At 34.6% G+C, this 288358-nt stretch overlaps 15 protein-coding genes and 2 long non-coding RNA genes across 38 annotated transcripts; 10 read left to right on the forward strand and 7 right to left on the reverse strand.

The window, feature by feature from the left end:
- The first annotated feature begins 12710 nt into the window (after positions 1-12710).
- On the forward strand, positions 12711-103439 carry LOC141396900 (D-beta-hydroxybutyrate dehydrogenase, mitochondrial). Of its 4 annotated transcripts, none has more exons than XM_073972621.1 (4): positions 12711-12889; positions 13789-13895; positions 100127-100887; positions 102619-103439. In XM_073972621.1, the coding sequence occupies exons 3-4, from the start codon at positions 100137-100139 to the stop codon at positions 102864-102866; spliced, it is 999 nt and encodes a 332-aa protein (XP_073828722.1). In that variant the 5' UTR covers positions 12711-12889; positions 13789-13895; positions 100127-100136; the 3' UTR covers positions 102867-103439. The 4 variants fall into 4 exon arrangements, 2 of the variants coding, with proteins under 2 accessions (XP_073828722.1, XP_073828721.1); XM_073972620.1 differs by having other exon boundaries at positions 12765-13232; XR_012411262.1 differs by having other exon boundaries at positions 12778-12889; positions 100127-101334; positions 101677-102892.
- Positions 53945-60754, forward strand: LOC141397447 (uncharacterized). Its single transcript, XM_073973601.1, has one exon. The coding sequence runs from the start codon at positions 58273-58275 to the stop codon at positions 59179-59181; it is 909 nt and encodes a 302-aa protein (XP_073829702.1). The 5' UTR covers positions 53945-58272; the 3' UTR covers positions 59182-60754.
- cin (Molybdenum cofactor synthesis protein cinnamon) lies at positions 103134-115344 on the reverse strand. Its single transcript, XM_073972619.1, has 7 exons — positions 114786-115344; positions 113773-114727; positions 113452-113721; positions 113234-113392; positions 113011-113173; positions 103913-104014; positions 103134-103709 (listed from the first exon to the last, which is right to left on the reverse strand). Exons 1-7 carry the CDS (start codon positions 114817-114819, stop codon positions 103566-103568), a joined length of 1827 nt encoding a protein of 608 aa, XP_073828720.1. The 5' UTR covers positions 114820-115344; the 3' UTR covers positions 103134-103565.
- Positions 115345-115351: 7 nt separating this feature from the next.
- Positions 115352-115919, forward strand: Sbat (LSMD1 domain-containing protein Sbat). The gene is made up of 2 exons (XM_073972622.1): positions 115352-115509; positions 115569-115919. Exons 1-2 carry the CDS (start codon positions 115477-115479, stop codon positions 115887-115889), a joined length of 354 nt encoding a protein of 117 aa, XP_073828723.1. The 5' UTR covers positions 115352-115476; the 3' UTR covers positions 115890-115919.
- A 41-nt stretch (positions 115920-115960) lies between these two features.
- On the reverse strand, positions 115961-116378 carry LOC141396902 (cytochrome c oxidase assembly factor 6 homolog). Its single transcript, XM_073972623.1, has one exon. The coding sequence runs from the start codon at positions 116279-116281 to the stop codon at positions 116006-116008; it is 276 nt and encodes a 91-aa protein (XP_073828724.1). The 5' UTR covers positions 116282-116378; the 3' UTR covers positions 115961-116005.
- A 6138-nt stretch (positions 116379-122516) lies between these two features.
- LOC141396903 (transmembrane protein 198) lies at positions 122517-157538 on the forward strand. Of its 3 annotated transcripts, none has more exons than XM_073972626.1 (6): positions 122517-123594; positions 147973-148075; positions 148576-148838; positions 149094-149258; positions 156152-156421; positions 156585-157538. In XM_073972626.1, exons 1-6 carry the CDS (start codon positions 123511-123513, stop codon positions 156765-156767), a joined length of 1068 nt encoding a protein of 355 aa, XP_073828727.1. In that variant the 5' UTR covers positions 122517-123510; the 3' UTR covers positions 156768-157538. The 3 variants fall into 3 exon arrangements, with proteins under 3 accessions (XP_073828727.1, XP_073828728.1, XP_073828726.1); XM_073972627.1 differs by lacking the exon at positions 122517-123594 and adding an exon at positions 147452-147600; XM_073972625.1 differs by lacking the exon at positions 122517-123594 and adding an exon at positions 147665-147910.
- An 8575-nt stretch (positions 157539-166113) lies between these two features.
- On the reverse strand, positions 166114-168376 carry Dredd (Caspase-8 Dredd). The gene is made up of 5 exons (XM_073972729.1): positions 168168-168376; positions 167176-168108; positions 166648-166998; positions 166430-166587; positions 166114-166368 (listed from the first exon to the last, which is right to left on the reverse strand). The coding sequence occupies exons 1-5, from the start codon at positions 168258-168260 to the stop codon at positions 166239-166241; spliced, it is 1665 nt and encodes a 554-aa protein (XP_073828830.1). The 5' UTR covers positions 168261-168376; the 3' UTR covers positions 166114-166238.
- A 3184-nt stretch (positions 168377-171560) lies between these two features.
- Positions 171561-184946, forward strand: LOC141398085 (uncharacterized). The gene is made up of 5 exons (XM_073975283.1): positions 171561-171877; positions 172134-172975; positions 173034-173302; positions 173368-173597; positions 173813-184946. Exons 1-5 carry the CDS (start codon positions 171716-171718, stop codon positions 174029-174031), a joined length of 1722 nt encoding a protein of 573 aa, XP_073831384.1. The 5' UTR covers positions 171561-171715; the 3' UTR covers positions 174032-184946.
- Positions 184947-185673: 727 nt separating this feature from the next.
- Klp10A (kinesin-like protein 10A) lies at positions 185674-217138 on the reverse strand. 10 transcript variants are annotated; one of them, XM_073975278.1, is made up of 6 exons: positions 216990-217138; positions 209441-209602; positions 208036-209110; positions 188676-188922; positions 187852-188601; positions 185674-186026 (listed from the first exon to the last, which is right to left on the reverse strand). In XM_073975278.1, the coding sequence occupies exons 3-6, from the start codon at positions 209025-209027 to the stop codon at positions 185709-185711; spliced, it is 2307 nt and encodes a 768-aa protein (XP_073831379.1). In that variant the 5' UTR covers positions 209028-209110; positions 209441-209602; positions 216990-217138; the 3' UTR covers positions 185674-185708. The 10 variants fall into 10 exon arrangements, with proteins under 10 accessions (XP_073831379.1, XP_073831382.1, XP_073831378.1 ...); XM_073975281.1 differs by lacking the exon at positions 209441-209602 and adding an exon at positions 216427-216454 and having other exon boundaries at positions 216990-217125; XM_073975277.1 differs by having other exon boundaries at positions 216568-217022.
- On the forward strand, positions 215843-219707 carry LOC141398088 (uncharacterized). The gene is made up of 2 exons (XR_012411619.1): positions 215843-215952; positions 216033-219707. It is a non-coding gene; the product is annotated as an uncharacterized lncRNA (long non-coding RNA).
- LOC141398086 (uncharacterized) lies at positions 218970-227012 on the reverse strand. The gene is made up of 6 exons (XM_073975284.1): positions 226364-227012; positions 225025-225122; positions 224889-224966; positions 220059-220228; positions 219850-220003; positions 218970-219651 (listed from the first exon to the last, which is right to left on the reverse strand). The coding sequence occupies exons 1-6, from the start codon at positions 226942-226944 to the stop codon at positions 219443-219445; spliced, it is 1290 nt and encodes a 429-aa protein (XP_073831385.1). The 5' UTR covers positions 226945-227012; the 3' UTR covers positions 218970-219442.
- LOC141398087 (uncharacterized) lies at positions 222450-225031 on the forward strand. 6 transcript variants are annotated; one of them, XR_012411618.1, is made up of 6 exons: positions 222452-222695; positions 222794-222953; positions 223035-223226; positions 224596-224657; positions 224740-224845; positions 224908-225031. It is a non-coding gene; the product is annotated as an uncharacterized lncRNA (long non-coding RNA). The 6 variants fall into 6 exon arrangements; XR_012411613.1 differs by having other exon boundaries at positions 222453-222953; XR_012411617.1 differs by lacking the exon at positions 224596-224657 and having other exon boundaries at positions 222450-222953; positions 223035-223185; positions 224702-224845.
- A 2903-nt stretch (positions 227013-229915) lies between the features above and the next one.
- On the forward strand, positions 229916-233199 carry CDK2AP1 (CDK2-associated protein 1). Its single transcript, XM_073973332.1, has 2 exons — positions 229916-230538; positions 232092-233199. The coding sequence occupies exons 1-2, from the start codon at positions 230263-230265 to the stop codon at positions 232686-232688; spliced, it is 873 nt and encodes a 290-aa protein (XP_073829433.1). The 5' UTR covers positions 229916-230262; the 3' UTR covers positions 232689-233199.
- Positions 233200-236421: 3222 nt separating this feature from the next.
- On the reverse strand, positions 236422-241513 carry LOC141397235 (uncharacterized). Its single transcript, XM_073973333.1, has 3 exons — positions 241360-241513; positions 241167-241284; positions 236422-236642 (listed from the first exon to the last, which is right to left on the reverse strand). Exons 1-3 carry the CDS (start codon positions 241505-241507, stop codon positions 236549-236551), a joined length of 360 nt encoding a protein of 119 aa, XP_073829434.1. The 5' UTR covers positions 241508-241513; the 3' UTR covers positions 236422-236548.
- Positions 241514-248740: 7227 nt separating this feature from the next.
- On the reverse strand, positions 248741-249625 carry LOC141397844 (uncharacterized). Of its 2 annotated transcripts, XM_073974602.1 has the most exons (4): positions 249498-249625; positions 249199-249287; positions 248986-249106; positions 248741-248923 (listed from the first exon to the last, which is right to left on the reverse strand). In XM_073974602.1, exons 2-4 carry the CDS (start codon positions 249251-249253, stop codon positions 248755-248757), a joined length of 345 nt encoding a protein of 114 aa, XP_073830703.1. In that variant the 5' UTR covers positions 249254-249287; positions 249498-249625; the 3' UTR covers positions 248741-248754. The 2 variants fall into 2 exon arrangements, with proteins under 2 accessions (XP_073830703.1, XP_073830702.1); XM_073974601.1 differs by lacking the exon at positions 249498-249625 and having other exon boundaries at positions 249199-249314.
- A 6012-nt stretch (positions 249626-255637) lies between these two features.
- LOC141397845 (venom peptide Pc-like) lies at positions 255638-256853 on the forward strand. Its single transcript, XM_073974603.1, has 3 exons — positions 255638-255789; positions 255854-255968; positions 256644-256853. The coding sequence occupies exons 1-3, from the start codon at positions 255735-255737 to the stop codon at positions 256738-256740; spliced, it is 267 nt and encodes an 88-aa protein (XP_073830704.1). The 5' UTR covers positions 255638-255734; the 3' UTR covers positions 256741-256853.
- Positions 256854-262339: 5486 nt separating this feature from the next.
- Positions 262340-272588, forward strand: LOC141397846 (uncharacterized). Of its 2 annotated transcripts, none has more exons than XM_073974604.1 (4): positions 262340-262498; positions 271225-271410; positions 271671-271803; positions 271870-272588. In XM_073974604.1, exons 2-4 carry the CDS (start codon positions 271308-271310, stop codon positions 271967-271969), a joined length of 336 nt encoding a protein of 111 aa, XP_073830705.1. In that variant the 5' UTR covers positions 262340-262498; positions 271225-271307; the 3' UTR covers positions 271970-272588. The 2 variants fall into 2 exon arrangements, with proteins under 2 accessions (XP_073830705.1, XP_073830706.1); XM_073974605.1 differs by lacking the exon at positions 262340-262498 and adding an exon at positions 262562-262698.
- The last annotated feature ends 15770 nt before the right edge of the window (positions 272589-288358 follow it).

Below are 288358 nucleotides of genomic sequence, written 5' to 3' on the forward strand. Positions count from 1 at the left end.
ACCCTTTCTAAGAGAAAGGGTGCTTCTATAGACCCTTTCTAAGAGAAAGGGTGTTTCTATAGACCCTTTCTAAGAGAAAGGGTGCTTCAGTAGAAAGGGTGCTTCTATAGACCCTTTCTAAGAGAAAGGGTGCTTCTATAGACCCTTTCTAAGAGAAAGGGTGCTTCTATAGACCCTTTCTAAGAGAAAGGGTGCTTCTATAGACCCTTTCTAAGAGAAAGGGTGCTTCTATAGACCCTTTCTAAGAGAAAGGGTGCTTCTATAGACCCTTTCTAAGAGAAAGGGTGCTTCTATAGACCCTTTCTAAGAGAAAGGGTGCTTCTATAGACCCTTTCTAAGAGAAAGGGTGCTTCTATAGACCCTTTCTAAGAGAAAGGGTGCTTCTATAGACCCTTTCTAAGAGAAAGGGTGCTTCTATAGACCCTTTCTAAGAGAAAGGGTGCTTCTATAGACCCTTTCTAAGAGAAAGGGTGCTTCTATAGACCCTTTCTAAGAGAAAGGGTGCTTCTATAGACCCTTTCTAAGAGAAAGGGTGCTTCTATAGACCCTTTCTAAGAGAAAGGGTGCTTCTATAGACCCTTTCTAAGAGAAAGGGTGCTTCTATAGACCCTTTCTAAGAGAAAGGGTGCTTCTATAGACCCTTTCTAAGAGAAAGGGTGCTTCTATAGACCCTTTCTAAGAGAAAGGGTGCTTCTATAGACCCTTTCTAAGAGAAAGGGTGCTTCTATAGACCCTTTCTAAGAGAAAGGGTGCTTCTATAGACCCTTTCTAAGAGAAAGGGTGCTTCTATAGACCCTTTCTAAGAGAAAGGGTGCTTCTATAGACCCTTTCTAAGAGAAAGGGTGCTTCTATAGACCCTTTCTAAGAGAAAGGGTGCTTCTATAGACCCTTTCTAAGAGAAAGGGTGCTTCTATAGACCCTTTCTAAGAGAAAGGGTGCTTCTATAGACCCTTTCTAAGAGAAAGGGTGCTTCTATAGACCCTTTCTAAGAGAAAGGGTGCTTCTATAGACCTTTTCTGGGAGAATGGTGCTTCTATAGACCCTTTCTGGGAGAAAGGGTGCTTCTATAGACCTTTTCTGGAAGAATGGTGCTTCTATAGACCCTTTCTGGGAGAAAGGGTGCTTCTATAGACCCTTTCTAAGAGAAAGGGTGCTTCTATAGACCCTTTCTAAGAGAAAGGGTGCTTCTATAGACCCTTTCTGGGAGAAAGGGTGCTTCTATAGACCCTTTCTGGGAGAAAGGGTGCTTCTATAGACCTTTTCTGGGAGAATGGTGCTTCTATAGACCCTTTCTGGGAGAAAGGGTGCTTCTATAGACCCTTTCTGGGAGAAAGGGTGCTTCTATAGACCCTTTCTGGGAGAAAGGGTGCTTCTATAGACCCTTTCTGGGAGAAAGGGTGCTTCTATAGACCTTTTCTGGGAGAAAGGGTGCTTCTATAGACCCTTTCTGGGAGAAAGGGTGCTTCTATAGACCTTTTCTGGGAGAAAGGGTGCTTCTATAGACCCTTTCTGGGAGAAAGGGTGCTTCTATAGACCCTTTCCGGGAGAAAGGGTGCTTCTATAGACCCTTTCTGGGAGAAAGGGTGCTTCTATAGACCCTTTCTGGGAGTAAGGGTGCTTCTATAGACCCTTTCTGGGAGTAAGGGTGCTTCTATAGACCCTTTCTGGGAGTAAGGGTGCTTCTATAGACCCTTTCTGGGAGAGAGGGTGCTTCTATAGGCCCTTTCTGGGAGTAAGGGTGCTTCTATAGGCCCTTTCTGGGAGTAAGGGTGCTTCTATAGACCCTTTCTGGGAGTAAGGGTGCTTCTATAGACCCTTTCTGGGAGAAAGGGTGCTTCTATAGACCCTTTCTGGGAGAAAGGGTGCTTCTATAGACCCTTTCTGGGAGAAAGGGTGCTTCTATAGACCCTTTCTGGGAGAAAGGGTGCTTCTATAGACCCTTTCTGGGAGAAAGGGTGCTTCTATAGACCCTTTCTGGGAGAAAGGGTGCTTCTATAGACCCTTTCTGGGAGAAAGGGTGCTTCTATAGACCCTTTCTAAGAGAAAGGGTGCTTCTATAGACCCTTTCTGGGAGAAAGGGTGCTTCTATAGACTCTTTCTAAGAGAAAGGGTGCTTCTATAGACCCTTTCTAAGAGAAAGGGTGCTTCTATAGACCCTTTCTAAGAGAAAGGGTGCTTCTATAGACCCTTTCTAAGAGAAAGGGTGCTTCTATAGACCCTTTCTAAGAGAAAGGGTGCTTCTATAGACCCTTTCTAAGAGAAAGGGTGCTTCTATAGACCCTTTCTAAGAGAAAGGGTGCTTCTATAGACCCTTTCTAAGAGAAAGGGTGCTTCTATAGACCCTTTCTAAGAGAAAGGGTGCTTCTATAGACCCTTTCTAAGAGAAAGGGTGCTTCTATAGACCCTTTCTAAGAGAAAGGGTGCTTCTATAGACCCTTTCTAAGAGAAAGGGTGCTTCTATAGACCCTTTCTAAGAGAAAGGGTGCTTCTATAGACCCTTTCTGGGAGAAAGGGTGCTTCTATAGACCCTTTCTGGGAGAAAGGGTGCTTCTATAGACCTTTTCTGGGAGAATGGTGCTTCTATAGACCCTTTCTGGGAGAAAGGGTGCTTCTATAGACCCTTTCTGGGAGAAAGGGTGCTTCTATAGACCCTTTCTGGGAGAAAGGGTGCTTCTATAGACCCTTTCTGGGAGAAAGGGTGCTTCTATAGACCTTTTCTGGGAGAAAGGGTGCTTCTATAGACCCTTTCTGGGAGAAAGGGTGCTTCTATAGACCCTTTCTGGGAGAAAGAGTGCTTCTATAGACCCTTTCTGGGAGAAAGGGTGCTTCTATAGACCCTTTCTGGGAGTAAGGGTGCTTCTATAGACCCTTTCTGGGAGTAAGGGTGCTTCTATAGACCCTTTCTGGGAGTAAGGGTGCTTCTATAGACCCTTTCTGGGAGAAAGGGTGCTTCTATAGACCCTTTCTGGGAGAAAGAGTGCTTCTATAGACCCTTTCTGGGAGAAAGGGTGCTTCTATAGACCCTTTCTGGGAGTAAGGGTGCTTCTATAGACCCTTTCTGGGAGTAAGGGTGCTTCTATAGGCCCTTTCTGGGAGAAAGGGTGCTTTTATAGACCTTTTCTGGGAGAAAGGGTGCTTCTATAGACCCTTTCTGGGAGAAAGGGTGCTTCTATAGACCCTTTCTGGGAGTAAGGGTGCTTCTATAGACACTTTCTGGGAGATAGGGTGCTTCTATAGACCCTTTCTGGGAGAAAGGGTGCTTCTATAGACCCTTTCTGGGAGGAAGGATGCCTATATGGACCATTTTAGGGAGACAGGGTGCTTCTATGGACCCTTTCTGGGAGAAAGGGTATTTCTATCGACTCTTTCTGGTAGAAAGGGTGCTTCTATGGGCCCTTTCTGGAAGAAAGGGTAGTTCTAAGGACCCTTTCTTGGAGAAAGGGTGCTTCTATGGACCATTTCTGGGAGAAAGGTTGCTTCTATGGACCCTTTCTTAGTAAAAGGGTCCTTCTATAGACCATTTCTGTGAGATATGATCCTTTCAGAAAAAATTGGCGCTTCTACAGACTCTTTTTGAGAGAAAGGGTCCTTTTATATACCCTTTATGAGAGAAAAGCTGTTTCCATAGACCCTTTCTGGGATAAAGGGTGTTTCCATAGACCCTTTCTTGGAGAAAAGTTGTTTCTATGGACCCTTTGTGAGAGAATGGTTTCTTCAATAGACCCTTTCTGAGAGAATCGTTTTTCTTTAGACCCTTTGTGAGAAAATGTGGGTTTCTAGAGACCCTTTTTTAGAGAATGGATGTTCCAACATACCCCTTCTAAGAGAAAGGGTGCTTCTTTCTATAGACCCTGCCTAAGTCTCCAATGTGGTATTTCTTAATTCCCAATAGAGAACGTTTTGGATTCCTATAGAGAACGTAGTGTACTTTGTACCCTGTCTCCAAAGCCCTCACGCTACTACGTATTTTTGTGCGACCCAAAAAATATACTTCCCATAGATTTGTGATTAAAATCAATCAAAGTGGCATCAGATTACAACACAAACTTCGAACGAACAAATGGAATAATACCAAGCACTCCCAGTGCATCACACTTGATGAAAATTCCCATATCTGCTTTCCCATTGGAGGTTATTGATTGATTTAAAGAAACAAATTATGTGTTATGAGATTTTCCCCACAAATCCATCTTTTTTTCAATTTTGTGACCACAAAAAGAATGGCACCATCGCACCAGAAACCACAATATTGATATCTAACAAAAAAGTGCAAAAAAATAACAACAAAACACAACTAGCCCACCATAAGCAATCAAATTGTCTTAGCGGAGGCAAGTGACTTCGTCCGGCCCATAGTGGATATTGGCAACGTAGTAAATTACACACAACAACTTTGTATTTGTCCGCCGCAATACCGTTACAAAGTTTTTTTTTTGTTTTGTTGCATTTTAACTTCAATGATTTCCAAATCACACTCGATTTAAAGAAGAAGTTAAATAAACAACAATAAAAAGTAATAATAAACACAAAAAAATATTTGAAATTGCAATCAAACAAACAACAATTATCATTAAGGCTGGCTGGCAGGCAGGCCGATACAAATGCTTATTAAAATTTTCCGCATCAAATACGTTTGAATTTGAACAAAAAACTGATTTTGTTTTAGTTTATAATTTTATTTTAATTTTGAAATGTAGTATTAAAAATTGAAATACTTTGAAAATTTTGAGGTTAGTAATAATTTAATAAAACTGAAACAAATAATGACAAAAGATTAGCATCAGAATTCAGGAATTATTTTTGTGTACTACTGGCGGGAAGAATAATTCTATAGAAATTGTTATTGTTACGGAGAAAACTTTGAGGTTATGTAAACATAACCTTTCTTTTTTGAAAAAATTCAATATTTTTCAGAATATTTCTTTAATAAAGCTTATTAGATAAATAGACGTTCCACCATTTCCTTTTCAATTTGTACCATAATTGATCTGTAACACTAAACCCTCTAAAACTTATTACAACATTTGCCTATTATTTTCAAAGTATCGCTTTAACAAATTGCACCTTTGAATGTGTGTATGTGTGTAAGTTAATCAATGCATATTAATTTGAACGCCATAAAAAACTTCGATATGTTGTTACGGATATTGACCTACTTACATATTGTGATAGGGAAAATGGTATCACGTTTCAAGTGTCAATTTTTGATCGATATGTGTAAGTTATATGAGCTCTAAGCTTTGGCTTATGAAGTGCTCTATTTTTTGTCCAACATGGGATTATTTGTTAATAACAGTACGGCAACTGTCATTAGTTTCAGAAAGACACTATAGAAGCAACCTTTGTTTCAGAAAGACACTATAGAAGCACCCTTTGTTTCAGAAAGGGACTATAGAAGCAACCCTTGTTTCAAAAGGGGTCTATAGAAGGACCCTTTGTTTCAGAAAGGGACTAAAGAAGCTCCCTTTGTTCAGAAAGGGGCTATAAAAAACCCCTTTGTTTCATAAAGGGAAAATAAAAGCCCCCTTTGTTTCAGAAAGGGACTATAGAAGCACCCTTTGTTTCAGAAAGGGACTATGGAAGCACCCCAGAAAGGGACTATAGAAGCACCCTTTCTTTCAGAAAGGGACTATGGAAGCACCCCAGAAAGGGACTATAGAAGCACCCTTTGTTTCAGAAAGGGACTATGGAAGCACCCCAGAAAGGGACTATAGAAGCACCCTTTCTTTCAGAAAGGGACTATGGAAGCACCCCAGAAAGGGACTATAGAAGCACCCTTTCTTTCAGAAAGGGACTATAGAAGCACCCTTTCTTTCAGAAAGGGACTAAAGAAGCACCCTTTGCTTCAGAAAGGGACTGTAGATGCACCCTTTCTTTCAGAAAGAGGCTATAGATACACCCTTTCTTTCAGAAAGAGACTATAGAAGCACCCTTTCTTTCAGAAAGTGTCTAAACAAACACCCTTTGTTTCAGAAAAGGACTATAGAATCACCCTTTGCTTCAGAAAGGGACTATAGAATCACCCTTTGCTTCAGAAAGGGACTATAGAAGCACCCTTTCTTTCAGAGAGGGACTATAGAAGCACCCTTTGTTTCAGAACGGGACTATAGAATCACCCTCTGTTCAGAAGCACGCTTTGTTTCAGAAAGGGACTATAGAAGCACCCTTTGTTTCAGAAAGGGACTATGGAAGCACCCTTTGTTTCAGAAAGGGACTATGGAAGCACCCTTTGTTTCAGAAAGGGACTATAGAAGCACCCTTTGTTTCAGAAAGGGACTATGGAAGCACCCTTTGTTTCAGAAAGGGACTATAGAAGCACCCTTTGTTTCAGAAAGGGACTATAGAAGCACCCTTTGTTTCAGAAAGGGACTATAGAAGCACCCTTTGTTTCAGAAAGGGACTATAGAAGCACCCTTTGTTTCAGAAAGGGAATATAGAAGCACCCTTTCTTTCAGAAAGGGACTATAGAAGCACCCTTTGCTTCAGAAAGGGACTATAGAAGTACCCTTTCTTTCAGAAAGGGACTATAGAAGCACCCTTTGTTTCAGAAAGGGACTATAGAAGCACCCTTTGTTTCAGAAAGGGACTATAGAAGCACCCTTTTGCTTCAGAAAGGGACTATAGAAGTACCCTTTGTTTCAGGAAGTGACTATAGAAGCACCCTTTGTTTCAGGAAGTGACTATAGAAGTACCCTTTGTTTCAGGAAGTGACTATAGAAGTACCCTTTGTTTCAGGAAGTGACTATAGAAGCACCCTTTGTTCCAGAAAGGGACTATAGAAGTACCCTTTGTTTCAGAAAGGGGCTATAGAAGCACACTTTGTTTCAGAAAGGGACTATAGAAGCACCCTTTGTTTCAGAAAGGGAATATAGAAGCACCCTTTCTTTCAGAAAGGGACTATAGAAGCACCCTTTCTTTCAGAAAGGGACTATAGAAGCACCCTTTGTTTCAGAAAGGGTCTATGGAAGCGCCCTTTGTTTCAGAAAGGGACTATAGAAGCACCCTTTGTTCCAGAAAGAGACTATAGAAGCATCCTTCATTACAGAAAGGGACTATAGAAGCACCCTTTCTATCATAAAGGGTCTATAGAAGCACCCTTTCTATCTTTTTATACCCTCAGCCTTTAGGCTAAAGAGGGTATTTACACTTTGATACGACCAAAAATGTGCCTCATCGAAATAATGGTTTTAGACCCCAAGTATGTTTGTACGATATCCGTTTCAGACAATTTTGAGTAGATCTAGCAATGTCCGTCCGTCTGTCTGTCTGGCTGGTGCGCACGATAACTCTCGAACGGATCAATCGATTCGGTTCAAATTTTGGGTATCGAAATATTTTGTCCAGATTCGGTTTAAGTTCGAAGATGGGCCATATAGGTCCACTCCTTCAGGTACCTCCCCCACAAATGTTCAAAAATTGTCGCAAAACTTGTGCGCACGATAACTCTTGCAGGGAATAACCGATTTGGTCCATACTTTGCACATCGTGTAATTTCTACCAAACTTAAATGAGGTTCCAATATGGACTCAATCGGTCCACTCCTTCGGGTACCTCCCACACAAAATGTCAGAAAAGTTCAGTTTAGGACCTGGTCTCGAATCGCTTTGATTTTTGTTTACGCAAGTTGTATTCGCTGTCCTCTATACGACGCTATAAGTTTCATTAGGGGCAAGTCCATACTTCCTGGGAAAATAGCCTGAAAGTTACAAAAAACCCTATGACACCGTGTGTAGCGGTTGGAGCGCAAGATAACTCTCGAACGGATCTGCCGATTCGGTCCAAAATTTGGCTTTCGTAATATTTTGTCCAAGCTTAGTTTAAGTTCAAAGATGGATTATATCGGTCCACTCCTTCCGGTACCTCCCCCACATAAGTTCGAAAATGTTCGGAAAATTTGTGCGTACGATAACTCTTGAAGGGAGTAACCGATTTGGTCCATATTTTGCACATTATGAAATTTCTACCAGACTTAGATGAGGTTCCAATATGGACTCAATCCGTAAATTCCTTCGAGTACCTCCCACACAAAATTTCGGAAAAGTTCAGTTTAGGACCTGCTCTCGAATCGCCATGGTTTTTGTTGTAACATCTTGTATTCACTGTCTCCTATTCGAAGGTACAAGTTTCCTCAGGGGCAAGTCCATACTTCCTGAAAAAATAGCCTGAAAGTTGAAAAACAAACCCTATGACACCAAGTGTATGGGTGGAAGCGCAAGATAATTCTCGAACGGGAATGCCATTTCCGGCCAAAATTTGGCCTTCGTAATATTGTTTCCAAACTAGGTTTAAGTTCGTAGATAGGTCATATCGGTCCACTCCTTCAGGTACCTACCCCACAAAAGTTCAAAAATATTCGGAAAAATTGTGCGCACGATAACTTTTGATGGGAGTGACCGATTTGGTCCATACTTTACACGTTCTCATAATGTCTACCAGATATAGATCAGGTTCAAATATGGACTTTATTTGTCCACTTCATTCCGTACCTCCCATACAAGATTTTTGATAAGTTCACTTTAAGTCCTGCTATTGAATCACTTTGAGTTTTGTTGAAGCAACTTACATTCGCTGCCTCAATTACAATGGTAAAAGTTGTTTCAGGGGCAAGTCCATACTTCTTGAGAAAACAGCCCGTAGGGTGTAAAAACTCCCTATGGCACCCCCATGGTCTATGTCGGTCCATTCCTTTAAGTACCTTTTCCTCAAAATTTTTGAACTTTAATCCTAATCAACATTTTTGTCGGTTCATACGACCAACATTTTGAAACCCCCTAAATACATAAGTTTTTTTTGTGAAAAACGTGTTTCAATTTGCACAGGCTGAGGGTATATCTCTGTCGGCTCAGATGATTGATACTTTCTTACTTGTTTTTTTTTTTTTTTTGGTCGGGGAAAAAATCATCGAAAGACTTGGCTACCTGGTTTATGGTTTCGCCAGATGTGCGAGACTTTAACACGCTAAAATAACCCCTTTACTCTGATCCACCACCCGGACAGGCATTTCGTCGCAGGGGGGAATGTTCTATATAACACTGCTATTTGTTATTCTTCTTCGAATATCGTCTTGCCTCCGTAATTCCAATATTATTGTCTTTACGTACTCACATACATACTCCCAATTGCTTAAAGACGCCATCATAATTTCGATTATGTTTTCTACACATATTTCACTACCAACTTGCCGCTCTAAATTTGTCCTCTCTTCTCTGAATCGCGGGCACAAAAAGAAAACGTGGTGTGGGTCTTCTACATGTTCCACGCAGCAGGGACAATCAGGGGAGCAGTCAAGTCCAAAACGGTATAAATAGGACCTGAAACAGCCATGTCCGGAGAGAAATTGGGTGAGATAGAAGTTGAGATCTCCATGTCGCCTATTTGACCAAGTCTCCACATTTCGTATCAGCGAATACGTCCATCTTCCTTTTGTTGAAGCTGACCACTTGCTTTGCCATTCGATAGTGCTACGTCTTCTTGCGACGTCGGGATTTATATCGGTTTCCTGCGAATTCCGTAAATTGAATAATAATTCAGCTTCTCTTGCTAAGACATCAATAGGTATCATACCAGCGATAACATAGGCTGCATCGTCAGACACAGTCCTATATGCGCAGCATACCCGTAGTGCTGCTAGCCTATAAACTGAACCAATCTTTGCATAGTACGTTGCGTACTTCATGGATTGTGCCCATATTGGTGCTGCATAGAGAATAATATTTTTTATAACTCCTGCTAGTATTTTTCTTCTTAGGTATCCAGGTCCCCTTGTGTTTGGCATAATACGACACAGCGCTCTACATGTTTTTTCAGCTTTTTCCTTTACGTAATCTAAATGATTCTTAAAAGACAGGCGATTGTCTATCATAACGCCTAGATATTTAAGGCTTTCCGCTGTTGTGATTATACAGTCTCCAATTTTAATATTTATTCTTTCTACAACTCTACGACTTGTGATTAAGACAGCTTCCGTTTTTTGATCGGCTAATGCCAGGCCCTGTGAAAACAGCCATGATTTAACCAAATGTATGCTGACTTTTGAGACTGTTCTTGCCTCTTCGATTGTTTTTGCAACTACAACTAGCGCAATATCGTCCGCAAACCCAATGATATTAGCTTTCTCTGAAAGTTGTAGCCTTATAACACTATCGTACATTACATTCCAAAGCAGCGGTCCAAGAACAGAACCTTGTGGTACTCCTCCTGTTTTTTGTACTCCTTCATACCTTCTTCAGTCTCATACATCAGGATTCTGTTGCGGAAGTAGTCCTGGAGTATAGCAACAAGGTATGCCGGGACATTTAACCGTCGAAGAGCGTTTAAAATATTCTCCCAATTAGCTGTGTTGAAAGCATTTTTAACATCTAGTGTTATAACCACACAATATTCTTTCGTCCCTTTTTTCCAGCTTTGACCATGTACTGCTACCTTTGCGATGTCGGTTACCATTTTTATAGCATCAATCGTAGATCTCTTTTTTCTGAAGCCAAATTGACTTTCTGACAAACCTTCTGCGCGCTCGATGCACTCTTCGAGTCTATCGCGGATAATACTCTCAAGGAGTTTTCCGCATGTATCGATCATACATAGTGGGCGGTATGATGAGGGGTTTTCCAGAGGCTTGCCCTTTTTAGGCAGTAGCACTAACCTTTGCCTCTTCCATATCGATGGAAAAGATCCATATTCCAAACATGCGTTAAGCATTCTGAGCATCTGTTCACCACAGCATTCCACAATCTCCTTTAGGACATAGTTGGAAATTCCATCTAGGCCAGGCGCTTTAGAGTCATCGAATTTCGAGACTGCACGATTTATCTCCGCTGGTGTAACCCGGGGGTAAACAAAATGGCCAGCAGGGTCCCATGTTTCCCATGATGTTGCCGCTTGGTGAGGAAAGAGGTGGTTCACAATGTTATTTAGTGTGCTAGCATCCGTAGGACTGCTTGAGCCGAAGCATTTCAATTTCTTAGTTACCATTTTGTACGCTAGTCCAAACGGCTGGTTTTCTAAATCATCGCAAATAGCGAGAAAACATGCTCTTTTGCTTCTTTGTATGGCTTTTTTAAGGGCTTTCTTCTTCATCTTGAGATCTTGTCTATGAACTTCATTGTCTTCTCTATCACGAGTTCTTACAAAACGTCTTCTAGCACGAAGGCACTCTTTGCGTAGGTCGGCTATTTCAGCGTTCCACCAATGTACTGGGGCTTTGTTGACTCCTCGCTTCCTTTTTTGCATCGATGCATTGCATGCTTGTGTTGCCCGAAGAATGAGCTCTTCTGCCATATTTTCGGGAGTTCCTTGTAGATCTGTACCTTCCATACATATGGTGAATATATCTTTATCAAACGAGCCTCTTTTCCAACCAGATATTTCAGGCGTTCGAACCGATCTTCTTGATGTTGTGGTCTCATTTTGGGTAATGAGTATGGCATTATGATCACTATAGGTGAATATGTCACTGACTTGCCAGTTAAATTGGGTATAATTGTTTGTACTGACAAACGCGATGTCGATTATGGAACTAGCGCCATTTCTGCTGAATGTTGGATTACTACCAGTGTTTAAAAGCTCCACGTCTAGTTGAGCAAACTATTCCAATAGTATTCGACCCCTTTCGTTTGTTCTTGGGCAGCCCCATTCTGTAGCCCAAGCATTAAAGTCGCCTGCTATCAAGATTGGCCTTCTGGATGCAGCATCATTTGCTAGATTGGTAATAATACTTTTGTACACTTCAATATCATATCTCGGGGGTATGTAACTGCTGTAGATTGTTAATCCGGCGACAGTAGCGCGTACAAATCCGGGTTCAGAATTCAAAACATTTTGTGCTGGTCTGTGTATAGACCAGATCGAGGATGTGCCAGACGTATCACATAACCAATTTGGTGAGCTGATGTTCTTGTGTGGCTCGCTAATAATTGCTACATCCACCTCTTGTTCTCGAACTGTCTGTTTTAATAAATCTTGAGCAGCTTCTTGTCGTTCGGGTTTTTACATCTAGCTGCCGTGTGTCCAAAGTCTAGGCATTTATAACACCTTCTTGGTATCAACTTTTCACGTATTCGACAGTCCGCCCATCCAATCCGTACTATTACTTTCCTTGAGAAAGGGTCTATAGAAGCACCCTGCCCTTAAGAAAGGGTCTATAGAAGCACCCTGTCCTTAAGAAAGGGTCTATAGAAGCACCTTGTCCTTGAGAAAGGGTCTATAGAAGCACCCTGTCCTTGAGAAAGGGTCTATAGAAGCACCCTTTCCTACTGAAATGTCTATAGAAGCACCCTTTCTTTCCAAAAGGGTCTATTGAAGCACCCTTTCTTCCAGAAGCACCCTTTCTTTCATAAAGGGCCTATAGAAGCGCTCTTTCTTTCAGAAAGGGTATACAGAAGCACCCTGTCCTTCATAAAGGATTTCCTTACTTGCAGAAAAGGCCTATAGCTTGGTTATAAAGAATCGCTTTAGCTGGCTTATAAAGACTCGTTTTAGTTCGCATGTAGAGACTTGCTTTAGCTCGTATATAAAAGTTGCGTTTCGTTAGGTTTGTCTGGTTTTAGAAATTAATTCCTGTCTTAAACTGATATTTTTCTTCGAGTGCTTCACGATCTTCGTGCCTCTGCTTAACTTCGTTCATTAGCAACTTTAAGCTTTTGCTTGTAAAAAAAGCTTCCACAAATGAGAAGAGAGAAATTAGCATTCCAAGAGAATAGCAACTGCGACTTGCATTGGTTGGCTTGATATCTGGTTGTTGAGGGGTTTTATCTACTTGGTTTTTTAAGCTAGCCATAGCTATGACTTGGTGAATGTCTTAAAGCTAGTGGTAGTCTTCGTTTGTAGTAGCTACGCAGCGAACATCACACTTGAATTCTTTGGTGGCAAAAACACGCATGCGCTTATAAATGTTAGTTGTTGTTTTACACGTCTTATGTTGTTGTTGTTTTTAGAAGAGGTTTTGATTAAGCGTTTTCGGTTGCTTCGTTCGTTCGGTCTGTTGTCGTCGTCGTGGGTTGGATCGCTAAACTAGTCTAGTAAAAGAGCTGCTGCATTTACTGCATTCGATGGTGAACTGCATTGCACAGAACTAACTTGTCAATATAGCGTTGAAGAACGTTTACAAAAATAACGCGCTTGGTACATTTTTTGTTGCGATTGAATATCTCGGAACAAGCTAAAGAAGACAATTTTGTCAGAGGGAATCTACGTTTTATTGGTTTTGGTTTAGTTGCTGAATTTTTTTATTCATTGTGAGTCCGGTTTTTCGACTTTTCGTGTTGTTGTTGTTGCTACTGTGCGGTGGATCGATAAAATACCAATGCACTTTTCCCATTTTTGGTGGAAACTTTTTTTCTACAAAAAACACAACTTGTCCCTAAGTTACAGACAAGCCACCCGTCACATTGGTGCCTTTAAACATAAATTACAAAAAAAGTGAAAGATTTCCAAAATAACGAAGCTTCAAATGCTCCCATAAAACGAAAATAAAGAAGAAAAACAACAGCAATAAAAACAAATATTGATTAATGTATTTCTTGTTTTCGTTTCGTTTTGAAAAATAACATATGAAAAATTGAAACAATTTTAATTACTGTTTTTAAAACTGTGTTTACAAAATTTGGATGTTGTTGAAACCGAGTAGAAAAACATGGCAATGCTATAATTTATGAAAAATAAAATACATTAATTTTTGTGGTTTTGTTAACAATAAATAATTTCTTTAAGAATGACACAGTGTTATCTTTTTTCAAAATAAATTATATTTGTGCCTTAAAACAAGTGTTTAATTTTTGTATTGTATTGCAGTTTTAAACGAACTGAGTGTCAATCTGCGTCATTAAGCGTCACACACATTTGGGATTATACCTATACAAGAAGAGATTTTTACATTTTCAAGCGGATTGTTAAAAAAGGTAGGTTTACAAATTTTGTTTTTTTTTCAAAATATTTTTTAATAATAATAATAATAGTAATAATAATAACAATAATAATAAAAATAATAATAAAAACAATAATAATAAAATAATAAAAACATAAAAAAATGCATTTATGCAAATTTAATTTAATGTGGAGATTACAAGATTGAAAATGTCCTAAAATAATTAGTTGTTGTCCATTGAAAATTGGTCGAATGAATTTTAATCCCGGATCATAAAGATTTTCATGGTTAATCGGTGGTTAAATGACCAAAAATTCTGTGTTTTCCTTTCCCGGATAATGGATGTTTTCGGAAAATCGAGGTTCGACTGTAATATATTTTTTGCGGCTCAAATGGGAAAACGCTTTTGCGCATTCACGGTGAATCGTTACTAATAGTGGTACGCCGGGCTCGATCTTTATACCGACTAAAACCCACCTGCGCTTCGTCCACCTCGGCACCACTGTCGTATTACTTCGAGGTGTCTTCCAGGCCAGTGGCCTTCTTCTCCTTTTTGCTTGCATCCAACCAGAGCTGTATGCTTACTTTAAGCGTTATCTAAGGTCTACCTTTCTTCTTTCTCAGCAACTCTTTGCAGTGCCTTGCGATTGCATTCTAGTGTTCTTGATTTGCGCATTCACGGTGAATCGTCACTCATCGTGGTATGCCGGTCTCGATCTTTATACCGACTAAAACCCCACCTAATCACCTCTGGGAGCAGCGTCCACCTCGGCACCACTTTTGTATTACTTCGATGTGCCTCCCAGGCCAGTGGCCTTTTTCTCCTTTTTGCTTGCATCCAAGCACGGCTGTTTGCTTACCTTTTTCTTTTTCAGCAACTTTTCACAGTACCTTGCGATTGCATTCTAGTGTTCTTGATTTGATCACCTCTGGGAGTTGCGTCCACCTCGGCACAACTTTCGTATTACTTCGATTGCCTCAAAGGCCAGCGGTCTTCTCCTTTTTGCTTGCATCCAAGCACAGGTGTTTGCTTACTTTAAGCGTTATCTAGGTCTACCTTTCCTTTCTCAGCAACTCTTCGCATTACCTTTCGATTACATTCCAGTGTTCTTGATTTGTGCATTCACGGTGAGTCGTCACTCATCGTGGTATGCCGGGCTCGATCTTTATACCGACTAAAACCCCACCTAATCACCTCTGGGAGCTGCGTCCACCTATGCCTTCTTCTCCTTTCTGCTTGCATCCAAGCACAGGTGTTTGCTTACTTTAAGCGTTATCCAGCTCTACCTTTTTCTTTCTCAGCAACTCTTCGCAGTACCTTGCGATTACATTCTAGTGTTCTTGATTTGCGCATTCACGGTGAATCGTCACTCATCGTGGTATGCCGGGCTCGATCTTTATACCGACTAAAACCCCACCTAATCACCTCTGGGAGCAGCGTCCACCTCGGCACCACTTTCGTATTACTTCGATGTGCCTCCCAGGCCAGTGGCCTTCTTCTCCTTTTTGCTTGCATCCAAGCATCGCTGTTTGCTTACCTTTTTCTACCTTTTTCTTTTTCAGCAACTTTTCACAGTACCTTGCGATTGCATTCTAGTGTTCTTGATTTGATCACCTCTGGGAGCTGCGTCCACCTCGGCACCACTTTCGTATTGCTTCGATGTGCCTCCCAGGCAATAGCCTTCTTCTCCTTTTTGCTTGCATGCAAGCAGAGCTGTACGCTTATTTTAAGCGTTATCTAAGGTCTATCTTTCTCCTTTCACAGCAACTCTTCGCATTACCTTGCGATTACATTCTAGTGTTCTTGATTTGCGCATTCACGGTGAATCGTCACTCATCGTGGTATGCCGGGCTGGATCTTTTTAGCGACTAAAGCCCCAACTGATCACCTCTGGAAGCTGCGTCCACCTCGGCACCACATTCGTATTACTTCGAAGTGCAACCCAGGCCAGTGACCTACTTCTCCTTTATGCTTGCATCCAAGCACCACTGTTTGCTTACTTTAAGCGTTAGGTCTACCTTTTTTTCTCAGCAACTCTTCGCAGTACCTTGCGATTGCATTCTAGAGTTCTTGATCTGCTAACATTTTCTCCACAATATTTTCGGCCGAAATATCGCCAATTACTTGTGCTGCTAGTATTTCTTCTTCCTCTTATAGGCAAAATGAGGAAATGCACTTTCCACCGTTTAAACAAATACTTCCGGAAATATCCATGACCGGAGAGCATCTTTGTTTCAATATCCGTGTCTTCTATTCACCCATCTTCGCAGACCATCTGCCATAGGTTTTCCAATCCAAGCGCCTCTAACACTTTGCATATGTCTCTTCTCGCGTTTGTTCTGCGCTCGCATACGCGTTTTGGAAGAGTTTTGCCTCAAACGGTTTCCACCGTTCTTCAACTATTTATTCGATGGGTAATCATACCCGCTATAATTTGAACTGCTGGTCCTGATACCGTGCGATATGCAGAGGCAACTCGCAATGCCGCTGTTCTTTGTAGTGCTAGTAATTTGTTGGTTATTTTGTGCAATTGACCTACTCCGTTCCCAGATTTCGCATCCATAGAAGAGGATATTGTTACACGCCTCCATTAGTTGTTTCCTTTTATTGGGGAGAGGTCCTCCTACTTTTACCATCAATTTGTTGAGTTGGGCTGTGATATGCGTAGCTTTTTCCGTTGCATATTTCACTTGCGGCGAGAAAGACATTTTATTGTCTAGTCGTATTCCCATGTATGTGAGAACTTCCTGGGTGTGAATGACTATGTCATTTACATTCATGTCGACTACTGCCGGGATATGCCTCCTTGACAAAAGTACCAGCTTGGTTTTGTGCATGGCCAGCTCCAATCTGTGTGATTCTAGCCACGCTCGTTGTGCTTCCTCTGTACTTCTGGCCTGAATAACTGCGGCTATATCATCTAGGGAAAGCAGAATAGGAATATGTTCTTGGACATGTCTATTTTGAGAATCTCATCATAGCTGATGTTCCAAATATCAGGGCCTAGGATGATACCTTGTGTGGCGCCCGATGTTATTTGTACATTCAGTGTACCCTCGCTGGTTTAGAACATTAGTACTCTTTCGCTTAATTAGCTCCTGATTATCTTCATGAGGTATGTAGGGACATCAAAATGTGTATAACGTCTCTCCATCTTAGACTGTTGAATGCGTTTTTAACTTCAAGAGTGTCTAATAAAAGCACAGGCCTACTATAGTTGTTTCGCTGTTGGGTGGCGGAGAACACAGCAAACCACTTCCTTTATTTGGTATTCGACAAGAACGTTTATAGCGATCGTTTGATGTCCAGGAACATTCCCTACTCGAATATCAGAAGATTGGGTTGCCTAAACCGGTAATCATTGGATCTGTCAACATGTTGTCGCAAAACATGACCTAAGACCAATGATCACCGACCAACCATTTGACTTTCGTTATCAACAATTCTTCGTTTTTTAAATAACTGTTACAGAACCTGAATGAATCTACAAATTTTTAAATCGATAACATTTTTCCTTTGAGATATCGAAAAAATAGTAAAAATTAGTATATCCTTGCAGTTCTGGAACAGACAAATAATTTGTTAGTCCTCGATACATAAGTTTTTGAATTATAAAGGAAATTCTTACCTAACCTCTGCTAGAGGAGGCATAAACCACGAAGTTAGCACTGCTCAATCTACCAACCGGAAGTAGGATTCTCGAATTCCATTCGGCGCGGCTACCGTCTTCGCAAAAAAGCCGTGAGTACATTCCAGTCTAGATTTTATATGACGGAGGTCCGGGTTTCTCCGCTGCTTGTCAGTTACAGATTGCAGACCCTTTTCTATTTTTTACGGTAATGTCAGTGAATAATGACTCAGCAAGCAAGAAATATCCATTGAGTTTTGGCCTTTAAGTCTTTGGTACATAATAAGCCTCGCTGGCTAACTTTCTTGCTCCGTTTCATTTCTGATAAAAGATTTAAACATGAAATGGCTTTTTGAATTAGAATCTGGCTTGGCCTTCTTTATTCTTTTATCAGATATGAAGCGGAGCAAGAAAGCCAACCGGCGAGCCTTCTTATGTACAGTCTGTCGCAAAAGTTAGTATACACCGTTGAAACCAAAATGTATTAGGGATAAAAAGCACAATAACTTATTGAAAACAACAGACAATTGGTTTTATTTGATAGACAAGAAGGTTGTCTTCCGTAATAAAAATTAAAAGTGCTCAATATTTGCATACATTAGCAAATGTACGGTTCGAATCCCAAAAAGACCAAAATTTATGTCGCAAAAGTTAGTATACAACGTAGAATCCTCGTGGAACTGTGTAAACAGTTCTTGATATTTTTGAACAAAATGAAACTAAATCTGTACTTAAGATCATAAAGAGTATATTAATTGGTTTTAAAGGCAGTTATAGTACTTATAGTGACAAGTCCAACGTACACTGGATAGTAAAATCCACAAAAATCGGTCATCTACAAATATAACAACTGTAGCGACAAAATTCCGAGTGTTATGTCCTGTTTATGAATTCTAAAGCCATGAAATGCTCAGAAAAGGTCTAAAGTTTCAATATATGGTGATCTTAATCGAGTTTCCACTTGTCCTGTTTGAAAAAACAGGAATTTCTTGAAAGAAACCCATACTTTTGAGGCCATTGTCCTTTTGAAACATGTAATAATCCTTAATCCTTACACATAAGGACTTTTCTTTTGAGTTAATTTTCTCACAAATGTTGTTTCTTTTCATATTCCCACCAAAAATAAATAGTAGGAGAATCTCAAGTTCTGGTGTAAGCCCTACAGTGATACTCCACCACCACAGAAGGATATGAAAGCTAATTTAAAATGTTAATACAGAGCTTTCTCTGCTGTCATAACGCATGGATTGTGCAAAAACGTTCTGAAAAGCTGTGTTCGCTTCACTTAGTACCAAAATACAACTAACTGGATCAGTTAGAAGTAGTTCATTAGACATTAGTAGTACATTAGACGCTAAGGACACGAGAAGAATGTCCGGTACTGCTACAAGGCCGGTAGGACAGTATAACTGTAGGGCTTACAACGGACCTTGAGGTTCTCCTACTATTTACTTTTGGTGGAAATATGAAAAGGGGCAACATTTGTGAGAAAATTAACTTAAAAGAAAAGTCCTTATGTGTAAGGATTAAGGATTACTACATGTTTCAAAAGGACAATGGCCTCAAAATTATGGGTTTCCTTCAAGAAATTCCTGTTTTTTTTCAAACAGGACAAGTGGAAACTCGATTAAGATCACCATACATTTCTGAGCATTTCATGGCTTTAGAATTCATAAACAGGACATAACACTCGGAATTTTGTCGCTACAGTTGTTGTATTTGTAGATGACCAATTTTTGTGGATTTTACGATCCAGTGTACGTTGGACTTGTCACTATAAGTACTATTACTGCCTTTAAAACCAATTAATATACTCTTTATGATCTTAAGTACAGATTAAGTTTTATTTTGTTCAAAAATATCAAGAACTGTTTACACAGTTCCACGAGGATTCTACGTTGTATACTAACTTTTGCGACATAAATTTTGGTCTTTTTGGGATTCGAACCGTACATTTGCTAATGTATGCAAATATTGCGCACTTTTAATTGTTATTACGGAAGACAACCTTCTTGTCTATCAAATAAAACCAATTGTCTGTTGTTTTCAATAAGTTATTGTGCTTTTTATCCCTAATACATTTTGGTTTCAACGGTGTATACTAACTTTTGCGACAGACTGTACCTGGGCCTTAAGGCCTGCGTACATAAGCTGCCTTGCCTGCTTACCTTGCTTACTTCTTTTATTCTTTTATCAGAAGTAAGCAAGGTAAGCAGGCAAGGCAGCTTATGTACGCAGGCCTTTAGCCTTTAATTTTTTACCAGAAATAGTTTGAGGCCTCTGTACATAAATGGCTGGCTTTGTTGCTTACGTTATTTCTACTAGAAGACTAAATCACTCTCACTCTCGAATCACTCTCTCTCACCCTCTTAAAAATTGCTTCCAGTTTTGCCACTTTTCGGGGTTAAGGAACGCTTTGCAGGTTAAAAATGGAAACAAATGGTAAAAATGGTAACCTCAGGTACGTAAAGGAACACAGCTTTGATGTAACACATTCTTATACTATATTTACATTTACGAAATCCACTCGATTTCATCTGTCAATTCCTTTGTGTATACGTCAAATGAAAACTCATCTGAAATCGATTGGATTTGACGTTTGAGCAATGGAATTGACAGTTGAAATCGAGTGGATTTCGTAAATGTAAACATAGTATTATTCCAATTATTCCACCATGGTAGAAACACAAGCTTTGTTCCTTTACTTTTTTAATGGTAAGAGTGTTAAAAGAGAAAAGTGTCAAAATTGTTCAAAATTGCTCTCTCATGAAGATTTTTACCAGAAAAGTAAAGGACCGGATAAATGGTAGATCTGGCAGCAATGTCAAAAAGAAACATAAAAAAATCAATTTTCGTCTTTTATTTCACAGTTTTTAATTTAGTTTTGTCAGTGTTCGACTTTTTCTTCTGTTTTTCGTCCATTTTCTTTATCATTGTGAAATAATCGTCAAACAATAGTCGAAAAATCTGTTCTGCCATTTTTTACCTGCAGAAATTTTGCTGGTAGCCTGTGGTAGAAGAGAAAGCCATTTTCGTTCTCTCTCCACTCTCACTCTCTTAAAAATTGCTTCCAGTTTTGCCACTTTTCGGGGTTAAGGAACGCTTTGCAGGTTAAAAATGGAAACAAATGGTAAAAATGGTAACCTCAGGTACGTAAAGGAACACAGCTTTGATGTAACACATTCTTATACTATGTTTACATTTACGAAATCCACTCGATTTCATCTGTCAATTCCTTTGTGAATACGTCAAATGAAAACTCATCTGAAATCGATTGGATTTGACGTTTGAGCAATGGAATTGACAGTTGAAATCGAGTGGATTTCGTAAATGTAAACATAGTATTATTCCAATTATTCCACCATGGTAGAAACACAATCAGCCTTGTGCTCCAGTAAAAGAATAAATAAAAAAGGAACCTAATTCAAATTCGTATTGGCCGTTATTTATTTTTTACCCGATATTAAGCCGCGCAAGCAAGAAAAATCCATTGTGTTGCTACCCTTAAGCTGAAAACACATCCAACGTTTGAGTAAAGTTTTGAGACATTTCTGGTAAAAGAATAAAGAAAAACTGAAACTTGGCAGCACTTTGTCTTTTATTCATCTACCAGAAATGACACAAAACTTTACTAAAACGTTGGGTGTGTTTTCAGCTTTATTCCTTTGTCAGAAATGGCTTAAGCCCTAAACACATCCAACGTTTCAGCAATGTTGGACGTCGTTTCTGACAGAAGAATAAAAAAGCAGGGTCACAATAGATTGAATTTTTCTTTATTCTTCTATCAGAAATTATCTCCATCTTTACTCAAACGTTGGATATGTTTAGGGCTTCAAGCGAGAATGCCATCTCTCTTAAGCCGAGCACACAATCAACGTTTGTTTAAAGTGTTGCCTCATTTCTGGTATCCACCATATTGTGATTAGGATGACTCTCACGGCAACATCCGAGTTTTTGTAATGGAAGTTTGAGGTCGGAATTCTGCTACCATCTACCGTGACATTCTACTCTGAACTTACCTCTTCCGTCCGATTGATGAAAGTGCGTCGTTCAGAGGTGATGAAATCGGGCGGTATTCTGATGAAGACAATTGTGGGGAGATGGTCTGATCCAAGGGAAATAGCGGGTTGCCAGGTGACGTCATTTGTCAAACAAGGTGGCAGAGCTCTGCCTGATTGCCTTGCTTTGCTGCTTCATTTTTGACATAATAAAAATAAAAGAATAGAGAAGGCCGAGGAAATTTCGAACTGGGTTGCCCTTTTCTTTTTTATTCTTTTATCAGAAGCAAGCAAGGCAGCTTATGTACGCAGGCCTTTAATGTTGGATCTATGATCTTGAAGCCGTAAACACATCTAACGCTTCAGTAAAGTTGGGCGTCATTTCTGAAAAAAGATTTAACACAAATTCGATCTATGTTGCCCTTGCTCTTTTATTTTTTATCAGAAATGACGCCCAACTTTACTAAAACGTTGGATGTGTTTTCGGCTGGAGATTTACAAAATCTAGTGGATTTCAATTGTCAATTCCATTGAATAGAGGTCAAATAAAACACACGTCAATTAAATTTAAGGTAGTCATGACATAGCCCATAACCATAGAAAACCAAAATCCATTTGGTTCTTAAGCTGAAAACACATACAACCACAGTTTATACAGTTGGCCATTCAGCCCAAACTAGTTAGCCCTGACTATTAAGTTTGCTGTCAAATACATAAAATTCAAAGGAAATCAAATCACAATAATGAACAATCTATTATGTTTGTTGTCAAATGTTGTTAACAGAACTCTGAATGGCCAACTGTATAAACTGTGCATACAACGTTTGGGTAAAGTTTTGTGTCGTTTTGGCCGTGTTTACACTGTTGGGCATGATGCCGAAAAATTCAAATTCATTTGAAATATATACCGGCAAACACATCAACGCCGGAATTTGGTGTCGGCGTCGCCCTGTTGTTGTTGTTTTTTTGTCAACGCAAAACTTTACTCAAACGTTGTATGTGTTTTCAGCTTTATGGTTATGACTATGACATTACGTTATGTCACTACTAATCGAATACATTGATTTCCATAGGTTTCGTTCAATCAGCTGATTGATATGGCCTTATTGCGTTATGGTTATGTCATAACTAATTCTACCATTATGGGTACTTTACACGATATGTTTTTTACATATGAGTTGTCACTTTGCATATACATTTTGTATGGGAGAAGTGACAACTCATATGCAAACAACATATCGTGTGAAGTACCCATTAGGGATAATGCACTTATCGCCATTTAAGGGGACACTCTAAAGCTGCAAACACATACAACGTTTGGGTAAAGTTTTGTGTCGTTTTGGCCGTTTTTACACTGTTGGGCATGATGCCGAAAAATTCAAATTCATTTGAAATATATGCCGATAAACAGGTAACCGCTGGACTTTGGTATCGTCGTCGCCCTGTTGTTTTTTCTCGACGTCCAACGCAAAACTTTAATCAAACGTTGTATCTGTTTTCAGCTTAAGCTCGCCTTTAGAGGACCGAGCGTGACTTAAAGGTAGTTCACACTTGAAGATTTACTGTATTATATAGCCAGATTACTAAAGCGTTTTCGATCAAATATGTGCAAAATTTGACGATAAAGTCACGAAAGCATCAATGCTAATTAATGTGTTTTCTCTCCTTCGCCTCCTCCTTTTCTTTATGACATATTTTAACTTCATGGACCTCGATTTTCAAGCGTTTATATTAACGCTCACCTATTTCACTTTCCTTATTAGTCTCATTTCCATTTTTAGCATTATAAATAATTCATTTTTGTGATTTTAGTCACCACATCAGGGTTAGACATTTGCTTAATAAAGTTTTTTAATAAAAATATGTTAGTTTAAATAAATTATATGTATGCCTCTGATGGCAGCTAGCCATTAATCAATACAACCCACCCGTTGCTCAATCATAATTAGCATGGTTATTATTAATATTATAGAGACTTCTTTCTGATAAAAAAACTGTGCCACATTTTTGGATGTTAATCAACCAAAAAACGGTTCTCACAATTTTCAGAGCAATTCTAATAGAAACATCACGAGAAATTGAGCGAAAAAAATTCTCAATTAAAATAATTTTAGTTGTTTCCTGATATTTCCAATTACACTTGTTTTTCTCTTTCTCTAAAAAACAAAACAAATTATTAAAATATTTCTTAAGGCCTCTGGTGGTAAATCAAGATGTGAATGGCGTATGAACATGAAGAAAAAATTGTAATTTAATGGTGTTGTTCGCGATGTATTCAGCCAGCCAGCCATGTAGTTAAAGTAAATCCAGTTTCCACCTGTTGTTGGCAAATTTTTGCAATATTTTACTGTTAAAATAATCAAAAAACAAACTAAAAAAATAAAACGCAAAACCAGTTAAAAGTCGCAGCAACAACACGGCTGCAAAAATTATCGCTTGCCATAAAAACCTGTCGTCCAATACTTCTCTACTCGCTGGATTGCACACAAATCTTTAAGAAATCTCTTGAATCTTTTGAAGCTGCCATCATCCATGGAGACACTTTGCTATTTGCTGGAGGTTTGTTGTTTAATTCTATGCATAAAATTGTACATACCTGTGGCATACAGCATGCAAATCGACAGCTATTTGCATTCACACTTTAGTTGTAAAATAAACTTTGTGTTTATATTGCCGTCAAGTCACAACGTCAAGTCATACATTAATTAAAATTTCTTAAAGCCTCTGTTTAAACAAAAACAAAACACATCATGCTGGGATGGATATAATTATGCAGATATGAAGAATTTTTTTAATAAATAGCAGTTATTTATTGATTTTGTCATGCAGTATTAATTTTACTATAAACACATTAATACCTCGAATAAGGTTGCCGATAACAAGTTTTTTCCATGTAAATAGTTGTCGATAACTACTTTGTCCATGGAAATAGTCGTCGATAACAACAATTTCCATGGAAATAATTGTCGATAACAACCTTTTCCATGGAAATAATTGTCGATAGCACCTTTTTGCATATATATAGTTATCGATAAGAACATTTTGTACAGAAAAAATCATCGATAACAACTTTTTTCATGAAAATAGTTCTCGATAACAACTTTTTCTATGGAAACAATTGTCGATAATAACTTTTTCCATGGAAATAGTTGTCGATAAACATTTTTCGGCTGAAATAGTTGTCGATAACAACTTTTTCCATAAAAATTGTTGTCGATAAAAACTTTTTCCATGAAAATAGTTGTCGGTAAAAAAATTTTTTCATAAAAATAGTTGTCGATATTTTTTTTTTTCATGAAAATAGTTGTCGGTGACAACATTTTCCATGGAAACATTTTCGATAACAACTTTTTCCATGGAAATAGATATCGTTAACAACTTTTACCATGGAAATAATTGTCGATAATTTTTTCATGAAAATAGTTGTCGGTAACAAATTTTTTTTCATGAAAATAGTTGTCGATAAAATATTTTTTAATGGAAATAGTTGTCGATGACAATATTTTCTATGGAAACATTTTTCGATAACAACTTTTCCCATGGAAATAGATATCGATAACAACATTTACCATGGAAATAGTTGCGATAAAAATTGATTCCATGAAAATAGTTGTCGATAACAACTTATGCATTGATAATAGTTGCCGATAACAAATTTTTCCATGGAAATACCTGTCTACAACAACATTTCCCTGGAATTATATGTCGATAACAACATTTTAAATGAATTTTTTTTTCGATAAAAACGATTTCTACAGAAACAGTTGACAATAACAACTTGTTCTATAGAAATAGTGGTCGATAACACATTTTTTCTATTGAAATATTTGTCGATAACAACATTTACCATGGAAATAGTTGCGATAAAAATTGTTTCCATGAAAATAGTTGTCGATAACAACTTATGCATTGATAATAGTTGCCGATAACAACTTTTTCCATGGAAATACCTGTCTACAACAACATTTCCCTGGAATTATATGTCGATAACAACATTTTAAATGATTTTTTTTTCGATAAAAATGTTTTCTACAGAAACAGTTGACAATAACAACTTGTTCTATAGAAATAGTGGTCGATAACACATTTTTTCTATTGAAATATTTGTCGATAACAACATTTACCATGGAAATAGTTGAGATAAAAATTGTTTCCATGGAAATAGTTGTCGATAACAACTTTTTCCATGAAAATAGTTGTCGATAACAACTTTTTCTATGGAAATAGTTTGTCGATAACGCCTTTTTCATGGAAATTGTAGTCGATAACAACCTTTTCCAGTAGAAATAGTTGTCGACAACAACATTTACCATGGAAATAGTTGCGATAAAAATTGATTCCATGAAAATAGTTGTCGATAACAACTTATGCATTGATAATAGTTGCCGATAACAACTTTTTCCACGGAAATACCTGTCTACAACAACATTTCCCTGGAATTATATGTCGATAACAACATTTTAAATGAATTTTTTTTTCGATAAAAACGTTTTCTACAGAAACAGTTGACAATAACAACTTGTTCTATAGAAATAGTGGTCGATAACACATTTTTTCTATTGAAATATTTGTCGATAACAACATTTACCATGGAAATAGTTGCGATAAAAATTGTTTCCATGAAAATAGTTGTCGATAACAACTTATGCATTGATAATAGTTGCCGATAACAACTTTTTCCATGGAAATACCTGTCTACAACAACATTTCCCTGGAATTATATGTCGATAACAACATTTTAAATGATTTTTTTTTTTTCGATAAAAATGTTTTCTACAGGAACAGTTGACAATAACAACTTGTTCTATAGAAATAGTGGTCGATAACACATTTTTTCTATTGAAATATTTGTCGATAACAACATTTACCATGGAAATAGTTGAGATAAAAATTGTTTCCATGGAAATAGTTGTCGATAACAACTTTTTCCATGAAAATAGTTGTCGATAACAACTTTTTCTATGGAAATAGTTTGTCGATAACGCCTTTTTCATGGAAATTGTAGTCGATAACAACCTTTTCCAGTAGAAATAGTTGTCGACAACAACATTTACCATGGAAATAGTTGCGATAAAAATTGATTCCATGATAATAGTTGCCGATAACAACTTTTTCCACGGAAATACCTGTCTACAACAACATTTCCCTGGAATTATATGTCGATAACAACATTTTAAATGAATTTTTTTTTTCGATAAAAACGTTTTCTACAGAAACAGTTGACAATAACAACTTGTTCTATAGAAATAGTGGTCGATAACACATTTTTTCTATTGAAATATTTGTCGATAACAACATTTACCATGGAAATAGTTGCGATAACAACTTTTTCTATGGAAATAGTTTCTCGATAACGCCTTTTTCATGGAAATTGTAGTCGATAACAACCTTTTCCAGTAGAAATAGTTGTCGACAATAACTTTGTATTTCTATTGCATTGATAACAACTTTTGTAATATAAATAGCTGTCGATAACAGCTTATTATTTAGAAATAGTTGTCGATAACAAACTTTTCTACTCAAAATAGTTTGTCGATAACAACTTTTTCTATAGAAATAGTTGCCGATAACAAATTTTCCATATAAATAGTTGTCGATAACAACTTTTGTATTTCTGTTACATTGATAACAACTTTTGTAATATAAATAGTTGTCGATAACAGCCTTTTCTTTAGAAATGGTTGTCGATAACAAACTTTTGTATTTCTTTTACATTGATAACAATCTTTTTTATAGAAAAGTTGTCGATAACAACTTTTTCTATAGAAATAGTTGTCGATAACAACTTTTTCTATTGAAATAGTTGTCGATAACAACTTTTTCTATAGAAATAGTTGTCGATAACAATATTTTCTATAGAAATAGTTGTCGATAACAACTTTTTCTGTAGAAATAGTTGTCGATAACAACTTTTTCTGTAGAAATAGTTGTCGATAACAACTTTTTCTATCGAAATAGTTGTCGATAACATATTTTTCTTTAGAAATAGTTGTCGATAACAACTTTTTCTATAGAAATAGTTGTCGATAACAACTTTTTCTATAGAAATAGTTGTCGATAACAACTTTTTCTATAGAAATAGTTGTCGATAACAACTTTTTCTATAGAAATAGTTGTCGATAACAACTTTTTCTATAGAAATAGTTGTCGATAGCAACTTTTTCTATAGAAATAGTTGTCGATAACAACTTTTTCTATAGAAATAGTTGTCGATAACAACTTTTTCTATAGAAATAGTTGTCGATAACAACTTTTTCTACAGAAATAGTTGTCGATAACAACTTTTTCTATAGAAATAGTTGTCGATAACAATTTGTGGATAGAAACATTGGTCGATAACAACGCTTTGCATGGAAATAGTTGCCGATAACAACATTTTTCTTGGAATTAATTGTCGATAGCAGTAGTTTGCATGGAAATAGTTGTCGATAACAAGTTTTTCCATGAAAATAGTTGGTGATAACAGCTTTTTCGTTGGAATTAGTTGTCGATAACAACTTTTTTCATGGAAATTGTTACCGATAACAACTTTTTTCCATATTTTATAACATAACACAAACCCCATTTAAATCTAGGTTAAGTATTCTTCCTTTTCTCCCTCTCTAACTGCCAAAAACAGGAATATCTCCCAAAGTTCTTGATCCCAATTAAAACTTTTATAACCTAACATCGTACACTCAAGTATGCTGGTCCTACTCTTGTCGTCGCTGCCAATAAATTCAAAACGTAAATATTTGTTTTTGAGGTGTGTTCGTACCATCAAACGACCATCCGTTGTTATTTATGTTGACAACAATACACAAACACATACAAAACTTTAACAAATCTAGCTTTTGTTTTTGCAAAAAAAAAAAAATTATTTCGGTTACCTTTTTAAAGTCTTTGGCACATAATTTTAGACAAGAATGTTCATTATCTTCAAGAAGAAAAAAAATTTAACGTTAATATTTTTTTCTCATTCTCTACAGCAACACAAAAATTTATTACGAAAATATTTTAAACTTTGTGAATGAATGGAGGTTTAAATAGCTATTTATCATACAAAAACCATTTACCTTTAAGCTAAGCTAATGTATAGCTTAGCTGAACGGTTTAAAAGTAGAGATGATGATGTTCATGATGACAACACACCCTCAGGTTTTATATCTACGATATGAATTGACAGTCTAAATAAACATTCGTTTTTTTTTTTTTGTAATTTATAGTAATAAGTCGGTTAATTGTTATTAAGAACATTGGGCGACTTATAAAAACTAAAGATTTTAGAATAAACATTTGGTCTTGTTCAGAAATGCAAGAATCTACAAACTCTTAATATCTTTTCCGATAAAATAAAGGAAAACTTGTTATCGTAGTAAAAATGTGTAGATTCTTGCTGGTTCTGGTATAATATAGTACAGCAGGCAAACTATCGATATTACCAACATTAGATATTTTCCATATTTCATTTCAAAAAATCGACAGTTATCGATATTATCATTAATTTGTGATTAATTTGGAAATAAAAATGGCGGAAATGTCTATGCTTTTGTTGACATTTGGTCTGTTCCAGTACTGCAAGGATCTACTAATTTTTACTATTTGTTCGATAACATAAAGGAAAAAACGTTAACGTAGTAAAAAATAGTAGCTTTTTGCATGTTCTGGAACAGAGCAATTATGTGCAAGTACTTCACAGAAATATAAAGTGAAAAACAATTGCTTTTATTTAATAAAACTACACAAAAATGCCATTTACTTTTCCGAAAAGTTTATACGTGTGACTACGGACTTACTTTCTCATATTCACAAAACCGAAAAGCACCGTAAAATAATAATCGATACTATCGATAGTGCAATCGATTTTTTGCCAGCCTTACATAAAAGGTCCATAGCACCCTTTTCCGTTATCGATAGCAACTTTTTTCATGAAAACAGCTGTCGATAACAACTTTTTCAATGGAAACAGTGGTCGATAACAACTTTTGCTATGGAAATAGAGGCCGATAACAACTTCTTCCGTAGAAATAGTTGTCGATAACAACTTTTTCCAAGGATATAGTTATCGATAACAACTTTTTCCATGCAAATTGTTGTCGATATCAACTTTTTCTATGGAAATTGTTGTCGATAACAATTTTTCCATCGAAATTGTTGTCGATAACAACTTTTTCTATGGAAATTGTTGTCGATAACAACTTTTTCTGTGGAAATTGTTGTCGATAACAACTTTTTCCATGGAAATAGTTGTCGATAACAACTGTTACCATGGAAATAGTTGTCGATACAAATTTTTTTTCATGGAAGTAGTTGTCGATAATATTTGTTCCATGGAAATAGTTGTCGATAACAAATTATTCGATGGAAATAGTTGTCGATATCAAAATTTTCCATGGAAATAGTAGTCGATAACAACCTTTTCCATGGAAATAGTAATCCATAACAGCTTTTTCCATAGAAAAATTTGTCGATAACAACTTCTTCCATGGAAATAGTAGTCGACAACAAACTTTTCCATGGAAATAGTTGTCCATAACAGCTTTTTCCATAGAAAAAATTGTCGATAACAACTTCTTCCATGGAAATAGTTACCGATAACAACTTTTTAATGAAAAATTGTCGTCGATAACAACATTTTTACGGAAATAACTTTCGATAACAGCATTTCCTACGCAACCAGTTGGCGATAAAAACTTTTTCCATGGAAATATTTTTCGATAACAACTTACTCGACGAAACAACTTTCTCCATAAAAATAATATTTTTTTTTTTATGAAAATAGTTATCGATAACAACTTTTCCTGGAAATAGTTATCGATAACACCTATTTCCCTTGAAATTGTTTCCGTTAACAACTTTTTACATGGAAATAGTTGTCGTTAACAACTTTTCAATAGAAATAGCTGTCGATAACAATGTAAAATACTCTTGCCACCACTGCTGTGACTGAATTCAAATTATGCCCCGCCCACCACCTGCATTGTTATTGTCATATGTCATCTCAAGTTAGTTGTCTCAAATATTTTTATTGTTCTTCTTCTCTTGTGCCACTTATGAGTCAAAATTGGTAATTTGCAATGCTAAGCAAAAACAGCAACAACAACGACAACTACAAAGACTGCATTTAATAAATATTTCCACTTGTGAATTTAGAATTGTAATCTCAAAGTCAAATCAGACTTTTAAAATTAAGCAGCAATTGCAAAAATTTTGAAAAGTGATCTCAGGCACTCGCTGTTGCTGCTGTCGCTGCCGTTTGTTGTGTGTTATGTTATGGCGGCGGTGTCAGTTATGACTTCATTCAAGCTAAAGGAAATGAATTAAGCCAAACTAGAAAAAATTCTCTGTGCCGTGCCATGCGAATTTGACTGGCTGTGTCTTGCTTTTCGGAACTATAAAACAATAAGCAATTTTAATTTCACATAATTATTTTAAATGATTTCGAAAAGCAGCAAGTCGACTAACAAAATGTTTAATTGCTACATTTGGATTATGAATGGAAATGATTTATTTATAACAAAAACAAAACTAAATAAATTCCAAAGATAATATCAAAGAATTAATTAATGAATGAATGATTAAATTGTGGATTTCTATTTTTGCAAAAAGGAAGTCTTAACTGCGTAGATCATTTTTGGCAAAATTGTCTCTTTACTTAAATTTTAAATTTAATAATTGACTTAATATTCAATACAGGTATTGAAAGCTTTTTAATAAAAACAACTTGATTACCTCACTTTGCTTTTAAATCCAGACAAATCAGAATCAATTTCTCCAATTTCTAAATCTTCCATATTTCTAACACAAAAACCTACTGGCAAATAACCTGTCTGTCCCGCCTGCTTGCTGCCTGCAATTACCCACATATTCATTGAATTTCTTTTCTTAACAAAGTGTTTGTAAATAGAAAAAAAAACGAAACAAAAATAATAATGAAAAAATAACAAATTCAAAACAAAACATAAACAAATGAAAGCGTGAAAGTTACTCTTGAGCTTCAATGCAAGATGAAATTATTTTCCAAAAAACGTGATGATTGCACATCATTGTTATGGCCATTAACGCCAACCAGCCAGCGGTAAACAAGTGCATTCAAACAAACGCCATCGAGATACCACAACATCGCTCAACCATCCATCCATCTTCTATCCATTTATTTAACTATTGAGGCTATTTACTGTTGCTGCTGCTGTTGGAGAGGTAAGAATAAAACTCCCAAAGCATAATTGGAAATAATCTTCAACAAAGATGCACATTTTCAGTAGGGTCGAGTAGTTTGGAGAGATGGAAGTTATAAAGACATTTTCCTTAAAAAATATACTGAAAAATGCTCTGTTCCAGAACCTGCAAGAAGCTACTATTTTTTACTACGATAACATTTTTTCCTTTATGTTATCGAAAAAAGTAGTAAAAATTAGTAGATTCTTGCAGTACTGGAACAGACCAAAAATGTCGACAAAAATTTTTTTCATGGAAATATGTGTCGATAACAACTTTTCCCATGAAAATAGTTGTCGATAACAACTTTTTCTCATGAAAATTGTTTTCGATAACAACTTTTTCTATGGAAAAAGTTGCCCATAACAACTTTTTCAATGGAAAAAGTTGTCGATAACAACTTTTTCGATGCAAATAGTTGTCGATAACAATTTCATCCCTGAAAATATTTGTCGATAACAATATTTTCGATGGAAATAGCAGTCGATTACAACATTTTCCATGGACATATTTGTCGATTATAACTATTTCCATGGAAATAAATGTCGATAATAACTTTTTCCATGGAAATAGTTGTCGATAACAACATTTTGCATAAAAATAGTTGTCGATAACAACAGTTTGCGTGGAAATAGTTGTCGATAACAACTTTTTGCATGGAAATAGTTGTCGTTAACAACATTTTTCGTGGAAATAGTTGTCGATAACAACTTTTTCCATGGAAATAGTTGTTGATAATAATTTATTCCATGGAAATAGTTGTCGATAACAAATTTTTGCATGGAAATAGTTGTCGATAAAAACTTTGTCTCATGAAAATTGTTTTCGATAACAATATTTTCTATGGAAATAGTAGTCGATTACAACTTTTTCCATGGAAATATTTGTCGATAATAACTATTTCCATGGAAATAAATGTCGATAACAACTTTTTCCATGGTAATAGTTATCGATAACATCTTTTTGCATGGAAACAGTTGTCTATAACAACATTTTCCGTGGAAATAGTTGTTGATAACAACATTTTTCATGGAATTAGTTGTCGATAACAACTTTTTCCATGGAAATAGTTGTCGATAACAACGATGATAGTTGTCGATGATAACTTTTTTCATGGAAATAGTTGTTGATAATAACTTATTCCATGGAAATAGTTGTCGCTAACAAATTTTTGCATGGAAATTTTTGTCAATAACAACTTTTTCCATGGAAATAGTTGTCGATAAAAACTTTTTCCGGGGAAATAGTTGTCGATAACAAATTTTCCATGGAAATAGTTGTGCATGACAACTTTTGCAAAGGAAATAGTTGTCGATAACAAATTTTCCATGGAAATAGTTGTGCATGACAACTTTTGCAATGGAAATAGTTGTCGATAAAAACTTTTTCCATGCAAATAGTTGTCGATAAAAACTTTTTCCATGGAAATAGTTGTCGATAACAACTTCTTCCATGGAAATAGTTGTCGATAACAACTTTTTCCATGGAAATAGTTGTCGATAAAAACTTTTTCCATGAAAATAATTGTCGATAACAACTTTTTCCATGGAAATAGTTGTCGATAACAACTTTTTACATGGAAACATGTGTCGATAACTATTTTATCGATGAAATTAGTTGTAGATTACAACTTTTTCTATGGAAATAGTTGTCGATAACATTGAAATAGTTGTCGAAAACAACCTTTTCCATGGAAATAGTTGTCGATAACAACTTTTTACATGGAAACATGTGTCGATAACTATTTTATCGATGAAATTAGTTGTCGATAACAACTTTTTCCATGGAAATAGTTGTCGATAAAAACTTTTTCCATGAAAATAGTTGTCGATAACAATTTTTCCCTGAAAATAGCTGTCGATAGCAACTTTTTCCATAGAAATATGTGTTGATAACAACTTTTTTTTATAAATAGTTGTCGATAAAAATTCTTCCCATGGAAATAGTTGTCGATAATATTTTTCCATGGAAAGAATTGCCGATAACAACCTTTTTGATGGAAATAGTTGTCAATAACAATTTTTTCCATGGAAATAGATTTCGATAGCAACCTTTTCTGTGGTAATAGTTGTCGATAGCAACCTTTCCATAGAAATAGTTGTCGATAACAAATTTTCCATATAAGTAGTTGTCGATAACAACTTTTTCCTGGAAATAGTCGTATATAACAACTTTTTCTATGGAAACAGTTGTCGATAACAACCTTCTCCATGTAAACAGTTGTCGATAGTCAGGAAATAGTTGTAGACAGTAACTTTTTCCATGGAAATAGTGGTCGATATTAACTTTTCCATGGAAATTTGTATCGATAACAAAATTGTTCATGGAAATAGTTGTTGATAAAAACCTTTGTTATGGAAATAGTTGTCGATAAAAATTTTTTCCATGGAATTAGATTTCGATAGCTACTTTTTCCATGGAAATAGTTGTCGATAACAATTTTTTCCATGGAAATAGATTTCGATAGCTACCTTTTCCATGGAAATAGTTGTCGATAACAACTTTTTCCAAGGAAATAGTTGTCGATAATAACTTTTTCCAAATAATTGTCGATAACAACCTTTGCCATGGAAATAGTTATCGATAACAATTTTTTTTCATGCAAATGGTTGTCGATAACAAAATATTACATGGAAACGGTTTTCGATAACAACTTTTTGTTGTCGATAACAACATTTTTCATTGAAATAGTTGTCGATGATAATTTTTTAATGGAAATAGTTGTCGATAACAATATTTTCCATGGAAATAGTTTTCGATAACAACTTTTCAATGGAAATAGTTTTCGATAACAACTTTTTGTGTATTTTACATATTAATAATTGTCTGTCATACATTTTCCCTGGAAATAGTAGTCGATAAATTTTTTCTATTGAAAAGTGATTGCTCACAACTATTGCCATGGAAATAGTTATCGATATCAACTTTTTCCATGGAAACACTTGTCGATTACAATTTTTTCCATGGTGATAGTTTTCGATAACAACTTTTTCCATCGATATAGTTTTCAATAGCATGCTTTTCCATGGAAATAGTTGTCGATAACAACTTTTACGATGGAAATATTTGTCTATAACAACTTTTTCCATGAAAATAGTTGTTTATAACTTGTTCTTATGAAAATAGTTAACGATAACAACTTTTTCCATGAAAATAATTGTGGATGACAGCCTTTTCCATGGAAATAGTTGGCTATAACAACCTTTTCTCATGAAAATTGTTGTCGATAACAACTTTTTCTATGAAAATAGTCGTCGATAGCTAGTTTTTCACTAAAATAATTGTCGATAACAATATTTAATGGAATTAGATGCCTATAAAAATGTTTCCTATTAATATAGTTTTCGATACATTTTTTTCATTAAAATAGCGGCCAATGGCTATTTTTGTTTAATGGAAATATCTGTCAATAAAATTGGTATTTTTGTCTAGCATTCCAAAATTCCAACACCCTTTCGCCATGCACCATCAACTACATGTAGTTTAAAAAGGTTTAAAATCCAACAAATTGTTTTATAATTAATTACAAAATTGTGGAAAAAATAATTGGATTAAGACGATCTTTACAAAAAGAAAAATAAAAGGAACGGCAACAATGTATGGTCTTTTCCAAAACACACGGACGGTGGTTGCCATTAGCAAATGTAACGTTGAACAAAAAGTAAAAACAACCCATAAATAAAGTAAAAGTAAATTATTGACCCATATCGATTTCCTCCCTGCAAACAACCTATAAACACAAACGAAAACGTTTACACATTTCCCATTACAACTTCAAAGCCATACTCCAATCGTCGTCGTCATAAACCTTAACAGCTTGGCAAACATATCAATCAAGCATAACTTAAAGAAACCGCAACAACAATACTATGGCCGACCAATCCCCAAGTTAGTTAGTCAGTGTGACTTGACTTCCTCTTTCCGTTCGACCTTATTTACAATGACAATTTCATGACATAGAGTAATTCTTCTTATGCAATTCTTGGCGTTTAAAAAACTGGCCCAACGCTACATTGCACCCCAACTCTTTTTGTAAAAATGTATTTAATGAACGTTGTTGTGGGTTTGGAAGCATGCACTGCCTTTTAGAATAGGCTGCTGGCTCCCTCAATAAATAAATAGACCATTAAGTCATTATATTTTTGTAAATTGTTTTTGTAACATAAGAACTGTGTGTTTGTTGCAAAGAATTTCAAAATTTTCATTCTTTAATTTAGTGCAGTTTCTTAAATTTCTGCTTGATTGAACAATTATTTAATTAAGTAAAACCGAATGCGTTACAAAAGTCATGCTGTGCATTTCTGGCGTTACACCCAAAGAAAAAGTGGCATTTCAAATTGTGATGTGAAAAATCATTTTCAATGAGAAAAGGTTGTTATCGTCAACTATTTCGACAGAAAAAATTGCTATCTTTAACAAGTTCCTTGAAAACAATTGTTACCGATAACTATTTCCACGGAAAATGTTGTTATCGGCAACTATTTCATGGAAAGAGATGTTATGAACAAATTTTCTATTTCTATAAAAAAATGTCAACGACAAATATGTCGATAGAAACTGTTGTAATCGGCATCTAGTTTAGGGAATAGGTGTTTATCGACTGCTATTTCTATGGAAAAAGTTTTTATTGACAACCATTTATACAGAAAAAGTTGCTATCGACAACTATTTCTACAGAAAAACTGTTATCGACAACCATTTCTTCAGAAAAAGGTGTTATCGACAACTATATCCATAGAAACATTTGTTATCGACAATTATTTCCATGGAAAAAGTGTTAATCGACAACCATTTCGGTGACAAACACAGCAATTTCTATACAAAAAGCTGTTGTCGACTACTATTTCTATAGAAAAACTAGTTATCGACAACTATTTCTATAGAAAAACTTGTTATCGACAACTATTTCCATGGAAACAGTTGTTATCGACATCTATCTCTATAGAAAAAGATGTTATGGACAACTATTTCTATAGAAAAAGTTGTTATCGACAACTATTTCTATAGAAAAAGTTGTTATAGACAACTATTTCTATAGAAAAAGTTGTTTTAGACAACTATTTCTATAGAAAAAGTTGTTTTAGACAACTATTTCTATAGAAAAAGTTGTTTTAGACAACTATTTCTATAGAAAATGTTGTTATCGACAACTACTTCTATAGAAAATGTTGTTATCGACAACTATTTCTATAGAAAAGGTTATTATCGACAACTATTTCTATAGTAAAAGTTGTTATCGACAATTATTTTCATGGAAAAAGTTGTTATCGACAACTATTTCTATAGAAAAAGTCGTTATCGGCAACTGTTTCTATAGAAAAAGTTGTTATCGTCAACTATTTCTATAGAAAAAGTTGTTATCGACAACTATTTCTATAGAAAAAGTTGTTATCGACAACTATTTCTATAGAAAAAGTTGTTATCGACAACTATTTCTATAGAAAAAGTTGTTATCGACAACTATTTCTATAGAAAAAGTTGTTATCAACAACTATTTCTATAGAAAAAGTTGTTATCGACAACTATTTCTATAGAAAAAGTTGTTATCGACAACTATTTCTATAGAAAAAGTTGTTATCGACAACTATTTCTATAGAAAAAGTTGTTATCGACAACTATTTCTATAGAAAAAGTTGTTATCGACAACTATTTCTATAGAAAAAGTTGTTATCGACAACTATTTCTATAGAAAAAGTTGTTATCGACAACTATTTCTATAGAAAAAGTTGTTATCGACAACTATTTCTATAGAAAAAGTTGTTATCGACAACTATTTCTATAGAAAAAGTTGTTATCGACAACTATTTCTATAGAAAAAGTTGTTATCGACAACTATTTCTATAGAAAAAGTTGTTATCGACAACTATTTCTATAGAAAAAGTTGTTATCGACAACTATTTCTATAGAAAAAGTTGTTATCGACAACTATTTCTATAGAAAAAGTTGTTATCGACAACTATTTCAATAGAAAAAGTTGTTATCGACAACTATTTCTATAGAAAAAGTTGTTATCGACAACTATTTCTATAGAAAAGGTTGTTATCGACAACTATTTCTATAGAAAAAGTTGTTATCGACAACTATTTCTATAGAAAAAGTTGTTATCGACAACTATTTCTATAGAAAAAGTTGTTATCGACAACTATTTCTATAGAAAAAGTTGTTATCGACAACTGTTTCTATAGAAAAAGTTGTTATCGACAACTATTTCTATAGAAAAAGTTGTTATCGACAACTATTTCTATAGAAAAAGTTGTTATCGACAACTATTTCTATAGAAAAAGTTGTTATCGACAACTATTTCTATAGAAAAAGTTGTTATCGACAACTATTTCTATAGAAAAAGTTGTTATCGACAACTATTTCTATAGAAAAAGTTGTTATCGACAACTATTTCCAAGGAATAAGTTGTTATCGACAATTGTTTCCATGGAAAGGTTGTTATCGACAACTATTTCTATAGAAAAAGTTGTTATCGACAACTATTTCTGTAGAAAAAGTTGTTATCGACAACTATTTCTGTAGAAAGAGTTGTTATCGACAACTATTTCTATGGAAAAAGTTGTTATCGACAACCATTTCTATAGATAAAGATGTTATCGACAACCATTACTGTAGATAAAGATGTTATCGACAACTATTTCCATGGAAAAGTTGTTATCGACAACTGTTTCCATGAAAAAAATTGTTATCGATAATTGTTTCCATGGAAAATTTGTTATCGACAACTATTTCCATAAAAAAAGTTGTTATCGACAGTTATTTCCATGGGAAAAAATTATTATCGACAAATATTTCTACAGAAAAATTGTTTTTGGTGAGAAAACACTCCAAGCTCCATTTAATTTTGTCGGCTCAATTATTCAAGTAATTTATTGTTTTTAATTTTTATGATGTTTTTTTTTTGCTTCAAACAAGATGATGGCTGTGTAAGATTTGCCTTATTTCCTAATTTAATTATATATTTACCGCTGTTTGTTGTTGTTGTTTTTGTATTGCAAATACATATGTAATTAAGAGAAAACGTAAGTGTTTTTTTGTCTTAAGATAGACGCGATATTTAAATACATTATCATAAATTATAATTTTATTACAGATTAGCTACAAAAAAAGGTATGAAAACTGAAACTCCGATTAACATTCACTTTGTGTCAGTGGGTATGTTTTTGTTTTGGCCAAGATTGCAAGCGGTCAGCAATTTCCATGCAATTTATATTTGCATGTTAAAAATTGTTTAAGAGTTTTATTTGGCTTTCAATTTTTTAATAGCTTTTTTCGCTCTAATTATTATAGAATGTGAGGCTGGGTATTGCAGTTTACATCTTCTTAGTTAAATTGGATGCAGTTCTCATTGTAGAAATAGAGAGTTACTTATAGAATTATGTTGAATGGATGACACCTACCATGATCCAAAAAATAGGTCCTCGAACAAAAACAGTTCATTGAAAAAATACACAAAGCGAAATTAAAAGAAATTGATACGAAAGTTTGATATTTATTATGACTGGGAACAGTTGTTTGGAGCTCCAAATATGCCACGATATGTTACCATTGCACCACAGTACCACAGTGGTTCACTTCTTCCTCATTAAAAAATCTGTTAAATATGTGCGCTAGATCCCTTCGATAGAATTGATGTAAACGAAGTTAAAGAACATGATCCGCTTATCATCCAATGTACGTGATATTTAAACGAACGTTGGGGCACCCACATACTAACATTTACTCTCATTTAGAGGGTCTAGGGGGGGAAAAGAGCTATTACACTAAAGGTCATTATCATTATAAATATTTGTATCTTGATAAAATGCTTGAAAATATTCGTCAAATGAATTTGTTGGAGCAATAATCATGACAATGGGTGCTAATGTAAATGTAGCCTAAGAGAGGGTATATATGTTTTCCCAAAGAAAACGTTATCCGGTTAATGTTTGTCGAGATATAATAATATTATCCGAATACTATTTTCTCTAACAACCTACTACTATTGTTGTTGAAATATATTGATGTAAACAAACCTAACTTTATGGTTTGTTTCCACCTTTCTTTGCAAAAAATATGCTAACCATTGTTATTGTCATTGTAATGTGTTGTTATCGATAACAATGCCTGTTAAATAAATCAAATATTTAATAAAAGAAGTATCAATTTTATAATGTTATTAACTGCCAATGAACTTGTCAACCTGCTGTGCAATCTGTATTTATAATGGTCATCATCATCATCATCAACATCGCCAGCATTATCTTTAGCAATAGCCTCCGTTGTTATATTGCCTGTGTGATTATTATTTAATAGTTGCTATATAATAAAAGCCAAAACAAACACCTCGGCTACGCAATTTAATACAATGGGGTATCGGAAATTGCTCTTTATTAACATTGTTAGCCGTTTTTCTTTAAATGGAATTCAATCTAATAGCGAACGACCACTGCAACGAGGTAATGCAAGCCATTTACAGGAAACGGAAATAAATCATAGAAACGGGAAAACATAATTTTCAAGAAATTGTTAATTTGGTTGCATGCCACGCCACAACAACTCGCAAAACATTATCACGTCAATGTTGTTGACAATTTGGGGATTTGGTGGCTTCAGCATAAGCTATGATTTCAATTCGAAAACTTGTATTTTGACATTTTTTCTGATTTTAAATTTTGGCATTAAGCTATGTTGTTCATTATATCGTCACTGTCACAGATGTAAGTTTTGTGGTGTTATGGTGTCTAATTATGGCATTAAGATGACAACAATTTAACATAATTGCAAAACAAATGCGTGAGTAAATCCTATCAATTTGTAAATTGCTGTAATACCAAACACCAGCAAATAAATTACTTTATTTTGAGAGATAAGATAGAGATATACACTAGCGGTCATCTGAATAGGTTTGAATTTTTTTCTTTTTATATGTTAAGGTATCTTCTGATGTGTTCGTATTGCAGATCCATACTATTTAGTTTTTGAGAGTCCTATACTATGCCAACATTCCCAAGAAAAAACTTGACGGTGTTGCCATATTTTCGGAAAATATCCTAATTATAATAAAAAATGTACAAAAAGTGACCAATTTTTGCGATCATCAGAATAGGTTTGAATCAAATAAAATTGAAAAATTTTACTATCAAAGCAAATATTGCGCAGTTTTTTGGTTTAGTTTAGTAAAATGGAACATTCTGATAAATCCTACAACAAATTTGACCCGCTTTATTTGGAACGTGGGTTCAATTCTCAACATTGAAAAGTTACCAAGAACTTTCAGATAAAATCAAGAAATACTCAAACCAAAACGTTTTATAAATTTGCTTTAAATGACTTTTTGATTTCGTTAGATCTATTCTGAGTTTCGAAAATTGTCTGAAAGCAAATACCAAGTGTAGCCATATTATTAGGATCGATAAAATAGAAAGGTCATTGAAAATAGATGGTATTTTAGTTCAAGTTTCATTTTTTAACTATCCTTGCAGTACAAATTTATGTGTTATCATGCTCATAAATCCACCATAGTTGACCACATGTATCATAAATGTTCGAAAATTGGTCTGGAAGAATGTTTAATCGACGACAATAAAGTAGAAAATTGTAATTCAAATTTAAGACAAAAGGGCATGATATCACCGACTGTTATAGTGCTGTAATACCTATATAGTCAGTTCAAAAAGTTTTTTTCTGTTCACAAGTCATAAAACAAACACGAATAAGTACAAAAGAATGGACTACTGAGGTTATACAGCACTATAAAAGTCGGCGATATCATGCCCCTTTGACTTAAATCTGAATTACAATTTTCTACTTTATTGTCGTCGAAGAAACATTCTTCCATACCAATTTTCGAACATTAATGATACATGTGGTCAACTATGGTGGATTTATGAGCATGATAACACACAAATTTGTACTGCAAGGATAGTTAAAAAATGAAACTTGAACTAAAATACCATCTATTTTCAATGACCTTTCTATTTTATCGATCCTAATAATATGGCTACACTTGGTATTTGCTTTCAGACAATTTTCGAAGCTCAGAATAGATCTAACGAAATCAAAAAGTCATTTAAAGCAAATTTATAAAACGTTTTGGTTTGAGTATTTCTTGATTTTATCTGAAAGTTCTTGGTAACTTTTCAATGTTGAGAATTGAACCCACGTTCCAAATAAAGCGGGTCAAATTTGTTGTAGGATTTATCAGAATGTTCCATTTTACTAAACTAAACCAAAAAACTGCGCAATATTTGCTTCTATAGTACAATTTTTCAATTTTATTTGATTCAAACCTATTCTGATGATCGCAAAAATTGGTCACTTTTTGTACATTTTTTATTATAATTAGGATATTTTCCGAAAATATAGCAACACCGTCAAGTTTTTTCTTGGGAATGTTGGCATAGTATAGGACTCTCAAAAACTAAATAGTATGGATCTGCAATACAAACACATCAGAAGATACCTTAACATATAAAAAGAAAAAAATTCAAACCTATTCAGATGACCGCTAGTGTAAAACACTATGGTTTTCATTATAAATTACAGTCTTAAAATGCGTTTACAAATTTAGGAAAACATGTGTTTTATTTGAAGTATTTTCCGTGTAATTGACTATTTAAATTACGAGTTTTATTTTCTGGATCACGTTGATCCAAAAAATATATTTCGCGGACAATATTTTCTCTGTCAATAACAAATTTTCCACGTAGAGAAATGCCGATAACAAAATTTTGCATAAAAATAGTTTTTGATAACACAATTTTCTATTGAAATTGTTGCCGATAACAACTTTTTCTATAGAAATAGTTATCGATAACAACTTTTTCTATAGAAATAGATGTCGATAACAACTTTTTCTATAGAAATAGATGTCGATAACAACTTTTTCTATAGAAATAGTTGTTGATAACAACTTTTTCTATAGAAATAGTTGTCGATAACAACTTTTTCTATAGAAATAGTAGTCGATAACAACTTTTTCTATAGAAATAGTTGTCGATAACAACTTTTTCTATAGAAATAGTTGTCGATAACAACTTTTTCTATAGAAATAGTTGTCGATAACAATTTTTCTATAGAAATAGTTGTCGATAACAACTTTTTCTATAGAAATAGTTGTCGATAACAACTTTTTCTATAGAAATAGTTGTCGATAACAACTTTTTCTATAGAAATAGTTGTCGATAACAACTTTTTCTATAGAAATAGTTGTCGATAACAACTTTTTCTATAGAAACAGTTGTCGATAACAACTTTTTCTATAGAAACAGTTGTCGATAACAACTTTTTCTATAGAAACAGTTGTCGATAACAACTTTTTCTATAGAAACAGTTGTCGATAACAACTTTTTCTATAGAAACAGTTGTCGATAACAACTTTCTCTATAGAAACAGTTGTCGATAACAACTTTTTCTATAGAAACAGTTGTCGATAACAACTTTCTCTATAGAAACAGTTGTCGATAACAACTTTTTCTATAGAAACAGTTGTCGATAACAACTTTCTCTATAGAAACAGTTGTCGATAACAACTTTTTCTATAGAAACAGTTGTCGATAACAACTTTTTCTATAGAAACAGTTGTCGATAACAACTTTTTCTATAGAAACAGTTGTCGATAACAACTTTTTCTATAGAAACAGTTGTCGATAACAACTTTTTCTATAGAAACAGTTGTCGATAACAACTTTTTCTATAGAAACAGTTGTCGATAACAACTTTTTCTATAGAAACAGTTGTCGATAACAACTTTTTCTATAGAAATGGTTGTAGATAACAACTTTTTCTATAGAAATGGTTGTAGATAACAACTTTTTCTATAGAAATGGTTGTAGATAACAACTTTTTCTATAGAAATGGTTGTAGATAACAACTTTTTCTATAGAAATGGTTGTAGATAACAACTTTTTCGATAGAAATAGTTGTCGATAACAACTTTTTCTATCTCTATCTTTCAAAAGTGTCTATATAAGAATCCTTTCTTTCAGAAGGGTCTATGGCAGCACTCTTTCTTTCAGAAAAGGTCTATGGAAGCACTCTTTCTTTCAGAACAGGTCTATGGAAGCACCCTTTCCTTCAGAAATGTTCTATGGAAGCACACTTTCATTCAGAAATTGTCTATATAAATATCCTTTCTTTCAGCAAAGGGCTACAGAAGCACCCTTTCTTTCAGAACGGGTCTACAGAAGTACCACTGCTTTCAGAAAGGGTCCGCAGAAGCAGCCCTTCTTTCAGAAAGTGTCTACAGAAGCAACCTTTCTCCTAGAAAAAGTGTCTATAGAAGCAGTATTTCTTTCAAAAAGGGTCTACATTATCCGCATCTCTTTCAGCAAGGGTCTATAGAGGTGCCCCTTCCTATCAGAAAGGGTCTATAGAAGCGCCCCTTTCGATTAGAAAGGGTCTATAGAAGCGCCCCTTTCTATCAAAAAGGGTCTATAGAAGCGCCCCTTTCTATCAGAAAGGGTTTATAGAAAACCATTTCAAAAAGGGTCTATAGAAAACCATTTCAAAAAGGGTCTATGGAAGCACCCTTTCCTGAAGAAAGGTTATAAAGGCAGCCTATCTTTCAAAAAGGGTTTATAGAAACACCCTTTCTTTCAAAAAGGGTTTATAGAAACACCCTTTCTTTCAAAAAGGGTTTATAGAAGCACCCTTTCTTTAAAAAAGGGTTTATAGAAGCACCCTTTCTTTAAAAAAGGGTTTATAGAAGCACCCTTTCTTTCAAAAAGGGTTTATAGAAGCACCCTTTCTTTCAAAAAGGGTTTATAGAAGCACCCTTTCTTTCAAAAAGGGTTTATAGAAGCACCCTTTCTTTCAAAAAGGGTTTATAGAAGCACCCTTTCTTTCAAAAAGGGTTTATAGAAGCACCCTTTCTTTCAAAAAGGGTTTATAGAAGCACCCTTTCTTTCAAAAAGGGTTTATAGAAGCACCCTTTCTTTCAAAAAGGGTTTATAGAAGCACCCTTTCTTTCAAAAAGGGTTTATAGAAGCACCCTTTCTTTCAAAAAGGGTTTATAGAAGCACCCTTTCTTTCAAAAAGGGTTTATAGAAGCACCCTTTCTTTCAAAAAGGGTTTATAGAAGCACCCTTTCTTTCAAAAAGGGTTTATAGAAGCACCCTTTCTTTCAAAAAGGGTTTATAGAAGCACCCTTTCTTTCAAAAAGGGTTTATAGAAGCACCCTTTCTTTCAAAAAGGGTTTATAGAAGCACCCTTTCTTTCAAAAAGGGTTTATAGAAGCACCCTTTCTTTCAAAAAGGGTTTATAGAAGCACCCTTTCTTTCAAAAAGGGTTTATAGAAGCACCCTTTCTTTCAAAAAGGGTTTATAGAAGCACCCTTTCTTTCAAAACGGGTTTATAGAAGCACCCTTTCTTTCAAAAAGGGTTTATAGAAGCACCCTTTCTTTCAAAAAGGGTTTATAGAAGCACCCTTTCTTTCAAAAAAGGGTTTATAGAAGCACCCTTTCTTTCAAAAAGGGTTTATAGAAGCACCCTTTCTTTCAAAAAGGGTTTATAGAAGCACCCTTTCTTTCAAAAAGGGTTTATAGAAGCACCCTTTCTTTCAAAAAGGGTTTATAGAAGCACCCTTTCTTTCAAAAAGGGTTTATAGAAGCACCCTTTCTTTCAAAAAGGGTTTATAGAAGCACCCTTTCTTTCAAAAAGGGTTTATAGAAGCACCCTTTCTTTCAAAAAGGGTTTATAGAAGCACCCTTTCTTTCAAAAAGGGTTTATAGAAGCACCCTTTCTTTCAAAAAGGGTTTATAGAAGCACCCTTTCTTTCAAAAAGGGTTTATAGAAGCACCCTTTCTTTCAAAAAGGGTTTATAGAAGCACCCTTTCTTTCAAAAAGGGTTTATAGAAGCACCCTTTCTTTCAAAAAGGGTTTATAGAAGCACCCTTTCTTTCAAAAAGGGTTTATAGAAGCACCCTTTCTTTCAAAAAGGGTTTATAGAAGCACCCTTTCTTTCAAAAAGGGTTTATAGAAGCACCCTTTCTTTCAAAAAGGGTTTATAGAAGCACCCTTTCTTTCAAAAAGGGTTTATAGAAGCACCCTTTCTTTCAAAAAGGGTTTATAGAAGCACCCTTTCTTTCAAAAAGGGTTTATAGAAGCACCCTTTCTTTCAAAAAGGGTTTATAGAAGCACCCTTTCTTTCAAAAAGGGTTTATAGAAGCACCCTTTCTTTCAAAAAGGGTTTATAGAAGCACCCTTTCTTTCAAAAAGGGTTTATAGAAGCACCATTTCTTTCAAAAAGGGTTTATAGAAGCACCATTTCTTTCAAAAAGGGTTTATAGAAGCACCCTTTCTTTCAAAAAGGGTTTATAGAAGCACCCTTTCTTTCAAAAAGGGTTTATAGAAGCACCCTTTCTTTCAAAAAGGGTTTATAGAAGCACCCTTTCTTTCAAAAAGGGTTTATAGAAGCACCCTTTCTTTCAAAAAGGGTTTATAGAAGCACCCTTTCTTTCAAAAAGGGTTTATAGAAGCACCCTTTCTTTCAAAAAGGGTTTATAGAAGCACCCTTTCTTTCAAAAAGGGTTTATAGAAGCACCCTTTCTTTCAAAAAGGGTTTATAGAAGCACCCTTTCTTTCAAAAAGGGTTTATAGAAGCACCCTTTCTTTCAAAAAGGGTTTATAGAAGCACCCTTTCTTTCAAAAAGGGTTTATAGAAGCACCCTTTCTTTCAAAAAGGGTTTATAGAAGCACCCTTTCTTTCAAAAAGGGTTTATAGAAGCACCCTTTCTTTCAAAAAGGGTTTATAGAAGCACCCTTTCTTTCAAAAAGGGTTTATAGAAGCACCCTTTCTTTCAAAAAGGGTTTATAGAAGCACCCTTTCTTTCAAAAAGGGTTTATAGAAGCACCCTTTCTTTCAAAAAGGGTTTATAGAAGCACCCTTTCTTTCAAAAAGGGTTTATAGAAGCACCCTTTCTTTCAAAAAGGGTTTATAGAAGCACCCTTTCTTTCAAAAAGGGTTTATAGAAGCACCCTTTCTTTCAAAAAGGGTTTATAGAAGCACCCTTTCTTTCAAAAAGGGTTTATAGAAGCACCCTTTCTTTCAAAAAGGGTTTATAGAAGCACCCTTTCTTTCAAAAAGGGTTTATAGAAGCACCCTTTCTTTCAAAAAGGGTTTATAGAAGCACCCTTTCTTTCAAAAAGGGTTTATAGAAGCACCCTTTCTTTCAAAAAGGGTTTATAGAAGCACCCTTTCTTTCAAAAAGGGTTTATAGAAGCACCCTTTCTTTCAAAAAGGGTTTATAGAAGCACCCTTTCTTTCAAAAAGGGTTTATAGAAGCACCCTTTCTTTCAAAAAGGGTTTATAGAAGCACCCTTTCTTTCAAAAAGGGTTTATAGAAGCACCCTTTCTTTCAAAAAGGGTTTATAGAAGCACCCTTTCTTTCAAAAAGGGTTTATAGAAGCACCCTTTCTTTCAAAAAGGGTTTATAGAAGCACCCTTTCTTTCAAAAAGGGTTTATAGAAGCACCCTTTCTTTCAAAAAGGGTTTATAGAAGCACCCTTTCTTTCAAAAAGGGTTTATAGAAGCACCCTTTCTTTCAAAAAGGGTTTATAGAAGCACCCTTTCTTTCAAAAAGGGTTTATAGAAGCACCCTTTCTTTCAAAAAGGGTTTATAGAAGCACCCTTTCTTTCAAAAAGGGTTTATAGAAGCACCCTTTCTTTCAAAAAGGGTTTATAGAAGCACCCTTTCTTTCAAAAAGGGTTTATAGAAGCACCCTTTCTTTCAAAAAGGGTTTATAGAAGCACCCTTTCTTTCAAAAAGGGTTTATAGAAGCACCCTTTCTTTCAAAAAGGGTTTATAGAAGCACCCTTTCTTTCAAAAAGGGTTTATAGAAGCACCCTTTCTTTCAAAAAGGGTTTATAGAAGCACCCTTTCTTTCAAAAAGGGTTTATAGAAGCACCCTTTCTTTCAAAAAGGGTTTATAGAAGCACCCTTTCTTTCAAAAAGGGTTTATAGAAGCACCCTTTCTTTCAAAAAGGGTTTATAGAAGCACCCTTTCTTTCAAAAAGGGTTTATAGAAGCACCCTTTCTTTCAAAAAGGGTTTATAGAAGCACCCTTTCTTTCAAAAAGGGTTTATAGAAGCACCCTTTCTTTCAAAAAGGGTTTATAGAAGCACCCTTTCTTTCAAAAAGGGTTTATAGAAGCACCCTTTCTTTCAAAAAGGGTTTATAGAAGCACCCTTTCTTTCAAAAAGGGTTTATAGAAGCACCCTTTCTTTCAAAAAGGGTTTATAGAAGCACCCTTTCTTTCAAAAAGGGTTTATAGAAGCACCCTTTCTTTCAAAAAGGGTTTATAGAAGCACCCTTTCTTTCAAAAAGGGTTTATAGAAGCACCCTTTCTTTCAAAAAGGGTTTATAGAAGCACCCTTTCTTTCAAAAAGGGTTTATAGAAGCACCCTTTCTTTCAAAAAGGGTTTATAGAAGCACCCTTTCTTTCAAAAAGGGTTTATAGAAGCACCCTTTCTTTCAAAAAGGGTTTATAGAAGCACCCTTTCTTTCAAAAAGGGTTTATAGAAGCACCCTTTCTTTCAAAAAGGGTTTATAGAAGCACCCTTTCTTTCAAAAAGGGTTTATAGAAGCACCCTTTCTTTCAAAAAGGGTTTATAGAAGCACCCTTTCTTTCAAAAAGGGTTTATAGAAGCACCCTTTCTTTCAAAAAGGGTTTATAGAAGCACCCTTTCTTTCAAAAAGGGTTTATAGAAGCACCCTTTCTTTCAAAAAGGGTTTATAGAAGCACCCTTTCTTTCAAAAAGGGTTTATAGAAGCACCCTTTCTTTCAAAAAGGGTTTATAGAAGCACCCTTTCTTTCAAAAAGGTTTTATAGAAGCACCCTTTCTTTCAAAAAGGGTTTATAGAAGCACCCTTTCTTTCAAAAAGGTTTTATAGAAGCACCCTTTCTTTCAAAAAGGGTTTATAGAAGCACCCTTGCTTTCAGCCATGGTCTATAGAAACACCGCTTCTTTCAGGAAGGTTCTATAGAAGCACCTTTTCTTTTAGAAAGGGTCTATAGAAGCACCCTTTCTTTGAGAAAGGGTCTATAGCAGCACCCTTTCATTAAGAGAGGGTCTTTAGGAGCACGCTTTCTTTCAGAAAGGTTCAATGGAAGCACCCTTTTTTCAGAAAGGGTCTATAGAAACACCCTTTCATTCGAAAAGGGTCTGCGGAAGCACTCTTTCTCTCAGAAATTGTCTATATAAGTACCCTTTCTTTCAGCAAAGGGTCTACAGAAGCACCCTTTCTTTCAGAACGGGTCTACAGAAGTACCACTTCTTTCAGAAAGGGTCAACAGAGGCAGCATTTCTTTCAGAAAGGGTCTTCAAAAGCGGCCTTTCTTTCAGAAAGTGTCTACAGAAGCAACATTTCTCCTAGAAAAATTCTTTGAATCCGCATTTCCTTCAAAAAGGGTCTATAGAAACATTATTTCTTTGAGAAAGATGCTATAGCAGCATTCTTCCTTTCAGAAAAAGTCTATAGAAGTCACCTTCCATTGAAAAGGGTATATCAACCATTCTTTCAGAAAATGTCTATAGACGCAGCCTTTCTCTCAGAAAAGGTCTATATATAAGAACTATTTCTTTCCGGAAGGATCTATAGCGGCTATTTTCCTTTCAAAAAGCACCCTTTCTTACAGAGAGTGTCTATAGTAGCACCTTTGCTTTCCGAATGAGTCTATAAAAGCACCATTTCTTTCAGAAAGGGTCTATAGAGACACCCTTTTTCAGAAAGAGTCTATGGAAGCAGCATTTTCTTCAGGATGAGTCTATTGAAGCCGCATTTCTTTTAGAAAGGGTCTATAGGAGCCTATTATTTAGAAAGAAGACCTTTTGTCTTCTATAAGAGGACCTTGCGGCCACCTTTTGCAAGGTGACTTTGTGATCTTCTATAAGAAGTCCCATTATTGGCTCATTGTGTTCACTTCTTTTATGTTCTTTTTTACATTTTTATCACATAATTCCTTTATCTTCATACATATTCACCTACGTTCGCTTTATTAAGCAGACAAAGCTGCTGTTTATTCAAATAAAATTTTTGTTTAATTTGAATTTGTTATAACTTGAGGCAATTTTGGTCTCAAGAACTTGTGTTTAAAATTAATTTTGATAGATGTTGTTGATTGTTTTGTTTTTTTTTTTTCAATTGTTTTATAAATACGCATAAGTTAACTGATCTTGTGCTACACAAACATTCTGACCTAGTTATGACAGAATTTTTGTTTGTTGTTATATTATTAAACATAAATTTTATGTTAATTTCAAGTATCTCTTTGTTATGTGACACAGTTTCAAGTTTTACTTTCATTGTGGAATTTAAAGGTCTCATATCTTTGTTGCAAACATTACAATGTTTTATATTTAAATATTTTATTGTTGTAAATGTGTATTAATACAGAAAATTCTTAATTACAATTGGCCTGTGACTTGTAAGTGGCGGGGGTACAGTGGTACAAAAATACAAAATGTTTTTTAAAAGAAGAATGTATTAAAGACTTTCTTACAGTACGATTACATATAACTGGATTTAGTTAATTGAGTGGGTTGCAACTGTCAAATCCATTGGGTATACGTCAAATAAATCCCCATAAAGGAGGTTAACCAGGACAAAATCTTTAATGTAAACATGGTATTAATAGCGTACAATGTATTAAGGAGCGTATAACTATTATTAATTATTTGTTCATGAGGCGCATGATTTATGTATATTCAAAATAAAGGTGGCGTATGATCGCTACTAATTTAAAATTTCGTTAAATGTATTTGGTCAACTTTAAATATGAGTATTTTTCAAAATACTGTGCTGTAGCTCGAAAAATGTCTACTATTCGTCATGTCATGCATTCTTAAATAGTTTTTGCAAGTGCTCAGTCAGACTCACGACATACATAACAAACTAATTGTCAAAGTCAAGCATTAAGAAGGTCTTCATTAATAAAGCATTTGATGTTTCTCATTTGAGTCTGAATTGAAAATGTTAACAACGAATTATTAGACAGCGACTAATACGATCAGCAAAAGTAATGTTGATTCTCGGCTATAGAAAAACGGTAATGGAAGAAGACATTCTTTAAAGCCTTTTATCAATAGAATTATTTAGAGGTTTTGCTTTAGAAACTAAACTAAACTTCTTCTGATTAAATTAAAAATTTCTGTAAACCTAAGGCCCCTTTTGCTCCCCTCACATTCATACATTCCATCTTCTATTCGGACTTCGAAGCCAAGCGATATATCACATTCATTCACACTGAGTTGTTGTTTAACCCAATTAAAAATTGCAAATTAATGTATTCAAATTTTATCAAATCCTTGATTTAACGAAAATTGTTTTCTTTACCAATAAGATAATTTATTAAAATGTAGTTCAATTTGGTTCATCCAAAAAATTTAATACATATTTACAAATATAATGAGTTGCAGAAAGACGCAATCAACTGATTATAGGGAGGTCAATATTGCCAAGGGGGCTTAATAAACACTGCGGAATAAAACTGAATATTTAAAAATACACCAAACTTCAAAAATTTTAAATCAACAACCAGATTATGTTATTAATGAAAAAGTGAAGAAATGTTTAAATAAAATTTACTTCCCCCCATCGAAAACAACCAACACTAACTATTTATCACAAATAAAAAAAAATGTATGTATATACGAAAAGTATTTCTTCAAATAATTAATCATTTAACTTGGATACCACGCAGCCAGCAAACCAGTGAAGTAAACAATAAAAATTATGCAGACATCACACGTAGCAAATTTTAGTTGTTGATGTTGTTGTTGTTATTATTAGTTGTAGTATTATTATTAGGCAAGTTATGATATAACAATAAACATTTTTCTCTTTGGCTTTCTTGTTGTAACTGTTGTTTTTTTCTTGTTGTTGCAATTGTTTTTACTGTTTTATTAATTAATTGCATAACTATGGCATTGCCGCCTAGCAATAAACAATTACAACAATGCGAACAATGGCAAAAACAACACCACCAACAGTTGTTTTTGCCCAGCCCAGAAACAAACTGTTCACAACAAAAGGAGTCAACAAACCTGCAAAAAAATAAATGCAAAAAATGGCAATTTGATTATAGACCGCACTGCTGCGACAATTATCGTGCAAGTTGTAAGTTGTAGACAATGTGAACGAATAAAAAACATAAATACAAAAATGATTACTTTATAAGTGTTTGATAAGAAAATAAAACATAGTGCACACTAGTATAACAAAACTAACAGTAATCGAGGCCTATTTCGTTAATATCAAAGTCTAGCTGAAAATTTACTTTCCTGATCTCTAAATAATACTTTACATATTATTTTTCAAATATTTTTAGCTAAACAAAAGTTTTTGTTTGCCAGCAAATTTTCGTGAATTTACGTTGACTGACAGTTTTGAATGATAAGTACAGTACACATTGTCAGTTTTGAATGACGATTTTTTGCAATTATCGATAACTGTCCAACCGTCCAGCAACCACAAAATATTTTGTGGTTGCATGATGAATGACAATAATGAACGGCCACACTAGCAAGCAACAACAAATCTGTCATTCAAAATTGACAATTGGTATGTTCCTTTACTTCTGAAAATGGTAAAACCGGCAAAAGTAGCAAAAGTTGTAAACTTCTCCCATATGAATTGTATGGTGTCTGAAGTAAAGGAACGCTTTTCGAGTAAAAAGTGGTGAAACTTGAAGATTCTTGAACGTAAAGGAACAGAGCTAATATGTACCCAGCTATAGGATGTGTAGTAGAACTGGCAAACCATCGATATTCCCAACATTAGATATTTTAGATAAAATAGTTTAAAAAATCGATTGATATAAATATTATCGTTCATTTGTCACCACCATTAATTTGGAAATGAAAATGACGGAAATGTTTACGCTTTTGTTGACATTTTGCACAATACATTTATTATTAATTTTCTCGTTTAGAGTTAAGCTTGATAATCGGAAATTATTTGCAAGTGAAAAAGGAAAGCCAAGGACTCGAACCCACATAGTCACCAAATTACGTTACCTGGTTTCACTGGTGGTAAACAGATCTTCAGACGTATCGACTATGTAATGGCTTCTCTGTAATATAACTTTTCGTTTTTCAAATGCAAATGTGTTTTATACATTTACGCGGATATTTGGCCGCTGAAATGTATTTTCTCCACGACAAACGCAAACTCATTTTTACAAAATAATCGATATTATCGATAGTGCCATCGATTTTTTGCCGGCTCTATGGTTTGTTCCAGTACTGCACATTTCTACACATTTTTACTATTTTTTTCGATAACATAAAGGAAAAATCGGTTATCGGAGTAAAAATGTGTAGAAATGTGTAGTACTGGAACAGACCACTAATGTGTAATCTAGAGCTGGCAAACTATCGATATTCCCAACATTAGATACTTTCGATTTTCATTTCAAAAAATCGATTGCTATCGATATTATCGTAAATATGTCATCACCGTTAATTTGGAAATGGCGGAAATGTCTATGCTTTTGTTGACATTTTCTACAAGTATGTCACAGAAATATAGAGGAGAAAAAAACAATTGCTTTTATTTAATAAAAATACACAAAAATTCAGTTTGCTTTTCTGAAAAATGTGTACGTGTGAATACGGACGTATAGGCCATTTAGACATGTCCTCATTAGCCAGATTTAGCGCATTATCAGGATTTATTTGCTAAATCTGGCGATAATCTACCAGATTTCCCATACAAAAATAAAGGTCTGGGTACATAATCTGCCTCGCCTGCTTGTTTCTGATAAAAGAATAAAAAATAAAAGGGGGTTGCCAGTTCAAAATTGGCTCGCCCTTCTTTATTCTTTTATTTTTATTATGTCAGAAATGAAGCAGAAAAGCAAGGCAAGCAGGTGAGGCAGCTTATGTACCCAGGCCTTAAATCCTCATATGGAGTGGATTTGTTTTAAATCCGGCATAACCCTGCGTTTACACAGGACAGGACAGTTGAGTACATGTTTTGATTGTCAAAAATTCAAAACTGACCATTCCTCGCAAAAACAGTTGTAAAATTAAGTAGAGGGGTAATGGGGCTTCCAGACCAGTAATTTGATACCTTTTTACCTCCTGTCTGTGTGTGTGTGTGTGTGTGAGAGAGAGAGAGAGAGTGTGTGTGTGTGTGTGAGAGAGAGAGAGAAGGAGAGAGAGAGTGTGTGTGTGTGTGTGTGTGTGTGAGAGAGAGAGTATTTGGAGAGCGAGGGTTAAATTTAACTGCACAGTGGGTCAAAACAACAAAAAATTACAAGAAATATGATAGGCTAAGCCACCTATATGAACGGATGAGGGGGAGAGAGCCCGAGAATTTGAGAGAGACCCACATTTTTTCGATAATATAATCAAGAATACATACATACATACATATGTAAGCGTTTAAATATAAGCGAGGCAAAATATGAAACAATGTTGCATATTTTACCTCCTGTATGTGTGAAGCAAAATATGAAACAATGTTGCATATTTTACCTCCTGTATGTGTGAAGCAAAATATGAAACAATGTTGCATATTTTACCTCCTGTATGTGTGAAGCAAAATATGAAACAATGTTGCATATTTTACCTCCTGTATGTGTGAAGCAAAATATGAAACAATGTTGCATATTTTACCTCTTGTATGTGTGAAGCAAAATATGAAACAATGTTGCATATTTTACCTCCTGTATGTGTGAAGCAAAATATGAAACAATGTTGCATATTTTACCTCCTGTATGTGTGAAGCAAAATATGAAACAATGTTGCATATTTTACCTCCTGTATGTGTGCTACAGAGAGCGAGACCGAGATTTGAGGAGAGAACCACATTTACCCTGTATATGTGTGGGAGGAAGCCAGACCGAGAAGTTGAGAGAGAACCACATTTGATCGCTAATGTAAACAAAATACATTTCAATAAACATATGTCTGTCCGTAAGCATGCCGAATCATGATCGTAATCAAAGTGGAGTTTTCCGTCCGTCCGCCAGTCTCTCTGTGAGCATGTTCATTCATGTTCATAACTTAACATATGTATACCCAATTAATTTCACAATATTGTGAAATTCATGTTTTAGCATACTACAGTTTTCGTATAAAAAGCAAAAAATCTTAAATAAGATTCACAGTATAAAAGTTAAAGTACAAGTGAAGACATGGCGAGCGGAGATTTAATTACTTTCTTCAATTCCTTCAACATCAAATCAATAATTCCTTTGAAGGATATGGAGGACAACAAGGATTACATCATCACCGGAGCATTCAAGAGCAAAACAAAATATGGGGAGAGAATTGTATTGAGGATAAATGACTCTATTCTTTACTTGCCAACAAGATTTCTTTCACTAGGAGACGAACATGTGAAACAATTAGCTGGTGGAGGATATGCTATCACAAAATCTACCCTGAAAGATTCCAGCGGATCAGATGTATATAAATTAGAGTTAAAACAATTGGAAATTCCAACATTTTATTATCCACCGTATTAAACAAAAATAAAGAATTTTTATAAAATTTAAAGTTTCTGTGGCTTCTTATTTAAATTTGGGGGGATAGAGGTTTCAGTATGAAAATAGTACTTTAGTTAGAAAGATGTCTGCGCTTAATAGGGAAGACGAGCGTTTAAAAACCTTCAATGGTTGGCCATTACCGTATCCAGATACAAAGACGATGGCTGCAGTTGGATTTTATTATATTGGTATAGGAGATTTGACCAGATGTTATTTTTGTGAATTATTTATCCATCAATGGGAAGAAGCTGACTGTCCTGTTGCAGAGCATTTACGAATGTCATACAGCTGCCCGCTAATGAGAAGACTTTATACAAACAATATTCCCATCAATCAAGATATTTTAGATGATATCCTCCCTGAAATTGGTCTAGATGTTTGCGGCACCAGAGAGTTTTAAACAATATTAGTATTATTGTTCACATTCATTGCTTGCACTTCTATGAATAAAATTTGAGAAAAATTAAAACACTCAGATCTTTGTTGTTTTATTTATAATCTTTATTTTATGTTTTGGTTTTTACAATCCATCTTGTATTATATCACGAATATAATACCATTTCTGTTCAATGAAAACAAATATCTTAAATACATTATTAACAGCACATTTATACTTAGAATCTATATGTATTGGACAGTTGGTGAAATAATCTTGACGAGTTCTAAGATTCATATTACTTTCTAAATTAACAATATTAGTTTGAAGATAGTTTTCCAAAAAGCATTTCTTTTCTTTCCCATTTACAAAAACGTATTGATAGTTGTTTAATGGTGAGAGAACATCCTCGATATCATTGTAGCAGATTTCTCCATCGGTCCAGTCTAATCCATTCACATGTGCTTTGGTGTAGTTGATTGTTCTGAGTGCTTCTCCATCAAGCTCCTTTGCACTATAAGGTGGTCGAAACAAAAAATGATTCGGAATAACAGAAGTTCCACACATAAATGAGAGCTCCTTCATGAAAATGGTTTTATCATTTCCATGACAATATTGAAAGTCGGCAAATGCTACATCCGATCTTTGGATTAGGTACGACATCTTGGATTAGTTGAATTAGACTGTAAAGAATACTTTTGTTGTTGGTGTATTTTATTTATAAAATCTTGCTCATTTCCAACAAAAATTTTAAGCAAAGATGTCCACAGTTGTATGTATTGAAACGTTGATCTCGTTTATAATTATATGTTGTAGCTGATCCCAAGTAACGTAAAATTTCAGCTGGAGGTTGAAGGTTCCCAAAACTATCGTAATAGTCGATGATGTTATTATTCTTATAATATGCCACCCAATGTGTGCCAGGCCCACTGTCAATATCCAAATTTACGACACCACATTCGATTCGATAAGGCTTTTTAGGTAGTTTATCGCGCATATAAACACCTCTAAAGTAAGGGATGTATTTCTTTCCAAATGTATTGATATGTGTATCGGTAAGTGGACCTTTGGGCAGCTGTTTTATTAGTTTTTTGGCGTTTCATTTTCATCAACATAAATTCCATAGCCTTTTTTGTATGGTTTGAGATAGAGACCTTTACCCATAGCTATAGCTTCTATGGTTTTGTTGTGTCTGGTCTGCTCTTGCAACTCTTCTTTGGCTTTTTTAGCATTCAAAACTGCATTGGTTATCGCTGAACTGCCCGAAGCTAATGCACCCAACGCTCCCAACCCAGTTAGAATAGGTATGAGAGGAAGAAATCCTCCCCTTTTGGGTACCCTTATTACTCTTGGTATGACCACCTTTGACTTTTTTCCTCGGAATGTCTTTTGTATTTCTTTCCTTGCTATTTTGATGGCAGCATTAATATCAGTTGGTTTAACGCTTTTAAGGGAATCTGTTGCATTCTTTATAGCATTTTTAAATATTTGTTGACCAAGTATTTGTTTGGGTTTCTTATTACCCACCCCCATTCCAAGCTTTGTCTTTGCCTTCATTATATTAGTTACAAGATATGCGTTTATTTTTTCTCCAATGCTACTATCCTTTGATTTTACTCGTTCCCAAGCTCGTTCAGTTAGTTCACGATCAGCAATATGTCGTTGTTCAATATCTTTGTTCTGTGAATAAGCAATATCGTGTTTTCTACAAGCAGCATCCAGTGGATTAACACCTTGATCTCCTCTTTGTATACGTTTTCTTAGCTTTGTACCTGGGCCACAAAATTGATAACCTGGTAGATGAAGTTCGACTGGAAGAGAGTTTATCAACTTATTTACAAGTCCTCCTCCTTTAACGGCTTTCTTTCTAATAAATCGATTTGCGTTGTAAACAATCATTTTATACTTTTTCACATGTGCTAAACAAAATATATATGTAAATTGATTATATATATTATAAATAGTCATGTGTTCTTATACTAGTCATTAGTTGTAAACATGAGATTAGTTGAGCAACAAGCTAAAATTACAGTACGAAATGGGGACTTTATACAAAAGAAAACCCCTCGACATAGTACTTTGTTACCCAATACTATACGAGCATTAATAGTGGGTCCATCAAACTGTGGAAAGACGAATGTTATGCTTAGTTTGATTGAAAGCCCAAATGGATTAAAATTTGAAAATGTTTACATTTATTCAAAATCGCTATATCAACCGACATATGAGTACCTAAAGAAACTGATTTCCTCTGTAAAAGGGATGGGGTTGTTTACATTCACCAATAATGATGATGTTATACAACCAGATGAAATAAAACCAAACTCAATCATGATTTTTGACGATGTAGCGTGTGATAAACAAAACAATATTAAAAACTACTTTAGTATGGGACGACATAAGAATGTTGACTCATTTTACTTATGTCAAACATACACCCGTATCCCAAAGCATTTGTTGCGTGATAATGCCAATATGATAATCATGTTTAAACAAGACGATCTGAATTTAAGACACATATACAACGATCATGTTGGATGTGACATGAGTTTTGATATCTTCAAAGACATGTGTCATGAATGCTGGAAAGAAAAGTATGGATTTCTGACGATTTCTAAAGATGATGAAATTCACTCTGGGAGATATCGGAAAGGCTTTCATACATTTATTCAACCATAATATTATTTAAAAGATGTTATATAGTATATTTACATTAGTACACCTGCAACCATGGAGGAAGCAATGTTGAAACGACTTGTAAAGTCCAAAAATGTTTTGAAAAGAAAATTTCAAAGCATTAAAATGGGCGAAGATGCTAAAACTACTGAATTGACAAACACTTTTAAACCATTAACAGAACCCATAAACAAACTACTAAAGCTTTCAACTGAGAATGCAACCAAAATGATTGCACCCAAGAAGGAGAATATGGATTCATTTAGAGAATCTTTTGTAGCGAGTACACCCTTTAAAAAATATAAACCGGAGATTAAGCTTGAACCAAGTATATTGGAGGGGAAAGAGGATAAAGGAGATTATTTACAAAATGATGATACTTACAACACCTCAAGAGATGACACATTTTATTCAGAAAATGAGGATGATGAAGACGATCCTATTAATCTAACACTCTTAAAGAAAAATAAAAAACTAGATACAGTATATGGACCGCATAAAGATGAAAATGGTGAATGGATGTTTGGAGATAAACCACTGAAAATCAGCGATGAAAAGATTACGATTGGAAATAAAAATTGGGCATTTACACCAGGACTATTTGAACTCTTATTTTATCAAAACCCCAAAAAATATGATCCTACAGAACTCGACATATATAAAACAATCTTGTTGGACTCAAATGCATTTAAAATAAACTATGACCCTAATGGTAGAATCAAGGGTAACAAAGGACAAAAATATAAGCGGATAATTAAAAAGTTAATGGGGGATACTCACAGTGGCAAAGGCTTAATGACACTAAGTCCAAGTAAACCCAACTATATATACTGGGACGATCCTAACGAGTTGGTAGAACGATTAAAGCTGTTGATGGCATCACAACAAGCCGGAAACAATAATCATACTAATGAGATTGTTTCGATTATCGAAGAACTGCGAGAAGGCAACATAATCTATTAAGTAAACTTTAAAGGAAACAATCAACCTATGACTGTTGACAAGTTTGGTCATCATTATAATCCAAAAACCCACTCAATAGAAGTAAGAGAAAATGTTTCGAGAATACTGGGAATTAATATTGACGAAGATAACAACCTTGACGTGCAAAATAAAAAAATTAGGAACGTTGCACCCCCAACAGAAGGAACGGATGCGATCAACCAAGCATACATACATTCATAAATCAAGCACATACAAGAAGTATTAAACCAAAATATCATTCAGGAGTGTACTCAACTAAGAGAAGAAATATCCCATCTCAAACAATCACATAAGGAAATTTTTAAAGTCTTATCTCAACCCCCATTCAACTCAATTGCTCTAATATATCCCCCAAAACTTGAATAATGGAAAAACGAGGATTGGTGAACGAACTTCACTCTCAAGCACGAAGAAATTTTAAAAGACGAAGGGTTATTACAAAGGGGATCGATGATCTTTGGCAAGCTGATTTAGTTGAAATGGGCAACTATTCCAAAACAAACAGGGGATACAGATTTATGCTTACTGTTATCGACACCTTTTCGAAATTTGCCTGGTGCGAAGCACTTAAAACAAAAACAGCAACGGAAGTATATAAAGCATTTGAAAAAATTTTGAAAGATGGAAGAATTCCAAAGAATTTGCAAACCGATGATGGAAAAGAATTTTTCAACAAGGAATTTAAAAAATTAATGCAGAAACATTCAATAAACCACTACTCTACATACAGTGTCTTGAAAGCCTCAATTGTTGAACGCTTCAATAGAACTCTAAAAGGTATGATGTGGAAGGAGTTTAGCTACAATGGAAATTATCAATGGATTGATATTTATAGAGACCTGGTTGATCAATACAACAAAACTCGTCATCGAACAATAAAAATGGCACCTATTCAAGTAAAATCATCGAATGAGCAGATGTTGTTAAAAACTGTATATAACCACATAAAAATCTTTAAGAGGCAAAATCTTCGTGCTGGTGATCATGTACGGATCAGCAAATATAAACATCAATTTGAAAAGGGGTATACTCCAAATTGGACTGCAGAAATATTCAAAATAAGAGGAATACGATTAACCAACCCTGCTACTTATTTACTAGAAGACTACGAAGGAAATCCCATACATGGATGTTTCTATAAAGAAGAACTTTTACCCACAAAATATCCCAACACATACTTAGTAGAAAAAATATTAAAAACAAAGGGTGATAAAGTCTTTGTTAAATGGCTGGGATTTTCAAACAAGCATAATTCCTGGATAGATAAGACAAATGTATTGTAAACTTAACACATTTAAATAAATTTAATAAAATAAATAAAAACCTTATATAAACATATGTATATTTGATGTTTTACTTATTACTAGAAAGAATCTTACAATGTCAACAACGTTTACTTTGACGGGTAAATCATCAATTTTACACTCAAACTATTCACCTCCTATTGAATTGGGAGAGGGTAGTTATGAGTGCTGTTTAATAGATTTTCAATCCTACAATTCCATTCCAAATGTGGACAATGATAACAATCTCTTCCATATCGGAGACAAAATTATAAAGATACCCATAGGATCATATGAACTACAAGACATTGCTCACTACTTGGAGACACAGTATAGAGCAATCCACATTAACAGATCTATTGAGATTAAAGCCAACAATAATACGCTACAGATAGAGATCTTATCCTCTCATGATCCCATATACTTTGATAAAGAAAAATCCATTGCAAAACTCTTTGGTTTCACCGGAAAAGTTTTGGAACCCGGCAAAAAGCACATTTCAAACCTTCCGGTAAACATTTTAAAGGTCAATGCCATACAAATACATTGCAATATTGTTACCGGCTCATTCATGAATGGGTCGCCTGCTCATATTCTGCACGAATTCGCTCTTGACGTCCCTCCAGGCTATAAATTGGCAGAGAGACCGATGAATCTCATTTATTTGCCGGTGAACGTCAAAGAAATAAGTCATCTGCAGATACTCATATTAGATCAAGAAGGCCGCTTGATAAACTTTAGAGGAGAAGAAATTACGCTACGAATTCATATAAGACCCAGACAGCCATGATTATTTACAATAAATACACCCATAAACAAACACCAAAACACATTCATCATCAAGGCGCCAAACCGTCAAGACCTCCTCTCAGCAAGGAAAATAAAGAATTTTTAAAGCTTATAAAATTAAAAGTCAAACCAAATGTCTGAAATACTCGATATTAATGAGCGCCCACTCTCTGACGAGAATATTGTGAAGAGAGACTACCATAGCTATGTTCCATATATTCAATCATTTAAAAATAACGATGAAATTCGTATAAGTATACAAAATCAAGATCTTTACATACTACCATCGGAGAGCTATCTATACATTGAAGGAAATTTGAAAAACTCAAAGGGGGGTGTTTCGCAGAATGCTAAACTAAGGAATAACTGTGTGGGTTACATGTTTGATGAAATTCGCTATGAACTAAATGGAATTGAAATTGATCGTACTCGTTATCTGGGTACCACAACAAAAGTTAAAAATTGGATTTCTCTAAGTGAATCTGAAAGCAAGGTTATGAGTAATGCAGGCTGGAATCCAGATGGTGACGTAAATACAAGCTCATTCAATTTTTGTGTTCCCTTGAATCGTCTACTGGGCTTTGCAGAGGACTTTAATAAAGTAATTTGCAACAGTAAACATGACCTGATTCTCTTGAGAAGCGCCAACGATAAAAATGTATGTTATTCAACTACTGAAAACGAAGAAATTCAACTCACCATTACAAACATTGTTTGGAAAGTACAACACATTCATTTGTCAGACTATAGGAAAATTAGTTTCCTGAAAACAATCAAGGATGGAAAAACTTTACCGATAGCTTTCCGCAGCTGGGATTGCTACTTTAATCCAACTTTTGCTGGTGGAAGACAACACAGCTGGAGTGTTAAATTGTCTGCCAATCATGAAAGACCTCGATACGTTGCTTTGATATTTGAAAGAGACAACAAGCTACAACACTGTGAACTTCAAAATATTAAAGTTCACTTGAACTCTGAAACTTATCCATATGATGATTTGAATCTAAAGTTTGGAGAAAATCGTTATGCAGTACTCTATGACATGTACGCCAAGTTTCAACAGTCGTATTATATGAGGGAACCACAACCACTTCTCACATATGCAAGTTTTAAGGACAACCCAATTGCTGTTATTGATATCAGTAATCAAAACGAAACTGTGAAGAATGGACCCATCGATTTAAAAATTCAATTTGAAACCAATACACCAATTCCTCAAAATACCTCAGCATATTGCTTAATTATCCATGATCGTCTGGTGGAGTATGTTCCATTGACTGGAATCGTTCGAAAAATAGTATAAGTTCTTTGCATACTTACCTTTATATCATGTAAACTCAATAATGAAATAAAACACATTGTTTTGTAATTTCAATTATAAAAAGTATTGTTTTATTTTTTTTTTTTTTCAAAAAACGTTATAAATGTATGTAGTTTGTAATAGTACATAGATAATTAGTAAAAATAATGGTTTTTTTTTTTATGTGTAAAGTTAGTATTATTAATAATATATTGTTAATTAGTAAAACATTGTTAAAAAAGATTAATACAAATACCATGTGTAATTTCTAAAAAGTAACATGGAAATAATGCTGAAATTTTAATGATAATATGTTGAAATACTAGCAGTAAGGCAATTAATAACCAATATTTATACATTAGATTTTATTCCTTAATTTATTTTATTCCTTAATTTAATATATTTACATTTTAATCAATGTCCATTGGGACAGGTGAATCTAAATTATCCGTGTTTAAATCCTCATTTATATTGTTTAGTTTATAGTGGCCCCAAGCATATGTACTTATACCATCTTCTCGAATAAATCTTTTATCGTCTTGATGGCTTAGAGATATTTTTGTAATTTTGTCTGTGGTTATAGTATGCTGTCTTGACCTAAATGTATACATTGTGTCATACAAAACCTTTTTATCATATAAACATTCTCTATATGTATCTATTGTATACTTTTTTATTACGGATTTTTTAACACCCTTAGATTTCTTCACATCGTCGCTATCAACTACTTTGATAGCATAGACTTTAGGACGAAGTCCTACAAACTCTATCATGGTTTTTCCGTTATTTTCATCCTTCATCATACCCAATTTCTTTTTATTAATGAGAGGAATACCATACTTATTGTTGGGTGAGAAGTCTGATGTGTCAAACCTTTCCTCTATTTCTTTAAAAGTCAATACCCTATATAGATTAAGTCCTTTAAATGTTATGATGAAAGAGTCCGTGTCCATATAATTTAAAATAAAGGCGTCGCCAAATTTTGCTTTCAGAAAGTCATAAAGGAAAGCATACATTAACAGCTTTGATATTTCTAGCACGCAAAAGCCTAAATATAATGGTTTATCATATTTTACTTTTACGTTCCTCATCTGGATAGCTACCATATTTTCAGAAAATATAGAAAGACTATGGAAATTGGGTTTAGCAATTAGCTTGCTAGCTACATTTCTTTTCTTCTTGTTATTCTTGTCCTCCCACTCTGTTACAATTTTAACAGTTTTTCTCTTGTCTATATTTTCCATAGTCTTACCGTATACCGAGTTATTCAGCAATTTGAAAAAATCTTTTTCAAATGCATTTTTAGCATTTTCTCGGTGCATATTATTCTTTAATATATAGGGACCTAACCAGGCACGTTGTGTGAATGACAAAACTCTATGTACTTTCTTAAGAATCAGTCCATGTTGCAAACATTGTTTTAAAGCAGAATAATGAATTGTGTACGATTTTTTGTCCGTCAAGTCCGCAATTAACTTTTTAGTTTTAGACCCCCCAACACATTTGTTTTCTGGACAAAAGGGTAAGTCATTATGTTTGTCATGAAGATGCTGAGGGTAATCGAGATCAACCTCTAATATGTAGCCAGTTATATTATCATCTGGAATTAATTGTATCACATTAGGATCATTAAATATTTCCAAGTCCTCTTCCCACTTGAAATTTTTTTCTGGGAGAGGTTTTGTCATTGCTGTTCCATATAAATTATTAACGTCCAAATAATATATGTTTACTTCTGGCTTGCTTTTGTCATAATTGGGGACATCTTCATTATTGGCTACAGCATGTCTATTTGAGCACTGGGTTAGTCCACCTCTAATAGCATTTTTACAGAAATTGTACATATTTATATCTGTAAAAAGCTCAAGCTCAACCTTGGTGCAGAGAAGCATTGCATCCCAAGATAGAGATGGAGCTGTGAAATATTGACAAGGATCTAATTTGTGAATATTCATACAGACATCTCGAAAATTTTCAAAGACGTCTGTTAGTAAGAGGACATCTGTTTTCAGGTACAACTCCATATAATCTTGTAAAGTCTGACAACGAAAATGTGACCAAACTTGTTTTGCATGGTTATAGTCCTCTACTGAACATTCAGAATCTGTCATTTTATTGTAAAATTCTTCTATGGGTGGTAGTTGGGTATCTTTTAGTTTTTCAAATGATGAAAGATAATCATAAGGAAAAACACCTTTCCTCGTCAAGAGTGTAAAATCTTTCTCCTTAGGGAAATATGATTTCACCGCATGAAAATCGTCTTTAGGCAAATTCTTCGCCAATTTGTCTAAACTTGTAGGCATGAATCTAAAACTGTCCAGGAAACGTAGTTCAAGTCTGTTTTGTCTCTTCGTTTTCTTCTTGTCTTTTTCACATTGTCTTTCCTCCCCTACATCTTCTTCCTCTGAATCCTCTCCCTCATCACTCCATTCTTCTTCATCCTCTTCTCCTACAACAACACTACTATTGGAGCTAGTAGTGTTATTCGACTCATCATCTTTCATATTAATGAAATAAGACATGGATATATAAAGTTCCTTATTTTGAGGAATTACTTTTATATCTCCACCAAAATTAGATAATTCTTTAATAAAAAGGTGACAGTCATAAGATGAGAAGTTATGGAAAAAAATTGGGATGAATTTAGGTATTTGATACTGCAGATTACAACGATTATGTGCAGGCCCGCGATATTTACCAGTTAGGTGGCAATGATCACGAACTCTATCACCACCTAACGGTTCATCGCATATGTGGCATCTGACACTTGTTTTAAAGTGTAATTCTTCTTCGGGTGTTAATGTAATCATTGGTTTAACTTTTGACAAATAGTTATTATAAAAAAACTTGCAATCATTAATTAAATTTTCTAAGAAAACTTTTGGCGCATCGAGGCCAGTATAAGTAAAGAACTTATCTAAACTAGAGTCAAAACTACATTTTATATTATAACTAAAAGCACATGGTACGTGCTCTTTTACTTGCTCTGTTTTTCCGCTGTTATTGGATTCCTGCTCCTTATGTTTCAATACGCTCTCAGCATCAGCATATATACTAATGCCCACCCTCAGCATCTTTTTGTAGTTTACAAATTTGAGTATCGCGTCCTTCTTTGTCTTGGGCATGCTGCAAACTACACCTCCACATTGCTTTTTGTGAACATCGAGGTCCTTCTCCTTATGAAAATGTTGAACGCAGCCGTTGCAAATATATGCTGTCTCTTTATGATTTGTTAGCTGTGATCTCAAAAGGCTGAAATAAATACACAATTATTAGTATATAATTTATTTAGCATTATTAAATGTTGATATATTACCGTGACATGTTCTTAATCCATATGTAATGGAATTTATCCCCATCGTTGAGTAAAATCAGGTTAACATGATGTCTTTTTTCCTCCTTTGTAAGGTAGTATGGACCTTCAATGGAATATCGCTCATATCCGTAAACATTTATGCTGATTTCGGGGTTGGCTTTTTCAAATTGTTTTACATCCTTTAGAGCCAATGGAAAACTTAAACCCATAAAGTTTAATGTTAATCCTGAATCGAGACGGATGACATCCTGCTTGACATCGACTTTATATGTAGATGATCTATCGACATGTGTTTTTTTCGGGAAACTTAGTGCCGCTACCATACACCATTTAAAGCAATATTCATCATTGTTTTTTATGTTTATGCATGCGCCTTTTGTTCTCAATGATGCTGGCGTTTGGATGTATTGTGACCCACGAGTTAAATTGACTTTGTTAATATTGATGTCAATTTTTAAAAGTTTTTCCAAGGCCCAACCAGAACCTCTTTCTTGAAACTCGTCTGATTTGTCGACAAGTTCATTCTCTTGGTTGGTAAAGATTTCATCTAGATCATCACCTAGGGACAGGATTACAGTCTTTGATATGTGATTAAACACTTGTTCTGTTTCTATAGACTCAGTAGATTTTGACTGAATCTCTTTTACAGCGGTGGGCTTCACATATTGCCCCTGCAGCTCCATATTGACTTTGATACAATTTTTTTCAATCAACTCAAATTTTAAACATTTTATTATTGAGTCTTTAGCGTCTCTTAGAAAATCACGGGGTAATATTATGTCTTTAGTGTTTTCAATTTCATAACAAGTAATGTTCTGATTGAATGCACTTTTTATAATTTTTATATTTTTTTCCAAATTTTTTCTAACAACACTGCGATGATTCTCACTTCGAATATGAGATATCATATTCTTCACTGTAACGTTGCACTCTTCACATAGCTTATCGGCCCGATTAATTTTGTCTATTTTAGGTGCATTCATCTGCGATACAGTTGGTTGTTCTTGTTGTTTTGGTTTCTGATTAGATGTTACAGTTGGTTGTTGTTGAGAAAGAGTTAAAGCTTGTTGTTGTTGAATTTGTGAGATTTGATTAGATGCAATAGTTGGTTGTTGTTGGATACCAGTACAAACTTGTTGATGTTGTTGAAGTTCTGAGCTTTGAATAAATGATTCAGTTGGTTGTTGTTGTTGGATAACACTTAAAGCTTGATGTTGATTAATGAATTGTATATTTGTTTCACTTGATTGGGCATGTTTTGTCAGTTGGTGAAATTTTAGTTGATAACAATTACTAAACAGTTGACCACAATTTTTACAATGCATTTTTACGTGTTTTAAAAACTCGCGTTTAACATTGAAAGAATTTCCACAATAATTACAAATATGGGGAGCCATTTTTTTAAAAGAAATTAGAATTTTGGAATGCGATGTTGAATAATCCGTGACTTGTTAAGTACTGATGATGTTCTCAACAATTCCCATCAATATATAATTATTTGGATGAATCAAAGTATTGATTGTATTCCAGAATCAAAATCCGCCCTCAACCATACCCCTCCACCTCACACCCCCTATCCCCCTCCACATAATGGTCAACATAAACACATGCATTGCAGACTCAAACTGTGTAATACCCACAAAGGGCAAGAATTCCTACGAACAAAGAAATATTCTCGTAGCAATGAATACTGCAGATTTGTTTACATTTGTCTAAATGTAAACAAATTGCCTAAATGCTCGGTGACAAAAAATTAAATTTTTGGTCAATGTATCGATCACCAGTACGCTAACATGGAATATAACAAAGGAGAGAATTTGTACGAATCATTTCATGGTCACTTAATGTTTATTCTTGGGTTTTTGTTGCAATATGAGAAACTCTGACATTCATCTCAACTCATAGCGTTATGAAATTCAAAAGACGAACGAACCTGACCATCATCAATAATTTCACAAACTTGTGAAATTAATTGGGTATACATTGAATCTTATTTAAGATTATTTGCTTTTTATACGAAAACTGTAGTATGCTAAAACATGAATTTCACAATATTGTGAAATTAATTGAGTATACATATGTTAAGTTATGAACATGAATGAACATTCTCACAGAGAGACTGGCGGACGGACGGAAAAATCCACTTTGATTACGATCATGATTCGGCATGCTTACGGACAGACATATGTTTATTGAAATGTATTTTGTTTACATTAGCGATCAAATGTGGTTCTCTCTCAACTTCTCGGTCTGGCTTCCTCCCACACATATACAGGGTAAATGTGGTTCTCTCCTCAAATCTCGGTCTCGCTCTCTGTAGCACACATACAGGAGGTAAAATATGCAACATTGTTTCATATTTTGCTTCACACATACAGGAGGTAAAATATGCAACATTGTTTCATATTTTGCTTCACACATACAGGAGGTAAAATATGCAACATTGTTTCATATTTTGCTTCACACATACAGGAGGTAAAATATGCAACATTGTTTCATATTTTGCTTCACACATACAGGAGGTAAAATATGCAACATTGTTTCATATTTTGCTTCACACATACAGGAGGTAAAATATGCAACATTGTTTCATATTTTGCTTCACACATACAGGAGGTAAAATATGCAACATTGTTTCATATTTTGCTTCACACATACAGGAGGTAAAATATGCAACATTGTTTCATATTTTGCTTCACACATACAGGAGGTAAAATATGCAACATTGTTTCATATTTTGCCTCGCTTATATTTAAACGCTTACATATGTATGTATGTATTCTTGATTATATTATTGAAAAAATGTGGATCTCTCTCAAATTCTCGGGCTCTCTCCCCCTCATCCGTTCATATAGGTGGCTTAGCCTATCATATTTCTTGTAATTTTTTGTTGTTTTGACCCACTGTGCAGTTAAATTTAACCCTCGCTCTCCAAATACTCTCTCACACACACACACTCTCTCTCTCTCTCCCTCTCTCTCTCTCACACACACACACACACACACACACACACACACAGACAGGAGGTAAAAAGGTATCAAATTACTGGTCTGGAAGCCCCATTACCCCTCTACTAAATTATGCATGAAAATCATCGATTTCTTTTTGTTTGTCGATCACATATGCTTCGTTCCAGTACTTTTTTAATGATAAAAGTGTCAAAAGAGCAAACTGTCGAAAATGAGTCCAACACACACATTTTTCCAAAATGTACGGGAACGGAAAAATGGCAGAAACATCAAAAAACCTGGAACAAATGTCAAAGTCGGTGTATCAGCCAATCAGAAGCCGGCGAACATGTTGCACATTTTTGCTCGCCCAAATTTGTCGTGTAAAAAGTTTCTAAAGAGAATGCTATTTAGCGCCATTTTTGTTCAAAGAGAAGTGAACATTTTGCAACATTTTTGGTGTACGGGAACGCATTTTGGTGCAAAATGTGTTAAATGTGTAAAAACTTTTTAGTTCTGGAACGAAGCTATATTTTGTTTTTTTCATGTTCTTTTGTTGTCAACACGTTTCAATTATTATCTCACACATTTATACAAAAAATTTCAAAAATTAGTTAACCCAACTGTCCCTGAAGAAATGATGGACAGCTGGGAGACAACCGACAAATGTATGTATGAGTTACTAAATCAGAGTTGTATTTGAAGAAAAATTATCTGGTGTAAACGCCTAGTAAATGTTGCTAGAAAATACAAAAAGTTGCAGCTGACACAAGAAACAAGTTAGATGCATCGGTTATGGCTATATCACACCCATGGTTGTTAAAATGCGTTATTGTGAATAAAATCACATACAAAATGTATACAAACAATTCACAGTAATGCATTATTGTGAGCAAATTTGACGTTTGACATGATTTCATGTAACACCACCTTATTCCACTATGATCACACCATATGCTTTTTCACATGTATGTTGTCACTTTGGGTATACTACGAGTAATATACAGACCAGCTGATGTCATACATGTGAAAAAGCATATGTTGTGATATTGCCATTAATTGCTACAACAAAAATAACTTAAAATGTCAACATTTGTAAACAAGGCGAAAAAATTAAATTTGCTTTGATATACAAAGTTGATTTTAACCCACCAAGACTAATATTTACGATATCTAAACGATAAAATAGTTCAAATAATACATTAATTGCTCATTATTCGAAGGTCACACTAGAGTGGTTTGATTGAAACTTTTAGGTATTTATAGATCGAGTTCCTCACTACATAAACTTTATTATATTGCTTTAGTATGGAACTCGACCTAGGAACTACTGATTTCATGACATTGTATCAACAAAAACTCTCTAGTGTGACCAAGGACATAGTTAGCATTAGTAGCATAATGTGCTAACATTTTCAATATTAAACAATAAATTTGTAATTTGCCGTATGTTTTTGAGACGAATTCACTTTACAACAACTTCTTTTGAAGTTTCAAATTCGATCAGATGGGCTGATGCATCTACCTTGTTAATTGTGCTATGAACAAAAATCAGCTGACTGTCATTTAAATGTTCCAAAGGTATATCTAAATGTAATGAGATTTGTACTGGATTTATTAAATCCAGTTGAGGATTTATGGCTAGTCTAAATGAGCTATTACTCTCTCACATCCACAAAACCGAAAAGACGAGAAATTTCTATTTATTTCAATAATTTTAGGTCAGTGATTTTTAATCCGATAATATGCTGTTTATATTATAGCTTTTTGCAGGGTTAACCTTCTTTTAACAGCCAGTTTCTGTATGTCGAAAGAAGAATGTGTGCGAATGAAACACGCCCGAACTTTAGTTTTCGAAATAGTTTTACCTTTGCGTTTGCTTCAAAACAAAAAACAAATTTGAAAAACACACAAGAGTTTGGACGTGTTTCTTTCGCACACATTCTACTTTCGACATACAGAAACAGGCTGATAAGGATTTGTTTGAAATATAATCAATGGAATTGACATTTAAAACCCAGTCGGTTTGTTAAATCCTGTTTTATATAAACGGGGTATTATATCGATCGACAAAACTATCTATAGATATTAAATTTTTAAAAAATAATCGATATTGTTGATAGTGCTATCAATTTTTTGCCAGCTCTAGGGTACTCCTCTGAAGTATCATACATATTTTTATGTTTTGAAAAAGGTTCAGGGCGGTAGAAACACCCCTTTCAGAAAGGGACTATATAAGCAGCCTTTCTAACAGAAAGGGTGTATAGAAGAACCCCTTCTTTCAGATACTTTCGTTTGGAAAGTGCCTATAGACTACCCTTTCTTTCAGAAAGGGTCTATAGAAGCACCATTTTTCCAGTAAGGGTCTATAAAAGCACCCTTTTTCAGAAAGGGACTATAGAAGCACCCTATTTTTAGAAAGGGACTATAGAAGCACCATTTTCTTACAGAAAGGGTCTGTAGAACCCCCCTTGTAACAGAAATGGTCTATATAAGACGGCTTCTTTAGAACCTTACTGCAAGAAAGGGTTCTTCTATAGACCCTTTCTGATAGAATGGGTGCATCTTTAGACCTTTTCTGAAAGAATGGGTGCTTCTTTAGACCTTTTCTGAAAGAATGGGTGCTTCTTTAGACATTTTCTGAAGGAAAAGATACTTCTTTAGACATTTTCTGAAGGAAAAGGTGCTTCAATAGACCCTTTGTGCGAGAAACAGCGCTTCTCTAGACTTTTCTAAAAGAAATTGTGCTTCTCTAGACACTTTCCATAAGAAAGGGTGCTTCTCTAGACCCTTTCTAAAAGAAAGAGTGCTTCTCCAGACAATTTCCAAAGGAAAGGATTCTTCTCTAAACCCTTTCTAAAAGAAAGGGTACTTCTCTAGACCCTATTTAAAAGAAACGGTGCTTCTCTAGATCGTAGCTAAAAGAAAAGCTGCTTCTCTAGATCATTTCTTAATGAAGAGGGAGCTTATATAAGACGCTTTCTGAAAAAAATTTGCTTCTATAAGCACCTTTCTGTGAGAAAATGGTGCTTCTATAAGACCCTTTGTGGAAGAAAGGATGTTTCTTTGTACCCTTTCTCAAAGAAAGGATGTTTCTTTATACCCTTTCGGCGAGAAAGGTACTTCTATAGTCCCTTTCTCAAGGAAAGCCGGCTTCTATAGACCGTTTCTACAAGAAAAGGGAACTTATATAATGTCCTTTCTGAAAGAATTGGTGCTTATATAAGACCCTGTCTGAAAGAAAAGGGTGCTTCAATAGGTCCCATCTGCAAGAAAAGGGTGCTTCAATAGATCCCATCTGCAAGAAAAGGGTGCTTCTATTGACCCTTTCAAAAAAACATTGAAAATGCAAAGCCGAGCATTTTTATGGCGTGGTGATTTCTTGGAAAATTCACAGCAGCTTAAAAATGTTTGAAGTTTCAAAAAAAAAAAAAAAAATAAATTAAATAAATTTTCGCGTTATCCACTTTTCTTAAAATATTTTAAAACACACCTTATAGTACGTATACATATTACACCATGTTGATATTATATCTTTTTGCCGGACTAAACGCCTTTATGAGGATTTATATACGCAAAGGACTTGACAGTTGAAACCGCCTGGATTAATTTTAGTTGTATGTAAACGTACTGCACATAGAATTAATAATCGCACTCGATTTCAAATTAAATTCATACGCTAAATAAATCGCATAAAGAAGGTAACCCGGCAAAAAATTCTAATCTAAACATGGCATTATACCCTTTCGATAATAGGTCTGTACGATAACTCAAAAAATTTGTACAAATTCGTACAATTTTTTACTGAAATTTGTAAAAATTTGCAGGTGTAGCCAGCTGACTTTAAATCAGCTGTTCACATTTTTGAGCAAGAAAATTTCATAAAATAAAATATTTTAGAATAAAAAAAAAATTACATAGGATTATAGCTTTATGGCTTTACCTAATTAACTGCGTTTTGCGTGTGCGTTCAAAAAAACAAAAACAAAATACATGTATTTGTTTTTGTTGTCAATTTGAAATACATGTATTTTGTTTTTGTTTTTTCGAACGCACACGCAACACGCAATTAATTAGGTAAAGCCTTTATGCTCTGTTCCACAACCTGCAAGAAGCTACTATTTTTTACTACGGTAACATTTTTTCCTTTATGTTATCGGTTAAAATAGTAAAAATTAGTAGATTCTTGCAGTTCTGGAACAGATCGTTAAATAACTAAATGCAATTTAAAATTAATTATTTGAGCTATTTGGTTTAAAAGAATCAAAAGGAACAAAAAAATTGTCCACATATTTGTGGAATCTGCTGACTTTATTGCAAGTTTTTACAAAATGTTGTTCGATAACTTTCTGTAATTTTTCTTGCTAGGTTTTTGTTTTTTTTTTTTTTTTTAAATAACATCTCTAAATAAAAAACTTGTAAATACATCTTGTAATAACAACTCTAAATTAAAAACATTTACATCTAACAGGTTTTATAAAACATGTGCCATTTAAGTTGTCAATTCCATAGAATATCTGTCAAATAAATGAGGTATTTGTCCCAAATACTTGTTTTTGATGCAAGTGTAAAGTAAGTTTTATATCTAAAGGTACTATTAAGCAAGCAAGGCATCCGCCTAGCCTATGTACCGAGGTCTTAATTTTGTAGGACATCAATTCATGTTTTTCCCCATTCATAGAATTTCCCATCCCACATAATGTCAAAGTACTTAAAATCAACTTAAGCTGTCATTTTTTCCAAACAAAAGTGAAGTTCGTTGAAGTTTAAATCGGTTGCTATTGTTGTTTTTCTTGCATTTCCGCTAATTTGTTAAGCCGTATTTTCTGTTTGGTGCCTTCCGATCAAAACATTATCTCCTCTTATTATGCAAATTGTTAATTGTTGTTGAGCATTTTTTGTTTGCTGCCACTTTGCCTGGGGAATTGTAGTGAACTTGAAAATTGTTAAAGTTTATAAATAATTTTTTTTTTTCAACTTTTTAATCTATGTAATTCACACAAGAAGAAGAGGAAAAAAGCAAACAATGCGTTTTTTCTTCATTGGCGTCGTCGGCTTATTTCAATATAGTTTTCTTCACCTTGAATGGGTTTTTTGTTATTGTTGTTGGTTGCCACTGATGTTGTGGCATTTGATTTGAGCTGAGTTGTTGTTAAAATGTTAATGCCTTGAATTGTATCATAGCCAAGCAAGCAAAGAAGCTGGTTGACTGGCTAATGATGATGATGGTGGGGGATAGATAGTATTGTGGTTAAAACAAGCGGAGGAAGAGAGAGGAGAGGTGAAGAGGTATGATTACATCTTTGCCATTATATGTCTGTGTGTAGTTGACAACAGCCAAAGCAAGTCGAGAAAAGGTTAATGCACTTCATTAGCAACAACTTCGTTTTAAAAGCCTTAGCAAAATTGCCTACTTTAGCGTCAAAGATATTGTTCAACAACTGCATAATTGTTATTAATCTTTCTCCCAGATTGTCATCATTAGTTATAAATAATGGTGATGTTTATTTTGGTTTGAAAATAATTTTAAGCGCTAACTTTTGTAATTTGGTATGAAAATTAGATCTGGTTTAAATATCGTATTAGAGTAACACTACGTTTACATTTACGAAATCTACTCGATTTCAACTATCAATTCCATTGCTCAAACGTCAAAGTAAATCCAACGGTTTTTAAGATGAGTTTTCATTTGACGTATACGCATCGGAATTGACCGTTGAAATCAAGTGAATTACGTAAATGTAAACGTAGTATAAGTCTATATTTACAATTTTGAGTGGATTTCAACTGTCACTTCCATGGCGAATACGTCAAATGAAATCCACTGTATTTGAGCCTTTCTTTCAGGAAGGGTCTAGATAAGCATTCTATCTTTCAGAAAAGGTCTAGAGAAGCACCCTTTATGTCAGAAAGGGTCTAGAGAAGCATCCATTCTTTCAAAAAGGTTCTATTTAGAAGCATCCTTTCTTTCACAAAAAAATTTAGAAGCACTCTTTCTTTAAGAATTTTTTTTTACGAGCACCCTTGCTTTCAGAAAAGGTTTTTACGAGCACCCTTGCTTTCAGAAAAGGTTTTTAGAAGCGCCCTTTCTTTCAGAAAAGGCTTTTATAAGCACCCTTTCTTTCAGAAAAGGATTTTAGAAACATTCTTTCTTTCTGAAAAGGTTTTTAGAAGCACCCTTTCTTTCTGAAAAGATTTTTAGAAGCACCCTTTCTTTCACAAAAAATTTTTAAACACGTCCTTTCTTTCAGAACAGGTTTTTATAAGCGCCCTTTCTTTCAGAACAGGTTTTTATAAGCGCCCTTTCTTTCACAAAAAAATTTAGAAGCACCCTTTCTTTCAGAAAAGTTTTTTTAGAAGCACCCTTTCTTTCAGGAAAGTTTTTTAGAAGCACCATTTCTTTCAGAAAAGTTTTTTAGAAGCACCCTTTCTTTCAGAAAAGTTTTTTAGAAGCACCCTATCTTTCAGAAAAGTTTTTTAGAAGCACCCTTTCTTTCAGAAAAGTTTTTTAGAAGGACCCTTTCATTCAGAAAAGTTTTTTAGAAGCACCCTTTCTTTAAGAAAATGTTTTAGAAACACCCTTTCTTCCACAAAAGATTGTTAGAAGCGCCCTTTCTTTTAGAAAGGGTCCATAGAAGCACCCTCTCTAAAAGAAAGGACCTATAGAAGCACCCCTCTCTTCTCTCTCCACATTATTAATGGTTTTTGAGCGCACTTAAATTAAAATAACCTCCTCTAATTACAAACATCAAAAATTTGGCTCTTTTGTCAAAGAAGTTGCAATATTGGGAATTCCAACAGTATTTTATATTTATCATGGTCATAAAGCAGTTTGAAAATTATTTTGTGTTCAAATATTGAAGACTTTTTGATCTACAGCATTTTTTGAGATGTGGTGAATCTCCCAAGAAACTCACCACGCCGCGAAATTTTGTAATTTGGCTATATTTATAATAACTGAGCATGCTTAAGTTAAAACAATGAGAATTAGGGCTTCCCATTCCCCAAAAAAGAGGTGATAATAATCGGAAACATCTAATTTTTGAGAAAGAAGTTGCAATGTTGAGATTTTTGAGAGAATTTTTTATATATTGTAGCTGTACAGCAATTTGAAAATTATTTTGTGTTCATATATTGATTGTAGAGTGAATACTTTTTATTTGAAACATTTTCTGAAGTGTGGTGAATTTTCCAATAAACTCACCACACCGTTATAATTCGCGGTTTGATGTTATTTGTGGTTTTTGAGCACAGTAAAATTAAAATGGTGACATTTATGCTTGGTTTACTTTTACGAAATCCACTCGATTTCAACTGTCAATTCCTTTGCGTATACGTCAAATGAAAACTCATCTGAAATCCATTGGATTTCATTTGACGTTTAAGCAATGGAATTGACAGTTGAAATCGAGTGGATTTCGAAAATGTAAATTTACTATTAGGAACCCTCACTATATTTTATGGCCAACAAATTCGCCATTTCTGAGTTTATGAATTTGTAAATATTTCCGCAATATTAGCTAATGCGTTTCCACAATTTTCAATATTTATTTTAGGATGATAAACTAAAAGAAATTTGCTGTTTGTGTGTGGGTAGATAGTTTATTATACTATGTGGGTTCGAAAAACGCTTTCAGACGAAGTGTAAAACGAATTATGTTAAAAAAATGTTAAAATCTACAACATTTTGCGTGCCAAAAACAACAAATTTTGCACCATACTTTGGTTTTCTTTTCGTTTTTTTTTTTTGGTTGTAAACACGTCGTCTATTCCATCATGTCACTGTTTTATGGGCAAAAAGCTAGCGTCACATTTCGAAATATAAACGCATGCAAATATTTTGTTTTGCCGTTGGCGGCAGCACCTACAGTTTTTTTTTCAACATTTAATTTTCATTTAAATTTTGTGTTATTTACATCCAACAACGAGAAATATTTAGCTGGGAAGCCAATACTGTGATCTTTAAGACTTGGCCAGAAACCAAAAACGCGCGCGATGCTCATTTGCACGCACATACCCGCCACATTACTCTAGAAAAAGGTCAATGAAATGTTATACGAAAAAAAACGTCAATATGTTTGAAACCAGCCAACAACAAATGCTCGTTGTTGTCCATAGCGTTTTTTGCAAATTGGTGATAGTTGTTTAAAACGTTTCAAACCACAACCACAATTTGTTTTTTTTTTTTTTTTTTTTTTTGTATTTTGGTTAAGGGGGAGAGCTCGCAAAATCTAAAGACTATGAGTCGAAAAAAAAACGGTGCGTGCGTGTTGTTATTTAGATTTGTTGTTTACAGTTTAATGCCAATTTCTTTATAAGCCACCAGTGTTGTTTTTGCCACACAGTACCAAACCATTGATATGCCGTCTTTGAACGGCACTGCTACTGATGGATATATGGATGAATATCCATCCATCCATTTATCTATTACTTGTACTTCAATGAACGGCTTTCTTCTTCTTTTGCTTGAGCTTTTTGAGGGAGTGCCTTTTGACAATGAATCTTTTTGTTTGAAATTTTTATTTTAAATGGCAAGATGAGGTGTGAATTACAAATAACTGAGAAATTGTGTAGTTAATAATTTCTATATAAATAAAAATTTCTCTTTTTTTTAAATTTTACAATCTTTTGCAATATTTACTTATGTTTAAGAAAGAATGTTGTTGGTATGAAGAACTTTCTATCGAATTATGAAAGGCAATTTGGTTAATGAATGGTTGCAGTGTTAAATTTGGTTTAGGCTATGTACTTATACGATGATTAAGTGCGTAATATAATAATTATTCCACAAACATCCCATAAGGGACAAGGGAGACTTCTCTCATATCAATGTGTTCACCCCGATTCATATTTGTTCTGTTCCTTTACTTTTAAAAATGGTAAAACCGGCAGAAGTAGTAAAAGTTGTAAACAGCTGTCATATGAATTGTATGGTGTCTGAAGTAAAGAAACGCTTGTCGAGTAAAAAGTGGTAAAACTTGAAGATTCTTGCACGTAAAAGAACAGAGCTATTAGCTCAATGATATGGTACCTACTGTTTATTGAAGAGTCCGAACGGCATGTCCAAAGACACCACTTGCAGAGAAGTTTTACGTGGCTGCAATACTCAGGAAATGTCGCCAACATCACTGAGAGGTATTCTGCCACCGTTGAAAATTTGATGTTGTCTGGGCTGGGAATCTAACCCACGACCTTAAGCCTGCAAGGCGGGTGTGCATACAATTGCACCACGGTGGTTAAGTGCATTATCTCGATTTATTTAACATGTAACACCTGTTAGACTATAGACTTATAACATGTTGAGGAGCATTTTCTCGATTTATTTGACATATATTGTATGAAAATGACAGCTTAAATCGACTGGATTTGCTAAATCCACCACAGTCTCAACGTACTATAAATTGTATGAAAATGACAACTTAAATCGACTGGATTTGCTAAGCCAAGCAAAGTCTAAATGGTGTATTATTAGTTAACGATAAATTCTTGATTGTCAACAACACTAATATTGATCAGATGTTAAGTAGATCAGCTGACTAATACTATGTTTACATTTACGAAATCCACTCGATTTCAACTGTCAATTCCATTGCTCAAACGTCAAATTAAATCCAATCGATTTCAGATGAGTTTTCATTTGACGTATACACAAAGGAATTGACAGATGAAATCGAGTGGATTTCTTAAATGTAAACCAAGCATAATGGTATGTTGTACATTTAGATTTACGAAATCCACGGTATTTCAGATGTCAATTCCATAGCGTAAACGTCAAGTAAATCCTCTGAATTAACACATCGGATTTTATTTGACGTATACGCTATGAAATTCACATTTGAAGTACAGTGGATTTCGTAAATATAAACGCACTATTACCTTGCAAAAACTTCTTATAGGTCTTTTCGATAACTTCGTAAGTAAAAAGTAGGTCTGTACCTTGATGAAATAATAAGGTGTAACGCCAAAAACAGCTGATCTTCATACCAGTTGTCAAAATGCGTTATTGTGAATAAAATCACATACAAAATGTAAACAAGCAATTCACAGTAATGCATTATTGTGAGCAAATCTGACGTTTGGTATGATCTGATGTGACATCTTCTTATTCCACCATGGTCTGTACGATAGCTTTCCCGGCAATAATTACTCAGCAAGTTCCAGCAACTTCTCTCATTGAATCTTATACCCCATTTGCACTTAACCGGATTAACCCAGTGGTTTTGGGTTTCAAATGTAAATTCCATAGCGTAAACGTCAAATAAATCCTCATAAAGAAGGTTAATCCGGCAAAAAGCTCTAGTACAAACGCCATTTTACTCTCTCAAGCAAGAAAACTTGCAGAAAGTTATCGAACAACATTTTGTAAGACCTTGCAAGAAAGTCAGCTGTTTCCGAAAATGTATGAAAATTGTTTTTTTACAGTGTTTTATTTAACTTGCTTCGGTGTGTGTTTGGTTCAAATCTGGTAACTCATTTTTAACACGGTTGCAGTTGACCAATCGAACTAAAACTTTGCACACTTTTCAGATTTGGATGACAATACACGAATATGAAATCAAAACCAATATTGGTCCATTTTTACACTGTTTTACAGTGTTTTATCTAACTTGCTTTTCAAATCTGGTAACTAATTTTTCTCACAGTTGCAGTTGACCAATCGAACTTAAAATTTGCACACATTTCAGATTTGGATGACAATACATGAATATGAAATCAAAACCGATATTTGTCCATTCTTACAGTGTTTTTACGGTGTCTAACTTAACCCCCTTTTCAAATATGGTAACTGATTTTTAAGACGGTTTCAGTTGGCCAATCGAGGTAAAACTTTACACACTTTTCAGTTTTAGATGACAATACGTGAATATGAAACCGAAATCAATATGGGTCCATTTTTTCCTATAGCCCCCATATAACGGTACCACCCGATTTCCAGTATTTTCCTTTTCAAATCTGGTAACTCATTTTTCACACGGTTGCAGTTGACCAATCGAACTAAAACTTGGCAAACTTTTTAGATTTGGATGACAATATATGAATATGAAATCAAAACCAATATTGGTCCATTTTTACAGTGTTGCACAGTGCTCAATTTTACATGCTTTTAAAATCTGGTAACTCATTTTTAACACAGTTGCAGTTGACCAATCGAATTAAATTTTGCACACATTTCAGATTTGGATGACAATACATGAATATGAAATCAAAACCAACATTGGTCCATTTTTAGCATTATTACAGTGTTTTATTTAAATTGCATTTCAAATCTGTTAACTCAATTTTGACACGGTTGCAGTTGACCAATCGGACTAAAACTGTGCACACTTTTCAGATTTGGATGACAATACATGAATATAAAAATAAAACAAAGATTGGTCCATTTTACAGTGTTTTAAAGGTGTTTTATTTAACTTGCGCTTCAAATCTGGTAACTCAATTTTGACACAGTTGCAGTTGAGCAATAGAACTGAAACTTTGCACACTTTTCCAATATGGGTCGATCTTTTCCTATAGCCCCCATATAGCGGTACCACCCGATTTAGTTGAAATTTAGTAACACATTTTTAACGCAGTTGCAGTTGACCAATCGAACTGAAACTTTGCACACTTTTCAGATTTGGAAGACAATACATAAATATGGGCCCAATTTTTCCTACAGCCCCATATAGCGGTACCACCCGATTTCAGGTATTTTGAGGATTTTATCTTCATTTTTGCCCGAATTAGCTTCCGTTTGGCATTTGGGATTTCCAATGATACAGGCATTTCCCCACCAAAAATTGTGAACATGGGTCCAGGTTTTGGTATAGCCCCCATATAGCGGTATGGTCTGATTTCAAGTGTTTTAAGGATTTTATTTTCATTTTTAGGCCGAATTGGCTGTAACTTGGCGTTTGGAGTCCCCAATGGTACATAAACTTCTCCACCAAAAATTGTTGACATAGGTCCAGGTTATGGTATAGCCCCCATATAATGGTACTACCCGATTTCAAGTTTTTTAGAGATTTTATCTTCATTTTTAGCCAAAATTGACTGTAACTTGGAATTTGGAGTTCCCATAAAAAATTATGGACATAAGTCCTGGTTTTGGTATAGCCTTTATATAACGGTACTACACGATTTCAGGCATTTTAAAGTTTTTATCTAAATTTACGGCCAAAATTGACTATAATTTTGTTCTCAGTGGTCAAAAAATGTATTTACTAAAAAAATAAAAAATAATTTAAAAAAATTAAGTTTCAGTGTTTTATTTAGAAATGCACTTAAAACTAGAAAACAATTTGTCGCTTAACCTCAATAAATATATTCTTTCTTATGATGGAATCTCTCAAATAAAACGCTTGCCATTCAATATTGTCACAATTTTTAATTCAAATGCAAGCGTTTTATTTGAGAGATTCCATCATGAGAAAGAATATATTTATTGAGGCTAAGCGACAAATTATTTTCCAGTTTTAAGTGCATTTCTAAATTAAACACTGAAACTTAATTTTTTTAAATTATTTTTGTTTCTTTTGATGTTTTAAACCAAATGGAACAAAACCATACATTTTTAAAATTGAATTTAAAGTAATAATCCTATCCACAACGCTTTACAATCTAAAAAATGTGGAATTTTCTTGGTAAAAATGTTAACATTTCAAGTTGTTTACATTGAACAGCTGATTCAAAGTCAGCAGGCCAAACTTACAAATTTTTACGGGACACTTTTTACCAGCTAAAATTTGCAAGTTCTCGGTCACAAAACTGTCAAAAGTTCTCTCTCAACTCGCTCTCTTTTACTGGATAATTTCGTTATCGAACAGCATTCAGTAAAAATTTTGACGAATTTGAGTTATCGTACAGACCTAGCATTTGCAAGTATTAGCAAGTACTTTCAACTACTTCGCATTTTTCTATTACCATGGCACAATTACCAGGTAGATGCATCAGCAAACAACTACAACAAAAACCAGTTCAGTACTGTGAAATGTCAAAAATGTTTTCCAAAAATAAAGCGATTCACACAATTTTTTCAACAAAATGTTGTTAGGCAGATATTAATAAACGAATTATTACAAAAATCCACAAAAAATTCACAATTTTTCGTTTAAATTTTTGTTTTTTAATTTTATGTTTTCAATTACAACAACTTTTTTGACAGCTTGCTGTACATCAGCTGGGCTGATGCGGGTACCTGTATGATTGTGCCATGTCTATTACTGAACAAATTTGTTATCGAACGGCATTTTGTACAAACCATGGTACAGGTACAACGGCAAAAATAGCTGATTATCACATTAGTTGTTAAAATGCATTATTGTGAATAAAATTACATACAAAAAGTAAACAAGCAATTCACAGTAATTCGTTATTTTATGTGTGTTCGTTTACTCAAAATTTGTACAAATTGTTACTGGATGTTGTTCGTTTACTCTACAGTATAATGCAAAAGAGCTTAGTCGATTGCAAGAAGTTACTGGACTTGTACGAATTTGTAAAAATTATTGAGTAAACGAACACACCTTTTGACGTTTGGTGTGGTAAATGGCCCGATTATTGTTATCGATGTAACACCTTCTTATTCCGCCATGGTACAAACATTTGGGTTATCGAACAGACCTAATATAAACATGGCATAATAGGCTGTTTGCACTTATGAAGATCTATCAAGGTCTATCAAGCCCAGCGGGTTAATCTTTGGTGTTTGCATTTACCATTGAGATGATTAAAGCGAACGTTCGTTGATTTTTGTTTACATTTAAATGTATATTTTTTTAGTTATTAACTTTATCGAAGAAAATTTTTGAAATCTTAATACTTTCTACATCTTTTTATATTTTCATTTTAGTTCCTTCTTTTTATGTAATTTATTCACTAAAAAATAATTAATTACGGACAATTCATAGAATTCACAAAAGTTGCAACTTTGTGTACCTTTAGAGTAGAGTTTTTTTACAACCACAGAATACAACACTGTATGTTTGGGGATTTGTGCCGGATTTAAAATAAATCAAAGTCGTAAGAGTATTTAACTTTGTGTGGAAAATCTGATCAAATTTGATCGGATTGTACCCCGTTTGCACTTAACCTGATTTAATAAACCCACTGGGTTTCAACTGCCAATTCCATAGCACAAACCATGGTACTATAATGTATAAGGTAGGCCATAGCTAACAGCTGATTAAAAATTTTTCTTGTTATGGCCTATTCTGTCAAAAGCAGGGTTGACATTTTTTACTGTTATTGACATTATTCAATTATAAAGGTAGATGCGTCGGTGAATTGTTCCAACAAAAAAACTAATTTAACACTACATCTTAAAATTGAAAATAGTAAGTTCACATTCACGAAATCCACTCGATTTCAACTGTCAATTCCATTGCTTAAATGTCTAATGAAATCTAATGAATTTCAGATGAGTTTTCATTTGACGTATACGCAAAGGAATTGACGGTTGCAATCGCGTAAATGTATACCAAGCATAATACTTGCCAATGAACGATTTGTCAAGTATTGACATTTATTGGTATTTGTTCTAAAAGCACGGGAACGGACAAATTACAAATATTGTAAAATTTCTAGCTGAAATGTCGCCGTATCTGTAAATCGGATGCCAGCAATCACGATATTAGATCAGCCAAACTTTTCAAGTAGAAGATAAGAGAATGACATTTTTGTTTTCGCAGCTTAAGTTTTGGGTACAATAATATTCTGGAGCATAATAGAGGTGATTTTTATTTTTTACTCTATTTGGTACATATAAAATAAACAGTGAAGTTTTAAATTTCATATGTTTTTGTAAAACCGACTATCTACGCATATACATCTACCTTTATTATTGTTCCATGTCATTTGACGTTTTAAGCCATGGCTGCAGGGTTATATTTTTCAGCGATTTTCATACCTGGCCTACCTCTACTTTATTATACCATGGCAAAACGTCAAATAAATCTTCATAAAGAAAATTAAAGGTCTAACGCAAACGCCATTTTAGGCAATTTAATAGGCCGTTTATATATAACAAGGTTAACCCAGTGGGTCTGGGTTTCAAATGTCATTTCCATTGTATATACTTCAAACAAATCCTCATAAAGAAGGTTAACCCTGCAAAAAACTATAATATAAACGCCGTATAATCCTCATTGAGTAGGTTAACCCGGCGAAAATCTCTAATGCAAACAGTGTATAATAGCTCATTTAGACTAGCCATAAATCTTCGACTGGATTTAATAAATCCAGTACAAATCTCATTGCATTTGGATATACATTTTGGAGGATTTAAATGGCAGTCAGCTGATTTTTGTTCATAGCACAATTACCAAGGTAGATGCATCAGCCCATATGAACGAATGTGAAACGCCAAAAGAATTTTTTGTAAATTGAATTCGTCTCAAAAAACATACGTCAAATTACAAATTTATTGTTTAATACTGAAAATGTTAGCACATTATGCTACTAATGCTAACTAAAGAGCAAATAAAGAATTATTTTATCGCAGTTTGCCCATCTAAAATAAATAAACGAATTATTTTATAGTTTACCCCCAGTTTTTGTAACTTATTTTTGTTCGTTCGTCTATATTCGTAATAATTTAGGCAGCCATAGCTCAGCTCACAGGCGATATTCAGACTTAATTTTTAGGAGATAAGGTCCATATATAGCTAAGAAATCCTCATTTAAAAATCAGCGCTTTACATTTGCACTAAGTCGAATAAATCGATCTACAAAATTTGACAATTCGTGTGAGAAGATTAAAATTTTTTACAGAAACAGGGGGTTAGACATCGTAAATATTAGTCCCAATTTACATTAGGCGAGTTTACTTGCGGCAATTGTCAGTTTGATGGAGAGAGAGGTGAGGTATATGGTAACCCTTTGCCTCTCAACACCCTCTCTCACCCACAAACTGACAATTGCCGCAAGTAAACTCGCCTAATGTAAATTGAGACTTAGTCTTGGTTGATTAAAATCAACTTTGTACATCAAAACAAATTTAATTTTTCCGCCTTGTTTACAAATTTTTACATTTTAAATTATTTTTAGTGTAGCAATTCACCGATGCATCTACCTTGTTTCTTGTGCCAGCTTGCAACTTTTTGCAACATGTTGCAAAAAACAGAGTTGTATACGAGGATTTATGCCAGATTTAAAACAAATCCACTCAATAGGAGGATTTATTTTTGTATGGGAAATCTGGTAGATTTTGGCTGGATTTAGCAAATAAAACCTGATAATGCGCTAAATCCGGCTAATGGTGTCATATCTAAATGGCATATAAGCCATATAAATGTATACCTCATGAAATCCTTTCTTTCTACCGAATTCAAATCTCTTGACTTCCAAATAAAAACAAAAGACATAAACCCGCATTAACGGAGGTTTGCAAAATGTATGTTCATTAAAAGTTGTTTTGAATGTATTTCAACTTAACACTTGAAAATACAACCTTTGTAAAATTATATTGCGGTATTAGTGATTTGCTTAATTAATTTTTAATTAACATCAAAACTTAACACTTCAAAAAAATGAAAGAAACAAAACATAAAATATAATAACATGCTTATGCATAAATATGTACGTTTGTGGTTAGGTGCCAAATAGTACAAAAGAAAACGTAGGTTTTTGTTATATTTATAAAGATAATATCCAAGATTTGAAAACCACAACCAAAGCAAATTGTAACAAATTCAAATTTGCAACTTTGCAAAAAAAAAAAAAAAATTAAAATGTTTAAAAAAAGTTTAAGGTGTATCCTATACAAATTTGAGGATGTGAAAATGACGTCAAAGACTTAAAACTCTGAAAAAATGTTGTGGAACAATTTTCACAAAAAAAACCAAAAAGTAAAGGTCGGTAACTACTGATCGAATGTGTCATTGCAAAGTCAAAGCATTGGTTTTTTGTTTTTATATTGACAGCGGAAGCATTTTATGTTCGAGAATAACATGACATACCAACAAATATCGGGAATCTACATAATGCATGGCGATTACTGGCCATATTTGGACCGAATATACATTTTGTTAAATTCATTTTGAATACTTATGGGGGGTACACACGATCAGTTTTGACTGTCAGTTTTGCTCAAATAATCGCTTGCTTGCCTGTGTGGCCGTTCATTTTTGTCAGTCAACAGGCAACCACAAAATATTTTATTGTTGCCGGAAAAGACTCAATAAATTAGAATTGAATTGTTGCTAAACAGTTTCGAAATTCCCAAAAATCGACAGTCAAAACTGATCGTGTGTACCCCGCTTTATGTGTGTATTATAATTCAGTCATAGTAACCATAATTGTTTTGAATTGAATTCATAATACATAGTAGCTGCTGCTGCTGGCTTGACATTTTCGTATAACATTTACTTATTTGCAATAAGTAAGGAGAAACTGCAACAACAAAAATACCAAGATTTTAGTAAATATTATAGCAACTTACTCGGATGTATGTACATATGTTGGCTGGCTACCTATGAACATAATTTCATAATAAATTAGCAAAATAAAAAACACAATGACATCATAAATTTAGGCATAGAAATGTCAGCTATTGGAATATATTGTAGAAATATCGAGAAATGAGTCATGTGGAAGCCGATAACAACTTTTGCTTTAAGAAAAGTTGTGGATAACAACTTTTTTCAATGGAAATAAATGTGGATAACAACTTTTTTCCATGGAAATAGTTGTCGATGAAAACTTTTTCCATGGAAATAGTTGTCGATAACAACTTTTCCATGCAAATAGTTGTCGATATCAACTTCTTCTATGAAAATATCGATACCAACTTTTTCTATAGAAATAGTTGTCGATAACAAATTTTTCTGTAGAACTAGTTGTCGATAACAAATTTTTCTGTAAAAATAGTTTCCGATAACAACTTTTTCTATAGAAATAGTTGTGCATAACAAGTAGTTGTCGATAACAACTTTTTCTATAGAAATAGTTGTCGATAACAACTTTTTCTATAGAAATAGTTGTCGATAACAATTTTTCTATAGAAATGGTTGTCGATAACAACTTTTTCTATAGAAATTGTTGTCGATAACAACTTTTTCTATAGAAATAGTTGTCGATAACAACTTTTTCTATAGAAATAGTTGTCGATAACAACTTTTTCTATAGAAATAGTTGTCGATAACAACTTTTTCTATAGAAATAGTTGTCGATAACAACTTTTTCTATAGAAATAGTTGTCGATAACAACTTTTTCTATAGAAATAGTTGTCGATAACAACTTTTTCTATAGAAATAGTTGTCGATAACAACTTTTTCTATAGAAATAGTTGTCGATAACAACTTTTTCTATAGAAATAGTTGTCGATAACAACTTTTTCTATAGAAATAGTTGTCGATAACAACTTTTTCTATAGAAATAGTTGTCGATAACAACTTTTTCTATAGAAATAGTTGTCGATAACAACTTTTTCTATAGAAATAGTTGTCGATAACAACTTTTTCTATAGAAATAGTTGTCGATAACAACTTTTTCTATAGAAATAGTTGTCGATAACAACTTTTTCTATAGAAATAGTTGTCGATAACAACTTTTTCTATAGAAATAGTTGTCGATAACAACTTTTTCTATAGAAATAGTTGTCGATAACAACTTTTTCTATAGAAATAGTTGTCGATAACAACTTTTTCTATAGAAATAGTTGTCGATAACAACTTTTTCTATAGAAATAGTTGTCGATAACAACTTTTTCTATAGAAATAGTTGTCGATAACAACTTTTTCTATAGAAATAGTTGTCGATAACAACTTTTTTTCTATAGAAATAGTTGTTGATGATAATTTTTTCTATAGAAGTAGTTATCGATAACAACTTTTCTATAGAAATTGTTGTCGATATCAGCTTTATTTATAGAAATAGTTGTTAATAAAAAATTTCTATAGAAATAGTTGTTGATAACATCTTTTTCGGTATAGAAATAGTTGCCGATAACGACTTTTTCTATAGAAATTGTTGTTTATCAGCCTAGAAAGAGTGTCGATAACAACATTTTTATTAGAAAAATATTTAGAAGGTAATGAGAATATTCTTTAAAAATATTCATCATATGCCATTCCTTTTCTGACCTAGAAAACAACCGGCAAGAATTCCACTGTAAAACTGGTTGTGTTTGGCCAACTGGACTGAGATTTTGTTTTTTCACTAAAATCAAATTCAAGATGTAGTCTATTGCTGCTGTCCATTGTTAACATTCCATATTGGCAATGCTTTAGTTTGTTAACAATTGTAAGACGACGACAAACATCAACAAACGTCCATCTCTTCCAATCACCACAACAGCTGCAACCAGTGGCAAATTTGTAGCTCTGCTGCGTATGTTTGTGTTATGGCAACGATCCATAAAAGGTGTGTTCTTTTTGCTCTTGTCTTCTTCTCCTGCAGCGAGAGCAGTATAACAGACCCCAAAACCGTTTAATGGTGAATGCAAAATGCACCTTTTTTTAAAAAATAAGATTATTGGGTTATTATTGCAACAAAACAACAATAAATTTTACGCATGACTTTATGGGCAAATTGCCCACTTAGAAAACAATGTTGGCAAGAGTCGCCAAATGTTATGGATATTGCACAAGAAATGCTGATGTACTCGTATTTAAGAACAGATGTATAGAATGGAGCGAAGTATTGAATGGTGTTATAGAATTTTTATAATTTCCCACTTGAATGGAGTTAATTGTTTTGTTTCTAGTTTATTGAAGAATTTTCGTATTGCGGAAAAGGTGAATAATTGGAATAATGATCCAATAAAAATTGTATTCTAAGAAAGTTAAGATTAATCTAATCAACTAAACATGAGAGTGAAAAAAGAGAACTATGGAAAGAGTTTGTTTCTTAAGTCTTTTGTTTAATGGAGTAAATACGATAACATTATTTCTTTAGAAAATATTGTTACCATCATTTATTTCTGAATAAAAGGTTTTTATCGACATTTATGTCTATAGAAAATATTGTTATTGAAAACTATTTCTACAGAAAACATTGTTATCGCAAACTCTATCTAGAGAAAAAGTGGTTATCAACAACTATTTCTAAAAAAAAGTGGTTATCGACAACTCTTTCTATAGAAAAAGTTGTTATCGACAACTATTCTAATAGAAAAAGTTGTTATCGATAACTATTTCTATAGAAAAATTTGTTATCGACAGTTATTTCTATAGAAAAAGTTGTTACCGACAACTATTTCTATAGAAAAAGTTGTTATCGACAACTATTTCTATAGAAAAAGTTGTTATCGACAACTATTTCCATAGAAAAATTGTTATCGGCAACTATTTCCATAGAAAAATTTGTTATCGACAACTATTTCTATAGAAAAAGTTGTTACCGACAACTATAGAAAAGGTTGTTATCGGCATCCATTTCTATATAAAAAGTTGTTATCGACATCTATTTCTATAGAAAAATTGTTATCGACAACTATTTTCATAGAAATTGCTTTCCATAACAACTGTTCGACAACATTGTTGTTTGTAGAAAACTTGCTGGACCGTAATTTAGTTGGAATGAAGGTTTTTATCGACAACTATTTCTATAGAAAAAATTTTTATCGACAACTATTTCGATAGAAAAAGTTGTTATCGACAACTATTTCGATAGAAAAAGTTGTTATCGACAACTATTTCGATAGAAAAAAAAAGTTGTTATCGACAACTATTTCTATAGAAAAAGTTGTTATCGACAACTATTTCTATAGAAAAAGTTGTTATCGACAACTATTTCTATAGAAAAAGTTGTTATCGACAACTATTTCTATAGAAAAAGTTGTTATCGACAACTATTTCTATAGAAAAAGTTGTTATCGACAACTATTTCTATAGAAAAAGTTGTTATCGACAGCTATTTCTATAGAAAAAGTTGTTATCGACTTCTATTTCTACAGAAAAGATTGTTATCGACAACTATTCCTACAGAAAAAAGTTGTTATCGACAACTATTTCTGTAGAAAGAGTTGTTATCGACAACTATTTCTGTAGAAAGAGTTGTTATCGACAACTATTTCTGCAGAAAACGTTGTTATCGCCAACTATTTCTATGGAAAAAGTTGTTATATACAACTATTTCTATAGAAAAAGTAGTTACCGACAACAATTTGTATAGAACAAGTTGTTATCGACAACTATATCAATAGAAAAAGTTGTTATCGACCATTTTTTCTATAGAAAAAGTTGTTATCACAACTACTTCTATAGAAAAATTTGTTATCGACAACTATTTCTATAGAAAAAGTTGTTATCGACAACTATTTCTATAGAAAAAGTTGTTATCGACAACTATTTCTATAGAAAAAGTTGTTATCGACAACTATTTCTGTAGAAAGAGTTGTTATCGACAACTATTTCTGCAGAAAACGTTGTTATCGCCAACTATTTCTATGGAAAAAGTTGTTATATACAACTATTTCTATAGAAAAAGTAGTTACCGACAACAATTTGTATAGAACAAGTTGTTATCGACAACTATATCAATAGAAAAAGCTGTTATCGACAAATTTTTCTATAGAAAAAGTTGTTATCGAAAACTATTTCTGTAGAAAAATTGTTATCTACACCTACTTCTATAGTAAAATTTGTTATCGACAACTACTTTTATAGAAAAGGTTGTTATCGACAACTACTTCTATAGAAAAATTTGTTATCGACAACTATTTCTATAGAAAAAGTTGTTATCGACAACTATTTCTATAGAAAAAGTTGTTATCGACAACTATTTCTATAGAAAAAGTTGTTATCGACAACTATTTCTATAGAAAAAGTTGTTATCGACATCTATTTATATATAAAAAGTTGTTATCGACATCTATTTCTAGAGAAAAAGTTGTTATCGACATCTATTTCTATAGAAAAATTTGTTATCGACATCTATTTCTATAGAAAAAGTTGTTATCGACATCTATTTCTATAGAAAAAAGTTGTTATCGACAAATATTTCTATAGAAAAAGTTGTTATCGACAACTATTTCTATACAAACAGTTGTTATCGACAACTATTTCTATAGAAAAAGTTGTTATCGACATATATTTCTATAGAAAAAGTTGTTATCGACAACTATATTTATAGAAAAATTTGTTATCGACAACTATATTTATAGAAATAGTTGTCCATAACAACTGTTCGATAACATTGTTGTTTGTAGAAAACTTGCTGGACAGTAATTTAGTTGGAATGAAGGTTTTTGTCGCTTCTAGCAGACCTTCATTGGGGTAGTCAATAAGTCTAGGAGTTTATTATTTGTTGTTGTTTATTAATCAGTTAAATATTTAAGAAAATAAAATCAATTGCATTCGTTTTAAAGTTAAAGTATTTGTATTTCAACAAATTTTAGTCACGTTCTATATCCATAGCCAATAATCGTAAAAGGCACAAGCCTTGCTGCGGATTGCTGCTATGCCTTCTGTTGTTTTTGTTATTAAACACCTTCAAAAAAGTTGTTGATTTTTGAAGGTATGTTATTACCTCTGCAATAATATACCACATTTGTATGTATGTACTTATGGTATGGCAATAGTATACCTGTTAATGTTGTTATTGTGTTTGCTATTTTTGATATTTTTAACTTTTTGTTTTTTAACTAATTAATATTAACGTTACGTTTCGTTGCATTACTTAATTGGTGTTGGAAATAGCAATAGAGAGACAGGTGGCGAGAGAGAAACAAAGAGTAGCAAAGTGTGGTTGAGGAATTTGAGTTATGGTTAGTAGGTTTGTGAAGGCAGGGATCCAAAGAGGTGTTAAGAGGGGATTTACAACTGGCCTTATGTCTAATGAAATCCAATATTATTTTATATAACAATAAATATTGGCCATTAATAAATGAAAATAGTATTGAGGAAAAAAATGAAAGTTTAAAATTAATTTATTAAATTTGGAGGAAAAAAAACATTATAAAGCAACAAAATAATATACATTTCCTTTATTAAATTTCAAAACACTTCTTCCTGGTTTAACAGAAGAAGCCAACAAAAATAGCAAACTAATGTTTTAAACATTGAAACTCCAACAACCTCTTATCCCTTCTCCACTCTTTTTGTCCATTATTATTTCTTCAAAAACACAGATATGTTTAGCCAAAAGAAAGTTGTTTCCTTTTGTAAAAAAAATGTTACTTCGTCATAGTTGCTGCGTAGCCAAACACCATAGCAGTTGCATGGACATTTGATTTTGTGTTGATTGCCTTTACATGCAGTCCATTGTTGAAAACTTCACCACTTTTTTTGCACTACCAACTGCAACTTGTTTATGTACAACTTCGAAATAACACGGTTTACACCATTGCAAAAGTAATAAATGAAAGCCCTCATTTTTTGTTACGGTTTCAGTTAGGGAAATGTCTAATTTGTTATAATGAATGAAAGGAAATAGGGTTTAAGACATACATAGGCAGTCATGTATAACAAAGATTAGTTAAATCCAAAGTCTGTGGTAAAATGTGAAGATTTATTACACACAAATTGAACTATAATAAAGAAACAATTGTCGATAACTAATTTTCGTCAGAAATAGCGATCGATAACAAACAATTCTATAGGAAAAGCTACCCATAACAACCTTTTTTCTATGGGTATTTTGCTTATGACAACTATTTCTATAGAAACAGGTGGTAACGACAACTATTTCAATAGAACATATTATTATCGACAACTATATCTGTAAAAATTGGAGTGAATGACAACTATTTTTATAAAAATAGGTGTTATCGACAACAATTTCAATAGAAATAGGTGTTATCGGCAACTATTTCTATAGTGATATGTGTTATCGACAACTATGTCTATAGAAATAGGTGCTATCGAAAACCATTTTTATAGAAATAGGAGTTATCGACAACTATTTCAAGAGAAAATGTGTTATCGACAACTATTTCAGTTGAAATAGATGCTAATGACAACAGTTTCTACAGAAATAGGTGTTATCGACAACTATTTCTATAGAAATAGGAGTTATCGACAACTATTTCTATAGAAATGGGTGTTATTGACAACTATTTCTATAAAAAATATATGTTATCGACAACTATTTCTGTAGATACGGGTACTATCGACAACTATTCTTATAGAAAAAGGTGTTATTGGTAACTGTTTCTATAGAAATATATCTTATCGACAACTAATTCTATAGAAATAGGTGTTATCGACAACTATTTCTAGAGAAATAGAAGTTATCGAAAACTATTTCAATAGAAAATGTTGTTATTTACAACTATTTAGTTGTAATTGACAACTATTTATACGGAAAATGTTGTTGTTTACAACTATTTCTGTAGAAATAGGTGTAATCGACAACTATTTCTATAGAAATAGGTGTTATCGACAACTATTTCTATAAAAATAGGTGTTATCGACAACTATTTCTATAAAAATAGGTGTTATCGAAAACTATTTCTATCGAAAATGTTGTTATCGACAATTATGTCTATAGAAAAGTTGTCATCGACAAGTATTTCGATAAGGTAAGTAGGTTATCGATAACTTTTTCCATAGAAAAAATTTTTACCGAAAACTGTTTCCATAGAAAATGTTGTAGACAATTATTGTTATCGACAACTGTTTCTCTAAAAAAATTGTTATCGACAACTATTTCTATAGAAAAAGTTGTTATCGACAACTATTTCTATAGAAATGTTGTTATATGGAAAATTTTGTTATCGACAATTATTTCAATGGAAAAATTTGTTATCGACAACTATTTCTATTAAAAAAGATTATTTTCGACAACTATTTCTTTGAAAAAAAGTTGCTATCGACAACCATTTATAGAAAAAGTTGTTATCGACAACTATTTCTATTGAAAATGTTGCTACCGACAGCTATTTCCAGAGAAAATATTGTTATCGACAATTATTTCTATAGAAAAAGTTATTATCGACAACTATTTCTATAGAAAAAGTTGTTATCGACAACTATTTCTATAGAAAAAGTTGTTATCGACAACTATTTCTATAGAAAAAGTTGTTATCGACAACTATTTCTATAGAAAAAGTTGTTATCGACAACTATTTCTATAGAAAAAGTTGTTATCGGCAATTATTTCTATAGAAAAAGTTGTTATCGACAATTATTCCTACAGAAAATATTGTTATCGACAATTATTTCTATAGAAAAAGTTGTTATCGACAACTATTTCTATAGAAAATGTTGTTATCGACAACTATTTCTATAGAAAAAGTTGTTATCGACAACTATTTCTATAGAAAAAGTTGTTATCGATAACTATTTCTATAGAAAAAGTTGTTATCGATAACTATTTCTATTAAAAAAGTTGTTATCGACAACTATTTCTATTGAAAAAGTTGTTATCGACAACAATTTCTATTGAAAAAGGTGTTATCGACAACTATTTCTATAGAAAAAGTTGTTATCGACAACTATTTCTATAGAAAAAGTTGTTATCGACAACTATTTCTATAGAAAAAGTTGTTATCGACAACTATTTCTATAGAAAAAGTTGTTATCGACAACTATTTCTATAGAAAAAGTTGTTATCGACAACTATTTCTATAGGAATAGTTGTTATCGACAACTATTTCTATAGAAAAAGTTGTTATCGACAACTATTTCTATAGAAAAAGTTGTTATCGACAACTATTTCTATAGAAAAAGTTGTTATCGACAACTATTTCTATAGAAAAAGTTGTTATCGACAACTATTTCTATAGAAAAAGTTGTTATCGACAACTATTTCTATAGAAAAAGTTGTTATCGACAACTATTTCTATAGAAAAAGTTGTTATCGACAACTATTTCTATAGAAAAAGTTGTTATCGACAACTATTTCTATAGAAAAAGTTGTTATCGACAACTATTTCTATAGAAAAAGTTGTTATCGACAACTATTTCTATAGAAAAAGTTGTTATCGACATCGACAACTTTCTATAGAAAACTATTTCTATAGACAACTATTTCTACAGAAAAATATGTCATCAACAACTATTCTATAGAAAAGGTTGTTATCGACAACTATTGCTATAGAAATGTTGTTATCGACAACTATTTCCATAGAAAAAGTTGTTATCAACAAATATTTCTATAGAACACGTTGTTATCAACAAATATTTCTATAGAAAACGTTGTTATCGACAACTATTTCTATAGTAAAAGTTGTTATCGACAACTATTTCTATAGTAAAAGTTGTTATCGACATTTATTTCTATAGAAAAAGTTGTTATCGATAACTATTTCTATAGAAAAAGATGTTATCGACAACTCTTTCGATAGAAAAAAGTTGTTATCGACAACTCTTTCTATAGAAAAAGTTGTTATCGACAACTCTTTCTATAGAAAAAAGTTGTTATCGACAACTCTTTCTATAGAAAAAGTTGTTATCGACAACTATTTCTATAGAAAAATTTGTTATCGACAACTATTTCTATAGAAAAAGTTGTTATCGACAACTATTTCTATAGGAATAGTTGTTATCGACAACTATTTCTATAGAAAAAGTTGTTATCGACAACTATTTCTATAGAAAAAGTTGTTATCGACAACTATTTCTATAGAAAAAGTTGTTATCGACAACTATTTCTATAGAAAAAGTTGTTATCGACAACTATTTCTATAGAAAAAGTTGTTATCGACAACTATTTCTATAGAAAAAGTTGTTATCGACATCGACAACTTTCTATAGAAAACTATTTCTATAGACAACTATTTCTATAGACAACTATTTCTATAGACAACTATTTCTACAGAAAAATATGTCATCAACAACTATTCTATAGAAAAGGTGCTTATCGACAACTCTTGCTATAGAAATGTTGTTATCGACAACTATTTCCATAGAAAAAGTTGTTATCAACAAATATTTCTATAGAACACGTTGTTATCAACAAATATTTCTATAGAAAACGTTGTTATCGACAACTATTTCTATAGTAAAAGTTGTTATCGACAACTATTTCTATAGTAAAAGTTGTTATCGACATTTATTTCTATAGAAAAAGTTGTTATCGATAACTATTTCTATAGAAAAAGTTGTTATCGACAACTCTTTCTTTAGAAAAAAGTTGTTATCGACAACTCTTTCTATAGAAAAAGTTGTTATCGACAACTCTTTCTATAGAAAAAAGTTGTTATCGACAACTCTTTCTTTAGAAAAAGTTGTTATCGACAACTCTTTCTATAGAAAAAGTTGTTATCGACAACTATTTCTATAGAAAAAGTTGTTATCGACAACTATTTCTTTAGGAATAGTTGTTATCGACAACTATTTCTATAGAAAAAGTTGTTATCGACAACTATTTCTATAGAAAAAGTTGTTATCGACAACTATTTCTATAGAAAAAGTTGTTATCGACAACTATTTCTATAGAAAAAGTTGTTATCGACAACTATTTCTATAGAAAACGTTGTTATCGACAACTATTTCTATAGTAAAAGTTGTTATCGACAACTATTTCTATAGAAAAATCGACAACTATTTTCAAGGAGACAATTGTTATCGACAACTCTTTCTATTGAAAAAAAGCTTTATCTTAAACTATCTCTATTACAAATTTTGTTACCGTTAACATTTGCTGTATAAAATAATGTTATTCATAGGTTTATTTTTGGAAAATGTGGTTGTCGACTAGTTTTTCTTTAGAAAATGTTGTTATCGACTATGTTTTCTATAGAAAATTTTGTTATCGGAAATTGTTTCTATATAAAATGTTGGTATTGCTGTTATCGATCATCTTTTCTTTAAGAAATATTGTTATCAGGAACACGATATAGGGGTTTCCTGTTATTTCTTAGAAACACAAAAGACTTAAGAAATAAACCTGCCAAAAGTTCATATTTTCTTATTCTCTCCATAAGATGGTGACTTAGAAAATCTCTTCTTATAAGAGATCATTTAGGATCATAAACCGTTCCAAGCTCGATATGGGTATTTATTTCTTGTAAAATAAGAACCAAACGTTTTAGGGCACTTAATTCTGTTGCCAGTAACCTACTTCTTTATACAATTTTACATACCTTTTTCCTAAAGCATTTTTTGGAACATTAGCTTGTTACACAAATTGCCTATGTGAGGTTCCCCCGACCAAGTGTTACCTTTTTTAACCTTAATCTTTACAACCACAAAATTCTGTATGGAATTTTAATTATTTTTACTTTTTGGGTCTTACTGACACACATACACATCTGCAAGTTTGCGTGTGTAAATTCCGACTGACTTTAAGAAATTATTCATGAATAAATTGTTGTTTTGTCTTCAAAGGTGATAAATATAAAGTTGTTTTCTAGTTATTTTATGTTAATTTAATGTTTTTTAATAAAATTTTCAGTTTCTATAGACATTTGAGAATTTGTTTTATAAAAGAATAAATTTTCAAATCGCTTGTTCGACTTAATATTATACAGAAAATCTTGTTTGTGTATAAAAAATCTATTGATAATAAAATCTTTTGTGATGAGAGTGCTTCCGCTATTAAATTTCTTGGACAAAGATGCTTTGTGGTTAAACATCTTGTGGTTATTGTGGTTTACAGTAGCAATGAAGCTTTTGCTAATCTAATCTGTGGAAAATGGCAACAAACTAATGTGACTCCTGCTGGATTTAACTTCATGTTTTCCAGATTTGGCGCTAACCGCTCGCAGAGCACATTTTTTAATGAGGAAAACATTCCATTAATTTAAACTTGGCGTTTCGATTTTCAATAATGGTGTTTGATATAAAAACAAAGAAAACAAATTCCAATCAATCATTAAAGCTAGCTAGTAGTAGTAGTTCAGTTTAAAAAACTACAACTATAACATCTTAACAATATTGAAAGGCCATTTGCAATATACCAGTCTTCCAATGGAAGGCTTGATACTATAACTGGAATAAAGTTTGTGCAAAATCAAAATAAACAACACAAAAAAAAATCATAAAAGAAGAAAGTGAAATTTTGTTTCTCACTGCCAATAAACAAATTTCGTTTTGTTGTTGTTGTCGTGTCCATCAATAAATGGATAATCGAATTGCCTGTAAGAGCCACCATCAATTGGGAGGTTATTACACGCAGTTTTAATAAACCAATTTTGTTATTGTTTTTGTTTTTTCTCGAAGCATATTGACTTGCAAGCGTTATTATCAAAACGGCAAATAGTTTGACTTGCAAACAAAGGAATTGAAATTGGAATATGTATATGGAAAAGCAGCATGTAGACAAATTAACGTAAAACCAATTCAATAACCAAATTTGGAGGATAAGAAAAACAACAACACTTGGCAGGCTGACCGGCTAGGTTCAATAGATGAACGAACAATGAATACCAAGTAGTTGAGCCATTGAGTCCCTGACAATATTTCCAAGTCCAGAAAACAAAACCTAATCAGCATTGCAACCATATTTAGGAAACTTTAGTTATGACTGACTCAAATGACAACAACAATGGGACAGTGGAAGACTTGTGTGAACTTGTGACAAGGTTGGATAACAAAGTTTTCATAGAAAATATCTTTTATAGTTGTCGATAACAACTTTTTCTATAGAAATAGTTGTCGATAACAACTTTTTCTATAGAAATAGTTGTCGATAACAACTTTTTCTATAGAAATAGTTGTCGATAACAACTTTTTCTATAGAAATAGTTGTCGATAACAACTTTTTCTATAGAAATAGTTGTCGATAACAACTTTTTCTATAGAAATAGTTGTCGATAACAACTTTTTCTATAGAAATAGTTGTCGATAACAACTTTTTCTATAGAAATAGTTGTCGATAACAACTTTTTCTATAGAAATAGTTGTCGATAACAACTTTTTCTATAGAAATAGTTGTCGATAACAACTTTTTCTATAGAAATAGTTGTCGATAACAACTTTTTCTGTAGAAATAGTTGTCGATAACAACTTTTTCTATAGAAATAGTTGTCGATAACAACTTTTTCTATAGAAATAGTTGTCGATAACAACTTTTTCTATAGAAATAGTTGGCGATAACAACTTTTTCTATAGAAATAGTTGTCGAACACAACTTTTTCTATAGAAATAGTTGTCGAACACAACTTTTACTATAGAAATAGTTGTCGAACACAACTTTTTCTGTAGAAATAGTTGTCGATAACAACTTTTTCTATAGAAATAGTTGTCGATAACAACTTTTACTATAGAAATAGTTGTCGAACACAACTTTTTCTGTAGAAATAGTTGTCGATAACAACTTTTTCTATAGAAATAGTTGTCGATAACAACTTTTTCTATAGAAATAGTTGTCGATAACAACTTTTTCTATAGAAATAGTTGTCGATAACAACTTTTTCTATAGAAATAGTTGTCGATAACAACTTTTTCTATAGAAATAGTTGTCGATAACAACTTTTTCTATAGAAATAGTTGTCGATAACAACTTTTTCTATAGAAATAGTTGTCGATAACAACTTTTTCTATAGAAATAGTTGTCGATAACAACTTTTTCTATAGAAATAGTTGTCGATAACAACTTTTTCTATAGAAATAGTTGTCGATAACAACTTTTTCTAAAAATAGTTGTCGATAACAACTTTTTCTATAGAAATAGTTGTCGATAACAACTTTTTCTATAGAAATAGTTGTCGATAACAACTTTTTCTATAGAAATAGTTGTCGATAACAACTTCTTCTATAGAAATAGTTGTCGATAACAACTTTTTCTATAGAAATAGTTGTCGATAACAACTTTTTCTATAGAAATAGTTTTCGATAACAACTTTTTCTATAGAAATAGTTGTCGATAACAACTTTTTCTATAGAAATAGTTGTCGATAACAACTTTTTCTATAGAAATAGTTGTCGATAACAACTTTTTCTATAGAAATAGTTGTCGATAACAACTTTTTCTATAGAAATAGTTGTCGATAACAACTTTTTCTATAGAAATAGTTGTCGATAACAACTTTTTCTATAGAAATAGTTGTCGATAACAACTTTTTCTATAGAAATAGTTGTCGATAACAACTTTTTCTATAGAAATAGTTGTCGATAACAACTTTTTCTATAGAAATAGTTGTCGATAACAACTTTTTCTATAGAAATAGTTGTCGATAACATTTTCTGTAGAAAAGTCCTTCGATAACAGCAGATTCTATGGAAAAGTAGATCGATGGCCAACATTTTTGCAGAAAACAACTTTTTCTATAGAAAAGTTGTTCGATAAAAAGATTTTTTGTATAAAATTTGTTCGATAGCAACATTTTCTATAGAAAAGTTGTTCGATAACAAAATTATATATAGCAAATTTGTTCAGAAGCTAAATTTTGATATGCATACGATAAAAATCAAAAAAAAAAAAAGATAAAAATCTACACCTATCTAATTCACCCCTTTCTCTCCGTCTTTCTCTTTTCAGCAATGCCATAATGGAACCAATGACTGCCTTGGTATTGGCCTTTCAACTATTGGCCCTTTTCTCAATTGCTGGAGCCCTGATTATCTATTTGATATGTAAGGTGCGTGATGATGATGTCAAAAAGGCCGAACATCCCAAATCGAATACAGTGTTGGTCACCAGTGCCGATACAGCATTGGGTTTACAATTGTGTACCCATTTGGCTAGCAAAGGTTGCCGTGTGCTTGCTGGCATGAAGGATGGAGTCGATAGTTTACCAGCCAAACTGCTAATCGGTTGGCTGAAGATGCGGGAATTTACCGAAGCTCCAGTATCGGGAGAAATTATACCCATTTTCTTGGATGTTACCAAAGATGAGGTATTACGTGAGGCCACAGAAAACCTGGGTGCCCATTTAAGTGCTGGCGAACAAGGTATCCAGGCTGTCATTAACACCAGTGGTACGTTCTATCGTGGCCGTATCGAATCGCAAGAACTCTATCAAATGGAACAAATGTTTAAGACAAACATATTGGGTTCTCTACGCATTGCAAAGGCTTTTGTGGACTTTTTGAAGCCGACCTGTGGCCGTTTGATTTATTTGGGTGCTGCCAACGGAGGTCATGGTGATGGTATGATTGCTTACAATGTTTCGAAGGTGGCCACCGAGAAGTGTGTACAAGAGGTACGACGTGAACTGCAACCATTTGGCATTAGGGTGGTATGCTTGGATACTTGTGGTCTACATGCTGAGACGCTCTATAAACCACCAACAGCACAAAGTAAGCAGAAAATTGTGTGCCTATTTGTTTTTTTTTTTTCATTTTTCATAGCTTCCACCATGCATTGAGGGTTCGCAAATTGGTTTCCCAATGTTTTCCATAGAAAATTTGTTCGATAAGAACTTTTTTCTATAGAAACGTTTTTGAATAACAACTGTTTCTTTAGAAAAATTGTTCGATAACAACGCTTTCTATAGGAAAGTTTTCCGATAACAACGTTTTCTGTAGAAAGTTTTTCGATAACAATGTTTTTTATAGAAAAGGTATTTGATAACAAAATTTTACATACAAAAGGTTTCGATAACAAAATTTTTTATAGAAAATTTGTTCGATAACAAGATTTTCTATAGAAAAGTTGTTCGATAACAAGATTTTCTATAGAAAAGTTGTTCGATAACAACATTTTCTACAGAAAAGTTATTCGATAACAACATTTTCTATAGAAAAGTTATTCGATAACCAGATTTTCTATAGAAAAGTTGCTCGATAACAACATTTTCTATAGAAAAGTTGCTCGATAACAACATTTTCTATAGAAAAGTTGTTCGATAACAACATTTTCTATAGAAAAGTTATTCGATAACAACATTTTCTATAGAAAAGTTATTCGATAACCAGATTTTCTATAGAAAAGTTGTTCGATAACAACATTTTCTATAGAAAAGTTGTTCGATAACAACATTTTCTATAGAAAAGTTGTTCGATAACAACATTTTCTATAGAAAAGTTGTTCAATAACAACATTTTATATAGAAAAGTTGTTCGATAACAATATTTTCTATAGAAAAGTCGTTCGATAACAATATTTTCTATAGAAAAGTTGTTCGATAACAACATTTTCTATAGAAAAGTTGTTCGATAACAACATTTTCTAAAGTTTTCCGATAACAACGTTTTCTGTAGAAAGTTTTTCGATAACAATGTTTTTTATAGAAAAGGTATTTGATAACAAAATTTTACATTCAAAAGGTTTCGATAACAAAATTGTTTATAGAAAATTTGTTCGATAGCAAGATTTTCTATAGAAAAGTTGTTCGATAACAAGATTTTCTATAGAAAAGTTGTTCGATAACAGCATTTTCTATAGAAAAGTTGTTCGATAACAACATTTTCTATAGAAAAGTTATTCGATAACCAGATTTTCTATAGAAAAGTTGCTCGATAACAACATTTTCTATAGAAAAGTTGTTCGATAACAACATTTTCTATAGAAAAGTTGTTCGATAACAACATTTTCTATAGAAAAGTTATTCGATAACCAGATTTTCTATAGAAAAGTTGTTCGATAACAACATTTTCTATAGAAAAGTTGTTCGATAACAACATTTTCTATAGAAAAGTTGTTCGATAACAACATTTTCTATAGAAAAGTTGTTCGATAACAACATTTTCTATAGAAAAGTTGTTCGATAACAACATTTTCCACAGAAAAGTTGTTCGTCGCCAACATTATCTACAGAAAAGTTATTCGATAACAATATTTTTTTTATAAAAAAAGTTGTTCGATACCGTCTTGAAAAAGAACACTTTGAGAAATCACATTTCAAAAATCTTTTTTGAAACAGATCCAATATGGAGTTTACATTTCTCTCATGGTGGAGTATATAAAATCTCGTCGCGACCCTTTTTAATGTCATTCCGTGGTGGATGGATGTGCATTGAACATTTTTTCTTTTTATTTCATTTTACTTTTTTGCCGTTGTTTCTTTTTTTCTTTTTACTTCATTTTAGTTTCCAGTGGTGCCCCAACAACCTATACAGCCAATGTCTTGAGTCCCAGTGCCTTGAGTGTGGTAGAGCGTGCCTTGTGGGATCAATCGCCGCATGAACGTTATTCATTGTTGGCCTCTAATAAATATCAATTCGCGTTGCCATGTCGTTCCTCAATGCGTTTGTCCAATAAATCTTCTGACAATGCTATCAAGAATCCTTTGGAGAAACAAAAGTCCCTTGGTGGTGGTGTGGTACAACGTGTTTAAATATGATGGCCCTAAGAAGATAAAAATGGAAAATAGAGAGAGAGAGAAAGAAATGTGTTGAATTTTGTTGGCAAATCTGAAAAGACGCAAACATCACTGAGGAAGGAAGTTTAAGTGAATTTCATTATGAAGTTTACAAGTGAAGTGAACAAACTGAAAGAAAACTTACGAACAAGATTTTATCCCGGTTTTGAAGGGCAAGCTTCTTACTTCTCCTACAAAATCAAATCATTTTTTCATAAATATAAATTTGTAAATAAGCCTTACTTATTTTGTTTTTAACAAAATTTTAAGTTTATAAACTACAAAAATGACAAAACCAATTGGTCACATTATTATTTTTTATAGTGTATATACACCTAAGCTTTGTTTAAACAAAAAAAGGAAAGAAAAAAATTGTTCAAAATTTTTTGTAGCAAACAAAATCCTTTTAGAGAAATTATATTTCTTTATAATGATTTTTTTTTTAATATAATGCGTATATATGTAACTGTATGTATGTATGTGCATTGAAATAAAACTTTTTCGTTTTAAATTAATTCTAAACTAATAAAAATATATCCAAATAACAAATTGTGTGATGTGTTTTTCTTCATATTGCACTTCTCTGTGTTCGGGTTTCCAAAAAGCTATGCTCCACTGCATTACTGACTGGCTAGCCATCTTGTGTGTGCGACATCATCGTTAGGCATATAACTTTCATTCATATTTCGTTATGAAATCGTAACGCAATACACTGGCTGGCAATATATCACCTGCTTTGGCTTCAGTTTTAGTTTCGGTGCGTGCCGGTAAATGCACAAGTACATCGGCTCCAACAATACTTTGCAAACGACTACTCATCTGCGCCGGTTGCGTTGCAATATCATTGCGTTAAGGTATTGTTAGTTGGTGGTACGTTCGATGGTGGTTATGGTTTGCAAAGCGAAAGTGTTTATCAGCGAAAAATATACAAAAGAAAACAACAACAAGAAGAAGTTGCATTTAATTAAATATGAACATTTTTGAAGGGAGTTTAGTCTGCTGCATTAAAAAATAACACAAACCTGATTGCCGGTAATTGAAGCATAAAGTTGACCATTACGGCTTGTGATTGTGGCACGCATATATTCAGGCCGGGGATCTAATGGTACGCTTTGATTTTCCAGCTATGTACAAAGAAAATTTAAAAAAGGTAAATATTTTAAAGTTAATAACAAATGTGAGGAGAGCCTGCCAGTCACCATAAATCACCTAAAATTAAAAGAAGGTATTGGAAAAGGCTAACATTTTGGCAGGAGACGAACATGATACCCGTCAATAACATCTCTAAAAATTTGTTTTGGTATAACGTTTTGTAGAGAAACGCTGGTCCATAACAACATTTTCCATAGAAAAATCGATCGAAAATAACATTTTCAACGCGAAAATTGTCCGATAACATTTTCTATGGAAAAGTTGATCGATAACACCATTTTCTATAGAAAATTTGTTCGATAACAACATTTTCTATAGAAAAGAAGTCCGATAACAACATTTTCTACAAATATGTTGTCCGCTAACAACACTTTCTATAAAAAGTTGATCGATAATAATATTTTCTGTAGGAAAGTTCTATAGAAAAATTGTTCGAAAATAACATTTTCGATGGAAAATGTGTTCGATAAAAACATTTTTTATGGAAAATGTGTTCGATAAAAACATTTTTTATGGAAAGGCGTTCGATAACAATATTTTCTACAGAAAATTTGATCCATAACAACATTTTCCACAAAAAAGTTGACCGAAAAGAATAGATTCTGTAGAAGAGTTGTTCAATAACAAAGTTTTTTTATAGAAAAGTTCGATAACAACAGTTTCTATAGAAAATTTGTTCAATAACAACATTTTCTTCAAAAAAGTTGTTCAATAACATTTTTTTTTATAAAAAAGTTGTTCGATAACAAAATTTTCTATAGAAAATTTGTTCGATAACAATATTTAATATTGAAAAGTTGTTCGATAACAACATTTTCTATAGAAAATTTGATCGATAACAACATTTTGTACAAAAAAACTAATCGATAATATTTTCTATAGTAAAGTTTGTTCGATAATAACATTTTCTATAGAAAAGTTGTTCGATAACAGCATTTTCTATAGAAAAGTTGTCTGATAACAAAACTTTCTTCAAAAAAGTTGTTCAATAACATTTTCTATAGAAAAGTTGTTCGATAAAAAAATGTTCTATAGAAAATTTGTTCTATAACAATATTTAATATAGAAAAGTTGTTCGATAACAACATTTTCTATAGAAAAGTTGTTCAATAACAACATTTTTTATAGAAAAGTTGTTCGATAACAACAGTTTCTATAGAAAAGTTGTTCAATAACAAAATTTTCTTTAAAAAGTTGTCTGTAGAAAAGTTGTTCGATAACAAAATTTTCTATAGAAAATTTGTTCGATAACAATATTTAATATAGAAAAGTTGTTCGATAGCAACAATTTCTATAGAAAAGTTTTCGATAACCACATTTTCTATAGAAAAGTTTTCGATAACAACATTTTCTACAGAAAAGTTGTTCGATAACAAAATTTTCTATAGAAAAGCTGTTCGATAACATCATATTCTATAGAAAAGTTGTACGATAACAACATTTTTTATAAGAACAGCATTTTCTATAAAAAAGTAATTCGATAAAAACATTTTCTATGGAAAAGCGTTCGATAACAATATTTTCTACAGAAAATTTGTTCATAACAAAATTTTCCACAGAAAAGTTGACCGAAAATAATAGATTCTGTAGAAAAGTTGTTCAATAACAACGTTTTTTATAGAAAAAAGTTTCTTCAAAAAAGTTGTTTAATAACAACATTTTTTTATAAAAAAGTTGTTCGATAACAAAATTTTCTATAAAAAATTTGTTCGATAACAATATTTAATATAGAAAAGTTGTTCGATAACAACATTTTCTATTGAAAATTTGTTTGATAACAACATTTTGTACAAAAAAACTAATCGATAATATTTTCTATAGTAAAGTTTGTTCGATAATAACATTTTCTATAGAAAAGTTTTCGATAACAGCATTTTCTATAGAAAAGTTGTCCGATAACAAAATTATCTTCAAAAAAGTTGTTCAATAACATTTTCTATAGAAAAGTTGTTCGATAAAAAAATTTTCTATAGAAAATTTGTTCGATAACAATATTTAATATAGAAAAGTTGTTCGATAACAACATTTTTATAGAAAAGTTGTTCGATAACAACAGTTTCTATAGAAAAGTTGTTCAATAACAAAATTTTCTTCAAAAAGTTTTCTGTAGAAAAGTTGTTCGATAACAACATTTTCTATAGAAAATTTGTTCGATAACAACATTTTGTACAGAAAAATTAATCGATAACATTTTCTATAGAGAAGTTTTTTCAATAACAACATATTCAATAAAAAAGTAGTTCGATAAAAAATTTTCTATAGAAAATTTGTTCGATAACAATATTTAATATAGAAAAGTTGTTCGATAACAACATTTTCTATAGAAAAGTTGTTCAATAACAACATTTTTATAGAAAAGTTGTTCGATAACAACAGTTTCTATAGAAAAGTTCGATAACAACATTTTCTATAGAAAAGTTGTTCAATAACAACATTTTTATAGAAAAGTTGTTCGATAACAACAAATTCTATAGAAAAGTTGTTCAATAACAAAATTTTCTTCAAAAAGTTGTCTGTAGAAAAGTTGTTCGATAACAATATTTAATATAGAAAAGTTGTTCGATAGCAACAATTTCTATAGAAAAGTTTTCGATAACAACATTTTCTATAGAAAAGTTGTTCGATAACAAAAATTTCTATAGAAAAGCTGTTCGATAACATCATATTCTATAGAAAAGTTGTACGATAACAACATTTTTTATAAGAAAGTTCTTCGATAACATTTTCTATAAAAAAGTAATTCGATAAAAACATTTTCTATGGAAAAGTGTTCGATAACAATATTTTCTACAGAAAATTTGTTCATAACAAAATTTTCCACAGAAAAGTTGACCGAAAATAATAGATTCTGTAGAAAAGTTGTTCAATAACAACGTTTTTTATAGAAAAGTTCGATAACAACAGTTTCTATAGAACATTTGTTCAATAACAACATTTTCTTCAAAAAAGTTGTTCAATAACAACATTTTTTATAAAAAAGTTGTTCGATAACAAAATTATCTATAAAAAATTTGTTCGAAAACAATATTTAATATAGAAAAGTTGTTCGATAACATCATTTTCTATAGAAAATTTGTTTGATAACAAACATTTTGTACAAAAAAACTAATCGATAATATTTTCTATAGTAAAGTTTGTTCGATAATAATATTTTCTATAGAAAAGTTGTTCGATAATAACATTTTCTATAAAAAAGTTGTTCGATAACAGCATTTTCTATAGAAAAGTTGTCCGATAACAAAATTTTCTTCAAAAAAGTTGTTCAATAACATTTTCTACAGAAAAGTTGTTCGATAAAAAAATTTCTATAGAAAATTTGTTCGATAACAATATTAAATATAGAAAAGTTGTTCGATAACATTTTCTATAGAAAATTTGTTCGATAACAACATTTTGTACACAAAAAATAATCGATAACATTATCTATAGAAAAGTTTGTTCAATAACAACATTTTCAATAAAAAAGTAGTTCGATAACAAAATTTTCTATTGAAAATATGTTCGATATTTTTGGTTTGTTCCAGAACTGCAAGAATCTACTAATTTTTACTATTTTTTCCGATAACATAAAGGAAAAAATGTTATCGTAGTAAAAAATAGTAGCTTCTTGCAGGTTCTGGAACAGAACATTTATTTATTTAGCGTATTCCATCAGGAACATAAGCCGTTTACATAGAATCTCCATCTCTGTCTATCTGATGCGATATATCTTAATTCATTAAAAGTTTTTCCGGTTTCTGTAAAAATTGTACGTCTCCACCTTTTCCTTGGCCTTCCGCGGCCTCTGTATCAATAACAACATTTTTTGTAGAAAAGTTGTTCGATAACAACAGTTTCTATAGAAAAGTTGTTCAATAACAAAATTTTCTTCAAAAAGTTTTCTGTAGAAAAGTTGTTCGATACCAAAATTTTCTATAGAAAAGTTGTTCAATAACAACATTTTTTATAAAAAAGTTGTTCGATAACAAAATTATCTATAAAAAATTTGTTCGATAACAATATTTAATATAGAAAAGTTGTTCGATAACATCATTTTCTATAGAAAATTTGTTTGATAACAAACATTTTGTACAAAAAAACTAATCGATAATATTTTCTATAGTAAAGTTTGTTCGATAATAATATTTTCTATAGAAAAGTTGTTCGATAATAACATTTTCTATAAAAAAGTTGTTCGATAACAGCATTTTCTATAGAAAAGTTGTCCGATAACAAAATTTTCTTCAAAAAAGTTGTTCAATAACATTTTCTACAGAAAAGTTGTTCGATAAAAAAATTTCTATAGAAAATTTGTTCGATAACAATATTAAATATAGAAAAGTTGTTCGATAACATTTTCTATAGAAAATTTGTTCGATAACAACATTTTGTACACAAAAAATAATCGATAACATTATCTATAGAAAAGTTTGTTCAATAACAACATTTTCAATAAAAAAGTAGTTCGATAACAAAATTTTCTATTGAAAATATGTTCGATATTTTTGGTTTGTTCCAGAACTGCAAGAATCTACTAATTTTTACTATTTTTTCCGATAACATAAAGGAAAAAATGTTATCGTAGTAAAAAATAGTAGCTTCTTGCAGGTTCTGGAACAGAACATTTATTTATTTAGCGTATTCCATCAGGAACATAAGCCGTTTACATAGAATCTCCATCTCTGTCTATCTGATGCGATATATCTTAATTCATTAAAAGTTTTTCCGGTTTCTGTAAAAATTGTACGTCTCCACCTTTTCCTTGGCCTTCCGCGGCCTCTGTATCCTTGGGGATTCCATTCAAGAGTTGCGTGTGATATTTCGTTGTATGGTCTTCTCTAGAGTATGCCCCAGCCAGCAGTATTTTCTTCTTTTGATCTGCAGATTGATGTCTTCTTGTTCCGCTATTTCTAATAGGTTTTCATTCGATATGGTTCTAGGCCACTATATTCTGAGGATGTTTCGTAGGCATCTATTTGTGAAGGTTTGCAGTTTGCGTTTTATTTCTTCGTTTACAGTCCATGTTTCTGACCCGTAAAGTAATACGGATTTGATGCAGGCATTGTATATGTGTATCTTTGTTTTAGGTGATATGGCACTGGATTTCCATATATTCTTTAGGTTGAAATAAGCTACTCTCGCCTTAGCCACGCGAGATGATACGTCGTTAATTGCGCCTCCGTCGCTAGTTATGATGCTTCCAAGGTAGCTAAACTCACTGATATTTTGGATTGGGAGGTTGTTGAGATAGAATGCGGTTTGATTGGCATTCCCCTTTATGACCATAGATTTGGTCTTCGGTTAATTGCGTCAAAGGCCTTTTCGAAATCGACAAATGTAAGGTACAAAGTTGAATTGAATTCATTGCATTGTTCGATTATTAATCTTAAGCTGTTGATCTGGTCTACGCAGGATCGGTTTGGTCGGAATCCAGCTTGTTCTTTTCGAAGGCATTGATCAAGTGGTTCAAGGATTCGGTTTAGGATTATTTTGTTGAATATTTTACATGCAGCAGGAGTTAACGCAATACCTCTCCAGTTACTGCAATTTTTTAAATCGCCTTTTTTTGGTATTTTTACAATGATGCTTTCTTTCCAATCTGTCGGTACATTCTCTGTAGTCCATATGTGTGTAAGCAGAGGTACAATTATTTTAGCTACCGTCGAAGGATTAGTTTTATAAAATTCAGCTGGTAAATCGTCTATGCCTGCGGCTTTTCCGTTTTTCAGTTGAGTTATTGCAGTCGAAACTTCTATCAGTGTAGGGGGATTTATGTTTACGGTACCCGCAGGGATTGGAGTAGTGTAATTTGAGCTTTGGTATGAATGAGATGGCTGATCTGATTGACACGTGTGATTTAAAACTTCTTCAAAATGTTCTTTCCACCTATTAAGTTGCTCTTCGTCGGTCGTTAGAATTTTTCCGTGTTTATCTTTGATGGGTATTCTCGTATTTGTCTTCTTTCCCGAAAGTTTTCTTATTACTTCGAAAACAGTTTTGAGGTCACCACGCTGGGCTGCTGTTTCGGCGTCACTAGCCATAGTATTGATGAAGCTTCGTTTGTCATGTCTTGCTCTTCTTTTTACATCCTTGATTAGCTGAGAGAGCTTTGCTTGGAGTTCAGCTTTTCGTACAGGGTTATTTGATATGTTCGATAGCAATATTTAATATAGAAAAGTTGTTCGATAACAACATTTTCTATAGAAAAGTTGTTCAATAACAACATTTTTTGTAGAAAAGTTGTTCAATAACAACATTTTTTGTAGAAAAGTTGTTCGATAACAACAGTTTCTATAGAAAAGTTGTTCAATAACAAAATTTTCTTCAAAAAGTTTTCTGTAGAAAAGTTGTTCGATACCAAAATTTTCTATAGAAAAGTTGTTCAATAACAACATTTTTTGTAGAAAAGTTGTTCGATAACAACAGTTTCTATAGAAAAGTTGTTCAATAACAAAATTTTCTTCAAAAAGTTTTCTGTAGAAAAGTTGTTCGATACCAAAATTTTCTATAGAAAAGTTGTTCGATACCAAAATTTTCTATAGAAAATTTGTTCGATAACAACATTTTCTATAGAAAAGTTGTTCGATAACAACATTTTCCATAGAAAAGTAAATCGATAACAAAAATTTCTATAGAAAAGTTGTTCGATAACAACATTTTCTATAGAAAAGTTTTCGATAACAACATTTTCTATAGAAAAGTTATTCGATAACAACATTTTCTATAAAAAAGTTCAATAACAACTTTTTCTATGGAGAAGTTGTTCGATAACAACATTCTCTATGGAAAAGTTGTTCGATAACAACATTTTCAATAGAAAAGTTGTTTGATAACACTTTCAATAGAAGAGTTGTTCGCTAACAACATTTTTTATAGAAAAGTTCTTCGATAACAACATTTTCTATAAAAAAAGTTCTTCGATAAAAACGTTTTCTATAGAAAAGTTGTTCGGTAAAATTTTCTATAGAAAAGTTGTTCGATAACAACAAAAGTTGTTTCATAACATTTTCTATAGAAAAGTTGTTAAGTGGGGTACACACGATCAGTTTTGACTGTCAGTTTTGCTCAATTAATCGTTTGCTTGCCAGTGTGGCCGTTCATTTTTGTCAGTCATCAGGCAACCACAACATATTTTGTGGTTGCTGGACAGTTTGACATTTATCGATATTTCCGAAAAATCGACAGTCAAAACTGATCGTGTGTACCCAGCTTTAGATAACAGCATATTCCAAAGAAAAGTAGTTTGATAACATTTTCTATACAAAAGTTGATCAATAACAAAATTTTCTATAGAAAAATTTGCTCTGTTCGAGAACCTGCAAGAAGCTTCTACTTTTTACTACGATAACAATTATTCCTTTATGTTATCGAAAAAAACTAGCAAAAATTAGTAGATTCTTGCAGTACTGGAACAGACCATTTATTTGTTTGTTAACAACCTCTCCTATTAACTAGGCAAACACCGACGTCCACAAGAACGCTATAGACAAGACTACCGCCATTACGTATAAAGGTGAGAACACAATGAGAAATTCATGCTTATCCAAGAATGAATTTCTATAAAAGAATAAAGAAATCCAAGATCGCATTTGTATTAGGTAGTACCTGGCCTTTGTTCATTTACATGAAATTGAGCGCGAACCATAAGGGGCAATAAATCGAGATGTTTTCCATCCTTGAAGGTTTCTTGCCTCGAAGTATCTTAACCTTTGGACATAAAATGCAGATTGGTGTGGGAGGAAGTTCCTCAAAGAGTCCAATTAAATCAGTTTTGCTATCAACATTTTAATATCCTGGTAGGCTGCATACACTATTTTACCTACTTGATCAAGGCCATTCCTCTTACGGTTCTGGATTGATCTAGCCTGGCAATATACCGAAAAATTACTGTGTAGGGTTGGGTTATCCCAGTAATTCCATTGTGACAGTATTCGTAATGCAGTGGTTGACCCCAAGGGCGCCTTTGTATCCCTCGCAAGGATTGATATAAAGCCCTATGAGCACCTTTGTTCTAAACTAGGTCAGGCATTAATAAGGATAATTAGATTAACTTAAATTGATCACCAACGAAACTCAGGTTTATGTCTGTCTCGGAACAGTCTCATTAATTGTTTTTCGGAAGACAGAGCTGAGCCCTCAGCTATATGGGTATTTCTATCAACAGGAAGGTGTATTCTTCTAATTCCTATCTCAGTTTGTTTGAAATTGCCGAACCCATATTTTATTGTAGTTGTAGAATACCGTTTCATCTTCTTCTTGGATGCTACCGCTTTGCAGGTACATCGCAACTGGTCAATTGTGAGATACATACTCATGATTTGCTAACAACCCTAGGTTGTCAATAACAATTCCTGGTGTTTGCATAAAGAGATTAGTGAATTATCCTCCAATTATGCTTGGGTTAGAGAGAGGTTAGGACTGCAATTGAGGAAATTTTGTAATGACCGATCTTTAATGTCGATTACATTTCCTCCCCAATCAGAATGTTAGTGGAGCCACCCAGATAGGCAATATCATTTAGATCTGTTGAGTTGAAGTCATCTTGTGTCTGAAGGTACTTTGCAAGGAATAAAAAATCCTGGCACCGCAGTACTCAATTTGGCCAGTGTTAATGGAAACCTTTTCGAATTTAATAGTACACCAAGGATCAGTATTCCATAATAAATTGCCATGAACACGACTTTACTCAGTCCTTGTTTAATATGGCAGAAATTCTGGCTGAGAAAGTTATTCATATATTTATATTTTCGTGGGCTTGTAATCTTTTCATTGCAGATTGCTTGATTCAGGGGACCTCTCTCAGGTTTTGTCTATAACTAGAGTAAACCCTGCGTAAGCCAAATATCTGTGTGCCGTTTAGTTATATATAGGATAAGACTTATTAGTGGTACTACTCGTATTACAATGAAATATCTTCTCGCATCTCTAGCGAACTTTTCCAAACGATCCGAATAGAGCCTCTAAACTCAATGTTATTCCAAATACTCACAATGACTTGAACCACGGGTAACATGCATTTCTCTTGGGTCCAACCGGAACACCATCTAATGGCTGGCAAGACAAATAAATGGAAGCATACAAAAGCCGATACAGGATTGCCAGGTAAACCAAAGAAATATTTATCAGCTTTAGCAGCAAAGGTCATTGGTTTTCTAGAAAAAGAGCATACATCAATTAAAATTCCAAATCTTTCATTTATATTTCAATATTACCCTGGTTTCATATTAACACGTCCCACCAGTAAATCAAAGCCCAATTTCTGCAATACAGGTTTAATGAAATCCTTATCACCCATGGACACACCTCCACTGCAAATAACAAAATCGACTTCATCGTAAATGTTGCTTAAAGTCTCGGTGACTTCTTCAAAGCTGTAAACAAATAAATTTATTACAAATTGGTCCTTGGTATATGAAGATGTTGGACATACTCATCGGATAAAACTTTGGTTACGAAACATTCAAAACCAAAATATTGCAGTAACTGGCGTAGCATGGTGGTATTGGAATCATAAATCTTTCCCTCAATAGGATAATCTTGGGGATCTAAAAGTTCACTGCCAGTGGATATGACAGCTACCAAGGGTTTGTGCAAAGGTACGGCATGACCCACCGATGCCATCAGGGATTTCACCACAACTGGAGAGAGATCAACACTGGGGAATAGGGCTGAGTTTTTGGCCAAATCACATCCAATTGGTCTGGAAAAAAAATCGGATTAAAGAGAATTCTAACGTTTTTGTTACTTCTACCTTATATCCACATCCTTTTTGGGTTCCACTAGTATCTCCACCAAATCTTCTTCACCATTTTTCTTGGTTTTTAGCAATTTCGTATCCTCCACCTGGACCACACAGTCGGCCTTCAAAGGTACTGGGGCACCGGTGTTGATTTTATAACACTCATCTTCTTCAAAATCATCGGTAATAATTGCATCTCCAGCTGCTATAAAGCCTATGACCTTTTTCGAACCTGAAAATCCCGATGATTTCATGGCATATCCATCTTTAATTGAAGCCCTAAAAGGTGGTATATCCACTGGCGATTTAAAGTTTTTCAACAAATTGGGCAATGTTTCTTGAGTTTTAACAGTTTGTAGAATGAGATTCAAGGCTTCATTTACGGGTAACATGGGATAGGGTGAATTACGATCTGTGCCATCGCCTTTTCCTGTTTTGTGAGGACACACATGAGGCACATGTTGTTGCACTGCCGTGGAACCTTGCAATTGTTCATGTGTTTTGCGCACCAAAGCCAAATCATTATTAATCAAGTGTAAAGCATGAGGTAGCAGATCTTTGATGTATTCAAAACATTCCACAACAGCCTTTTCACTTCCTGGGAAATTAATGATTAAAGTTTTTCCCGCAATGCCACAAACACTGCGCGACAGTGCCGCAAATTTGGTTTTCTGCAAAGAGTGCAATCCAATTGCCATCGCCAGCTGAGGACATTCTTTATCTAATATTTCCTTGGTGGCTTCAGGGGTTACATCGCGTGTAGCAAAGCCAGTGCCTCCAGTGGTCAGAATACAACCAGCTGACACTTCGGGGGACGAGAGTTGTAACAGTTTTTGTTTGATAAGCTCCTTTTCATCGGGTAAAATTTCTTTCAGGATGCGTGAATTCTCAAAATTGTCTGAAATTAGTTGTACCAAGCGCGGACCACTACGATCTTTGGTAGCATCTTCATGGCAAGTATCACTGACTGCAAAGTAGGAAGCCGTTAGTAAGACAGTGTATGTAAAAATTAGAGTGGAACTTACTTGTAATAACAGCAAAAACTATTCCCGATTCCATATCTCCTGGAAAGGTTATCAAACAAAGCCGGCCACTTGTTGATTTAGGGTTGCCAAGCGTTAACAATGCACAAAATTACTAGGATAAGTGATGGAGGTAAATTTTGTACAATTAAAATTTTCCTCGCGAATTGTACCGATATCTTAACGAAATCGCCACAAAAGTCGGACGATACTTCCAGTACGATATTTTAACGAAAGTTGTATGAAGTGGTTGACATAATTTCGGAACGAAATGTCGGAGCGACCTCGTATCGATTTCGATCCGATAACGTAACGAAATCTGAAGAAACCCCTTTGGAAATTTGGAAAGGCAATTTCTTTCCGACATTCGTTCCGAAATCTGAACGACGTTGCTTCCGAAATTGTTTAGACGTGTCGGACATCCGAAATATTAAATGACATTTGTCAAAATTATCTGCAAAATCTCCAATTTATTTCCCCTAAGCATTCACAGTAATCGGGTACTCGTCATATGCCTCGGTTATCACTTAATCCATCAAACTTACAGCACATTTAGTGAACCCTACACGGAACAACAACAAAACAATCATAGACAATAGACACAAAACAGCTGTTTTAGATTTATACACATAAATTCATGGAAAACAGGTTAATATTGGATATTGTTTGTAGTTGACAAAATTAAACACAAAAAATGAGTGATTTAACAAATTCTAAGCCCTATGAGGTAAGCAAACCCCATTAACCATATTCAGACTCTTCAAAAAAGTATGCATTTTCTTATAGAACCATTTACTCAACAATGTCATTACCAATAATGCAAATGTTAACGACGAAAAACTCTCCCCTGGACGTCGAAACTTACGTAGATGGTTGGGAAAGCCGTTTCGAGTAGTTATTACCGATGGCCGTGTACTTGTGGGTTTCTTTAATTGTACCGACAAAGATTCCAATATTGTACTATCCATGTGTGCTGAATATCTCGAAGAGGGCGAAGAGTCACCACGCATTCTGGGTAATGTAATGATACCGGGACAACACATTGTCTCCGTTTCCGTAGATTTACCCCCTGATGAGCTATATACCGTTAAACCCGTAAAGGCCTAGTCACAATATATGTATTTTTTTTAACAAAAAGAATTACTTTTTTATTTATTTAAAAATTACAGTAACAAAACTATAATAGAAAAAATGTGTTTATTTTTTATATACATTTATACAACTTATTTCTTAGATTCTTTGGTATGTTCCTCTAGGGGATCAACACCTTGTTCCATCTTTTGCTTAAATTGTTCATATGTACGTTTACGATCGAAATGTTTAACCCAAGTTCTGGGGCAAGTTGTTTCAAATAGTTTCCTTAGTTTCTTACAAGCGTCCGGAACTTTTTCTCCGGATGTGGAGCTATGTTGTGGAGCATTTTCACTTAGGCACTTCCAGTAATCATCGCGGGCACCCCAACACTTTGTCCTCTCTTCTTTGTTAAGGAAATTACTCATTGTTTTTATTGATATTTTTGATAGTTTTTCTTAAAATAAATGCAAAAGTTGGTTTCGGGGTAAAGTTGCATAAAACAAAATATAGTGGAACATATGTTTTTAATATGCCGATCAGCTGTTAGAAAAACAGAGTTGTGTTTACTGTCAAAGAGAGTTCACAGGGCTGCATTTAAAATATATTAGGGGTAAAAAGTGCGGAACAAATTAATTATTGCTCTGTTCCAGAACCTGCAATAATCAACTATTTTTTACTACGATAACATTTTTTCCTTTATGTTATCGGAAAAATAGGTAAAATTTGTAGATTATTGCAGTTCTGGAACAGACCATATACAAACACCTGGCAGAAAAATCTGAAATGTTTACCTTGTTTGAAACTTCGTCATTTTTAAACGCATGGTGCAATAATTCATAGGTAGGCCAGGTATGAGAATCGCCAAAAAATACAACCCTTTCGCTATGGCTTAAAACGTCAAAATTGTTTTGATGAATGATAACGGATGAGTATACAAAGAAGAAGAAGAACGAAATGTTGAAATGAAAACAAAACAGAGTTGAATTTTTTGATCAATAATATCAACTCTGCATGTCAACACGGTTTTGACAGATTAAGCCATAACAAAAAAAAAATTGTAATCAGCTGTTAGCTGTGGCCTACCTAAGAATTATTGTACCATGTTTAAACGGATAATGACAATATGGGTACCATAGTTACCCTGCGGTTATACATGACAGGACAGTTGAGTTAATGTATTGATTGTCAAAAACCCAAAACTTGCCTGTGTGACGTAGGCGTCCAGACAACTGCAAAAACAGTTGTAATATTATGGATAAAAATCATCGATTTCTTTTCGTTTTCCGTTCACATATTTTGTTTCTGTACATATTCTTTTGTTTTCGACACATTTCAATTGTTATCTCACTTATTTTTACAAAAATGCCAAAAATTTGTCTTCCCTTCTGTCTGCGAAAAAATGATGGACAGCTGGGAGACAGCCGACAAATGTATGTATGTGTTAGTAAATTAGAGTGGTATTTGAAGACAAACTGTCTGGTGTAAATGCCTAGTAAAACTTGCGGAATACACTATCATATGTCCATTTTACATTAGCAACTTTTTCGTCATTTAGAGCTGTTTCGTCATTTATTTGCTAAAACAGGCAACATTTTACGTCATTTACCATACAAAAATAAATGACGATAGCTACGTCATTTATTCTAAACAACGCACGAAAACACCATACTTTTATACGCAACCCTGCTTTTTCGTCATAAACTACCAAAAAATGCAACTGTTTTATGATGCCTTTGTTAGTTTGTATGTGTTGTAGAAAAACAAAAATACTCAAACGATGACAAAAGTGAAAATAAATGGTTAAAAAACATGCAAAAATTATGTTTTTTTTCTTTTTGGAATTAATTTAAGTTATTTGATATACATTTGTGTTGTGAAATTCCTATTTTTCTGAATAAATATATTGTGTGCGTGTGTTTGTGTTATTGTATATGTGTGTATGTGCGATTGTGTGCGTAAGCAAATGACACAAAAAAACATATGTAAATGCACTTCATTTGATTCTAGGATTTCGTAAAACGAAATCATTTAATGTGCATATGTAAATGGGACTATATGCGGATTTAAGACTTTCTCCTGTGGACAGGAGCAAATCTCGGCCCACAGGGGTTGAATTCTTGTTCTATGAAAAATATTTCCTTTATAATTGTTTTCATTTGACAGTTATTTCCTTTATAAAAGTTTTCATTTCGCATTTTCATAGAAACAGAATTGAGCCCCATATCTACATTAGGCAAATTTCCTTGCGGCAATTGTCAGTTTGTGGGTGAAAGAGGGTGTTGCGAGGCAAAGGGTTACAATAAGCCTCACCTCTCTCTCCATCAAACTGACAATTGCCGCATGGAAAATGCCTAAAGTCCAATTTACATATGCTTATTAAATGATTTCGTTTTACGAAATCCTAGAATCAAATGAAGTGTATTTACATCTGTTTTTTGCGTCATTTGCTTACGCACACAATCGCACATACACACTTATACAATAACAAAAACACACGCACACAATATATTGTTACGGAATTAGATTTAACTAATGTCCGTGTAGACCAAAGGTAGGCATTGTGACTCACAAGAGAGCCCATGTGCTCTAAGTGAGCGTAAATTTGTTATCGCTCACAGCCTGTGTAGATGCTAACACGTTGTGAACAACAACAAATTTACGCTCATTGAGAGCACAAGAGAGACCCAAAAATTTTCTCTGCCTCACTCTGGTGTAGACGTTGTTTTATTCCCCGATACGATTTGTACCAAATAAAACAGGGTTCGTTTTAGATTACGTTTCTACAATGCTTTATTTACTTTATTACACTTATTCAGAACCGACTTTAATTACTAAGCACACAGCAAGTGCCGTGTAAAGTACCCATTAGCACGCAGCTACTCTTTTACCGATCTGTTCAGTTCAACGCTTAAAACACGACTCACTCAATGTTGCCGTTCCTACCGCTATTTATATCCTTGGTCTAGAATTATCCACAAAATCTGGCAACATCTCGAATCTGTGCAGCGAACACACAGACGCACATTCGCACTAAGGCGGTCATCAGACCATCTGTCTTTTCATATGTATGTTGTCACTTTGGGTATACTAATATACAGAACAGTAGTACTTGGCCTTTAATCTTTTACATGAAACTGAGCGTGAAAATGCGGCGTATTTCATTCTGTTCACACTTTAAAGGTGGAAACTCAATGGACTTTTGTTGCTTACTCCACTTTCTTGGCGTGAAAGCGAGTTATTAAAATGTACTTTTTTTAATAGAACAGCCCATAAGGCCAGCGTACATAAGCCGCTCGGCTTTCTTATGGTCCCGGCACCTACGGCGCCTAGAGCGTCGCGTTACAACAACCACATGAAAACTTTAAGAACAAACTTGGCATCACTTACACTTTTTTCATGTGGTTGTTGTTCTCAACGCGCGACGCGACGCACAACGGACCGTATGTGCCGGGGCCATTACTTAATTCATTTCTGGTAAAGCAATAAAGAAATATCAGAACCACATTTCAATTAGGTCGAACTTGGTCTTTGGTCTTTTACCAGAAATGAATTAAGCAAGAAAGCCGAGCGGCTTATGTACGCAGGCCTTTAACGATGCAAGATTACAAGCACCGAATTAAAAAAAAATCCATTAAATAATAACAAAAATCTCTTGTGTCAGACACTAAAAATAACACATGAAAATATTTTAGCTTTTAGGATAGAGCGGCGGTGAAGGATCTCCCTTCTTACCCATAAGCTCAAAACATTTTCTTGCAAATGTTCATAGTCTGGTACAAGACAATTATACTATGTTTGAGGAAAAATTAATAAAGTCCAAAATAATTTTTTCCAAAACATATGATCTCCGGCGCCAGAAATGTCACGCTTCGATGTGTGATACCAAAAAGAGCGGCATTGCGAAGAACTAAAGGGCTGTTTACACCATCTATCAATGTCATATGAGCTGCCATTTCTTTCACCCATTCGACATTCTCTATGTTTGTCAAAATTGACGTCATCCATACAACTTTCAATTTGTGCGTTCATACCTGCAAGTGTTATTTTCGTATGACATAACCTAAAAATATAAAAACAGCTGTTTTTGTCATTATTTACATTTATTGTTGAGTTGGAATTTTGCGCAAATTTTAATTTTGGTTGAAGGAAACTGAATTGGTAGAATTGGTGTTTGGAGTTATAGAGGCATTCATGTTTTTGCCACCAATCATTTCAAAGACTGCTTCTTTCGACCAATCGATCTGAAAATAACATTATAAACGCCATTTATTTACTTTACTGAATATTTAAATATACATACCTTTCCATTTTCTTTTTTAAAAGATTTTGTTTTTCATTTTTTGTTTGAGAATGACAGAAAACAGCTGATAAATTTATGTTACATACGAGAATGCCGTATCAAATAGAGCGCTCCCTAAAGAGCAGTACACATTGTCAGTTTTGAATGTCGATATTTCGCAGTTATCGATAACTGTCCAACCGTCCAGCAACCACAAAATATTTTGTGGTTGCATGATGAATGACAAAAATGAACGGCCACACTAGCACGCACCAACAAAGCTGTCATTCAAAACTGGCAATGTGTACCCAGCTTAAATGAAAAATTTACATATGAGTTGCCAAATCATTTTGATAGATGAAAATTTTCATAGTGGTTACACTATGTGTAAACAACCCTTAAGGGGTAGTTTACACTATATGTAAATGTCATATGACACGAAATAAAAACATTCCATATCTACCCACGCAGACAATGTGGAGACGTAATTTTATTACATTTTTGCTGGTTTGGACGCACAAAGTAAATGGCGTAAGGAAAATTCCCAATATTGCACATATTAGCGACTATATAATGATGGAAAATTTCATGCCATATGACATTTACATATAGTGTAAACTACCCCTAAGAACTAATGTTGATAAAAGAATAAAAAAGAAAAGGGCAACCCAGTTCGAAATTTGCTCGGCCTTCTTTATTCTTTTATTTTTATTATGTCAGAAATGAAGTATGAAAGCAAGGCAACCAGGCGAGGCAGCTTATGTACCCAGGCCTTAAAGGTGTGAACAGAATGAAATACGCCGCTTTTTTCACGCCCAGTTTCATGTAAAAGATTAAAGGCCAAGTACTAGCTAATTCAAATGCTGCATAATTCATTAGATTAAGTTGTACTTGGACTGTACTTGGCCTTTAATCTTTTACATGAAACTGAGCGTGAAAAAGCGGCGTATTTCAATGTGTTTCTACCTTACGTTGGATTATTACGGCTTTTGATTTTTATACATAAAGATATGGCGTTTCTCTCAATAGCTCTGTTCCTTTACGTTCAATAATCTTCAAGTTTTACAACTCTCTACTCGAAAAGCGTTCCTTTACTTCTGACACCATAAAATTCATATGGGAGCAGTTTACAACTTTTACTACTTTTGCCGGTCTTGCCATTTTCAAAAGTGAAGGAACAGACCAAATATGGGAAAGGGAAGAACCCAGCCCCTTTGAAATTCAAGAAAATATGCATCATATTTCACCGGGGGCCATCCCTGTACATTCCTTGGAAATTGAGGGCCCGTAGTGGAATTCTGTAACTCACTTTTTCGATTTAAGGCCTACGTACATAAGCTGCCTCGCCTGGTTGCCTTGCTTGTTTCTGATAAAAGAATAAAAAAGAAAAGGGCAACCCAGTTCGAAATTTGCTCGGCCTTCTTTATTCTTTTATTTTTATTATGTCAAAAATGAAGCAGGAAAGCAAGGCAACCAGGCAAAGCAGCTTATGTACCCAGTAGTGGGATTCTGTAACTCATTTTTGCTGTTATCGATAATTGTCGGTAAAATTAAAATCCTTATAATTTCGATAATTAACGAAATTTTTCGGTAAGTTAACGATGAATAAAAAGTAGTCGCAAGGCTCTACCGACACAAACAGTGACGCCAACTTCTCTTTATGTTTTTAGTCATAATTTTGCGATTTAATTTTATCGATTTTTGTCGATAACAGCAAAAATGAGTTACAGAATCCCACTACAGACCTTTACCGACAAATATCGGTAAAATTAAAATGCTTGTAATTTCGGTAATTAACGAAATTTTTCGGTAAGTTAACAACTAAAATAAATGGTCTGTTCTAGTACTGCAAGAATCTGCTAATTTTGACTATTTTTTGATAACATAAAGGAAAAATTGTTATCGTAGTAGAAAGTAGTAGTAGTAGTATCTGTTGCTAAATCCCACCAATAGCAACAGTGCTGTGAACTTTTATTGATACTTTTCATTCATAATGTTCCGTTTTAATGCTACCGACATTTGTTGGTTACTCAAAAATGAATTACAGAATTCCACTACAGGGGCTCAATTCTGTTTCTGTAAAAATGTGAAATGAAAAAATGTAAATAAATGTCAAATGAAAAAAAAACTAAAAAGAAAATATTTTCATCTCAAATTTTCATTGAACGAGTATCCAGCCCCTGAATTCAGTTTTGAGTCTACTATTTTTGAATTTTTGTAAAAATTTTCCTTTATAAATTTGACATTTGAACTCCTTTGGAACGCCTGTGCTTGGGGTTGCACTTCATTCAAATCTTTCGTTAAATAAAGCTTTATTTTTTGCGGCATATTGTGTGCGATGAGCTTTAGCATTATGTCCTTTACAAAATCTCAAACTTTACAGTAGTTATGTTTAACGAATCATGGAGAAAGGACACGGAAATCATACGGTCACGGGGTGTTTTGAATAACGCAGATATATTTTAGATATCCTATTGAAAAAATATATTAACAAAGAACCAGGAAAAATGAAGTTTCAAAAAGATAATCAAAATAAAATATAAAATAAAGAAGTGTTGTTAAAAATAATTTAATAAAGGATAACAAAAGGATGCAGAATAGAGAAAAAAGCCGTTTTTAATACATTTTTCTGTAAATATTTCCTGGAAAAAGTTGTGAAAAGGTGTCAACAATTTTTCCAACACAAAAACAAAAGCAGAGGATGAGCACGAGGAGTTACAAAGGAATTTTTCGCCAAAACGTTTGTTTCGTTAAGTTTGTTTGTGTTGTTGTTACATCTCTCTGTTCTGCTACCGCCGCTTGGTAAAATAGGGTGGGAAAATGTGCCACTGACCGTACCCACCACAGTAATTGTGGCTTGTCTGTGTTTCAGTGTTGACGCTTTACGGGTTGTGTCTCTGTTCTTCCTAAATAATCACAAAGAAAAAAATTCCACTTCAGATATTCCTGCTGATATCAACAACGTCAAGTGTCCTGTGGTTTTTACTTGTTATGTGTTGTGTTAGTCCTGAGTTTAGTATATCCTTATGTTGAACAATAACAAGAACCAACAGCAATCATTACCCCTAAATAGCTGTTAATGATTTTGGCCAAATATCAAAAAACTCGTCCCAACCAAACAAGTCAAAAATGTGAAGAAAAAGTGAAAGCAAACGGAAACGGAAATAAAACATAAATTATGAGAAAAGCTTTAATCAAGGTTCATAAAATGTATCTAATAATCCTAATATAAACATGTAAATGTGACAAAGGACTTGTACTTTCGTGTGTGAGTTTTGTTTCCTTAAGTTCCTTATCAAATCAATTTTGAACTCGCATTTATAATCAACTCAATTTTATAAACTAAGAAGAATCTTTGGAAAAAAATCCAGCAACATGAATTCCGTGGACTCAGTATTTGTCTACGAGCATCCCGAACATCCAGATATCCATAAAATGGATTGGCAATTTTTCATAAAAGTAAGTAGAGAAATAATTAAGCAATAACAAAAACAAACATCATCTTCATTGCCTTTAGCATCTTCATTATTATACAATGTAACTGCTAGTGACAGTCTCTTTATTCGCTTGGGAGTTAAGTGGAATGATATCAAACAACTAAAAAGAGAGAGCGAGAGAGTCCGACAAATAAACGAAATTTATCATCTGAAAAAGAAAACAGGGTCAAGGATAATTTCATATATCCCCCATTGTAAACAAGATTTATATACAACAAAGTGGCAACACAGTTAGCTGGACACATGCAATAATAACAGTAACTACATGTGTCATCGTTAACTTCAAGGATGCATGAATACAGAGTTGATTTTTTTTAATTGACACCTAATTAGGAAATGATCTTGGTCTGACAAAAACATTATTCTCATGTCATGCTAATGACAGGAGGTTAAGTAATCATTTCAGTTGTGAAAAGTCAAATAAGAAGATTAAATTTGTGAGATATGAAAGAAAGCTCATAAGTCTATTTCTAAAAAATACAATTAAAGACAACGGAAGGATAATGAATATCGTTAGTCTTATGCCACACGCTGAAACTTGCACTAAAAAACTTTTCAATTTTATAGGGGTTATTAGATCGAGTTACCCACTACAGCAATTTATGGTCTGTTCCAGTACTGCAAGAATCTACTATTTTTTAATATTTTTTTCGATAATATAAAGGAAAAATTGTTATCGTAAGTTCTGAAACAGAGCATTAATAAAATTACTCTAGTATGGAACTCCATATAAGAGCGAATAATTTCATGAAATTTATTTCGTCGTGTGGCAGGGGGCATAGCGGACAGAACTATTTTACAACTGCGCCAGTTGGTAGGTCTGTGTGCATACTTTCCCAGCAAGAATTGTCCAGCAAGAACTTTCTCGGAGAGTAGTTTTTATTCTCTTTTACAAAAAAAATTTAAAAAGTACACAGGCACCCTCCCTTCAAAAACTAGAGTTGTTCCGGAACGAACTAGTTCCAAGGAACTATTCCGGACAAGAAACTATTGGAACTATATCCGGCTCTTGCATTTATATAGTTCATATAGTTCCAACCGTGCATATAATTCCTTTCATTTGTATAGTTTATTTTCTTTATTTTAATTCCACACTTCGATTTTTCACGTTCGGTTCCTTCATCATTCAGATGCGGTCACCTTCTTAAATAAACGTAAATCGGAACTATTTGGAACAAAGGAAACAAAAGAACAATGAAAGAGAAAGATTCATTGAACTATATTGCTCTCGGAACAATTTGGAACTATGGAACTATATTAAGGAACTAGTTCCTTTTGGGAAAAGGAACTAGAAAGATCGATCCGCTCCAGGAACTAGATTGCCAATTTTATCAAAAACCGGCTAGCAATCAGCTGATTTGTCATACTGAACAATTAGTCCGCCATTAAAGGAACCAAACAAGCAAAACTATTGCATTTTATTAAAAATAAAAAAGAAAATGATCCGAAAAAAATAAACTTTCCATTTTGTAACTTGATTCTCCAATAAAACAAAACAACTTATGGGTACTTTACACGATATGTTTTTTACATATGAGTTGTCACTTTGCATATACTTTTTGTATGGGAGAAGTGACAACTCATATGCAAAAAACATATCGTGTAAAGTACCCATTACTTGCTTATTCCCACAATAAAATTGTTTTCAGTTTGCACAAACACAAATCACCGAATAATTAAATACATCTGATTTATTGTTTGTAGGAAGAAGAAGAGTTGCAAGTGCTTGCTAGAAGAAATTTGTTCAGCAAGAATTTGCAAACTCTCAGTAAAAGAACTGTTAAAATGTCTCTCTCGAATCGATCTCCTTTGTTGGACTTTTGTGCTAACAGACGACTTTCAGCAACAATTGGAACCATGGCACAATTACCAAGGTAGTGGAATCGTAAAATTTTGAATATGTTATGTCAAAACTTTATGTTGTTGGGGTAATTACAACAAATTTATTTTTTTTTATAAAGGGATTTGACACTTCATATTTGAACAGCTGCACTGTAGGTCAAACGGGCCATTTTATTGGCCAAAAGTTTTAAAGTTAAAACAAGTATTTGGTTTAAGTTAATATAGCGTTTTTAGATTCAGGGAGAAAAATGGAACAACGTGGGCCAAAAAATTAACCCTTTATGGACCAAATACACAACTGGTACCTTAACCCTTTGGGGACAAAAACTGGAAGGTCTGTTATTTGTCCACAGAATTGAAGGCGTCGACGTCCGATAAGTTCAGAAGCTTTTTTGTTGTGTTTCGTTTTAGTTTTAATGTGAATATGCCTTAAAATTATTACCTTGAAAATCCCACAATATGATGTGACATATTTTAACTATAACTGTATATATTTATAAAAGATTTGTAAATAATTTGACTTTAGAATACAGCAGAATGCTGTAGACTCCAATTTGGCTAACATTATTTGGTAAGAGGTTTAAACCTGACTTCAAAAAAATCAATATTATGAAAAAATTTGTAACGTAAAAAAAGTTGCATAATTCTTGTCGAGCAAATTTACGCAAAATCACATAAAATTTTCTGTATTCGGCACGAGTTAATGAACCAATTTCAATTTTCACTTTCATTGCCGAACGTTGCCGAGACTTTAAAAGCGTACATAACCTCAAAATGTTTTACTTTCTTCGAAAATTCAAAGTTAACACCCATTTAATAACTATTTATACACATAAATTATGATAGGAGGGCATTTTTGATAAATAGATATCGAATATTTTCTAATCAAATCGTTACTTATGCTAATATTGCGATTTTGTTTCACCCTGAACGTATACAAGTAAAGATATTTCGTTAACAAGTTTTTAAAGATATTTGGATAATACATATTTGGCAGCCTGCCATGTAACGGTATAATTTCTCATACAAAAACAAAATTTATTTTTATTATATTTGAAGTGTTTCTTACAAGAAAGTAACACAAAATAAGTGAAAATACAAAGTGCGAAATCTGACTTTTGACCAGTAAAATGGGCTGTTTGACCTATAGTGAGCTGGTGTGATATCACTATTGTGCCATGATTGGTACAAATTGTTAAACATTTTAGGGTAACCAGACAAACTTAATGTGAATCAACGAATGCAGACTAAATAAAGCTGGGTACACATTGTCAGTTTTGAATGACAGCTTTGTTGTTGCTTGCTAGTGTGGCCGTTCATTTTTGTCATTCATCATGCAACCACAAAATATTTTGTGGTTGCTGGACGGTTGGACAGTTATCGATAATTGCAAAAAATCGTAATTCAAAACTGACAATGGGTACTGTACTTACAAGTTTAGATCAGTCAGGGTACTGAAATTCTTCGCCTTTCTTGCGTTATTCAAATCCTAGGTACATAAGCCACTGGCTTTCTTGCTCTGCTTGATTTCTGATAAAAGAATAAAGAAGGCCGAGCCAATTTCGATCCGCAACCCAACAACAACACCAAAAACAGCATCTAACACCACAAGCTGTTGTTTAGCGCCCCGAAAATGCACCATTCGTGCATTACGATTGCAACGGTCTCCGTAACAAAGTCACCGAAATCGTAGACTTTATGAGTCAGAGGAATATAATGGTCGCCTTGCGTTATATATCCGACATTAGTTCGCTTTGGGAGACCTGGCGGACTTCACTGCATATTGTTACGAATGTAACTGATAGGTTTAAGTTAATTTAGTTTAATTTCCGTTAATTTAAAATTTTAAATTGTAACGTAACGTTTTATTACGCAGTTATTTTATTTAAGCAACAACAACTACCATGTAGAACTCTCTTCATCATTCTAGTCGTTACATTACCTTTTGTTAATGTTCTTTTGTTTGTTTTGCCATAATCATGTAATTATCGTTTAGTTTGTTACTTCTTTTCTTGCATTTATTTGTTGTTGTAATTACGTCATTGATCATCCCCCATGTATGTGAGTCTGGTTGTTCGCTTAGTGCGAATGTGCGTCTGTGTGTTCGTTGTACATATTCGAGGAGTTGCCAGACATTTTCTAGAGGACTCTCGAACAGGGAGACTTTGGGATATAAATACAGGGGAACTGGCAATGACGAGTTAGTTGTGAATTTTATACCGAAGTGTAAACATCGACTAGTAAAGAAGTAAAGTAAAGCTGTGTACTTAGCTATAACAGTCAGTTCCGAATAAGTGTAATAAAGTAAATAAAGCATTGTAGAAACGTAATCTAAAACGAACCCTGTTTTATTTGGTACAAATCGTATCGGGGAATAAAACAACGTCTACACGGAGATTAGTTAAACCTAATTCCGTAACAATATTTTTAGATTTGCCACTCAGGCATTGGCAATGTCCCGATGGGTACAGCGTAGGCCGAGCAAATTGATAGCTCCACATTTTGTACCGGGAATGAAGACGCTCCTACGATAAGAGGAGGGTGCCACAATGGTGATGTGTGTGGCTAACCCTGCGTTTACAAATGCCAGTATTGGCAAGACAATAGCAAAAATACAAACCTTTTTCACAAATACATTTATAAATTTTTAAATATGTATAAACCCACCATACCATTGCTATCGAAAACGATATCGTTTTCGAATGTTTCTCGAGAGTTTTGCGGATATTTTGTTCGAGAACGACACACGAGAATGAATTAAAAACGATTCACTCGTCGCTCAGTTTGTGGCAGGAAATCCTTCGATTTCGAATATCGTTAATAATATTATTAGCGAATGATTGACGATAGTTTTACGATAGTGGCGAAAAACATTTTTTGTGGAGTTTCTTGATGTTTCTGTTATGTACCTTTTCCGTTTTTATTTCTTTATGTTTGCGACTCGATATGTAACTGTTGATAAACATTGTTGTCTTGTGTTTGGCAACCTACCCATATGTTGTCTTTATCAACACTTATTGTCTATATTATACGTAGCATTTATATCGAAATTATTTGAAAAAAGCAAATGGGAATTTTTTACAAACAATATAATTTTTTTTTTTGAAACAAAAAAATTTTCAATATAAAAAATGTTTCTCGAAACAATTTTTCTTGTGAAGAAAAAACATTCGCCAAATGTTCGAAAACGATATCGTTTTTAAACTTTTGACGAACAAAACAACAACGTGCTTGTGTACACCCGAAAAACATTTGCCAATTCTTCGAATGTGATATCGTTTTCGAAAGTTGTGCCGAACATTCGAATAATATCCGCAATTGGTATGAGGGGAAGAAAAGTGAAAATGGTTTGTAACTTTGCTATTGTCTTGCCAATATTAGGTGTGTTCGTTTACTCAATAATTTGTACAAATTTGTACAAGTCCAGTATCTTCTTGTAAACTAATAAGGTCTTTTGCATTGTACTGGAGAGTAAACGAACAACGTCCAGTAACAATTTTTACGAATTTTGAGTAAACGAACACACATACTGTCTGTGTGTAAACGCCTAGTAACATCACCATTGTGGCACCCGATCTGACAATTGACATGTCCTGGCAACTCGTTATTTCCCTTGACTCAGACCATCTTCCGATCATCATCATCCGTAAACAGACCATACCTGCTGTCCCAATCCCGAAATCAGACCAAATTTAACAAGTGTTCTCATTCTCTCTTTATGGCTATATTACACTATATGCTTTTTTACATGTATATTGTCACTTTGGGTCAGGGTCGCCATCTGTATACTGCGGGCACCCACAGAGTTGTTTTGCTTTTGCCATTCTCCCTCATTCACATTGTACGTGAGAAAAACACGACTGATAAACATCATGTGGTTGTTGTTTTTCACCTATACATAAACACTTGCTGAAGTTTGATGGTATTCTGTTGGGCGACGCTGCTTTGGGTATACTAATATACAGACCATCTCATGTCATACATGTGAAAAAACATATGGTGTGATATAGCCACTAGGCACCATCTGTAGAATTCAGAACTAATGCTTTGTTTACATTGACGCACAACGGACCGTATGTGCCGGGGCCAAAATAAAACACGAACGAAAACGTTTGCGTTTCTAGAAAAACAACTAATATTTTGGGCATATGCTTCAATTTATGAACAGATATTTAATGGAATTGACAAGTTATATGACGCATTTTATTTAAACCTGTTCGACGCAAATGCAACTTAGATATTTTAGAATAGACCCTAGAACATGGCGGAATAAGAATGTGTTGAGGCCAAAACTCAATTAAGCCGAAAAAACTACCAACGTTTCAGTAAAGTCGGGCATCATTTCTTATAAAATAATAAAGAAAAAATTGATCTATGTTGCCCTTGCTCAAGATCTATTTATTAGCTCATTTATAGCACGGTTACACTAGAGTTTTTTGGCGGGTTAACCCACTTCGAGAGGATTTATTTGACGTTTGCGCTATGGAATTGACATTTTAAATCCAAACTCACTGGCTTAATCCGGTTAAGTGTGACCGGGGTATTAGACTAGCCATAAATCCTCGACTGGATTTAAGAAATCCAGTACAAATCTCATTGCATTTAGATATACATTTTGGAGGATTTAAATGGCAGTCAGCTGATATTTGTTCATAGCACAATTACCAAGGTAGATGCATCAGCCCATCTGAACGAATATGAAACGTCAAACGATTTTTTTTTAAATTGAATTCGTATCAAAAAACATACGTCAAATTACAAATTTATTGTTTAATACTGAAAATGTTAGCACATTATGCTACTAATGCTAACTCAAGAGCATATAAAGAATTATTTTATCGCAGTTTGCCCATCTAAAATAAATAAACGAGTTATTTTATCGTTTAGACATCATAAATATTAGTCAAATTAAACCTGTAGTGCGATTCTCTAACTCATTTTTTCAGTTACCGACAAATATCGTTAAAATTAAAATGCTTTTAATTTCGGTAATTAACGATGTTTTTCGGTAAATTAGCGACGAATAAAAAGTAGCCGTAAAGTTTTACCGATATCAAGAGTGATGTCAACTTTTTTGGACTTTTCATTCATAATTTTGCGATTTAATTTTACCGATATTTGTCGGTAACTCAAAAAATGAGTTAGGCAACCGCACTACTGATAATGGGCTAAATCCGGCCAATGGTGTCATATCTAAATGGCATATATCTGTAGTGCGATTCTCTAACTCATTTTTGAAGATACCGACAAAAAGCGGTAAAATTAAAATGCTTATAATTTCGTTAATTAACGATTAAGATATGACCTCATTAGCCGGATAATCTACTAATCCCATACAAAAATAAATCCTCGTATGGAGTGGATTTGTTTTAAATCCGGCATACATCCTCGTATACAACTCTGTTTTTTGCTAGAAAATACAAAAAGTTGCAAGCTGGTACAACAAACAAGGAAGATGCATCGGTGAATTGCTATAACAAAATTTAAAGCTGAGTACAGCTTTGTTGGTGCTTGCTAGTGTGGCCGTTCATTTTTGTCATTCATCATGCAACCGCAAAATGTTTTGTGGTTGCTGGACTGTTGGACAGTTATTGATAACTGCGAAATATCGACATTCAAAACTGACAATGTGTACTGCTCTTAAAATGTCCTCTTTATGAGGATTTATTTGAAATGTAAGCAATGGAATTGAGACGAATTCAATTTACAACAACTTCTTTTGACGTTTCAAATTCGATGAGATGGGGTGATGCATCTACCTTGGTAATTGCGCTATGAAGAAAAATCAGCTGGCTAGTCTAAATGAGCTATTATTCGGTAAGTTAGCGACCAATAAAAAGTAGTCGTAAAGTTCTGCCGATAGCAACAGTGTTGTCAACTTTTATTAGAACTTTTCATTCTTAAGGCCTGCGTACATAAGCTGCTCTGCCTGATTGCCTTGCTTTCCTGCTTCATTTTTGACATAATAAAAATAAAAGAATAAAGAAGGCCGAGGAAATTTCGAACTGGCTTGCCCTTTTCTTTTTTATTCTTTTATCAGAAGTAAGCAAGGTAAGCAGGCAAGGCAGCTTATGTACGCAGGCCTTTAATTTTATGTTTTAATGTTACCGATTTTTGTCGGTAAATCAAAAAATGAGTTATGCTTGGTTTACATTTACGAAATCCACTCGATTTCAACTGTCAATTCCATTGGTTAAATGTCAAATGAAATCCAATTGATTTCAGATGAGATTTCGTTTGACTTTTGAGCAATGGAATTGACAGTTGAAATTGAGTGGATTTCGTAAATGTAAACCTAGCATTAAGCCCTAAAAACATCCAACGTTTGAGTAAATTTTTGTGTCATTTCTGGTAGAAGAATAAAGAAAAATTGAAACTTGGCAGCACATTGCCCGTTATTCATCTACCAGAAATGGCACAAAACTTTACTCAAACGTTAAATGTATTTATGGCTTTAAAGGCCGCTGCACATACGGCGCGTGGAGCGTTGCGTTACAACAACCACATGAAAACTTCAAGAACAAACTTGACAATTCCATAGAGCATACGTCAAATAAATTCTACTAGGCGATTTAATTTGATTTAACTTTTGAATTTCAAAACTTAAGTCAAATTAAATCGCCTAGTAGAATTTATTTGACGTATGCTCTATGGAATTGTAATTTGAAATCCAGAGAGTTTGTTAAATCCTCTTATATATAAACATACTATTACTTTCATCACTATCAGGACATATAGAATTTTATTTAATAAGTCAAATATTAAATAGGCAACAATGCAAATTGGTCACAATCGCACACACATATTCACCTATGAAGTAGGTATGGGCTTATTAAACTTTTTGAATTACCATAGGGTAGTGTGTGTAGGTCTCTCTCCCGCTGTGCTTCTACCACATTTTTCAGAACATTGTTCCATATATTTTTTTTCCAAACAAAGAGCATCGTTCACTTTCATCAACGCCATCATCAGAGTGACACCCATAAACCCCACAGGATGTTTTATTGTGTATTGTTGTTAAACTCCCTTGCCCCATACATATAGCAGGTTTAGCTTCATATTAATATAGAGGAGTAGTTTTTATGCCTATATTTGTATATTCATACATATGTATGTAATTAAATGTATATGTTTGTTTGTAAAGTCTACAATTTGTAATTATCAGTCACTTACATTACAACAAGCAAGAAAAAAACTGTCCTTATTCTACTTTCTCTTCTCTATTTCATTCTGTTCTAATTTTTACGAATTCTATTCAACTGCAGATGCAGCAGCCTCAGCAACCTGAAATGAAAACTGTTTCCCAGTTGAAAATGAACGAACAGTGTCGTTGCTAGGTTGCTGCTACGACGGCTCATAACAAATGAGCAACGCGGCAAGTGTTGCTGGTTCAAGCCAAACAAATGCATTAGTCCATATCCGTAAAACACTATACAAATCAAGAAAAAATCTTTTTTTTTTGTAAAATAAAAATGGAAATGAAACATAAGAATTACAAATAACAACACTAGCAAAAAACAGTGCATGTCTGCTTAGGTTTTCTTCCTTTTTTCGTTTGCGGTTTTCCGTTTTTGTTCCTTGCAAGTCTCGTTCTTTTTGTTTGCGAAATTTGATCCACAAAACCTCAGCCGTAATGACACTGAGCAACAACAACAACTTTGTCAGCATATACATATGAATGGTGTTGACGTTGCACTTTCGTGCGGAACTTGAAATTGCCAAAGGAGAAGAAGGTCCTTTTTTAATGCTGCAATTCGAATAAATGAATAAATTGAGTACGACATTTCAGTGCATTTCCACATTTTCCATCTTGTTGGAGAATGGCAACCGAAGACTTAATGTATGTATGCCCCTCTCCCATAGAACTTATGCCAAGGACATGGGTTATTCTTGCATTCCAAAAGTTGTTGTTGTTCCCTCAAGTTTGCTCAAGTTCTTTTTGTGTTCTAAATTAAATTTGGTTGTCTTCTTTTTCCCCAACTGCCTTCTTTTGGAACATTAACCCCAGAAATGAACAATAACTTTGGCTGGAGTCACAGAGAAGCCACAGTGGATAAATTTGACAAAAAATCGAATACGGTGTGGTCAAATGAAGTTGCGAGATATTTCGGAGACATTAGCTTCGTTCCTGTACATTTTAATGGTAAAACTCGTAAAAGATAAAAAAGTCGTAAAAATTGTAAAAACTTTTTACTTTTGGAACACAGCTATTATGAACAAATACGTTTCGTTGTAAGTAGCGTCACGCGTCTAAAACAACAACCACATGAAAAAAGTGTAAAGCTGAAAACACATCCAACGTTTTTAGCTTTAAGCTGAAAACACATCCAACGTTTGAGTTAAGTTTTGTGTCATTTCTGGTAGAAGAATAAAAGACAAAGTGCTGCCAAGTTTCAATTTTTCTTCATAATGCCCTATACACATCCAACGTTTGAGCAAAGTTTTGTGTCATTTCTGGTAGATGAATAAAAGACAAAGTGCTGCCAAGTTTAACTTTTTCTTTATTCTAGTACCATAAATGACACAAAATTTTACTCAAACGTTGGATGTGTTTAGGGCTTTATTCTATCAGAAATGGCACAAAACATCACTCAAACCATGGCACAATTATGCAGGACATCTCTCAAGCGAATTCAAACAAAAACACAGATTTGAAATGCCAATTCATAAAAAAGAGGCGAATAATTTGTTTTCGCCGTCACCATGGCCCAATTACAGGTCATCCAGTAAAAACAAGATGATTTCGATTTGAGCTGTCAAAATGTCAACCTGTACAGAAACAGGTAGATGTACCTCGAAAAAAGAAAACAAATAAACTTAATTTTGTATACGTAAAATGTCAACATTTAATTTACAATGACTTATTTTAGCAGTGAAAGTTCGATCAGCAGGTATTTCCTGTTTCGTCAAACAAAAACAAAAAAAAAAAAAAAAAAACTACGGTAACAAGTTTTTCTCGCAAAATGTTTGGTATGTATCTACTTGAATTGATAGAAAAGAAATTCGCTTCAAATTTTGTTTCGCTTCTGTTTATGAATTTTGACATTTCAAATCTTAGTTCCCTTTCGAATTCGCTTGCTGGAGGAGCTGTAATTGGGCCATGGGCCCAATAATACAGGTCCTCCACCCAGCAAATTCGAAGGGAATATGTGTTTGTTGTCGCTACCATTGACCACGACATTCAACTCTCTTCTCCCCTGCGATGTCCATGTGGTGAACAGAGTGACCGCAGATTCGCGTGGAAAATGTTGGTAAGATCGGTCAAACAGGAATTCAGTTCAGACATCAGAATCGTACAATCATTCGCATACGTTACGATCTCGATGCCGTGTGAAGGGGACGGAATACAGGAGTGGTAGAAGTTAAACATATCCGAAAATATCACCCTACCTTTGGAACTCCCTGTTTCACTCTAATGGTCTTGGAGTTCTTGTTCCTGAATCCCACGCACAACTGGCGTCCACACATGTAATTGATAATCCAACGTTTCAGACTTGGCCGGAGGGTTGTCTTCTCAATGTCCTCAAACAGCGGGAAGTGCATGACAGTATCAAATGCCTTATCCTGGTTGAGTCCTCGAAAAATATGGTGGAAATGGAGTGCCGTGCTGCTTACGGTATCCGGTATCCATGGTGATGATCGGCAACTGCATACGTATTTCTGACGCTGGGGAGGACTAAAGGCCTGCGTACATAAGCTGCCTTGCCTGCTTACCTTGCTTACTTCTGATAAAAGAATAAAAAAGAAAAGGGCGACCCAGTTCGAAACTTGCTCGGCCTTCTTTATTCTTTTATTTTTATTCAGGGCAATCATGAATAAAAATTCCGTGAGGAATTTTTTCCCTTTCCTCAATTTAAGCATTTTTATTTCCATATTTATGTCTAACAGGAGAATATTTTTGTCGATTCAGTGAGAATATTGCATAATTGAGCGACATCAGTAGTTTCCAATGTTTTAAAATATTGATTTTAAAAGAATTTCACTTTTTAAAATTATTTTCCGTGCGGAAAATTCCGAGGGAAATATTCATGATTGCCCTGAATATGTCAGAAATGAAGCAGGAAAGCAAGGCAACGAGGCGAAGCAGCTTATGTACCAGGACTTTAAAACCTCAAGGGTCTTTGCTACGGGCGACAAAAGCGAAATCGGCATGTTCTATTTACTTTTGCTGGCATCCTTGCCTGGATTTAGTAACGGGACCACCCTGCCCATTTGTCAGACTTCGGGAGCAATGAGCGTGGCTAGCGACAGGTTAAGAACTTTAGAGAGATACTCCATTCCCGGCTCACCCAGCTGTTTCTGCATTACCACGGAGATACCATCAGGGCCCAGAGCTTTGGATGATTTAGCTTTCTTGATGGCATTGGCAACATCATCCATTGTAAACTGTGGTGGTTCATCCTCGGCAGGAAAATATTTTCTCCTTGTCACTCCCGGGGTGCTAGAAAAATTGTCGATTTAAATAACTTACGCACAACTTCGGGACAATCAACATAACGTAGCCAAACGTGACTGAGGTCCTATCTTCCTTCTTTCCAGGGTTCGAGAGTGACTTAACTGTTGCCCACAATTCACTTACACCGCTACAATGTTGCAACCATGGTAGAATAAAGTGAAGGTAGGCCACAGCTAACAGCTGATTACAATTTTTTCTTTTTATGGCCTAATCTGTCAAAAGCAGGGTTGACATTTTGTACCATTTTTGACATTATGCAATTATAAAGGTAGATGCATCGCTGAATTGTTCCAACAAAAAAATTCTGCTGTAACACGATATCTTAAAATTGAAAACAAGGACAAAAAAATATGTATTCGCGTTGCAAAATAAAATTGTTGATTTTTTTAGCAAAACTTACGAATGAACAATTTATCAAATATTGATATTAATTTAAATTTGTTCCAAAAGTATGGGAATGTAAAAATTACAATTTTTCTAAAAATTCTGCTGACATTTATCTGCAAATCGGATACCAGCAATCACGATGTCAGATTAACCAAACTTGTCAAGTAGAAAATAAGTGAATGACATTTTTTCACTGTCATAAGTTTGGGAAGGACTTTTGCTATTTTTGGAACACTTTTCCAACAAGAATATTCTGGAGCCTAGCTAAAGAAATGCATTTACACTATATGGCACTTTTAACATATAAAAAGTGAAGCTCTTAGTTCCATATGTTTTTTGTAATACGGGATAGCTATGCAGGTATGTACATCTACCATTATTATTTTACCATGCCATTTGACGTTTTAAGCCATGGCTGCAGGATGGCATTTCTCAGTGATTTTCATACCTGGCCTACCTCTACTTCATTGTACCATGGTTGCAACTCTTCAGATGACGCTCATTTGCTAATCCTGTCGCCTCTGCCGGGAAGATTGTTGTCACTTCGGGTATTCGACCAGTTGGTATATGGCGAGCGGCTGCAGCAGTGATGTCTCGGAACGTCATTTCCGCTACCCGAACAACAGAAGGATTGGCAGATCTTTGAAGCGGCCAATCGGCTTTGCCATGATTGACTAAAGTGCGGCGTTCAGAGGTGATGAAATCGGACGGTCTGCTAATGGAGACAATTATGGGGAGATCGTCTGATCCAAGAGCGCCAGGTCACGTCATTTGTCAGACCAGGTGACACGATGATTATGTCTGGCGTACTGTGGCACTCTTCTCTAATTCTGGTATGGGCGTCCTCATTGACCGTGCAAGATGTAGATCTATCAATCTGCTTTGCCGGCGCTGTACCCCTCTGGTCGTTTCTTAGGACCGAATGCCACAACTCATGATGCTCATTAAAGTCTCCCAAGACCACACGGTTATGACCTACCAAAAGCGGACTAATGCTAGGATGTATACGTTCAGCAACCTTACCTCGGCAGTTCCACACCTAACTGCTACCCTCCTACATTCCATGTACGGGTCATTAGGGTCAGGCTCAAGCGAGATAGGCCTGTATTGAAGAGACTGGTGTGATCCTTTCTCAGTACGTTGTAAACACCACACGGCTGCTAGTCCTTGGTCACACTAGCGAGTTTCTTTAAATGAACAATAGGAAGAGGCAACATCGCAAACGCAGAAAACCATGTACAGCGGTTTCACTACCTCATACCCCTCGCCTATAAACTCGAAGTCGCCATGTTGAAACAATGTAATAATTTCATGAAATTAGGCGTTCATAAATCGAGTTCCATACTAAAGTAATTTTTTGAAATTGCTGTAGTGGGTAACTCGATCAAAGAACGCCTAATTTCATGAAATTATTGCATTGAAATGACTCTAGTATGGACCGGGACATAGTAGAGTAACATCATTAAATTGCTGTAGTGAGGAATTCGATCTAAGAACGCCTAATTTCATGAAATTGTTTAATGAAATTCATTCTAGTGTGGACCGGGACTAATTTCCACTTACTGACGATTGTCGGTAAAGGAAGAAACAGAATCAACCGTTGTTTGCTTCCCAAATGTCAAAATATAAAGGAGTGCCATAACCTCTTTGCAATTCCGCCGGCGATCCCCCATATAATTTGTGATTTGAAAGCTAGCTACGAGCTGATTCTGACACGGCCTTATAGGACTGCGTACATAAGCTGCCTCGCCTGATTGCCTTGCTTTCCTGCTTCATTTCTGACATAAAAAAAATAAATTAATAAAGAAAAAAGGGCAACTCAGTTCGAAATTTGCTCGGCCTTCTTTATTCTTTTTTTAATTATGTCAGAAATGAACCAGGAAAGCAAGGCAATCAGGCGAGGCTGCTTATGTACCCAGGCCTTAATTCTGTCGTTAACTAGTTACAAAATTGCACTACAGCTGTACCCTACCTTGTATTGATTGTACCATGATGCAATAAAATGCCAATCTGTCATGTTCATTGTTATTGTGAATTAATTGTATGAAAACGTAAACAAAAATTTTAAGAGCTTGTATGATTTTCTTGATGTTGTTGTTGTATTCTTTACGTGACCTGCTAAATAGACCTTGAAATGTACCATGGCACAATTACCCAGGTAGTGGCGTCGTAAAATTTTGAATATGTTATGTCAAAACGTTCTTTATGTTGTTGGGGAAATTACAACAAAAATATTTTTTTATAAAGGGATTTGACTTTTCATATTCGATCAGCTGGTGTGATACCACTACCTGGTAGTTGTGCCATGAAATGTACCATATATGTTGGAAGAAAGAAGGTGATACAATAAAGCCCTCGGCACATACGGTCCGTTTAGTGACACACGTTGGGACACACGTTGTCCCAAAGAAGTTAAATTATGTTTAACTTTAATGCGGCAGCTATATTGTTGTTGTTCAAAAAACTTGGCATCATTTACACTTTTTTCATGTGGTTGTTGTACCGCGACGCTCAACGCATCGTATGTGCCGAGCGCTTAATACCATGGTGGAATAATAAGGTGTAACTCCAAAAAACAGCTGATTTTCATACCAGTTGTCAAAATGCGTTATTGTGAATAAAATCAGATTCGGGAAGAATATTTTACCGTTTTCTTCTACTGAGATTTTATGGAACTTACAACATAAATTACGCATGTTTTATAAGACCTGTTAGATGTAAATGCGGCTTTAAACTACCTCGCATGTTTATTACAGTATGTTTACATTTACGAAATTGAGTGGATTTCAACTGTCAATTCCTTTGTGTATACGTCAAATGAAATCTCATCTGAAATCCATTGGATTTTATTTGACGTTTAAGCAATGGAATTGACAGTTGAAATCGAGTGGATTTCCTAAATGTAAACTTAGCATTAAGCCCTAAGGCATATTTATAGAAGGTAGAAGTGACAATCACCTGTATTTTTACTTTTATTGTAAATTGGGTTTCCAATATGTTATAGGGTCTACTCATAAAATTTAAAAATCCGAAATTTTCATCCAAAGGACCCACGGCGGTTCTGAATGCTTTATATTTACCTTTTTTATTCAAATTTGTTCTATTTTCGAGGATTTTCAAAATGTATATATGTTTTTTCTTAGACAATTTGAAGAACGACCCTATTATTCAATATTTTCTCTGACATTAAATTTTCAATAACAACAATGTTGTATTTGTAAATTTGTTAGTTGTTGTAATAAATGCATCTACCTTATATAAATATGCCTTGATTAAGCCGCATTTACACCAAACATATCCATTGAATATCAGCTTAATAAATGATGTATTTGCTTAAAACACTTGTTTCAAGTGCAGGCGTAAAGCTTTTATTACAGTTGCACCTAGAAGAAGTATTTGGGGGGTAAATACGTCATCTTTAGAAGATACTCTATGGACCTGACAACTTAGATATAAATGCGGTTTAAATTATTTTTAATTTTTTTCTTTCCAGAAAAAATGTTGGTTAAAATGTGCCCTTGTGTAAACTTTCAAAACCGTTCAACCACCTAAAAGTTTGACGAGGAAATCTCTAATTTAAAAAAATAAACCTGCTAACTACAGCAATTTAATCGATATCTTTAACAAGTGAGTTATACTCAAATGCATGCATTCCTTGGCAAGCAACTTAAATGCAAGTGTCATCAATTCCGTTTGTTTGTGTGCACCATTCTACGCTAGAATTCATTGCAATACTTCGTTTTTGGGCGTTTAACAAGACAATTTTCTAATAGAGACAACAGCAACGTATCGACGTCAAACATTAACTACAACGACAAAGTAGGTCAATTGCACAAAGAAAATAAAACAAGCAAAAACCAGGCGACTTTTTGTTTACTCCTTGGCGGATATCAAGGGGAACTTTAATGCAAATCAAAGAACACATTGCACAGAGAGAAAACAAAATGCAAACTTGTACCTTCAAAACTCTGTTTTAGCGAACAAACACACAATGTTCAATGTATGCATGCTTAAAGGATAATGAAAGGATATATAAAGGAAAATAAAAGCGTTAAAGTGTTTTTCATCTTCATTTGCTGTGTCTTTGTCTCTTTGCATTGCTGCATGCCTGCGTTGTTTGCCTTTGGGGATTTCTATGGTTCGAAGCTTGTGTTAGTTTAGCTTAGCCAGCACAGGAAACACAAGTAGTATTATGTTATCGAACAATGGCTTGGGTGTGAAGTTATGACAAATATCCTAGAGGGAATATTTAGGAAAATGTTGTAAAAGTGGTTTGAATAATTAAGAAAAAAAGGAAAGACTCATTTGGTGTCTAGGATCATAAGATTACAGAGTAAATGAAGTATAAAGCGACTGAACTTTGAATAAAAGTAAGGATATTCCGGAAACGGATAATACCCCGGTTACACTTAACAGGATTAACCCAGTGGCTTTGGGTTTCAAATTTCAATTCGATAGCGCAAACGTCAAATAAATTTTCATGAAGTGGGTTAACCTGGCAAAAAAACTCTAATGTAATCATGCTACACAACTTAAAAAAAACCAAATACGTATGTATTTCCGATTCACTATCCTTAAGTTTTGATTATTATTTATAGTTGCTAACAAATTCTGGATTCTTGTATGCCGAATATACGCAATGTTCCTATCAAGAATTCAATATTTAACTGTCAGTTTTAATGCTGGTCACACGGAGCCGTGAAAAAACGCATTCCGTTCGTTACATTTTATAAGCAGTTGCTTAGAGATCCCTACAAGCAAGCTAGATTGTACATCCCAATATGCAACGAAATGACCCAAACAAGAATACCATGCTGATAAAACAAATAAAACACCCCAAGGACCTATTCTAGGGTTTCAGGCAGTTCCTTCTTAATCTACTTCTCTGTGAAATGGTGTAATTTCATTTATTCGCTAGTTGCATCCTTATCCTTTTCCGTCCATCAAAATTGCATTTCGATAGTTATCAACACTAGTTTGAGGTCGAATGCAGAAAACAATAAACAATGCAACTGCAAATAAAAAAAGTTTATACGACTATTTATTTTGTTGTTTTAATCTTGATCGCTATGATGGCATCAGCCAACGCAATACAATATTACAGTATACATACATATATGTTTGTATGTTAACTTTATATGTCTTTTTTCTATGGATTTGTCCTCGTACGTTATGGTATGACCTGACCTATTGTAGCTGAAAGACAACAATGTTTAGTTGATTGTGTATATGTGCGTACTTTTTTTGCAGATAAAATCAATTTTTATAATAAAATTATATATGTATATATATTTTAAAAGATCTATAGAGATTAGCTTAACAACTTGACACCATTGCAATGCAAGGACATTGGTTGAAAGATAAAATAAAACCTGCAGCTTTATCAAATGTTTCAGGATACTATGTAAAGAATTCATTTTGTTTTAGCGAAAAATGTCACGACCGCATTGTGATTCAAGTTGCGCCCAACATTCTATAACCACATCACTTGTGATCTAGTAGAAAGGTGAATTTTTTTGGTAGAAAAGATAAATACCTGTACGAGATATAAGTGGCGCCCAACGTGGATCACTTGAGCTTAGGGGATTCTTAAGCGTAATTTACATATAACATGTTTCATAAAAATGCGTCATTTAAGTTGTCAATTCCATATAATATCTGTCAAACAAATTACGTAAATTCCCAAAACACCTGTTTTAAGTGCCGGTGTAAAATGGCTTTTATATTGTAAACAAAAAAAAACAAACATTGTTCCACAACATCCCGTACGGGACAAGGAAGACTTCTCTCATATCAAAGAGTGCACCCCGATTCATATTTAGCTCAATGATATGGGACCTGCTGTTTATCGCCGAGTCCGAACGGCGTGTCTTAGGACACCACTTATGGAGAAGTTTTTCAAGGCTGAAATACTCAGGAAATGTCGCCAACATTACTGAGGGGTATTTTGCCACCGTTGAAAAATGTTTGATGTTGCCTGGCCGGGGAATCGAACCCCCGACCTTCTGCGTGCAAGGCGGGTGTGCATACCATTGCACCACGGTGGCACCCATATATTGTATTTACTTAAAAAATTAAGCTGAAAACACATCCAACTTTTGAGTAAAGTTTTGTGTCATCTCATTTAAAAGAATAAAGGGGAGGTGCTACCTTATTAAAATGCGATCCTCCATTTCTTTATTCTTTTACATAAATTGAGGCTTGGATAAGCATGAATTTCTCTTTCTGTTCGCACCTTAAAGGCCGCGGCACATACAATCCGTTGTGTGGCTGATTGCGAGCTGAAAACAACAACCACATGAAAAATGTGTAAGTGAAGCCAAGTTTGTTCTTGAAATTTTCATTTCGTTGCTGTAACGCGGCACTCAACGGACCGTATGTGCCCGAGCCTCAATGGATATTTTACACGATATGTTTTTTTATGTTTTACATATGTGTTGTCTCTTTGGGTATACATAATATATACACAAATTGACAAAGTAGCCATAAGCAAGATTTTCGGAAGTTTGCGATCGGTTTGACGATAGACAGTACATTAAAGGAGTCTACAGATATAAACTTTCCATAAGTACCCTTCTTCGAAAAAGGATTTTTTTTAAGAACTCTTAAGGCATTATTTAATAAATAGTACACTCCATACATGACTCCTGACAGAGTCATCTGCCTCTTTAAGGGATCCTCTACAGATAAAGGACCTCCTGGAAGGGTTTCGAAAGGATTCTCCTATAGATAAAACGACTACTAAAACTGGCTGAAGTCATTTCTGGGGAAGGAATAATGAAATGTCAGAACCACATTTGAATTAGTTCGAACTTGGTCTTTAGTCTTTTACCAGAAATGACTTCAGCCAGAAAGCCAGCCGCTTATGTCTCGAGGCCTTTACGCTTACGTATTAAACTACAAATAAACGTATTACATTGACTTGTCTTAGATACATGTAAGTGGCGCCCAACGTGGCGTACATATCCTTATCACTTGATGTTAGTGGATTCCTTATAACCGAATACCAGGGTAATGTTCACGGAATTGCTTTTGAAAAAAGGGCCTGGGTAATAGAGTTGTATAGTTCATGAACGAACTAGTTCAATTGAACGATTCATTGAAAAGAGCGTATGAACTAGATCAGTCGATATAGTTCATTATAGTTCAATAGTTCACTGAGCGCCGACCGAAAGATCAACGAACGAACGATTCACAATCTAGTTCAGCATGTCATTCACATATGAATAAAGTGACGCCGTCAACTGTGCTAAGTGTTGCCTTCGTAATGTAATGATTTTTGTTTATGTTTTTGACCAATGTGAAGTGTCAACCCCCATTGTAATAAAAGTAATTTGTACATAAAGAAAATTTTTGTCATAACATATTCCAATGCCTTGTGCCTTGTTTTGGATAGAAAAAGGAAAAAATAAAAAAACATACATACGCAAAGCTTTTTTCGCAGTGATAATATCTACACACATACAACATATGTTTTTTGCCAGCCATGAATTTTTAATTACAATTTTTTCAAAAGGACTTTTTTTCTAAACTTAATGCAAACTTTCTTTATGAGTGGAATAAAAATATCTAAATGTAGTATTTTTGTAGTTTAATTCAGGTATCGGCACCAATACAAATGCATTGTTTGCGGCCTCACGCATACGACTCTCTCTCGCTCTCTCCACAAACAGCGTGTGCGTTAATGCATTGCTAAAATTAAAAATCATTGAAACAACCGACAACAGAACCTCCTTCATTGACTTCTTAATGAAGACTGAGAGGTGGTTGTTCTGTTGTTATTCTCATCAAGGGCACGTGTGTCCCTTTTTGCCGGACATTGGTTTAATTATACTATTCTAATGTTTGTTCCTATTTTGTGTATGTGTGTGTGTTTTCATCAAGTGAGGGATTAAGAGTCTGTGAACGATTCTGATCCGAATGAATGAACTGGATAGTGAACTATGAACTAGATTACTGACCTAGTTCAGTTAAAAGAGCTGAGCTATTGAACTAGATCTTTCAAATGAACTAGATTGTACAACCCTACTGGGTAACCTAAATTGAGTAGGAGTAAGTGGTCCAGTCATTCACTTCTCCAAATACAAATCTGTTAAATATATGTCAATACTGCAAGGTAAAAAGTTTCGGAATAAGCGAGATTTTCAAGGGTTTGATATCGGGATCTACTTCCTTAAGGTTTTTATTATACCCTCCACCATAGGATGGGGGTATATTAAGTTTGTCACTACGTTTGTAACTACTCGAAATAATAATTGTAGACCCCACAAACTATATATATTCTTGATCAGCGTTCAATTCTACATCGATATAGCCATGTCCGTCCGTCTGTCCGTCTGTGGAAATCACTCTAGCGTCCGAACGGATTGACGTAGGTGGATGAAATTTTGGGAAAATCTATTATTTGTACGTAGGACTTTTGGTATTGAAAGTGGGCTATATAGGTCCACGCTTTCGTATAGCCCCCATACAAAATGACGCGTGACGCGTCGTCGTTTTAAGGAATTTTTAAGACAATCGTCCCATTTTACCACCGAATTGGTTGTAATTTGGTATTTTGTGTCTCCAGAGGCCAAAAAACATTCCTACCAAAGTTGGTTTATATAGGTCTACGTTTTGGTATAGCCCCCATATAACGCCCCATATAAAGTACGCGTCATTTTAATATATTTTGAATGTATTAGTCCCATTTGACAACAGAATCGGTTGCAACTTTGTATTTTGTGTTTCCAGAGGCTAAGAAACATTTCGACCATAAAATGTTTATATAGGTAAACGTTTTGATATAGCCCCCATAGGACGATATCTCCCGATTTTCGGTATTTTGTTGGTTTTGGCCTCATTATCACACCGAGATGGCTGAAATTTGGTATTTAGTCTTCGTTGGGGATATAAAACTCCCCCCCCCAGAAATTTGTAGGTATAGGTCCGCGTCATCATATAGCCCCCATAGAACGGTAACTTCCGATTTTCAGTATTTTGAAGGTTGTGGCCACATTAATCCACCGAAATGGCTGAAATTTGTGGTGGAGGGTATCAAAAGTTCGGCCCGACCAAACTTAACGCTTTTCCCACTTGTATATATTTAATACCCCTAATACCAAGCAAGGTAAGCAGGCGAGGCAGCTTATGTACGCAGGCCTTAATAGATAGCAGACCCCATACATACATGACTCCTGACAAAGTAATATGTCACTTTAAAGCGCTCGGCACATACGATGCTTTGTGCGTTGCGTTACAACAACCACATGAAACAAGTGTAAGTGAAGCCAAATTTTTTTGAAAAACAAAAATATGGCTGGTGCATTAAAATTAAACATAATTTAACTGTTTTGGGACAACGCGTGTCCCAACGTGTCTCTAAACGGACCGTATGTGCCGAGGGCTTAAGGGGTCCTCTATAGTCAGATAACCTGCTGGACGGGTTTCTGATAGGTAACATACCTTCCAAATGGGTTTTCCTGTAAATAAAACGACTTCTTAAACGTTCTACTGTTGACTAGAAGACTCTATAAAGGAGACCTCCTTATTAAAACTAGAAGAAGTTCTAAAATTGATAGGAGACCCACTTGAAGTTGCATCTGTAGGCTGAAGGCCTTCATAACGGGTTCTTTCTAGACAGAAGACATCCTAAAGGGATTTCTTGTGGATAGAAGAAAGTTCTTCTATATATGGGAGGACTTCAAAGTAGTCTTCTGTGGAAAAATATCTCCCAACGAGTCCTTAAAGGCCTGCGTACATAAGCTGCTCTGCCTGATTGCCTTGCTTTCCTGCTTCATTTTTGACATAATAAAAATAAAAGAATAAAGAAGGCCGAGGAAATTTCGAACTGGGTTGCCCTTTTCTTTTTTATTCTTTTATCGGAAGTAAGCAAGGTAAGCAGGCAAGGCAGCTTATGTACGCAGGACTTAAAGGCCTGGGTATATAACCAGTCTTGCCTGACTACCTTGCTTTGCAGCTTAATTTCTGACATAACAAAAATAAAAGTATAAAGAAGAAAAGGGCAACCTAGTTCAAAATTGGATCGGCCTTCTTTATTTTATTTTATGTTATGTTAGAAATGAAGCAGGAAAGCCAGGCAACCAGGCGAGGCATCTTATGTACCCAGGCCTTTACCTTCTTCAGTTGGGCGCCAGTAATCAAGCCTAAGTAGGAAAATATGACTTTTTCATTTCCCCCTATTAAGCCAAACTAAAGCCCTAGGTACACAAGCTGCCTCGCCTGCTTGCCTTGCTTTCCTACTTCATTTCTGACATAATAAAAATAAAAGAATTAAGAAGGCCGAGCAAATTTCGAACAAGGTTGCCCTTTTCCTGGGTACATAAGCTGCCTTGCCTACTTGCCTTGCTTGCTTCTGATAAAAGAATAAAAAGAAAAGGGCAACCCAGTTCGAAATTTGCTCGGCCTTCTTTATTCTTTTATTTTTATTATGTCAGAAATTAAGCAGGAAAGCAAGGCAATCTGGCAGGCAGCTTATGCCTTTATTATCCCAGGCCTTTATTATTTTATCAGAAGCAAGCAGACAAGCAGGCGAGGCAGCTTATGCACCCAGGCCTTAAATTCCTTTAGTTGGGCGCCAAATCTGGAACATAATAATGAACTTACCGTTTCATATATTAGCTAATTTTTCCAACCGATGACCTGTGAAGACTATGGACTTTTATTCTGAGAAAATGAAAAACCTCACCCAATCATAGTACATATCTTTATTTCCAAGAAAACCCGCTTTAAGTCAATGATGCATATTTCCAACATGCATATTGACAACATAACATTTTATTTTTAATCTTTAAACTTCAAAACATTAAGCCTTATACCCTAGACAGACGGCAGCGTTAATTTGCATTAACTGCCTTAATTCAAATTAATTCGTACATTATCCACATTCTTAATGCACAAAATCGAAGGAAATTTAAACTGAATTTAGCAATTTCAATATGGCAATGCTGTTGAAAATCAATTGTCTTTTGTCAAATTTCCATGTTTAAGAAAATAAAAAGGGAAAGCAAATCAGAAATTTTCGCGTTTCTTCAAAATAAGTAGTGGTCTTTCGCGAGTAGAATAGCAGCTAATCGTTTTACACGCCTTCTAACAAATCTCTTTTTCAAATTTTAATTTTCACAAAAAATTTCATTACCCACCATACCAATTCTATCGAAAATTATATCTTCCTCAAATGTTTTTTAAAGTTTTGGAATATTTTTATAATATTAAAAAGACTCAAAAATATCGCGAATAAATTAAATTTATTTTTGCTTCATCGTGGTGAAAAGATCAAAGGTAGTAAGTGTAATTGTTTCGCATATTTTGGGGAACTTTTGTAAAGCTTTATGAAATGGTCTGCTGGGTACAAACAAACAACACAAACAGCTGTTTCATAAATGCAGATACTATCGTCTGTCGGGGTGAAAAATTAATTCAAATTAGGACATTTTTAATGCAAATTAACTCTGCCGTCTGTCTAGGGTATTAGGGACACCAAAGGCCAGAAGTGTTTATAATGATGATTGTTATCATTATTTTTTTCTTGGTGCTCTTTGCTCTTTCTAGTTTATGTCCTCGAAACATTTACCCATTTTTCTTGTTGAAAGAAGTATGTGTGAAAACTTATTAACATATTTACTTATGTATTTACATCTTGTGGTATATTTTTAGGGTTTCCTAGAAGATCATCCATGCACCAGTGCACCACCTGACACCATGTATGCACTGTTATGGTCAATGTGTGCGGTCTTTGGCATAGTGTTTGTGCTTCTAGGTAAGTAGAAAGAAAAGAAGAAGAAAAAAAGAAAAAAATAACAACGAAAAAAACTGAGCTTCATAAATCCTGATACTTTCACACACGCAAACATATGGGAAGTTTTTTAGCTGATGTGACCATCTAAAACCCCTCACAGAACTAATTTCACAGATACACACTCCAGAGCACACAAAGTTCACCTATTTTACAATAACAACCACATGTGCTATACAAGAGCTATGTGCTATACAAATAGCAAAAGCAACCAACAAATGCCTGAAGGTCGTTTCTTGACACATTGGCACTTTTGGCCTATTATGATATAACATGGAGTTTACACGAAAGGGGTTTCATATTTGAAATCACCCACACATTATTATGTTGCAAAGAACATGAATGATGACGTGATTTAATATCATAAAATACATAGTTGTGATATATTAATTAAAAAGGCCGCGTAATAATTTAAGATTTTTGGCATTTTATCACTTTCTCCTCTCCTCTTGTTTTCTTTTTAGGTTATCGTTGTCTTCGAGCTGTGGGCTTTTTAACTGGAGCCTTTATTGGCATTAAGGCTGTGGCAATGATGCGTATCTATATAACCGGCTATTTAGGAGAACCAGCCGATGCTGCCTCTTCGCTGGTGGGTGGTTTAGTGGGAGCTGTTTTGGGCTCTACATATCCGGTGGCAACATTTTTCATAAGCGCTTTTGCTGGTGTGATCCTGGCCGGTGCTGCAATGGCTGTTTGTGTCGCCACAATGCCGGACAATGAATTTGGGGTAAGTTAACGGGTTCAAAACTGTAATTTAGAAGGTTGAAATACATAATTGTTGGAACGCTTTCTGGGCCAGTCCCGATTTACATTCGACAATTTTCCTCGCGGTAATTTTTAGACTTATTGAGGGCCACAAAGCCATTTCGATTTCTTTTACATTTCAGAAAACATGAGAGTTTACAATGCTTTTATGTGTTTCAACCAATATACATAACTTCTGAAAAACAACTAACTAAAGCTCACTTTTCTTTTTTTATAGCAAATTGAAATAGCTGTAGCTTTGATTGGTGGCGCCATCATTTGTTCGGTACTCACACTATGCAGTGCAAAATATGTGACAATCTTAACCACCAGTGTGGTGGGTTCAGCCATGATCATATGCTCGGTGGATTTCTTTCTACATGGACTCCAATTGACAACATGGGTATGTTAATTTACTAAAAAGAAAGGAATTTCCTCAGTTGGTGTATTAGGATACTATATACCAAAGTTGGCAATACTCGTACTATTGCGCATATTTTCTTATGTCAGTATTGACTTTAGGCGAAGAACCGTGGTGTTTTGCGGCATTTTAGATAAATACCATAAGCGGGTGGCTTTTTTCTGCTTCAATGTTAGTAAAAGACTAAAAGCCGAAGAACAACCTAGTTAGAATTTGGCTTTATTCAACTCTCCAGTAAGAGGCCTCGCAACTCGAAGCGTATTTTAGGATCGAAGTCTTTTCCAAATTTGTAATCATTACAGAGGTGATAGGGCATTTTTTTAGTTTTTGTTCCAACTTATCGTGAGAAAATGGGCGAACACCACTTTATAAACCGGTGGCTGTCCCTTTAATGACCTGGATACATAAGCTCGACTGCTTGCCTGCTGACATAACAAAAATAAAAGAATAATGAAGAAAAGGGCAACCTATGCTTGGTTTACGTTTACGAAATCCACTCGATTTCAACTGTAAATTCCTTTGCGTATACGTCAAATGAAAACTCATATGAACCATCCATTGGATTTCATTTGACGTTTAAGCAATGGAATGCCTTAACAGTTGAAATCGAGTGGGTTTCGTAAATGTAAACTTACTACTAGTTCGAAATTGGCTCGGTCTTCTTTAAGGCCTGCGTACATAAGCTGCCTTGCCTGCTTACCTTACTTACATCTGATAAAAGAATAAAAAAGAAAAGGGCAACCCAGTTCGAAATTTCCTCGGCCTTCTTTATTCTTTTATTTTTATTATGTCAAAAATGAAGCAGGAAAGCAAGGCAATCAGGCAGAGCAGCTTATGTACGCAGGCCTTTATTCTTTTTATGTCAGAAATGAAGCAGGCAATCAGGGGGGACAACTTATGTAACCAGGCCTTGAAGGCTCCGTACATAAGCAGCATTGCATTCTTGCTTGAGTCATTTCTGGTAAAACAATAAATAACTGTCTTGCCAAATTCGAACTAGATTACCCTATGCCTGTTAAGCTTGGTTTAGACATTGTACATTAAGTACATTGTCTCGATTTATTTGACATATGTTATATGAAAATGGCAACTTAAATCCACTTAGGGGAATTCGTTCAGATTTCGTTACGATTTCGGAGAGAATGCCGGATGTAAATTTCCCTTCGAATATGCTAATGTTTTTCTTCCGATTTCGGTACGAATTCGGAAACAAATTTCCTTTCGCACAACAACCACATTTGATATACATATATATAACAAGCAACATTTTAGTTTGTTGTCGAAAAACAAAATGGTTGGTTATAAAGTTCGCATACACAATTTTTAATTATTTTAAATATAAATGCAACATATAAGTCCCAATTTACATTAGGCGAGTTTACCTGCGGCAATTTTTCTCGTTCCTTTTTAAACTTGCCTCGTTTATAAAAGGTAATTCTGTTCCGACAAGTTTTGTTTTCAAAACAATGACAATAATGTCAAATACGAGAAATATAAAAGGAATTGCCTGAAAATGGTCGGTACGAGCCAATTTTTTCCAGTTCCATTCCCCTTACGTGACTCTCCTTCAAACAGAGACTTGCCTAATCTAATATGGGACTAATAATTCAAGCTAGTGCAGATAGACTCAACATATTCGTACTAAAAAAAATAGGAACTATAAGCGTACCAAATGTACTGGAATGAAATATATCTGAAATTCCCAAAATTTGGTAACATGGTAACTATTGGTGAGTGATAATAAGATAATGTGGTCGTAATAAACGGTCATGGTAGAACAAATACAAGGTAAAGTTAATACTACAACAAATACAACTCGAACAACAACCACAAAGGAATTTGTTTTTGTTTGTAACGTTACTGCCAGTTGTATTTGTAAACAAAACAAGGAAATGTCTATAAATTATTGGAATTTAAAAAAGTAATAACTTTTCACATTTGGTTGAATATTTTGGAAAACACGAATGAAAATTCGTTACATTTTCAATTTTTATGGTTCCACATCATTCCACTAAATGCATAAATTCTCGCAGAAAGTAGAATTCTTGCAGAAAAGTTTGGGGTCGCTGGAAATTCATAGAAAAAGGAGAAGCAGTTTCAATGTTTTGTTTTAGAAATCAAAGAAGCACATGTTTATTAGGGCTTTTTTTAATTTTAACAAAATACCTCACATATTAACAAACGTTGTATCGCCTCTACAAGCGGTGATTTACTGCGCGGCTTATCGTTCGAACTTGGAGGAGGTTACATATCATTGATATCAAGAAGTCTTTCTAGGAAATGGTTTTTTCCGAATGATATATTTTTTTTTCTCAAAAAATATATGTCCCTAATGTACATCGAAATAGAAATGAATGTATAAAATGTCATATGAAATTTGACACTAACACTACAACCCACTTCAGTCAGCTGGGTATTGCTGCTACCTTTTCTTGTTCTACCATGATAAACGGTACTAAATTTGGTACAACTTAGATGAGAGGATAAAGCTGAAATTCTGATATTAGGCTCACTGCTGGTACGTATAGTACAGATCATGGTACAATAATTCTTAGGTAGGCCACAGCTAACAGCTGATTACAATTTTTTTTTTTTTGTTATGGCTTAATCTGTCAAAACCGTGTTGACATGCAGCGTTGATATTTATTATTGATCAAAAAATTCAACTCTGTTTTGTTTTCATTTCAACATTTCGTTCTTCTTCTTCTTTGTATACTCATCCGTTATCATTCATCAAAACAATTTTGACGTTTTAAGCCATAGCGACAAGGTTGTATTTTTTGGCGATTCTCATACCTGGCCTACCTATGAATTATTGTACCATGGTACAGATAATGTGGTTGATTTTGAAATAGGTACTATAAATTTGCAAAAAAATTCTGTTTGCATTCCTTTTCTATTAATGTGAATTTTTCGCTAACGAGGTAGCGGGCATATGCTAGTCTTCCAATAAAAACATAACAAAGAAAAATGTATCAATAAAAAAGATACGTCAGAGAAAAATTTTTTCCTCCGATATTTATACGACATTTTTCCAAAATCGTTCAGAAATCTTTACGAAGACTCGGAAGGTATCTCAGATTTTCATACGACATAATTCCGTAATCGTTCAGAAATCTGTACGAAAATTCGGAGGAAAAAATCGCATTCCGAATTTCCCAAGGATTTTCTTCCGATTTCGTTCCAAATTCTGAACGAAATCGATCCGATCCGAAATTATGTCAACCACTTCATACAACTTTCGTTAAGATATGGTTACGATATCAGATCCGACGGCGGACGTAGCGTCCGAAGTTTGTTCCGATTTCGTTACGATGTCGGTACGATTGGTTTGCTGGGTATTTACTCAAGTGTAAAACCATTTTGTAAATCGAAGCTGAGCAAGAAATGGATATAATTATTATCGGTGGTTATATGGCGTCAAATGTATTAATGCTTGGTTTACATTTACGAAATACACTCGACTGCTTTTTTGCAGTTGTCGGGACGCCTAGTTTTGGGATTTTGACAGTCAATAAATGAAGTCAACTTTCTTGTCATGTGTAAACGCAGGTAAAGTGTCTAATTCATCACTGTTTCCCACATTTGCAATCATAGCTCTGTTCCTTTACTAGGCGTTTACACAAGACAGACAGTCTGCAAATACAACCCTGATTTACTAACACATACACACATTTGTCGGCTGTCTCCTAGCTGTCCATCATTTTTTCACAGACAGTAGGGAAGACAAATTTTTGTCAATTTTGTAAAAATAAGTAAGATAATAATTGAAATGTGTTGAAAACAAAAGAACATGAACAAGAAGAAAATATGTGAACGGAAAACAAAAAGAAATCGACGATTTTCATTCACTTTTTTACAACTGTTTTTTCAGTTGTCTGGACGCCTACGTCACAGAGGCAAGTTTTGGGTTTTTGACAATTAATACATGTACTCAACTGTCCTGTCATGTGTAAACGCAGGGTTACGTGCAAGATCTATTTAACAGGTCACGTAAGTAGCACAAATACAACTCTGTTTTTGCCAAAAATTCTTCAATATGTCAAAACGTTTGTTTACGTTTTCATACAATTTATTCACAATAACAAAAAATTTGACAGATTGAAACCAATCATCTGGTCATTTTACGCCACCTTATTATTTCATCATGGTTACGTGCAAGAATCTTGGCACAATAATACAGGTACAACGGGGAAAACAGCTGATTATCACACTAGTTGTCAAAATGCATTATTGTGAATAAAATCACATACAGAAGGTAAACAAGCAATTCACAGCAATGCGTTATTGTGAACAATTTTGACGTTTAGTATGATTTGATGTAACACCTTCTTATTCCACCATGGCAAGAATCTTCAAGTTTTACCACTTTTTACTCGAAAAGCGTTCCTTTACTTCATGTAAGCATACAATTGATATGAGGGCAGTTCGCAACTTTAAAGGCCTACGTACATAAGCTGCCTCGCCTGGTTGCCTTTCTTGCTTCTGATAAAATAATAAAAAAGAAAAGGTCAACCCAGTTCGAAATTTGCTCGGCCGCATTTACATTCAATAGGTTTTAAAAACTGTTTTATTTTTAAGTTACACTTTTAAGTTTACACTTAACCAGATTCAATAAACTCACTGGGTTTCAAATGTTATAGTACGGTTACACTAGAGTTTTTTTGTCGGGTTAACCCACTTCAAGAGGATTTATTTGACGTTTGCGCTATGGAATTGACATTTGAAATCCAAACCCACGGGTTAATCCGGTTAAGTGTAATCGGGGTATTAATTCCATAACGTCAAATAAATCCTCAGAAAGAAGGTTAAGCGCTCGGCACATACGATTCGTTTAGTGACACGTTGGGACACACGTTGTCCCAAAAAAATTAAATTATGTTTAACTTTAATGCGTCACTCATGTTGTTGTTGTTTTTTCAAGAACTTGGCATCACTTACAAATTTTTCATGTGGTTGTTGTAGCGCGACGCTCAACGCACCATATGTGCCGAGGCCTTTAACCCGGAAAGTGCTTTAATGCAAACTCCGTTTTATAAATTCCATTTAATGTGTGTGTTCGTTTACTCAAAATTTGTACGAATTGTTACTGGATGTTGTTCGTTTACTCTATAGTACAATGCAAAAGACGAACACACCTAATATCTGTAAACTAATGGGTACTTTACACGATATGTTTTTTACATATGAGTTGTCACTTTGCATATACATTTTGTATGGGAGAAGTGACAACACATATGTAAAAAACATATCGTGTAAAGTACCCATAAACGACGAATTTTCCCCAAATACTGGTTTTAGGTGCATATGTAATTTATTGGATTCCCATTAGTCGATGGTCAGACTAGCACGATTTCAACATGGCGACGTCAAGTTTATAGGCGAGGGGTATGAAGTAGTGAAACCCATGTACATGGTTTTCTGTGTTTGTTATGTTTGGTTTACATTCGGCTTCTTTTCGTGATTTCGAAGGCGTTTCGTGATTTCGCGCGGAATCATGCAAAATTTATCATGATTTCGCATACAAAAATGAAATCACCTTATTTCGTGATTTCAGCGAAATCAACATCGAAATCACAGTACACATGATATACAACCTTGCTTTTGCCTTAAAAAGTACCAAAAGTTGCAACACTTTTCACGTATCACAATAAACAAGGTAGATGTGCGAATTGCTGGAACAAAATATGTTAATATCAAAATTTGTAAACAACGTGAAAAAATATTAAATTACATTGTTACAAAGCTATTCTTCATTGTGTTCCCGTACTTTTTTTAATGGTAATGTTAGAAAATAGACCGAATTGTCAAAAATTGCTTCCCCATACAAATTTCTTAAAAAATACGGGAACGAAAAAATGACGGAAATTGCAAAAACTCCAGCAAAAATGCCAAAATCAGCGTATCAGCCATCGTGCTCAGATTCCAAAAAACATGCTGCTAGTTTTTACTTGGCCAAATTTTTATAGCAGAGAACAGGAGAAGAGGCTTTTATTCAAAATCAAGTGCAAGTCTTGCTAGATTTCGGAGTACTGGAACGCATTTCTAGCACTAAACGGGGAAAATACTGCAAGTAGTAATATTTTGCAGTTTCTGAACACAACTTTTATGTATCAAAATTTATTATTATAATGTCTCAACGATAAAATCATTTTTTAGTTTTTAATTTCTTAGTATTATAAACAATTAATACGATATATAGATAATTTTACGATCATTTTCGAAATGATGCAGTAAAGTTCTATATTGTCGTATATTTTTGATGATTAATTCAATTTACAACAACTTTTTTCAAAAATTCATGTTCGATCAGCTGCGCATTTGCATCTACCTTGATTATTGTGATATGCTTGAAATCAACAAAGTGTAAACACCGGGGTGTATTTCAGGATTTCGTGAAATCCAGTGGATTTTGGAGCGCAAGTGTAAACTTGGCATTATGTTGCCTCTTCTTGTTTTTCGTTGCAAGATTTTTTCTTCCATTTTCTTTCATTTTTATTTTCTCAAACAAATGTTAACAACAAAACAAACATAAAAAGATTTAATAAAAACATTTAATTAATGAAATAGTGAAAATTTAAATATTAATATTAATTTAATTATTAATGTTAATAATTTTGTGTTGTTTTTTGGTTTATTTATGTCTTTTTTGTTTTTATTGGTATGAGAAGCACAACAAACGCGAATGGTAGAATAAAGAGGACACGCAAAAATCTTAAATTTCACGTTAACGTGTGTGGACACAAACGAAACTTTAAAAGAAACTTTAACGAAATTGGTTTCGAGAAACCTTGCTAGTCTGACCATCGACTTAGTTTAACTTGCTAAAGGTTTCAAGGTGAATTTTGTATTTAATTGATTCTCATTCATTTTAGCTATTCAACATGAAACCACATCCAAATCCACCCGCCTGCTATGGCGGAATCTTAATATTTGCCTGGCCTGTTAGTATAATTATTGGCCTAATGATACAGAGTTTCATCACAGCTTGGGGCATTGATCATCGTAAGCGTGTCTTTCAAAAACGACATCAACAATTGGCACGAATGCAATCGAGGCCGCGTGAGACTCGCGAGGAAGCGAGACAACGAAAATTTCGCTACTTATATCAAGTACGAACTGCCAGGGGTGATATTATATCACAGGTGAGTCTGAATAACAATCAATGAAAGGTTGAAAGAGGTGATAGACTCAACTTAATATCAGGTTTTTATTAGATCCTTTTTCGTAAAAGTACTCTCACTCCATTCAATCTACAATTATTCTGAAGACTTTTTGTTTCTAATGTCAATATTTTCTTTCCCGCAGAATTTTGTTTCAGCTTTACAAAAACGCATTCAACTAAGCGGCACGGAAACCCCCTCAGAACGTTCTCTAAAGACCAGCTCAAATGAACGCAACACATTCCGCAGTGATCGTACACACTTTACGACAATACCACCCGATTCTGATATGTTTGATAAAATCGAGATTGTAAGAGATATAGCATAACAAACGGTATATAATTATATGTAAAGAGAAATAATAATACAATGAGGAAGAAGAAGATCATGCAGAAGAATGAGAAAGTAAATATCTATGTATAGAAATGGGCAGGATTGCCATTAAATATTTTTTAAAAAATAATAAAAAACAAAACAAAAAAATAAACATTTGACAGTTGCGTCTTAAAGAACTTTTTAAGCTTTAAATGGTTTCCCAAACAAAGAGAAACTCTGACGAAACAAAACAAATAAGAAATAAAAACAAATATGAGAGCACTTAAAGTAAAGTTTTGAAAAGAAAAAAATATCCTTACAGGTTTTTAATGGTTCCAAAAATACAACCTAAAAGTTACAAAACAAAAAATATAATTTTTTCTTATTTAAACCAAAAACAAGTGATTAAGCTTTTTAAGCGATATTTATTAAGTTTAGTTCTTAAATTTGTGTTTACTATTTGAAATAAAAGAAATGTTAACTTTAATTTTAATTTATGTTTTAAACAAAAAAGACAAAAAAATACAGTTTGTTTACAAAGTATAGTGACATTCAAAGTGTCAAGTTGGCAAGCCGTTTCTATGTATTTAAAAACAAAAAACAAATGGAAAATTATATTCCTAATTTATATAAACAGGGACTAAATTAACTTTTGTTTTGTGTTTGTAAGTGTTGTTTCTAAATGGCATAGTTAAACAAATACTTACACAAAATTATTATAAAAAACCAAAGAATTATAAGAATAAAAGGAGATTAAATAACTTTAAGTTTGAGCAAAAGAAAAGGAAATGAAAATATTTTAAAAACGTAAAAATAAGAACAAAAAATATTGTAAAAAATATTTTGAGAACAAAAGAAATAATAAAAATTTAACTATTTCTGTTCGAAATGTATTTAAAATAAAATTTATAAATTTTTTTTAGTATAAAAAATAATAAAACCGTATATGCAATAATCGTTTGAGTAAAGTGTTGCGTCATTGCTTGTAAAAGAATAAATTATGGGCCAGCGAAATTCGAAATTTGTTGTCTTTTATATTTTATTCTTTTACCAGAAATGATGCAAAACTTAACAATACGTTTTCTGTATTTCGGCATTATGTATACCAACTTGATACCATTCCAATATAATGTGCATTTATATGTTTTAATTTCCCGGTAATGTAATTGCATTTATAATGAAATAAAAAATATTTGCATTTATTTTTTAGGCTTTAGTAAATACAAATTAAAATATAAAATATCAAAAAGAAGAAAAATGTAAAAAAAAAATAAAAAGTCCCCGTGAATTTAAAACCCATATAAGAAACAAAATACATCTTCCACAAAATAAATGCTAAAAATCTTAAATAAAAAATTGTTGTAAATATTGAAAAATGTAATAAACATTTTAATAACGAATAAATAAAAGAAACTTGCTCATTGGAAATTGATGAAAGTATGTAATAACAAAAGAACAGATTTTACCTAAATATTTCAGAATAAAACAATGAAAAAGTTAAGAAAATCAATCAAGGAGGTAGGTTATATGTTTTGTGTGATCTGATCGGTAATGGTTTATTTTAATAATTTATTTACAACTTTCACATTATTCATATAAGTCTAAAGCGTTATTTACACTGGCACATAAAATAGGTATTTGTCATTTAAGCCGAAAACACATCCAACGTTTGAGTAATGTTTGGCATCATTTCTGGTAGAAGCATACAAAGACATAGAACTGTAAAGATTGGGCATAGTGCATAATGCAGTTCAATTTTGCTATTAAACCATAGAGGGTGTTTGTGTATAACATACAACTAACAGAACACGACGGCAACAAAAACAAGTATAACTTAATTTTATGTTACCATATTGGAACATAACATTAAGTCTGTCTGGTTACTTTCCCAGCAAGAATTGTCCAGCAAGAACTTTCTCAGAGAGTAAGGGGTTTTTATTCTCTTTTGCTAGAAAATTGTAAAAAGTAAACAGACACCTTCCCAGCAAAACGCAGCAAGCAATCAGCTGACTTGCCAAAACAGAACAATTTGTCCGCCAACAAAGGAAGCAAACACGTTGTATTTTATTAAAAATAAAAAAGAAAATGAAACAAAAACGTATTTTTCCACTTTACAAATTTGTTCTCCATAAAACAATACAATTAGACTATGTTATTTCCACAATAAAATTGTTTTTAATGTTCACAAACATAAATCAACAAAAAACTAAAAACGGCTGATTGATTGTTTTCAAGAAGAAGAAGAGCTTGCAAGTGCTTGCTAGAAGAAATTTGTCCAGCAAGAATTTGCAAGCTCTCAGTGAAAGAACTGTCAAAATGTCTCTCTCGAATCGCTCTCTTTTGCTGGTTTTTTGTGTTAACAGACGACTTCCAGCAACAATTGGTACAAATTGTTACAAATTTTAGGGTAACCAGACACAGCTATTGTGTTATACCTCCAGCACCATCTGCCGATGTATAGTAGCAATGTAAATGTCCCATCTTGTTATATGTATTTTATGTCTTTGAAGCATATAAGACAAAGTGCTGCCAAGTTTGAATTTTTCTTTATTCTTTTATCACAAATGAACTCGAACGTTGGATGTGTTTACGGCTTTATTTTTATATTCAGTGGAATGGTTTGATGTAAATGGGACTTACTAGGGGTTTGCACCAGACAATTTGTCTTCAAATACAACTCTGATTTACTAACACATACATAAATTTGTCGTTTGTCTCCTAGATGTCCATCATTTTTTCACAGTGTGAGATAATTATTGAAATATGTTGAAAACAAAAGAACATGAACAAAAACAAAATATGTGAACGGAAAACAAAAAGAAATCGGCGATTTTCATTCATAATTTTACAAATGTTTTGCACAGGCAAGTTTTGGGTTTTTGACAATCAATACATGTACTCAAATTTCCTGTCATGTGTAAACACAGGGTTAAGTCAATTTTGTACAGCTAATACCCCCGTTTGCACTTAACCTGATTTAATAAACCCACTGTGTTTCAAATGCCAATTCCATAGCGCAAACGTCAAATAAATGCTCATAAAGAGGGTAATTTATATGACAATAAGAGATCCTCGTCCAAGGTAAGTCGAGAAGCCATGCTGGAGAGAGGGCAACAAAATTAGCCCCTTCCCGAAGTTCACCAAGGCCATTTCTTGTTATGCCAACTAATGACCTTGACGCGCTTTTGAAGCGCGAATAAAAAGTTTGCGGGTTGAGCAACAATAAAGAGCAGTACACATTGTCAGTTTTGAATGTCGATATTTCTCAAGTATCGATAACTGTCCAACCATCCAGCAACCACAAAACATTTTGCGGTTGCATGATGAATGATAAAAATGAACGGCCACACTAGCAAGCAACAACAAAGCTGTCGTAAAGACATAGAACAAATAAAGCGCTCGGCACATACGGTGCGTTGTGCGCTGCGTTACAACAACCACATGATAAAAGTGTAAGTGAAGCCAAGTTTTTTGAAAAACAACAATATGGCTGACGCATTCAAGTTAAACATAATTTAAGTGTTTTGGGACAACGCGTGTCCCAACGTGTCACTAAAGGGACCGTATAGCGCTCGGCACATACGGTGCGTTGAGCTTTGCGGTACAACAACCACATGAAAAAGTGTTAAGGCCCCGTCACATACGGTCCGTTCAGCGTCGCGTTACAACAACCACATGAAAACTTCAAGAACAAACTTGGCATCACTTACACTTTTTTCATATGGTTGTTGTTCTTAACGCGTGACGCGTCGCACAACGGACCGTATGTGCCGGGGCCATAAGTGAAGCCAAGTTTTTTGAAAAACAACAATATGGCTGACGCATTAAAGTTAAACATAATTTAACTGTTTTGGGACAACGCGTGTCCCAACGTGTCACTAAAGCCTTTGGCACATACGGTCCGTTTAATGACACGTTGGGACACGCGTTGTCCCAAAAAAGTTAAATTATTTTTAACTTTAATGGGTTAGCCATGTTGTTGTTTTTCAAAAAACTTGGCATCACTTACACATTTTTCATGTGGTTTTCGTAGCGCGACGCTCAACGCACCGTATGTGCCAAGCGCTTAAACGGACCGTATGTGCCGAGGGCTTTAAAGTTAAACATAAATTATGTTTAACTTTAACGCGTCAGCCATATTGTTGTTTTTCAAAAAACTTGGCTTCACTTACACGTTTTTCATGTGGTTGTTGTACCGCGACGCTCAACGCACCGTATGTGCCGAGCGCTTTAGACTAGTCAAAATGCATGCAACAAAAAATGTTTATGGAACAATGTATAGAAACATTACCCTTAAGCCCCCGGCACATACGGTCCGTTGTGCGACGCGTTGGGCGTTGAAAACAACAACCACATGAAAAATGTGTAAGTGATGCCAAGTTTGTTCGTGAATTTTTCATGTGGTTGTTGTAACGCGACGCTCCACACACATACGCACATACGATGCGTTGAGCGTCGCGGTACAACAACCACATGAAAAAAGTGTAAGTGATGCCAAGTTTTTTGAAAAACAACAATGTGGCTGACGCATTCAAGTTAAACATAATTTAACTGTTTTGTGTCAAGCGTTCCTTTACTTCAGACACCATACAATTCATATCGGAGCAGTTTACACCTGTTACTACTTTTGTCGGTTTTACCATTTTCAAAAGTAAAGGAACAGACCAATAGATTGAATGTTTCTTTATTTCTTCCATGGTACAATCATTACAAGGTAGGACACAGCAAACATATGATTACAATTTTTTCCTGAGGTCCTCCCATTGTGTCAAAACTGTTTTGACAAAATAAATTGATTGAAAATAAAATCAAAATATAAATAAAAACAGAAGACAATGCATTATTCGAGAATAAACGTGACTTCAACATTTACGAGAAATGCTTTTAAGCAATTGTGCCAGTTCAGCTGTGGCTATCTATCGCGATTGGAATTTACCGAAGTGCAACCACAACGTTACCAATTTGATTTCTAATATTTTGGTCTGGAGACAGTCAGTAGTGCGATTCTCTAACACATTTTTTGAGTTAAGCCCTCGGCACATACGCTCCGTTTAGTGACACGTTGCGACACGCGTTGTCCCAAAACAGTTAAATTATGTTTAACTTTAATGCGTCAGCCATGTTGTTGTTTTTCAAAAAACTTGGCTTCACTTACACATTTTTCATGTGGTTGTTGTAACGCAACGCAGAACGCACCGTATGTGCCGAGCGCTTTACCGACAAAAATCGGTAAAATTAAAACGCAAAATTATGAATGAAAAGTTCAAATAAAAGTTGACAACACTCTTGCCTGTCAGTAGAACTTTACGACTACTTTTTATTCGTCGCTAACTTACCGAAAAACATCATTAATTAACGAAATTATAAGCGTTTTAATTTTACCGACAATTGTCGGTAACTCAAAAAATGAGTTAGAGAATCGCACTACAGGTGCCCTTATGAAAATGAAAATGCTTGAATCTGGTGCTGTTATGATGTGGTCGATGTGAAGTCTATCAGCCTCATCCGTAGTCAGATTTCAAATAAATTTGATTTTCAAAAACATAGCCTTTATCCAATTGCAGCAAGTCTTTATTCAGGGTAAAGCTGGATACCAGATGTTTTAACCTCCGATCAGCTACAAATCCGCACCCGAACTCATGCTTTATGTCATTGCACATAATACAGTCTGTCTCCTTTGGCAGATGTTGTGACGCCTTTCCCTATCCTGTATACAGTAATATCGGCATTGTTCTTTACAAACATATCTGCCAGTAAATAAAAGCTTCGTTCCCGTACTTTTTAATGGTAAAACTCGTAAAAGAGAGAACTGCAAAAAATTTGTTCTTACACACAAATTTTCTGAAAGAGTTCGGGAACGGAAAAATGGAAAATACGTCAAAAAAACTGGAACAAATGTCAAAGTCGGCGTATCAGCCAATCAGACGCCGACAACCATGTTACTATTTTTTTACTCGCCCAAATTTGTCGTGTAACAAGTTTTTAAAGAGAGCGTCATTCAGCGCCATTTTTGTTTAAAGAGAAGTGAACATTTTACAACTTTTTGGTGTACGGGAACGCTTTTTCGAGTAAAATGTGTAAAAGTCGTAAAAATTGTAAAAACTTTTTAGTTCTGGAACACAGCTAAAGTGTACATTCTCTATGAATAGTCTGGAAACTCTGGTACAGATTCGTTTGCGGGAGTCATCAACTTGAGATGGGTTTTGTTTTTTTCATAGTACGATGTTTTTATAGGGTGGGTTACTAGCCCAACAACTATACCCAAGTGTTTATAGATCTTATGGATGAACGTACGGCACATGAGGGAGCATCCAATTGAGATGGAAGAGGCACCATGATAAGTCAAGGGCATTATCATGTTAAATCCGGTCAGGACCGTTGCTTTTTATCTTTCTCCCCTACCCCACTCTTACCATAAACCGGGACGAACGTTTAGGCCGCCATCAGACCATCTGCTTTTTCACATGTATGTTGTCACTTTGGGTATACTAATATACAGAACAGCTGATTCATACATGTGAAAAAGCAGATGGTCTGATGGCGACCTTAATAAGCTCCACCATGAAGTTTTCTGAACTAAATACCATAATATAAACAAATTTTGGTACATATACTTCATGTGAGCGCGTTAATAAAAAAAAAAACATAAATTACATATATTTAAAATGAAATGTAAACAAATCAAAACAAAACTGACAATACTCCAAATAAATAAAACTTGTTGCTTTTGTTATTAGTAATTTTGAAGTTATAAGCAAACTGCCTTCATGGGCCAAATACATACGGTCCGTTTTGTGACACGTTCCGCGTTGAAAACAACAACCACATGAAAAATGTGCAAGTGATGCCAAGTTTGTTCTTGCAGTTTTCATGTGGTTGTTGTTACGCAACGCTCAACTCGCCGTATGTGCCGGGGCCTTCAGAGTTGTTTTTTAAAAATTTCATCAAACTGCCCAACCTTCTAATAATTGAACCATGATTTCTTCTATCAGAAAAGACTTCCAAAATTACTCAAACGTTGGATCTGTTTAGGGTTTTTCATTAATTATTTTGCATCTTAATTTTATCAATTTTTCTTGGAAAAAAGAAAACCACTACAGATCATTAGTACAAATAAAACAACAAAAATAAACCAACCAAATTGTTTATTTATTATAAAGCTTGGTTTACATTTACGAAATCCGCTTGTTTTCAACTGTCAATTCCTTTGTGTATACGTCAAATGAAAACTCATCTGAAATCCATTCGATTTAATTTGACGTTTAAGCAATGGAATTGACAGTTGAAATCGAATGGATTTCGTAAATGTAAATCAAGCATAAGTTCATTAACATTAAATGATTTAGTTTGAAGAACAGTTTTAAAGAAAAAGTATAAATTAAAGTCGTTGTAGAGAAAGAGATATTTTTCTAAACAAAAATATATATAAACAATATATAGAAAATATAATAAATATGTCCCAAAAATATTAAAAACAAAGATTGAAATGGTGTATACTCCTGGCCATCGTGTAAACCCAACATTATCTAATGACAGATTTACAAGATAGAAAATTTCTTGAAACTGCCTGGCCATACATCAAATCATCAAACTCATTTGTATTGTTTAAACAGAATTTTTGCAAGTTAAATTCCTCCTTTGATTTGAAAAGATAATAAAAAGTAAAAACCCAATCTATTAACTATTTTTCATTAAATATTCATTCTTAAATTATATGCCTGTTGCAGTTCTAGAACAGACAACATATGTATCTCATTCCAATTATATAATATTTGTATATTATGTTGTTTTATTTATAAATGTATTTTATATAAACTTATATAATTGTGTACACATTTTTCTTGTTTAAAACACACAAAAATGTGTATAGAATAAATAAAGAATATAGGAATAGAAAAAGAAAACAAAAATAAAATTTTGTTAATTTAAGTAAACACGCATACAAATGTGGAGACTATGTCTAGATGCCAGAGAGTTTAAATAAACGTATAACACAACTTATAAAAAAGAGTATGTAAAATTAAGAAAAACATAACGGAAATTATTGTAAATTTTAAACAGAATTAAGAAAAAAAGTATAATGCCAAACAAATAAATAAAAAAAGTTTAAAACTAATATGAATTTTTGGTCTGTTCCTTTACTTTTAAAAATGGTAACAGTGGCAGAAAATGGTAAAAGTGGTAAACTGCTATCATATAAATTGTATGCTATTAAAAGTAAGGGAACACTTTACAGGTTAAAAATGGTAAGAAATGGTAACCTCAGGCACGTAAAGGAACAGAGAATTTATTACAAAAAACGGAAAATTGTGGGAACAGGACCAGTGCTCACTTTAATCGTTTCTGTTTCTTGGGTAATGCTTGGTTTACATTAACGAAATCCACTCGATTTCAACTGTCAATTCCATTGCATAAACGTCAAATGAAATCCTATGGATTTCAGATGAGTTTTCATTTGACGTATACGCAAAGGAATTGACAGTTGAAATCGAGTGGATTTCGTAAATGTAAACAGAGCATAAGTCCGAAGCCAGACATTGAAAAGTTTTTAGAGTTTTTCGGAGAAAGCGGGCGGGAAGGAACTCCCTTTCTCTTTCTTATCCTCAAACTCAAAAATTTCCCATGAAAATGTTCAACGTGAATACCAGAGTAACATTTCAAGAGTTTTGCAAATACAAATACTTAAGGCCTGGGTACATAAGCAGCCTTGAGCAAATTTCGAACTGGGTTGCCCTTTTCTTTTTTATTCTTTTATCAGAAGCGAGCAAGGAATTCAGGCGAGGCAGCTAGGGATAAAGTAAAGGTTGTAGTAGTAGCATCGTATGATGTTGGTTATCCGCTGGCCGAAACACTTTTAGTTTCGGGTCCATCTGGTATGAAAGAACCCGCTGCCGTGGGATTGAAATAATGGATCGTGAGCGTTGGTGGACTTAAACTGGAAATGTCACATATTTCCTATCGAAAAAAATTGTTGTGAGCAGCATACAATAAAGCCCATCTGTTGCCACAATATTCAAGTAGAGACCCTAAACTGTACTATATCTAAGACTTGTAGGATCGTATAATTTTAAAAGAAAATCTTTCTAAATTGAGAACATATCACTAAATGTAGATTTTAAGGCACGTTTTTTGAATGGACAGACAGAATATTTGAATTGGGTGTGAACACTTTGTCCCAATTTACATTAGGCGAGTTTACTTGCGGCAATTGTCAGTTTGATGGAGAGAGAGGTGAGGCATATGGTAACCCTTTGCCTCTCAGCCCCCTCTCTCACCTACAAACTGACAATTGCCGCAAGTAAACTCGCCTAATGTAAATTGGGACTTTGTTTATTTTCGTGTATAAAAACAAATTACTCTTATACTTAAATACGTTCGTTTACTTAATGAAATTTCAAAACAAATATGGGTGGGTATATTCAAATCAAAAGAATACAAAAAAGGCATTAACTTAGTTTCTATAAAATCGTACAATTTTTATGCATCAAATGCGTGGGGGCAAAAAGAAATCTTTCCTTAAAGTTGAGCTCATGATGGGTAACATATATTCTTGTTGATCACGTCTTTTGGCTACATCGGCTGTGACATTTGTTAAGATGTCCAACATGTGTTTGCTAGAATATACAACAATAATATGAAAATTTCCCACAGCTAAAACACAAAAGGATTACCCACCGTGAACACCATTTAGCTGTAAGTTTGCACAAAGATTCAATAAACCAACTACCAGTCATGGTGTGACGTATAGCTTCCGTTCCAGGTATAGAAGACATGGCTGTTAGCATATCAGCGTAGGCATCAGGTTGAAGATTTTGCTCAGAATTTGATATGCTCTATAAAAGAAAGAAATTCGTTAACAGAAAATATAGAAGGTTCCTTAAAAATCTTGCTACCGTGTCCACAGGTGCTATGTTCTTTTGACATGCTTGTATAATCAACAATTTTGGTTTTCCCCTTAGCGAATCATCTGCCATTATGGCTTTAATGGTATTTATACTAACTGGGACACTGTTGCAACCATAGACAACACCTTCCATACCATGGGTTAGTATACACACAATAAGGGAATCTCTTATCAAAGATCTTTTAACGGTATCGCGTATTGTGTGTAACATTTCTTCGTGACTTAAATTGTTATACACAACTGGCGTATAACCAAATGATGCAAACAAGTCCCTGAGTTGGTCTCTATCGACATCAGTACCAGCACGTTGCTTTTTAAATGGAATTTTGGGCAAAAGATTCTATAAGCAAAAGGAATTCGATTAAATCACTTGTTGGTGAATAAAGGGGGTTATTCTGAACGTAAATTCCCCGTGTGTTTTTCCACATTCTCTTTTAAGTTCAAACAGTGGAAAGACAAAACTAACGCGGAATTTTCGTTCAGAATAAATACCCAATATTTCATTAAACTTGTTTACCTTTAATTCTGGATTTTTATCTTGATAGAATTCCCTTTGATTAATAATCAAAACATAACCAGCCTGTTGGGTACGTATTACATAACGTTCGGTATGATCAAATTCGTCATGTATATCCGCAACACGATTCACTTGAGACGACATTTGTTGTTGTCCCTGCTCTCGGGATAGCATATCCTGTGAATCCATTACAGCGCCAGAATCTTGGTTTGAATCGGCATCTTGACGGCCGCCATTTGTTACAACAGCTGGAGATACAGGGGCGGCAACGACAACAGGTGTTTTTGCATTTGTTCCTTTTGCAGCAGCACAATTAGAATCACTTGCCATTATAGTGCCATCCCTGCGTCCCCTATTATGGTTTATTGTCTCAACTAATATTGTTTTCATTGAATCCAGATCATTTACTTTAAAATATGATATTAAATTCAATACATCTTCCCCTTGGAGATTTTGATCTCCAATTGCAATAACATCACGTGTAATCCAAAACAACAAAAACACCTCCAAATAGCTATAATCGTAAAAACGTAAATGTTGTGCTTCATGTCGTAAATGCATTTCATTGATTTGCATTACCATTCTTCCTGCTTGAGCTATGGTTAGACGTTCACATATCTTATAGAGTGCCTTTAGTAGAGGATGTATGTGAACACTTATTTCGGGTAAATGCGGTAAATATATATCACGCACTTCTGACCAAACAAACCCCAGCTTACGTAGTACTTTCTTTGCTCTTATAATAGCTAAAGCTTCAATAATATTCAGTTGCCATGTATGGGTATTGATTGTTGCATATTTACGTAGTATATCACTATTTGCCGATTCAACACCATTACCTTTTGGTGGATTTTGTTGGAGCACTATTAGCTTTTGTAAAATGTATTCGGATGTAGTTTTCTCACGTCCATAGAGTAAAAATCCCAAGGAAACCTAATTATTGATGAAAGAGATTGTATTAGTCATGCTAAGCTTGTGTATTTGCATCTAACCAATTCATAAAAACACAAATCCCTTTCCACATATTGTAAATCTTCTATGTCGATATCATTGATACGGTCCATTATGGTTCTACGATAGGCCATCCTGGAAACTATCTTGATTTTTCTCCGGGGATTCACAACAAAATCAGCACAGGACAATAGAAAAACAAAACAGCACACAATAGAAAAACAAAAACAGTGACAAATCAGCTGTTTTAGTCATTAAAGGGCATTCGGCCACATGATAAATCACAGCAACTAAACAACTGTTGCTTTTGAATTAATTAACACGTATCGTACAGATGGAATGCCAGAAAAACGACACGACATCTTTTCAAATTGAAAGACGTTTGTTTGCAAAGAGAATGTTGGAATTTTCAATAAATATCTTGGAACAATTTTTTTATCACGTGCAAATCTGGGGCGCGGGAACAACATTTTATTAATTTAAAATTTTCTCTTAATGGATGGCCTTTAACATGGGATTTTTTGAATTTCGGGGGCCTATATCTATGACTTCCGCAACACAAAATATATATCGTTGTAATCAGGGCTACCACCAGTATATATGACAAGGTCATTCGCGACAATACCTTTGATTGGTGTAATTGGTAAAATAAAACACACGCAAAGAAAAGGAAACGGAAATAATTTGTCGCCACTTGAAGGTGGTCGACCACATGACGATCAAAGTATTAGTACGTTTATATTAGCGGATTTAACAAACCCACTGGGTTTTAAATGTCAATTCCTTTGCGTATACGTCGAATAAATCCTCATTAAGAAGGTTAACCCTACAAAAAACTATAATATAAACATGGCCTAAAACTCCGTACACACTAGAGCTTTTTTGCCGGGTTAACCTTCTTTATGAGGATTTAGTTGACGTATACCTAATGGAATTGACATTTGAAACCCAAACCCACTGGGTTAACCCGGTTATATGTAAACGGCCTATAAGATTTACATTTACGAAATCCGTTCGATTTCAACTGTCAGTTCAATGAAAATTAAATCCGATGGATTTCAGATGAGCTTCTAAGCTGAAAACATAGCTTAAACAACAATGTGCTGCCAAGTTTCAATTTTTCTTTAGAGCTAAACTAAAGCCAAAAATACATAGAACATGTGTGTAAAATTTGCTCCATTTTTAATAGGGGAATAAAAGATCTTTATTAGAATAGACATAAACGACATTGAGCCGGAAACAAATTCAACTTTTGAGTATAGTTCTGCGTCATTTCTGAAAAATGAAAAGTGCAGCCAAATTGAAATGTTCTTTATTCTTTTACCATAACTGACGCCCAACACATCCAACGTTTGGGTAAAACTTGCGTTTGGCATTGACGTCCGAAAATGTACCTTGTTTTAATTCTCTAGCTGAAAACACATCCAACGTTTGAGTAAAATTTTGTGTCATTTCTGGTAGACGAATAAAGCCCTCGGCACATACGGTCCGTTTAGTGACACGTTGGGTCACGCGTTGTCCCAAAAAAGTTCAATTATGTTTAACTTTAATGCGTCAGACACATTGTTGTTGTTCAAAAAACTTGGCATCACTTACACTTTTTTCATGTGGTTGTTGTACCGCGACGCTCAATGCATCGTATGTGCCGAGCGCTTAAAAGAAAAAATTCTGCCAAGTTTAAATTTTTCTTTATTCTTCTACCAGTAGTGACACAAAACTTTACTCAACGTGTTTTCAGCTTCTATGTGTTGCACACATCAACGCTCAGTTTTGGGCTTCAAAGTAATTACATTGTATGTATTGTATTTTCGGCTTTATAAAGCCACAGGACCATGGCAGAACTACCAGGTAGTGGTATCACACCAGCTGATCGGATATGAAAAGTCAAATCCCTTTATAAAAAAAATATTTTTCTTGTAATTTCCCCAACAACATAAAGAAAGTTTTGACAAAACATATTCAAAATTTTACGCATGGCCCAATTATATTTCCTCCAGCAAGCGAATTCAAAGAAAAACAAAGATTTTAAATGTCAAAATTCATAAACAGAGGCGAAAAAATTTTTGAGGCGAATTTCTTTTCTGACAATTCAGGTAGATACATACAAAACATTTTCCGAGAAAAAGTTGTTACCGTAGTTATTTTTGTATGACGAAACAGAAAATATTAGCTGATCGAACTTGAACTGCTAAAATAAGTTATTGTAAATTAAATTCTCATACAAACACAAAAAATTTTGACATTTTACGTGTACAACATTAAGTTTATTTGATTTCTTTTATCGAGATACATCTACCTGTCTCTATACAGTTCGACTTTTCAATAGGTGTGTTCGTTTAGTCAACAATTTGTACGAATTTGTACAAGTTCAGTAACTTCTTGTAATCGGCTAAGATCTTTTGCATTGTACTGTAGAGTAAACGAACAACATCCAGTAACAATTCGTGTGTGTCTTTTTACGTGATAATTTGTAATAATTATTACTAATGTTGCAGATTTTGACAGTTATATAAAGGAAAAGTTGCTGAAAAAATTGTTTCAGCAACATTTAGTAAGTAAAAAGGCACCCCTAATATCTCACAGCGAATTCAAATGACAAATGTGAATTTTGACAGCTCAAATCGAAATCATCTGATTTTGCCGGAGGACCTATAATTGGGTCATGATTTTACGATGCCACTACCTGGGTAATTGTGCCATGCACAGGACAGAATCATGGCACAAATACCAGGTAGTGGCATCGTAAAATTTTGAATATGGTATGTCAAAACTTTCTTTAAGTTGTTGGGGAAATTACAACAAAAATAATTTTTGGAACAAATCTAGTTTAGTAAAAACTCTCCGATTTTTTTGAAATTTTTTTCCAGATTTTTATAAAGCGATTTGACATTTCAAATTCGATCAGCTGGCGTGACACAACTACCTGGTAGTTCTGCCATGGGACAGAATGCTCGTTAATCTAAGGGGTAGTTTACACTATATGTAAATGTCATATGACACGAAATAACAACATTCCATATCTACCCACGCAGGCAATTTGGAGACGTAATTTTGTTACATTTTTGCTGGTGTGGACGCACAAAGTAAATGGCGTAAGGAAAATCCCCAATATTGCACATATTAGCGAATATATAACGATGGAAAAGTTCATGTCATATGACATTTACATATAGTGTAAACTACCCCTAATCAAGCGGAAATGATGACGGTAGTTAAGCTATGCATGGTACAAATACACAGGTAGCCGCATCGGCAATTGTGGGTAACATAAGGTGTCAAAATTTGACATCAATTCAATGCACTTGACACATTATGTTACCATCAGCTGGCATGATAATGCTACCTGTATAATTGTACCATGAAGCTATGATAGCCAATTATCAGCTGATTATATTTTAATATTTTATTCTTATGCTTTGCTCTCATTCGTAAACAACCACTGGTAATTTTGTTTTATGTTCATTTTTTGTCCGACCTTCTCTTTAGATTCTATTTTCGTTGGAAACGAACGCATTTGATTATTTCGGAAAGGTTTGGAAGTTGTTGTGAAGTCTGTCTTCATCTTTCTAGTAAAATTTGTGTTGGAAAAATGTTAATTTCCAATCCGGACATAATAAATAGCTGCCGAGTTTGTCGCAGTCCTAATCATGAGGATAGTGATTACGAGTGTATATATGAAATACAAGGAGACTTACCCATGACACCACCATTAACAGAAGCTGGGAAACTCTATGAGAACCTGTTTACAAAGGTAAGGGATGTGTGAAGGAATGTCAGGAATAGGTAATGGAATTTGGCTAAACTTTAGAGGCACCATCTCGATTGCTAAGATATTTCTTTAAAGAGGTACATTTCCAGATTACGATGGTATGTAACTTTTTAGAGAACACTGTCTTTACTTTTCGTTTGTGGACTTTTAGCCCTTATAAATATTTATTCTCTCTATAACAATGGTATGGTGGGCAATTAAATATTAACTTTTTACTTTATAACAAATTCTTTTGTAGCTATTACCGGAGACTTATGATTATTATCCACGATATCTATGCAATAGCTGTGGCCTACAAATGAAGCTCTTTGGAAAATTAAAAGACAAAGCCCTTAATACATTGAAATATTTGGGTAAACTTTACGATGAAGATCTATTGGCTTTTGGTGATGAAGAAAGAATTATCATAGAGGAAGAGGAAATAACACAAGAGCAAGGAAACAACTTTACAAATATAGAATATGAAAACAATGCGGAAAACACAACAACAATAGAAGAATCACAATATATTGGGCCACAGGCAGATATAGCCACGATTAATGTTTTACCTAATAATGTTTTGATGCTACCAGCTGACCAGCAAGAGAATCAAACAGATAACAATGATCTGGCCGATATTTTAGAAAGCAATCAAATGAAGCACGAGGAAAATGAGGAGGAAATTACACAGAATACCGATGATTTAGAGGATTGTGGTGTTAGCCTGGATAAATCAGATTATGTCATGGAAATATATAAAGTTATTGATGATAATACACAAAGTGATGCTGTTGAGGAAGATAACACATTAGCTGAACAATCAACTGTGGCAAGTGGTGATAACTTTGAAACGGAAACAATAGATTCATGCGATTTTACCATTGAAGAAGTGACATCACAATTGTCCGGCAATGATGAACCCTATGTTGATATAGAATCATTTGTGACAAGTGAGGGAAGTGAGGGATCACTTAGAACACCAACTAAGAGGAGAAGAAGTGAAAGGCGAAGAACCTTATCAATTGGCGGCCATCTTAAAGTTCTCAGTTGCACCGAGTGTACGGAAATATTTACCGAGGCAGAGGAGTATAAATATCACTGGTAAGTTGGTAAGAAAATGTGAAGAAAATTAATGAATTCAAACTGATCTTTGTTTTAGCTCTTACATTCATGCCCAAAGTGATGGTTATGCCTGCAAAGTATGTGATGCAGTATTGAAATCGGCCCGCAGTTTAGCTTCTCACATGAAAACACATTCGGAGAAACCTGCATATAAATGTGAAATATGTCAACGGACGTTTAAGCAAAAAGTCCATTATCAATACCATATGAATCGTCACAATAATATAAGGAATTTTCACTGTGATCAATGTGATAAATCTTTCCTGGCAAAATCTGATCTTAAAATTCATCAACGTCAGCATACAGGTACTTAGCGTAGTAAATGTGATATACAATTTTTTTAAATATCTAAACAATTCTTTTTCGTTTAGGCCATCGTCCTCATGTCTGTGAAATCTGTGGCAATAGTTATATGGCGGCAGAGCATTTACGTACCCATTTAATAAAGCATATGGATGTACAATTTCCCTGTGAATTGTGTCCTCAAAAATTTGCCAATCCAAAGACCCTGAGGCAACATGTAACCTCTATACATGCCTCTGAGCCCAGATTTAAATGTGAATTTTGCTCAAAACCTTTTCGGAGAAAACATCATTTGAAGGTGGGTTCCAAAATTATTGGCAAAAGTCCATCATAAATGCGGTGTAACAATGCAACGGATGACTATATTTCCGAACCTCGGCTCAAAAAAGAAGACTTTATCTTCATCTATTTTCATAAATTAAATTGAATCGATTGCATTTCATCACTGCACTAATGAACTCAGAATATAACCTAAAAGAGAATTTATGTAAATTATCTTCTTTTTCTTTTTAGTATCACATGAAACTTCATCCACAAAATATTTCAAAAGATTCCAATTGTATTAGCAACCAACATGACAAAGTCGATGCAAATTCAATATTTAATGAACAGGATGTTGATAATCCTGAAGAAGTCTTATCGAATAATGACAACAATGATGGTGATGATGAAAATGATATTATCAAAGATTCCGGTTTTGTGGCCTTAAATGATGAAACCATATTGGTGTAAATAATCAAGATATTCAAACAAATATTTTTAGAATTTTTAATCTTAAGTTTTTCCCAGAAATGAATCTCTATTCTCCTAACAAACCACTAATTTTCATTCGAATAATTTCATAATCCGTCCTTTTTGTTGGTTTATTATTTGATTTTACATAGTGAATATGTAGTTTATTAGATTTCTGCAATGCGTTTATATGTTAATTTACATTAAGTTTGTAATGTACGTCATGAGCATTTCTTTATTAAGGATAACGAATAGATCCAAGAATAAGGGGTCGATCATCGATAACAATTATCGTTGAGTGGCGTTGCTAGTTGTCAAAATTGATCCACGTATGGCAACTCTCAACTGAAGTTGCGAATCTCAGTTGACGAAGCGGCTGTTTTTCAGCAACCACCAATTTTCAGTTGCAGTGAACATTTTCGAAGAAACAAGAAGTAAAATAGAAGGAAAAATAAACATTTTGTTAACAATTATTGATTCTTTGCATCATTAATTAATTTTGTGTATCAATATGGTGAAAATAACGACAAAGCAGCAGTTCGAAATATAAATTGATAAACTGAGTGAAAATCCAAACTTAGCCCGAGGAGTTCGGGAGTTTTGGTGAAACCAAAGCCACAGCGGATGAAGCGTGGAGGTCCATTTCGGACAGTTTAAACAGCCATGAACCTCCAACACGAACACCTGAAAGTTAAAAAAGAAAATGCCTCAAAATAAACTTCAACGACACTGGTGGTGGTCCATCACAATAAGTGAATTTATCGCCTTTGGAGCGGACAGCAGCAAATCTTTTGCAAATGAATTTGGTGACAAATACAGTAGGTTCAGTTTAAGTACAAATGACGAACATCCTCCATCTATATAGCCAACTACACCAGGGAATTTCGTTTTTGAATAAAAATGGTTTTTATTTTGCCTTTTTTCCTCCTTTGTCAACTTCGAAACGATCCAATTTTGGCACAATTTGTCCTCTATCAAGTGGACAACTTCCTTCAATACTCTCGATAATGTAGATTGAGCCATGCAATTGTTGAAATCATTGCCATGGGACTTTTGGAAACTTCCGTCCTCCAAGAATCGCAACGCTGCGCACACTTTTAAAAGTGGGGGTATTCCTGTTGATCTGTAACTTTCTTTGAAGTCATCCTTTAACGTTTCCACAACGTAAACTACGACATCCTTTGGCAATCCAAAATACGCCTTAAACCTGAAATAATTTACTGATTATACAGATCTTTCCACATGATCATCAGCTTACAGTGCAGATGGCAATTCCAATGGATTCGACTTGTCCCTCAAATTTCTTCTAATAGATGCAATGTCCTGTACATTTTCTTCATCATCAAAAAATAATTCCACCGAACTTATCACTTTTTGGGACAGCAAATAAAACTTGACGATCCGAAGATTCAATGGGCAGGTTATATTCCAATCTAGGGTTGTTTTCCAAATTTGCTCGAAAACTCAGCCAAAATATTAAAATATTGTCCAGAATACACAAAAGAGTTATCCAAAGCGCAATTATTTTTAAAATGTTTTTTTTTTTTTTTTGGCGAATAGAGGTCACAAGTTTGAAAAAACACTGATCGATAACATGTTTATCGACCACCCAGTTGAGTTGACATTAATGGTACAACATTTCGTCTCAGTCGCGCAGACAACTGACAACGCAACTCAAGTTTAGTGGCAATACAAGATAGAACCATAAATTTTGTAAAATATGAAACAATTATTTTAATTTTTAATATTTTGGAGTAGCTATGACGTAATGAAGAATTTAAAAAAAAAAATTAAAGAATATAATTGTAACCAAAATAATTAGATCTCCAATTTCTAGGTTTAAGATGAATTATATATATGAAATTGTTTTTAGAGTAGCTATGATATCTAGGTGGATTCTTTGTAATTATATAAATTGGCCTCAAAATTGGCTTCAATTGCAAAGCAAATAAATAAATAAATAAAAATATATTTATATGGTATTAGACCCACATATCCGTTTCAGAAAATTTGGAGTCAATCTAGCTATGTCCGGTTGTATGTTTTTCTTTTTGGTTAATATATAATTCTCGAAGGCAGTAACCTTTGACAATGGAGTATTTTGGCACGTCTTAAAAAAATCTTTCAAATATTTTTGATCTATTGCATTTTAAATTCTTTCCGAGAATTGTTTTGAAATTTTCAACGAAGCTTATTCTTGTGGTGTGATTACAATGTTGTAGTTTTTTCGAGAGCAAGGCCATACTTTCTGAGATAATGGCTCCAAAATCCTACGATGAACAACTTAAGTGGCTGGTGGGCATGATAACTATATAAACCAGTGACTACCATTGGTCCAACCTTTGTACGTCGTAATAAATCTGTCAAACTTAAATTAAGTTCGAAAATGGACTGTATCAGGAAACTTCTTTAAGTCTAACCCCCATCAAAAATGTTCTCCTAACTGCAGTTTATGAGTTGTTCGAGCATCATTGCAAAATTGCTACCTACGGAAATTCTTGTATTTTTGTAGTTGTTGTTGTAACAGTCTTTTTATTACTATTACATGTTCGTTCTTCTGTTCAACCTGGCTCTGGGTATATCTCCAGTTCCAGGAAAGTGGCTTCTTCGATGGGATGTAACCACAGATCCACTGGAGTTAGATGAGTAGGTTAGGCTGGGCAGTTGAAAAGGTGTTTTGTGTCGTGCGGACCCATGCCGCATACTGTGAATACTTTTTAATCCTGCTTGATATGTTAATCTAGGGATTCTCTCCTGTATCGTTGGCCTCTTCCTCTAGAGCATGAATATCCTTCCTGATATGCCTGAATGTGTCGGCATATGGTAATAGCCAGCAGATGGTAATTGGGATGGCTCTCACGTTAACATCCAAGCAAGTACTGCAACGAAAGCATCTCATTGTGTTGGAATAATGTAGATGGTCCACTGAAGACTAGAGGAGGCAACCTGTTGCTGTTCTCAGGGAGGCATTCTGGTATTCTTGTAGTCAACAACGATGAATTGTTTTGAAATTGTTCTCGTAAGACTTACAAACCACCCACCTTTTTTAACTTCAAGTACCAAAAAAGCGAACACAATTTTTCTATTAATTTGTTAATTCAAAAAAGTTCAATTGATTTGTTTTTTATTTTATATTTAATAATAGGTTTTGTTGTTTGGATGTTTGCTTCTTTGTTGTATAATTTAATAATTATTAGATACTAAATATGTATGTAATTTTGGATTTTTTTTTTAAATTTTTCTTTTGAAGCACTTGTATAACAGAAAATTAAATGTTTTCAGATATTTTAAGGGGGATTCTGTTGGAGTTTAATTCTTAAAACGCATTTAGCACTATTTATATATAGAAACAAAAATTAAATAAACAACAATCTCTTATGATCAAAAAACACGGTACAAAAAGTCAACATAGTTGACTTAATTAAAAAAATATGTATTTATATTAAAGAAAGAAAAGCGGGGGAGGCTAAGAAGATATAGTGGACAATAAAGGGATTAATGCTTTCGATATAATTTTTAATATTTTTGTTATAAAACATTCAAGCGTTTCTTTGATTGCTAAACTAAAACAGGGCTTGTTTGGGATATACAAAATTGTTTATTTTTTTCAAATAGTTCTTGACTTTATTTTTAATACTAATACCAACTATATTTATAAGGTGAAACGATTTGTAGGTATATATTTATAGCATCTGTGTTTAGGTATGTATATATAGATAGGGCGGTTGATTTACTGGTGGAATTTCTGTTGAGTTGCAAGAGCAGTGCCATAGATCCGGGGTTTTCTGATAATTTTTTACAAAAAATACAAACTGTCTTCATTAGAAACAAAAATTGAGCATTATAGACAGTTTTTTTTATAGTTTTTGATTTTATTTTATTCTTTTTATTAAAAATAATATTTCATTTAGTCTAAGTCCCAATTTACATTGGGCGAGTTTACTTGCGGCAATTGTTATTTTGTAGGAGAGAGAGGTGAGGCATATGGTAACCCTTTGCCTCTCAGCACCCTCTCTCACCTACAAACAGACAATTGCCGCAAGTAAACTCGCCTAATGTAAATTGGGACTAATTAGGGACAGTAGTATATATAAAAATAATCTTTACTTATGGCTATATCACACTATATGCTTTTTCACATGTATGTTGTCACTTTGGGTATACTAATATACAGACCAGCTGATGTCATACATGTGAAAAAGCATATGGTGTGATGTAGCCATTAGGCTGAAAACTATTGCCGAAAACAGAATCAACTTTTGAGTAAAGTTTTGCGTTGTTTTGGCCGTTTCTTTACACTGTTGGGCATGAAATTCATTCGAAGTACATATACATATGACGGACTTTATGGTTTTTCTCTCGACGTCCAGCGGCAAAACTTTACTCAGACGTTGATTCTGTTTTCGGCTTAAGGTGGTGGGTTATGCAGATGACATAGTTGTTGTAACAGTTCTTTCCTGTGAAAATAACGTCAAGGGGTCGATCGTCGATAACAATTAACGTTGAGTGGCGTTGCCAGTTGTCAAAATTGATCCACGAATGGCAACTCTCAACTGAAGTTGCGAATCTCAGTTGACGAAGCGGCTGTTTTTCAGCAACCACCAATTTTCAGTTGCAGTGAACATTTTCGAAGAAACAAGAAGTAAAATAGAAGGAAAAATAAACATTTTGATAACAATTATTGATTCTTTGCATCATTAATTAATTTTGTGTATCAATATGGTGAAAATAACGACAAAGCAGCAGTTCAAAATATTAATTGATAAACTGAGTGAAAATCCAAACTTGGCCCGAGGAGTTCGGGAGTTTTGGTGGAACCAAAGCCACAGCGGATGAAGGTCCATTTCGGACAGTTTAAACAGCCATGGACCTCCAACACGAACACCTGAATAGTGGCAGAGAGTCTGGATTCACTTTAAAGCAAAGTTGAAAAAGAAAATGGCTCAAAATAAAAGAAACTTCAACGCCACTGGTGGTGGTCCATCACAAGAAGTGAATTTATCGCCTTTGGAGCAGACAGCAGCAAATCTTTTGCAAATCAATTTGGTGACAAATCCTGTAGGTTCAGTTTAAGTACAAATGACGAACATGTGTTCCAGCCAACTACATCAAGGAATTTCGTTTTTGAATAAAAATGGTTTTTATTTTGTCTTTTTTTCCTCCTCAGATAATTTCGAAACGATCCAATTTTGGCACAATTTGTCCTCTATCAAGTGGACAACTTCCTTCAATACTCTCGACAATGTAGATTGAGTTATACATTTGTTGAAATCATTGCCATTTTGGAAACTTCCGTCCTCCAAGAATCGCAACACTGCGCACACTCTTAAAAGTGGGGGTATTGCTGTTGATCTGTAACTTACTTTGAAGTCATCCTTTAACGTTTCCACAACGTAAACTACGGCATCCTTTGGCAATCGAAAATACGCCTTAAACCTGAGATAATTTACTGATTATACAGATCTTTCCACATGATCATCAGCTTACAGTGCAGATGGCAATTCCAATGGATTCGACTTGTCCCTCAAATTTCTTCTAATAGATGCAAGCAAATGTCCTGTATATTTTCTTCATCATCAAAAAATAATTCCACCGAACTTATCATTTTTTGGGACAGCAAATAAAACTTGACGATCCGAAGATTCAATGGGCAGGTTATATTCCAATCTTGGGTTGTTTTCCAAATTTGCTCGAAAACTCAGCCAAAATATTAAAATATTGTCCAGAATACACAAAAGAGTTATCCAAAGCGCAATTATTTTTAAAATGTTTTTTTTTTTGGCGAATAGAGGTCACAAGTTTGAAAAAACATTGATCGATAACATGTTTATCGACCACCCAGTTGAGTTGACATTAATGGTACAACATTTCGTCTCAGTCACGCAGACAACTGACAACGCAACTCAAGTTTAGTGGCAATACAAGATAGACCCATTAGTATACTCACCAAGGCCTTTCTTCCCCAACAGGAATTTTCCGTGCCCCAGACATTCACCTCCATTTTGTTGCACAGTGTAATAAAAAATTATTTTGATGATTGTCGGAAATAAAACATCTACTCTCACAATACTGATGCAGTTTTAAAGGATTAGATTTTCCTCTTAAATGTCTTTTATAGATGCTACGTTAAATATATCTCCTCTATAATCAAAAAATAGTTCCACAGAGCTTATCATTTTAGAAAAATATTCCTTTTGTTTACAATTTGAGTCGCTTACTCGACTCGACTCTTGTCGCAATACAGAATAGACCCATTAGTTTACCGGAGTAATCAAAAATCCACCTCAGGCGCCTACGTGGTCCTATATCCAATCTCTGAATGTCTGATCCAGTTTAAGGCTCACATTTCGGAAAAAATGTGGCTATCGAAAACTCAACAGAAGTTGGGTTACCATCCATAATCGACCCATTAATTTATAGCTTGAATAAATCGACAGTAGCCACGTAAGCGATTTTGTGTCCACCTAAATCTGGTTTAACTCTATGCGGTCATCTGGGCTGAAAGTAACTCTTCTTCGGTCTTGCAATAGATACAGCACTGGTGTCTATAGCGAGAACCCCATGTGTTACTATATCGGCAAACTTCGTGAGATCTACATCAAGAAAGCACATCAAAGATGAATTTTGGAACCTGGATGCAGCAGGACATTCAAAGCAATCTGGGGGGTTACTCTGTATTGCGATGCGTTTGAAATTTTGTTAGCGCAGGATATTTGCGTTAACGCACGCTTTTGACATAAGCTTTTGTATTACAGAGTGTGATGATAGCAGAAAGAAAAATGGGTGAAAAATAGTTGCGAAAGGAGATACGAAAACGCATTTAATTTAATTACGCATCGCAATAAAGAGTAATGCCAAGTTTACACTAGCGCTCCAAAATCCACTGGATTTCACGAAATCCTGAAATACACCCCGGTGTTTACACTTATTTTTTGTTGATTTCAAACATATCACAATGATCAAGGTAGATGCATATGCGCAGCTGATCGAACATGAATTTTCACAAGTTGTTATATATATGTAAATTGAATTAATCATCAAAAATATAAAAATATAGAACTTTACAACTTCATTTGGAAAATTATCGTAAAATTATCTATATATCGTATTTATTGTGTATAGTACTAACAAATGAAAAAAAATGTTTTATCGTTGAGACATAATAATAATAAATTTTGATAGATAAAAGTTGTGCTCAGAACCTGCATAATATTAGTACTAGCAGTAGTTTTCCTGTTTAGTGCTAAAAATGCGTTCCCGTACTCCAAAATCTAGCAAGACTTGCACGACTCTTTAAACAAAAATAGCGCCGAATAACACCTTCTTCTTCTGTTTTCTGCCATACAATTTTGGCCTAGTAGAAACTAGCAGCAAGTATCTTCATTGGCATCTAATATGGTAGCTGATACGTTGATTTTGACATTTATGCAGGAGTTTCTGCAATTTCCGTCATTTTTCCGTTACGGTATTTTTTAAGAAATATGTATGGGGAAGCAATTTTTGACAATTCGCTCTTTTTTCTAACATTACCATCAAAAAAGTACGGAAACACAATGAAAAATAGCATTGTAACAAAGTAATTTAAATTTTTGTTCTCATTGTTTACAAATTTTGATACCAAAATTTTTTGTTGCAGCAATTAACCATCTACCTTGTTTATTGCGATACGTGAAAAGTGTTGCAACTTTTGGTACTTTTTTAGGCAAAATCAGGGTTGTATATCATGTGTACTGTGATTTCGATATTGATTTCGCTGAAATCACGAAATGAGATGATTACATTTTTGTATGCGAAATCATGATAAATTTAGCTTGATTCCGCGCGAAATCACGAAACGCCTTCGAAATCACGAAACAACGCCGAATGTAAACTAAGCATAAACCCCTGGTATGTTGTTGTTGTAGCAGCATATAACCTACGTAGAAGCATAAGTTTGATGCTGGGTGAACAACATGCTTGAGACGTGAACTGTGTCTTAGAACATACTCGATACATTGATAAGGGAATTTCGTGTTTGAATAAAAATAGTTTTTATTTTGTCTTTTTTCCTCCTCTGTCAACTTCGAAACGATCCAATTTAAATTTTGGCACAATTTATCCTCTATCAAGTGGACAACTTCCTTCAATACGTTCGACAAACTTTCCTCCGCAAAAAATCTCAACGCATCGCACACTTTTAAAAGTCATCCTTTAACGTTTCCACAATGTAAACTACGGCATACTTTGACAATCGAAAATACCTCTTAAACCTAAAATAATTTACGGATTATACAGATCTTTTCAACATGAGCATCAACTTACAGTGCAGATGACAATTCCAATGGATTCGACTTGTCCCTCAAATTTCTTCTAATAGATGCAATTGTCCTGTACATTTTCTTAATCATCATTAAATAATTCCACTGAACTTATCACTATATAATAGTTTTTTTTTGAGAATTGTGTGTTTTGGATTGAATATAGAGCTCACAAGTTTGGAAAACACTTATCGATAACACGTTTATCGACTCCCCAGTTGGGTTGACATCAATAATACAACATTTCATCTCAAGTTTAGACAACGTAACTCAAGTTTAGTAGCAATGCATAATCGACCACCAAGAAACATCCAAAAATAGATTGAAACGTCATGGCTGCGTTTAATCAGGGGTGCCCTTAAAGGCAGAAAAACTATTTTACGAGTATTGGGTTATTTTAGAAGTAGTATATAATATGTGGTAAGTCGATCGGAACAATATTACCTGAGATATGAGCTTTCGAAGGGAAGAATTTATTGTGTTTTTCTCGAAATGGCATTTTGAAATCGGTACATACTCTAGCTCGAAAACTAATGAATCTCGATTGTCATACAATTTTGTGGGGTTATCAAGGACAACAAAACCTAGTCCTTCATAGATTGATTTTATTTTTAAAAATGTTCGCCCTTTTTATTCTGTAACTCATTTTTTAGTTACCGACAAAAATCGGTAAAATAAAAACGCAAACTTATGAATGAAAAGTATCAATAAAAATTGAAAACACTGTTGCTATGGGTAGGACTTTGCGACAGCTTTATGTTGCTTGTTAACTTACCGAAAATTTTCGTAAATTACCGAAACTATAAGCATTTTAATTTTACCGATTTTTGTCGGTATGTCAAAAAATAACTTACAGAATTCCACTACAGAAAACGTCAGCTTTTTAAGCCAAATCTACCAAAAAAGTTTGGTAGTTTTCTGGGAAAAAAAAATTCATGAAAAATTGCCTTTTTGGGGCTTTCCAAGTGGGGTCAGCCCTTAAAGCCAACACGATCCTGAACGGTGAATAATTAGCATAGGAGCAACATTTTATGAAAATTTCCTTGGATAACTTCTTGCCTAACTTATCTATATAGAAATGCTGCCTTGAATATATTCTCTGTATAGAAACATTGGCTGGGAAAACTTAAAATATTTTCCTTAGACAACTTCTCCTATATAAGTGCTGCCTTGGATACCTTTTCTATATAAAAATGCTGCCTTGGATATCTCCTCTGAAACATTGGCTTGGAAAACTTCTGATATAGACAATATACCTTGGACAACTCCTCTAAAATGAAAACTTGTCTTGGATATCTACAACTACGGCAAAATATATCAAAATTTTCGGGTATTTCTCTTAACGATTGTGTCAGTCTCGAAAAATGCTTACGTCTTGCTAATAATTTTGATGGGATGAAAGCGCACAAGTTTTGCTGCAAAAAATTTCATGACGATATAAGACTGCACTTGTGACAATTTTGAACTTTTGTGGGGGAGGCACCCGAAGGAGTGGGCAGATAGATATTACGATGAGCAAAGTTTTTACCAAATCGGGTTCTCCCTTCAAGAGTTATCGAGTGTACCATTTTTATCGAAAAGTTATGAACTTTTGTGGGGGAGGTACCCGAATAAGTGGACCGATATGGCCCATCTTCGACCTTGATCTATGTTTGGACAAAATATTTCGAGAACCAAATGTGGCTTGGGAACCGAACCAGTGCAAGGCCGATGTGCATGCATACCATTGAACCGCAGTGGCACCCAAAAAATTTATCTTGGACAATTTTATATATGGATAATCTGTCACAAAGAAATTGTATAGTAAAACAGGCGGACGTTTGAACAACATAGGCTTAACATTTTTCAAGTAGCAAAAAGAAAATAGTTTGGAATTCATTTGGTAATTTATTACATTTTTAAAATTCAGTACTAAATTAATTTCAATTAAATTTGAATTGAAAAAATGGTGTTAATTTTAATAAAAAACAAAATAAAAAGTTTTGAGAAATGTTTGTTTTTCGATAATTTATTAATGTCTTTTGTTTATTATTTATATTTCCCAAAAAAGGATATCCTGTCAAATGGTGTAATTTTGTTATTGTGAAAGCATATTTTTTTAATATAAAAAGCCAAGATTTCGTTTTTTACTTAAGCGGCAAAGGGTTGTTGGAATAGATAATACTTATTTGTTGTTGTTTCTTATAAAATTTTGTTTTTGTTGAATGTGGGAAGGGGGAATATATAATATCATGGATTTTTTTTTGATTAATTTCCTTGTATTGTTGGTTGGTGTTGTTTGTAATAATATTAAAAATAAAATAAAATTAATTATAATTAATATCATTTAAAAATTAGAAGTAGTAATAAACATATTGGGTAGTTGTTGTTGTTTGTTGTAGTAGAGTAGTATAAAAAAAGTTAAACAAAAAAATAAATATAAGTATATGCGACGCGACAAAATTATGTAGGAAACAAAAAGTCCTGTTTTTGTTGGTTGTTTTTTTTTTCTTTTTTTAATAAAATATTTATAATAAGAGCTAAAGAGTGAGAGAGAGGGAGTGGAGTGTGTATTAGAAAGGCATAGTGGAGAAGTTTATGTTATTCATGGCAATGAGCTTTAAGTTATAAAAAGGAAACATTATTTTTTATAGAAATAGTTTAATTGAAATTTATATAACATAAGTAGAACATAAACAAAAACAAGATTTCATTAATGGAATTTTGTATATATAACGAGCTCCTAAATCTTCCATTCATCATTATCACAAATCTCATGGGGGTGTGTAATTTCGTTGGTAAAACAAAACAGATAAAAGTGGAAAATTTCGAGGCCAAATTGTTAAAAACTAAATGAGGTGCTTTTATGAAAAGTTAGAGAAGTGATTAGAAAAACAAAGAGGAATAATATTGTGTCTTTATGTTTCTTTTATGGGAGGGGAAGAAGATTACTTTTCTTACTAGTCGTTTGCTAGGGTGTTATATTTTTTTTCTTGTTTGTTTCATTCTTCTTTGTAAGTGTCTCGTTTTCTTGTTCTTTGAGTTTGTTTTAAACGTAAAATTGTTATGTGTTAATTGAAATTTTATTTTTAAGTGCATTTTCTAACGGCACTGTTAATGTTTTACTGTTTTTTTTTGTTTGTTGTTGATTTTTCTTTTGTTTTGTAATTTATATATATGACATTTAAAGTTAATTATATAACTACTACTAGAGGCTGTTGCTATCATTAATCTTCTTTCTTCTCTTGCTTTTTTAGTTTTTTTCTTTTAATATTTAAAATAGTTTTTTTAGAGAGAGTATTTTTTTTCTTGTAATCTTTTTGATGCTTCTTCATCTTATGTTGCGCAAGACATAGTAGTTTTCACTTTCTTTTTGTTGTTTCATGTCTTCGTATTTCCTCTTAACGTTTGCCTGGTGGTTTAACTGTACATGAAAGCATTTCTTCTTTGGCCAATTTTGTGCGGAAGTCGGCCATAAGATCTCTACAACTTGTTGCCATTTCAGCCAATTGTGTAAAATATGCTTCACCTTCTTTACAGTAGGAGTCCTGATCGTAATCAACATAATTGGTTAGATTGTAGAGTCTCATGGATTCTGGTAAGAATTGGGATAGGAAATCATTAATAGCACGATGCTGATCAACGACCATTTCTTCGGTTTGTTGCAAATCCGATATAGCAGCATGCTGATCCAAAAGTTCATCAGACATATCATGTTCCTGTGGAGAGAGATGATGAAAAATAAAAATAGCAAACATTTAATTAAAAATATTTTAAATGAAGGTCAAGAGGTTGCCTAAGTGGTAAGGAAACGCAAAGGGGGAAGTTTTCCAAATTAGTACCCACTTGCAGGTACTTTTCGCTCGAGAGTAAAATCGAGCAAATCGACTATTCAATCGCACACTTCGAGCATTCCAACTGGCGAGTAAAATCGAGCAAATCTGAGCTCTGGTCTTTACATACGTCCTGTAGGGATCTTTACAGACGAGCTGAATGGGGTCTTTATAGACGAGCTGAAGGGAGTCTTTATAGACGGGCGGAAGGAAGTCTTTATAGACGAGCGGAAGGAAGTCTTTACAGACGACCAAAAGAGTCACTACAGACGAGACGAAGGGAGTCTTTATAGACGAGTGGAAGGAAGTCTTTATAGACGAGCTGAAGGGAGTCTTTATAGACGAGCTGAAGGGAGTCTTTATAGACGAGCTGAAGGGAGTCTTTATAGACGAGCTGAAGGGAGTCTTTATAGACGAGCTGAAGGGAGTCTTTATAGACGAGCTGAAGGGAGTCTTTATAGACGAGCTGAAGGGAGTCTTTATAGACGAGCTGAAGGGAGTCTTTATAGACGAGCTGAAGGGAGTGTTTATAGACGAGCTGAAGGGAGTCTTTATAGACGGGCGGAAGGAAGTCTTTATAGACGGGCGGAAGGAAGTCTTTATAGATGAAAGGAAGGAAGTCTTTATAGACGAACGGAAGGAAGTCTTTATAGACGACCAAAAGAGACACTTTACAGACGATAGGAAGGGAGTCTTTATAGACGAGTGGAAGGGAGTCTTGATAGACGAGCGGAATGGAGTCTTTATAGACGAGCGGAAGGGAGTCTTTATAGACGAGCGGAAGGAGTCTTTATAGACGAGTGGAAGGTAGTCTTGATAGATAGCAGATAGCAGAGACTCCCTGCAGGTCTTTTATTCTAAAGGATAAAAAGATATAGAGGTATTCTATTATATAGAATACTCCGTACTGTGCTCTTCTACTATGTGGAAGGAAGTCTTTATAGACGAACGGAAGGAAGTCTTTATAGACGACCAAAAGAACCAAAAGAGACACTTTACAGACGAGAGGAAGGGAGTCTTTATAGACGAGTAGAAGAGAGTCTTTATAGACGAGTGGAAGAGAGTCTTTATAGACGAGTGGAAGGGAGTCTTTATAGAAGGGAGTCTTTATAGACGAGCGGAAGGGAGTCTTTATAGACGAGCGGAAGGGAGTCTTTATAGACGAGCGGAAGGGAGTCTTTATAGACGAGCGGAAGGGAGTCTTTATAGACGAGCGGAAGGGAGTCTTTACAGACGAGCGGAAGGGAGTCTTTATAGACGAGCGGAAGGAGTCTTTATATACGAGCGGACGGCAATCTTTATAGACGAGCGGAAGGGAGTCTTTATATACGAGCGGACGGCAGTCTTTATAGACGAGCGGAAGGGAGTCTTTATAGACAAGCGGAAGAGGGTCTTTATAGACGAGCGGATGGGAGTCTTTATAGACGAGCAGAGACTCCCTGCAGGTCCTTTATTCTAAAGGATAAAAAGATATAGAGGTCTTCTATTATATAGAATACTCCGTATTGTGCTCTTCTACTATGTGGAAGATTTCTGTGAAGACTTTCTATTTAAATGGTGGATTTACAAATGTAAACAGTATTTCTTATAGTCGATGATAAACTAGCAGCATAGAAAAACCAAAGAACAACATTTATGAGGAATTAAAAGGGCAAGCTAAATAAAAAAGGACTTTCCATGCTTAATAAATAAGTAATTTGAGAATACTTACGCTCAACGAACGCAACAATGCCAAATCATTTGCCGACATTTGTCCATTCTTATTGTTATTATTGTTGTTGTGATTTGTGTGATTATTATGTCGCATTGGCTGTTTCTGTTGAACATGTTGAATATTATTGGTTTCCTCATCTTCTTCATACATCAGCTGTTCAGCATCTTCTTCGCGCAATACATCTGGTAGCTCTTTCACCACCAATTCTTTAACACGATCCGCATAACGTAATGTGTTCAGCGTATGCTCACATGAACTTAAACCAGGTGAAATCATAGCAATCATGCAGGTCTTACTTTTCTCACCAATAAACGAATCACGCAGTACTTGTGTTAGTTTCGAGACACGGAATGGTAAATGTGCTGATTGTTTACCCAATGCACGTATACACTCTTTTAGAGCCAATAGGGATTTATTAATTTCAGCACCTTCCATACGAGTTTGACGATTTGCAGATGAGGTGTCAGCACCACGTTCGTTACCGGCCAAATCAATGAAGGAGAATTTACCATGGATTTTTGTTGAACCCGGTGGACGTAAGACAATTTGAAATACTGCATGTGAACGGGATGAATTGGCATTGGCTGAGGTCTGGCCGGAGGTGCGAGCATTGTTGCCGTGCTGAATTAATTTGAGCACTTCTTCAACACTGTCGACTACCTTCTCGGTTAGACCAACAACTTGTACCTGCTGTTTGCCATCTTCTAGTACACGAAGTTTTTGTTTATCCGAAAGTAAATCAAAAACCTAAAATGGCAGTAGAAATGATTGGTTAGCATGAGAGTTTTGGTAGAAAAGAGTACTGTTTTGGGGGAACTTACTTTGCCACTATAGATTTCAAAGAAACTGGCTGAAACAACTAAATTCAAATGACGATACCGTGGTCCATTGAGATAATTAAATACATCCTTAGCTGCCATTGCATATATACCATTTTTACAATCTTGAATTTTGCCATTGAATTCACCACCCATGGTGTGTGTTTTACCCGAACCCGTTTGACCATAAGCAAAACATGTGGCCATGCCACCTTCGAATATAGTTTGAACCAATGGTTTGGCGGTGTATCTAGAGGGCGAAATGAAAGAAGGATGAATTGAATAATGTTGAAAAAAAAAAATAATTTTTTTTATTAAGATTGCAATTAACGCTTGAAATATTGAATATTTTAGATCTCTGTGAAGGTTTTTAGAAGAATCTACCCTTATTTAATTATTATATTCTCAAGAAAATCTCTACGGAACTTTTCTATATTCCATTCTCTAAAAAAAGCCATACGGAGCTCTTCTATTCTATAGAAGACCCCTACGGAGCTATTCGATTTTATATATGTCCCCTCCCGGAGCTCTCCTTGGTCGCTCTTTTCTATAGAAGAACTTACAAAGCTCTTCTATTCTATAGAAGACACCTATTCTATAGAAGACCCCTACGGTTTTATTCTACAGAAGACCACTACGGTGGTATTCTATTCTATAGAAGTCCCCTACGGTGGTATTCTATTCTATAGAAGACACCTACGGTGGTATTCTATTCTACAGAAGACCCCTACGGTGGTCTCCTATTCTAAAGAAGACCCCTACGGTGGTCTTATATTCTATAGAAGACCCCTACGGTGGTCTGCTATTCTATAGAAGACCCCTACGGTGGTCTGCTATTCTATAGAAGACCCCTACGGTGGTCTTCTATTCTATAGAAGACCCCTACGGTGGTCTTCTATTCTATAGAAGACCCCTACGGTGGTCTTCTATTCTATAGAAGACCCCTACGGTGGTCTTCTATTCTATAGAAGACCCCTACGGTGGTCTTCTATTCTATAGAAGACCCCTACGGTGGTCTTCTATTCTATAGAAGACCCCTACGGTGGTCTTCTATTCTATAGAAGACCCCTACGGTGGTCTTCTATTCTATAGAAGACCCCTACGGTGGTCTTCTATTCTATAGAAGACCCCTACGGTGGTCTTCTATTCTATAGAAGACCCCTACGGTGGTCTTCTATTCTATAGAAGACCCCTACGGTGGTCTTCTATTCTATAGAAGACCCCTACGGTGGTCTTCTATTCTATAGAAGACCCCTACGGTGGTCTTCTATTCTATAGAAGACCCCTACGGTGGTCTTCTATTCTATAGAAGACCCCTACGGTGGTCTTCTATTCTATAGAAGACCCCTACGGTGGTCTTCTATTCTATAGAAGACCCCTACGGTGGTCTTCTATTCTATAGAAGACCCCTACGGTGGTCTTCTATTCTATAGAAGACCCCTACGGTGGTCTTCTATTCTATAGAAGACCCCTACGGTGGTCTTCTATTCTATAGAAGACCCCTACGGTGGTCTTCTATTCTATAGAAGACCCCTACGGTGGTCTTCTATTCTATAGAAGACCCCTACGGTGGTCTTCTATTCTATAGAAGACCCCTACGGTGGTCTTCTATTCTATAGAAGACCCCTACGGTGGTCTTCTATTCTATAGAAGACCCCTACGGTGGTCTTCTATTCTATAGAAGACCCCTACGGTGGTCTTCTATTCTATAGAAGACCCCTACGGTGGTCTTCTATTCTATAGAAGACCCCTACGGTGGTCTTCTATTCTATAGAAGACCCCTACGGTGGTCTTCTATTCTATAGAAGACCCCTACGGTGGTCTTCTATTCTATAGAAGACCCCTACGGTGGTCTTCTATTCTATAGAAGACCCCTACGGTGGTCTTCTATTCTATAGAAGAGCCCTACGGTGGTCTTCTATTCTATAGAAAAGCCCTACGGTGGTCTTCTATTCTATAGAAGAGCCCTAAGGTGGTCTTCTATTCTATAGAAGACCCCTACGGTGGTCTTCTATTCTATAAAAGACCCCTACGGTGATCTTCTATTCCATAGAATGGTATTCTATAGAAGACCCCTACGGTGGTCTTCTATTCTATAAAAGACCCCTACGGTGGTATTCTATACTATAGAAGACGCCTACGGTGGTATTCTATTCTATAGAAGACCCCTACGGTGGTCTTCTATTCTATAGAAGACCCCTACGGTGGTCTTCTATTCTATAGAAGACCCCTACGGTGGTCTTCGATTCTATAGAAGACCCCTACGGTGGTCTTCGATTCTATAGAAGACCCCTACGGTGGTCTTCTATTCTATAGAACACCCCTACGGTGGTCTTCGATTCTATAGAAGACCCCTACGGTGGTCTTCTATTCTATAGAAGACCCCTACGGTGGTCTTCTATTCTATAGAAGACCCCTACGGTGGTCTTCTATTCTATAGAAGACCCCTACGGTGGTCTTCGAATCTATAGAAGACCCCTACGGTGGTCTTCGATTCTATAGAATACCCCTACGGTGGTCTTCTATTCTATAGAAGACCCCTACGGTGGTCTTCTATTCCATAGAAGACCCTTACGGTGGTCGTCTATTCTATAGAAGACCCCTATGGATCTCTTCTCATCTATAGAAGACCCCTACGGTGGTCTATTTGAAAGCCTTATATTCTAATGTTGTCCCCAAAGGGGGTTTTCTTTTCTTTAGAAGACTTCCGGGGAGGGTCTACTTACTCTATGTAAGACCACAACGAAGATCTACGTTGTTTCAGAACCTCTTAAGGAAGTTTCCTTTTATATTATAAATGTTTTGGAAGAAGTACTATTCTGTGTAGGAGCCTCCTAGGGTGTTCCTATATTCTATATAAGTTAATTTTAATTTTATTATTTAATTACCCAATTCATTTAAGAAGTTTAGCCTAAAATACATATCCGCTGATTGTTCTATTATTAAATTAAATACGTTTAACAAAACCCCATTAAATTTAAATAAATGATTTATTTACAATGTTTATTTTAGCCAAAACTCATTAAACACAACAAAAACCCGACACACACCTCAGAATGAAAAAAACGACAAAAGCAATCCACTTGTTTTATTAGTGGTAAACACTTTAATTGTTTTTTTTTTTTTACAAAGAAATCAACCCATCATTAGAATTTAAAAAAAGCGAAAACTTAACTGGGAAAATACAAAAAATTCCATTCATTCATCAATTTTTCGTTTTGGCCAAACCCACAAAACGAAAAATTTTACAAAAAAAAATGTCTTTCGGTTTAGATGGTGGTGGTTACATAGTTGCCAACAAATTCAATGTCAAATGTTTTGGTTGAATGCATTAGTACTCCATCAAAACCAACAAAAGCAACAACAACAACAAGTATTATTAGATGCCACTGCCACTCTTAACTATAACGAGCATGAGTTTGCAAAGTTTTAATTTTTTTGTTGTGGTGCCGAAAAGGAAATGACCCACTATTATGGTCGACAATTTCTGTAAAATAATTACAACTTTAGATTACAATACATGTAAGTGAAATAATATCTCATGAAATGTTCAAAAAGAATGGAAATGGTCTAAATCAATACAGAAAAAAGGCCCTTTTTAAGGTCAAAGAGACAGTCGCAACAAGAAAAGACTGGCGCCTGTAAGTATGCTATAGAAATGTCCATATAAGGACTCCTCCTTTTGGCGTTATAAGAGACTTACATATCCTCACCAGAAATGCCCAAAGTAGTAACCCACATGAAAATCAAAATCTGATACGCAAAGCTAAAAGACATGCTCTGGCATTTTCAAGCTTCTACGATGATAAAAAACAACGATCCTACTCATGAAATGTCATTTCATAAAATTGACTAAATTTGCAGATATTGTTGGTTTCATTACTTTCCCATCTGTACATGATAGATAATACCCAAAATGCGTGCCCTCGTAAGATACATATTCTAGGAAACAGTTTTCATTTTATAACATTGTTTGTTTTTCCTGTAAACTTATGGTTTTGCGGGTTACGGCTTTGGGCATTTCTGGAGACGATATGTTTGTCTAGTAGAATCTTCCCAATGTTGGGGTGTTAGCGACGATATGTACATCAATGTTTTGAGTTTTCATTCTAACTATACAACGCAATGATTAATGGCTATGTCAGGGTGTATCTATCTCATCTCCAATTTAACAAATGAAGTGTTAAGAATAAAATTTGATTTAAAGAAAACAGAAATAGAAAAAAAAAATCAAACCAAATATATGTTGACTTTAGCAATAGAATAGACGCAGACGATGGACGTTCTAAAGTCCACAAAAAAAACAGCACTGGGTAGCTTTGATAAAGACATCGACATTATCATAATCTAGGGTCCATCACCTTGCCCTACTTGCTTTACGCTCACCTAAAACCAGAGCTCCGATTCACTCGCGAGTGAAAATTTGGGGGGAGGTGGTAATTTTTTTTGGATGCAATATTTTTGGTGGTTGTGGGGCAAGTTTATTTGGGGGTGGGATAAGTTTTTGTTTGGTGTTGGGGAGGGGGCAAGTTTCCCCTATCAATTTGCTGGAATTCTAGAAGAGTTTCACTCGCGAGTGGAATTCGGGCGAACTCGAGCGAGTATTCGGAGCTCCGCCTGAAACCATTTTGGTGATTTTGGTGGTATGTGGCAAGCTGCAACTCATCTTTCATAGATTAAAGAAACAGCTGTATCATCCAAAGAATATTTTGTGTTCATCAGAGTTGTAATTCCACAAACCAGAAAGTGGGACTCCCCTATTAATCGAAACCGAAGAACCGGACATCTTTCTGAGGTAAATACAGGCTTGGAGAAAGGAAATTGACAAATAAACGAATTAACACATCGCATCGAATTGTTACCAACTAATGGCTATATTACACCATATGTCTTTCCACATGTATGTTGCCACTTTGGGTATACTAATATACAGACCAGCTGATGTCATACATGTGAAAAACATATACATATATTTTGACTGATCTGGACAATCAAGGTATAAAAGTTGTTGCCTATGCGGACGACGTAGTACTACTGATTTCCGGTAAGTTTCCGTCAACCATTTCGGAACTTACGCAGGGAGCATTATCGACGCTGTCGCGCTGGGCTAAGGCCAATGGCCCTGGAGTATACCCAACCAAGACAGAACTGGTAATGTTCACGAGAAAGCGTAAGCTCGGCGTATTTGTACCACCAACACTGGATGGAGTGCAGCTTCAGCTCTCGCCCGATGCAAAGTATCTTGGCACAATCCTGGACTGTCAATTGCGATGGAACAGGAATGCTGAGGAGCGGGCGAAGAGAGGATTGATTGCACTTTATTCATGTACGAATTTTATTGAGAAAAGTTGGGGTCTAAACCTATCGATTATACACTGGTTGTATAACACCGTGGTTAGACCCATCTTATCCTATGGTTCTCTTGTTTGGTGGCACTCAGTGCGACAAAAATCGACATACAGTAGACTTGACAAGGTGCAAAGAGCTGCCGCGATTCTCATAACTGGAGCCACCAGGAGCATACCACAGGCTGCTCTGAACGCAATGCTGAACTTAAAACCACTGAGTCCCAGCATTAAGTGTCAGACAACTCGCAGTGCCCTACGGCTGCATGAACAGGATCTCTGGCGCGGTTGTGCCTATGGGCATGGATGTAACCTGAACGAATCAGGTATAAATGTGAACCAAAAAGTTTGGATGCAGTAATCTTTGAATCGGAGACTATCTTTGTGGATAGTCAAGCGGCTCTTAAAGCCATCAAATCCTGCAACATCAAATCCGATGTCGCCCTTAAGTGTAGATCAGCCTTGGGATCGCTAACTAACGGCTTTCGGCTATGTTAGGTACCGGGACACCGCGACTATCTGGGTAATGAAAGAGCAGATTAATTAGCTAGACGAGGATCGCAGTATACAGATCTAGCTATCGCTGACCCCATCAAACCACCCATTTGTCATTTCTTCAAAAAAATTGAAGCGTTCTCTAACGAAAGATCCAGTGAATTGTGGCATAATGAACCTAGGTGCATTGTGGCAAGATCCATATGGCCATCTCTGTCAGTCAAAAGAACGAACTCTCTATTGAACCTGAGTAATGCTGAAGTTAGAGTAACGACGGGAGTTATCACTGGACACTGCTATATCAGGGCCTTTACCATCAAATGGGATGAGGATGTTACTGACTACTACTGCAGACTCTGCGAGGATGAGGAGGAGTTGGAGAGGATCGAGCACCTCCTGTGTCGTTGTCCAGCCCTGGCTCGTAGACGACATAGGTTAGTAGATGTTCACTTTCCACCGTGTCTAACATTCTACTCAACTGTGGAACCTGCTGTGATCTACAACATCATCAAAAATCTGAAGTGGCTGGGACAGCGCAACCTAAACGCGTAAATGATGTTCCAAATATTCAGCCTACCATCAAAATAAAACTTTTTTTCTTGTCGAAAATTATTCCTACCCTCTTAAACTTTCTTGTAATTTTTTTGTTCCTTACTTTTTAATAACTTCCTCTTTTTTATTTCTTCCCTCTCTTTTCCACCTCCTCTTCTCTTTCCTTCATTTTCCTCTTTTTTTCTACTGGATGATCACAATGGACCGGAAGTTCTCCGAGTGACACAGTCACAAGTTAGTGGCTGCACATCCCCAAACCTAACCTAAAGACTCAATTCTGGTCGTCTATAAAGACTCCCTTCTGGTCCTCTATAAAGACTCCCTTCCGTTCGTCTATAAAAACTCTTTTAGGTTCGTCTATAAATACTCCCTTCCCATCTTCTATAAGGTGACCCCAGCTCATCCATGAAGTCTACCTTCAGCGCGTCTATAACAACTCCACCTAGCTCATCTATAAAAACTCATTTTAGCTTATCTATAAAGACTCTCTCTTTCTCGACTGTAAAGACTCCTTCAGCTCGTCTCTAAAGAATCCCTTCTGGTCTTCTATAAAGAACACCGCCTATAAAGACTCCCTTCCGCTCGTCTATAAAGACTCCCTTCCGCTCGTCTATAAAGACTCCCTTCCGCTCGTCTATAAAGACTCCCTTCCGCTCGTCTATAAAGACTCCCTTCCGCTCGTCTATAAAGAATCCCTTCCGCTCGTCTATAAAGACTCCCTTCCGCTCGTCTATAAAGACTCACTTCCGCACGTCTATAAAGACTCCCTTCCGTTCGTCTATAAAGACTCCCTTCCGTTCGTCTATAAAGACTCCCTTCCGTTCGTCTACAAAGACTCCCTCTTCTGGTCGTCTATAAAGACTCCCTTCTGGTCGTCTATAAAGACTTCCTTTCGGCCCGTCTACAAAGACTCCCTTCCGCTCGTCTATAAAGACTACCTTGCGCTCGTCTATAAACACTCTCTACTGGCCTATAAAGACTCCCTTCCGCTCGCATATAATGACTCCCTTCCGCTCGCATATAATGACTCCCTTCCGCTCGTCTAAAAAGACTCCCTTCCGCTCGTCTATAAAGACTCCCTTCCGCTCGTCTATAAAGACTCCCTTCGCTCGTCTATAAAGACTCCCTTCGCTCGTCTATAAAGACTCCCTTCGCTCGTCTATAAAGACTCCCTTCGCTCGTCTATAAAGACTCCCTTCGCTCGTCTATAAAGACTCCCTTCGCTCGTCTATAAAGACTCCCTTCGCTCGTCTATAAAGACTCCCTTCGCTCGTCTATAAAGACTCCCTTCGCTCGTCTATAAAGACTCCATTCGCTAGTCAATAAAGACTCCCTTCGCTCGTCTATAAAGACTCCATTCGCTCGTCTATAAAGACTCCCTTCGCTCGTCTATAAAGACTCCCTTCGCTCGTCTATAAAGACTCCCTTCGCTCGTCTATAAAGACTCCCTTCGCTCGTCTATAAAGACTCCCTTCGCTCGTCTATAAAGACTCCCTTCGCTCGTCTATAAAGACTCCCTTCGCTCGTCTATAAAGACTCCCTTCGCTCGTCTATAAAGACTCCCTTCGCTCGTCTATAAAGACTCCCTTCGCTCGTCTATAAAGACTCCCTTCGCTCGTCTATAAAGACTCCCTTCGCTCGTCTATAAAGCAAACGCGTTCGTGGGTATTGATTTGGTTACGAAGTTTTTCGGCAAATCACACACACGCGACCCGAACGCAAAGTAAGAGAGCAAATGTTTTGATTTTTTTACTTCAGTCTTGTACTGAATTTCATGCAAGCAGGTTGATGCCGCTTTATTTGTTTATTTTTGGGTACACAGAAAAGATTTTGCAGTTGTACAGCAAATATGTGGAGGGAAGAATTTGAAAATGATTTTTGTTTTGTATTAATATTTTTAATGACGCAGAATGCCTCGTCTGCAATGCAACAATAAAAATTGTATGTATGCTTAGAAAGTCTTAAAAAATCATTTTTATATACAATTTGTTTTTTCTCTCAAAAAAATTAACATATGAAGAAAAATACTTTTCAAATTATGAAGTTATTTATATTATTTTTAATTTAAGTCATACAAAGCGAACGCGCCAACAATATATTTTTCATTTCACACTCAATATGAAAATCATCACCCTGTTCTGTTAGTGTAATTTTACCCACACATAAACAATTTAAGCGCTCGCTCTTCTTGGTCGGCTATGCTATAAAGACTCCCTTCGCTCGTCTATAAAGACTCCCTTCGCTCGTCTATAAAGACTCCCTTCGCTCGTCTATAAAGACTCCCTTCGCTCGTCTATAAAGACTCCCTTCGCTCGTCTATAAATACTCCCTTCTGGTCGTCTATAAAGACTACATTCTGGTCTTCTAAAAAGACTGCCTTCTGGTCGTCTACAAAGACTCCCTTCACCACGTCTGTAAAGACTCCCTTCAGCTTGTCAACTTTCAAAGAGCAGTGTTAGTCATTAATCCATCTTTTATATAATTTTGGAATGATTATCTCTTCTTTTAAACAATTTCCATTTAAACAACATTGGGAGGTTAATGAAATTTCTTTCATAAGGAAATGAATTCCCAACACATTTCGCAAAGATCAGACAGAGGCTAAAAAAGACAGACAGTTGTAAAAACAATTGAAAAAAAAAATAACAAAAGCGAGTCACTTTTTGAATAAATACATAACGTTAGGAAATAAACAAAATAAAACACAATTATAAACCAATCACACACATCTCTACATAGGGGAAAAGATGCAGAAAATAAACAAAAGGGAGATGTTTGTGAATGAATTTAAAAAAATGAATGGTAGGTGAGTGAATGCCGTATCGTCGATATCATCACATGGCTTAATATCAGACAGTCTGAACCTGAGCCGTTACTTACAAAAATGAATGTTCACGATGGAACAGTCAGTTAGTCAGCCTGTCAGTCATCTAATAAACCAAACAAAATGCAATGTTTTTTTGACTGGTTTTCTGTTACCCATATATCTTTTCTTATTTGCTTAACAAAGCAAAGAAGCTGGGCCAAAATGATGATTGTTGTAGCACCATCAAGACACACACTTAATATCTGCTGCTGCTAAAGCAACTTTTAATATAAAAACCAACAATAGTTTGCAAAAAAGTAAAATCAAGATCTTTATATGAAGACGAACGACGATCGTTGGTGGTGTGTTTGTGTGGAGCAAAGAGCAATAGCCCAAATCAAAAACAGCTGTGGAAGTAGTTTGAATGCATAGTGGAGAGAAGTATGTAAAGAGTGAGCAAAGTACTGCCAAAGAAGTATAGCAGCTCACTGGATGTCTTGTGGCTGGGTCTGCTGCTGTTAAATAGGATGACTAATCTTTTGAAAAAAAAGTGACGAAGACAATGGGCAAAAAAAAAGACAACAAACCACACACATAGCTTTCGATTAAGTACCACTACTATCATAAATCTTCGAATAGCAATAGAGTAACAGCCAATTTGAATGTTTGTGTATGATATTTAAAGCCTGAAAAAGAATAAAATCGAAGGTTTTGGATGAAGACACAAAACAAAAAAATATTTAGTTGTACGAAAAGAAGGTCAAAGAATTCGCTTTTTTAAATTTAACGTCTTTAAAAGCAGAAGAAAGACGAAAACAAAAATCAGCTGTTATCAAGAATTGTTGTCACCCGGTCGGTCGGTCTCTTTATGGGCATTCCCAAAGATGGCAATAAAAAGTAATAATAATTGTTATTCCATCATCATCAACTTTATAAGAATGTCAGAGTGTGACAGTATTTCTTCGTCTTCATGGGTTAGAAATTACTCAGCACTGCCACACAAGTGATTTAAGTGGCGTTTATTTTTTTTTTTTTTTTCATTTTCAGACTTCTCTGTTTCTGAATATGGTGCCGCCGTTTAGTTGGTTGTTCTGTAAATTCTTTTGTTTATGTGAAAGAAGAAAAATCGTTACTGACAATGATTATCGTATTGATTAATGTGTCTATATAAACAATTGCATGATTTTGTCGCGGTTGTTGTTGTTTGTTTGTTGTTATTACAAAGAAAGTGTAAATGGAAATTAATCTTAATTGGATGAAAGATGATCTTGTGATTCGTTTTATTTTTCAATTTTTTAGGAAGTGGAAGCAAATGGAAATTTCGCACTTTGTTGCAGGCTTAAATTTATCTGTAGAAATGCCTGATGAAAAAACAATATTGCTAGTTGAAAATTGTAATTTTTTTTACGACAAGATGTCGATAATAAATTGCCTATAACGAAATATTGTCGATAGTAACTTTTTTTATAAGGAAAAGTTGTCGATAAAAAATTTTCTAAAACGAAATGTTGTCGATAATAACTTTTCTATAACGAAAAGTAGTCTATAACAACATTTCTATAACGAAAAGTTGTCGATAATAACTTTTCTATAACGAAAAGTTTTCGATATTTCTAGTTCTCCTGTAACGAAAAGTTGCCAACATCAACTTTTCTTCGACGATACGTTGTCGATAACAACTTTTCTATAACTAAAAGTGGTCCATAACTTTTCTATAACAAAAACCTGTCGATAACTACTTTTCTATAACGAAATGATGTTGATAATAATTTTACTTTAACCAAAAATTTGTCGATGTCGATGTAACGAAAAGTTGTCCATAACGTCTTTTCTATAACGAAAAGTTGTCGGTAAAAACCTTTCTATAAAAAAAGTTGTCGATAAAAACGTTTCTATAACGACAAGTTATCGATAATAATTTTCCTATAACGAAAAGTTATCGATACGAACTTTTTATAAGGAAAAGTTGCCGATAGCAACCTTTCTATAACGGAAAGTTGTCGATAGTAACTTTTCTATAAAGAAAATTTGTCGATAACAAGTTTTCTATAACGGAAAGCTGCCGACAATAACTTTTCTAAAAGGAAAATTTGCCGATTACATATTTTCTATAACGAAAAGTTGCTGATAACTACCTGTTCTATAACGAAAAGAGGTCGATAACTACTTTTCTATAACGAAAAGAGGTCGATAACAACTTTTCTATAAGAAAGAAAACGAAAAACTTGTCGATAACAACATTTCTATAAGGAGAAGCTTTCAATTACAATATTTCTATTAGAAAAAGTAGTCGATAATAAATCCGCTGTAACGGAAATTTGTTTATAATATAATATATATAATGAAAAGTTGCCCATATCGACTATTCTATAACGAAATGTTGTCGATAACAACTTTTCTATAACGGAAAGATGTCGATAACAACCCTTCTGCAATGAAAAGTTATCGATAACAACGTTTTTATAACGAAAAGTTATCGAAAACAACTTTCTATAACGAAAATATGTCGATAACAACTTTTCTATAACGAAAAGATGTCGATAACAACTTTTCTATAACGAAATGTTGTCGATAACAACTTTTCTATAAGGGAAAGATGTCGATAACAACTTTTCTATAACGAAAAGATGTCGATAACAACTTTTCTATAACGAAAAGATGTCGATAACAACTTTTCTATAACGAAAAGATGTCGATAACAACTTTTCTATAACGAAATGTTGTCGATAACAACTTTTCTATAACGAAAAGATGTCGATAACAACTTTTCTATAACGAAATGTTGTCGATAACAACTTTTCTATAACGAAAATATGTCGATAACAATTTTTCTATAACGAAATGTTGTCGATAACAACTTTTCTATAACGAAAAGATGTCGATAACAACTTTTCTATAACGAAAATATGTCGATAACAACTTTCCTATAACGAAAAGATGTCGATAACAACTTTTCTATAACGAAATGTTGTCGATAACAACTTTTCTATAACGGAAAGATGTCGATAACAGCTTTTCTATATCGAAATATGTCGATAACAACTTTTCTATAACGAAAATATGTCGATAACAACTTTTCTATAACGAAAAGATGTCGACAACAACTTTTCTATAACGAAATGTTGTCGATAACAACTTTTCTATAACGAAAATATGTCGATAACAACTTTTCTATAACGAAATGATGTCGATAACAACATTTCTATAATGAAAAGTTGCCCATAAGGACTATTCTATAACGAAATGTTGTCGATAACAACTTTTCTATAACGGAAAGATGTCGATAACAACTTTTCTATAAAGAAAAGATGTCGATAACAACTTTTCTATAACGAAGTTATCGATAACAACTTTTCTATAACGAAAAGTTATCGATAACAATCTTTCTATAACGAAAAGTTATCGATAACAGCTTTTCTATAACAAAAAGATGTCGATAACAATTTTAGTATAACGAAAAGATGTCGATAACAACTTTTCTATAAAGAAATGTTGTCGATAACAACTTTTCTATAACGGAAATATGTCGATACCAAATTTTCTATAACGAAAAGATGTCTATAACAACTTTTCTATAACGAAAAGTGTCGATATCAACATTTCTATAATGAAAAGTTGCCCATAACGACTATTCTATAACGAAATGTCGATAACAACTTTTCTATAACGAAAAGATGTCGATAATAACTTTTCTATAACGAAATGTTGTCAATAACAACTTCTCTATAACGAAAATAGGTCGATAACAACTTTTCTTTAACGAAATGTTGTCGATAACAACTTTTATATAACGATAAAACTGTTTTCAATAATGAAAAGCTGTCCATAACAACTTTTCTATAACGAAAAGTTGCCGATGTCAACTTTCTTATAACGAAAGTTTATCGAGAGTCTATTTTCATTTACGAAAATTTGTATATAAAAACTTTTCTATGACGAAAAATTGTCCATTAAAACTTTTCTGTAATGAAAATTTATCGATAACTAGTTTTCTGTAACAAAAAGTTGTCGTTAACAACTATACTATAAGGAAGAATTATCGATAACAACTTAACTATAAGGAAGAGTTATCGATAACAACTTTTCCATAAAGAAAAGTTGCCGATAACAACCTTTCTATAAGGAAGACTCCCGTTAGCTTTTCTGCAAATAAATTTTTCAGTCAACATTACCGTGCCCTTCTCCATGATTTTCATTTTCACCTCTGACTTCCTTCCTTACACTTTTATGATATTTAAATAAATATAAAGCAATAAAAATATATATAAACATTCATTTTTTCTCGTGTGTGTAATTTAACCGGCAGATGTACGGTGCATAACACCACCGCTCACCATCATTGCATGCCTGTGTCATCATCACCATAACGATCACCTTTCCATTGATAATTTAAAAAGGAAAAACAAAGACCAATGGCCGGCCAAACCATATGTCAATTGTCAAGTTAGCATGCAAAAAAATATGAAAATGAAAACGAAACAGAGCAAAAACAGAGAACAGGGTGTTGAATTAATGCACATACAAGGTCGTTGGTGTTGTAGTCTTTATTGCAAAATGCAAGCTGTGGAAGGGGTTGATGATTATCAGTTATCATATCACTGCAGGAAAATGTATTTAGCAGATTGGGAAAACCCGCAAATTATATATTTTAAGGGGTATATATTAGGTGGACAACAAATCACCCACAAAACTGCAAAAAGTATATGGAAAATTGGAAGGAGGAAATCTAAGAAATAGAAGCTTAAAGCACACATTATGGTCACCACCATCCACTCTTAAAAATAAATCAAGAATATCTGTACAATAAATCGATAGATTCTTCTCGATTATTTCTACAAAAAAAAACTTGTTATATAAATAAATAGAAAACCATGATACAATCCGCAATCCAATGTATTTAACCAAAACAAAACATATTGTAGAATACTATATTTAAATTTTGATTTTTAGAAAGTTTTTGATCTCGTATTGTGATTCACAAAACTCTTCTTCTTCAAATTTGTATATCTCTCTTTAGAAGGGGCGGCAAAATATTTGTTGTCATTACTTTTTGAAGAAACGAAATTATGTACAAACAACAAACAAACAAATTAATTGATAGATGAATCATTTTCATCATCAGCGTCGTCGGTTATACGATAATCGTATCAAATTATTACGTAGTTGAAATTTTTATCGTTAAAATTTGAATTCCTAATCAGATTGCATTTTGGTGGGTTTAATATACAGTGTGTCATTTCCTGTTGAGGTGGATTTTTTTATTTATATATCCTAACTCCGTTAGGGACCTAAGCTATACCTTATTGGGTGGAATATATTTTAGAATTCAGGAGGAATTTATAGACATTCAACAAGTGCCTAATAAAAACAATAGTTAGGGACAAAGGAAAGAATGTGTTTAGGTTAGATTATAGAATGCGCAGATTCCATTGCCTGTAGGCAGCCACTTCCCACGGTGACCAGCAGTCCATTGTACTCATCCTGAAAAGTGATAAAAGGATAGGAGGGGAGAAGTAAGGGGGCAGGAAAAGAGGTAGGAGAAGAGTACATAAAACAGAGAGGTAGGGAAAAAGAGGCTACTTGAACTTTTTAAGTCTACGATAACCCGCCTCATAGCCACTTAAGGCTTCTGGAGTATCTTAACAGGGACGCAGATCACCATATATCCAAGTAGCAAGAGGGTGGTGCAATCTCATGGACACCAAACAGCCTGAGCCTTTTTATTATCAGTCTAGAACATCGACAGAAAATGTGCTCGATTGCTTCAGTCTCTTCTACATCTTCACATAGACTGCAGTAATTAATGTTGTTGTCCTCTCACTTAATTGTCGTAGATCTAATGCTACAATGGCCAGTAATGAAAATTCTGATTTATGATTTGCGATGTTAGAAAAGGGACGCATTCAAATTACCGGTCATATTGACTTCAATATCTTGCAACCAAATCCGTCACGCCACGTCTTTACGGTATTTTCTGTGTAGATTTTATTTGATACAGTATCCACCTAAAGATTGAAGGACTGGGAACCTCGTGTTGCCATTTTTCATTTCCCTCAAGATTACACTAATCTTGCTACCTACCTACCAAGCCGTGAACAGCGCCACATGTTAAGCTCCCTGAGCCTCAAATATCCAGGGGTTGGATAGTGCAGACCACTATCCTATACAGCCAGTGTATTACCTTTGGTCTGAGACCTTTCACCTATTGAGTTTTAATAAGAATAAAGTGTAATAAGGCTACTTGGTGCCCTCCTACACAACTTTACGTGATAGAAAAATTGTAGCCGACATCTTTTTGTTAAAGAAAAAGTGTCGTCATCTTATCGTTATAAAAAAGTAGTTATTGGCATCTTTTCTTTCTTGTCGACAACTCTTCGTTATAGAAAAGTTGTTATCGACTATTTTTTGCAATATAAAAGGTGTTATCGACAACTTTTTATTATAGAAAAGTTGTTATCGACAATTTTTTATTATAGAAAAGTTGTTATCGACAACTTTTTATTATAGAACAGTTGTTACTGACAACATTTCGTTATAGAAATTAGTTATCGATATATTTTTGTTATAGAAATGCTGTATTTGACAACCTTTCTTTATAGAAAAGTTGTTATCGTCAACTTTTCTTTATAGAAAAATATTATTGACAAATGTTCATTTTGTTAAAGAAAAACTTTTTGTTATAGAAACGTTGTTACTGACATCTCTTTGTTACAGAAAATTTGCTAGCGACAACTTTTCGTTATAGAAAATTTGCTAGCGACAACTTTTCGTTATAGAAAAGTTGTTATCGACAACTTTTCGTTATAGAAAAGTTGTTATCGACAACTTTTCTTTATAGAAAAGTTGTTATCGACAACTTTTCGTTATAGAAAAGCTGTTATCGACAAATTGTCTTTATAGAAAAGTTGTTATCGACAATTTTTTTCTAAAGAAAAGCTGTTATCGACAAATTTTCTTTATAGAAAAGTTGCTATCAACAACTTTTCGTTATAGATATGTTGTTTTTTACAACTTTTCGTTATAGAAAAGTTGTTATCGACTTTTCGTTATAGAAAAGCTGTTATCGACAAATTTTCTTTATAGAAAATTTGTTATCGACAACTTTTCGTTATAGAAAAAATGTTATCGACAACTTTTCGTTATAGAAAAGCTGTTATCGACAAATGTTCTTTATATAAAAGTTGTTATCGACAACTTTTCGCTATAGAAAAACTGTTATCGACAAATTTTCTTTATAGAAAAGTTGCTATCGACAACTTTACGTTATGCATACGTTGTTTTCCACAACTTTTCGTTATAGAAAAGTTGTTATCGACAAATTTTCTTTATAGAAAAGTTGTTATCGACAAATTTTCTTTATAGAAAAGTTGTTATTGACAACTTTTCGTTATAGAAAATTTACTATCGACAGATTTTCGTTATAGAAAAGCTGTTATCGACAACTTTTCGTTATAGAAAAGTTTTTATCGACAACTTTTCGTTATAGAAAAGCTGGTATCGACAACTTTTCTTTATAGAATAATTGTTATCGACAATTTTTTGCTATAGAAACGTTGTTACTGACATCTCTTTGTTATAGAAAAGTTGCTATCGACAAATTTTCGTTATAGATATGTTGTTTTCTCCATCTTTTCGTTATAGAAAAGTTGTTATCGACAACTTTTCGTTATAGAAAAGCTGTTATCGACCACTTTTCGTTATAGAAAAGCTGTTATCGACCACTTTTCTTTATAGAAAACTTGTTATCGACAAATTTTCGTTATAGAAAATCTGTTATCGACAACTTTTCGTTATAGAAAATCGGTTATCGACTTTTCATAACGATCAAATAGCCACAATACTAGCCACATATGGCCATTTGGCTTGGCTTTGAAATGAATAAAATTTAAATAAATAAAAAACAAGTAAAAAAGTATCAGTAGGCTGTGCCGACAGAGATATACCCTCAGCCTTTGCAAATTGAAACACTATGAACCGACAAAAATTTTGATTAGGATAAAAGTTCAAAAATTTTGCGGAAAAAGTACTTAAAGGAATGGACCGACATAGACCAATAGGGGTGCCATAGGGGGGTTTTACACCCTTCGGGCTGTTTTCTTAAGAGGTATGGACTTGCCCCTGAAACAACTTTTACCATCGTAATTGAGTGGACCGATATGGCTTATCTACGAACTTAAACTAAGTGTGGAAACAATATTACGAAGGCCAAATTTTGGCCGGAATCGGTATATCCGTTCGAGAATTATCTTGCGCTTCCACCCATCAACATGGTGTCATAGGGTTTGTTTTTCAACTTTCAGGCTATTTTCTCAGGAAGTATGGACTTGCCCCTGAGGAAACTTGTACCTTCGTATAGGGCACAGTGAATACAAGATGTTACAACAAAAACCAAGGCGATTCGAGGGCAGGTCCTAAACTGAACTTTTCCGAAATTTTGTGTGGGGGGTACCCGAAAGAGTGAACCAATAGGGTCCATATAGGAACCTCATCTATGTCTGGTAGAAATGTCACAATGTGGAAAGTATGGACTAATTCGGTTACTCCCTGCTAGAGTTATCGTGCGGACAATTTTTCCGAACATTTTTGAACTTTTGTGGGGGATATACCTGAAGGAGTGGACCGATATGGCCCATCTTCGAACTTAAATCAAATCTGGAAAAAATATTTCGATACCCAAAATTTGAACCGAATCGATTGATCCGTTGGAGAGTTGTCGTGCGCACCAGCCAGCCAGACAGACAGACGGACGGACATTGTTAGATCGACTCAAAATTGTCTGAAACGGATATCGTACAAACATACTTGGGGTCTAAAACCATTATTTCGATGAGGCACATTTTTGGCCGTATCAAAGTGTAAATACCCTCTTTAGCCTAAAGGCTGAGGGTATAAAAAATAAATAGTAGCTGCTAAAGTTATTTCGAAAAATACATATTATGAGCATGTGAGTAAGGCCAACCAGTATAGATTTTTTTAATGATACTAGCGGGGTTCCTAAGCTGCACTTATTTAAAGTTTTGAAACTTTAAAGGCCAATTTTTCTCAAAAACATTTGGACATGACTTAGAAAATATGGATATTGTAGCGATTAAAGTACCATTGCCTGCACGTAATAAAGAATGCAATACAATATATGTATGTGAAGTCCCATAAGCTGGAATTAGATCTTCTATGATGCTTTTTAAGGCGAGACCCAAATAATATATTGAGAAATATGAATGGCTATCTTTGTGATTAAACTAATCTTTCAAAAAACTACCTACGTTTCGACGTGCCTCGAAAAAATGTCGTTGTGATTAGAACAGCTAGGCCTGCTTGTAGTAAACAAATTGCAAAACGATCCGAGTCTCTAGACTACATCGTGGTGCAAGCATTAAAGTGTTTCATGTGGACTTAAATATATAGTATAGCATACAAATTGATAAATTGAAATCAATACCATTTTCCAGGACTGCACAAACAAATAGAAGACCATGAAGTGATAAAACTTTAACAAGCTCAAACCAGACAGTATAGAACCGAATCGAATAAGCTTTGGTATAAATAAGGGCATAAGACGAGTTTACCCACTAAGCTCGGATCGGGATGAAATTTATTTCACAGGCAAATCACAAATATATATATAACATTTGTTACGGAAGTCATACTTCCAGAGATATGGGCCTTTGAAGTTACGAAAATACCCTTGCTACTTAGTGAAAAATTTACAATATAAAAAATATTTTGTTCCCGTGCCCGAAATTAGCTCTTGTCCATAGGAAAAAATCTTAAACCCTCGCCCCAGGGCCGAAAATTTAAGAAAAATTTACATTTTTAAAGAAAATTTTTTTCTGGTAGTGCGTAACCTCGACTTACATATTCCTAAACAAGTTGATAAATCAAAACATTATAGGAAACACCATATAAAACATCTTGTGGCTTGTCATTGACAAATATCCATCACATAATATGAAGGGCAGATATTCATATCGATATGATGTATGACGTCATTTTGTATCATTTTAAAAGAAAAAAATAAATAAATGTGGAAAATACCCATTTCTATAAATGAAACGTCATTTTCACATAAAACTCCGTGGTGTTACAAATTACAAATGTAATAATAATAAATATATCATGAACAGTAAATAAATAAAATAAATAATTACATACAAATATTACTCACTTGTAAACCATTGCATTGTCACAGCGATCATCAAAGGCATAGTCGAAACGAAATTTGTGATTTTCTAAAAACTTCGTTAAATCCACTTTATTACGCGGTTCGTGAACAATTAACGTATCCTTGCGCGGCACCGAAATCACATCAATCTCTTTGCGATTAATTTCCTTACGTGACAGTGGTCTCTTTCGGACACACACTGTAATTTGATGATCTTCAACAGCAGCTCCATCAATTAAAGGATTAAATTCCAATGTTGATTGATATTCTCGTATCATTTGTGCTGTCTCCCAATTGGGATTACCGGGATCTTGATTCATTAAAGCATTTTTTTCCTCTTTGATTTCAGCTTGGCGTGCTCTACGCTTTTCACGATTCTCTTTGAGACGTTCCACTTCTTTGACAACATAGGAACGACGGGCATTACCAGCAGCAGTGGCAGCAGAATTTGAACCAGCTCCACCACCATATGATGAGGTATTACCAATACTGGAGGTGTTTGTTGTTTGACCACCACCACCGCCGCCGCTACCACCACCCGATGTGGCTGAGGCAAGGCGTGAGGCATTGTTGGTGGTACGTGATCGTACAATTCCTGTTGTGGGCGGTTGTATTTGTTGTTGAGGCGGTATATTTTCCACATGTTCAGCCACCGATGCCGATGACAGGATATTGGACGAATTAATGGTGACTCGATTAGTGCGATGACCGATGGCACCTTGTGTGGCATTGCGGGACAAATTCATGGGAGCTGTAGCAATCTTCTTGGGCTCAGGTGCTGCATGCACCACTTCTTGTTCGGCCTGTTCCAATACCTCCGGATTAAGGGCCAATATGGCCTCCAGTTCTACCTCTTTACCTTTGGTCTCTCCCCGCTCATACCATTCCACTGTGATTGATTTGCCCGATTCATTGATCTTGGATACAACAGCCGCATGAACACGGCCATCCGTTCGTTTAATATTGACACTTTGGCCAATTGTGATGAATTCCATTGTGGGAGTTGTGTTGTGTGGCTGCGGCGGCTGCTGCTACTTGTGCTGGTGGCTGGCTAGCTTAGCTAATACTTGTTTCGCGTCTATAATTTTTGGCGTAGGTTCACATCACAACACGACCAGCAGGCAGGCAGGGCAAACACAGTCGAGTAGTTGAAAAAAGAAAACAACAAAAAATACAACAGTAGTTTAGTTTAATGCAGTACAAAAATTTGTCTCTGTCCGTCCGTCTGCTTGTCGTCGCCGTTAAAATAACGTCAACGTTTGTATGACTTCAATTCAAAATTCACACAATCACACTCTCGCGCAACTCACACAGATGCAAGATGGCAAGTTCGCGAGGCAAGAAGAACAACAAGAAAAATACAAGACGAAAAGTGAGGTTTGGTGTCACACAGAAGAAAAAAACTCACCGCTTTTGTTGTTGTGTTCAGCCCAAAGGAAAAAAATGACTCTTTGGAACTAATAATTAATTGAAGTTGTGTTTTTCTCGTTTTTAATTATTTTCATAGAACTTTTCTATTCAGCATTAATGCGAGAATTTTCTGCTTTTCTCTCTCACTCCATTAATCACTCTGTACAACAAAATTTTTTTTATTTCAATATTTATAACAAAAAAAATTATTCTGCCAAACTACTAAGAAACAAAACTTCAATTTTCTTCTTTATTCTCACTTTACAACACACACTTCCTTATTTTCGCGAATTTTTTTATCCGCTGTTTGCTTCTGCCGTTTCGCCGCTGGCTGCCTTTTGACAGTTCAGTTTTGTGTGGGCTTGAATTTTTTTGGTTTTCTTTCTTGGCTTGTAAAAATTACTTTTTTTTTCAGGAATTTTCGGTATTTCAATAATTCTTTTATTAATTTACATTAATTTTTGTTACTATTTTCCGTAAAAATGATTAGATTACTCACAAAGCTCCGTTGCTTCGTTTAACAAATAGAAAATAACAAAACAGCTGCAAAAGGCTGCGACAAAGTCAAACAAAAAATTGTGTGTGTGATTCGCTTGATTCAATTCGCTTGCAATTCGAATACAACTGACAACTGAGGCGGCGAATATTGATTGCCTGCGTTTTCTTTCTCTCTTTTTGATTTGCCGTACATGCAGAGTTGTATATTTTAGTATTGTTGCCAAAAAGTAGGATGTCAGATATTCATCTTTAAATATAACGCACGAACACACAGTGACAAAAAGCTGCACCCAAAAACTTATTGGTCTGTTCCAGGGCTGGATTCTTGTTCTATGAAAACTTGAAATAAAACCTATTTCTTATTACTATATATTATTTTCGCCAGTTGCTTTGAATTCGTGCATGAAACTAGGGGTTCTTAGATCGAGTTCCCCACTACTGCAATTTCATAAATTCTTTGTTCCACAACCTGCAATAGCAATTTTTCCTTTATGTTATCGGAAAAATAGTAAATATTAGTAGATTCATGCTGTTCTACAGCAGACCAAAATTTCGAACGATTTTAAATTCGAATTGTCTTAAGCATAGTACACACGGTCCAACAAAACTGACAGTCATCGAGGTCTATTTCGTTAATATCAAAGTCTAGCTAAATAATTACTTTCCTAATCACTAAATTATACCTTAAATGTTGTATTTCAATCATTTTTAGCTAACAAAAAGTTTTTATTTGCCAGAAAATTGCCGTAAAAGTACGTTGACTGTCAGTTTTGTTGGACCGTGTGTACTATCCTTTAGAGAAACATACCATAAATTAAAGTTCATTAGAAATTATATAATACCCCAGACAGACGGCAGCGTTAATTTGCATTAACTGCCTTAATTCAAATTAATTATTATCCACATTCTTAATGCACAAAATCAAACGAAATTTAAACTGAATTTAAGGCCTGCGTACATAAGCTGCTCTGCCTGATTGCCTTGCTTTCCTGCTTCATTTTTGACATAATAAAAATAAAAGAATAAAGAAGGCCGAGGAAATTTCGAACTGGGTTGCCCTTTTCTTTTTTATTCTTTTGTCAGAAGTAAGCAAGGTAAGCAGGCAAGGCAGCTTATGTACGCAGGCCTTTAGCAATTTCAATATGGCAATGCTGTTGAAAATCAATTGTCTTTTGTCAAATTTCCATGTTTAAGAAAATAAAAAGGGAAAGCAAATCAGCAAATTTCGCGTTTCTTCAAAATAAGTAGTGGTCTTTCGCGAGTAGAATAGCAGCTAATCGTTTTTCACGCCTTCTAACAAATCTCTTTTTCAAATTTTTATTTTCACAAAAAATTGCATACCAATTCTATCGAAAATTATATTTTCTTCTAATTTTTTTTAAAGTTTTGCAATATTTTTATAATATTAAAAAGACTCAAAAATTTCGCGAATAAATTAAATTTATTTTTGCTTCATCGTGGTGAAAAGATCAAAGGTAGAAAGTGTATTTGTTTCGCATATTTTGGCGAACTTTCGTAAAGCTTTATGAAATAGTCTGCTGGGTACAAACAAACAACACAAACAGCTGTTTCATAAATGCAGTTATTATCGTCTGTCAGGGAGAAAAATTAATTCAAATTAGGACATTTTTAATGCAAATTAACTCTGCCGTCTGTCTAGGGTATAAGGGTCAAGGTTTTTCTACATAATCGAGTTGTGGATATGATAAAATGTTTGTTTCAATGCAAAGCTGATAAATTTCTTCCATACAAATGTTCTAAAATAAATTTTCAAAATCATTGAATTCGATTGTTTTTAAAATTGTTTGGCATATTATTCAAACAGCACACACACATACACATATTGTGTATATTGTTTTGAAGTTTTAGGAATAGTCGAAAGAAAAAAAAATAAATTGACAGAAAGCTTTAGCTAACCTTTCTTATTAAACCATGGTAGCTGCATATGTAAACCAAATTAACTACTCCCACTGTCATTGTGTTTTTTTGTTTTGACGTTGCAGGCACGGTCGAAAGAAAAAAATTAAATTGACAGAAAGCTTTAGCTAACCTTTCTTATGGGTACTTTACACGATATGTTTTTGACATATGAGTTGTCACTTTTTATATACAAAATGTATACGCAAAGTGACAACACATATGTAAAATTACATATCGTGTAAAACACCCATTATTAAACCATGGTTCAATTTATTTTTCATTACACAAGTTTTTAATTCAAATGTATGCGTTGTTTATTTGCCGGCGGAGAAAATAATATGAAAGAAAATGCCAAAAAATCTGCAAAGAATAAAGAAACAAAACAGAATTTGGGAGTACAGGGGTGTGTGTACCCCCTCTTTTTCCTCACTACTCTCGGCCGTAAACTAAATTTTCTTTCCCGTTAATTTTGAAGGTTTAAACATCGACTTAGTTATGTCGATGGTCAGACTAGCACGATTTCAACATGGCGACGTCAAGTTTATAGGCGAGGGGTATGAAGTAGTGAAACCCATGTACATGGTTTTCTGTGTTTGTTGTGTTGCCTCTTCTTGTTCTTCGCTGCAAGATTTTTTCTTCAATTTTCTTTCATTTTTATTTTCTCAAGCAAACGTTAACAACAAAACAAACATAAATATATTTAATAAAAACATTTAATTAATGAAATAGTGAAAATTTAACTATTAATATTAATTTAATTATTAATGTTAATTAATTTATGTTGTTTTTTGGTTTATTTATGCCTTTTTTTGTTTTTATTAGTATGAGAAACACAACAAACGCGAATGGTGAAATAAAGAGGACACGCAAAGATCTTAAATTTCACGTTAACGTGTGTGGACATTAACGAAATTTGAAAAGAAACTTTAACGAAATTGGTTTCATGAAACCTTGCTAGTCTGACCATCGACTATCGGGCATGACACAATTACCAAGGTAGATGTATCATCTGATGCTGGGACCAGCCCAGCTGATCGAACTAGAACAACCAAGTTATTATGTATGTTCCAGAACCTGCAAGAAGCTACTACTTTTTGCTACGATAACAAATTTTCCTATATATATTTAAATATCAATAAATAGTAAAAATCTAGTAGATTCTTGCTGTACTGAAACAGACAAAATTAATACTGAGCATTGTGTGAAAATTTTACGGACGAAAAATTTACAACGCTCGAAAACACCATAATTATTATAACCATACCTGCTTTTTGTCATAAACTAACAAAATATGCAACTGTTTTATGATGTTTTTGTATGAGGAGAAAAACAAAAATACTCAAGCATTAAAAAACGTGAAAATAAATGATTAAAGAAACTTGCAAAAATTATTTTTTTTGTTTTTAAATTAAGTCAAGTTATAGTACGTTTACATATAATTTCATATATAAATAATTTTACATCTAATTATATTTTATAATTTTTTGGCCTCAGATAAATGAATCAAATATATCCTCATGTCGTTGGTCAGACTAGCAAGGTTTCTTGAAACCAATTTCGTTAAAGTTTCTTTTCAAGTTTCGTTAAGCTGAAAACACATAAAACGTTTGAGTACAATTTTGTGTCGTTTCTGGTAGATGAATAAAGACAAAGTGATGCCAAGTTTAAATTTCTTCTTTATTCTTCTACCAGAAATGTCTCAAAACTTTACTCAAACGTTGGATGTGTTTTCAGCTTTAGTGTGCACACGTTAACGTAAAATTTCAGATTTTTGTATGTCCTCTTTATTTCACCATTCGTGTTTGTGGTGTTTCTCATTTAAAAATTCACCAACAAAAAGTTGAATTTAAAAAGTTATTTTCTAGTTTTTCGTCTTGTTTTGCTGTTAATGGTTTGCTTGAGAAAATAAAATGAATGGAACCGGAATAAAAAACTAGCAACGAATAATATAAAGAGGCAACACAACAAACACAGAAAACCTTATACATGGGTTTCACTACTTCATACCCCTCGCCTATAAAGTTGACGTCGCCATGTTGAAATCTTGCCAGTCTGACCATCACCATAAAGAAGGTTAACACGGCAAAAAGCGATAATATAAACATGCTATTGGATGATAAACATTTGTATTGTGAAATTATTATTTTTTCTCAATTAATATTAGGTCTGTACGATAACTCAAAAGTTTGTACAAACTTTTACAAAATGCTCTTCGATAACAAACTTGTACAGTAAAAAAGAAATGAGAAGTATTTGCAAGTAGTTGCAAGAACTTGCAAATACTTTTTACTTGCGAAGTTATCGAACAGGCTTATTATTGTGAACGTGCACATGTGTGATTGTGGATGTGTAAGCAAATGACGCTAAATCGGATGTAAAGGCCTGAGTACATAAGCTGCCTCACCTACTTGCCTTGCTTGCTTCTGATAAAAAAATAAAAAAGAAAAGGGCAACACGGTTCGAAATTTGCTCGGCCTTCTTTATTCTTTTATCTTTTTTATGTCAAAAATGAAGCAGGAAAGCAGGACAATCAGGCGAGCCAGCTTATGTACGCAGGCCTTTAGTCCCGGTCCAAAATAGAGTGATTTCATTGAAAAAATTTCATAAAATTATGCGTCCCTAGGTCGATCTCCATAGTTGAGTAATATAATGAAATTGCTGTAGTGGGGAACTCGATCTAGGAACACCTAATTATTGAAGTTTTTTCAATAAAATCGCTCTAAGGTGGACCGAGACAAACTTGCATTTATTTTTAGGATTTCGCAAAACCAGTTCATTTAAAATGCATATGTTAAGCTGAAAACACATCCAACGTTTGAGTAAAGTTTTGTGTCATTTCTGGTAGGTGAATATACCCCGGTTACACTTAACCGGATTAACCCAGTGGGTTTGGGTTTCAAATGGCAATTCCATAGCGCTAACGTCAAATAAATTCTCATGAAGTGGGTTAACCCGACAAAAAAAACTCTAGGGTAACCAAGGCATAATGTTACCGTACTAAAAACAAAATGCTGCCAAGTTTAAATTTTTTTAATCTTCTACCAGTAATGAACAAAACTTTACTCAAATGGGCCAAATACATACGGTCCACTATGTGACGCTTTGCGCGTTGAAAACAACAACCACATCAAAAATGTGTAAGTGATGCCAAGTTTGTTCTTGACGTTTTCATGTTGTGTTTCAGCTTAACGGCGTTTGCATTAGAGCATTTTGCCGGGCTGACCTTCATTATAGGGATAGGTAAGTCGACTTTCGGTTAATCGATTAATCGACTTTTTGCAGTCAAAAATCTAAAAATCGTAGTCGACTTTTGTCTGGAGGGAAAATCGCATAATCGATTATCTTGTGATCGATTTTCGAGTTTGCCCATAGATTGTGGACTTGGCGGTTTTACACTTTTGGCGGTTTTAAGCCCTCGGCACATACGGTCCGTTTAGTGACACGTTGGGACGCGCGTTGTCCCAAAACAGTTAAATTATGTTTAACTTTAATGCGTCAGCCATATTGTTGTTTTTCAAAAAATTTGGCTTCACTTACACTTTTTTCATGTGGTTGTTGTAACACAACGCTCAACGCACCGTATGTGCCGAGCGCTTTACAGTTTCAAAAGAAAACTCGAAAATCGACGAATAGTCGATTTTAATCGATTTTCTGCGGTTATGAAAAAGTCGAAAGTCGAGTTTTAAAACAACTGAAATAATCGCAAGACCGAAAAATCGCATTTTTAGTTTTAGACCAAAATCGAAAAGTCGAAAAATCGATTATTGCTTTCCATTACCTATCCCTACTTCATTATCAGGATTTATTTGACGTTTGCTCTATGGATTTGACATTTGAAACCCATTGGGTTTAAAATGCCTTTCGGGTGTTGTTTTTTTTTCTTGACTGCCCTTATATACAACCCTGAATGGCAACATCAAATTCGCTGCAAATTTATATTTTCAATCTGGAAATCCCTATAAAATGTCAACCATTCTCTCATGGAATTTTGTGTCTCATTCTCATTAAAAAATATGCGGTTATTTATGTAAAAATAAACAAATATCTGTAAATATAAATAACACAATAATTTAAGTAGCTTTTTAACAAAAAGTAATAAAAAATATAATTTTATTTATTGATGTAATTAATATTTTTTAATTTATTTCCGTTTTATTTTTGAAAATGAACAGCTGTAACTTGTTAACTGTTGTTGTGGGTGGAGGAACGTCGTTTACTTTTCCCACCTAGCTTGTACGAACGGTGGTGACGATTTCTATACAAACAAGAAAAGGCACACAACAAAAACGTAAAGCTAGGGTGGTAACGGCGACATGACTGAATGTCTGTTGTTGCATGTCTATGCATAGGAAAATGAGGAAAATTTACAACAAACATTGTGCAGACTTGGTTGGTTGGTTACAACAACTACAACAATAACATAGTGAGTGTGGTTGGTTGGGAAACAAAGGGAGATGGAAAACTTGGAACTCAATATTCAAAAGATACAATGGAAAAATCGAAAATCTACATACAAAACATTGGGGCGACAATAATTGCCAGCAACAATCGCAGGCACACACAAACCTTCATACACACTTCCCAATATTTGCGGCTTATGCAAGAGAAATTTGTTTATATTTTAATTAATATTTAACATTTTAAAATTTGTCAATTTATTATTATTATCAAATCCATTGATTTTTAAAGAATTTTTAACACTCTCACTTTTTTCTTTGAATAGCTAATCTTTGGCACAAATACCGTTTATAATTTTCACTTTTGCTTTTCTTTTTAAACTTTACTTTTGTTTATATTTAAGCCGTATTCACTTTTTTGTAGTTGAATTGTTTTTCCAAATATGGTGTGTAATTCTGTTGTCATACGATTATCGGCATTAGTCAATTTTTCAAATTTCACAGTTAAGATTCTTCTTTTAGCTACTGTTCGATACGATGTTATGTTTTAATAGTGCTTCAACATTAAATTGGACTTGCTTTTTCTCTTCTGTTTGGTGTGTTTAAGTCAATCAGCCGCATTGGCGCGGCATTATTCTTTTATTGTCGTGCTATGTACGTTTTGTTGGCTTTGTTTTCTCTTGTGCATTATCAATAATATTGTTGTAATTGTTTTTTTTTTATTCTCGTCACCTTAATAACAGTTTCCTCGACAACGGCGTTTTTGGTTTGGCCAATGTAAATAACCCAACGTGGAAAACAGAAATCCGTCGATAGGAATGTTGGTTGATTTTCCTCCATTCATCCACCCTTTTCTCCATACGTTTCTGTTATGACAAGCACCCCTCTTAATAAAACAATTTTTGAGTTCCATCCATATGTGTATTTCCTTTTTCCGGTTCCTTTTTATTGCCACATATTCTGTTTTCACTGTAAACAGCTGATAGAATTTATCGTAGGAGAGAGGAGATACACCGCAATTTTGTAAAAAGAAAATTGGGCTCAATTTGAGCTTTTGTGCCTCAAATTACACTGCATTTGGATTTCAGTACTTGCAATGTTCATGAGAAAGGGGCACAGAGGCGTTTTAACTTCTCAAGGAATTTATATCAGAACTAACAAATAGCTCTTAAGACCTTTTAAATTTCTTCGCAGCTTCCTACTCCTTTTTTACCCATCAATTAAAAAAAAAGTATGAAAGTTTCAACGTGTAACATAAGAGTTATGAGGATTTATTTGACTTATACTCAATCGAATTTACATTTGAAATCCAGAGGATTTATTAAATCCGTTTATGTGCAAAACTATTAAAGTTGGAATCGCTTATAACGACATATCGGTTATAGCGACCAATCCTTCGGTTTCTTGGCCGTCGCTATAAGCATGGTTGCCATTGACTAAAAAACTTTTCTACCAAAATTTTCCGAAAATGTTACCAAACGGAGACCCTATAATAGCCCGCATGGTACAATAATTCTTAGGTAGGCCACAGCTAACAGCTGATTACAATTTTTTTGTTATGGCTTAATCTGTCAAAACCGTGTTTACATGCAGAGTTGATATTTATTATTGATCAAAAAATTCAACTCTGTTTTGTTTTCATGTCAACATTTCGTTCTTCTTCTTTGTATAATCATACGTTATCATTGATCAAAACTATTTTGACGTTTTAAGCCATAGCGACAGGGTTGTATTTTTTGGCGATTCTCATACCTGGCCTACCTATGAATTATTGTACCATGATAGCCCGTTTCCACGGTACGTCGTTCGTTCTCTATTCGTTGTAATAAATTACTTATTTCCCCACACAAAATTCTATGAACGAACGACGATTTTTCTACGTTGTTCGATTAGAAATACTCTCTGAACGACGAATAAGTATGTCCCATCCCTAACAAATGAGAGAATTTATCGAAAAAATTAATTGTGACATGTCTAAATTCAAAATTGAAAAATTTGTTGAAAATACAAAATTTTTTAGAAAAAAGGAAAAAGATGAATGAAAATTAATGTACTAAACTTTTTATATATATGCAGAAGGGAGATGGTTTTGTTTCCTTCTTAATTCCACACACATTTCTTTTGTCCATTAGTTCAAAATCGCGTAAAAAATCAGAAACAAAAAGGAAACAAATAACTGAAAGTCTGTATACACAAATATTCCCAGCAAAAAGTTTGCATCCACGGAAGCAGTTAAATCACTGGTGCAAGTGTCACGGAAGTGCTTCTTTTTCTATGAATTCCTCAGTGAATTTTACAAGGGAGCGCGCAGAAAGGAAGCACTCCATTTTGCTTCCGCAGCACGCAGTTAGGAAGCACTCCATTTTGCTTCCGCAGCACGCAGCTAGGAAGCACTCCATTTTGCTTCCTCAACACGCAGCTAGGAAGCACTCCATTTTGCTTCCGCAGCACGCAGCTAGGAAGCACTCCATTTTGCTTCCGCAGCACGCAGCTAGGAAGCACTCCATTATGCTTCCGCAGCACGCAGCTAGGAAGCACTCCATTTTGCTTCCGCAGCACGCAGCTAGGAAGCACTCCATTTTGCTTCCGCAGCACGCAGCTAGGAAGCACTCCATTTCGCTTCCAGAGCACACAGATAGGAAGCACTCCATTCTGAATTCGAAGGAGTGACATACTCACAATTTATTGCCATTTAATAAAATCAGTTCAGAATTTTAATTTAATTCAGTCGTGTGCAATATATTTAATGGTAAAAATATAAAATAATAATAATGTGTATGTAATACTCTAAAAAACACTGTGAAACGAATTCATTTTTAAATGATTTTTTTGTTATTAGATGTTTTTAAATACTGACAAAATGCAAAGTTTATTATTAAAAAAAGAAAAAATCAACTATTGAAAATGCTTGACATGGCTGAAAGCATTTATGATTTAAATATTCGTAAGAATATATGTATAAAAATACCTTATTTCTAATTAATTAGAAATCGCGATAACAATAAAAAAAGAAACGAGATCATCATTACATGAAATTTGGTATACATTAAACGTTGTGAATAATATTAGAATTTATACTTTGCGCATAAATGAAATTATATACATAGGAAATTTATCATAACATGAGACCAGTCTATAAAAATTGTACGATAATGACATTATATTGAACACATTTTATAAAAATATCACGAGTTAATAAAAATACGACATTGGCTTTGGAAAACGTCGTCAGCAACATCCAATACAGTAGTTGATTCATCTGTGCTTTTCTTATCGCATGATAATTTCTTCGATTTCATCTTCTCCTTGCAATATCTGTTTTTTGCCAATCTCATACCCACTCTTATTTCCTCTTTAAAGGTCTTATCTGTACATCCCTCCACATATGTACCAGCTGAAATAAAATTAAATAAAATAAATAAAATAGATCTAATGGACATATGAATAAAATATTTTGCTCTGTTCCAGAACCTGCAAGAATCTACCAATTTCTATTACGATAACATTTGTTTCTTTACGTTTCGGAGAAAATAGTAAAAATTGGTTGATTCTTGCAGTTCTGTAACAGATCTTTTATGTTTGTTTTCTTTACCAAATAGAATACCCATTATCTTCGGGAAATTCAACAAGCGCAACTTATTGTGCGAACCGTCCAAATTAAATTGACACAGTAGTTCGGGATCTATAAATTCTGAAATGGTCTTTCTTATGCCCTTATTGCCACAAATCGACCGTACTGAAGCGATCTGAAAAACGTTTTAAATTATTGGATATAGTTCACTGAATTCAATATAAACTCACATATTCTTTTTCATTTGATTCATCGATGGACTTCTCCATTGAATTAAATTGGTCGACAGTTTTTATTGGAAATTTTTTCGAAAATGTTGGACAACTGTTTTTCAAATTATGTTTTATTGCGGTGTTTTCCGCTAGGACGTCCAGGACAACAGATGTTTGATCCTTCACATCTGAAAAATAAAAATTAATAATATTGTGCCAAATGATTAGATATGTATAATGACGTAATTATTATTGTTTTATTGGAGCTTTTTCAAAGCATGGATTCAGGAGTTATATAAGATTCAGGAGAAATATAAAGATGTGTACCAAGTTTTAAAGCTTTGCGAGCTCTGTCCTGATTTTAATCGAGGGCCATTAGGATCATATATTGGTTTTGGGAACCTTCATTACAGCAACATCTGGAATGCATAAATTAATTTTAAACACTGACAGAAAAATCTAATTTTTTAACACGAGTAGATCTCGTTCTGATTACAAAATAAAAAAGGGCAAGTCCTTACTTCCCGAGATATGGGGCTCTGAAATCGAGAAAATGCCCTTGTTTACTTGAAAAAAATACAATTTAAAAGAAATTTGTGTTCCCGTGCTCGAGATTTGCACTGCCCATAGGAGAAAGTCATAAATTCAAGTTCCAAGACAGCCTATTTAGAGATACATTGTACTGCATATGATACCGTATTCTGCAAGTTTTACAATGGTTCCCATATTTTCCATATCTCGGGAAATTTGGACTTTCCCCCGAAGAAAATAATATTTTTGTAATAAGGACGAGAAAAATTTCAGATTTTTCTGCCAGGTGTTCGTAGAATCAATTTGTTCCCAATACCTGGAGTCCACAGCATTGTGTCAATGAGACTATCTTCTTCCATAATTCAACTATAGCACAGAGATAGGTTTGTAGTTTCCAATCTTTCACAATATACCACCTTCCATCCGAATTTATATTGTTTTGTCACTGGTTTTCGTTGTTTGAGGCTGTAGTACTTCACGTAATTAATAAACTTAGATTTTCTCAAACGATAAGGATTTAAGGCGTGGTAAAAGAATAAAAAAGAAAAGGGTAGCCCAGTTCGAAATTTGTTTGGCCTTCTTTATTCTTTTATTTATATTCTGTCAGAAATGAAGTAGGAAAGCAAGGCAACCAGGCGAGGCAGCTTATGTACGCAGGCCTTTACTTTGTAAATAATTATGCAGGGATGGATTTGACAAATTGTTCTTTATTTATTAATGCAGAGATGGATTTGGCAAGTTCAACTACATAATGTTTAGTCCCAATTTAGATTAGGCGATTTCCCTTGCGGCAATTTTTCTCGTTCTCTTTTAAACTTTCCTCTTGCGTTTATACAGGCAATTCTGTTCCGACAAGTTTTGTTTTCAAAACAAAGAAAAAATACCGAAAATATAAAAGGAATTGCCTGAGAATTGCCGGTACGAGCAATTTTTTTCCAATTCCATTCCCCTAACGTGTCTCTCCTACAAACTGACACTTGCCGCAAGTAAACTCGCCTAATGTAAATTGGGACTTACATTTTTGGTTTCCACAAGTTTTGTTTTGAAACAATTGGAAATAATAGGTACGTTCAAAAAGAAAATGTAAAATTAAATAAGATAAAATCTATGCATACTTCTTGCTGAGGCGATATAGTCTAAAGACTGTTCAAAAAATTGTACAAATTATTGGGTAAACGAACACGTAATATCAACGACAAAGAATATAAAATTATTTTCATGCCTCTTGCATCCCACTCTTAAGGCCTCGACACATAAGAAGCATGGCTTGTTAAGTCAGCATCATCGGCTGGCATATTTGGTAAATGAACAAAAGGAAAATGATAACATAGTTACCATTTTCCTTTTGTTCATTTACCAAATATGCCAGCCGATGACTTCAGCCAGCCAGAAATCCTCTTATGTGATGAGGCCTTTAAGTCTTCGGCACATACGGCGCGTTGAGCGTCGCGTCACGCGTTCAAAACAACAACCACATGAAAAAAGTGTAAGTGATACCAAGTTTGCTCTTAAGCTTTCATGTGGTTGTTGTAAACAACGCTCATCGAGCTGTATGTGCCGCGGCCTTTATGGATCTCATGGCATGTTTTTAATGATATCATCCTAGTGTGGAACGCATCTTAAAGATTACTATAAAATGTGTTTTGTTCAAGAACGGTAATAGTCTACGATTTTTAAAATTTATAAGAAAGAATTTAAAAACTTGTAGGTTCTGGAACAGAGCATTAATTTTTCAGTAACAATATTTAGTATTTAAAATGACCCACCTATTATTTTTGCAAGTTTTATAATCAAATCGTTTCAAAAAATAAAAAGTAGGGGAAAGATGCTATTGTAATGAGATGTCAGAGCCACATTCGATTACCGTCGTCGTAATCGTGACGACTTCGACATTTAGTACCTGTCACTATTTCACAGCTGTGTTGTGCTTTTTGTTTTGTATTAAAACATTTGTATTTAATGATGACTAGCAAAAACACGAATACCCAGCTATTTGGCAGCTAAAACGAAAGTTAGCTACCCTTTCTAGCATTATTGTCCAGAATAAATCTGCACCAACAACTAAATTTACTCTCTGGAACAGGCTCCCATAAAGGGAATGTTTACAAGGACCTCCACTATATAGTAAATATAAGAATTGTAATTGTGAAGAAAATTGGCCAAACCAATTAAGGTTCATATTCGCTACAGGATAGTAGTTTATCCAATTTTTTCCTTGCAAGACATTCCCTTTAGGCTTCAGCCTCTTCCGGTCTGTAAATTGTACTTACATAGTTGTGCACATTTATGTTGGAGAATGTTTTGCATGAATTTTATTTATGGGATACCATTATTACAACATAATACATCATAACACATTTAGCAGAAGTGTTTAAGCGTACGGTAAAGACTTGTAACGTCTATGGTTCTATTATTGCGCATACCAGTGTATATATTTTAATTAACTTTTCTTTCTTTTTCAAGTTGAAAACACGAAACTTAATTTTGGTCAAATAGTCGGAACACAGCAATATTCCAGTTTGAGCACTAATATGGACATTGACATCATATTCCACAGAGAGCAGAAAGTTACATGCAGTGTTGAACATATCAAATACAACAAATCAAGGATTACGTATTAATTAATTTTTTGGATCCGTTAAAATTGTTTAAGAAGTAATACTTTATGTCCAGTTTTTCTTTGTTACGTACAGAAAGCTTTCAACAAGTTATTTCTGTACTTCGTAATTGCATGGAACTACAACAACAACAATATTAATTGATCCTTGAGAATGGGGAGTGCAAAAAAGCAACAATGGAATATTATTTAGGAAGAATTGGAACAAGTTGAGTTTACCAACTATGGGGAAAGTTTTTTCTTTGAAAATGCAAATTTTTTGAAGCTGCCGGCCTTCGGCCGGGCATTTAAGACTTTCTCCTATGGACAGGAGCCAATCTCGGGCACGGGAACTCTAATTTTCTTTTAAATTAAAATTTTCCTCTAAATAGACGCCCTTTAAAAGGGTAATCTTCGCTATTTCGGAGGTCCATATCTCGGAAAGTATGAACTTCCGCAACAAATGTTGTATATATTTGTGATCAGGGAGACGAGATCTATGTGCCAAAAGATATTTCATTCTGATCCTAGCTTAGTTGGTAAACTCAACTTATGCCGAAGAATTTAATCTAGGGTGTATATCGGAAAAAAAGTGTCCCAACTAATTCTTGGATGTTCCTATTGTCATTATTTTTAAAGTTTCTCCAACGTTTTTAGCCATAATGTGCCGATGACCTCAAGGGGTTTACACCAGGATGTATTGTGTGTATTAATATTCGGTTGTTTAACTTTATTACTATAAGGTAAACAAAAGAATGGTTGATACTAATCCACTTTCCGAAAGAATATTTTATAATTTGAATTTTTTATAAGAGTGAACATTTAGATTTGAGGGTATTGTGGTGCAATGGTATGCAAACCCGCCTTGCACGCTTAAGGTCGTGGGTTGAATTCCCCGGCCAGTCGACATCAAACAGTTTTCAAAATTGGAAGATTACCCCTCAGTAATGTAGGCGACATTTGCTGAGTATTTCAGCCATGTAAAACTTCTCTACAAAAGCGGTATCGTAGACACGCCGTTCAGACTTAGCGATAAACTGCAGGTCCCATATCATTAAGCTAATATGATTCGAGGTGCACTCATTGATATGAGGGAAATCTCTCTTGTCCCTTATGGGATGTTTGTGGAACCATTATTATTATATTATGGTATTTCCTCCAGACAATTGGGAAAGTTGTAGAACGTGACAACCCTGACAAATGCAAATCAATCCAAAAATGAAAAAATACAGCTAAATAAAGCAGGTAACACTATAATTTTTAATATTTCATTGTTGCTTTTGTTTAGCATTCCCCTTATTCAAGGATCAGTAAATATTGTTGTTGCTATCCCATCCAACTACAAAGTGCAGAAAGAACTTGTTGAAAGCTTTCTGTACAAAACAAAGAACAACTGGACACAAAAGAAATATTTTTTAAAAATTGTAGGAGATGCAAAAACTCAATTAATGATTAATACTAGAGTTGTTGCTTTTGAAATGCGCAAAACTGTAAGTACCTATGATTTATTCTCATATTTTTGATCAAAGTAAAGTTCACGGTAAAACCATCCATCACAATCAAAATTAATAGTTTATAAACCGAACCTGTTTTAACGAATCTGTGCACCTAAAACTGTGGTGACCATTAGATTAGTTACAAAATCTTATTTATAGGATTTTCTAACTTATCCAATTAGGTAAGTTATTGCTAGAATTGAAGGGTTTTCTTATAGTACTTACTTTTTATTTCTTTTTCCAGAATGGAGCTGCTGCTTACATAGGTGTTTTTGATGTCGTCTTTTATTCCATTCACGGTTTCTGAAATGACAACCTTCTTTACTCTTATTCTGTAATAATAAAATATTAATATTCTTACCAGTCAATATCTCAAGTTTTTTGCTTATTTCTGTTAAAAATTCAAATATGCTCTCCGTGGTCCGAATTTTCGTAATTTTAGTTGTCTGGCTCATTTTCCTAAATTGATCAGAAATATTATTACTTGAGGAGAGGAAAAAAAACACAACCATTTTTATAAGGAAGCATCAATATTTTCAAAATATTTCGATTAATGGGAAAACTTTGATCTATATCCGTTGTTTGCAAAGTTTCGCTGTATGCAATGCCAATATCCAAGGAATCAATAGGAAAATCAAAAAATGGTTTTAAATTCAGGAACTTTTTTCCCTCAAAACATCCATTTTCGTTTATTTTTGTTATAATCATATATGTTGCATTATCGATACAACATATATTGTCGGGTGATGTAGTTTTGAAAATGAATCCATTAATGGTTACTGACTTTAAAACTCCTTTTTTAATGACAACTTCATCGCACTTAGGAGGTAATATGATGTCATGTTGATAAAATTTGTTGAATATTTGTTGTGGTATATGCCTTGGCATTTTTATACGACTCTTCAAAATTTTAAGAAAATTCTCAAATTCATAAGCGGAAAAATTCATTAGATTCCCAAACTCACTATGACATTCAGAAATATGAAGCATATTATGTATATTATAGGAAAGGTGCTCTTGTCCGTAAATTAAATGAAAATGTTCAACAAATTCTTTGAACATTTGTGCCACATTCCTGAATGTTATTGCTTCGTTGTAAATTGGGGAACCAGCGAAGATCCTGTAACCAACGGATAGTAAACAGAAATGCTTGAAAAAATCGGCATCCACATAGTCCTTTAACAAAACGATGCCAGTGTAAAGTACAAATTGTCGAAATTCCACAGACTTCCACCTTCCCAACTCTTCAAGTGGCCTTGGCCTTCTGGAAAACTCTGCCGTTATAAATGGGACAAATGACAGTAAAGTACTGGAAATTGCGGTTTTTACAAGAGGCGAAACTTTTTCGGTCGTCTTGTTAGTTAAAAACAAAATAAGTATTTTTTTAGTGACACCAAGATCCAAAAGGTGCATGCAATCCAGTGGGAACTGTGTGACCATTTTTATTCCCAATGACTCGAGCATAGATTCACTGTCTAAAGCAAAGGGCTTGTGGAAATCAGCGTCATTTCTGCATTTAAAGTCTTCATCGGATCTTCTTAGACCAACCGACGATGAAAAGACTGTTCGGTTGCATATACGGACTCCTTCTTGTCGACAGCGATGACAACCGTTTAAGGAATTGTGACCTTTGGTACCACATATAAAGGATTTCGCTGGCGTGTCACAAATAAATGCTCGTATAGAAACAGTGAACATACCTTCCGAATTTATCGTGAATATAGGAATCCACATTAGCTGGCTTCTGTTTTCCAACGTATGTGTCTATTAGAAATACACCAACACGAGGTTCATTCACTATTTTCCCCAAAATAGGCCATAAGCCAACAGCCGAACTTTTATATAATGGAAGACCATCTATTCCAACATCCAGTTGCAGAGCATTTTTGTTAGCCAACACTTTCTTAGCCTTTTCCAACTGTTGCTTTAATCCTATATGCACGTATTCGCCAGGTGTCACTGTCCTTGTTACACATTTTATACTTTCGTCCATTAGACCAGGCACACTGATAGGAACATCCAAATTTTCCTCTTTCAAAATTTTAAGGAGACTGTTACAACATTTCACGGTTGGGTTGTGTTCCAAAAACCACTTCTTCAATTTCTCACGTAAAGGGTTTTTTTGTAATTCTGGAGTATATTCAACGTCCGGAGTAAACAAAACCTCACTTTCTGCAGACACTGATGGTGATTCTTCGTTGGATCTTTGATTTTCCAACATGTTAGCAATTCTTTTCTTTTCTTTTTGCACATCTCTTCTAAAGGAATGTCTGTAACTCATGTTTACGTGAGTTCACTATTTTTGAGAATAATTTGCTAATTTTATTTTATTTTTTCTTTTTCACTTACGCGCGTTTTGAGTTTTTGCTTGAAGTATTAGGATATGTTTGATGATTACTCATGGGACCAATTACTTGATAATTGTTTATGTGAAATGGATATTCATTAAATTGCAGTAAACATTTTTGGTCTGTTCCTTTACTTCTGAAAATGGTAAAACTGGCAAAAGTAGTAAAAGTTGTAAAATGCTCCCATATGAATTGTATTGTGCCTGAAGTAAAGGAACGTTTTTCGAGTAAAAAGTGGTAAAACTTGAAGATTCTTGAACGTAAAGGAACAGAGCTTTTACTTTTCTTTTTAACACGTACATTTTAATATGTAATATTCATAACATATGTATATATTTTAAGCTATGTTCCAGAACTAAAAAGTTTTTACAATTTTTACCACTTTTACGAGTTTTGCGTTCCCGTACACAAAATTTGTATGAAAATCGTTTACGACTTTTACCACTTTGTAAAGTACGGGAACAGGCCATTAATAAGACATTTTAATTTTATTCTTACTTTAATTTCATTTGTTGAATGAAAATTGAATTTTTTATCGTTTATACATAAAAGTGCTTGTTGGATGTAATCCAAATGTGAGGAAAGGGATTGCCTTTTTCATTAGTCCACTGGAAGCGCATCCATGCATGTAATGAAATCCTCACTCCAACTTGCACCACTTCCATTTTTTTTTGCTGGGTTGTTTTGACATGTCTCCCTCTTTCATTTTGAAAATAGAAACATATAAAAATATATTGAAAATACAAAATTATTCAGAATTTATGGAAAAAATGAATGAAATGTGTGTAATTAAATGCAGAAGATACATTTGAAGGAAAGTCTATTGCTTTTCCTATTGATTTAATGTATATTTTAAGTGTTTTCGGTTCAAATTTTTGTGAAAACAAGGAAACAAAAATAAAGGAAATTTTGTTTATGTTTCTGTTAATTACGAATGGATTCGTGGAAACGGGTTAATTCGTGTACGTCGTTCGACAGGCGAATAACGTAATTGAAACGCTCGTGTGAACATGACATAAAGTAATCTTGATTAGCATAAAATTCTAAGCCTTAGTTTACATTTACGAAATCCACTCGGTTTCAACTGTCAATTCCATAGCTCAAACGCCAAATGAAATCTCATCTCGATTTCATTTGACGTTTAACCTATGGATTTGACAGTTGAAATCGAGTGGATTTCGTAAATGTAAACCAAGCATAAGTCGATTTCCATATGTCCGTTGAAATCAAGATACAGTTTACAATATTTAATATTGAGCTTTATAAATTGGTACAGAACTTTATATTACTCCTATTTTTTAGCTTTTAGGGGAGAGAGGAGGTGAAGGAGCTCCCTTTCTCCCTTCTTACATACCCAGTAAAATCTTCGATGAAAAATCATGAGTTGAATCATGGGTGCAAGTGATCTGGCATGTCATCTTTTTGTCATTTTCACTCATGAATTTTATATGAGCGTGACCCCCAAAAGATGACGTTCTTTTTTGGATCCCCAACATGTCATTTTAACCAATGCATTGACATGTCATTTTCACCAATGCTTTGGCATGTCATTTTAACCAATGCATTGACACGTCATTTTCACCAACCCCTTAGCATGAAATTTGCATGTCTTGTTTGGAAAATGGAAATGCTCTATTGAAATATGGACAAACAAAACTCTTTATTAATTCAAAAATTCACGAAATAACTACAATTAATTGATCAGCAAAAAGTTTACACCACCGCTGCAAAGCAAAAGATTACTTCGTTCTCCGCAACTGATATTCTTTCATCTTACAAAAGGTTTTTTTTTCTATTATCTTCCCATCACCAGTTCAGATTTCGACATGGTCTCCAACTGCACTCCTTTAAGTATTTTTATTTCGTAAATTACTTTTATTTTATAATTTTGTTATTCTATAACATTTTCGAAATTTATACTCTTTTGTTTAGTGACAAAAACATGTAGGGATCTACAACCTGGCTTGCTTTAGGGATCTCTAAGAACAAAATGTAACGAACGGAAAATATCATTTATGCTTTATTAATTTATTTCTAGTTGTTTCTTTCCAAAAGTCGTTTCTTCTTTATTTTCAGATTCTTGTTCCTTTTCGTTTCGGACTTATTTTCAAATTTCAAGAAGCGAGATTTGATTGATTTCGTTCTATGTCAGATTTAGAACAGACAAGGGAACCTTTAAAATAGCAATGTGTGTAGTCCGATTCTATTTTTAGCTCGATGATTGGGACTTCATTTTTATTGCAGACATTTCGACCTTCATACAATACCAATTGTTTAGAAGTTTTAGTTGTCTGATATGCAGGAAATGTAAGACAACATCACGCCGACAGTTCTAACAACTTTGATCTGCTCCAGAATCTGCAAGCATCGACTAATTTTCACTACGATAACAATTTTTTCTTTATGTTATCGGGAAAAAATAGTAAAAATTGGTAGATTCTTGCTGTACTGGAACATACCAAAATGAAAATAAACAGATGTGTAAATAAAAACACAAACATCATCTCTATTGGATCGATGGAATGGGTACAAGTGCTGATGAAAAGATCGGATCTTTCACGACTTCCTTTGCATTGGTTCAAATCCTAATGAAAAGATCGGATCTTTCACGACTTCCTTTGAACCAATGCAAAAGATGACATGAAATCACGTCATCGCAAAGAACCCCTTCCTTCAAATTTTGCTGGGTATAAGCTCAAACCATTTTCATGGAATTTTTCATAGTCTGGCACAAGAGTAAAACAAAAACGAAGCTACCAAGTTACCAACCCTAAAAAAGTTACAAATTTTGGTAGAATATTACCAACGGTGGCAACTGTGGTTATATATATTTTTTCATGCACTTTACATTGATAACAAAACACAATTGAGATATCCCCAGAAACGCAATGATCCGTTTTCGTTGCACTAAAACCCTACACTCTCCACGATTTTGTTTTGTTTTCTTCTTCTCCAAGAAAAATCTTCGTGTTTACGCTGCTTTGGGAAATCAAGGGATTTTAAAACATAAAAAACAATAGAAATTAGCAAAAATATTATTAAATCTCTACAATATACACGGAACATCAATATCAATATAGAACGCAAAGAAGTTTTTTTTTTCTATTTACAAACAACTTTACAACTTTTTCGTTAAGTGTGTCAGTAGATCACATCGAGAGAAAAGAAAACAGCAAGCAAGTTCCGCTTTACAAACAATCAACCAAGAGCCCTAACAAAACCACACAAAATTAAATTAGAACAACAACAAGATGGATATCGATATTTCAGCGGTAGAATCGAAATTGAGTGACGTCACCGTTACACCAATACCGCGTTCTCAGGTGCAAAATTTCTACAATTATCAGCAGCAACGTGAGCAAAGGGAACAACAACCCCAAATACAAATATCCGCAATACATCATACACCCCGCGATCGTCATCACAGTGATAGGAATTCATCTTCCTCGTCCTCAAGTCGTGATTTGTATACGTCAAAGCGGGACCGCGATTATCACCAGCAGTTGAGCAATGCCGATGATTTACAGGTAGCTAATTTTGAACTATTGATTAGTGCGGTAGATAATATTTAGTTTTCTAGGCAGGTCATAAGTTTTTCTATGGGAAGATGATTTCCGTATAATAGCTTCCAATCGAAAATGATATCGGGAAAAAAATTTTCCTTGGAAATGTTATCCGGACAATGTTTTCATATATCAGGATAACGTATTCTTACAGAAACTGTTATCTGGATAATAATTTCGTATAAAAATGTTTATGCGGATAAGGTTTTCTAATAGAAAATGTTTTCCAGATAAGGTTTTCTAATAGAAAATATTATCCGGATAAGGATAATAACTTTTTCTATAGATATCCGGATACGGATTTCTATGAGAAAATGTTATCCGGTTAAGGTTTTCTATAGCAAAATTTCATACGGATAAGTTTTTCTATAGAAAAATGCTATCAGGATAAGGTTTTCTATAGGAAATGTTATTATCCAGATATAGGAAAATGTTATCTGGATAAGTTTTTCTATAGGAAAATGTTATCAGGATAGGGTTTTCTTTAGAAATATGTTATCCAGATATGGTTTTCTATAGGAAAATGTTTTCTACAGGAAATTGTTATGCTGATAAGGTTTTCTATAGGGAAATGTTTTCCGTATAAGGCTTTCTATAGGAAAATATCCGGATAAGGTTTTCTATTGGAAAATGTTATCTGGATAAAGTTTTCTATAGGAAAATGTTATCAGGATAGGGTTTTCTTTAGAAATATGTTATCCAGATATGGTTTTCTATAGGAAAATGTTTTCTACAGGAAATTGTTATGCTGATAAGGTTTTCTATAGGAAAATGTTTTCCGGATAAGGTTTTCTATAGGAAAATGTTATCCAGATATGGTTTTCTATATAAATATGTGATCCAGATGTGATTTTCTATAGGAAAATGTTATCCGCAAATGTTATGCGGATAAGGCTTTCTATAGGAAAATATCCGGATAAAGTTTTCTATTGGAAAATGTTATCTGGATAAGGTTTTCTATAGGAATACGTTATCCAGATATGCTTTATATAGGAAAATGTTTTCCGGATAAGGTTTTCTATAGGAAAATGTTATCCAGATATGGTTTTCTATATAAATATGTGATCCAGATGTGATTTTCTATAGGAAAATGTTATCCGCAAATGTTATGCGGATAAGGCTTTCTATAGGAAAATATCCGGATAAGGTTTTCTATTGGAAAATGTTATCTGGATAAGGTTTTCTATAGGAATACGTTATCCAGATATGCTTTATATAGGAAAATGTTTTCCGGATAAGGTTTTCTATAGGAAAATGTTATCCAGATATGGTTTTCTATATAAATGTTATCCAGATGTGGTTTTCTTTAAGAAAATATTATCCGGATAAGGTTTTCTATTGGAAAGTGTTATCTGGATAAGGTTTTCAATAGGAAAGTGTTATCCAGATAAGGTTTTCGATAGGACAAATTTTTCTGGATAAAATGACCGTATACATTTTTTTCTCATAGAAACTTTCATCGAATTGTTTTTTCTTACGAAACGTAAAGTTATTAACATCTTATCTTTCTTTTCCAGCGTCGTTTGGCTAGCGGTGGTAATACAAGTGCTGCAGTAGCAGCGGCAGCTTTACAATATACCCAACAATTACAGGCACAATTAGCTTTGCTGCAACAGCAAGCAAACACGACAGCTTCACCATCCATAACATTGACACCAGCAGCACCATCACGTTCATCATCCTCTTCACATTCAAACACTCACAATCTAAGTCATCATCAGCAACAACAACAACAGCATCATCACAGTAATGCAAACTCTAACCAAAATAGTACCAATCTTAGTATTAGATCCAATAATTCTCAGCACCAGTTGCAGCAACAGCAACAACAACAGCCTACACCATCACAACTCAAATATCCACAATCCTCTTCACCAGCTGAACTCTTAGCTGTCCAGGCATCGCTAAATCTTAGTTCAGCAAGTAGCACTAGTGGCAATGGTTTAACAAAATATGCCCAACTATTGGCGGTTATTGAAGAAATGGGCCGTGACATTAGACCCACCTACACTGGCTCTCGGACATCAACGGAACGTCTAAAACGTGGCATTGTTCATGCTCGAATTTTGGTACGAGAATGTTTGATGGAAACTGAACGTTCAGCACGTCAATGAGATTTACTTTCACCAGCTGAGCTGAAACAACAACAACACCAACCACAACATGAATATAATGAGCAAATGGAAGATAAGGATGTGACAACCAACAGCAACAGTATCTCATTAACAAGTACTACTGATAGTTGTTTTAAGCAATAGCCCTCGTAGTTAAGATTTATAAACCAATTTTGAATTTATTTTACTCTTTTCGTTTCCTCTCCGTATATAGAAATTAGTTTTAGTTACAATTTAGCTTACAGAGAAATATTTGTATTTCAAATCCGGCACTTGTTGTTAATGAAAAACTCCATTGTTAATGTAGAACTTGACCAAAGCATTATTCCATATGAAATGAAAAGCCTCTTATGGCTAATGAAGTGTATGGATTTGGAATACATTCAAAGACCGTTGTTTTTCATTTCTCTAATTTCATTTAAGATTACTTTTAAGTTAGTTCACCACTCCTCTAATTTGGTAGAGGATTCTCTTTTTTGCTTTATTAAATTATATTTTATTTCAAATGAAATTGGTTTTTTATGATTTTTTTTCTTAATACTTGGGAATTTTAAAAATGGGATACATAGAGGAATTATTATTAGAAAGTGGGTTTCATATGAAAACGTTATTAAGGTTTTTTTCTATCGAGATATTATACAAATAATTTCTTCTCGCTGAAATAATTAAGGGGATACCAGTTTCTTGTAGCAAATCTTATGCGGATAACACTTTCCAATAGGTAACCTTATCGGGATGGGATTTCGCTACAAAAATAACTTATGCGGGTAAAAGAAAACCTTGTCTGGATGACATTTCCCAACAGAACTCTTTATACGGATAACACTTTCCTACAGAAAACCCTATCCGGGTAGCATTTTCCTTTAGAAAACATTGTCCGGATAATATTTTCCTATAGAAACCCTTCATCCGGATAACATTATACTATAGAAAATTTTACCCGGATAAAATTTAACTATAGAAAGCCTTATCTGGATAAAATGTTCACACAGAAAAACTTATCTGAGTAAAACTTTGCCATAGAAATCTTTATACGGTTAACGTTTTCCTATTGAAACCCTTATCCAGCCAACATTTTCCTATACAAAACCTTTATTGGGATAACATTTTCCTATAGAAACCCTAATTCATATAATATTTTCTTTATCCAGATAACATTTCTCTGCAGAAAACCTTATCCGGATAACGTTTGCCTATAAAAACCTAATCCGTATGGCATTTTCCTATAGAAAACCTTATCCGGATAACATTTTTCTATATGAAACCTTATCCGCATAACATTTTCCTATAGTAAACCTTATCCGGATAACATTTTCCTATAGAAAACCTTATCCGGATAACATTTTCCTATAAAAAACCTTATCCGGATTACATTTTCCTATAGAAAACCTTATCCGGATAACATTTTCCTATAGAAAACCTTATTCGGATAACATTTTCCTATAGAAAACCTTATCCGGATAACATTTTCCTATTGAAAACCTTATCCGGAGAACATTTTCCTATAGAAAACCTTATCCGGAGAACATTTTCCTATAAAAAACTTTATCCGAAGAACATTTTCCTATAGAAAACCTTATCCGGAGAACATTTTCCTACAGAAAACCTTATCCGAATAACGTTTTCCTATAGAAAACCTTATCCGGATAACATTTTCTAAAAGAAAACATTATCCCAATAACATTTTCTATAAGAACGCCTTATCCGGATAACATTTTCGTTTAGAAGGCCTTATCCGCATAACATTTTCCTATAGAAAACCTTATCCGGATAACATTTTCCTATAGAAAACCTTATCCGGATAACATTTTCCTATAGAAAAACTTATTCGGATGACATTTCCCTATAGAAAACCTTATCCGGATAACATTTTCCTATAGAAAACCTTATCCGGATAACATTTTCCTATACAAAACCTTATCCGGATAACATTTTCCTATCGAAACCCTTATACGGATAACATTTTCTTATAGAAAACCTTATCCGGATAACTTTTGCCTATAGAAAACCTTATGCGGATAACATTTTCCTATAGAAAACCTTATCCGGATAACCTTTTTCTTATAGAAAACCTTATCCGGATAACATTTTCCTATAGAAAACATTATCCGGATAACATTTTCCTATAGAAAACCTTATCCGTATAGCACTTTCGTTTAGAAAGCCTTATCCGCGTAACATTTTCCTATAGAAAACTTTATCCGCATAACATTTTCCTATAGAAAACCTTATCCGGATAACATTTTCTATAAGAAAACATTATCCGAATAACATTTTCTATAAGAACGCCTTATCCGGATAAAATTTTCGTTTAGAAAGCCTTATCCGCATAACATTTTCCTATAGAAACCTTATCCGGATTACATTTTCCTATAAAAAAAAACTTATCCGTATAACATTTTCCTATAGAAAACCTTATCCAGACATCATTTTCCAATAGAAAGCTTTATCCGGATAACATTTTCCTATAGAAAGCCTTATCCGCATAAAATTTTCCTATAAAAAGCCTTACCCGGATAACATTTTCCTATAGAAAACCTTATCCGGATAACATTTTCCTATAGAAAACCTTATCCGGATAACATTTTCCTATAGAAAACCTTATCCGGATAACATTTTTTCTAGAAAATCTTATCCGGATAACATTTTCCTATAGAAAACCTTATTCGGATAATATTTGCCTATAGAAAACCATATCCGCATAACATTTTCCTAAAGAAAACCTTATCCGGATAACATTTTCCTATAGAAAACCTTATCCGGATAACATTTTATATCTATAGAAAATGATATCCGGATAAAGTTTTCTTATGGAAACTGTTATCTGGATTAGGGTTTCTTACAGAAATGATATATAATCCGAATAAAGTTGTTTATAGATAACTGTGTAATGTTTTCTGATAAAAAATGTTACACAGACACAATTTCTAATATGATTAATTTATCAATTCTTCTATACGAAAATCCAAATAATATTTTCTATAGGAACTTTTTTTTCATATAGGAAAAAATCAAATAAAATCAATATTTAAACCGATAATTATTTGTTTTCAGGAAAATATTAGGTTTTGTAATTACAAGGCGATATTGAAAATTTACAAGTAATTTGGATACAATTTTCTCCAAATTCTTGAGTAATTCATAGAGTAAAATAATAGATATATGAAAATACCTCAAAACAGCCTTTAATATATAAAAATAATAACAATTTATATTACAATCGTTAAAGCTTATATTGCCTAACTATAGTTGTATATGAAGTCCCCGATATTGTGCTACAGAAAACAATTTTTTAATGTGAGGTTATGTTCCAGATAAGCGGGGATAAGTACAAGGTCGTTATGAACTACTTTTGATTGTTCTTGGCGTTTCACTCGTAACTCATCTGGTTCACATATATTAGGTGGGTCTAATCTTAATGTAGCACTGTATAATAATTATTATTAAAACAGAAACAAATGACCAGAAAATTATGTAGAACCAATATTTTTACCGCCCATCACCTTTCCGTTTACTGTTGTAACTTTCATAAAGTATACGATTTTTATTGAAAAAATATGAGTAAAATGATTGAAAAAATCAAATACATAGATAAATAGAAAAGAGCAAGACACCATTATACCTGTATAATAATTAATGATTTAGTATATAAAAAAATATCTACTTTATTAAGCAAATATTTATTGTATACCCATAAATATGGAAATAAAAAGTTTAACAACATTTTAAACGCTTATTTTTCTAATATAGGAAGAAACATATTTTTTTATTATATAATCATTATTGTTAACATTAAACTTCATATTTTTTTTTAAACATTACGTTGGTTGCATGCTTTCTAATATTTAAATAACTTATTCTTAACATTTTTGGCTAGCGCAGCACTTAGGATATGGCTTCGAGGGATCTTGGGGTACATATTTGCATGGCTTCAGGGAATCGATTTTGGGACAGCTGTAAAACAAACAAATAATACAAAAAATTAATAAATATTGAAGATCTTTAGATTTTTGCCGAAAAATTTGATGTGTGGCCGGACACCTTTAACACTTTGGAATAAAATGTTAGGCCACGTTTACATAACAAGGTGTGGTAAATTAAATAAAAAGTTGTTGTTGAAATAGGTCTGTCTGGTTACTTTCCCAGCAAGAACTTTTTAGAGAGTAAGGATTTTTTATTCTCTTTTGCAAGAAAACTGTAAAAAGTAAACAAACACCTTCCCAGCAAAACCCGACAAAAAATCAGCTGACTTGCCAAAACGGAACAATTTGCCCGCCATTAAAGGAACCTAAGGAAGCAAAAATGTTGTATTTTATTAAAAATTAAATTTTCTATAAGAACGCTTTATCCGGATAACATTTTCGTTTAGAAAGCCTTATCCGCATAACATTTTCCTATAGAAAACCTTATCCTGATAACATTTTCCTATAAAAAAAACTTATTCGGATAACATTTTCCTATAGAAAACCTTATCCGGATAACGTTTTCCTATAGAAAGCCTTACCCAGAAAGCCTGCCGAAAAATTTGATGTGTGGCCGGACACCTTTAACACTTTGGAATAAAATGTTAGGCCACGTTTACATAACAAGGTGTGGTAAATTAAATAAAAAGTTGTTGTTGAAATAGGTCTGTCTGGTTACTTTCCCAGCAAGAACTTTTTAGAGAGTAAGGATTTTTTATTCTCTTTTGCAAGAAAACTGTAAAAAGTAAACAAACACCTTCCCAGCAAAAACCGACAAAAAATCAGCTGACTTGCCAAAACGGAACAATTTGCCCGCCATTAAAGGAACCTAAGGAAGCAAAAATGTTGTATTTTATTAAAAATAAAAAAGAAAAATACCCAAAAAAGGATCTTTTTTACATCACAACTTTGATCTCCAAAGAAAAAAAAAAAACAATACAAATAGGCTTGCCTTTTTCAAAAACAAAATTGTTTTTAGTCTTCACAAACATAAATCACCGAATAATTAAAAACAGATGATTGATTGTTTTCATGAAGAAGAAGAATTGCAAGTGCTTGCTAGAAGAAATTTGTCCAGAATTTGCAAACTCTCAGTAAAAGAAATTACAAAATGTCTCTCTCGAATCGCTCTCTTATGCTGACTTTTTGTGTTAACAGACGACTTCCAGCAACAATTTGTACAAATTGCTGCAAATGTTATGGTAACCAGACAGACCTAAATGTAAAAATAATAGTACGTTTACATTCACAAAATGAGTCCATTTCAACTGTTATACCCCGGTTTAGCTCATTTATACACCGGTTACACTTAACCGGTTTAACCCAGTGGGTTTTGGATTTCAAATGTCAATTCCATAGCGCAAAAGTCAAATAAATCCTATCGAAGTGGGTTAACCCGGCAAAAAAACTATTAGACTAGCCATAAATCCTCGACAGGATTTAATAAATCCAGCACAAATCTCATTGCATTTAGATATACAACTTGTAGGATTTAAATGGCATTGTTCTTAGCACAATTACCAAGGTAGATGCATAAGCCCATCTGATCGAATTTGAAACGTCAAAAGAATTTTTTGTAAATTGAATTCTTCTCAAAAAACATACGTCAAATTACAAATTTGTTGTTTAATAGTGAAAATCTTAGCACATTCTGCTACTAATGCTAACTAAAGAGCAAATAAAGAATTATTCTATCGCATCTAAAATAAATAAACGAATTATTTTATCGTTTAGACATCGTAAATATTATGCCAAGTTTACACTTACGCTCCAAAATCGACTGGATTTCACGAAATCCTGAAATACACCCCGGTGTCTACACTTATTTTTTCTTGATTTCAAACATATCACAATAATCAAGGTAGATGCATATGCGCAGCTGATCGAATATGAATTTTCAAAAAAAGTTTTTCTAAATTGAATTAGTCGTCCAAAATAGACGACAATATAGAACTTTACCGCTTTATTTAAAAAATTATAGTAAAATTATATATATCGTATTAATTGTGTATAATACTAAAAAATGAAAAACTAAAAAATCATTTTATCGCAGAGACATCATAATAATAATTTATTATTAATAAATTTTGGTAGATAAAATATGTGTTCAGAACCTGAAAAATATTACTACTTGCAGTAGTTTTCCCGTTTAGTGCTAGAAATCCGTTTCAGTACTCCGACATCTAGCAAGACTTGAACTTCTTTTTAAATAACACAATCTTCTCCTGTTTTCTGCTATAAAAATTTGGCCTAGTAGAAACTACCAGCATGTTTATTGGCATCTGAATACGTTGGCTGATACACTGATTTTGGCATTTTTGCTGGAGTTTTTGCAATTTCCGACATTTTTCCTTTCCCGAATTTTTAGGAAATTTGTATTGGAAAACAATTTTTGACAATTTGATCTTTTTGCTAACATTACAATTAAAAAGTACGGGAATACAATGAAAATTAGCATTGTAACAAAGTAATTTAATATTTTTGTAGATTGTATACCAATTTTGATACAAAATTTTTTTGTTGCAGCAATAGACCATCTACCTTGTTTATTGTGATACGTGAAAAGTGTTGCAACTTTTGGTACTTTTTAAGGCAAAACAGGGTTATATATGATGAGTTCTGTGATTTCGATGTTGATTTGGCTGAAATCACGAAATGAGATGATTTCATTTTTAAATGCGAAATCATGATATATGTTGCTTGATTCTGCGCGAAATCACGAAACGCCTTCGAAATCACGAAACGAAGCCGAATGTAAACCAAGCATTAGTTTTGGTTGATTAAAATCAACTTTGTACATCAAAACAAATTTAATTTTTCCGCCTTGTTTACAAAATTTTACATTTTAAATTATTTTTAGTGCCCATTTGCCCATCTAAAATAAATAAACGAATTATTTTATCGTTTAGACATCGTAAATATTAGTCTTGGTTGATTAAAATCAACTTTGTACATCAAAACAAATTTAATTTTTCCGCCTTGTTTACAAATTTTTGCATTTTAAATTATTTTTAGTGTAGCAATTCACCGATGCATCTACCTTGTTTCTTGTGCCAGCTTGCAAAATTTTGTATTTTCTAGCAACATGTTGCAAAAAACAGAGTTGTATACGAGGATTTATGCCAGATTTAAAACAAATCCACTCAATACAAGAATTTTTTTTTTTTGTATGGGAAATCTGGTAGATTTTGGCTGGATTTAGCGAATAAAACCTGATAATGTGCTAAATCCGGCTAATACCCCGGTTACACTATTGAGGGTTAACCCACTGGGTTTAATAGATCCAGTGGGTTAATCTTTGCTGGTTACACTTAGCTTTTCGAGGATATAAACTGTCAGCTGTTGTTTGCTTACGTATACATACAAAATAACTAATACAGTCGTGTTTTACACTTTTACAATTTCTCGTATGAGATATCGTCTCCTCTTTGCTCATATTGGTATATTTTACACACAGGAATACATTTTTGTATCATGGTATCAAGCGTACTTTTTGTTAAAAAAGTGTCTAATATAAAAAAATAAATAATTTTATGATTTTCAAACTACTTTAGATTTATTAACTCCATAACATCTCATGCGACCAATCGTAAACGTGTAAAACACGACTAACTCTGTTGCAAAAACAGTTGCAACTTTTGGTACTTTTTGAGTAGAGTTGGATTTTTTTGCACAAATACCGAATAAAACACTGTATTTTTGGTGGATTTGTGCCGGATTTAAAATAAACCCAGTCGTGAGAGGGTTAACCCGGCAAAAAGCTGTAGTGTAACCGTGCTATAATGAAGTCATATCTAAATGGGTTATTACAGTGGGTTTGGATTTCAAATGTCAATTCCATAGCGCAAACGTCAAATAAATCCTCTCGAAGTGGGTTTACCCGGCAAAAAAAGTCTAGTGTAACCGTACTATCAATTCCTTTGCGTTTACGTCAAATAAAAACTCATCTGAAATCCATTGGATTTCATTTGACGTTTAATCAGTGGTATGGACAGTTGAAACCGAGTGGATTTCGTAAATGCAAACCCAGCATAAAACTCGCATTTTCCTTTACTAGGCGTTTACACCAGACAGTTTGTCTTCAAATACAACTCTGATTTACTAACACATTCATACATTTGTCGGCTGTTTCCCAGGTGTCCATCATGTTTTCACAGACAGTTTGGTTAAAAAATTTTTGACATTTTTGTAAAAAATAAGTGAATAAGTCAATACATGAACTCAACTGTCCTGTCAGGGTTACCGTATTTTGAAGTCTACTGCTCTATATAGTCTACTGCTTATAAAACGCCATATGCATTAGAGTTTTTTTTGCCGAGTTAACTTTCTTTATGAAGAAAATTTTTTTAAGTATACGCAAAAGAAACGACATTTGAAACCCATTAGGGTTATTACTCCGATTACATGCAAATACTTTATAGTGTGCATTTACATCAAACAGCTTTTTGTAAAATACGTCAGTATTATATTAAATATCTTTTCCCAAAAACTGTGTCTAAATGAGATTTTACGTTACCTTGTATGAATTACACCATTTTTGCCGAAGCATTCATATTGTTCACATTTTCCTGGCGGCTGATATTTTTCACCCTTTTGCAAAGTTTTACCATTGATGGTACATTTGTCGTCGCCAGCTGTAATATTCCAAATGATATGCAATTAAAAAAAGTAAAAAATTTGAAATGGGGTCCTTAAACTTCAATTTTTACCTTGAGCTACAGTCACAAAACTGATTACACAAATTGCAATTAAAATGATATATTTCATGATTGTAAATTTGTGTATATTTCTTTGGGTATTCCTGTCGCGTTGTTGTCTAAATATCAACTGAATAAGTCTTTTTTGTATTCTAAACATGTTCACAATTTCACTGAATCTTTGAGGAACAAAAACAATGATCACAAAAAATTAAAATAGATGACGTAATTAATTTAGCGCTACTGGAATGTTATGAGTATGTTTAGTTTGTCCTTAAGGTTGACGAGCTGTTAAAAAATTAAGAACGACAGAGACAAATTCAAATTAGATTGCCCTAGAACGGCCGAAAAAAACTCGAACTAGGTTGGCAATGGCTTTTTATCCTTTTGCCAGAAATAGTCTATGTAAGTCCCGGTCCACACTAGCGTGAATTTCAAAAAAAATTTCATGAAATTAGGTGTTCTTAAATCAAATGCCCCACTACAGCAATTTTTCGATTTTTCTACTATGGAGGTCTATCTAGATACGCATAATTTCATGTAATTTTTTCAATGAAATCACCCTAGTGTGGACCGGGACTAATAGTAAGTTTACATTTACGAAATCCACCCGATTTCAACTGTCAAATCCATTTCTTAAACGTTCAGATGAGTTTTCATTTGACGTATACGCAAAGGAATTTACAGTTGAAATCCAGTGGATTTCGTAAATGTAAACAATGTATAAAGCAGAAAAATTAAGCTTCTTTGTCGGGTTAACGTATACGCAGTGGAATTGATAGCACTTTTGTATATAACCGGATTTAATAAACCCACTGGATTTCAAAAGTCAATTGCATGCCTTAATGTTAAGTTTACATTTACGAAATCGAGTGGATTTCAACTGTCAATTCCATTGTGCATACGTCAAATGAAACCTCATCTGAAATCTATTCGATTTAATTTGACGTTTAAGCAATGGAATTGACAGTTGATATCGAGTGGATTTCGTAAATGTAAGCCTAGCATAAGCCCTAAACACATCCAACGTTTGAGTAAAGTTTTGTGTCATTTTTGGTACAAGAATAAAGAAAAATTGAAACTTGGCAGCACTTTGTCTTTAATACATCTACCAGAAATGACACAAAACTTTACTCAAATGTTGGATGTGTTTTCATCTTTATACGTCAATATTATTTATTTTATTAACTTTGTAGCAAGTACAATGTTAACAAGTCATAGCATTGGCTACAATGGCCATCAGCTAAACGTCAAAATATATTGTATGAAAATGACAACTTAAATCCACTGGATTTTCTGAGTCGTGCATAGTCTAATACCCCGTTTGCACTTAACCGGATTAACCCAGTGGGTTTGGGGTTCAAATACACTGTGCAACAACAAAAAAAAATGACGAGGAAAATCGAGTAGATTATGAAAGTAGAGCTACAAATTTTGTGTGGTCCAAACAACTACAATGATGGGACTAACTCCTACTTTGGTGGCATTTACGGAATTAACACTAGCATTTGACATAAATAGCAGTATCATGAATGACCATAACGAACCCAGTTACGATATAGTCATTTATGTCAATTTCTAAGGTTTATTCCGTAAATGCCACCAAAGTAGGAGTTAGTCCCATCATTGTAGTTTTTTGGACCACACCAAATTGTGCATGTGAGAGCCCATATGACACCTATATTTTGACTTGACCATAGCCGTAGACTTCTAATTTATTTTCAGTTACAATATAAGCAACCAAGGGCTTATCCAAACTACGGAATTTAAGTTGAAAGTACTAAAAATACGCAATTTGGGCAGGTCCAATGTGTATTTTATTATATTATATTCCAAATATATATGCACCACAAATATTTCAGAAGCATTATGAATGGAACGTACAACATCTTCTGTATGAATTCACAACGAAAACCCATCAATATGATATTTACAGTATCCAATCACAACGACAATCTGTATGAAAATTGGGAAATATGGTCCTAAAACATATATATCAAAAACAAGTGCTGCTAAGCATGTTATATGCTATGGTTACAGATTTCTTTTATTTAGAGACTCATAATGAAATTTCATTTGGAACATTTCTTTCTTTAACAATATTCCCAAAAAGTGACGGATTTTGCTAGATTTTGATCCAGTATGGAATTATGTAAAATGAACAGTCCAAAATTAAAACATATAATTTCATCCTAATATATATAAATTTGTAATCTAATTTTTTAAGGAAATAGTATAGATAGATATATAGTTTATTTTGAAACTCATAGTGAAATTTTGTGTAGAATTTTTTATCCTTTGGCACTTTTCACCTATAACCAAGTTTCATATTGCTTCCACGTACCAACTCGAAAAAAGAAGGAACATTTTTTCATCAAAAAAATTGGGAAATATTTTCATGTGTTTTCAGCAAAATTGATACTGATATTTTCATGCTATGATATGTAAATAGACATTTCATTTCTTTGGTGACCCATAGTGAAATTTGACGTAGAATATTTTTGTCTCTGACATCATCTCTCTAAAATTATGTTTTGTGGGACAATTTTGAATAAACTCAGATGAAGTCCGACTTTAACCCTAAAACGTGTTTTTCATTTTTAGAGATTCCTGGCGACTAGACAAGAGTTACAGACTTGGTGTATTCTGAGACCTATAGTGAAATTTTATGGCGAACAATTTTGTAGAATATTTGGATTTGATACAATCACATTTTTAAGGAGTTTTTGAAGGTTTTTTGAAAAAAGAACAAAAAAGACCCCTTTTGATGAACCGCATGGGGGTTAAAATTTTTAACAAAAATATTGCCCACATACTCCTCTGTAAAGTTGCCAAAGATACTATATACCTAAAATGCAAGGATTCAAAGATATCTTAACTCGAATATTTCGAAAAAATTAAAAATGGGCGGAACTTGCCCCGCCTATTTTGGTTACTTTCCGACGTAAACTTTTAAAACGCCGATACACGTGTCTCATATTTTTAGCTCTACTTTCATAATCGACTCGATTTTTCCCATCATTTTGAAAAAAATTTAATTTTGTTGCACAGTGATATCAATTCCATAGCGTAATACCCCGGTTACACTTAACCGGATTAACCCAGTGGGTTTGGATTTCAAATGTCAATTCCTTAGCACAAACGTCAAATAAATCCTCTCGAAGTGGGTTAGTGTAACCTTACTATAAGCGTCAAATAAATCATCATAAGGGAGGCTAACCCGGCAAAAAGCTCTAGTGCAAATGCCGTTTAAACGTACTGTTATGAACAAAACAATAAATCGGCTCTATCAGCGCTATACACCTGGGAGGAAATTTCATTGATATTTTAAATTACTACTCCGTTGCAATAAAAATAATCACTCGTTTCATTATTTTTATTAATATAGCTCATTTCCAAGTCGTCAATATACTTTTTATTTTCTAGTTCAGTAAATTCTGGGAATATTTTGTGTCATTTCTTCTCTATTGTAAATGTGCTGGAATGTATTTTTTAGAGCAACTTTGAGATAGCAAAGGTTATTTGTTGACTCAAACACATTAATAAATGGGTATAATTGTGTATTGCGCGATTTTTAAATAAACTTTAGATTTGGTTTAAGATTTAAATATAACATGACACATAAATTAAATGTTGAAACTGTGATGTTGCATTCTACGTTATCGACTCATGTAAGATTATTCTTGTTGTGTGGTTTTATTTTTGTATGGTTTTATTTACTTCTGTGTCCACAGAATACAAAATAGATTTCTAAATTATAAAGATTGATAACGAAATAATTACATGCGAAGTCCAAGGAATTATCTTGAATGAACAAAGCAATGTCTAAATTTATATTAGGCAATTTTCCTTGCGGCAATTGTCAGTTTGATGGAGAGAGAGGTGAGGTATATGGTAACCCTTTGCCTCTCAACACCCTCTCTCACCGACAAACTGACAATTGCCGCAAGGAAATTTGCCGAATGAAAATATGGACTATGTCATTTCAATGGAAAACCTTCAACATTTTCGGTAAAGTAAATTGAGATTTTTGGAAATAGGGGATTGTAAAGAGTGTAGGAGAACTCTATCCTCTTCGCTCTCTCCGGAAAGCTCCATTTCATTTACCGAAAAATGTGTACGTGTGTCTACTGACATATGAATGTTCACTTAATAGGCCTGTTCGATAACTTCGCAAGTAAAAAGTATTTGCAACTACTTGCAAGTACTTCTATTTATCGAACAGCATTTTGTAAATGTTTGTACAAATTTGTGCAAATTTTTGAGTTATCGTACAGACCTAATGACAGTTATCCTGAAGAAGTAATCTTCAGCTATAGTACTATTCTTCTCCAATTCTGAGAATCGTAGAAATGTCGTAAACGCTTTTATTCAAAAATATAATTTCTTAACAAAAAACAAAAAATTTAAAATTTTTTCAAAGTGACTTTTTTCGTGACTTTTTTAATATTTGAATGAAATGAACGTTATTATAGTTATTAGTAGACTTATATTTATTCATTCGTGCAACAAAAAATAATTTTTTTTTCATTTCATATATTTTTTCAAAAAATTATTTTTTTAAAATCGATTTGTGCGTGAACGATAGCATAGTGATTAATAGGCAAAAGTTCATTCATCCCTGCTACAGGAAATCATTTTTGAGGAAAAATTTCAAAAAGTCATAACCCTAATGTATATACGTCAAATAAATCCTATGCTTGGTTTACATTTACGAAATCCACTCGATTTCAACTGTCAAATCCATAGGTTAAACGTCAAATGAAATCCAGATGAGATTTCATTTGACGTTTGAGCTATGGAATTGACAGTTGAAATCGAGTGGATTTCGTAAATGTAAACTTAGCACTAGTTATAAATCCACTGGATTTTATTCGATGTCCAAGCTATGACATCGAATGGATTTCATATGGGTCCCTAGAGTACGTTTACATTTACGAAATAAAGAAATCCACACGATTTCAACTGCCAATTCCATTGCTTATATGTATGTAAAATGAAATCCAATGTATTTCAGATGAGTTTTCATTTGATGTATACGCAGAGGAATTGACAGTTGAAATCCACTCGGTTTCGTGAATGTAAATGTACTACTAGATCGAGTTTCATAGTAGGGCTCCTAAGAAAAAATTGAATGAAATTATGCGTCTCTAAATCGACTTCCATAGTAGAGTAAAATCATAAAATTGCGATTTAAGAACGCCTAATTTCATGAAATTTTTTAATGAAATTCACGCTAGTGTGGACAGGGACTAAGAATAGATGCAAGATTCATCGTCTGTGACGATCTTATAAACGTCGTTTGAAGCACCACGATCGTTTTATACCCTCAGCATTTATGCTAAAAAGCCATTTAGATATGACTTCATTAGCCGGATTTAGAGCACTATCACGTTTTATTTGCTAAATCCGGCCAAAATCTACCAGAATTCCCCTACAAAAATAAATCCTCGTATTGAGTGGATTTCTTTCAAATCCGGCATAAATTCTCGTATACAACTCTGTTTTTTGCAACATGTTGCAAGAAAATACAAGCTAGTGCAAGAAATAAAGCAGATGCATCGGTTATTTGCTGCAACAAAAATAATTTGAAATTACAAAATAATTTTTTAGTTGCTCATAATGTGCTAGCATTTTCAATATTAAACAATAAATTTTGAATTTGCCGTATGTTTTTTGAGACGAATTCAATTTACAACAACTTCTTTTGATGTTTAAAATTCCATCAGATGTGCTGATACATCTACCATTGGAATTGTGCTATGAACAAAAATCAGCTGACTGCCATTTAAATCCTCCAAAGGTATATATAAATGCAATGAGATTAGTACTGGATTTATTAAATCCATTTGAGGATTTATGGATAATCTAAATGAGCCATAACGAGAGTATATACACTTTCATACGGGAAAAACGTGCCTCATCGAAATAACGGTTTTAGGCCCCAAGTATGCTTGGACGAAATCCGTTTCAAACAATTTGGCGTTGATTTAGCCATGTCCGTCTGTCTGGCTGGCTGGAGCGCACGATAACTCTTGAACGAATCAACCGATTCGGTACAAAATTTGGCTTTCTTAATATCTTGTCTAAACTTAGTTTAAGTTCGTAGATGGGTTATATCGGTCCACTTCTTCCGGTACCTCCCCCAAAAAATTCGACAATTTTCGGAAATTTTGAGCGCACGATAACTCTTGAATGTAGTAAACGATTTTGCCCATACCTTGCATATTGTGACACTTCGAGCAGACTAATATGAGATTCCAACATTTCGGATAAGTTCAGTTTAGGGACTGCTCTCGAAACGCTTTGATTTTTGTTGTAGCAACTTGAATTCGCTGCCTCCATTACGACGGTAAAAATTTTTTCAGTGGCAAGTCAATACTTCTTGAGAAAACAGCCCGAAATTTGCAGAAAACCCCCCTATGATACCGTGTGTAGTGGTTGGAGCGCAAGATAAAAAATTTGGCCTTCGTAATATTTTGTACAGTCTTAGTATAAGTTCGAAGATAAGCCATATCGGTCCACTCCTTCATGTATCTCCCCCACAAAATTTCAAAAATTTATTTCAACAGACAGACGGATATGGTTAAATCAACTGGTTAAATCGAATTTATGCTTATCAAGAATATATAAACCATATAGGGTCTCCGAGGAATATTTCGATGTGTTATAAACGCAATCACAAATGTTATTATACCCTCCATATTAAGAACAAAAATGCCACTGAAAAGCGTTCTCTTTAAAAACTTTATACACGATAAGTTTGAGCGGCTTTTGATTGGCAGGTAAACCGACTCTGACATTTGTTCCAATTTTTGACATTTTTTCATTTTCCCGTTCCCATACTTTATGATTGAAGTTGTATGTGTTACATTTTCACAGTTCACCCTTTTTTGTACGGGAAAACACATTAAACGCCGTTTGCACTAGAACTTTTTGCCGGGTTAATTTGCTTTATGCGGATTTATTTGACGTTTGCTCTATGGAATTGACATTTGTGGGTTTATTAAATCTGGTTGTGCAAACGGGGTATTAGAGTGACCCGACTGTCTGTGAGAAAATGATGGACAGCTGGAAGACAGCCGGGAAATGTATGTATGTGTTAGTAAATCAGAGTTGTATTTGAAGACAAACTGTCCGGTGTAAACGCCTAGTAAAGAATGTTAGCCCGGCAAAAAGCTCTATACAAACGCCGTTCAAGTCGGAAAAATTAAGGGAAGGGCTGCATGAGTTCTATTTTGCATAGCGTTGGCAAATCACAACAACAACACGAGGGCGGCCCTGATTTACCGATTTGAAGTGTGAATTTTCGATGCCAGAACATGTAACTACAGTCTTGTAATCTCTCTTCGGCCTTTAAAAATCTAATCAATTACGCAAGTTACTAGCGGACGTTAAATACAGATTTTATTCAAAATGTTCGGTCATTTTAATCAAATCGTACAGAGAATTCTTTGTTAAAAACATCGGCGGATTATCTTTGGGACACTCAATGCGTAAACAACAATCGGGATAGGGTTTTGAGAAATCCGCACGCATAAATACACAAAAACGATGACCAAATGGTATTGGACATCTATAACAAAACAAAAACAATTCATTACCTGCTTAGCAAGTTTATACACATAAAAAACTTACATCTTTTTAGCTATTCCATGTTCGGTACATTCTAAAAGTTCACACCTATTCGGCGGTTGGTAGGTTTCTCCTTTTAGCAGAACTTTATTGTCATAAGCAATGCAAATTTCATCAACGGCGGCTACAAACGAACAAAAACATGCTTTAATTAATTAAACTCAAAAAAATATTGTTTATAGATCGCTTTTATTTTTAACATCTGTGTGTACCTACCCCCGGAGAAAGTAAGAAACGGAACCCAGCAAAAAATCAAAACTTTCATTTTCATTTTTGGATAACAAAAGAAACAAACAAAAATGTCTCTAATGAAAAATAAAGAAGATGCTTTCAGATCCAGTTTAAATAATCAACTAATTTTAAATATAAATAAAAATCACAATTCCAAGACCAATTCTATTGGTGGTCATGAGTTTTTGGGGATACAATACAATAACAACAGCTATTCTTGCGAAACTAATTAATTTATTGAGCAGTTAACAAATTTGTTTATTGAAAAGATTAATAATTATTACCGTTACGCTAAACGTTGAAATATTTCAGGTGGATTTAGACACATTCAATAAGGGGGATCATCGTTAACGTAAAAAAGTCCAGGATTTATCTTAGTTCCCCTTTTGTCTCAAGTGGACACATAGCCTACCGGTGATGCGGCCCTGGAATTTAAGTTTAATTTGTCAGTAACTGAGGATTCCTTCTTGAGTGATATAATTGCCTTATATGTATGTTGTCTGTATACTTTCTTTTATGGGATGTATGTATTTGTTTAGTCTTTTGGCACGTTCTAAGCTTGAACAGGTTTAGTCGTGACTGAGGAAAAAATAATGTTAAAACAAATATTGGATAACTGAAGGCAATAAGCTAGCATGTGCCATTCAAAGTAATACAAACGTGAGTTTTATACGTCGGGAGAGTAAACGATTTTTTGGTCAATCCCACGGCAGCGTGTTCGCTCGTACCGGATTGACCGGGAACCAGCCAACATCCGTGTTCCGGCTGCACCTCAGTGTACACATGTTTGTATTTGTATCGTTTTTCTGTGTTGAAAGCATCATATCCCGGAATGCCTACTGCTGATTCTTTTGGTCCGTGCAGGCACGGACGAATATATTTGTGCTCCGTTTGTTACATCCGTATCGTCACCCAAACCCAATCTTCGGTGAGATTCAATAGATGTCGGGAGTGGCTGCATCCAAGGGGTTGTTCTGGACTTGTCCATACGAGGGAGTACGACAGGGACTATGTTGCTGCAAAAACAAAGCCCCAGTGTGTTGTCGCCGTCACATTACGCGACTCCCCGCAGTCCCCTCAACAGCAGTCACAAACGCAGAATTTAACACCAGTCGTTGTTGTTTCAATCCCAGAAAATCCTTTTTTAATTTAATTGCAATGGACTCCGAGGTAAGATCAAGGAAATAGTGTTCCCCAACCCACCTTATAATGTGCATTTAATATCTTACGCTGACGACTGCACAGTAATGTCTATCGGCAGAAACATCCAAGATATAGTCTCAAACATAAATAGCTGCCTCACCTCCCTTAAAGAATTCTTCGAAGATCGAAATCTGCAGCTATCCGCCCCTAAGTCCTCATCTACTATCTTAACATCGTGGACAAAAGAGGTCAACGCTCAGTTAAACATATGTACATATCGGTGGACAGGTCATTCCGACGACCAAGAATCCCAAAATACTGGGCGTAACATTTGTAAACATGCTGAGATTTTGACTGGGAACGACGGGAGACCATCCTTACCACCTACAAAGCCACAGGCCGTCCTCTCACTGACTACGCAGCCCCGGTCTGGTCACCAGAACTAAGCGATACACAATGGGGAAATCTTCAAAGGTTCCAAAATACTGCCACTCCAAGGCCCCCGAATACCATTTACACCACGAAGCAAAGCAACCAACCAGCACTCTATTAACAAGATAACACGCTATAAAATGCACCAAACAGGACCACCCAAACAACGAAAGCTACTTCAGACCACTGACCACTCTGAAAGAGATGTGCCAATGAGTAGTGGAATTCTGTAACTCATTCCCCAAATCCCCTAAAACCCATCGAATGATGACATTCAAATTGCCCTGAGACAGGTTCATACAAAGGTGGTAGAGGACCATTACTCATCTCACACAAACAGTGTTGTGCTCGGCGGGAGACCCTCTGCCATAAGTGAGGATGAGAGGACCCTACCTAGGGAGACCAGAATGACACTATACCAACTTCGGTCTGGTATCTCTAGGTACCTCAATAGTTATCTTTCCCTCTTGAATCTTGAGATAACAGACACATGGCCATACAACACCTCTTCGCATGTCCAGCAAATCCGACTAACCTGACACCGGAGTCACTATGGACACATCCAGTCTTAGCGGCCCGCTTTTTGGGGCTGGATGTGGATGCTTAGATGCCGACTTATTAATTCCAAATTTTCTTTTTTCTTTTCTTATACTACAGATACAAGTTTACCTGTAGGGGTTACAACAACAACTGCAGGTTACAGCGCTGTGATGGTTAAACGGCTTTTGCATTAGAGCTTTTTGCCGGGTTAACCTTCTTTATGAGGATTTATTTGTCGTTTGCGCTATGAAATTGACATTTGAAACCCAGTGGGTTTATTATATCCGGTTGAGTGCAAACGGGTTATTAGAACGTACTGAGGATGGATCGCACCAGAAGTGTAGGTGGGGGATTGATTTTCCTATAACACCAGTCTGTTCAATACAGACCTATCTCGCTTGAGACTGGCTCTAATGACCCGTACATGGAATGTATAGGGGTAGCAGTCGAGTGTGGAACTGTCGAGGTAGAGTTGCTGTTGCGGAAACGACCAGAGGGGGTATAGTGCTGGCTGATCAGATTGATATATCTAAGTTCTTAACGGAGAGTGTCACACTTCGCAGACATATCCATGATGTCACCAGGCAACCAGTCGTTTCTCTTGAATCAGACCATCTCCCCATAACTGTCGCCAACAGTAAACCGTCCGATTTCAGTGCCTCTGAACGCCGCACTTTCGTCAATCATGGAAAGGCTGATTGGGCAAGTTTCAGAGAGTTCACCAATCTCCGCTTCAGAGATCTGTCGAATCCTTCTGATGTTCGGGTAGCGGAAAGGACGTCATATACCTGCTTGTCGAATACCCGAAGTGAGACCAAATTTTCCAGCTGAGGCGACGAGAGCGTTATGGGCTTCGTGGTGACAGGGCGCTGATCTGGGCAACGGTTAAGTCGCTCTCGAACCCTGGAAAGAAGGAAGATAGGACCTCAGTCACGTTTGACGACGTTACGCGGACTGATTCGAAGAGATGCGCAAGCTATTTTAATCGACAGTTTTTCGAGCACCCCGATAGTGACAGGGCGAAGAGAATAATACTATGGATTATGATGCGAATGTCATGGTCGGTAGTAGCTGAATTCCGACCACAAACAACCCCAAAATTCTACGGATCACATTCAACAGCATTTTCAAGACGTCCGCGCATACTACAGCTATCTGCGAAAAGCTGAGATGTAGAAACAAGGTCCTCAAGAAGCTAGCCGGCAGAACTTGGGGTCCAGACAAAGAAAACTTGTTAACCACGAATAACACTATAGATCGACCAGTGGTAAGCTTTGCGGCGCCAGTTTGGTGGAATATAAGTGCAACGCGATGGAAAAAAATTTTAAACTTGTCAGAATGCCGCTCTGAGAACTGCAACAGGGTGCCTCCTCATGTCTTCAGTATACCATCTACATGAGAAGGCAAAGATTCTTCCAGTGCAGCAACTAAATGACATGCTTTCGTTACAGCCATCCTAATCACCATATAGTGGATAGGAACACCCCCCGACTGCTTGTCAGGAGTGATCTTCATGATCTAGAAAGAAACATCTGCCCAACATGCGGCACAGGCCCGCACGATAAATAAATCCTTTTGAAAAATGCATTAAACAGTTAAGGCCTCGGCACACACGGTCCGTTGTGAGTCGCGTTGCCCGTTGAAAACAACGACCACATGAAAAATGTGTAAGTTAAGTTTTTATGTGGTTGTTGTAACGCTGCACTCAACGGGTCGTATGTGCAGAGACCTTTACAATGGCACTTTAAAGGCCTGGGTACATAAGAAGCCTCGCCTGCTTCTGGTCTGTTCCAGTACATTCTTGTAGTACTGTAACTAATTTTTTTCGATATCAAAAAGGAAAAACTGGTATCGTAGTAAAATATAGTAGCTTCTTGCAGGTACTGGAACAGGCATTTCATTTCTGACATAATTGCTGCTCCTTTACTTTTGAAAATGGTAAAACCGGCAAAAGTAGTGAAAGTTGTATAATGCCCCCATTTGAATTGTGTGTTTGAAGTAAAGGAACGCGTTTCGAGTAAAAAATTGTAAATCTTGAAGATTCTTGCACGTAAAGGAACAAAGCTAATAAAAATAAAAGAATAAACAAAGATTTATGGCCTGTTCCCGTACTTTATAAAGTGGTAAAAGTCCTAAAAGTTGTAAAAGTCGTAAACGATTTTCATATAAATTTTGTGTACGGGAACGCAAAATGTGTAAAAGTGGTAAAAATTGTAAAAACTTTTTAGTTCTGGAACAGAGCTTTAAATACATTAAGATTGGAAATCTCAATTGTTAACATTTGTCAATAGATGGAGTTAAGTTCTGTTGTTACGATATCATAGCAACATTATGTTAAGTAGTTAACCATTTCAGCCGATATTAACCGCTAAGTTCATACTCAATGAGCTGGAAACTGCTATGTCCCGGTCCACACTAGAGTGATTTCATTGAAAAATTTGCATGAAATTATGCGTCTCTAGATCGATTTCCATAGTAGAGTAAAATCATAAAATTGTTGTAGTAGGGGAATTCGATTTAAGAACGCCTAATTTCATGAAATTTTTTAATGAAATTCACGCTAGTGTAGACCGGGACTATGGAATACAATCCTGAGTCCAAATCTTTGCTTTCCTACAATTTGTAAAAGCCGAATTGCGCTTTAATGGAGTTTTAACATTAGCTGTGTCTTTTTACGTGATAATTAGTAATAATTATTACTAATGTTGCAGATTTTGACATTCTGAAAAGAATGTTTCAGCAACATTTAGTAAGTAAAAAGACACACTAATTAACATACCCCTGTTGTTGATAAAATGTTTATATACTTTGTTTCATAAACATATTTGCATTATGCATCTTTTCTAGTCTTTATGTTCTATGCCTTTGGAATAAAGAAGAAAGGGGCAACCCAGTTCGAATAGGCTCGGCCATGACAGAACTACCAGGTAGTGGCATCACACCAGCTGATCGAATATGAAAAGTCAAATCCCTTTATAAAAAAAGTATTTTTGTTGTAATTTCCCCAACAACATAAAGAAAGTTTTGACATAACATATTCAACATTTTACGATGCCACTACCTGGGTAATTGCGCCATGGGATCGGCCTTCTTTGTTCTTTTATCATTCGTATGTCAGAAATAAACCAAGGCAAGAAAGCCAGGCCACGAGGCTACTTAATTTCTGACATAATAAATTTCGAACTAGGTTGCCCTTTTCTTCTTTTTTTTATTATTTCAGGAATGAAACAGGCAAGCAGGCGAAGATGCTTAGTCCGTGTCCACACTAAAGCGATTTCATTTCAAAATTTCATGAAACTAGGCGTTCTTTGATCGAGTTCCCCACTACTGCAATTTCATGATATTACTCTACGCCTAATTTTATGAATTTTTTCAATGAAATTACTCTAGTGTGGACATTTCATTAAACAATTTCATGATTTTTTCAATGATATCGGTCTAGTGTGGAACGTGACTTAAAGGCTTAAATACATAAGAAGCCTTGCCTCCATCATTTCTGACGTAATAAAAATAAAAGAATAGAGAAGGCCGTCCAAATGTCATACAAGGTTGTCCTTTTCTTCTTTATTCTTTTATTTTTATTATGTCAGAAATTAAGCAAGGCAAGAAAGCCAGGCGACGATGCTGCTTGCCTCGCTTTCTTGCTTCATTTCTGACATAATAAAAATGAAATAATAAAGAAGGCCGAGCAAATTTCGAACTGGGTTGTCCTTTTCTTTTTTTATTCCTTTATCAGAAGCAAGCAAGGCAAGCAGGCAATGCAGCTTATGTACCTAGGCCTTAAAGGCTTCGGTACATAAGCAGATTTTCATTGTTGCTTAATGATATAAGACTGTACTTAAACGTTGGATGTGTTTTCAGCATTAGATGTAAAGGTAGAAACACAATGACTTTTGTTCCTTGCTTCACGCTTAATTTCAAGTAAATGAATAAAGTAAAGTACCTGGTACTACCTAATTCAAATGCGATTTTGGATTTCTTTATTCCTTTACACTAATTCCGGCTTGCATAAGCATGAATTTCTCATTGTGTTCTCACCTTAAAGGCCAAAACTTAATTGATTTTTCTTGGTTTGCTTCGCTTTCTTGGCTAGTAATTTCAGGTAAAAAATAGAAAGGAATTACTATTACTTATTAAGTATCTGAAAAACGCGCTCATCTCTTTATCCCAACATCCCTCTTGATGCTGATAAACTCTGCATATAAATGTCAATAAATTGGAATTCGAAATTTCCAAGTATTTTGGATTCTTGCGAAAACAAAAAATGTTTAACTGATAAGCTATTATGAAATATGTAGAAATATTTGTTATGAGCTTAGCTTATCTGGCTTTCATTTCATCTAAGAGCGATCAGTAGATTTATAAAGTCACTAATAATAACAACAAAATTTGAACTAGCAGACAATATGAAAATATTCACAATTTTTGCATTCTTGTTGGTGGTGTTCGCCTCTGTTTTGGGTAAGTTTTTTGTTTTTCAGAAAATCGAAAAAATTAAAAATTAATAATATGTATGTAATTATAGCCGAAAGGACCTGCACCATTGATGGCAAGACCATAAAGGTCGGACATAGTCATCAGCCGACGGGTCAATGTAGTTTATACAAATGTACTGACGAGGGAGTTTTTAGCATTACCAAGTAAGTACATCTTATGCCCCAGTAAACAGGACATCCAACAAGAAGGCTAAAGCCGAAAATATATCCAAAGTTTCAGTAAAGTTGGCCTCATTTCTGATAAAGGAAACACATCCAACGATTCAGTAAGTCCCGGGCCACACTACAGTAATTTCACTGAAATTTTGATATGAAATTATGCGTCTCTAGATCGACGTCCATAGTAGAGTAAAATCATAAAATTGCTGTAGTGGGGAATTCGATTTAAGAACCCCTAATTTCATGAAATTTTTTAATGAAATTCACGCTAGTGTGGACCGGGACTAAATTTGAGCGTCATTTCTGATAAAAGAATGAAGAAGAATTCGATCTATATTGCCCTTGTTTCTTTATTCTTTTATCAGAAATGAAACTTTACTGAAACTTTGGATGTGTTATATCTTTACACGGTACATAAGAAGCCTCGCCGGCCGGCTTTCTTGTACCGCTTCATTTCTGCTGAAATAGAAAATTGCAAACTAGTTTGAAATTGGCCTTCTTTAAGCCGAAAATACATCCAACGTTTGAGTAAAGTTTTGCATCGTTTTGGTAAAAAAGAAATGAAGCGGAGCAAGAAAGCCACTCGCTTATGTACCAAATTTCATTGTGTTTTAATCATTAGTGCAAATGTTATTTTATTTATTTTTCTTTTCGTTTCAGTTGTCCTCCCGTGGGTTCAATCACCGACAAAGGAAAGTTTATTGACAAGGATGTGAAGAAACCCTTCCCCGACTGTTGTGCCCGTGTGATTCACTAATTTCTGAAATTGTTTAAAATGTTTGTTTCATTTATTGATGCATAAAATAAAAGGTCAACATTAATTAAATTAATAATAAAAAGTGTAGGGGTCGCCCTTAAGCTGAAAACATATCCAACGTTTGAGTAAAGTTTCATGACATTTTTTAATGAAATTCACTTTATTGTAGACGGGGACTTATGCACCGAGGACTTTAAGTCGAAAACACACAAAAAAGAACAAGGATAACATAGATTGAATTTTTCTTTATTATTTCAACAAATGGTCTGTCAACGTACTTTTAAAACAATTTTCTTGCAAATAAAAGCTTTTCTTTAGCGAAAAATATATGAAATACAATATGTAAAGTATTATTAACATATTAGGAAAGTAATTATTCAGATAGACTTTGAAATTAACGAAATAGACCTCGATGACTGTCAGTTTTGTTGGTCAGTGTGTACTATGCTTTACTTTTAAAAATAGTAATGCTAAAGCTAGGTTTACATTTACGAAATCCACTCGATTTCAACTGCCAATTCCATTGCTCAAACGTCAAATGAAATCTCATCTGAAGTCCATTGGATTTCATTTGACGTTTAACCAATGGAATTGACAGTTGAAATCGAGTGGATTTCAACTGCCAATTCCATTGCTCAAACGTCAAATGAAATCTCATCTGGATTTCATTTGACGTTTAACCTATGGATTTGACAGTTGAAATCGAGTGGATTTCGTAAATGTAAACCAAGCATAACAGTGGCAAAAATGGTAAAAGTGGTGAAATGCTCTCACTTTGCGGATAAAAAGTAGTAAAACTGGTAACCTCAGGCACGTAGAGCATTGGTGCTCTCTTCCTTACGGTAGCGTAAAAACAAACCACACTTATTATCTCTTTATTTCTGATTTGCCATTGCTTACCAATGGGGAGAGTTTCTTCAGCTATTCTGAGCACCCCTGACGTAAAGGAACTCGACTAAAGTGACGCCCAACTTTACTGAAATGTTGCATATGTATGTTTTCGGCTTTACGTATGTATGTAATTAACGACGTTTAACATTTAATTTTCGGACAGCATTCTGGATAGGCTTTAGACAAATCTTCTTCAATGAATTCGCAGCCAGCTGCAGGCTTATCTATGGGACAACTGTAATGAGAAGAGAACGTATTTGTAAACAATTTCAATACATACCATTTTTATAACTGATTTCAACTTACACTGAAGAAACTAACACCTGTGGTCCAGTACATTTTACCAATTGACATTTATCAAGCCTTCTGAAATTTTCACCAACATTGAAAGTAATTCCATCTAGGGTACAGGTATCTTGCCTCCTGTATGCTGTGTTTTTAGAAAGGTATTATATTATTTGAACTTCACGGCCTTGGTAAATAAGCGGCTGGCTTTCTTGCTTAAAGGCCCGGGTAGATAAGCAGCATCGCCTGCTATATTTTTGACATAATAAAAATAAAGAAGCCGAGTCAATTTCGAACTACGTTGCCCCTTTCTTCTTTATTCTTTTATTTGTATTATGTCAGAAATGAAGCAGACAAGGCTGCTTATGTACCATGGCACAATTACCCAGGTAGTGGCATCGTAAAATTTTGAATATGTTATGTCAAAACTTTCTTTATGTTGTTGGGGTATTTACAACAAAAATAATTTTTTTATAAAGGGATTTGACTTTTCATATTCGATCAGCTGGTGTGATACCACTACCTGGTAGTTCTGCCATGTTATGTACCCAGACCTTAAAGGTGAGAGCAGAATGAAATACGCCGCTTTTTTCACGCTCAGTTTCATGTCACAGATTAACAACATTTCTGATAAAAAGAATATCAGAAATGACGCTCTAACGCTGGATGCGTTTACGGCTTTCTGTATCGGGACCTTTAATAGACTCTTTCAACGATATGTTTTGTCACTTGTTTATACATTTGGTCTGTTCCAGTACTGCAAGAATCTACTAATTTTTACTATTTTTTCCGATAACATAAAGGAAAAAATTTTATCGTAGTAAAAAATAGTAGCTTCTTGCAGGTTCTGGAACAGAACAAATATGTATACCAAATGTGACAGCTCATATGTATGTAAAATACATATCGTGGAAAGAGACCATAAGCAAGAATACCGAAATACTTCATTTATTTTTTTCACATCTTACCAAAAATAAATGTTACAGACATAAAAACCAAGAAACTTCGTAAAGACATCTTATTTTTTTTTAATTGTTTCAAATATGACGGACACCAAATTCTGAATATCAAAGTGTTGAATTTATAACATTACTTAAATCTAGCATAAATTGTTTCCAAACTTGTTGTGGCCAAAAAAATGCATTTCAAAATAAACGAATTTCACTTGAAAACACGTTCAGATTTATATGAATGAATTTACGTGTTAGCAAATGGGGTTATTGTTATTTGCCAATATTATTGAAAATTAATATGTGCACGTCTGAAAATTGATATGCTCAATGAAAAAGAATGCACACGTGATTTAATTTATGCTGGATTACAATTTATTGCTCTGTTCCTTTACGTGCCTGAGGTTACCATTTCTTACTAGGCGTTTAAGGGCTGAGTACATAAGCTGCCTTGCCTGCTTAACTTGCTTACTTCTGATAAAAGAATAAAAAAGAAAAGGGCAACCCAGTTCGAAATTTGCTCGGCCTTCTTTATTCTTTTATTTTTATTATGTCAGAAATGAAGCAGGAAAGCTAGGCAATCAGGCAGAGCAGCTTATGTACGCAGGCCTTTACACCAGACAGTTTGTCTTCAAATACAACTCTGATTTACTAAAACATAGACTAATGCCAGACTGTGAAACTGGCACTGAAAATTTTCACATTTTACAGGGCTTTTTAGATCGAATTACCCGCTACAAGCAATATAGTAAAGTGACTTTAGTATGGAACTCGATCTAAGAGCGCATAATTTCATGAAATTAATTTCACTGTCTGCAGGGGGTCATAGTCTTATGCCAGACTATGAAAATTTTCATTGAAAACGTTTTGCCATTTTCTTCCAAATTTTCATTGACGTCCACACACATATATGAAATCATATGAAAATTTTGATATTTTCATTGCTTTGCATTGGTTTGAGAGTTACGAATTTAAACACAAAGAATAATTTCAGATTACAGAACCTTGTGTACAGAGTTTCATCCCCTTCACACCTCTTGCCTATAAACTCATTTTCACCTACATGAAAATTTTCATAGTCTGGCATAAGACATACATACATTTGTCGTTTGTCTCCCAGCTGTCCATCATTTTTTCACTGACAGTAGGGTTAACAAATTTTTGACATTTTTTGTAAAAATGTGTGAGATAATAATTGAAATGTGTTGAAAACAATAGAACATGAACAAAAACAAAATGTGTGAACTGAAAACAAAAGGAAATCGATGATTTTCATTCATAATTTTACAACTGTTTTTGCAGTTGGCGGGACGACTACGTCACACAGGTAAGTTTTGGGATTTTGACAATCAATACATGAAGTCAACTGTCCTGTCATGTGTAAACGCAGGATTACCTGAGATGACTTATAGTACGTTTACATTTAGGAAATCCACTCGATTTAAACTGTCAATTCCATTGCTTATACGTCAAATGAAATTCCATGGATTTCAGATGATTTTTCATTTGACGTATACGCAAATCAATTGACATTTGAAATCCACTCGATTTCGCAAATTTTAACAAATATACTTATACCCCGGTTACACTATTGAAGGTTAACCCACTGGGTTTAATAGATCCAGTGGGTTAATCTTTGCTGGTTACACTTAGCTTTTCGAGGATATAAACTGTCAGCTGATGTTTGTTTACGTATACATACAAAATAACTAATAAAACCGTGTGTTACACTTTTACAATTTCTCGTATGAGATATCGTCCCCTCTTTGCTCATATTGTTATATTTTACACACAGGGATAAATTTTTATATCATGGTATCAATCGTAATTTTTATTAAAAAAGTGTCTAATAAAAAAAAAATAATTTTATGATTTCCAAATAACTTTGGATTTATTAACTCCATAAAATCTCATGCGACCAATCGTAAACGTGTAAAACATGACAAACTCTGTTGCAAAAACAGTTGCAACTTTTGGTACTTTTTGAGTAGAGTTGGATTTTTTTGCACAAATACCGAATACAACACTGTATATTTGTTGGATTTGTGCCGGATTTAAAATAAACCCAGCCATGAGAGGATTTAATTTTTGTATGGCAAATCTAGTCAGATTTGAGCAGATTAAGCAAATAAATCCTCATGAAGTGGGTTAACCCGGCAAAAAGCTGTAGTGTAACCGTGCTATTATACGATGATTAAGTGTATTATCCCGATTTATTTGACATACAGTTGAACCTCGATTATCCGTGAATCGATTTCCGGGAACCTCCATTATCCGTGATAGAAAAGAAATGTTGGACTTTTTTCCATTTCCTCTATTTTTCGTTATATACTTCATTGCCCGGGAGTAAAAACACACTTTCCAATTAATCTGATTAAGCAAACAAAAGGTAAACAAACGAAAACTGGAAATTCTCCCGTATTGCACAATTTGGGTATTTATGGTATCACAAAAACCAGGGGGCAAAGTCATTTCAGATGAATCTGATGATGACGATATTATGTATCCTTTTAAAATTTGGTGGGTTACCATTACAAATTGAATAAAAATTGCAGATTTTCATATTATTGTACAATATTATGTCATTTTTACTTAAAAATATGTTCAAAAATTTCATAAAAGCATTGCCTCCATTATCCGGGAAAATCGATTATCCGTAATGCCTCCGGTCCCGACCATCACGGATAATCGAGGTCCGACTGTATATTGTATGAAAATGACAACTTAAATCCACTGGATTTGCTAAATCAAGGAGTTAAAACTTACTGTAAAGAAGAATTCTATACTGCTTATGTATCCCGCCGTTTAAAACTGACAAGCGACAATAAAATCACAAAATTAGCATCATCCCAGTTAGAAATCTCAAATAAACTCTCTTGGTCAGCATCTCTCTTTCTCTCTCTGAAATAAAACCACTGCTATTTATGCTAATTAAAAGCAAATATGAATAATAAAATTATGCAGAAAGTTATTGTAAAATATTTCCAAAACAATAGATTTGAATGAAGGGGATAGATAGTAACAATAACAGCATCAATAAAACAAAGTTTAAATAGCTGTTTTATTTTAATCTTGGGATTATTGCGTTTTTTGTGATGAAGATAATAATGCTGTTATTTTTGTTGTTGTTGTTTTAATATAACGTCAACATATTTAACCTCTGTATTATTTATTGTTATTAACTTATTGTGAGTGTGTGTGTTTTTGTTTATTGCCAGTGTTTTTTTTTTTTTTTTTTTTTTTGTTATCACCAATTTCATCTGACAAAGCTTAGCGCGCAGCTGATTTAATAGCGCCTCATTACAAACGAAAATGCGACCGAGAAATGATGGTCACCAACCAACACCACAGACCACACCAGTGAGACAGACAGACAGACGCATTTAAAAATATGAAATGACTCAGGATTTTAGAGGAATGATTTCAGAAATTAACATATTCACAAAAATCTCTATAAAATTTCTTTTCAACAAAAAAAATTATCTTCTAACAAAAATGTTGTAGCGAAAATTTAGATTTTGTATCGGATGCCAGATAGTATTGTCTAAGCTTTGTAAACGTGCGGATTGTTGGAATTAGAAACGAACACGATTGTAAACGTCGAAAGTGTAAATCGAAAAGGCTAAACGAAGGTGTGAAAATGTTATGAAAATAAATTGGAATCAAATAACTCATCTTTGAGTGTTTAAATATGGAAAACAGATAATATTTTTGTAAAGTTTTGCCCGTGAGCTCCACATTTGAATTAGAAACTATGAATCCAAATAAAAGTGAAATGGTGAAACAGATAATGTGAAATGATTTCCCTCAGCTTTAAAAAGTATTTTTAAAAGTAATCTATCACAAATCCAACTTTGCCAGTCCATAATGGAATAAAACAAACTACATATTTCCACGAAGATCGCCAACGGAATATGGCCAGGCAGCACCTCTTTTTATAAAACCTGGCTATATACATTTTTTAACTGACGGCTGTATCCTAACCTCTCGTTTAGCTTCTACAACTTGTTATCAGATTTCAGTCCCACTTAGAAGAATGCGATATGGGGATTTATGGCTCGGTCGTTCTTTATAATTTAAAAGAATAAAGAAATGCAATTTGCATTTGAATTAGGTAGTTACATACATGAGCAATTTAAAATTTATGTGGTTTAATCCAGAGACCTTCTTTTTTATGTGTATATTACCTTTATTTATTTTCTCCAACAGTGCTTGAATTCCCTCTCCTTCCTTTTAAGTTTTGCTCGGAGATTTGGCATTCTCTTACTCACCGATATTTGCCTATCCAATTTTTAAGTGAACTGCGTTTGAAGCTTAGAACGCCATGCCCGTTGTATTTGTCAGACTGGCCAGCGAGAGTTCTAGAACAAGGAAGACTTTTCATGTATTCACATTCAAAGCCGAAAACACATCCAAAATTCCAGTAAGCTGGGCATCATTTCTGATAAAAGAAGAAAGGAAAATCGATCTATGTTGCCTTTGCTAAAACTGAAACGTTGGATGTGTTTACGGCTTCATTTTTTCCTAGGTTAGGTTGATAAGAGGGGTGATCCTAGATCACCACATGCCCATGTGGACATACACTTAAGCCATAAGTAGGCCTGTTGTGCGCTCTAATTTTGGGTTATGGAGGATTATCTTTTTTTGACTTAGTCTAGGATCTCTGTCCTATTTACATAGTCTCTGATCTTTTTGAACTCGATTGTCCTAATTTGGTCGAGTCCTGGTATAATGTCATTCCCTAGTAATTGGGTTCTCAGATTTGTGAAGGCTTGACAATGGCAGAGGTAATGTTCCAACGTTTCGTCGTCCTCTCCGCATGCTCTGCATTCACTGTTTTCTGCACGACCTATTTTGTGCAGATGCGCTTTTAGACCTAGGTGACCTGTAAGGATTCCTGTCAGTCTACTAATATCTTTTTTACATAGTAAAAGTAATTCTTTTGTTCTGTCCTCGTCTGGGTTTTTCCATAGGATTTTTGTGTTTTTTCCCTTCTCTTCACTACTCCAGAGGGATACATGTGCATTTTTTTGCCCATGTCTTTAGTTCTAGTCGCGTAGCTTTAAACGGCTTAGCGTTTTCTAGACTTACCGTGGGTTGCTCCTTGGCTTGTTTTGCCAAGGAGTTTGCTATTTCATTACCCCTAATCCCGGTATGCCCTGGTACCCATATAATGTTTACCTTACCGTGTTGGGAGTAATTATTTATAGATTTAATACATTCCAAGACAGTTGTAGATTTCACTGTCTTGGTTGATATAGCTCTAATGGCTGCTTTGCTATCCGTAAGCATGGTATAAGTAAAGAGGTAGATTTAAATGAAAAAAATCTATAGAACCCTTGTTTTTCTTGAATTCCTAAAACTTCAAAATAAAAGCAACAAGTGGGTTTGTTTATAATGCATTTTTTGAGCATTTTATAAAAAACGCGAAAAATGAATGAAGAGTTAAGTTTTCTCCACATAATCGAGTTGTGAATATCATAAACTGATTGTTTCAATGCAAATCTCACCGAATTCTTCCATACAAATGGTCTAAAAACAATTTTAAAAATCATTGAATTCGATTGTTTTTAAAATTGTTTGGCATATTATTCAAACACCACACACACATACACAGTTTGTTTATATTGTTTTGAAGTTTTAGGCATACTCGAATGAAAAAAATTAAATTGACATAAAGCTTTGGCTAACCTTTCTTATTAAACCATGTCCGTAAGGATATTTACAGTGGTAGGCCTTGTGTGAGTATCAAACCAAAGCAGACACTCTGTTATAGCCCGGAGTTCCGCCTGCAGGATCGTGTTATGATCCGGCAGACGGAGGGAGATTTCCGTTTCCGGTTCCATTATATAAAGACCCAGTCCGGTTCTCCCCCTAGCACAGCCCCATCCGTAAACCCACAGCTTCCAGCGGGAATCTGTGCTAGAGCTCCCCCGATCCACATGTCTCTGTCAGGTATTGACACTTTACACAAGGCTACCTCACTAGTTTCAGGTATACGGTCCGATACTACCTGATTTATAGATTCACCCGTTGTGACCTTTAATATGTTTTGGTGGTATGTTTGGTGGCTCTTTTCGATCCACTCGCTCATCGACTTTAGCCTTACAGCTGCGATGGCTGCCTCATAGCTTACCAGAATATCTATTGGGTGTACAAACAAGATTGTTTCTAGAGCCCTAGTCGGTGTGGTCCTCATTGCTCCGCTAATGCTTAGGCAGCATGTTCTCTGGACCTTTTGCAATATTTCCACATTGCATTTTTTGTCCATGGCTGTCCACCATACCACAGACGCGTACGTTAGAATTGGTCTAATTACGCTTCTGTATAGCCAGTGTATCATCCTAGGATTGAACCCCCATTTTGAGCCTATCGCCCTTCTGCAGGTTGACCAACATATTTGGGCCTTGTTAGCCCTTTCTTGTATATGGTCTTTCCATTTAAGTTTCCTATCCAGAATTACTCCTAGATATTTAACTGTACAGGAGATATTTATTGTCTTATCTAGAAAAACTGGTTCCTCGTAGTGTCCCATTTTCGTTTTTCTAGTGAATAGACATAATTCTGTTTTTTTCCGGGTTGACGTTCAGACCTCTCGGCCTGGCCCAGTTAAAAGCAATTTTTAGGGCCGTTTCTGCTCTTCGACAGAGTTGATTCGGATTCTTTCCCCTCAGAAGTATTATAACGTCGTCTGCGTAGCAGACTGGGTCAAATCCTTCTTCGGTTAGGGTCCTCAAGAGACTGTTTATGGTGGTAACCCACAACAGAGGTGAAAGTATCCCTCCCTGTGGCGTTCCTTGTCCAACGTTGTCTCTTATTTTCACGTCGTATAGCCCGCAGCTTATCCATCTATTCCTTAGCATGTGGTTTATCCAGTTCCTTAAGGCCCTGTCTACCTGAAACTCGTCTAAAGAGTGGATAAGTGTCTCGGTGCTTACGTTATTGAAAGCGCCTTCGATGTCGATGCATACAGCAAGTGTGTACATTTTCATTTCGAAGGTTCTTTCTATGTGGTGTACTACCTCATGCAAAGCGGTTTCCACTGATCTGCCTTTAACGTATGCATGTTGTTTGAATTTAAGCATATCGTTGGGGATCTTACTCTTTATCATGATGTCGACTTCCGTTCCATTGTTTTGAGTAAGAATGAAGTTAAACTTATCGGTCGATAAGATTTTGGTGTTGCATAACTTGCCTTGCCAGGTTTGGGTATAAAGACTACCTATGCATCCTGCCAGGCTATAGGAGTGTATGCAAGTTTTAAGCATGCATTGAAGATCCCGACCAGTTTGGACGCAATAAAGTCCACTTCCCTCTGTAGTAAAGCCGGGAAGATCTGATCTGGTCCAGCTGCTTTATATGGTGAAAAGCTTAAAATGTCTTGTTGGACCATTAAGCTGTCGATCTTTGGTGCCTCTTCCGATGAGTTAATACATTCCGTCGATGCCTCAGTGTTAACCATGGTATTCTGCGGGAAGTGCGTTTTCATCAGAAGGCCTAGAGTTTCTTCTGTTGTTTCAATCCTTTTTCCATTTCCATCGACCAATTGCTCGGTCTGTGTATGTAGATAGAAACTTTTTAATCTTTGAAACGTCATTTACACCTGTTCGCAGAGAAGCTTCCAGGAGTTTCGTTTGGCGTTTCTTGTTATTTTGTTGTATTCCTTTCATTTTGCCTGATAGTTGTCCCAGAATACAGCTGTTTTTTTACGTTTGGCCCTATTATAAAGTCTGCGGACCTCCTTGCCTTTATTCCGAATTTCCCCTGTCATCCAGGGTTTTTGTAGGCGGATTTCCTCTCTCGAAGGGGACAACTTTCCTCGAAAGACTTTACTAGTGCCTCAGTTAACTTTAGGACATCTCTCTCTCTCTCTCTCTATGTACTCCTTACTTAGGCATTCCTCATCTGTTTGCCCAAGTCTTTCTTTTACTCGTTTTCCGAACTTTGTCCAATTTGTTTTGGATTTGTTTCGGAAGGTTATCGGGTTAGGCGATGGCCTAGCTATTTTAAATCTAATATACTTATGGTCTGAGAAGGAGTGTTCCTCCAGGACCCTCCACTCGTGTACCTCGTTTATTAAAATTTCTGAACATATCGTTATATCTAGTACTTCCTCCCTAATTCTATTAACAAAGGTTGGCGTATTCCCAGTGTTAAGTGTAATCAGGTCGTTAGTATTTAAGTAATCTATAAGGCCCTTTTGTTAATGTTAGTACTACCCCACGAGATGTGGTGAGAGTTAGCATCGCTACCTACTAGTACTTCGTTACCTGTTTGCTTTATTCTTCTCACCAGTTGCTGCAATTCCGACGAAGGTGGTAATGTCGGGGAGTCGAACGGCAGGTATAATGATGCTAGGTATATGTTACCATTCCCCTGCTTCAATACTGTGACGTCCGACGATGACAACTCTGGAGAAAAAAGAAAGCAAAAGTTTTTGTGGCATATAATGCAGGTCCTCGGTCGGGATCCCGTATTTGAGTAAAAAAGTTGATAATTTATATGGTTAAGTCCAGAAACCTTGTTTTTTTATGGTCCAAGGTTCTTGGATTAAACCAATATGTATATTACCTTTAGTTATTTTGTCCATCAGGGCTAGTGTTGCCGTTTCGCTCCGATGAAGGTTGATCTGGATGACCTCAATCATTGGTCCTCCAGTAGGTTGGCTTCTTGGGAGTCGCTAATTTCGTCTGCTCCTCCCTCCTGTAAGCCTTTTGGTAGGTTGACCTCTTGGTTATTTGGTTTGGCAATCTCCTCCTCACCAACTCTTGCCTTTCCAATTTTGAAGAAGACCGAGTTCGAGACGAAGAATGCCTTGCCCTTGGTTTTGACGAGCCCGGCTAGCGAGAGATCGTCGATCCCCATCACAAGGAGAGTGCCGTCTTCCTTCTCCTTCCTGTGGAAGACCTCCTATCTTTCCACCTTTAGGGCCTCGTTTTGTACGCCAAAGACCTCGAGCATGCGCTCCGTCTCGAGCTTGCAGCCATACCCCTTGACGTACACCGATGCTTTGGTTAGATGAGGAATTTCGTCTTTCCTCACCAGTTTTAGTCTGCCACCTTCCCATGGAGTTGCTATACTGCTGACTACCTCCCCGAGAGCTGCAGAGTTTTCGTGTGAGTCCAGGTGGTACAATAGGAGGTCCCCCCTTGGCTCACAGCAGTTTATTTTTATTGGGACTCGTCCTTGCAGGATTTGTTCCAATATTTTATCGTTGATCGATTTCTCGATCTCCGATAAGTACTCTAAAGACCTCGAGTATTTTCATCATCAGTTTGCAGCCATACCCCTTGATGTATATCGACATATTGGTTAGGTGAGGGATTTTGTCCTTTTTCTTCAGCTAAAATGCTGCTGACTACCTCAACAAGAGCTGAAGGGGTATTTTATTTGGTCCCCTTTTAAGCTCAATGCTGATAATTTTTATTGGTTCACGCCCTCTCCAATTTCGAAGTGAACTGTTTTGAGACTTAAGGCCTGGTTGCCTTGCTTGCCTCTGATAAAAGAATGAAAAAGAAAAGGGCAACCTAGTTCAAAATTGTCTTGGCCTTCTTTATTCTTTTATTTTTGTTATGTCAGAAATGAAGCAGGAAAACAAGGCAACCAGGCGAGGCAACTTATGTACCCAGGCCTTTATTACACCATGGCCTTTGTCAGAATGACCAGCGTGTGATCGTCAAGTCCCAGACCAAGGAGAGTGCCATCCTCGTCTCTTCCCTGTGGAAGACTTCCCACCTCTTCACATTCAAAGTTTCATTTTGTTTACCAAAGACCTCGAGCATGCGTTTCGTGTCGAGTTTGCAGCCACTCTCCTCTATGTATGACCGCGTTTTGGTCAGGTGAGGAATTCTTTCCTTCCTCACCAGCTTTAATTTTTCATCTCCCCGATGTGTGGCTATGCTGTTGACTATCTCCCTGAGAGCTGCAGGGATGTCCCCTTTGAACTCAATGCTGATAATTTTTTAATTGGTACACGCTCATGGTGGATGTGCGGCAGCAATTTCTTGTTTGCTATCTTCTCGATGGCTTCCTGGTAATCTTTGTGTAGCTTACCAGAACCTCTACAGGTGTTGATCAACCCATAACACAACTAGTCCTTCGAGAGATCGTTAAGTTCCTGCACAAGAGCGGCATCCTCTTTCTTCTCCCTCTGGAAGGTTTCCCTTCTCTTTACTTCCAAAGTATCACATTGTTTTCCAAAGAACTCGAGCTTGCCTACATCCAAGTTTGCAGCCATAGCCCTTGATGAATATCGCCATTTTGGCCAGATGCTGGATTTTGTCCTTCCTCACCAACTTCAATTGTTTACCTTCCCAAGGAGTTGCTGCTGACTACCTCTCAGAGAGCTGCAGGGGTACATTAGAAGATCCCCAATGAGCCCAAATGCTGACAATTTTTATTCGTCCACGCTCTTGAAGGATGTGGTCTAGCAATTTGTCGTAATCTTTTCTTTGTTTGTTTGTAATCTTTGTATAGCCTACCAGATCTTCATCACATAACATAGCTAGCCCTTCGAGAGATCGTCAAGTTCCTTCACAAGGAGAGTGCCATCTTCTTATTCCCTCTTTACTACTTCCAATCTTTTTACTTTCGAAGTCTCATTTTGTTTTGAAAAAATCATCAAGCATCCGTTCCGTCTCGAGTTTTCAGCCATACCCCTAGATGTATACCGCCATTTTGGTCAAGTAAAGAATTTTGTACAAGGAGTAGGAATACATTTGCGGGTCGCCTTTGAGCTCGCAGCTGATGTGGTGTAGCAATTTGTGTTAGTTACCATCTTCTCGATGGTTTCCTGGTGATCTTTGAATAGCCTACCAGAACTTTTACTGGTGTCAATCACCGCGTAACACTCGTCCCTGCTTTTTGGCTACCTTGTCGTAAGAAGATGGTGGCTCTGTTCCTGTCTCCACAGTCAACTTTCACTTTTGGATGGTCCGGTTTTCTTTTCAGAGTCTCCAGTAGTTCCACAAAGTTCTGCTGACGAGCTCAGCCTCATCATATCCGAACACACTTTGCGTCTGCTTTGACAAGGTTTTCTCCAGACATTTAAAGGTGGGAAGTTATTTTGGTTTTCTTGAACGGTCTAGCGCTGTTCTGTTCTTCAGGAGATCTAGTCGTTTTCGCCGCTTCTGAAGATCTTCAGAAGCATCCCGCTGTTCTTTACTTACTCGCCATCCCGCTGTTCTTTATGTAGTCTTTGTTGTTGAGCCCCGGACCACTGCACCCTTTTTGTTGTTTTGCCATGCCCTTGCTTAGGGGTAGTTTACACTATATGTAAATGACATGAAATTTTCCATCATTATATAGTCGCAAATATGTGCAATCTTGGGGATTTTCCTTACTCCATTTACTTAGTGCGTCCACACCAGCAAAAATGTAATAAAATTACGTCTCCACATTGCCTGCGTGGGTAGATATGAAATGTTTTTATTTCGTGTCATATGACATCTACATATAGTGTAAACTACCCCTTACTTCATTTAGCATCTTGTGAACATGCTTTAATTGGGGTTTTCCACAACGGTGATGTTTATTTTGCTGTCGGGGTCCCTTCTAGTCTCCGCCTCCTTTTTTCTTTAGGTTATGTGCTTGTAGCAGAACCTTCGACCACAGATGCTAAGCCACCCACATCTGTGGGAGATGTTTGTGCAAGATCGCTTTTTGTCGACGAAGTGTGACTCGCAGTCGGATCACTGGTCTCCTCCGGTACTGAGTTATTTAGACCCTGCACCGTAGTTTTTTCCAATTTTTTCTTCTTCCCTCATTGTTTTTTTTTTTTTTTTTTTTGTTTAGTTGAACTCCACCGTAGTCAGTTTTTTGTCCGCGGTAAACTTAACGTTTCCAGATGTGGGTGATCGTACCACTCTATCCCAGACTGGACATGTGACAAAGTGATTTTCCTCGCTAGGAGTAGAATAGTATGACCATCCATCTGCACCTACTCGCCGTCGGGGACGCCCTCGGTTTAAATATAACAGGATTTAATGGGTTTCAATTGTCAAATCCATTGCGTATACATCACACAAATCCTCACAATAAAAATAAATTCTCATGCCTTAGATGTAAACTTAAGCGGCCCATACGCTATCAAATTGACTTGTCTAGTCGATGAATTCCCTTTGTACGTGTGCGCTTGATAATTGTATAGCAAAGCATTCAATAGACCCCAGATGTCATGGCATCCACATTTGTAAATGATTTCTGTTCCGATCTCTTGATATCAGCTAGCCAACTAAACATTCCAAAATGAAATCAGTTTTTGTTTATTTTATGATGCCATAGGTTTTTAATTTTTTTCTAAAAAACTGATAAGCAAATCCATAAATATGTGTGTGTTTTTGTTTTCATTTCTTTTCAGACATTATCGCCAAAAGTGAACTTGACATACTAAATATATTCGTGGCGAAAAGTAAACAATTTGTTGGGGAAATTTGATTAAACATGTTTCCAACACAATATTTTGGTCGTATATTTCTGGCTTTGGTGGCATTAAAAGTAGTGGCATGCTTTTCAACACAATATCTGGGAAATGCAGTGCATCCAAGTAAGTTTATAAAATAATTACAGAAAAAGCTATTAATTATATATATGAAAAATAGCTGAAACAGAGAGAAAGATTTATATATTTGCCTTATATCTCTCATTTAAGTGAAGAAGTTGATTCTGAATGATTGTTCTGCCTTTATCTGAAGTAAATAATTTTCTTCTGTTCTGGGCGCCATTTTTGCTCTCATTTGATTTTGTGATTATACCACAAATTTTTTGCTCTAATTGTTTTCTCTCTCTTTCTATCTCCGTGTTTAGCCTTGGAAAATCATTGCTTTTATGAGGACTACAATTTAACCATACCCGTTGGTGAGACGCTACGTCCCACCGACATTGAATATGAATGCTTTAAAATACATTGTCGTTCCGATTATGTGTTGGAAATTAAACAGTAAGTTATTATGTTATTTAATATAAATTATATTTAATATTTATTTTCAATTTATTTTCTTTACAGCTGTGATCGTTATCCCAACTATTGCATTGAGAAAACTAACTATGACGTATCTAAACCCTATCCCAGTTGTTGTCCAAAAATTAAGTGTCCCAAAAAGTAATATAAAAATATTTATATTAGAATATAATTTTATATTGTTAAGTGATAATTAAGGAAACAATTTTAAAAATTATTAATTTATATATTTATGTATATTTTTAATATTATTTATTTAATTTTATTTATTGTGTATTTTCTGGAATAAAAATTAGTGGTTTTTTTACAACAAAAATAATAAATATGATTTCTGTTTAATTCATTAAAATATATCATTCAACTCAAGTGGGGGTTTTAGCAAAATCCGTTTTAGCTTCCGTTATCAATCTGTCACATAAATCACTTATGGATTAAGGCCTGTGTTCATAAGCTGCCTTACATGCTTGCCTGCTTCATTTCTCACGAGCCAATTTCGTACTAGGTGGCCTTTTCTTCTTTATTCTTTTATTTTTGTTATGTCAGAAATGAAGCAGCCAAGCAAGGCAAGCAGGTGAGGCAGTTTATATACCCAGGCCCAAGGCGAATTTAATAAGATAATCCAAAATGCGAATTCAGGCAGTAGTCTTCATTTGCTGTCAGTTTTTTTTCCGCGAAATATCCACAAAAGGTAGAAGAAAACGATAAAATATTATTCGCGATGCTTAAATAAAGATGTTGTACACAGATATTCTTTATAGAAGAGAAATATTTGTTGTTTATTTTTGATTAAAAATATGGTTTGACAGCAAATGAATACATCAGTTGCTATTAATGTTGTTGTTGTTGTAGCAGTGTTTTTGTTTATTTGTTCGTTCCTCTGTTCAATCTGGCTCTGGATCTATCTCCAATTCCAGAAAAGTGGCTGCTTCGATGGGATGTAGCCACAGATCCACTGGAGTTAGATGGGTAGGTTTGGCGGGGCAGTTAAAATGGTGTTGCGTGTAGTGCGGGCCCATGCCGCATACTGGGCATATGTCATGCACGGCGCCATCGATTTCCGCCCAATACGAATTTAGGCGACTGCAATATCCCGAGCGTAGTTGAGTCAAAACTACTCTGGTTTGTCGTGGCAGCTGACGCTCCTCAGCTGCGATAGATGGAGGATGTACTCCAAGTACTTTATTCACACTATAATTGCTTAAGGCCTTGGCAACTGCGTCCGTGTGAATGCTATTCAATCCTGCTTAATATGCTTGTTGATCTAGGGGTTCTCTCCTGTATCGTTGGACCTCTCCCTCTAGAGCATGGATATCCTTCCTGATCTCCCTGAATGGTCCGGGCCTACCCACAAGATGGTGATTGGGATGGCTCACGCGATAACATACAAGCAGGTACTGCAACGAAAGCATCTCATTGTGTTGCTTTACAGGAAGAATTTTTGCCTCCTCATGTAGATGGTCCACTGAAGAGTTGAGGAGGCACCCTGTCGCTGTTCTCAGGGCGGCATTCTGAATCTTTTTCCAGTTCGAATCACACAATCTCGGGGACCAGACTGGAGCCGCATAGCTTACCACAGACCGACCTATCGCGTTATACGTGGCCAACAAGGTTTCATTATCTGCACCCCAAGTGCTGCCGGCCGGGGACTTAAGGACCTTGTTCCTACTTTTCAACTTGTCGCAGATAGCTGTGGCGTGTGCGCACGACGTGCATGTAGTGTCGAATGTGACCCCTAAAATTTTAGGGCAGTTTGTGGTCGGAATTCTGCTACCGTCGACCACGACATTCAACTCACGTCCAAACTGCGCTGTCCATGTGGTGAACAGAGTGGCTGTAGATTTTGTGGGGAAAGCTGCATATTCCTCGAATGGAAAAAGGTGGTAAGATCGGTTAAATCGTTGTTCAGTCTCTCACAGATGTCATCAGGATAGGTACCCGACGCCAGGATCGTGCAATCATCCGCATACGTCACGATCTCAATGTCGTCTGGAGGGGGTGGAATACAGGAGAGGTAGAGATTAAACAGTTCCGGAGATATCACCCCACCTTGAGGAACTCTCTGTTTCACTCTACGGGGTTTGGACTTCTTACCCCCTTTTTTTGTAAAAGTTTTTACTCTTCTCACACGAGGTCGATTTAGGATTTCTTAACTATATGCTGAACGCGTCTAAGAAAAATTAGGTTCGTATGTAATCTGGGGGCTGAGCTATGGATGTCTAAATTATTACGAATATAGACGAACGAACAAAAAATAGTTACAAAAACAGGGGGTTATTCCTGAATTCCACGTACGTCTGGCGTCCACACATATATTTGGCTATCCAACGTTTCAAGCTTGGCCGGAGGGTTGTCTGCTCAATGTCCTCAAACAGCGTGGAGTGCCTGACTGTATCAAAGGATTTTGGTAAGTCAAGCGCCACCATCACTGTTCTATCGCACGGCCGTCTCTGGTTGAGTCCTTTACAGATATATGTGGTAATGGCGTGCAGCGCTGTTGTCGTGCTGCTGTCGTGCTTACGGAATCCATGTTGATGATCGGCAACTTGATAGCTATTTCTGATACTGGGGAGGAGCAAGGCCTCAAGTGTCTTTGCTACGGGCGACAAAAGCGAAATCGGTCTGTACGATTCACTTTTGCTGGCATCCTTGCCTGGCTTCCGTAGTGGGACCACCCTGCCCATTTTCCAGACTTCGGGAACAACGAGGTTGGCTAGCGACAAGTTGAAGACTTTGGTGAGATACTCGACTCCCGGCTCATCCAGCTGCTTCAACATTACCATGGAGATTCCATCAGGGCCCAACGATTTGGATGATTTAGCGTTCCTGATGGCATTGGCAACATCATCCATTGTAAATTGTGGTGGTTCATTCTCGGCAGGAAGAGATCTGATGCGACGTAATATTCTTCTCTTCGCCCTGCCACTCTCGGGATGCTCGACAAACTGTCGAGGGTCAGTCAACGTAACGTCGCCAAACGGGACTGAGATCCTATCTTCCCTTCTTCCAGGGTTCGAGAGTGACTTAACCGTTGCCCACAATTCACCTATACCGGCTCCAATGTTGCAGCTCTTCAGATGATTTAACCATTTGTTCCGCTTATGCTCGCCGACCAGCCTGTTAACTTCCAGTGTCAGCTCCCTGACTCTGGGGTCATTGGGGTTGATACGACGAAGCTCATCACACTCGTTTGCTAATCCCGTCGCCTCTGCTGGGAAATTTGGTCTTACTTCGGGTATTCGACCAGCAGGGATATGGCGATCGGCTGCAGCAGTGATGATGTCCCGGAACGTCCTTTCCGCTACCCGAACATCTGAAGGATTGGGCAATTCTCTGAAGCGGTGATTGGTGAACTCTCTGAAACTCGGCCAATCAGCTTTTTTATGATTGACGAACGTGCGGCGTTCAGAGGTGATGAAGTCGGGTGGTCTGCTAATGGAGACAATTATGGGGAGATGGTCTGATCCAAGGGAAATGACGGGTTGCCAGGTAACGTCATTTGTCAGACCAGGTGACACGATGGTTATGTCAGGCGAACTGTGACACTCTCCTCTAATTCTGGTAGGGGCGTCCTCATTGACCGTGCAAAACGTAGAGCGCTGTACCTCTCTGGTCGTTTCCGAGGGCCGAATGCCACATCTCGTGATGCGCATTAAAATCCCCCAGGACCAGACGATTATGAACTTGCAAGAGCGGGCTAATGTCAGGCCTATAATCAGGGATACAGCTATTTCTCGGCGGGATGTTTACATTCAGCAACTCTATTGGCAACTCACTGTATTGGACAGACTGGTGCAATAGGAAAGTCAATCCCCCACCTCCACTTCTGGAGCTCTAAGCTGTGGTTGTTGTTCAGCTTGGTTTCCTGCACCGCCGCGACCTTGATGTTCTTCCGACTCATAAAATCTACTATCTCCTCGATCTTACCTCGGAGTCCATTGCAATTCAATTGCAAAAAGGCTGCATTTTCGGGGATTGGGATAACAACGGCTGGTGTTAAAGGCTGCGTGTGCGGTTGTTGTCGAGAGGACTGCGGGGGAGTTTCGTAATCAGACGACGAGGGAGTCTCGTAATCCGAAGACGACTCACTGGGTACTGTGTTCACACAGCATGCCGCAACATAGTCCCTGTCGTAGTCCCTCACGTGGACGAGTCCAGAGCAACCCCTTAGATGCACCCACTCCTGACATCTATTGCATCTCACCGAAGGTTGGATGTGGGTGAAGTCCCAATTTACATTAGGCGAGCAATTGTCATTAGCAATTGTCAGTTTGTAGGTGAGAGAGGGGGCTGAGAGGCAAAGGGTTACCATATGCCTCACCTCTCTCTCCATCAAACTGACAATTGCCGCAAGTAAACTCGCCTAATGTAAATTGGGACTTAATGGTTGCTATTAGTTGCTATTAATAGGTATGTTCGTTTACTCAATAATTTGTACAAGTCCAGTAACTTCTTGTAAACGGCCAAAGTGTTTTGCATTACACTGGAGAGTAAACAAACAACATCCAGCAACAATTTGTACAATGTCCTTTCTTGCACCATGTCCAGGGGCTCAATTCTATTTCTATTAAAATGTGAAATAAAAACTTTTAAAAAGGAGAAAATTGTCAAATAAAAAAAAATTAAAGGAAATATTTTTCATTACAAATTCTTATAGAACAAGAATCAAGCCCCAGGCCTTTAAACAGTAAGCTAACCGAAAATGTTTAAATTCATATGTTTATTCATGACTTCAGAATTGTTTTTGAAATTGTCCAAATACCAATACAATCAATACATTGACTCAGCTGTGTTGATCTTGTATATTCGGCTATTCTAAAAAAAAAATCCAGTTTCATCGAATGTATGTTGTCCACAACTAGTCAACTAATAGTATTTATATCACTTTAGTAAAGGCATAAGAATCACGTTCATAAAGAAAGCATTTGAATTACACTAGAATACAAAACACTTGAGCACAATTAAAATATATGTATGTAATTTACCAGTGACTTGATTAGTCGATTTTTAAGAAAGTAAAATATTAAGTATGTTTGATAACTTATCAAGTAAAAGGTACTTGCAAGTACTTCTCAGATCTCTTTTATTTAACAAGTTTGTTATCGAACACACCTATATAAGTGAAATAAATACTTACTACGAGTTTAGACCAGACAATTTGTCTTCAAATACAACTCCGATTTACTAACACGTACATACATTTGTCGTTTATCTCCCAGCTGCTCAAAATTTTTTCAGTGACAGTTGCTTTAACAATTTTTTTTTTGAATTTTTTTGTAAAAATATGTGAGATAATAATTGAAATGTGTTGAAAACAAATGAAGATGAACAATAACGAAATATGTGAATGGCAAACAAAAAGAAATCGATGATTTGCATTCATAAGTTTGCAACTGTTTTTGCAGTTGTCGGGACGCCTACATCACACAGGCAAGTTTTGGGTTTTTGACAATTAATACATGAACTCAACTATCCTGTCATTTGTAAACTCAGGGTAATTATATACAATGGAATTGGAAATCTTGAGCTTTACTAAAACACGTTTCATTTAAAGGCGATCTAATAGTACGTCCAGATTTATGAAATGTAGTGGATTCCAAATGTATACTTTACTGAAACGTTGGATTTGTTTACAGCTTTATTATTGCGCCCTATTAAAACCCGTTTTATGTAAACATAGCCTAATAGTACGCTAAACGCATATTAGGCCATGTTTATATTTTAGCCTTTTGTAGGGTGGACCTTCTTAATGAGGATTTATTTGACGAATTCGGAAGGGAGTTGACATTTGAAACCCAGTGGGTTTGTTAAATCCGGTTATATATAAACGTACTATTATGCTTGGTTTACATTTACGTCAAATGAAAACTCATCTGAAATCTCATCTGGATTTCATTTGACGTTTAACCTATGGATTTGACAGTTGAAATCGAGTGGATTTCGTAAATGTAAACTTAGCATTAGACTATACACTTATAACATGTTTAATACTATGTTTATATTTACGAAATCCACTCGATTTCAACTGTCAATTTCATTGCTCAAACGTCAAATGAAATCGAATCGATTTCAGATGAGTTTTCATTTGACGTATACACAAAGAAATTGACAGATGAAATCGAGTGGATTTCGTAAATGTAAACATAGTATAAGTGAATTATATTGATTTATTTGACATATATGGTATGAAAATGCCAACTTAAATCGACTGGATTTGCTAAATCCGCCATAGTCTAAACGTACTATTAACATTTACGAAATCGAGTGGATTTCAAATGCCAAATTCATTGCGTATACATTTGAAATCCACTCGATTTCATAAATCTGAACTTACTATTAGAGCGCAATTACATGAAAGGAGTTTTAGTAATTTATGGTCTGTTCCTTTACTTTAAAAAATGGGAACAGTGGCAAAAAATGGCAAAAGTGGTAAACTGCTCTCATATAAATTGTATGCTTTTAAAGTAAAGGAACGCTTTGCAGGTTAAAAATGGTAAGAAATGGTAACCTCAGGCACGTAAAGGAACAGATCATTAAATTGTCAATACTATTGCGTATACGTCAAAGTATGCGGCAAAAAACTTCAAAGTAAACATGGCTTTAGTGTTTGACATTTATTATGAGGGAATGGGGTACGGCAACATCTGACTTCGTTGCAACCTGTATTATAATTGGATTTTGGTCGGATTCATTTTATCTTGTAGACTAGTGTTATCCAAAACTACGATTTAAAGAAATCACATATAAACTAGTATAAATATACCCGTTCAAGTATTCTAAATTTACAGTTTATTTAGAATAGCCGAAAAATAAACATCTAACTATTCGAAATGAAATTCTCAGCTTTTCTACAAGTTTTCGTGTTAACTATCATGTTAAGCGTGTTTGTTTATGGTAAATAATGCAAATCGATATGGGATATGATCTTGTCCTTAATTTTTTTGTAATTTCTCTTCAGGCGACGAGAATTCCTGTACCATCAATGGAATAACAATTAAGAAAGGTGAATCGTATAGTTTAAATGGAGTTTGTGAACGACTTCTTTGTTATGGAAATGACAGTATTGGAGCAGTTGGGTAAGTTGTAGTTATGTAATATAATAAAGGGAAATTGCGACAGAATTTTGGCATGTTCCAGAACTGCAAGAATCTACTAATTTTTACTATTCTTTTCGATATCATAAAGGAAAAATTTGGCCTGTTCCAGAACTGCAAGAATTTATTACAATTTTTTCCGATAACATAAAGGAAAAAAATGTTATCGTAGTAAAAAAATAGTAGCTTCTTGCAGATTCTGGAACAGAGCAATTGTTATCGTAGTGAAAATGTGTAGATTCTTTTAGATTTGTGGATTGGGGAATAATTATGGCGAAATAGGGTGTTATGGGCCAAATACATACGGTCCGTTATGTCACGCGTTGCGCGTTGAAAACAACAACCACATGAAAAATGTGTGAGTAATGCCAAGTTTGTTCCTGAAGTTTTATGTGGTTGTTGTAACGCGACGCTCAACTCGCCGTATGTGCCAAGGCCTTTACATCGATAGCAATAATCGGGCCATTTACCACACCAAACGTCAATATTTGTTCGCAAATTTTGACGTTTGTTCTGGCAAATGGGCCGATTATTGTTTTCGATGTAACACCTTATTATTTTATCATGGGAACAGCGCAATTAATTTTGGCTTATACTAAGTTTACATTTACGAAGTCGAGTGGATTTCAACTGTCAATTCCCAATGGATTTAATTTGACGTTTAAGCAATAGCATTGACAGTTCAAATCGAGTGGATTTCGTAAATGTAAGCCCAGCATTAGACATTATTTTATAATGTGCGATATTTTGACATTTCTGGTAAAAGAATAAACGACATAGGACACCATAGTATGATTTTTGCACGAATCTACTTATTTTTACTTTTTTTTTCGATAACATAAAGGAAAAATTTTGCTCTGTTCCCGAACCTACAAGAAGCTATTTTTTACTACCATAACAATTTTTCCTTTAAGTTATCGGAAAAATAGTAAAAATTAGTAGATTCTTGCAGTTCTGGAACAGACCAATTGTTATCGTAGTAAAAATTATGTAGATATTTGCAAGTGCTGGAACAGGCATTTTGTCTGAGCAGTTCTTTATTCTTTTGCCAGAAACGACATCAACAAGAATATCAGCTTGTTATTTTATTGAGAAAGTGGCATGTTTTTTTTAATCTAAATCAATTTCTTTTTCTTTTCATTGCTTTACAGGTGCTCTTCTGTAGCTTTTCCACCCCATTTGCAATGTACCGAAACTCCCGAAGATCTAACAAAACCATATCCTCATTGTTGTCCCCAATATCATTGTTCAGGTGGAATTTAAGTGAAAATTTCAAAGCCCATGATACACTTGCACGCGTATTAACAATTTAATTACCATATTTTATAAAAGCTAATTTATGAAAATGTAATAATAAAATAAAAACAAAACTTAAACGTATTGCCTGTTCCGAAACCTGCAAGAATCTACACATTTTTTCTTCGATAACAATTGTTCCTTTATGTTATCGATAAAAAGTAAAAATGATTAGACCGTGTTTAGACATTCAAACTGGAAAGAAAATTTTTCTTCTCAATTTCTTTTAAAATGTTCTTGTTGTTTAGACACGGAGACCATGTTTGTGTCAATTTATTATTTTTCTTGTTCTTCTTCACACTCGTTTTCTCATTGCGCCGTTCAAAAGCAAAGCCAAGTCAAAATTGTTATGAAAAGTAAAAATGGACGTGAGTGATAAACAATTAATTATTAATGGAACCCTTGAATTGCATCTTAATTTTGACATTTCCACTTATTTCGAATTGTTTTTGTTTAAAAAAAATTTTCTTTTTTTTCCATTGTCTTCGATGTTGTTCGTTTACCGACAGAGAAAATAAAATGAAAGAAAATGCAAAAACAAACCTGCAGCCAACTTCAGGTTGTATACGAAGAAAGACGAAACAAAACAGAATTTCCCAGTACAGAGGTGTGTGTACCCCCTCTTATTCCTCCCTACTCCCTCGCCTATAAACTCAATTTTCTTTCCCATCAACTTTCCCTGTATAAACACGGACTTACAGCGTGTTTTTGTAAAAATGTTTGCCTGTCACACGAATCGTTCGTACTGTTACGGAATTAGATTTAACTAATCTCCGTGTAGACGTTGTTTTATTCCCCAGTACGATTTGTACCAAATAAAACAGGGCTCGTTTTAGATTACTTTTCTACAATGCTTTATTTACTTTATTACACTTATTCGGAACCGACTTTAATTACTAAGCACACAGCATGTCTCTAGTTAGCACGCAACACTTCTTTAACCGATCTGTTCAGTTCAACGCTTAAAACACAACTCACTCGTCATTGCCAGTTCCCCTGTATTTATATCCCAAAGTCTCCCTGTTCGAGAAATATCTAGAACATATGGCAACACCTCGAATCTGTACAACGAACACACAGACGCACATTCGCACTAAGCGAACAACCAGACTCACATACATAATGACGTAATTACAACAACAAACAAATGCAAGAAATAAAGATATAACAAACTAAACGATAATTACATGATTATGGCAAAACAAAATAAAAACACATTAATGAAAGGTAAAGTAACATCTAGAATAATGAAGAGAGTTCTACATGGTAGTTGTTGTTGCTTAAATAAAGTAACTGCGTAATAAAAACTTTACGTTACAATTCAAATTTTTAAATTAACGGAAATTAAACTAAACTAACTTAAACCTATCAGTTACATTCGTAACAGTACTAAAAGTTATACGTTCAAAATTCGGTTCTTGTAAAATTTTACGAGCCATTCGTTTTTATCTAAAGGCCTGCGTACATAAGCTGCCTTGCCTGCTTACCTTGCTTACTTCTGATAAAAGAATAAAAAAGAAAAGGGCAACCCAGTTCGAAATTTGCTCGGCCTTCTTTATTCTTTTATTTTTATTATGTCAAAAATGAAGAAGGAAAGCAAGGCAATCAGGCAGAGCAGCTTATGTACGCAGGCCTTAAAAGCTTTCGTCTATTTCAGAAAAGCTTTTATATTTCAGGGTTTCCATGATACTTATTTTGTGAATTTCGCATAGGCATCTGTACGTAACATGTGTTACTTGATGGCAACCCCGATAAATAGATGACAAACAAACAAGTAATGCCAAGTTTACACTTGCGCTCCAAAATCCACTGGATTTCACGAAATCCTGAAATACACCCCGGTGTTTACACTTATTTTTTGTTGATTTCAAACATATCACAATGATAAAGGTAGATGCATATGCGCAGCTGATCGAACATGAATTTTCAAAACAATTTATTGTAAACTGATTTAATCGTCGAAAATATACGACAATATAGAACTTTACAACTTTATTTGGAAAATTATCGTAAAATTATCTATATATCGTATTAATTGTGTATAGTACTAATAATATGAAAAAATAAAAAAATATTTTATCGTTGAGACATCATAATAATAAATTTTGATAGATAAAAGATTTGCTCAGAACCTGCAAAATATTAGTACTTGCAGTAGTTTTTCCGTTTAGTGCTAGAAATGCGTTCCCGTACTCCGACATCTAGCAAGACTTGCACTTCTCTTTAAACAAAAATAGCGCCGAATAACACCCTCTTCTCCTGTTTTCTGTCATAAAATTGTGGCCTAGTAGAAACTAGCAGCAAGCATGTTCATATGTTCATTGGTATCTAATATTATAGCTACGTTGATTTTGACATTTCTGCTGGAGTTTTTGCAATTTCCGTCATTTTTCCGTTCCCGTATTTTTTAAGAAAATTTGTATGGGGAAGCAATTTTTGACAATTCGGTCTATTTTCTAACATTACCATTAAAAAAGTGCGGGAACACAATGAAAAATAGCATTGTAACAATGTAATTTAACATTTTTTCACATTGTTTACAAATTTTGATATTAACATTTTTTGTTCCAGCAATTCGCACATCTACCTTGTTTATTGTGATACGTGAAAAGTGTTGCAACTTTTGGTACTTTTTTAGGCAAAAGCAAGGTTGTATATCATGTGTACTGTGATTTCGATGTTGATTTCGCTGAAATCATGAAATGAGATGATTTCATTTTTGTATGCGAAATCATGATAAATTTTGCTTGATTCCGCGCGAAATCACGAAACGCCTTCGAAATCACGAAACGACGCCGAATGTAAACCAAGCATAAGAATGGCCGGGCCGAACTTGTTATACCCTCTACCACAAGTTGTATTGAAGTAAAATGGAATAATTACATAGTTTCCTTTCGTGTATGAAGAAGACTTAATACTAAATTTCAGCAATTTCGGTAAAACAATGTGGGGCACCATTCTATGAGGGCTATTTCAAAACGTCGATCTATACCGACAAATTTCAGACGGAAAGTTTTTAGACTCAAAGAAGACTAAATACTAAATTTCCTATATTTCGGTAAGTCCCGATCCACACTAGAGTGATTTCATTGAAAAAATTTCATGAAATTATGCGTCTCTAGATCGACTTCCATAGTAGAGTAAAATCATAAAATTGCTGTATTGGGGAATTCGATTCAAGAACGCCTAATTGCATGAAATTTTTAATGAAATTCACGCTAGTGTGGACCGGGACTAAGAGAATGTGGCTAAAACTTAAAAAATACCCAAAATCAAGAAGTACGCCTCTATGGGGATATAGGAAGACGTGGACCTATACTGATAATACACTTCTGGAAGACGAAATAACGAATTTCAGCCATTTCGGTGGGATATAAACGTCACAATCTTCAGTATTACGAAAATAGGGAGGTACCGTTCTATGGGGGCTATATCGAAACGTGGACCTATACCGACGAATTTTAGTCAGAAATAGGACAATATAAAAGCGTGGACCTGTACAGACATATTTCTGGCGAACAGTTTTATATCACATTGAAGACTAAATACCAAATTTCAGCCATTTTGGTGGAATATTGAAGACACAACTTTCAAAATACGAAAAATCGGGAGGTACCTTTCCATGGGGGCTATATGAAGACGTGGACCTATACCGATAAATTTAAAGGGGACGTTTGAGTACCCCCAACGAAGTCTAAATACCAAATTTCAGCCATTTCGGTGGAATATTGAGGCCACAACGTCCAAAATACCGAAAATCGGGAGGTACCGTTCTATGGGGGCTATATGAAGGCATGGACCGATACCGACAAAGTTCTAAGGGAAAGTTTTATACCACCAACGTAGACTAAGTACCAAATTTCAGCCATTTCGGTGTGATAATGAAGCTAAAACCTTCAAAATACCGAAAATCGGGAGGTACCGTTCTATGGGGGATATATGAAGGTGTGGACCGATACCCACAAAATTCTGGGGGAAAGTTTTATACCCCTAAAGAAGAGTACGTACCAAATTTCAGCCATTTTGGCAGGATAATGAAGCTAAAACCTTAAAAATACCGAAAATCGGGAGGTACCGTTCTATGGGGGCTATATCAAAACGTGGACCGATATATCCCATTTTCAATACCAACCATCCTGCAAGTAATAAAAACTTCTGTACCAAATTGTGACTCTCTATCTTTAAAATTGCGAGCTGTATCTTGATTTCAACAGACAGACGGACGGACAGACGGACATGGTCAAATCGACATAGAATTTTATGCTGATCAATAATATATACTCTTTATTGGGTCTCGAACGAATATTTCGATGTGTTACAAACGGAATGACAAATTTAATTATACCCTCCATATGGTGGAGGGTATAAAAGACCGTGTTTAGACATTCAATCTGGAAAGAAAATTTTTCTTCTCAATTTCTTTTAAACTTTCCTTGTTGTTTAGACACGGAAATCATGTTTGTGGCAATTTTATAATTTTTCTTATTCTTCTTCACACTAATTTTCTCATTGCGCCGTTCAAAATCAAAGCCAAGGCAAAATTGTAATGAAAAGTAAAAATGGGTGTGAGTGATAAACAATTAATTATTTAAGGAACCCTTGAATTGCATTTTAATTTTGATATTTCCACTTATTTCGAATTGTTTTTGCTTAAAAAATAAGGTTTTTTTTTCAATTGTCTCCGCTGTTGTTTGTTTCTCGACAGAGAAAATAAAATGAAAGAAAATGCAAAAACAAATCTGCAGCCAACTTCAGGTTGTATACGAAGAAAAACGAAACAAAACAGAATTTCCCAGTACAGAGGTGTGTGTACCCCCTCTTATTCCTCTCTACTCCCTCGCCCATAAACTCAATTTTCTTTCCCATCAACTTTCCCTGTATAAACACGGACAAAATAAGAAAATAAATGTAAACAAATGTGTCCAAAAATAATTGTGATAATTGCGTTCCTTTACGTGCCTGAGGTTACCATTTCTTACCATTTTTAACCTGTAAAGTGTTCCCTTACTTTTAATAGCATACAATTTATATGATAGCAGTTTACCACTTTTACCATTTTCTGCCACTGTTACCATTTTTAAAAGTAAAGTAACAGGCCAAATATAAAGAAACGGATGTACATATACGCGTGTGCATCTATGGAAATAAATAAAATTGCATTCCCTTCCAGTTTTCTTTTGTTTTGTGCCATTTATTACTCAAATTATTTAATTTTCATTCAAAACGATGGGTCTTTTCCATTCGTTTATTTTTGACGTATTCGTTCGTCCGATTTTGTTACGAAAACCAAAAAAATTACGAAAATAAAAAGCTTTAATTTTTTGTCACACGAATACAAACGTCAAGCGCTATGAAAACCAAATTGTGTCTTCGTTCATGAAATCGACGAACGAATGGTCAAAAACTTTTTACAAAAACACGCTGTTAGATTCTTGCAGTTCTGGAACAGATCAATAGTCTTTAAGTCCAATTTACATATGCACATTTAATGATTTCGTTTTACGAAATCCTAGAAACAAATAAAGTGTATTTACATCTGTTTTTCTGTGTCATTTGCTTACGAACACAATCGCACATACACACGGATACAATAACACATACACACGCACACAATAATTTTAATTCCGAAAAATAAGAATTTCACAACACTAATGTTTACCAAATAACTTGACTTAATTCAAAATTAAAAAAAATATAGCTTTTGCAAGTTTTTTTTTAACCATTTATTTACACTTTTGTCATCGTTTGAGTATTTTTGTTTTTCTACAACACACACAATCGGATAATTCGGGTCCAGAAACCTCCACAGCCTGCAAGGAAGGTGGATGGACCAACTAAGAAACCTTCACCTTCTCGCCTGCTTACCTTGCTTGCTTCCGATAAAAGAATAAAAGAGAAAAGGGAAACATAGTTCGAAATTGGCCCGGACTTCTTTGTTCTTTTATTTTTGTTATGTCAGAAATGAAGCAGGAAAGCAAGTCAGGCAGACGAGGCAGCATATGTACCCAGACCTTCAGAAGGCATCAATCCATCTCCTCCAAGGCAACAAATCCTACACCAGACAGGCCCAATGATGCCCGCTGACAACTTTCTAGTGAGAATCGTCGACCGAGCGCACCCCGACAGGAGAATCGGCGAAAGTCGGTGGATGTTTGTCGAAGGAGTTTCATTGTTTCTCAAATTATGGTAAATCTGTGCAATTGTCTGTATGGCAGCCTCTACCTTCAAAAGGAAGTCAATTGGCCTGTTCCCGTACTTTATAAAGTGGTAAAAGTCGTAAAAGTTGTAAAAGTCGTAAACAATTTTCATATAAATTTTATGTACGGGAACGCAAAATGTGTAAAAGTGGTAAAAATTGTAAAAACTTTTTAGTTCTGGAACAGAGCTAATGTCTTTAATTGTCATAACAGGAGATTTTCGATACTTTCTTGTTGAAACAGTTAAAGGCTCTGGTAAACTTTGCCATTCAGAAAGGTGTTACACCGAAGGTTTGATCAATCTGGAGATTAGGAGTCATGCGGACACCGCCTCCTTATGTCGAAGGTCACACTAGAGTGGTTTCATTGAACTTTTAGGTATTTATAGATCAAGTTCCCCACTACAGCAACTTTATGATATCACTCTACTGTGAAACTCGATCTAGGAACCCTTGTTTTCATGAAATTGTTTCAATGAAACACTCTAGAGTGACCAAGGACAAAGCAACTCGTAACATGCCTACATTAAAGACAAATCTGTAGAAATAGCTCTTCTTGAGGACCGCGAATTCGGTTCAAACTCGAATGTTTCTTCCGCCTTTGGTTGCCTGCATAGGCATTGTTTGAATTTTTCATTGACAGTAAAGGTGCAAACACTATAAAATATACCGCTTACTTCAAGCTCAATTTCATATAAAAGAATAAAGGGGAGGTACTACCTAATTAAAATGCGATCCTCCATTTCTTTATTCTTTTACATAAATTGAGGCTTGGATAAGAATGGATTTCTCGTTGTGTTCTCACCTTAAACATGGACATTTTTGAACAAAAGAAAACAAAACTTTTCGTTTTCAGTTCACATATTAGCTATGTTCCTTTACTTGCAAGAATCTTCATCTTTTACCACTTTTTACTCGAAAAGCGTTCCTTTACTTCTGAGACCATACAATTCATAAGGACGCAGTTTACAATTTTTACTACTTTTGCCGGTTTTACCATTTTCAAAAGTAAAGGAACAGACCAATTTTGTTTTTGTTCATGTTCTTTTGTTTTCAACACATTTCAATTATTATCTCACTTATTTTTTTAAAAAAATGTCAAAAATGCGTTAACCCGACTGTCTGTGAAAAATGATAGACAGTAGAAAGACAGCCGACAAATGTATGTATGTGGTAGTAAGTCAGAGTTGTATTTGAAGACAAACTGTCTGGTGTAAACGTCTAGTAACTGTAATACCCTGTTTATATATAACCGGATTTAACAAACCGACTGGGTTATAAATGTCGATTGCATTGCTTATATTTCAAACAAATCCTCATAAAGAAGGTTAAAGCGCTCGGCACATACGGTGCGTTGAGCGTCGCACTACAACAACCACATGAAAAATGTGTAAGTGATGCCAAGTTTTTTGAAAAACAACAACATGGCTGACGCAATAAGCGCTCGGCACATAAGCCCTCGGCACATACGGTCCGTTTAGTGACACGTTGGGACACGCGTTGTCCCAAAACAGTTAAATTATGTTTAACTTTAATGCGCCAGCCATGTTGTTGTTTTTCAAAAAACTTGGCATAACTTACACATTTTTCATGTGGTTGTTGTAGCGCGACGCACAACGTACCGTATGTGCCGAGCGCTATACGGTGCGTTCTGCGTTGCGTTAGAACAACCACATGAAAAATGTGTAAGTGAAGCCAAGTTTTTCGAAAAACAACAACATGGCTGACGCATTAAAGTTAAACATAATTTAATTGTTTTGGGACAACGCGTGTCCCAACGTGTCACCGAACGGACTGTATGTGCCGAGGGCTTTAAAGTTAAACATAATTTAACTGTTTTGGGACAACGCGTGTCCCAATGTGTCACTAAACGGACCGTATGTGCCGAGGGCTTAACCCTGCAAAAGCTCTATGACACCATGGTACAATAATACAGATAGCATTATTATGC

This window comes from Musca autumnalis, unplaced genomic scaffold (genome assembly GCF_047663935.1).
Source record: "Musca autumnalis isolate F117 unplaced genomic scaffold, ASM4766393v1 scaffold_3, whole genome shotgun sequence".
NCBI lineage: Eukaryota > Metazoa > Arthropoda > Insecta > Diptera > Muscidae > Musca > Musca autumnalis.

What these genes read in the sequence shown, in the direction of transcription:
- cin (XM_073972619.1), bottom strand. Translation starts at nt 114,819, where the DNA reads ATGGAATCGGGAATAGTTTTTGCTGTTATTACAA. An exon ending in CGTGTTAATATGAAACCAGG is followed by an intron (nt 113,174 to 113,233) that starts GTAATATTGAAA and finishes CTCTTTTTCTAG; the next exon opens with AAAACCAATGACCTTTGCTG. An exon ending in CTTCAATTACCGGCAATCAG is followed by an intron (nt 103,710 to 103,912) that starts GTTTGTGTTATT and finishes CAACCGGCGCAG; the next exon opens with ATGAGTAGTCGTTTGCAAAG.
- LOC141397846 (XM_073974604.1), top strand. Translation starts at nt 271,308, where the DNA reads ATGTTTCCAACACAATATTTTGGTCGTATATTTCTGGCTTTGGTGGCA. An exon ending in GGGAAATGCAGTGCATCCAA is followed by an intron (nt 271,411 to 271,670) that starts GTAAGTTTATAA and finishes CTCCGTGTTTAG; the next exon opens with CCTTGGAAAATCATTGCTTT. An exon ending in TATGTGTTGGAAATTAAACA is followed by an intron (nt 271,804 to 271,869) that starts GTAAGTTATTAT and finishes TTTTCTTTACAG; the next exon opens with CTGTGATCGTTATCCCAACT.
- CDK2AP1 (XM_073973332.1), top strand. Translation starts at nt 230,263, where the DNA reads ATGGATATCGATATTTCAGCGGTAGAATCGAAATTGAGTGACGTCACC. An exon ending in GCAATGCCGATGATTTACAG is followed by an intron (nt 230,539 to 232,091) that starts GTAGCTAATTTT and finishes TTTCTTTTCCAG; the next exon opens with CGTCGTTTGGCTAGCGGTGG.
- Klp10A (XM_073975278.1), bottom strand. Translation starts at nt 209,027, where the DNA reads ATGGAATTCATCACAATTGGCCAAAGTGTCAATATTAAACGAACGGAT. An exon ending in GACAATGCAATGGTTTACAA is followed by an intron (nt 188,923 to 208,035) that starts GTGAGTAATATT and finishes TTCGCCCTCTAG; the next exon opens with ATACACCGCCAAACCATTGG. An exon ending in CATTGTTGCGTTCGTTGAGC is followed by an intron (nt 186,027 to 187,851) that starts GTAAGTATTCTC and finishes CTCTCTCCACAG; the next exon opens with GAACATGATATGTCTGATGA.
- LOC141398085 (XM_073975283.1), top strand. Translation starts at nt 171,716, where the DNA reads ATGTTAATTTCCAATCCGGACATAATAAATAGCTGCCGAGTTTGTCGC. An exon ending in ATGAGAACCTGTTTACAAAG is followed by an intron (nt 171,878 to 172,133) that starts GTAAGGGATGTG and finishes ATTCTTTTGTAG; the next exon opens with CTATTACCGGAGACTTATGA. An exon ending in GGAGAAAACATCATTTGAAG is followed by an intron (nt 173,598 to 173,812) that starts GTGGGTTCCAAA and finishes TTTTCTTTTTAG; the next exon opens with TATCACATGAAACTTCATCC.
- LOC141396902 (XM_073972623.1), bottom strand. Translation starts at nt 116,281, where the DNA reads ATGAGTAATTTCCTTAACAAAGAAGAGAGGACAAAGTGTTGGGGTGCC.
- LOC141397845 (XM_073974603.1), top strand. Translation starts at nt 255,735, where the DNA reads ATGAAAATATTCACAATTTTTGCATTCTTGTTGGTGGTGTTCGCCTCT. An exon ending in GGTGTTCGCCTCTGTTTTGG is followed by an intron (nt 255,790 to 255,853) that starts GTAAGTTTTTTG and finishes ATGTAATTATAG; the next exon opens with CCGAAAGGACCTGCACCATT. An exon ending in GGAGTTTTTAGCATTACCAA is followed by an intron (nt 255,969 to 256,643) that starts GTAAGTACATCT and finishes TTTTCGTTTCAG; the next exon opens with TTGTCCTCCCGTGGGTTCAA.
- LOC141397844 (XM_073974602.1), bottom strand. Translation starts at nt 249,253, where the DNA reads ATGAAAATGAAAGTTTTGATTTTTTGCTGGGTTCCGTTTCTTACTTTC. An exon ending in GTTTCTTACTTTCTCCGGGG is followed by an intron (nt 249,107 to 249,198) that starts GTAGGTACACAC and finishes GTTCGTTTGTAG; the next exon opens with CCGCCGTTGATGAAATTTGC. An exon ending in CATGGAATAGCTAAAAAGAT is followed by an intron (nt 248,924 to 248,985) that starts GTAAGTTTTTTA and finishes GTTTTGTTATAG; the next exon opens with ATGTCCAATACCATTTGGTC.
- LOC141396900 (XM_073972621.1), top strand. Translation starts at nt 100,137, where the DNA reads ATGGAACCAATGACTGCCTTGGTATTGGCCTTTCAACTATTGGCCCTT. An exon ending in TAAACCACCAACAGCACAAA is followed by an intron (nt 100,888 to 102,618) that starts GTAAGCAGAAAA and finishes ACTTCATTTTAG; the next exon opens with TTTCCAGTGGTGCCCCAACA.
- LOC141397235 (XM_073973333.1), bottom strand. Translation starts at nt 241,507, where the DNA reads ATGTTTAGAATACAAAAAAGACTTATTCAGTTGATATTTAGACAACAA. An exon ending in TTTTGTGACTGTAGCTCAAG is followed by an intron (nt 241,285 to 241,359) that starts GTAAAAATTGAA and finishes GGAATATTACAG; the next exon opens with CTGGCGACGACAAATGTACC. An exon ending in AATGGTGTAATTCATACAAG is followed by an intron (nt 236,643 to 241,166) that starts GTAACGTAAAAT and finishes TTTGTTTTACAG; the next exon opens with CTGTCCCAAAATCGATTCCC.
- LOC141397447 (XM_073973601.1), top strand. Translation starts at nt 58,273, where the DNA reads ATGGAGGAAGCAATGTTGAAACGACTTGTAAAGTCCAAAAATGTTTTG.
- Dredd (XM_073972729.1), bottom strand. Translation starts at nt 168,260, where the DNA reads ATGGCCTATCGTAGAACCATAATGGACCGTATCAATGATATCGACATA. An exon ending in ATTTGTGTTTTTATGAATTG is followed by an intron (nt 168,109 to 168,167) that starts GTTAGATGCAAA and finishes ATCAATAATTAG; the next exon opens with GTTTCCTTGGGATTTTTACT. An exon ending in ACATAGCACCTGTGGACACG is followed by an intron (nt 166,588 to 166,647) that starts GTAGCAAGATTT and finishes TTTCTTTTATAG; the next exon opens with AGCATATCAAATTCTGAGCA.
- Sbat (XM_073972622.1), top strand. Translation starts at nt 115,477, where the DNA reads ATGAGTGATTTAACAAATTCTAAGCCCTATGAG. An exon ending in CAAATTCTAAGCCCTATGAG is followed by an intron (nt 115,510 to 115,568) that starts GTAAGCAAACCC and finishes ATTTTCTTATAG; the next exon opens with AACCATTTACTCAACAATGT.
- LOC141398086 (XM_073975284.1), bottom strand. Translation starts at nt 226,944, where the DNA reads ATGAGTTACAGACATTCCTTTAGAAGAGATGTGCAAAAAGAAAAGAAA. An exon ending in TCTGGAAAAAGAAATAAAAA is followed by an intron (nt 220,229 to 224,888) that starts GTAAGTACTATA and finishes TTTATTTTTCAG; the next exon opens with ATGTGAAGGATCAAACATCT. An exon ending in GATAATGGGTATTCTATTTG is followed by an intron (nt 219,652 to 219,849) that starts GTAAAGAAAACA and finishes ATTTTATTTCAG; the next exon opens with CTGGTACATATGTGGAGGGA.
- LOC141396903 (XM_073972625.1), top strand. Translation starts at nt 147,818, where the DNA reads ATGATGATTGTTATCATTATTTTTTTCTTGGTGCTCTTTGCTCTTTCT. An exon ending in CATAGTGTTTGTGCTTCTAG is followed by an intron (nt 148,076 to 148,575) that starts GTAAGTAGAAAG and finishes TTTTCTTTTTAG; the next exon opens with GTTATCGTTGTCTTCGAGCT. An exon ending in TGCCGGACAATGAATTTGGG is followed by an intron (nt 148,839 to 149,093) that starts GTAAGTTAACGG and finishes CTTTTTTTATAG; the next exon opens with CAAATTGAAATAGCTGTAGC.